The following is a 252,814-nucleotide window of genomic DNA, read 5'->3' on the forward strand; positions in this document are numbered from 1 at the left end:
CTTGGCACGCCAGCGTGGCAGCATACGGCGCGGCCACAAGGCCGGCCCCGACCTGTTGGGCCTTCAATCCCTCCATTGCGGCTGGCCCTGCAGGTCAGCCCGGCGTCCAGATTACGACCGGCCGGGTTTCGCTGCGCTGCTGCAGTTTGGCCAGGACGTGGAGAAGGGCACGAGGTTCCCCATTCGCTTTGTGCGTGGTAATGATGGGAAACCTGCTGCGGCATGCTGTGGCCCCGAGAGTCGAGAGCCCTTGCCATTGTTGTGAATCGGGTGGCCGTCCGCCCCAGCGTGCCCCAGCGCCAGCGCCGCCAGCGGCCCTTGGCCAGCGTGTTCGGTAAAGGATGAGGGATTAAATCAAGTTCAGAGAGTTCCGTCTCTTGCCTCGCCAAGTATTACGTGTGCTAACGAGGCCCTCGAACTGGACGGGTCGCTTTGTCTGCTAAGCTTTTTGGGGCCATTTCCAGGGTCACTACTTGTCCGTCATTTTAGCATCCCAATTATATCGCTCTCCGGCCGGAATCCTCCCTCGCTTAAAGCCAAGGCCGTTCGGCTGAGCCGCTGCCTCCGCTGCCCCCAGCCAGGCCGACCTACCCTGCGCGCTGAAAATAAAAAGATCGAATCTAGAGACTGCTGCTGTCCAGTGTAGTTTGCAGAGTGTGGAAACTGGCTTGGCAGGCTGACCCGTCCAACAATGGCAGGGATTACCGGCTCCATCAGGACTACAACTTAAACCCATCCTACTAGTTGCAAACTGTTAGGGGCCACGGCTAATTCCTCGCCTGCGCACACTTTGGCTGCTTGTTACGGCTAGTGTGTCGTCCGCCAGGTTTTGAGTGACGCAACAGGCGCTGAGGGCGTGCCATTGTGGTCGCTCTTCATTGGTGCGTTTTAATTTTAGTTCGCTGAAATTTGAGTCACCAAAATGTAGTGCCTTGAACGTCCCAAGTGTTTTGCTTTAACAGCGCCAGTGCCGATACGTCCTCTTACCCCCAGGCACCCCGCTGCTTTCCGTTACGTGAAATGTGGACAACCGCGACTCAGCAATAAGGCTGGTCGAGAGCGGCGTGACGTCACGTTCTGTGGGGGCGTTGTTGGTGGTTTGAAAGGGCCTGGGCCTTGGTGTCCCCTAGTGGCGGCTGGAGCCCTGCTGGACCTTGCTGTCGGCAGCAGGGGGCCAAGCCGTCACGGTCGGCGGCGCAATGCGCGTTGAGTTTCGTGCGATGGCCGTAGCAAAAACTCTCTTTGATCGAACAGCTTATGTTTGTGCAAACGTCATGTCGTTTCATTCTTTTGCGCCCGTCGCCTGCATGGGGTCTCAGTTGGCGCGCCGCTCTTGGCAACTGACGTATGCTACAATGCAATCACGCCCAGGAGGTGTTCGTCACATGAGGCAAAAACAGTTTGCCGTCACAGAGGTATTGGGAAAAAACTTGGGTAGAAATGCGAGGGCTGTTTTCTCTTGAGTCGAAGCTAGTTGTCGGGCCGGTCGGCCGAGCTTTAGATGGACGGAATGAGAGTCGAGCCCGGCTGCCCCCTCCCTCGCTGCGGTTTCCCGATAAGACACGTCAGGCCGTATTATACCCCGAGCGCCCCTTCATGGCCCTCCTCCCCGTCACTGCCGGCCTGGGGGACGCGCCGGACGCGGCCGCCGTCATAATGAAGTCAAACTCTGCTTTGTGCACTGTCGAGCCACTCCTTCGCCTAGGCCGCCTCGACGCTCCGCATAAACTTGATTGTTCCTTCTCGTTACTCTGCTCCGCGGTCCTCTTTTTTTCTGCCCGACGTTATGAAATCGCGCACTCAAATGAGGTGACCGAACGACTCGGCCAGTTGATAAGCCAATTAGGACTTGGATTACGGCTGCAGGCGCCAAGGCAGTGCGCCCGGATGTCACAGGCTCTTCTTTATTCCACTCCCGGTATTTTTTTTGCGGAAACTTTTTGCTCGCTTCCGATGGCGACCCTAGAGCGGCGCAATCTCGAGCTTTTCCCCGAGTGGTCCATATGGAAGAGCGGTGCCGAGTGCCCCGATGGTGCTACGAAAACAGTCGTCGCTGTGATGAGCACGCAGTGGTCGCCGAAATGAGAGCCCCGCTGGACAGCATCTTGTTTGACCAGGTGCCCAGTCCGGCGCGGTCCCCGGGGGGTCCTTGGGAACAGAGGCAGGCCCTTCTATAGGACGATGTGTGCTCGCCGATTCTATTTTTTGTGAGGAACGCACTGCCGCCGCCCTGATCCATCCGAGCATATTTGCTCAGCGGGGAATTGCTGGAATTCACTGGAAATCCCTGCCGGAGCGCGCTGCCTGCCTTCGGGCCCTGTGCACTGAATAGCTATCCTTGGATTATCCGGCGCTGTTACATCTTGCTGTGCGTTGCGTGCCTGACAGTCACCCAGTATTCGCCCCATGCTGCGGGGGCGCGTTTTTCGGCGGGGCGTCTGGGAACACCGTCCGGGGCACGGCAGGCACGGCCGGTGTGGTGGCGGCGATTGGCTTCGTTACGAGGCCGAGCCGTGTTGATTGTCGGCCGAACGGCGAACCGCAAGGGCAGGCAGGCCCAGGCAGGCAGGCCCAGGCAGGCAGGCCCACCCCCACTGAAAGGGCTGGGAGGACAAGAGGACGCAGCAGGCCGAAAAAGAAAATACACGTAAATATTTCACAAGGGAAGTTTGCTTTTGCACTATCATTATTTTAGGCCGGCCTGGGCTTCGGGGCGGTGGGCTCACTGGCCACGGCGGGTCCCGGCTCCGGCGTGCCGCGCCGCATCGCTGAGCGAACTTTTAATGATGGCGAGCTGGCCAAGCGTGCCACTGCCTTCCTCACTTCGAATGGGCGAATGTCCCGTCTCTGTCGCGCTCAAGGAGCAATCAGATTGGTTTCATCATTCCTCTCTGTTTTCTCGGAGAATCATAACAATTTTGTGTCTCTGCTTCCAGGTATGCCGCGGCGCCGCGAGAAACGGTAATGCGGTGAGACTTTAAGGGATGGCTCCCCCACCGCCCAGAATGCCGAATGAGCCTCCTCTGTTTGTCTTGTCTTTTCAAACTTGCGCGGCGCACATTTGCTCTGTTCTGTCGGAAAAGAGGGGGAAAAATGTCCTTGAAGGGCAGACGGATGGAGTGCGGTGCAGACATGCGACGAAAACAAGTTGGGAATGAGGTCTGCGGGAGTTTGCCCGGGCGAGCCGAGGTGAGCCGACGCGTATTCGGCTTATGCTGTCACGCCGGGGCCTCGGCTGGCTGAAGGCGGGGCTCTGCAACAGAAATGGAATTTGCAAGTAGCGGCACAATGTCTTGTGTACCTTCGAACTCTGGGGCACTTCTCCGTTTCTTTGACGCGGTCGATCCCGACTGTTTTCCTTCCTCCTGAGGCAGCAGAAGCTTTCCACCCGGCACAAAAAATGATTAGTTTCGGGCCGGGAGTTCGCCTGGCGGGAATTTTTGCCGACACTGCGAGAAGAAGTTGGCCGAAGGGATTGTGGCGGAAACGGGCGCGTGGCATAAATTAGGCGGCCTGATTTGGGCCAAGTTGGCGATACACGGCTTGCTTTACGATGTTTTCTTTCCGGCGCGCATTCCCACATGATCCGATCTGCACGGGGCGCGCCGGCCGCGCCGCCAGCGCCGTCAGCCATCTCGCGCAGGATCGAATCCAGATCGAGTTTCGCAAACTTGCAAACTAAGTAAAGGGCGCGCGCCGCTCTAAGCGGGCGGCAGCGGGCGGGCCTGGAGGGCGTGGACCGGTGCCGATCGACCGAAACCTCTTAAAAAATTGACGCCCTCGGTGAATGGCAGCGACACGTGTTTGTGTGCCGCCACCTCTCCTATCCGACGACCATCGCTGTGAGTCCATTTGCCGCAGAGGCCAGTGCGGTGTGCGCTTGTGCCTTGTGCGCTCTCTCCGAATCGATGACGAATACTTTTTTCTCTATTATGGGGGGGGGGGGCTCATCAGATGATGGGGGCCGGCAAGTGGACGTAAACGTGTAGGCAGAGAAGATTGGTGCTTTTGTACGCGTCCTCGCCTTTTGAATACACCGCATTGGACGGACGACGGCGTGCGTATCGCAAGGCAAATCTGATTCGGCCCACCACTCAGCCACGGTGCCACACGGCGCGGACCCCACACGCACCCTCCCATCAGGGCCCGGTGTGCCTGTGTGTGTGTGTTTTTGGTCTTTTGTGAGGGCGTGTGTGCGCGAGCGTTGCGCAGTACCGTAATAGTTGGCGTGCTGGCTTAATGATAAAGCACTCTTGCCTCCTCCCCCTTCCCGACGCAAAGCTGGTCCCGTTTCGCGGCCCAAACGCTCTCAAGACGGCGTCTACTTGGTGGGGAAGCGTTGCTTTTTGGCGCTACTTGTTGCAGACTTATTCCATCACACACTTTTCCTGTTTGCGCCGCCGTCAACGAGGAGATCAATTTGATGCGCCATTAGGCCGCTCTGTCCGCACACACTGTGTGCCGCACGGACCGGCGTGCCGCTCGCCTGCACTCGCCGCCCCACCCCTCCCCCCTCCACTCCCCCTCCACTTTCCGGCACACCTTCACTAATCTCACTCTCTGCACCCACCCTCTCACGTGTGGCCCTGCTCCAATATCCGCCCTCCCTCTTTGCGTGCCGATCCGTTGATCCCTCCGCGCGGCTTCCTCGGCGTCCTCGCCCCGTCCTCGCCCCGTCCTTGCACCGCCTGGATCTTGAGCGGCGCCGAAAATCTGTCCCGCGTTATTGACGTCGAGCCTCCTTCTTGTTGCCGGCCCCGGGTCGCCGCGGGCCGAAATCACGCAACAGTTTATCCACAGTCGCTTCCTCTCAAGCTCGGCCTCAAGGCGGCGGTCGACCCGCTGCGTCGCCAGTGAAAATAAAAACAAACGACGAGGGTCTTTGACCCAGAGGAGGAGGGGGCGGCATGCTGAGGCAAGGGCTGCTGCTGTAGGGACGGCGCATCGCGTCGTGACTCGAAATTAGGGCAGTCTGACCCTCGCCACATGAGACGAGCGAGAAGCAGCGAGAAGCCCCTCCGGTGCGGACCAACCCCGAGGAACCTCCTTGGTCGGCCCTTATCCGCTCGCCCTGATTCCGCCCCAAACAATCCGGGTTTTGAATCCACTGCCAACACGGTAGCACGGCAAGGTTTTGGCCGGCGACGGAACGGCGACGGCACGGCGACGGCGCGGCGACGCCGCGGCTCATCAGTTTGGATTCATCTCATCACGTATGCGGTGAGCCAGCCGTCGCCTTAGTCCGTCCAAAGTTGGCAAGATAAACATTAACATAGCAGCCGGTACGCCACCAATGCGTGCATCGCGCCGGCCTGGCGGCGGCCTCCCCCTAACAACTTTGGTGGAACATTGCGGCCCGATACTGTTTCGATCAAAATACATAAAAGAGTAATTCGTTGGAGCGCGGCGCAAGGGTCGTGCTTTGGTTTTCCACGTTACTCGCCGATGGCTTCTTCAGGTGCCTGGGCGACTTTTCTCACAACGCCGAACAGGTACTGGCCGCCACGCCCAGAAAGGAACCGGCCGAGCACGGGACGGGCTGCGCGCCGCCCTTCTAGACCGCCTTGTGCGCCGCGCTGCGCCGCGCCGCGCGCGTTGCCGGGCCGTGCCGCGCCGCGCTGTGTGGTGGGCCGGGGTGGGCCGGCCTCGGGGCCTCAGGGTGCCCTACCCATTCAGTGAGTGGAGAGCAGTCCTGCGACGCGGTCGGGTCCTCGCGCCACGCTTCGCGCCCTGTGGTCTTCCCTCGCCGCGCTGTGTGTTGTGTTACGGTGGCGTCCCAGAGCGCTCTGGACCTGGACCGGTGGTGCGACGACGTCATGGTGCACGTCTTCGGCCTGGCCGCGCACCCGACGTTCAGCTACCAGGAGCCCATTGTGAGTTGGAAAACATTCGTCGCGGCGTGGTGCCGGGTGCCGCGGTAGTGTAGTGGACTGCGTGCTCGTTTCCGGCGCGGCAGGTTCATAGTTCGCCGCCCACCACCGTCACCCGTTTTTCCTCTTCAAAATGATCATTTCGGAATACAAGTGAGGCCGTGATTCGGAAAACTGTACTGCCTGCGCCACAGGGGGCCGGGCAACTGCCCCGTTCCCACGTGGCCTCGGTACGCTCTGAATCGCCCTCTAACGACCCAGCGGGCGACATCGCTGTCAACGAATAAAAGGGACGTTGTTTCGATGAAAATGTTGGAGTCCGCGTGTGGCGGCTGGCCGGCAAGCGAAGCTGGCCGAGTCGGCCGAAGGAGAAATGGGTCTAAGTTTAGCCGGTCTGGTTTTACCCTTCGGTTTATTTGCTTGCATGTAAACACGCCGGCCAGCCTGTTTGACAGGGCATTGCCAGGCCGCGGCTCAGCAGGAAACACAACTCTTGTCGGGACTATTTTCTAAAACAGGAGCGCGCGGAGCACTCTCCGCGAAAGTTCCTCACTTGACGTGGCGGAGAGGTCGCAGCCCAGCGGTGGCGCGCGGTGGATGGGTTGCCTGCGGTACATTCGTGCAAATCCGCTGTCGCACTTGTTTCCCTGCGCTTCGTAGACTCGCGTCGGTGCGACTCACGGTGTAAACGATGGACACATTTCATCTCCGTGCCTCCGCCATTGTTTGCGGTACAAACAAGAACTTGATTCCCAGAGACCGACTAGATTATGACGTTAAATAATTTCCATTCGGTGCCCGGGTAATCGTGTTCGGGCGTTAGTTCAGTTTTTCGCTAATCGTGTTTCACAGTGGTTAACTGCTGCCCACCAATAATTAGGTCCGCCTTTGAAGCGCCGCCGAGTCAGCCGCAATGGCTGCCCCCGGACGTGCTCCTTGAAGCGACGACTTCAAGTGCAACAGGTTTCGCTTTTATTTCGCATAATTAATCACTTTTTGCCTCGAAATGCGCGTCACGGCGTAGTGGCGCCGATCTGCAGCGCGCTTCCCGTTTTCCGACGGTTTCGCCGACCATCGTGCGCCGGCCTGCGCTTCGTGTCGTGTAACCCGTTCGTCGCCACGGGTGTGTCGGCGAGCCTGTCGACGCGCCCACGTCCAAAGTGCTGCCCCTCTGAGCCCGGCCCGGGGCCGGCGGGGACAGCGACCGCCCTTCCTTTCATTTCTGCTTTCCGAGAAAGGAAAAGGATTTCAGTGGAGCAGGTCAGGAGTACCCGCTCGGCGATGGAACAGCGTACCAACGAGTGCGTCCCCCGCCCCCTCACCCCGCCTACCATGTCCACGCCCACGCGGGGCTCGCGGAGCTGGTGCTCGTCGCGCAGCCCCACAAATAGCGGACGGGCCTGCCAATTCGCTACATTTTTGTGCGGCTTGTCCGGCAGGGCAGGGCCGGCGGGGCGGCGCGGGGCCGTGCTGGGCGTGGATAGGCGCGCATGCGCGGTGCGGCGCGCGCCCCGCCCCAAGGCTCGGGGCTCGGGCCGGCTGGAGGGGGCCGGCAGCAAGCCGGATGCGCGGCGCACGGCCCGGCACGAGGCTAGCACGGCCAGCACCGCCAGGGAGGTTGCCCCCCACAGTCTCCCACCTGGCCTGGCCGCGACTGGTGCGGCGCGCCGCGGCACGTGTCACTGACGAGCACATCGCGGACGTACGCCCCGGCCTAGCAGCCCAGCAGCCAGCGCCGACGCCTCCACCCCCGCCGCCGCTCCGACACCGCGCGCCACGACGGAACGCCCCGGGTCCCTCGTGGGCTTCCCGCCCCCGCAGAGTCCAGCCACGACGACGACGGCGCTCGCCGGCGGCGACTCCGCGGCGTTCGCGTTGTTCGACTCGCTGGACCTCCAACGCCCCACGCTGGACGTGCTCCTGCGTGCCCCGGCGCCGCAGTTCGCGCTGCCCTCCGCGCTGCCCTCCCTCGGCCGCGCCCCCGCCCCCGCCACAGCCACCGCGTGTGTCACCGAATGGATGCATGTAAGCCCAGCGTCTTAGCGATCTTTCATTTCGTCGTCGTTACAAATTGGTCCGTCGGGAATGAGCTGATGCGGACTGCCGGCCTGGCCGCGCGGACGGTCGGCCACCGTAAACATGACGTGCTTGCCACATTAGTGAAGATTTAGGGAACGCCGACTAAGTAACGGCTTAATTAGACGGTGCAATATTCAGGTGAATAACAGTTGCCGTAAAGCCGAACCATTAACTGGCCGGCGTAAACGCGGGGCGCCTTGTTCGCGGCTCGTCTCGTACATTAAACCGTTGCCCCGCAAAACGCGGAAAAAGTGGGTATTGGCGTTAGAAGGGCCAGCAGCGGCGCGGCAGGGTGTGGCGGCAAGTTGTTTGCTTTTAGAGCAAACGCCCCGGCCGCCTTGCCCGCCCCGCCCCGCCACGCCACGCCCCTCGCGGCCAGCTGGGCTCCCCTGACTGCCTGTTTACATCGGCCTCTATAACGGCCCGGCCGAAGAGTGAGGCAAGACACAAGGTGAGCCGCGCCGTGCCGCGCCGTGCGCACGGTACTCGCCTTTAGGTGGCAAAAAAAAGTGGATTTTATTTTGGCGCTCGGCGCACGTGCCCCTGGAGCGAGGCTGAAGCGGGGCTGGAGCCGCTGGAGCCTGGCTTGGGCTGGAGCGCGGAGCAGAGGTGCGCGACGGAGGCTTGTTGGTATGCATGGAAAGCTGGAAACTTGATTGATCTGGAAACAAACCAGTCTGCGGGGACGTAACGTCTGCCCGGCCCGGTCTGCCGCTGCAATGCCGGCAGAAAAAAAATTGAAGAAAAAAGAAAGAAAAGACAGATTCGACTTGCCACGCTGCGCCACGCGGCGCGGGATTTATTCAGACCTCGCGGGTCACACGATATCCCCTCGGAGTCCTGGGATGGTACAGCGAAACGGGGAGGGACGGCGTGCACAAAGGCAGCGACCGCGTGTTCGAATCCTCTTCCTCGTTTTGAACAGTGCTTTTAATGCGCGTTGCCACCTCGGCGTGCGTGCCCGCTGTGGCGACGCGGTGTGCCGTTTCGTCGGCACACATGTCCCGGAGATAGTGCACGCGGTTAGCACGCCCTCGCCAGGTATTGCGTGCCATCCATCGACGCCACGTCCTTCTCGCTCGCGCCGCGTTGGCACGCCAGCGCGCGGCCGTGACAGAGAGGGAGAGAGGAGGGGGGGCGTAAAGCCCGGCAGGATAAAGCGTGGCCCTTTACGACGCCACGCACGCGCATGCACGCATGCCGCACGCACGCGGGCCTTTCGAACCTGTTGCGAGGCCGCAGAGCTCAGGGCCAGTTCGTTTGGATGGCTGGATTTCGCACTTGTCTGCACTGGACTTTTCTCTTTGTCTCACTGTTCTCTACTCAAGGAGCGAGGGTCGGCCGCCGTTCGTGTGGGCTGAACTGCCGGGCCCGGCGACCCCAAATCCCTGTCCGACACTCTGGGATGGAATCGTTTACAAGCCTCGACGCCTCTGAAATAATGTCACCCTGGCCGGCCTCTGCCTTGTCCTGACTGGCCCTATCTGCATACCAATCAACCTGTTCCCTTAATGTGATTCGCCCCAGGGGCTTCGGACCCGCGCCGCCCCGCGCACCCCCGGCGGGGCCCAGGTGGGACTGCAGAGTGGCGATTCCCGAATGCAAATGTGGGGGATGAAGGGGCACTACACAATGGCAAAGAAGTGGAATGAAAAGTGGAAGGGAGGCGGGGCCCCCGCGGGGGTGCGACGCGCGGCTACGGAGGACGGCTGTATAATTGTAATTGAATTTACGGTTTCATTCGCCACTCCGAAATGCTACGTAACGGCGTGGAAAGGCTTGGGCGGGCTTTGGATATCCACCTCGTTCCCCTTGCACGCAGACAGAGACGGAGAGGGGCAAATTTGATTTGTCTCAACTCTGGCGCTCGTCGCGGAAGAGAGGCATGCCGGGTGGGAGAGAGAGAGAGAGAGAGAGAGAGAGAGAGAGAGAGAGAGAGAGAGAGAGAGAGAGTCGCGCACGCTCCGATTCTCCTCAACCACCCGATGCTGGTCCCCGCCCCGCCCGACCGCTCCCCTCCAACCACTTCTTACCTCAGCCGTCCATTTTCATTGAATAAGAAAGAATGCAATTGGATTCGGGAAATCCAGACGCTTGAAACGCGAGAGGTTTGCGAAAGTGAATTTCCATCGGCGGCCAGGGGCATACTTCAATTTTTGGCCCAAATTTCCAATGGATTATGAAAGAGCTTTCATTTGGTAATTATGAAGTGGGAGTCATTTTTACATTTCAGTAAGATTGCTACGCGTCCCTTAATTATTCGCCAATTATTTTATTTTTTGTGAGAATATAATTAAGACGCGTTGGTGCTGTTGACCCCTGCTCCTCGGTCTACGAGAGTCTGAAGCGGACGAGCGCCTTGCAAGGCCAAGTCCTCCGGGTCGCCTATGCCCGCGATGCACAGTAGGCCAGAAGACCGGTGGGGGCGGTCAAAATCCCGGACGCGTTTTGAGGTCCAGACTCGTTAAATGGGCCTCAAACAGAACGTGTGACCCCACCATTCCTCGTTCGGAGGGCAATCCATTGGTGGGGTCACACGCTCGGGAAGAGTCCCATTTAGCGACTCTGGAGCTCAAAACGCGTCTGGAGTTTGGCCGCCTCCACCGGCCTTCTGGCCCACTGTGCGATGCCTGGCGCGATGCCGTCCGCCAGTGTCTGCTGCTCTATCGGGCTGCCTCGTCGTGTCGCGCATTCGGCCTATTTAGCCCCTGGGGCCCGGCACGCCGGCACGGCCCGCCTGCCTGCCCCACCCTCTTACAGAACTACTATTGTTGCGAAAATCGAGTTTCCGCGCGGAGGGTACGGCACTGCCAGACTGCCGGGCCGGGGCTGCCGGGCCGGGGCTGCCGGGCACAGCGGCACAGCGCGGCGTGCAGCCAGCCACTTTCACAGAGCCCTGTCCGCTGTGCAGTGTTCCGTGCGCCGCCCCCGCTCTCTCCGCTCCAGCGCCGCGCACCCCGACGCGCTATAACGCCCCCGCCGCCCCACCCCCACCCCGCCACGCCCCGCCGCGCCCCGCGGCGCCCCGCGCGGACACTGACCCAGTAAAGGCGGACGCACACACTTTTAAAAGGCTTTAGCGACTGTGGCGCCACCTGCAGCGGCGCGTGAATAATTGCCAGCCGGTGACTTGTGTCCGCGGCGTGGCGGGGCGTGGCGGGGCGTGGCGGGGCGTGCTGGGCGGGGCGTGGCGTGGCCGCCGCGCAGTTTGGCCAACTCTATTTAGACTCTTAGTGGCGAGTGCTGCGGCGGGGCCAGCCGGGGCTCGGAGGCTCGCGGCCAACTTTGAATAGTGAGCCAGGGCGGGGCGGGGCGGGGCAAGGCAGGCCGCCGCAGGGAGGCATGAATGACTGCCCCACTTCGCACCCCCGCCTCGCCCCGCCTCGCCCCGCCTCGCCCCGCCTCACGCACGCGGTAACAGGTGTTCCCCACCGCACCCCGCCCCGCCCCGCCCCTGCCGTACCGTATCATCCATCTTCGGGGCCGAGGAACGCCACTTTTCGCATTTAAGTCTCCATCCCGGCGCGGCGGGTCGACGGCCGCCCCGCGAGCCGCCAAGTCACGCGGGCCGTGTACAGCTACAAAAAACAACAACACTAAGACTGGCGACCAGACCCGTGTTCCTCTGACCCCTCCTATGCGTCCAGTTTTTATCGCCTGTAAAACTCGAACGGCTGTCTGTCAACTATAGTGCCCGGGGAGGCCGCCGCGCCGCCTCGCGCCGCCGCGCGCACGGCCGGGCCGCGGCCCAGGAGGAGCAGGCAGGGGCGTAAAATGCTAAGTACCCTTCCCCTGGCAACAGTGCGGGGGCTTCCTTGACCCGCTGTAACACGGCCGCCACTCGCGCAACTACACTTAACCCTAATCACATGTTTTACAAGGGCTGCGCGCTGCCGCCGCCCGCCGCCGCGTGCGAAGAAAACGCGCCTATTCGCCCCGCGTATATTCAGACGAAAGGCTTTTGACAGTCTTTATCGCCGTGGTGTCGAGGACGCCGAGGAGCCCCAGGCCGCCGCTGCTACCCGGCAGGGGCTTGTGGGGGCTTGACAGGCCTATGAGGCTCCTATCTCGCAGTCCTGTGCGGCTCGGCACGGCACGGCGCGGCACGGCTCGGCACGGCACGGCGTGGCACGGCATGGCACGGCGCGGCTGGGAGGCGCACTACGACCGACGCATTTCAGTTTGAGACAGCTTGTGGGGGGCCTATCCGGTCCTATCAACTTTGGGGAGCGCGCCTCTGTCTCTCTAATGCCGCCAGGACAATAATTATAGCGGAGGCAGACATCGGTTGGCAGTGCCGGCAGTGCCGGCATGCCGCCGCAGCAGTGCGAGGTTACGTGGCAGCACAGAGTGGGGCTTAGTCGGGACGGAAACTTCGCTGTACACAATACAAACAGGCGCTTACAATTTCTGCCTCTTAAGGGAGAGAAAAAAAAATTGTTGACCGGGTATTTTATTTTTGTTGTTGTCGTGCGTTTGTTCTGGCCGATAGCGGGAAGGAAAGTCGCCCCGGCTTATGCCTCTCTGTTTTCTGCGAGGAGAGAAAGAGAGAGGGTGTGTCCATTAGCTCCGTGTCTGTGTCGCCCTATCTCCAAAGGATCACTCCGGGAAAAAGGAGGCCATCGGCGGGCCGAACGCGCAGCGAGCCGAGCGAGCCGTTGAGTGAAAATTGTTCCGCCGATTTTCCTCTTTTTTCCCCCCTCTGCCATCTTTTTCCAGGGTCTGTTGAAATGCATCGCCGCTGCAGCGGCTGCACATTTCCCCCGAGTGGAATGCAGCGGCGCTGCGAGGCCAGAGCCATAGCCGAAGGCAGGCCGGAGGTGGCGCGCCACCGCGGCCCATCGCCACGTTTTCCTCTCAGAGTAGCCCGGGCATTGGGGGCGAGAATGTGTGGGGGAAGGGGTTGACGAGGCATCGGCAATAGGGAAAGGGGGCGTGCGGCCGTGGAGATTGTCGGCAGAGGCTGTCTGGTGAGCGATTCCGGCAGCGCCGTTAAACCTCGGCTGGCCGCTTCCAGGGGTCCATCCCAGGCCGTGCCGCCGTGCCGGGCCTACACTGCCGGCAAAAGTTTATCGTCAGCCACTGCTCGCAATCGTTGTGTGCCGAGGGCGACGCGAGGGGAGATGTTCACCACCGGTTGTTCCCCTCAGTACTGCCACACGCGTGCCATGAAAATGTGTCGAGTCGCACTGACGAAGAGGGGCGTGACATTGCCGGCCCACCTGGCGCGTGTTCGACACGCGCAGGGTGCATACATGCGTACGTGATACATCCCACTGTGGGCCAAAGGACCGTTGGAGGTGGCCAAAATTCCAGACGCGTTTTGAGCTCCAGAGTCGCTAAATAGGACCCGAACCGAACGTGTGACCCCACCAATGGATTGCTCTCCGAACGAGGGAATCCATTGGTGGGGTCACACGTTCGGTTCGAGTCCTGTTTAGCTACTCCGGAACTCAAAACGCGTCTGGAGTTTCGGCCGCCTCCACCGGTATTCCAGCCCACTGTGCATCCCCTCTCGCGCGTGTGTGTGTGTGGGTCGTCGGGCAGTGTGCGCGGCTCGCCAGGAAATCCGCGCGTTATTTGCGACGCGACAGATGTTTGGAGGCCCCGCCCCGCCCGTTACACAACCCTTTCGATTCCATATCCGTGCTACACACCGTCCGTGCCCTGGCCATGCCCTGGCCATGCCCTGGCCGTGCGCTGCCAGTGCCCTGGCAATTACCGAGAAGCCGAATTGAAATCGGAAAACCAATACGGGGCATTGCACGGCCCAGCAGGTCCACCCCCGCGCCACGCCCCCACGCCGCGCTGCCTTCCGAGCGCCCAGCAGCGAGCTCGCCTTGCGGGGAATGCGAGAATCGCGCGGTGGTGAACGCATGCATGGGTGCCGTCGGCCCGCAACCCGCAAGGGAACCTGGGATCCGGAATATTCATTTGAATGCCAAAAAAAAAAAAAAAAAAATGGAACGACAGCGAGAGAGAAAGAGGAGTGGAATTGCCTCAAGGGTTATTTATTTGGAGTGGTTGGGCTTGGCCCTTGGGTCGGGCCTGGGCGTGCAAAAGTGTGCCTCCCATTGACGCGGAGGATGGCTCATTCCCCGCTATCTGATGGCAAGACAGAAGTAAACTCCGGCGCCCCGTTCCATCGCCCCGTATCGATTGCCGGCAGCACGCGCCCCGCCGCGCCCCGCCCCGCCCCGCCGCGCCCCGCCCCGCCGCGCCCCGCCCCGCCGCGCCCCGGCCTCCTCAAACGTGTTTGGCGCTACTTCGAGGCGTCGCAACCGCAGGGGCGTAGGGGCTGTCACCGGGCCCTCTTTCAGCTTCAATTATCCGACACTTGAATTACTTCCTCATCTACATCGCGCTCCCCTTCTTTCGCCCCGTCCTTCTCGGCACCACCCTTTGGGCACCCTCCGCCCCGCCACCTCCGCCCCGCCACCCTCCGCCCCGCCACCCTCCGCCCCGCCACCCTGCACCCCGCCACCCTGCACCCCGCCACCCTGCACCCCGCCACCCTGCACCCCGCCACCCTGCACCCCGCCACCCTGCACCCCGCCACCCTCCGCCCCGCCCCCGGTTCTACACACACTCGGCCAACAAAGTTCCTTCCCCCAAGTTTATCTTGAAGACGCTGTGGCTGCACTCACAAATGAGAAGATGGGGTTCCTCTCTCTCTCTCTCCGTCGCTTCGCGTTCTTCGCCCCGGCCCTCCGCTTCACCGCCTTCCATACTTTGCGAACCTCGCTGATGAACGGCAACCTGGAGCGTGGCGGGGCCGCTCGGAGTACCGAGAGGACCGAGAGGACCGAAAGTACCCCGAAGGCAAAGAATGACAGGGGCTGATAGATGGTCCTGGTTATGCGGCGTCGCTTGGGCCTAACAACACGCGTCTTCTCTGCCTCTCTCTCTCTCTCTCTCTCTCTCTCTCTCTCTCTCTCTCTCTCTCTCTCTCTCTCTCTGTTGTCTTTTTTCCGACCGCCGCGTCGCCCGTTTGGGTCGTGTCAAAGTGGCTGCCGTGCGAGGGGTGGGGGCGGGGCGGAGGCCTGGGGACAGATCAACACACTCGGGGACGGCTCTCTCGCCATAATATTGCACGTCGGCCATCCCGGCCCCGGGGCCGCCCCGCCCCCGCCTCTTCTAAGCGGCAATATAAGGTTTCCGGGCAGCCGAGCTTTAATCAAAACGGAGAAGTGTGCAAAGTGTGTCACCTGACGCCCAAAGTTTCCGGGCTGTCTCTCACATTTCATAAGGCGTGGAAGTGTCGGCCGGGAGGAGCGCCAACTTGATTTGAAGCACGCGGCGCTGCGCGCTGCGCTGAGCGAAGCGGCGGTGCGGCGGCTGCGCGGCCCCCGGGCCTACCGGGACGCATTCATGCCCCCAACCTTTCCCCGTTTTCGTTTTAACTCCGCGATTAAAAGCGAATGCGTGCACCTTTTAGACCGACATGGGGTTTCATTCGAGTGGGTGGGACTACAATGGGTGTAGGGACGTACACACACACACACACACACACACACACACACACACACACAGCCGGTCGTGCAAACAGCACACGACACTCATGATCCACACTCGTCCATTTCCGGAGTGTAGGGTGACAGTCACCACGCCCTAAAATCCACATCCTACCAACTACCCCCCCCCCCTCCGCCAGTCAACCCCACCCCCTCTTCTCCCCTGGCTCTCGTTTCACACCGTGCTGGACATGAAATACCCCCTCCCCCGTCCCCCCGTCGCGTTTCTCGTGTTGTTCGAACAAAAGCTAACGTCATCCACATAACTGGCATGGCGTGACACATTCCGACTCCCCCCCCCCTCTCCCCTTCGGGACGTAGCGGCGTCTCGGCCCTCGTCGCGACGCCCCCCACCCCTCCCCCCCTTTCCTGGGCCCGGGCGTCATAAACATGTCTGGTGGGGCAGTGCAGGGCGGCACTGCGTAGGGCAGGGCTGCCACGAAGCCTGTAGGCTCCACGCGGCCGGCCTTCAACAGTGCCGTGTGTGTGTGTGTGTGTGTGTGTGTGTGTGAGTGCGTCCGCTCAAAATAAGGGCCGATGCCGGCCGCCGCCGAAGGGCCGGGGGGCATAAAACTGCGACGCGCGTACAACTCCGCGAGCGGCACGGGGTGGCGAGTGAAGCCTGCCGCGGAATGCGAAAGAGCACGAAAAAAAAATTGCTGAGTCCAACCAACTTGTTTTGGCTCTAGTAACAAAATTCCCGAAGGTAAGTTCACTGTCGCGACGAATCCATCGTTAATGAAGCAAGTTGGATCATCGCTAACGAACTGCACTTGGTGGTGCCAAACGAACTGGCCCACCCGTTGGATTCCCCTTGGATTATCTTTTTGTTTCCGCGAGCAAAACAAATTCCGCCCTTTTGCGCGCGCGCGTGTGTGTGTGGTGTGTTGCCGGCACGCCCTTGTTCCAGGTACCACTTACTTGACGGTCGCTTACGCCGTTGGGACGGTGGAGGCCCGTCCAGTCGGCCAGCGGCAGCGCGGCGGGAGGTCTGCTAGCGGCGCTGCTCAAGTTGACATTTCCGCCTGCAGGCCTCCGTGCCAAGCTGTGCTGCCTACATTCCAGGCGCCGTTGCAGTGTGTGGATGCCGAGCTGTGTGTGTGTGTGTGTGTGTGTATGCATGAGTGTAATGGGGCGTCACCAAATGGGGGGGAGGGGGTGGGGGTGCAATCGAGGGTGAAAGCGGTACAGCGCACGGCGCAGTTGGCTTGGCTGCACAGTGTTGTGGAACTGCCGGAGTCAATTAATTAAAGCGCACTGCAAGCCGCAGGATCGACGAAACGGGCGTTAAATCGTCGTCTGAGGAAAAAAAGAGAGAGAGACGGAGGAGGTTCTACCTTTTCGTCGGTCTCTTGTGTTGCTACTCAGCATGTCAGTAAAGGGGGCTCTTTCCGTAGCACAGGGACCGGCCTTTAGAATTGCGCGTGCGCGTGTGTGTGTGTGTGAGAGAGAGAGAAGGAGAGAGAGGGGGGAGGGGACGGCTGGCAACGGGTCCAGGCCTCTGCGATGCTTCCGCTCAACTTTTTCGCGTTTTATTCGCTCGCGAGTTTCCCGGGGCAGATAAATCAGATGTCTCCGCGATCCCGCCTGCCGGGCCGCCGCCGTGCCGGGGAGTGGAGTGGTGATGTCCCCCTGCCCTCTGTGTGTGTGTGTGTGTGTGTGTGTGTGTGTGGCCGTGTGTGTAGGCCTACGGACGAGTTGGAGTTCGGGCAGGGCACGGGGATGGTCGTAACTCGGCGCATGGCTCCGATGGTCCCGATGGCGCGTCTTAGCTCCGCCAGCTTCGCAGCATTTGTCCGGTCGTTGGTCCCGCACAAAGGCAGTTGGAGCCTCCCCGGGGGTGTAGTATTGATTTACACCTCACGACGGCCCTATGCAGACGCCGAGCGCCAAGTCGCGAAAAGGCCACTCGTTCTTTTGTTTACACCCCGCGCAGCCCGGCCCGTGGGGCTGACAGCGTTTTACACCCCCGGAACTTTTTTTTCTCCCTTTTCCCGGTCCGTCCCGGTCCAGCAAAACGAGTAAAAGCGTCTGAAAGCGCCTCCTCCGTACACGCGGGGATGCTTTCCGATAACTTTTCTAATTATCGCGCGCAGCCTCATCGGGCCGTGTGCTTGACGTCAGGAGCAGCGCTGGAGCGGCGCTCCCCTAAGAGGCGGCCGAGGCGCCGAGGCCGGGCTGCCCGGACGCCAGCGGCACGATTGGGAACAGCTTCCACTGGGCGACAATGGCGCCCAGCGGTCGGTAACGGTCGGAAATGCAGGCAGTCGGACAAAAGCGCACGCAGGCCGAACGGAGGGACGCACAGTGGGCCAGAAGGCCGCGGCGCAGGCGGTCAAAGTCCCGGACGCGTTTTGAGCTCCGGAGTCGATAAATGGGATTCGAACTGAACGTGCGACCCCACAAATGGATTGCTCTCCGAACGAGGAATCCATTGGTGGGGTCACACGTCCGGTTCGAGTCCTATTTAGCGACTCTGTAGCTCGCAGCGCGTCCAGAGTTTCGGCCGCCGGCGCCGGCCTTCTGGCCCACTGTGAAGGGTTTGCCGCCCGCTTGGCCATCTCCTTGTTTGCGCCGCAACCATTACCGCCCGGCCCTTTCTTCTTTCCTGCCCCGGAGTTTTGGAGTTGCCGGGAATTAAGGGGCTGGGCGGGCTGAGGCCGCGCCGGGCCGCCGGCTTGCTCGGGATGCAATCAGCTCGGAAGTGATCAATAATCATCACCCTTGCCGGCTCGGCGTAGCGCGGCGTAGCGCGGCGCGACAGGGCCGACTGCCGTTTGAATTTTATGGCGCCATGACGGGACGAGGCGACGCAGGACATTACTTCCTCTTCCGGTAAATGACCGTCGTGATGATAATCGTCGCGGAGAATAAGGGAGTGCCGATGGAGATGGGTTTCGTGAGATTGAAAAAAAGAGAGGCTCGGTGGATTGGAGGAGGTTAAGATAATGACGAGGTACACGAGCCTGATGAGGATGCAGATGGAAACAGGGGAAAAGGGGAAGGCGAGGAAAATCTGTGATGGATCACTGGCTGGTCTGTGATCGATCACCATTGTTCCTCCCGACCGCAGCACTTCACTACATCTCGCGGCGGACGGGGGCAGAGCAGCGGGGCGGCGGAGCGGTGGAGCGGCAGCGGGGCGCTGGAGCACTCTGAGCGAAATGAAACTACGCGGGCCGTCGGTCCGCCTGGGATGCCCTGGAAATGACTAACTTCTTGTTCGGCGCCAGCGAAGCCGCCGAAGCCAGCGCAGCGCGGCGGCGAGGCCATGCGGCGGCGGCGCGTTGGAGGGTCGCGGTGGCAGGCGGCGGCAGGCGGCGGCAGGCGGCGGCAGGCGGCGCGCGCTTCCCCAAAGTAAATACTCGAGCGGTTAGCCCCTGCCAGCCGCGCTGCCAGCCGCGGCGCCGCCGCCTTTGTTTTAGAAATGTGTCCGGGTGTAATCAGGGCCTGATTGCGAGTCGCTGTTGACTTTATGACTGACTTCTTGACTTGCCGCGTTGGCATTACACACCGCGCTGGCATTTGCATGCGGGGTGCGAAACCTCACCGACGACGCACCGCGACGCACCGCGTCGCGGCGGCATTTGCAAACTGCGTGACTCGCTGCAGTGGGCCGGAAGACCGGCGCAGGCGGCCAAAACTCTAGACGCGTTTTGAGCTACAGAGTCGTTGAACAGGACTCGAACCGAGCGTGTGGCCCCACCAATGGATTCCTCGTTCGGAGAGCAATCCATTGGTGAGGTCACACGGTCGGTTCGAGAGCCATTTAGCGACTCTGGAGCTCAACGAGGAGTTTTGGCCGCCTGCGCCGGTCTTCCGGCCCACTGTGTCACGGGAAGCATTAGGTAGGAGCCCCTGCAGAGCGGTGGATAGGCAGCCCGCTTGCAGCCCGGCCTGCTGTGCTGCCTACCCGGCAGGCTGAAGCCGAGCCCGGCCGTCGCGGGGAAGGAAAAACAGAGTGTGTGTGCAGTGTGGGGCCGCGTCCCCACGTGGGGTCTGTCCCTCCTTTATCTGGGCCAGTGTGTGTGTGTGTGTGTGTGTGTGTGTGAGAGAGAGAGAGCGTGTTCGTAATGAAGATACATACGTGCGATATAGTTCTGGGAAGGCACGTTACCCTCATCCAGCGACATTCTGTCTGACCGCGCGGGAAATGCCACGGACCGCGGAGGGTGGGGGCTGGGGGCTCTGGGGGTGGAAGGAGGGGGGGGACGGCGCCGAGCGGGAAACGGCACGTTATTTGCAAGGACTCGGGGACAAAAGGCGCGGCGCCGGTCCTGCGCGGGAGGTGGTGGTTAGCACCCCCTCCCTCCACTCTCATATTCCCTGTAAACTTTTATATCTCGATGTAGATGACAGGGGCAGTGGGTCGCAGCCCTCCCCCTCCTCGGCGTGGCGGCGGCGGCTCTCAAGTAGTGTCGCGCATCGGCGCCGCTCGCTCGCAGGGCGTTGGCAGGGCGTTGGCAGGGCGTTGGCAGGGCGTTGGCAGGGCGTTGGCAGGGCGTTGGCAGGGCGTTGGCGGGGCGTTGGCACGGCACTCGCATCGCGGCAGGGCGCCCCTCCCCCTAAGAGGCTCCGAGGCCTCAGTTGGGCGCGATGGGCAATGGGTGCGTGACCTCATCACCTGCAGGATCTCACCGAAGGGCGGTTGAGGGCTCGAGGGGGAGACCATATGGTAATGCCGCGGCCCGGCGTGGCCCGGCGGGGCCTGCTGGGCCGTGGCGGGGCCTGCGAGTCCTGCTCCCCATGCCATCCTTTGCTTTTCAGATGCGCCTCGTCTCGGCCAGCGGGCCTGCGCGGGCCAGCCAGCCCGCCCGGCCGTGTTGTGTCAATACGCTGTGTTTTGTTTGTGGAGGAGCGCAGACTCCGCCCGGGACTCGGTTAGCCGCCGTGCGATACACGCGTCACGCAGAGAGGTGACTCAGACGCGTATTTGATTTTGGAACGGGAGGAAAGGGTGGTTACGGGCCCTGGAAAAAAGAATAACGAAGTAAATGGAAGAAACGGGGTCACGACAGGGCGCGGCGTTGTAGCACCGCCGTCGGCAGCCTCCAAAAGCCATCCGTTTGTAAGACTTTCGGGGGCCTCGCGGTTCTCCGCGGCTCCCCGCGCTGGGCGGATCGGGCAAAGCCGGGGCCGCCGCAAGGCGCAAGCGAAGCAGGCGAGCAGGCCAAGCCCCCCGCAGGGCCGCCAGGCAGGTGGAGTGTTTGCCCCGCGACGGCTTGCCGGGCTTGGCGGCGGACTAGGCCGGGCAGGCCGGGCCTGGGCCCACACAACACGAGCCAGGGTGCTCGGTTGGGTTTGGCGGCGACGATACCAGATACCAAAGCGCTCCCCCTCCCCCTTCGACACAAAGGGTCGCCGGCGCCTCCCTCCCCGATCCCGAGGCACAGGCAGGCACAGTCAGCTGAGGCGAGGCGGCGCACCCTTCTCTGTCCTGACATTTCCCACTGCACACCCCTCCGCCCCCCTCCCCTCCCCTTGTTCCACGGCCACGCCCTGCGGCGGGGGGGAGGGGAGGACCACGTAGCCGACTAGCTTAAGACAATACACAGGGCCTAAGCCCTGGGAGCTGTTCTCATTACTGGTTTGAACTTTCACACCAGCCGCGGGACAAAAGGCGGCACTGCGGCGCCTTTTTGCACGCCGCCCCGGCCTGGCCGCCAGGGCCCGGCGAGACGCGTTCGATTCCGTTTGACGCGCCGCAAAGGGGTTTTTAAACGGGGACATGTCGTCAAAGGCGGCAGCAGTGCCGAGGTGCTGCACCGAAAAAAAAAAAACTCGAAAAGCACTTCCCCGCTTCCTGTCGTATTATTCACATCGTGTTTTTGATTTATATTTTTTTGTGCTTTGCGATGTTTTTGCTTACGCGGGGCGGCGCAGTGGGCGTGCAGCCGCTGGACTCGGCACTCTGCCTGCTCTGATCGAGAACACAATAAGTCGGCCTGACGCTGCGCTGATGGAGTGCGTACGTGACTGCCGGCCTATGCCGGGCCAGGCCGCGCCAGGCCCGCTGGCCGTCGGGCCGTCGGGGTGCCTGGCCCGGCCCGGCCCGGCCCCGCCTGGCCCAGAATGCATGTTTGGGAGTGCACAGGCCGGACGGACAGGGTCCTTCGGGGACCGGACCCCGCGACGCCCCGCGCCGCCGAGGCCCTACGAGGGTCGGACAGGAGGGGGCCCGGCCGTGTCCTCGGCGTCCTCGGCCTCGGACGGAAGACAGCCGGCCGGACATTACCGCGGTCGAGGCCGTGTGCGGCACGGTGTGCCACCTGCGGACGTGGCCGGGCGGGCCGGGCGGGCCGGGGCCTACATTGTGGTCTCCGCGGACGGCGCTGGGACGGCGCCGGGTGGGCGGGCTTGCGTGCTGGGAGGGTCCGCGAGGAGGGACTCGTCGTCCTTGGCGCCGGCCACCCTGGGCCACCCCGACAATGCCCCGCGTGACTTCACCCACGAGTTTATTTCCCTGGCGCGACCCGCCGCCCCGCCCCGCCGCCCCACCGCCCCGGCCCGCCGGCACTACAATGCTGCCTGCCACTCCCACGTCGCCGCCGACCCCCATTTACGCACAGGAAATTTGCTTCCATCTCCACTGGCGACCGCGCCTCGTCCATCATGTGTGCGGGGAGGGGCGGGGAGGGGCGGGGAGGGGCGGCCCAGGTGAGGCGCGGTGAGGCGCCCTGGCCTGGCGGCCCCAAGGGCGTGGAGGGGTTAAGCTGGAGTTGACCTACCGACCGACCAACCAGCAGGCTTCCTGTTGGTCTTCCTTCTTTATTCCTTGGAGATGGAACGTCATCACGATGAGAGGGCGGGGGAGGGGGAGAGTTGAGTAGACTCGGGAAGTTGCGGAAAGGGGAGGATCTGTCAGGAGTTGAACCCGCGACGGTAAGTAGTCGTCTCTCTTCTCTTAATCAGATGACCCACATGGGGATCGCTAACTCTGAATAGTTCTTCAGCAGCGGGGAAAACTGCGAGAAAGCGGTGCATCACATTACTTTTGTTATTTTCTCCGCAGTGCACCACTGCGTAGCTCAGGTTTCGGAAAGCCCCCTTTGGTTCGGGGGGCCGCCATTTGGCTTCGGCTTTAAGGCGGTCGCGCGTGGCGGCGTAGCGCTGCGTCGCCGTGCCGGGGGCCGCCGCCTTGCCGGGCGCTGATATCCTGATGGTGTCAGTGGGGCCGGGTCGGGCCGGGTCGGGCGGGGTCGGGCCGGGTCCCCTGGCTTCCTTAGTCAAATAAACACAACCCTGGAGTGCTTCACCTGTTTGCAGTCGCGAGCGGATTCCCGGTACCAGACTGCCGGAGCGCCGGAGCCAGACGGCAGAGAGGTATTACCGCTTCGTCGGGCAGGCACGGCGTGCCTGGCACGCACCACCTCGCAGTGCACACGACGAGCGCGCTCAAGAGCACGCTTCCTTTTTAATGCTCCGTTCGGTTCCTGCGGGGCATGCCGGGCCGGGAGGGCGTGCTCAAAGCCCCCCCTCGGAACTCACATCGTTTCCCCAAACGCCCGTCCAGGCCGCACTGCCCGGCACTGCCCCGACGTGGACGTGCACTGGCCGTGCGGCCGGGCCGCCGGGCCGCCGGGTTAGCAGCACACTCGAGCCCAACTCTTCGACACCATCCCAAATTCTCTGTCCATTTGTATTCGGCGAGGCGGCTTCACTCGCTCGCCTCTATACGGTGCCGTCCCCCCCCCCCTTCATTTTCTTTCCCTTTTTTCCCGCTAACCCTTCTCTCTTTCCGACCTGCATACACACCGCGACGAGCCCCGGAACATCATGCACTTTATACCCCTCCACACACTCACACACTCACACAGACACGCTCGGGCGGTGCGTGCTGTAATTGCGTTACATCGTGGGGCCGGGCTGGTGATGGGATCGGACGGGTGTGCCCTCCCCCACCCCCTTCCCCCAAACCTCCCCGAGGACGGCGCGCCGGAGTTTGCCTGGTCAGGTGAGATGAAGCCGGGTCGAGGCGCGGCGTGGCGCTGCGCGGAGGCCTTGCAGGGCCGTAGTTATGCGTAAGAGGGAACTTCCACGTGAGTTGCGCGGCAAATCAAGTTAACGGTTTTCGGGTGTGTCTACAACGCGCAGTGTACACTTTGAAGTGCCGCTGCCGCTGCTTCGTTCTAATTATGGTCCACGCCCAGTTTCGCTACGGCAGCGCCGCGCACCGACTTGCCCGCAGATTTTGTGTGTGTGTGTGTGCAGTGGCATGCAACAGTCCCATTCTTCAAACGCAAGGGCTGTCGATCGGAGTAGCAGCAGCTCACCCGCGCGGAAAAAAAAAACTGTGAAAAAAAAACGCGACCACTCCCCTTGAGGAAAACACAAACGTGGTATGGCGAGTAAATAAATAAAAAAACAAGGAAGAAAGGAAATAAAATTGCAAGTGACGTTTTCGAAATGAAGTACTGTTGCCGTGCTTACAGTGCGCCCCCCGGTGAGGCGGCCCGGCCCGGTAATTAGAGCGCTGGTCTTGAGGCGTGCGAACGGCGGGGCGGGGCGGGGCGGGGTGGGGCGCGGCGCACCGCGGGGGCTAGTTGTCCCCGGCCCCCACGCGGCCCATAAAAAGGGAGGCTTCCTTTGAAAGTTTAAACAACCCGCCACCGCCGACACGGGCGCGGAGAGGGGGTGAGGGGGGGTGAGGGGGGGTGAGGGGACGACCTCCTCCGGTGTACATTTCTGGTAGTGCGGAATCAATTATGGAGGGCCAAATTAAAGGGGGCGTTGTCGCGCCGGGCCGCCAGGGGGCGCCACGGCGGCGGCCTGCCCGCCCGCAGACTGACTCCGAGAGTCGTTTGCGTCGCTCCGTCTCTCTCGCACCTGTGAGGGACGCCCCGTGAGTGCGAGAGAGACAGAGCGGCGAAATCGACTCTCGGAATCGGTCTGCTGCTGGATTGACGGCGCTGCACGCGCCGCTGCTGCCGCTCGGCGGAGATTGATCACTCAGCAAGACGTACGGTACTGCAAACCCTTCGGAATCCGAGCCCGGAAGAGGCTGTGTGTGTGTGTGTGTGTGTGTGTGTGTGTGTGTGTGTGTGTGTGTGTGCCTCGGAATCAATGGCGGTGTTGTGGCGTATGCGCACCGGGAAAGCAGGTTGGCTGGATCGGGTCGGCGCCGGTCGCGAAGTACGAAGTGGGGCAGCGTATCAACTTTGATCGAGTCCTCCCGGAAACGCCCTGCCCTCCCCTCTCGGCGCCCGCACTGTGTGTGTGTGTGTGTGGTGTGTGTGTGTGTGTGTGTGTCACCACCTGGCTTGCAGGACGGGTGCGGTAATGCAGTGTGGCGGCCCCCCGCTGACTGTGTGTGGTCTTGGCCCGCCGTCGCTGCCTCCACTCCGGTACCAGTCTGACAGACCGAGTTTGGCGTCCCGTTGTTCCGCAATTTGTGAAATGTTTGACACCAATTACCCCCCTCCCTCCACGCGGCTGCACGGTGCCTGCAACCCCCGCGGGGGCTCGCTGTCGCCGGCAACTCGACGCGGCGCGCTCGGATTTTTAAAAACAATACGTCGGAAATAAAAGTAATAATTCGGCGCGCTCGCTGCGCTTGCTCCATGTGGGCTTGCCGTGTTGTTTCTTTATATTAAAATGGCGGGGGCAATGAATAATCAGTACGGCACACAAATCCCCGTGGTGTGGCGCGGGGCATAAAGAGATCGCACACAGTGACACACAGTGGGCCAAAACTCTAGACGCGTTTTGAGCTCCAGATTCGCTTTAACAGGACTCGAAACGAACGAGCGACCCCGCCGATGGATTCCTCGTTCGGAGGGCAATCCATTGGTGGGGTCAGTCGTTCGTTTTGAGTTCCATTTATTGGCTCTGGAGATGAAAACTCGTTCGGGGTTTAGACCGCCTCCACCGGTCTTCTGGCCCATTGTGCGCTGCCATGGATTAAACAGGCAGCAGGTTGTAAACTACACAGTGCGCTATTATCGGATCCAGCGCGCGCATCATATCATTGGCCGGCATTTGATTAGCAGTGCTGCCGGCGTCGCGTGCCTACACTGCTCGCCGCGCTGAGTGCGTATGGCCCGGGGCGGCCACAGGCGGCCAGGCCCGGTGCAGGCCTGATGTTGTTTAATGTGCGTTATCAAAGCAACCCTATCCCGTCCGGCCCTGCAGTAACGCGCCGCACAGGCAGGATCTGATAGCCGCAAACCAGGGCGGGAGGAGTGAAAAACAGCGCCGTGTTTTTGTTGTTTTTATTCATCTTTTTGTTGCGAATTTCAGCTCGGGAACTTAGTTTGCGACCGCGGCCGGGCTGTGCCTCGCTGTGCCTCGCTGTGCCAGGGTCAGGTAGAAGGCGGTGGAGGTCGCGGGCCCCGCGGTGACACCGGGTAACGTGCAGCCAACGAGTCCCCGATATGTATTCCCCCGTTCCGTATTCCGCCCACGTCCGCCCACGTCCACCCGCACGCGGTGGGGACGGCGTGGGACGGGGCGGGTGGCGCGCCCAGATGGCACGCCGTGCAGCACGCCGTGCATGCCGCCATAAAGGTGCACTGTTCCGCCCGTTCGGACGATCGGCCGCACTTCGGGCCGGGTATCCAGTTTCAAACACCTCTATATTGATACGCGCCCTTGCATATCAGGTGTGAAGGGTGCGGCTCACACCGCCGGAGGCGGCCAAAAGTCCAGACGCGTTTCGAGCTCCAGAGTCACTAAATAGTACTCGAATCGAGCGTGTGACCTCGACCTCACGAATGGATGCCACGTTCAGAGAGCCATCCAACGGTGGGGTCACACGTTAGGTTCGAGTCCTGTTTAGCGACTCTGGAGCTCAAAACGCGTCTGGAGTTTCGGCCGCCTCCACCGGTCTTCTGGCCCACCGTGCGGCTACGGCGCAGTAATACGGCGGGTTCTCCTGTGACCTTAGGGAGAACGGAAAGGAGTGGCAGGTAGGCTAACTACCACCCGTTCGCCGCGTTGACAGGCAGAGACAGGCGGTTCGACGCTTCCACAGGAACCGATCCGTCATCAGTCCCCCGGTATGCAGCTCGCCATAAATTGGAGGCACCACAGACAATCGCACGGCAACCAGGCCCGCGCCCAAGGCCTACAAACACACGCCTGTTACACGCCACACTGTATTTTTCCATCACATGCGTGAGCGTGTGTGTTTTGTTATTTTCCCCCCTCGTCGTCCGTTTCTGTTTATTTTCAAAAAAGACACACAAAAAATGGAAAAATCCGGCGGTGGAGACAAATGAGTTTGCCACTGTCATAGGGAGAACGGCGGAACCTCTGTATCGAGTGGGGGAAGGAAAGGGGGTGCCCGACGGACGGGGGTGGCGCGCGCGTCTCAAATTTCAGCCCGCGGAAAATGAGGAAGCACGTCGTAGGAAAAGACTGCGGTGGACCGGAAAAGGGGGAAAATAATAATGCGCGTTCCGTGCAGTGTCTGCTTTAAATGTGAGATGTGTCTTGAGCTGAATGGCGGCAGCAAAGCAGGTGTGCCGTCGGAGACACGGAGCTGGAGTTTTCGAGTGCTGCGGGCTGGGGTGGCGGGGCTGGAGCGGGGCTGGAGCGGGGCTGGCAGAGGTTTGGAGGGCTGTCGTGTTTTCCGCCGCTCCTCGCGCACAAGTAATCAAGTTTCCCCAGTATCTGAAGCACCCTTAACGGCACGAGTAGAGTCTGATATTGTTAGTGACAGGGCGCGCGGCGTATGCTCCGCCCCGCATCGCCCGCCCAGGACGGCGGCGGTGCGCTCGAGTGGAAATATGATTTCTCGGCGGCGGTGCCACGGCGGTGCCGGCGCGGTGCGCGGTGCTCGCTCGCAACAGACTGACGGCGGATATCGAGGCGTGCTGCCCCGCGCGTCGTCCGCGTCATCCGCGTCAGCAGACGACGCGGAAAATGGCGCCACATAATGAGCTGATGTCGTCGACCCGGGCCGCGGGGGCCTCGTGGTGGCGGCGACGCCGAGGACGCCGGAAGACCGGCGCCAGCGACCAAATCTCTAGACGCGTTTTGGACTCCAGAGTCGCTAAACAGGACTCGAACCGAGCGTGTGACCCCACTACTGGATTCCTCGTTCGGAGAGCAATCCATTGGTGGGGTCACACGTTCGGTTCGACTACCTTGTAGCGGGATTTTGACCGCCTCCAACGGTCTTCTGGCCCGCTGTGCGCCGGGCGGACAGAGACGTCGCGCTGCAATCACATTGTGCCGGCCGCGGAGGCAGGCAGGCACGACGTGGAGGACGGCCGGCCAACAACACACATTTCACGGAGCGGCCGGGCGGGCCGGGGGCATTGCCGAGGCCGGCCTGCGACATTGGCGGAAAGTTTGGAGGCGCGGGCCGGCGTGCGGGCCGCCGCCGCGCCGTTCTGTAAATTTGATATCTTCCACTACATTACGTGCGTCCTCTGGGCCGTCCCGGCCGTCTTGGCGGACACGGCTGCCCTTGTCCACCGGAGTTAGGCGGGGAGTTGTGCGGGACTCGCCAAAAAGAATTCCGTCGCGGGGGAAGGGAGTGAGAAAGAAGGACCGAGCCAGGCGTAGCGGCGTAGCGGCCTAGCCAGGTGCCGTTACGTGGCGACCGACCCACATCCGTCGCTTGGTGTCGTAACGCTGGGGGCGGGGGGTGTCCCATCCCAGCCCAGCGCTCAGCCAGGGCTCGCCGGCTAGACCGGGGAATTTCATTTGAGAAGTGAATCGCGTGTAATGACGGGCCCGATGTTTGATTCGGGCCGACTCGGCTCGCCTCCCCAATCTGCCAACATTGTGTTCGCCAAACGTACGCCAAGCGTCCCCCCCCCCTTCCCCCTCCCGGCGTCTCCGAGTCCCCTCCACATGCGCCACACGTCCCTACGCCACGCGGCGCCACGCCACCAGTCATCAGAAATGTTAGCAACTCGCCAAACGAGAGCGACATTCACGCTCGCCTTTTTAAAAAGAGTTTGGCGCTTCGACCCTCCCTGGCATCGGACCGACCCGACCGGGGCACCGCAATGACATTGTTTCTTTGCTTTTGCAGATGACCCGTAGCATCCAAGTGAAGGCAGCGGAGGCGGCAGACCCCAGGGGTGGTGAGTACCCTTTCCATTTTTCCCCCTTTATTCATTTATCACTGTGTCGTGCCACTAGAAATATCTGCTTGCCGAGCACGTCGCGTCTGTGTGTGGATGTGCGTGTATGTACGTGTGTGTGTGTGTTTGTAGAGACAGCGGGCTGGCAAGGTAAGCGTGCGTCACGTGTGGGACAAGCCAGCCGCCCTGGTCTTGCATTTCCGGGCGCGGACAAGAAAGGCAGCCCGTTTTTTGCGGACATTACTTTAATTGCAGCTCCTGGTGACCGGCAATGCCGGGCAATGCATTTCATTCCATTTGGCGGTCGTAATGGCCCCGAATAAAAGCAAGAACGTAATGTGCAGCTGCAGAGTCTTAACTACCTCCTGCTGCTGCTGTGGCCTGTCCCTTGTTATTAATATCGTGTTAGCAAGCAAGCGAAGCGCTTCCGCCGTAGCCACTCCACGCCCCTCCCGAAAAAGAAAAACTTTTTTTTCGGTGCTTTTTGCCCGCGTGTCCCTCGGGCCGCGATTGGCAGGGCAAAGCTGTCACTCTGCAAGGAGGTGTGGTCCTGCGAGGTTCCCTTATCACTCTGGCCGTCACATACTTCAACCCTTTCCCACCCCTCCCGGCCTGCCTGCCCGGCCTGCCTGGGCCTCGCCATGCCGCCATGCCCTCGCCATCCAGTGCACACAGGCCCTAACTCTGCGTCGTGGACTTTTACTGCCCCCCCAAGTCATCATCGGCGGCGCCTATGCCGACGCCCATGCCCCGCAGGCAGGGCCGCGGGTAGGGCAGGGCCGCACAGGACTGCGCACACACTCTCGCACACTTTCGCTCGGCTCCAGTATGGCGGCGCCGCTAACGGCCGGTCCGCCTGCTCGCCGTGCTCCGTCGACTTCGCGCGGCGGCTTCGGTCCGAGGGCGTTTATTCGCCATTAAATGGCGCTAAATTGTCCTCGCGGCGGTGGCTGCCTGCCGGGCTGGCTGCCTGGCGGCGAGGCGAGCGAACGTGCGGAGGCCTCCTTAAGCAATAATGCATCTCCGGGCCCCGCAGCCTAACAGTCTCCGAGGACTCATGACACACGCCCCATTCGTGTTAACCCGGCTGTTATTACCCCCGGGGCCCCCGGCGCCACGCCCCGCCACGCCCCGCCGCGCCCCGCCGCGCCTCGGCACCGCATTAAATATTGCCACCTTGAGGGGGCTAGCGGAGCGAGCGGGACAGTCGCACAATCCTCGTGCAGTGGGACGAGGACGCGAAAGAAGGTCTCACTTTCTTTCCCCGTCCTTTGTTGGCACCATCCATTTTAATTCCCGGCATGCAACGCGCTCCCCGACGCGTCCCCGCAGTACGTTACGCCCTTTCGCCAAATTACCGCCCGTGGTAATAACAGGCTTTTGTCAACGCGAATTGAAAAGTGTCACATTTCCCTTACCTTTTTTTCCCCGCATTGCCGTCACCTCGGAGGCTCCTCTCTTTCATCGGGTCGCCTCATCCGCTGCCCTTCTGCCCCGCTGCAGCAGTCGCACCGAGTCGCCCTGCCCCGAGCCCTTTTGCTAATTGGTGGATAAATGACCTTTCGACATGAAACGCAGGGAGGGGGGGGGGCTGTTCACGGCTCTAGCGTCCCCGAGCGACCCACCCTGGCGGCCTGACCGGCTCAGCTGCACTAAAATCGATTGGATCCAATAGAGCGGGAAACGAATCGCGTCTAAAAGGCGGCCTCGCCTTCCTCCGCCCGTCAGCTGGTCGGACAGGGGGAGGGGGAGGGGGTGTCCCCGCGAAGCGCCGCGAAGAGTACCGCCAGCCGGCTGGGCTTGTTCATAATAATAAGGGTGGGATTCCAGGGCCCATCGCACTGCTCCAGGGCCTGGAGCGAGGCCTGGAGCCTGCGCGGGGAACCTGCAGAAAGAACGGCAACTGCCGAGCGGATGTCGGACTTGTTGACGGCCGCGAGCTCTGCTGGGAAAAGGAAAAAAAAACAGTCGGTAGCGGGGCGCTTGGCTGTGCTTGGCTGTGCTTGGCTGTGCGCTTCAGCCTGCAGTGAGGCGGGTAGGCAGCGCGGCGGCAGTGCGGCGCGGCGGGCCGGCCTACCTCGCAGGCGCCAAGGCGGCGGCCGAGGCGGCCGGGGGAAACAGCTGTCGGGACTTTCCTCTGTCTCCGCGTGTGTCCTTAGGGGCTTGTGCGTGTGTCTGTGTTTGTTTACGTGTGTGTGTATATGTGTCTGTGTATGTGTGTGCCCCTGGCTGTGGCGATACGTTTCCATAAGGCGGTGACTTTTATGAGCATTGATATTACAGGAGGCGGTGCACGGCTAGCCGGCCTCCCTCGGCGCTGCTTGGCGCCGCTCTGCGCTGCTCGGCGCTGCAGTAGCCCCGAGTGGAGTGCGGCGGTGGGTCCGAGGCGGGGCCGAGGTGGGGCCGCGCGAGGAGGGGAGGGGAGGGCATGATTGATACAAAGGGGGAATTTCCTTCTTTCGTTCTGCTTTAGGAGGTTAGCCGCACGGGGGAAGAGGGTCGAGTTGGCTCAAGTCGCATTTGTCGAATAGTTCTCCCCGGCATCGGCCCCGCCTCGCGCCCCGCCCGGCCCGGTCCCGGCGACTCCACTCCAACTTGTGTACCTGTGTCCGCACCTCGCCCCGCCGCGTCTGTCTGTTCGACAGGGCAAACTGGCTCGCCCCGCCGCGCCGCGATGATCTGTGGACAAACTTGGGGACGAGATGTTGACTAAGTTTCAAGTGAGGCTTCGCCAAGGGCCGGGCCCTCGCGCGCCGCCCCGCCCAGGCTGGCAGCCCGGCAGCCCCCGCGACGCCATGGCATGGCATGGCCGCCGAGTGTATTAGCGGGAGTGATAAGACTGGCTATCTTCGGCCGGCGCCGCCTTAAAAACGAACGGGAGGGCGAAAAAGAGGAGCGGGTCGCCGAGACGGCTGGCGCAGGGCGCACATCACGTACTTGATGAGTCGGCTAATGTGCAGCCCGGGCGGTGCCGGAGCGGTGCCCGGCCGGCCGGCTGATGGTCCAAGTTGGCGTGCAGCGGGCGCGGCCGTGACCCAAGCGCGCCCCGCGGCTCGGCGGTGCAGACTCGGCGTGCGACTTGTTAGTTCGAATTCAATATCCGTCCCGCGTGCAGCGCAACTACTAATCACCGCGCGCGAATCCTCCGTCGCGCACTGCGTGTGTGTGCGCACGTGACCCGGTTTTTCATTCAGCTGTTGCGCGTTCCAAAACGTGTGTAATTACGCGTCGCCATTAAGACGGCTGCCAGCCCTGCCTGCGCCACCTCGGTCGCCTGGGCTGGCTGCCAGCCCCGCCTGCCCCGCCAGCAAGTGGCTGGCCGCAATTTAAAAGCCGGCGGCGGCGAGTCGGCGAGGCCCGTGCCGGCCTGCGCCAGGGCGATGAGGATTGGGAAGGAGAGGGACGGGGCAGAAAGGTTGGTAATATCCGACACAACGACATGGTCCAGCGGTCCGCTGGGAGGCGACCCAGCGCCCCCAGGGCCGGGGTGGGGCGGCCCCAGGCCCCAGGCCCTTGAGGGGAGGGTTTCATTTTACTGGGCGCTGGGCTCTCGGCCGGGCCCTTGATGAAACGGGCCGGGGCTGGTTTACTGGGTTTCGGGGCGTGTCGCATTCCGGCGAGATTTCGGCCGACGGACCCTCTCGGGAGGAAAATCCGGTCATGTCATGCTCTGACCTATCGGCATCATCCTGCTTGCGCTTGCCGTAGTCCGCCGCTTCCTTCATCTCTGTCTCTCTTTCTCCCTGTACTGATTTGCAAATATCCATTTCGTGCGAACTGCTCCACTTGCCACCTCAACGTGTGTGGCAGTGGAGTGGACTCTTAGCGGCAAACATCAATAACGCAGCATTGCTTACCCGGCCTCAGCTTGATCAGTTTCAGCAGAATGTCTTAATCCTTGCCCCCATTGTTGTACTTAGTTCGTTTTTACGTCTGCCATGCAGTAGACAACTTCCTAATGCGGCATTACGTAGATTGTTTTTGTTCTCATGTTCCTGCATGACACTTTCAGTGCATTTCGGAATGTTGACTGTTGTCTTAACTGTCGTAGATCTGAACCATTTCAGTGTTCCTTGGGATTGGTTCAATTACGAACTGATGCGCAGTGTTCAGCTTCACACTTTTACACACGAGTAAGATCTTTCGCTTTCGAAAGAGACGATTCCTCAACTCGTTTACTTGATTTCTTCTGGCCTTGCTCGGCAACAATCGACAAAGTGTGTTTATCTTTTCAAGAAGGTGTGCGGCTGAGGGCTGTGTGCTTGGACCCTGTTAACGCTGTTCTCTGCTGGCAGTGTCTTCTTCTTTCCTCTGTTCTGTCATTTCCAGACTTGTCGGCCGACGGAAGCGGCGCCGCTCCGCGCAGCCGAAGCCTATTTTGAAAAGGTAATTGTTTCCGTGTTGATAGATGGGTGTGCTTTTATCTATTTTCGTCTTAGTTTCGTGCCGTTTTCCGTTGTTTGACTTCTTGCCAAACGCGGGCAAGACAGAAAAATGTTTTGTTGTTGTTTTTTGTTTTAACGTGTAAAGAAAAGTAAAAGCGTAACCCATTCATCTTATCATGGTCGCGGGGCAAAGTTTTCATTCCGCCGCGGTTCTTACATCCGATTATATGTGACTTGATCTACCAATCGCCTCCCAATCCGATTGTTAAAAATAGACCTTTTTCACACCGATGTGGGTCCTGATTTTATTTTTTGCGTGTCTCGGATAATTTGCCCGAGATGTTAAATTTTCACGAAGGTCATGACTCCCTTCTTTGTGTGCTAACCATTGATGTTGTGCCATAATTATTGTTATGTGTGTGAGTTTGCACTCTAGCTGTGAGCTTTCTGTGGTTTATAAATGTATAACCTTGTACAGATTTACTTTTTGCTACGGAATGTCTTGTTATACCGTCTTCTGTATGTTTGGTGTTTGATTGTTGTGATCGTGTTGTACTATGCTAATGCCAGTTCTCTCTTTGTGACATGCATCCCTGTTGATTTAAACCAGTGTAATGTATTCTTTTACATTATTTTGTTTTATTTTTTTGCCTAGTCCCCTTGTGTACATTCGAAGGTGTGTCTCTTCCAGGCGTCGTCAGCGAATGCTTTCCCGGCGAGGTGACGCCCTCAACACGACACTGCGTCGAACTAGCCAAGATGGCGTCGGAAACAAATGGTGGTGCGGGGATCAGGGGCCACCATTAGTTTCAACTAAACTGCAGTTAGGACAGGGCTGGCCGTGCGGGGAGGGGGTTGTTTACACCTATGTGTCCCGCGGGGGGCTGTCCGGTGCGCTGTGCTGCGCGCTGACGTGTTGAATTTCACTACCGTCACGTAGGGGAACAGCGTATAGCGACGTATAGCCCGCGGTGACAGCGCACTTTTTCTTCTCTATTTCGCAGCGCTCGTCCCCCTGTCGCAAATTACACAGCGCTTTTCTCTCGGCGCTTATACCGCTCTGTTTTAAAAAGAAAACACAACAGAAAGAGTGGACAGGTGTCTAGTTTCGATGTGTGGGTCGGGTTTTCTAATTGTTTCGAATGTTAGAAGTGTTTCCCTCGTGCAGAGCCGTGTGCCCCGCGGACTGAACATGTTTTCCTTTTCAAACCGCACCAAGCCGGGAGGCGCTCACACACTCACACGGGGGCTTACACACACACACGCACACACAGGGCCCCCACCCCCGTTGGTCCCTTTGTTCCCCGCTATTCGTTCACGTCACTGCATTTTGCTGCTGGCTCTTGTTGCCGACATAACGACCTGTATCCGGTTCCCAGTCCTCTGCCCGCCCGCGCGGCCCGCCCCCGGCATGAGCAGCCCATCCCTAGTCCGACCCGCAAGGCCGCAGGGCCGCAGGGCCGCCGGGAGTACCAGACATCTTGCCGTAGTTACGTGACCGCCAAAACAAAACTAAAACAGAAAATAAGAAAAATTTAAAATAGAAAACCGGAAGCCGAGTAAAAGCCACCTTTCATTTGTGCGCCGTGCTCGTCCGTGCCTTAAGGCGAGGCGAGTGAGTGTGGCGACGATATGTGCGGCGAACCAAAACAGCGGTGGAAAAACGTGTCTAATTTGAAACTCGCAGCGCGTGGCCTAATGAGGGAGGCAGAAAGCAAAGCAGGGCGGAGGGAGGGAGGAGGAAAAGGGGGTCTCATTTTCAATTTCACTCTCGTTTGACTTTGAAATGGCCACATCTCATCGCGCCCCGCCCGCGATAGTGAATGTTGATGATGGGACACCCGCTAACGGCGTCATCGCGTGCTTCCGCGGCCCGCGGGTGGGAAGAGGGAAAGGGGATACCCACCGCAACAACGCCAGCGCGCTGCAGCGAGGGCTCTCGATCGGAGATCAATACCTTGACCTGTTGCTGGCAAGCCCAGCCACACGTTTCAGCAGCAGGCTGGCCGGGCTGCGTGGTAGTGCCGCGTTAAGGACAAGTCCGTCCCCGCCCCGCCTCGCCCCGCCTCGCCCCGCCTCGCCCCGCCGTGGCGTCCCAGTGCTGCACGTCCTCTTTGATTGCACTCGTTTTTCTTCGGCAAACAATCTGAGCTCGCCGCACGGAGGCTCCTCGCGTCGGGGTTGCTCCCACCATCCTCTCGAAACCAAGCAGTCGAAAGTTTTTGCTCTAAAGAGAACGGACCGTCATTTACCTGTTTTATGAGTTATGTAAACGGAGGTTCCGAACCCATGACCCGTTAAATTTCAAAAATCGATTTCCCCCTTCTTTTGGCTATCCTTCCTAGAAAATCGGTGGGAAGGAGTGACGCACCCACAAAGTAAAACAATGTTGTATTAAATTTGCTTTTTTTTTCCGACGGGCTGTCAGGCGACCCTCATCCGGGGGCCGTGCTGACTTGGCCGAGCCTTTCAAATCCTGTGGCTCCGCGCCGCCCGCGTCTCCATGGACCTCTGGAGGCGTCGCGTCGTGCGCTCACCGCGGGGGGCGGGGCGCGGCGGGGCGGGGCGGGCGGGGCGGGGTGGGGCGCGGCGGGGTGGGCTGTCAGAACTCGTAGCAGTGCCGGCGGCGGGACATGGCAATCACAGAATATAACAGAGCAAATAGGGCTCGCACCCCAGGGGTGCAGTGCAGACAGCTCCCCCCCACCCACCCCTCACCAACCGACCACCCTTCTCCCTTTCACACTGCTGGAACCAACCGGTCCCTATCCTCCATTCTGCTTTCTCACCTAATTTTCTTTAAAGAAAAAAAAATAAGGGGAAGGCCCTCCTTTGTCATGGTTTGGCCACTCCGCCCTTGCCTGCCGTTGCCCCCCGCGACGCGCTGAGCCCTGGGCCGAGGGCTGGGCCAAGGGCTGCCCCCCCCCTCCCCCTCCCAGGACGAATACTTTGTTGGCATATTGCTCTATGCTCTGGAACAATTGCCGGCACACGGAAGGAGATTCTTCTTTCCTTTGTTTGCGCGTGGGGATCCAGCGGCGCCGTGCCGCGCCACGCCGCCCCATTCATTTAGTGGGACCAACAAAACCCAGAGGCTCCTCACATTCTCACCTCCAACAAAGAAAAAAGACATATGACTAGCAGTAAGTGAAACTTTTGAAATTCGTAATTTTTGTCCCCTCTGAAGACGTGTGACCTTTCATTTTTAGTTTCCCTCTCGTCAGGATGATCTCACAGATTCCGTCTACCCGTAGGTAACGATGTCTTCTCCTCATGTGCATCTTTAGAAGAGAAGGCATGCTCTTGTTCTTATTTTCCTTTCATTATCTTTGATTTGTTTCCTATTTTTGCAGCGCATTTGGTTTTGGTTTCTTATTCTCAATATATATAGAAAAGTGACATGACTATAGTGGCGAGAACACGAATTTCTGTGTCACGGCCAGCGCCAATGATGCTATGAGCCACAAGGAAATCTCTGCTCGGCTGGTCAAGATTGACTACTTTCGCCAAATGATCACATCTCTTTAAGCAGGCAGAAATTTGCGTTCCAGTCACGCTTCCTATTTTTTGTGGAATGTTTCTGTGTTTGAATGTCGCTATTGGTGTTGTGTTTATGAATGTGAATGCCTTATTTAGTTTGTTGTACATGCTTCGACGTTTTGAGACAAAAGAAAAAAGGATTGCGTTATTGTTTTAGTTTTCGTAAGACTAATAGGTGTTTTTGTTTTTTTTCTTCCCTTTTTTCCCCGCCTCCCTCCCCGCTGCAGACCGCAAGCTGTTCGTGGGCATGCTCAGTAAGACACAGACTGAGGAGGACGTCAGACAGCTGTTTGCGCCGTACGGAACCATAGAGGAGTGCACCGTGATTCGCAGTCCGGACAACACGAGCAAAGGTAGGCAACGACTAGCAGTGCGCGAAGCTAGAGGGGATTCAACCTCCGCGCTCCACAGTGGGCCAGAAAACCGCCGGAGGCGGACAGAACCCCGGACGCGTTTTGATCTCCAGAGTCGCTAAATGGGACTCTAAGTGAACGTATGACCGTACCAATGGATTCCTCGTTCGGAGAGCAATCCATTGGCGGGGTCACACGTACGGTTCGTGTAACATTTAGCGACTCTGGAGCTCAAAACGCGTCCGGGATTTTGACCGCCTCCACCGGCCCTCTGCCCCACTGTGCACTCACCCAGCCACCGTCATCAGTTTCGCGTCCCTTTCCACGGAGCGATTGCGGACGATCGTTCCGTCGCTCTGCCTCTCTGGCGCCCTCCAGGACGCGCCGTGAGTGCGACGGCGCTGCGACACGACTCCCCGCACGGCGGCAGCGACACGCGCCGCGCGTGCGGACTCGGCCCGCGCGACAGCCCGACAAAATGAACGTCATATTGCTGGTGATTTACGGCCGGGCCCCGCGGCCTGCCGTCGGCCTGCCGCCGCCCAGCACGGCGAGGAGGCCCGTCGCCAAAGATTCCTCTTTTTGTTTGTGTTGGAAGCCTTTCCGTCTCGTGCATAATTTATTTATGACATCGCGCACCCCCTTCCTCGCTTGATGCGACATTGGACAGACAGCAGACGGGCGGCAGCGGCGCGGAGAGTCGAACCCGCGACTTTGGAAAGCCACGGGCACCCTCACTCACTGCAAGACGGCGGCCGCGGCGGCCCGGATCAAAGCAGCGGTGCCCGCCACCCAGGCGAGCCGAGGCGAGCCACTTGCAGGCTGCTTGGAGCAGAAACGCGCTGCGCTCTGTTTTGCACCGCCGCCACTTTGGGGCTCTGTGCCCTCTGTGCTGCGCGTCCCTCCTCCTTTTGAGCACGGCTGCGCCGGGCTGCGCCGGGCTGCGCGGTGCAAGTGCAGGAGGGGACGCGTCGCCTCATCTCCTAATGGACGCTGAAAGGGGTTGCTGCGCGGCCGGCCCCGCCCTGCCTTGCCCGCCCCCGTGGCGCCGCTCGGCGGTGGCCGCTGGTCAGGTGGTGATAGCGGCTTTCCAATTCGGGCTTCGACTGGCGTGTTTGACCAGCACTCCGGCGGGGACGTTTCGGCGACATCCTGTGCTCCTCGCCGTGTCGGTGTGTGCTCGTGTGTCTGTGTGTGGCGATCCTTCCCCGTCTGCAGGCGACGGCCCTACAGGCGGCGGCCCTACAAGCGGTGGCCCTACAGGCGGTGGCCCCACAGGCGGTTCGGTCCGGGCCCTTCGGGCGCCTTTGGGTCCTACCTGTGTTTGCCGGCGACTGATTTGGCGGGGCGCTGCTGCGGGCGAGACAGACGCACTGCGGTCGCCGACCGTCGGGGACCCTCATCGGAGATGCACCGTGAGCGGGGCCGTGTCCGGTGGGGGAAAATGAAATCTCTGCGAAGGCCGGGCCGGGCCGGGCCTGGTGTACTGGCTGTGCTGGCTGTACTGGTGAACGCGGGGTCTTTAGGCGCCACGTGGGCCTCGGGCGCCGCACTGCGCCGCAGGGAGATGCTCCCGCATTGCTCCCGCATTGCTCCCGCAGACCGGACAGCCGGGCAGAGTGGAGGGGAGGGGGAGGACGCAAGGGAAATGAAGTAAGAAACCTCGAAATTGCACCGGGAAAGAGGATTTGGCGCCGGCGTTGCCAGCAACCTTATTGGGAAGGAGCGCGCCCCCGACCCCGCCAGGCCAGGCCGCCAGGCCAGGCCGCCAGGCTGCCACCTCTTTTCCCGCGCGACCTCGTGTTCCCGCTTAAATCCTCGCCCGGCCGGGAACGCGCTCATCTCCACGCGGACCTTGGCGACGCGGCCGTCGAACGTTTTATGGCGCTGATGGACGCACAGTGGGCCAGAAGACCGTGGAGGTGGTCAGAATCCCGGACGCCTTTTGAGCTCCAGAGTCACCGAATGGGACTCGAACCGAACGTGTGATCCCACCAATGGATTGCTCTCCCAACGAGGAATCCATTGGTGGGGTCACACGTTAGGTTCGAGTCCTGTTTAGTGACTCTGGAGCTCAAAACGCGTCTAGAGTTTTGGTCACCTCCACTGGTCTTCTGGTCCACTGTGGGACGTCGCCCATGCACCCTATGAACCGATAACTCGAACGTGGCTCCATCGCTCTCCCTACCTCCTTCCTGTAAAAAAGTCGATGAAAAATAAATGACCATCGCCTTGTTTGAAATTCTCCGCTTTCCCTTCGTGGTACTGCTTTTTTTCCCACCCCTCTTGCAGCCGGCTGAAGTCATTACCAAGTCACCTCATGAATTTGATGCATGGTTTACCGCTGACATTTGGAGGCCAAAGTGACGCCCATCACTGGCGCATGTTTATTTTATACCCTCATCCGTCTGTCGGCGTTGGTTGCGCTTTTTGCCCGTAATCGCCCCGCGGTGTTTGGCATCACCACTAGTGTATGCTCTCTGAAGCCCGCGTCCACACTCTCGCACATACACACGACATGACATGGAAAATTCCATTAGGGTCGGCCTTAATTTTTGCAGCAGGCTTTTCTGAAATTTTTGCCGCGGGTCACCATACCATAACATTCTACCGCACCGCTCGCGGGGCAGCGTGATGCGTGCTGGCGCGCACGTGTGTACCGCGCGAGGGCCTACATGGAGTGCGTCGCCACGCCGCGCCACGCCGCGCCACGCCGCGCCACGTGGGATTAGCTGGCGGTGCCGCGGCGTCGCCACCACACCACAAAGCAGCCGCGCGGCGTTATTTGCAGGGCCGTATTTGCAGTGCGGGCCAAAGGCAGACCGCCATGGGGGCGCTCTTCCTCCTCCTCCTCCTCTTTCTTCTTCTTCTTCTTCTTCTTCTTCTTCTTCTTCTTCTTCTTCTTCTTCTTCTTCTTCTTCTTCTTCTTCTTCTCCTCCTCCTCCTCCTCCTCCTCTTCCGGTTTCCCATCCCCTTGCGGGGCCACGCCCCCCTCCCCGCAGCAGCGGGAAAATTCCTATAAAATTTTGTTTAGTTTGCAAAGTAGTTAAATGGCGGGGCGTGGCTGCCCTGGGGGCCACCAAATACCCCTCGGCGCGCCCCGCCCGGCCCCGGCGCCCCGTGCCACGCCTCGCCAACGCCACGCCATGCCGGCCGAGGGGTAGATAGGGTGGCAGGGGAATGTGAGAATGTATTGGAACATGCGTGGCTCCGTGCCCCCGCCCTGCCCCCGCCCGAGCCCCATCGGGTGGCCCTATCGGCCCTCCGCGCCCCGCCGCGCCCCGCCGCGCCCCGCCACGCCCCGCCACGCCCCCGACGTAATGAAGCTCAACCAGCGAAATGCCGAGATAATATTGCCTTTCCCGGCTCCCCTGGCATGCGCGCGCGTGTCGCGCTGCGTTTTCCTTTATTTTTACATTTTTCGGTATTTTTGCTATTTCTTTTTCCCTTTTTTTGCTTTTGGACCGGTGCACCTCGTAGTGTCGGGCCGGCCTGTGACAAAGGCCCAAAGTGGCGCACGCCCCAGAGCCTCCGAAAGGCAGGCCGAGGCAGGCCGAGGCCCAAAGGGGCGGCGGCAGCGGCAGCAGCCGCGCCTTCCTTAAATTGGAAATTCACTCTGTTCGCTGTGCGCTTGGCTTGGGGGAGGCCCGCCCGCCCCGCCCCGCCCCGCCCCGCCGGGTCCCGGGCAGGCGCAGCCTCGCCCGGGGCGCGGCTCGGCGTGGCTCAGCGCGGCTCGGACCTCGGCGGGATGATGATGATGCTCTACAAGCAGCTGGCCGGCCGCCTGGAAACTAAAGCCCTGTCCAGGGAGATGATCCGGCCGAGGACGCGCCGCGGCCTGATGCGGGCTGATGACGCTGCTGGACCCCGAAAAACTCGCCCTGGCCGTCGGCGTGCCCCGAGACTGCAGACTGATTCTGGGAGTCGTTTTCACTGCTCTGTCTCTCTCGCACCTTTCCGCCGGGACGCCCCACGAATGCGAGAGAGACAGAGCGACGAAAACGACTCTCAGTCCTGGGCGAGGACGACGTGGCCGGCGTCGTCTCTGGCGCCGTGATTTACCGGTGGCGGCGTCGGCACCGTCCGCCCGGCCAGGCCGGCCAGCCCGCCACAAATTCCTCCTATATTCCCGCCGACCGCCACAAACGGCGCTGCTTGGTCCGGCCGTGCTGGCCGTGCTGGCCGTGCTGGCCGTGCTGGCCGTGCTGGCCGTGCTGGCCGTGCTGGCCGTGCTGGCCGTGCTGGCCGTGCTGGCCACCCCAGACGCCGCCCTCTGTCACACTTACGCGGACCCTACGGTCCAGCGGCGGCGCGGCGGGGGCCGCGGTGGCCTCGCCTCGGTGGCCGCGCCACCAGCGTCATGCCCTTCATTTGCGGGCTGCGGTCGCGCGGTCCTCGGGGCACAAGCTGGCACGGGCACTACCAGGCCGCCGGCCTATCGGAAATAACCACGGCCCTTGCGGACTGATTCCGAGAGTCGTCGCTCTGTCTCTCTCGCACCTATACGGGACGCCCCACGAGTGCGAGAGAGACGGAGCGGCGAAAGCGACGCTCGGAGTGAGTCTGCTGCTGGGCTGCCGGGGCTCCTTAGCAGCCGCTTCATTCAGCCTCCTGCTCCTCTTCGCCTCGCTCCTGCCGTGCTGTCCAATTTCCCTGCGCCGCGCCGCGCGCACCGCGGCCCGGCAAATAGGGCGGGGAGGCCAATCTTTGCACCCGCGACGGATTACGCCCCCCCCCCTTTCCGTGCCCTTTGCCTGTGTTTGGTTTGGCTCGGGCCGCCCGGTCCATAGGCAACCCTCCGCGGCCCGCAGCTCGACGGGCGGGTCCCGGTCCTACCATAGCAGACTGATTCCGAGAGTCGTTCCCCTCGCTCTGTCTCTGTCGCACCTACACGGGACGCCCCATGAGTGCGAGAGAGACAGAGCCAGTCTGCAGGGCGGGCCGAACCAGGGCACCTCGCCGCTGATCACCGTGGGGGCGTTGGCGCTTTCACTCGCCGGGGAAACTTTTAAAAGACGCCAATTCAAACGCGCGTGAGTTTCTTCCCCTTTTTCTATTCGCACTGGTGCTGCCGAGGCCGTGGCGAGGACGGGGCGAGGCTGGGGCCGCCAAGCGCGCTCTCTGCTGGCCCTGCTGGCCCTGCTGGCGCTGCTGGCGCTGCTCGGTCAGGAAAGCCTTGGATTTGCCTGCTCGGCGTGCGTTGGCTGCCGTTGGCTGCCCATCACGGCCACGGCGGCCCAATTCGCCCTGGGGGTGGGAAAGGGGAAAGGGGGGAAGGGGGGCGAGGCCCAGTCAGCACAAAACATAACTGCCAGCCACTGCGTTCGTTCCACTTCTACCTTCCCGCAGTCCCTTCCCGACTCCCTCATCATCGCAACAGCACCAATCCGGTGGTTTCAGCAGCGCCGCCGCGCCCCCCGCGAGGGCGTGTGTGTGTGTGTGTGTGTGTGTGTGTGTGTGTGTGTGTGTGTGTGTGTGTGTGTGTGTGTGTGGTACGTGTGTGTGAGAGAGAGGGGCCGGTGGAAGAAAGGAACAGTAAAGTGCGGGGATTGGCACCATTACTAGAACGCATGGCGCCGGCCCGGCTGGCCCCGCGCGGCCCCGCCCGGCCCGGCCTGCTGCCCAGTAATGACTGGTTCTGGCCCCCTAATTCGCTGCGCCTCCACCTTCGTCTCTCGCGGACTTCGTTATTGGCGCCTCTGTGTGCGTGCGTGCGTGTGAGTGTGTTGTGTGTGTGAGAGTGCGGGTGCATCCCGAATCAGCAGAGCGACTGGCACAGCCTGACAAGGTAATCTTATTACTCACACATGGCATCCCCCGCCACTTGGCGACGCGGTCGTCGTAACTTTTGATGAGATGCGCCGTGGCGTGGCGTGGCGTGGCGCGGCGTGGCGCGGCGACTGGGCCGAGGCGTGATGTATGGTAAGTCGGGCAGTAAAAGCGGGGCGGCGCAAGTAGGCGGCCGAGCTCGCCGTCGACGACGTCGCGCGCGTGCTCGGTGCGCTCGGCGTGCTTGCTGGGACGGCCGCCGCGGCGGTGGCGGTTTAAAGCGCGAGATTCAAACTCGTCTTGGCCGTTCTTTCCACCCTCCTCTGTCTCTCTCCCTCTCTCTCTCTCTCTCTCTCCCCTCCGATTCATTCTTATTCCATCGAAAATCATTGCGAGAGGCAGCGCGCGGCGCAGCAGCATTTCCATAGAGTTTCCGCCCGGCCCCGCCCCGCCCCGCCCCGGAGCGCTAGGTGTTCCTTTCTGTTCACAATCACTCCGTGAATGGCGAGGCGGGGGCGGGGCGAGGCGGGGTGGGGCGGGGCGTGGCGAGGCGCGGCGGGGGCGAGGCGGTACACCTGCACCGTGCCAGCCCCCGAACACAAAGGGAGAAACTCCCCGGCCGAACTTAGTACCTTGTCGCAAAAGCCCAGGGTCTCCCCCTGCCCGCCTGCGCCGCCTGCGCCCCTGCCACTAAATAGAGCGCGGCGTGGTCGTGTCCCAGTGGCACGGAGTGGCACGGAGTGGCACGGAGTGGCACCCACTGGTCGGCCGGCACGCCCTGGGCACGCCGCGCCGCCGCACGCTGCCTTGCAACAATGTTGCAAAGCCGCCTGGCTGCGCCGTGCTGCGCCGTGCTGCGCCTGGCGGGGCTGTCGGTGCCGGGGCCGCCGGGGCCGCCGCCCTGGAGCGGACCGCCCCTCGGCCCCTCCCTGCTTGCGGCCGGCGCCCCGCCGGGGAGAGGCGGGGCGGGGCGGGGCGGGGCGGGTCGTCGCCAAACCAACTCGCCGCCGGATCACGAAATCCATCCACCTCGTCCGAAATTGTCGGGCTGTCCGCCTGGCAGCGGCCGCAGCTCCAGCCATCCTTGTCCCAGAGTCGGGGGTCGGTGGTCTCGCCGCTGGGTGAGCGCGGCACAGCGGGCCAGAAAACCAGTGGGTGGAGGCGGTCGAAATCCCGGACGCGTTTTGAGCTCCGGAGTCGCTAAATGAGACTCGAACCGAACCTGTGACCCCACCAATGGATTGCTCTCCCAACGAGGAACCCATTGGTGGGGCCACACGTTTGGTTCGAGTCCTGTTTACCGACTCTGGAGCTCAAAACGTGTCCAGAGTTTTGTCCGCCTCCACCGGCCTTCTGGCCCACTGTGCGTTAGAGCCGTTGGAGCGAGCTGGAGCGAGTTGGAGCGGTTGGCGCTATCATCTTTACAGCGTCCTGGCGGCGCGGCGGCGCGCCCGCCTGCCGGCCTACTTTCGGGCAATCGCTGATAAAAGCCCCGAGTGCCCCGAGGTGCATCCCACCTTGCCTTCATATTTCTCCGCGATTATCTCGTCCGGGCGGCAGATGGCGCTGCGAGGCTGGGCCTCTGTAATGAAAACGCGTGGATATGAGACTGCGTCCCCGCCGTGCCGCGCCATGCCGTGCCGTGCCGTGCCGTGCCGCGCCGCGAGTGAGTGAGTGATAATACACGGGCCCACTTGGCGGTCATTTCCCCGCGGCCAATTTATTGCCCCGCGTGGCCTTAACGGCGCCATTCCGCGGGGAGAGGGGGAGGGGAGGGGGTGCGGGGGGCGGTCGTCAAAAATGGGGCATGATGGGAATGGACTGCGCCGGAGTGGAATCCCGACTCGTATTTATTTATTTGTTTTCTCGACAGTAACATGGGGCAAAGGGGTTGGCCGTTGGCGCGCGCGTTCCGCTGCGAGCGTTCGATCCGGACGGGCTGGCCGGCATCATCGGACTGCTGCTGCTGCCGGGCGGGGCGGGGCGGGGCGGGGCGGGGCGGGGCGCGGCGTCCCTCGGGATGGAACGCAGTGGCGGAGTGGCGCTGTAGAAGCAGGGCTTTTAAATACGTGATGGTTTTGCATTGCTCCGCGGCTCGCTGTGCTTGGCTGTGGTCCACCTTCGGCGGGGCTTGATCCAGCGAGCGTGACTTGCATGTCACACACAGCACACACACACACACACACACACACCCACACAGACGTATGAGTGTTGTACACTGGGAAAAGGACTGGCAAAAGAGCCGCCGGCGCGACACTGTTGCTGCGAGTGCGCGTTTGGCGGGCGTTGGGCAGGGCTAGGCGGGGCTAGGCGGGCCCGCAGCAGGCAATGGATTCCACACGGCTGGCTGCTGGCTCCAGCCCAGAGGGCCCCGGCCCTGGCCCAGGCCCTGGCCCAGGCCACCCTGGCCCTGGGTGCCGGCTCGCCGCGCAGCATGCAAGTCTGGAGCCGCGCGGCGGAGCGCTGGAGCGGCGGAGCGGCCAAATGAAGTGAAAATAGATAGGGCTCGGTTGGCCGTGAACGATGAAGCCAATTTCACGGCCAGCACGCGCCTCGCCGCGCTACGCGCCCCGGGCCAGCCCAGCCCTCGCCCTGGCTGTGCGTGCGCTCTCTGTCTCCCTCGCTCCGCGGCGCGAGAGAGACAGCGCTCCAGAGCGCTGCTCGGGATCGGACTGCCGGTCGGGTTATTCGGCCGAAAGTGGTTTCACGCGAGGCGTCCCGGCCGCCTGCTGCCCGAGGGCTGCTGCAGGGTCCAGCGCGGTAACCGGGACCCAGGGCCCAACCAGGGTGGTTTGTCATCCACCGCGAAAACAGGTTGGCAGAGCAACTGGTTGGCCGTGGTGCGTTTGCCGTTGGGCCATGCACTGGCCGCTGGGGCGTTGCAGCTAGTCCTCCGGGGACGCGAGGGGCGGCCTGGCGAGCAGCAACATCCCTCACGTTCGGTGCCCCCATTTCCTCGCGCCGCGCGGCACGCCGATGACTGCCACGCACGCCTCTGGCGTCGCGGACCGCGGGGCCCCGCGAGGCCCGGAGTGTCCGGCCCAGTGGCTGCGTGCTTCTCGTAGATTCATACATATTTGCACTCCGGCTCTCAGGAAAGCGCGCCGCGCCGCGCCCCTCTCCGGGAAATTCGCTTTTTGCCTCGCCTTCCCCGTCCTTTTTTGCCCCTTCTGGCCGCGCGAGTCCGCCATGCGTGCAGCATTTCGGTGTGCAGAGAGAGGAAGGAGTGGCCCGAGGGAGCGGCCGGCCCGGCGCTGGGGGAGGGCGAGGGAGGCGGAGGCGAGGTGTAGTAAATAGAGTTTAGCTCGATGCGGACGGCCGGGGCGGGCAGGCGGACGCGCAGGGCAGACGCGCAGGGCGATGCCCGCCGCGCCGCGCGCCGAAATGATGAACTCGCAATTTGGAGTCCGGCAGGTAATCTCGCGGGAGCAGGGCGCTCATCAAAGTCCGCTGTGGCGGTGAAGGAGGCCGTCGTCGCGGAGGAGCGAGGAGGCGGTCCCTCCCCCTCAAGGAATTATCGCGCGTCGTGGAGGCAGCTGCCGCTAGCGGACGCGGTTCCGGCTCTGCAGTCCGCTCAAGGGCCTCGAATCGAACGCCCGAGGCTACTTTTGGAATCTCGTTTCAAGAGCAGTCCATTGGTAGTGTCCGAATCCGGTGGGAAAAAAAATTGGGAGTTGTTCATTTCTCCTACCTAAATGTTCGCCTACCTGTCTATTTCGCCTACCTATATTTCGCCTACCTAATAAAAATATTGAATAAAAATATTCAATCAAATATTGCCATTTTTCGCCTACCCTTAGTTCGCCTACCCAATAAAAAAATTAAATAAAAATATTCAACAAAAAAACGAAAAAATCCGGCGGCAAAAAGTGGCAATACGAAAGTCTCAAGGAGACCCGCCGATCAGCTTCGGTGTTCTTATGGGAACCGGGCCTTCATCCGACGCTCCCTGCCGCGCAATTCGACAGATTAGTGGGTTCGTATTAGGCTGGCCCACCCGAAGTGCGCGCGGTTTCTGTGGTACAGTGAGAGTCCAGATTCAGAGGCCTTACCTCAGAGGGGTCACATTGGGTATTTGAACCCGCGACCCCGAGTGCCGAGTCTAGTCAACTCCTCTACCCTGACCGCTCAGCCACCGAACCAGCTTGTCGGCGGCGATGTCGCAACTCCTCTTGAGCTGCCGTTCGAGAAATCTGGTCCCGAAAAAATGGTACTTTGAGCGGTCTCGAACCCGGGACCTGCTGCTTCCCACATCATGCTCTTAACCACTGAGCCACCGGGACGCCATGGCACCCGCCCTGCCTGGGCTGGTACTCAATCTTCTCTGGATATACCTTCCCAAGCAATTGGTCGCCGAAGAAATTGTGTATACTACCGGTCCCGAACCCGGGACCTGCCGCTTCCCACATCATGCTCTTAACCGCTGAGCCACCGGGACGCCATGGCTCCCGCCTTGCCAGCGCTGGTACTCAATCCTCTCCGGATAGACCTCGTCAAGAAGTCGGTTGCCTCTGCCGAAAAATATGGTCATGGTACTAGTCTCGAACCCGAGACCTGCCAGTCAGGAACGCAGCACTCTAACCACTGCGCTACTTGGTTGCTACGCATAGCGCTCACCCCATCGCCGAAGTTATTTTTTGTCCAGCATCAAGCAAGATGGGTGGCTATTGAAGTTTGGCGCTAGGTTAGTGGCGTGCATAGCAACCTGGTAGCGCCGTGGTTAGAGTGCTGCGTTCCTGACTGGCAGGTCTCGGGTTCGAGGCTAGTGCCATGAGCATATTTTTCGGCAGAAGCAACCGACTTCTTGACGAGGTCTATCCAGAGAGGAATAAGTACCAGCGCTGGCAAGGCGAGTGCCATGGCGTCCCGGTGGCTCAGCGGTTAAGAGCATGATGTGGGAAGCGGCAGGTCCCGGGTTCGGGACCGGTAGTATACACATTTTTTTCGGCGACCAATTGCTTGGGAAGGTATATCCAGAGAAGATTCAGTACCAGCGCAGGCAGGGCGGGTGCTATGGCGTCCCGGTGGCTCAGCGGTTACGAGCACGTTGTGGGAAGCAGCAGGTCCCGGGTTCGGGACCGGTAGTATACACAATTTTTTCGGCGACCAATTGCTTGGGGAGGTATATCCAGAGAAGATTGAGTACCAGCGCAGGCAGGGCGGGTGCCATGGCGCCCCGGTGGCTCAGTGGTTAAGAGCATGATGTGGGAAGCAGCAGGTCCCGGGTTCGAGACCGCTCAAAGTACCATTTTTTCGGGACCAGATTTCTCGAACGGCAGCTCAAGAGGAGTTGCGACATCGCCGCCGACAAGCTGGTTCGGTGGCTGAGCGGTCAGGGTAGAGGAGTTGACTAGACTCGGCACTCGGGGTCGCGGGTTCAAATACCCAATGTGACCCCTCTGAGGTAAGGCCTCTGAATCTGGACTCTCACTGTACCACAGAAACCGCGCGCACTTCGGGTGGGCCAGCCTAATACGAACCCACTAATCTGTCGAATTGCGCGGCAGGGAGCGTCGGATGAAGGCCCGGTTCCCATAAGAACACCGAAGCTGATCGGCGGGTCTCCTTGAGACTTTCGTATTGCCACTTTTTGCCGCCGATTTTTTCGTTTTTTTTTTGTTGAATATTTTTATTTAATTTTTTTATTAGGTAGGCGAACTATAGGTAGGCGAAAAATGGCAATATTTGATTGAATATTTTTATTCAATATTTTTATTAGGTAGGCGAAATATAGGTAGGCGAAATAGACAGGTAGGCGAACATTTAGGTAGGAGAAATGATATAGACTCAAAAAATTATTGAAAGTTCGTGCATTCCGCTAAAAGGGACTCGAACCAAACGCATGAGGGTACTTTTGGAATGCTCGTTTCAAGGGCAGTCCGATGGTGCCCTTAAAAGTCCGATTCCGGTGGGAAAAAATTGTTGAAAGTTGGAAGCTTGGAAACTGATTGGGCGTGACTGTGCTCGCCTCGCGCGGCAAGTGGCGACAAGTCTGCGCGGCTCTAAATCACTGCCGGTGAGTAATGACCCGTAAATTGGCGCGCGCGGAGTGGGGGGGGGAGCGGGGGCGGGGAAGGTGTCTGTGGATCAGCATCAATTGCAATCACCGCATTACGGGCGGCTAAGCCGAGGCGTGGCGTGGCGTAGCGGTATCGCGGTTAGTGGCCTCGGCCAGCTTAATGAAGGCCACCGTCATGGCCAGCAGCCCGGCCTGGGGTCACGCAGGGCCCCGACGACGAGCGCCTGCATCCGACCGCCTCCTCCCGACGCACAGTGGGCCAGAAGACCAGTGGAGGCGGCCTATACCCTTGACGCGTTTTGAACTCCAGAGTCGCTAAACAGGACCCGAAGCGAACGTGTGACCCCACCGGTGGATTCCTCGTTCGGAGAGCAATCCATTGGTGGGGTCACTCGCTCGGTTCGAGTCCTGTTTAGCGACTCTGGAGCTCACGCGTCCACGGTTTTGGCCGCCTCCACCTGTGTTCTGGCCCACTGTGGAAGCCCTGGACAGCGGCGCCTCTCCCCTCCCTCCCATCGCGCGGGCCGAGCGATTAGTGCGGTTACACGTCGCCAAGTTTTCGGCGCTTTAATTACGTTTAAAAAATTATAATGGCTTGGCGAGCGGTAAAGGGCGGGCGGGAGGGGAGGGCGGCGGGATTCGTACGCCATGTGGTCGCGGCCTCATTACCTAACGATGAAACTTGCACACCCCGGGGCCCGGGGGACAGGGGAGGGCCAGGGGAGGGGGCGATGAGGTTATGCGTGGAGTTGGCGCGGTATTGGCGGCAGTGGCGGCAGTACGGCGCGTCCCTCCCGGGTTATTGCCGGGCCGCCGGGCGCTGCCGGGCAGGCCCATCATCCCTGCAGCCCGGACGATTAAGGCCCAGCGGCCGTCATACTCTGGAGGCTCCAGCGTCGCTGGGGAAACAAGTCCCGGCGGTGTCCGGTTCACGCGGGCTCTTCCATTTCCGTCTTTTGCTGTGTCGGGGTGTTTTGTTGTTTTTTCTTCGCGTGGATGTGCGGGACGCACAGTGGGCAAGACCGGCGGAGGCGGACAAAATCCCGGACGCGTTTTCAGCTGCAGAGTCGCTAAGTGGGACTCGAACCGAACGCGTGACCCCACCAATGGATTGCTCTCCGAACGAGGAATCGATTGGTAGGGTCACACGTTCCGTTCGAGTCCTGTTAAGCGACTCTGGAGCTCAAAACGCGTCTCGAGGTCTTGCTTCCTCCACCGCTCTTCTGGCTCACTGTGAGACGGGTGAACACCGCAGCGGTGTCCTTACACGTGTACCCGTCGCACTTTGCCGGCGGTGGCGCCCCGAGGCCCGGCCTGTGCAAATTCTGGCCAAGAAATAAATCTGTTCCTGGCCGACCGAGAGCGAGAGTGGCGGTGAGAGAGAGAGAGAGAGAGAGAGAGAGAGAGAGAGAGAGAGAGAGAGAGAGAGAGAGAGAGAGGAAGGGGGGGTGCGCTCCCCGGGCGCGGCGGCGCGAGGGGCAGGAGGCCCAGGCGAGGGCCGGGCGAGGGCCGGGCGAGGGGCGTTGGCGCTGAATGCCATTGCCCTTTGTTTTCCTGTTGCGGTTTGCCGGCTTTGCCGCGCTCGCCGCGTTTGCCGCCTGCTTGTTGGCGGCATGGCGCCTGGCTGCGGCCGGCCCGCTGACACGCCCAGGATTGCGCCCAAGTGGCGGAAGGGCGGAAGGCGAGCATATTGGGAGGCGCTGCGCCGGTCCGCGCCGCTCCGCCGATCGGGATGCATTTTCCGGGGAGGGGCCCGCCTGCCTGCCAGCTCGGCCTGCCTGCCTGCCTGCCGGGACGCCGGGGCTGGCGGCGGCTGCGGCCTGGGTCGGCGTACACAGTTTGACAGGGGCCGCGCGGGGCGCCCAGACGCTACACATGTGTTGTCCTTTGCGTCATGTGTGCGCATGTGTGGCTGTGTACGCCCGCCTGCGCATGTGTAACTGTATGTGTGTAGTTTTGTGGTGGTGCCCCCACTGTCACACTGGCACTACCACCACTGACTGCTGCTGGGTGTAAACGCGTGCGGTTTACTCAATGGGGCGCCAAGTTTGAATCGCTTAGCCCGGCCAGGCCGCGCCGCCAGGCCGAGGGGCTGGGCTCGGCAGTGCTGGCAGTGCTGGCAGTGCCCACACTGGCAGTGCCGGCAGCGGGGAGGCTGTGACTGGGGAGCCGATGAGGTCCTCGTAGCCTAGTTTGCCCCTCCCCCTCTCCTTCGGAGGCCGGAGGGCCGCCCGTCGTATACATCACATTAACCCCGCCGCTGATTGCGGCATGAGTTGGGTTCCGGGGCTGGCTGGCTGCTGGCTGGCTGCTGGCTGGCTGCTGGCTGGCTGCCGGCTAGGCTGTGGCGCCGCCGTCACGTCGTCGGCGTGCGGCCATGCGCCGTGCGGTACAGAGAGGAAGCTCGACCAAACAAAATAACGCAAACTGCACTTTTTTTCTTTTTTTGCGTTTGTCATTCTTTCTTTTTATTCGCGAGTGCCTTTTTGTGGCGGTGTACCCGGCGGGTCGTTCCGGCCAGTCAATATCGCGCGCCTCGTAACGCGGCGGGGCGCGGCGGGGCGGGGCGGGCCGGGGCGCATCGTGCTCGCGGATTGCAACATGTGGCGGCGAGATTGACACGGCTTGCCGTAAACCGCGATGGGGATCTTCGTCTCTGCCAGAGCGTGGTGCGGCCGAGCGGCCGGGGCCAGCAGGCTGCAGCAAACGAGTTGAAATTGGCGTGAACCGCTGTCCGCCGGCCGGCTCCTGGTCCTCCAGGTCCCTCCTTCCAGGCCCTCCAGGTCCTCCAGGCCCTCCAGGACCTCCAGGTCCTCCTGGACCTTCTGGCCCTCCTGGCCCTCCAAGTCCTCCAGGTCCAGGTTCCCGATCTCGGCCGCCGCTGCCGCATTCCCGCCACGGCCTCGCCGTACCAGGCCGAGGCCGCCGAGGCCGCCGAGGCCCGCGTCGTCCACCGAGCACTTACTCTCGCTGCGGCGCTGCCGCGCCAAACTTGGCAAGATCTCGCAAATGACCGGCAAGCCCGGCAAGCCGCGGCGAGCCCAGGCAGCGCCTTCCATTAAAGGGTTTAACGTCCCGCAGCGCGCCGTGAAAACGCCGTGCAGAGGGCGGCGGTGCGCTGGCTGCGCTCGGCTCTGCGGCCGCCAAGGCGCGCCAAGGCTTCAAGGCGGCGCGTTTTCAGCGGCGACAAATTATTAATTACTCGCGTCATCCCCGCTCCTCCTGGCGACGGCCGCCTCCGAGCGAACAGTCGCTCTGTCTCTCTCACGCTCGCAAAGCGGCCCGGAGACCCCGAAATCGATGCGTCGGATTTTGACGGAACTAAGTAGATGTGTCCCTAGGTTGATGCAATAGACCTTAGCTATATTTCCTTTAATGGATTTTCATGGAAATATTTGAATGCAGTTTTTGGGGTCTTCGCGTCAAATGGAGTCTCTTTACCGAAGTGGCCTTCAAAATCTTTTCTTCAGCTCAAAAAAAAATCAAAAAATCTCAAAAAAAAAAATTTAAGCCTCCTCGTCCTACCTGAGGAACACGCTGTCCAAGCTTCGTCGAAATCCGTGACTTCGATTCCGAGGCGCTGAGTGACTTGCGGAAGAAAAGCCCGGGGGTGCGAGGGAGACGACGGCGTCACGAGGCACTGCTATTCGGACTCGGCCTCCTGGCGGTGGCGGCGGCCGCGCGAGTTACTTTCGCAACGAGAAAGGGGGGAAAGGGGGGGAGGGGGATTTGCAGCCCTTGTATTTATTGCCCGGGAAAGGAGTAACAAGGAGGCTAAGCAGTAAAAAGTTGCCGCCAACAATCCCGGCGCCTGTTTTCGTTTCATTAAACGACATTATTTCAGAGGCGTGCCCCCGGCGGCAGTGAAGCCCGGCCTGCGCCGGGTCGCTCCACGCCGCGGACCGCGAACCGCGAACGCGAATAATGAAACACCGCCGCCATTTAATTTTTATTTATTTTCACTGCGCGGTTCCGGAATCGCCAATGGCTAATAATTTGTGTTTCCGCGAGTGTCGCTCCGCGGTGTGGGGCGTCGTGGCGGCGTGGCCGTGTGCTCGCCGCCACCATCATCGCACTCGGCGAATTTTCATTGCGATTGTGGCGCCGCGCGGTTGGCGCTCGCGGCGTCGCGGCCAGCACGGCCAGCACGGCCAGCACGGCCAGCCTCGCGGTCGGGCCGCGCAGACCGAGCTGGCGGCCTGGCCGAGCACGTGGTGGTGTAGCCGCGTAATTAATTCGTTGGTTTTTGCGCGGAAAAAGGGGCGCGTCCTCCGCACCTTCCTTTCTTTGTCGTGTGCAAGCGCCGCGGCGTGTCTCTCTCGCACCGCCTCTCTCCGTCAACTTTATTCCTCCATTTATTCCGCGCTCTCTCGTCTCTCTCTCCCTCTCCCCACCCTCCCCGGTCTGTGCGCTTTGCGTGGCCCGCGGCGGCCGAGAGGCCTTTCTTGGACGCGTGGTGCGCGGTCAGCGCCGCCCAGATTCCTTTTTATGAAACTCGCTCACATGTAAAAGTGCAAACAGCGGTAATGAGAATGAGATTCCCCGGCCAGAACAAAGGCAGAGGCGGAAACAACAGCTTGACTGCGTTTCCGTATCCGCCGGCCAACAACTTCCCCCCTCCTCCCTCCCTCTCTCCTTTTTGTGTGAATGTTTCTCTCTCTCTCTCTCTCTCTCTCTCTCTCTCTCTCTCTCTCTCTCTCTCTCTCTCTCTCTCTCTCTCTCTCTCTCTCTCTCTCTCTCTCTCTCTCTCTCTCTCTCTGCGCGGGCTGTGCGGTGCGGTCTCGGTGTTTGGGTGCTCACTCTGTGCTCCGCTTTGTTGCAGGTAAGGACTGCGCGCTGCCGCCCCCGGGCTTCTCCAAGGTGGACGGTAAGGACGCGTCTTGTGGCGAGGCGCGGCGAGGCGAGGCGGCAATGCGAGGCTGAGGCTGGGCCGAGCAAAGTGTCGGCCCTGACGCCGATAAAGTCTTCTTAAAAACTTGTATTGTCTCGGGGCCCGCCGCCAAGCAGGCCGCCAAGCAGGCCGCCAAGCAGGCCGCCGAGCAGGCCGCCGAGCAGGCCGGTGTGGCCCGCACTGCTGTTCCCCCTCTCTCTCCCTGTCCCTCCCCCACTCCAATCCCAGGGCCGCCGTAGCCTCGCGCAGGGTGCCGGCCGCGGACCGCCGTCTGAATAATGCATCCCCATTGCGTTTCAAACCTTGAAAAATTGGAATCACTTTGTGTGTCTCCATATTTAATTAAACGGGAGGGCGTTCCGTTCCGTTCCGCTCCGCCGGCCAGTCCGACTCGCCTCCCCGCGGCCCGCCGGCCAGCCAGCCAGCCAGCCAGCCAGCCAGCCCGGCGGCACTAAAGGACGAGGTTTGTTCCCTGATGGCGTCGTGAATCTCCGTTACCCCCTCCACCCCCGCTCCCCCGCGCCGGACGCGCCATTTGCCAGCCCTTCGAAGACACCGTCAAAGGTCTGGACCGTCCGGACGGCGGCGACTGACCGCACACCGCACTACGTGGCGTCGCTCGCGTCGGGTCGGGCTTGCTCGGCGGAGCCAGCCGGAGCCCAGTGCCGTGCCGCCGTGCCCCTCACAGTGTAGCAGCAAGCAGCCCGGGCGTGCAGGGCGTGCTGCCTACCCGCCGGGCCACAGGCTGAACAATGCGCCGTTTCTTCTCTCTCGCACTCTCAGGGCGCGGAGCTTTCCTCCTTCGGAGTGCGAGCGAGACAGAGTGAGATGGCCGTGGCTGGACGGCGGCGGCGGACCCACTCGCCTTTGCCCTGCAAGCCATGTTTTGATACCATCCTCCGGATTTGTTTTGCCGCCATTTTTATTCGTTTTCGTTCCCCTCCCTCCGCCCCGCCGCCCCGCCGTGGCGCGCTCGGTCCGCGGCCGCGGTGGACACGACGGTCCCTGTTAGGACGCCGGCCGCCGGGGAGAGAGAGCCTGTGGAGCGGAGCGGGCCGGGTAACCTTATATTATTGACCCCGCCAGGACCTGGCCAGGACCCAGGACGCGGAGGAGATGGTCCGGCCGTGCGCACTACTCTGGAAAACAGGTTTCGCGTGCGACTTTCCGGCGGGAATTTTTTCAAACACAGGTAGCTTGGGATTTACATGGCGAACCGCGTAGTGTGTGTGTGCGTGTGCGTGTGTGTGCGTGATATGTGTGTCTAGGTGTGTGTGTGTGTGTGTGTGTGTGTGAGGGTGTGCGTGCGCAGGGAGTCACTCCACTTCCGCTACAACGCCTCGCCACACGGATTGCAGCTATCTCCTGCCTGCAGCCCCTCCTCCATTCATCTCAGCGCCACACCTTCCACGCTCATATCACGTCAGCATGCTTCCCCTCTCTGTCCTGCCGCCGCTGCCTCCGCCGCCGCTGCTGTTGCTGCCCTTGTCTCTCTCTCCCGGCCTGTGCAAGTCTAGCTTTACGACATATCCTCTTCCATCTCCTGCTTCATTTCGGGCCGGGAATCCCGGGCAGCGCCAGAGAGTGGCGGCGCCACTGGTAGCGGCAGCGGTAGCAACATTGGGCCCCTCGGAGCCTCTCGGAGAGGGGCGGGGGGTGGGGATCTGCCCTCCACCTGTGTGTGCGATGTGTCACATGACATCATTTCGCGTCGGTGTGAGAGATTACACTAGAAAGGTCTATTCCAGGGGGCCGCGTACAGCCGCCTGCTACACACACGCACACTCACTCTTACACAGACACACGCACACACTCACACGCACACAGTGCGGCACAGGCAACACGCACGCGCCATTTGAGTCGAAAGGTGCGCGGTGTCAAAACGCAAAGGAAGGGCCTGTCGTGCAGGGCCGGGCCGGCCAGCCTGCTGCTCTTTTCATTTCGCCACGTCCGGCGCGCCCCCCCCTCCCCTCCAACCCCTCCCCCCCTCCCCTCCCTCCCTCCCCCTCCCTCGGCGTCCATTCGTCGGACCCATACGAACTCGGGACACGCACAGCCAGCCGCAGCCAGCCAAACGCAGCCCACTCCACCACAAGACCCTTCTGCCGTCGTTGGCGGCCCTGCCAGAGGCCCGGAGGGCTGAGGGGTTGGAGAGGGACCCCCTCCCCTTCCCCTCCTCTCGACTGACCAGCGGGAGGCCGGACCAGGGCGGACGGACGGCCGCACGACAGCTAATGTGATTTCTGCATGTTGAGGAACACTTTGTGCGAGGCCGTGCCTTGGCCGTTGCCTTGGCCGTTGCCTTGGCCGTTGCCTTGGCCGTTGCCTTGGCCGTTGCCTTGGCCGTTGCCTTGGCCGTTGCCTCGGCCGTTGCCTTGGCCGTGCCTTGGCCGTGCCGTTGCGTTGCCTGGCCGTTCCTTGGCCGTTGCCTGGCCGTTGCCTGCCGTTTGCTTGGCCGTGCCTGGCCAGGTCCTTGCCGTTGCGCGTGCCTGGCGTCGCCTGCTGAATGCCGTTGCCTGGCCGTTTGCCTGCCTTGCCTGGCCGTTGCCTTGGCCGTGTCCTGCGTTGCCTGGCGCGTGCTTGGCCGTGCTGGCGACGCGTCGGCGGGCGGCCGGCCGGCCGGCCATCGGCCGTGCTCGTTCCGCGTGTCTGGCCAGTGCCTGGTGCCGGTCGCGCGGTGCCTGGCCAGCCGCTCTCCCAGACGCACGCTTCCCCTCCTCCCGTCCTCCTCCTGCTGGGTCCGGTGAGGCGCGCGTCCTCCCGTAATATTACTATGCCTTATCGCTGCGTGAGCGCCTTTGCTGCAGCTGGCGGCGGCGCAGTTGAGCGGGACGTCCGGGGCGGGGCGGGCGGGAAGTGCGGCTTCACCGCGAATGTGAAGCCAGTTGCCTTGGTGCCGAGCAGCGCGTGATCGCCACCCGCCCAGACTGCACGCTCGCCCTCCGCTCCTCCGCCCAGCTGGTCAGGGTTGAGGCGGCGCCTGTAAATTTTATTATCGCTAAACGCGTGCATTGACGCCTTTCGGCCAGAGCCGCGCTTGAGGCGTCCGGCGGGGCGGGGCGGGAAGTGGATGCTCACACAATGAAAGCCACCTTCCTTGGTCCGACACACGGACGCACGCACACAGGCTGCCCGTCAGGGCTGCCGCTCCCCAGAAGGCCCAGGCTCGGCAGGGATTTGACGAGGGCTTTTTATTATCGCTAAAAGCGGCGTGATTGAGTTTGGCCTAAAACGTCTGCAGCCTCCGCGCCCCGCCCCGCGAGGCCCTTGGCCCTGGGCCGGCCCTTCCGCCCTCGGCCCTCGGAAGGCACACTGGCCTACAAAGGGCCGGCGGCTGTATTGGGGGGCGCTGCCGAGGCCCGCCCCGCCCCGCCCCGCCGTCGGCCGTCTTATCGAGTACCAAAGTAATCCCGCTAATGAATCGTACACCGCCGGAAAGAGACGCTCCGTCTCGCTCGCACTCGCGGGGCCGCGCCGCACCGCGCCGCAGACCCCTCAGGGGTGCGAGAGAGCGAGCGAGCTCGGAAAGAGTGTCGCGGGGGCCGTCCGTTACACGGCGTCCGGCGGGGCGCCGCACGGGGCCACGGGGGCGGCTCCACGGCAAAACGCCTTCTAATTTGGTGTTCGACCGAGTTCGGTTGTGGCGCGCGGGGCGGCGCGGGGGCGGGGCGAGGGGGAAGGCCTAGCGGACGGGATGCTGTGGGGGAGTCCTGGAACAATGAGCCTCGGCCCCGCTGGCCCTGCCGGCCGTGCACCCATGGTAGCCAACCATACATTACCGAACGCACTTTCATTAGCCGTGGAGCCCCTCGCAGGCAGCAGGCAGGCCAGGGCTTCGCGGTGATCCAAATGGATATATAGTCGCACGTGCGGCGGGGCCGGCGGGGCTGGCGGGGCTGGCAGCCCTCCCTACAATCCGTAATCCCCCCCTCCCCCTCCACCCTCGCGCCCTCTTGCATAAAGAGCCCGTGTGGCTTTTGACGTGCTCTCCGCACTGCTGCTGGTTGACGTTGACGACAAAAAGGACAAAAAAGAGAGAGAGGGAAAAGGAAAAAAATGTGGGGTGGGAGAGAGAAAGAGACCGCAGCAGTCGGCCGTGTTTTCGTTCCATTCCCTCCTCGTCAACGCGGCGCGGGGCGCGGGGCGCGGCGACGCGAGGGGCCCTAATGTCGAGATGCAGCGGCCGAGCGAAAACGAATTGCACTCCACAGTGTGCTGTACTCCACTGTACTCCGTTTTCCAAGTCATTGAGTGTTCCCTGCCGCCCCCCCCCCCTTCCTCCCCGCGGCAACGCCAGAGTTTGTTTTCCGTTTCGGTTCGCTAATTAGTCCGGCTCAACTCAAAATACCGCATCGACTGCGTGGACCTGGTGGACCGCGTGCTGTTGTTGTTGTTGTTGGTTTCCCCCCTCCGGGTCCCTCCCTTTGTTGTTGTCCGTGGAAGGCTTTGGCTCCGCTTCCGGGCGCATCTCTGTCCGACTGGTGACACGTAATTTATGAAACGCACCTACGACTACTCGGCCGGGCAAACCGGCAAAGCGAGCAAGGCGAGGGAACGGCCGTAACTTACAAGTCACCGTGACAGTCGCAAGAAAATGATGAATGGGACTCAATAAGAAGCGGAAAACTCCTTTGTCAACGGAAGCAGCGCCAAGCAGAGGGATACTGAAAGAGAGAGCTCAGGGCGGGGCGGGGCGGGGGCGGGCAATACATCTCCATCCGAACACCAGCACAGCCGCTTATCATGAAGAATTCGCCATATAAAAATAGAGAGCTGCCAGCAAATCGTTTCGCTATTGTGGGTCGGAGTGAGTGCATTGCCTCCTTTTTTTCTATTTTATCGTTATTTTATTTCCCGTACTTTTTCCGTTCTTTTTTTTTTGGAGTGCGCGCGTAGGGATGGAGTGAGTAGTGTGTGAGTGTGTGCGTGTGTGCGGATTGTTCGAGTCCACACTGTGCCCGCACTGTTTGGGAAGCGGGCAGTGTTCGTGTGTGCGTGTGTGTGAGAGCGAGGGGGGAAAAAGTAGGGGCCTTCCTCTGCGGGTTCGCAGTCAGCAAGGGAAAGTAGCGGGCCGGGCGCTTTATCCATCGGAAAAAAAACCGAGAGGCGTAAGCAACAGTTCTGCAAGTTGTTCTGAAAAACGCGTCCAGCTTCAATAACAATCATAATAATAATTCGGTTGGAAAAAATGAGACAACAAGGAACAAAACAATACTAGTCGGTGTTGACATTGATGGGCATCGTCGACTGTTTTTGCCCTCATCTTGAGCGCCATGGGCTCCGGGCCGTTGGCAGTGGGGCGGGGCGGGGCGGGGTCGCGCGCCGCGTCGGTTATCAAGCCCTCAATCTGAAACTGCTATGGTCTCGGATCATTCGGCCCAGCAGCGGGCGGGGCGGGGTGAGGGGCGGGGCGGGGCGGGGCGGGCCGCCGGGGGAATACTTTGGGAATGACTGTCCGGGGAGCACGGCGTTGGCATTACAGTGGTGAATGACGCGCCGAGCCCCTGTCTGCCTCGTCGGCCCTGTCAGCGTAGGCAGTCCCGCCGGACAGCAGTGATGGCGCTGACGCCTGCCTGCCTGCCCGCCGCCTGGCGGCTCAGTCACTTTGATTGTTGTTTTTTGTGGCGCTCGGTGGTTTTTTTTTCGGAGCAATGCTGTTTTTTTTTGTTTTTTTTGCGAGTGTCGGCCGCCGCTGCGCTAGTTTTGATTTAATGGTGTCTTGTTTTGATGTTGCAGCCGGTTGTGCCTTCGTCAAGTTCTCCTCGTCCCAGGAAGCAGCTTGCGCCATCACTGCCCTCCATGGCAGTCAGACTATGCCCGTAAGTAAAAGTCTCCAACCAACAAAGTTTTTTTTTTGTTCTTGTAGTAGTTGGTGGTTTTTTTTCCTTGACAAAAAAATGATTTAAAATGGACAGCGTCTTGGATGTTCAGACGACATTCGTTGCCAGAGAATGCGATACCTCTTTTCTTCCCTGGACCGTGTGCAGCGCGGACAGAGGGGGTTGCCCGCCGCGCCGCGCCCCGCCCCGCCTCACCCCGCCGGAGATTCTTTTGTTGTTTAGGACTTGTGTCGTCCAGGGCGGTGTATTCCGGGCTGGCCCCGCGCCGTACGCCCCTCTTTGTCGCACAAAGGAACTGTTTGATCTCAACTTTGTCCGCCACAGCGTCCTCGCCGTCCTCACCGTCCTCGCCGGCCGTCCCACAGTGGGCCAGAAGACCGGTGGAGGCGGTCACAACTCCCGGACGGGTTTTGCGCTCCAGAGTCGCTAAATGGGACGAGAGCCGAACGTGTTACCCCCCCCCCCCCACCCCCCCCCACCCCCACCCTCCGAAAGAGGAATCCACTGTTGGGGCCACACGGCCGGTTTGAGTCCTGTTTAGTGACTCTGGAGCTCAAAACTCGTTGAGAGTTTTGGCCGCCTGCGTGGGTCTACCGGACCACTGAACGTCCTCCGCAGGACGGTCCTGACAGCGCAGCGCAGTGCAGCGACTGTCCTTGTGTCCGTCCTTGGTCCTGTTTCTTGTGGGGCGAATCCGAGCAAATCGCAGCCAGATAGGTGGCGGGTCAGGTCGGTGGGGGATTTATCACTGGGAATAAACCGAGGCAACGGGGGGCGGCCTGCCCCCGGCCTGCCCCCGGCCTCCCCCTGCCCCGGCCTGCCCCCGGCCTGCCCCCGGCCTGCCCCGGCCTGCCCCCGGCCTGCCCCCGGCCTGCCCCCGGCCTGCCCCGGCCTGCCCCGGCCTGCCCCGCCTGCCCCGGCCTGCCCCCGGCCTGCCCCCGGCCTGCCCCCGGCCTGCCCCCGGCCTGCCGAAGCGGCGGAGCAACGAAGCGGCGTAGCGGCCCGGCCCCTCGGGGGCCTCCGAGGCCTTCTAGTGCAGCGGGCATTTACAGCCTCCTTCATGGCCCACGGCCCATGGTGCCCTTGCCGCTGATTCGGCGATCTCGCCTCCGCGCAGCAGCAGCGTCGTTCCGAACAGTGCCCTCGTCGCTCTGTCTCTCTCGCACTCGGGGCTCGTCCCGAAGGGGTGCGAGAAGGACGGAGCCGCAAGACACAGAATCGCTTCGCAGCAGCGCTACTGCGTGCCGAAATCGTCAAGTCGGGGCTTCTTGCTACAGTAGAATTGATGTCAGACTTTGAAAACGAATGGCAGGAATCTTTTTAACGAGCCGTATTTTGGCCGTCTCACATTGGGCTGCTTGTTAGAGCGCACCTCGAGAGACGGCGCCGCGCGGTCGCGACGCGACGCGAGCGAGTGGCGCGCCGTGGCGGTGCGCGATGAGGTCGCGTCTTCCTCGAAGGTCCTCGTCTCGATCCTCGATTGGCGCAGTAATGATGCCCCCTTTGATTCGAGACACACGCTCCGAGCCCCTCGTCGAAGGCGCCCTCCAGGTCGTCCTTCGAGACGTCCTCCGAGACGTCGTCACCGAGGCCGGCGCGGCGGCGTGGCGACGCCGGGGAAGCGTGAAGCGGTGTCCCCCACTCCGCCGCGTCGCCGCGTCTCCGCCGCGCACATTCTTTTCCATTTCTAATGATCATCGAGTGATTGGAAGGAATATTCTTCTTGGTTTCCCTTTTCTCCTCCTTCTTTTTCTCCCTCTTCTTTTTCGCCGCCGCTCTCCTTTCAATCTGCATTGCCATTGTGAGACGAGCAGGGCGATAGAAATGCAGGGAAGGCGAGCTGCCATATAATGGAGCGAATTTGGCGTTGGCGCTCAGGGTGGAGCGGACGGAGGCAGTGCGCGCGAGATGCTCGCCGCTGATTGGTCCACGGCCGGCCGGCACGGCGACGCCAGCCAATCAGACGGCTGTTTGAAGGGCCCGTTTGTCTGGCTGCGCGGATAGCGCCTGTCGACCGCCGGGTAGGCAAGCCAACGCACGGGCGCGCTGTGCGTGGCCTACCCGTCGCCGCCTGCGAACCATCGGGTAGGCAAGCCAACGCACGGGCGCGCTGTTGTCGTGGCCTAGCGCCGGATCGCCGCCTGCGAACCATCGGGTAGGCAAGCCAACGCACAGGGCGCGCTGTGCGTGGCCTACCCGTCGCCGCCTGCGAACCATCGGGTAGGCAAGCCAACGCACGGCGCCGCGCGTGTGGCCTACCCGTCGCCGCCTGCGAACCATCGGGTAGGCAAGCCAACGCACGGGCGCGCGGCGTGTGGCCTACCCGTCGCCGCCTGCGAACCATCGGGTAGGCAAGCCAACGCACGGGCGCGCTGTGCGTGGCCTACCCGTCGCCGCCTGCGAACCATCGGGTAGGCAAGCCAACGCACGGGCGCGCTGTGCGTGGCCTACCCGTCGCCGCCTGCGAACCATCGGGTAGGCAAGCCAACGCAGGGGCGCGCTGTGCTGTGGCCTACCCGTCGCCGCCTGCGAACCATCGGGTAGGCAAGCCAACGCAGGGGCGCGCGGCGTGTGGCCTACCCGTCGCCGCCTGCGAACCATCGGGTAGGCAAGCCAACGCAGGGGCGCGCTGTGCGTGGCCTACCCGTCGCCGCCTGCGAACCATCGGGTAGGCAACCCAACGCACGGGCGCGCGGCGTGTGGCCTACCCGTCGCCGCCTGCGAACCATCGGGTAGGCAACCCAACGCACGGGCGCGCGGCGTGTGGCCTACCCGTCGCCGCCTGCGAACCATCGGGTAGGCAACCCAACGCACGGGCGCGCGGCGTGTGGCCTACCCGTCGCCGCCTGCGAACCATCGGGTAGGCAACCCAACGCACGGGCGCGCGGCGTGTGGCCTACCCGTCGCCGCCTGCGAACCATCGGGTAGGCAAGCCAACGCACAGGCGCGCGGCGTGTGGCCTACCCGTTCGTCGCCAGGCGCTCGCGCGGACTTAGGAAAGGCATTCCGATGCTGCGTGTTGTTCACGGGGCAGGGAAATTAGGGAGCGTTCTCTAGTTGTTGTTTTTATTTCGTGTTGTCTTCCGGACTCCACCACCCCCACCCCCGAATCCCTTGCCGTCGGTCTGCAGGGCAGCAGGGCCCTCCGCTCCGCCTTCCTTCGCCAGTGAAGAGGTAAAAGATGAAATTATACGATGCGGGGGGGGGGGAGCCCGTTCTGAAGGGTGCCTCACGATGACACTGGGGCGGGGCGGGGCGGGGTGGCAAAATATTTGAAGAATCCGGGCGGCGCGCCCCACGGCGCCCCACGGGGCCCCCGGAGCCCCACGGGACGGGACGGACGGCGCGATGATGGCGGGGAAATCGGTATTTCGAGAGGCGAAGGCAGATTTGAGCATCGGCAGTCTGGGCCCAGGGCGGCCCAGGGCGGCCCAGGGCAGCCAGCTAGCGTATCAGACTCTCATCCAATATAATGTTTGTTTACGGAGGGTCCCCAGCGGCCCCCTCCTTCTCTCTCTCTCTCTCTCTCTCTCTCTCTCTCTCTCTCTCTCTCTCCCTCCCCCCTACGTCCCCGCCGTATTTTTTTCTCCCTCCCTCCCCTCCTCTCCTCGGCGAGCGCTCCCAGATTGCGGCACTTAGACGGAAGGGAGGCCTGGGCGGAAGCAAATTCGATCTTCCTCAACCAGAGCGTCAAAATGCATCACGGCCCAAAAAGCAAGAAGATGCCGCGTTGCCGCCTTATTATTTCCCGCGGGGGTCTGTGCGGGGTGGATCACAGTGGGCCAGAAGACCGGTGGGGGGCGGCCAAAACTCTAGACGCGTTTTGAGCTCCAGAGTCCACGTTTTGCCTCTTTCCCCTGGATCCGCCCCTGGGCACGAAACGGGACGGCTGCCGATCGGCACATGGACCACGATGGACAAAACTTTGGGCAAGAATTATTTTATTGGCCGACGGATGGAGCCGCGCGTTTGCGCGGAGAGAGAGGGACTGTGTTTTTCGAGGCCGCGCCTCCGCCCAACCTGTGGGCCCTACCAGTGGCCCTGCCCTACCCGGCCGGGCGGCGCGCACAGCTGGCAGCGCTGGCAGCGCACACGGGGGCGTCTTACACAAACAGAACGTTTCCAAGTGTTCTAATGACTTGATAAACAGTTGGCCAATCTGCATATTTTGACCGCATCCCTCTCGGCTGCTCCGCACCGCTCCGCACTGCTCGGCACTGCCACGCCGCGCCGCCGGCAACCTCCGGCAACCTCCGGGCTGCTGGCAGACCTGGCTCCGGGGCGCCCCTCCGGGTCCGTCTCGGCGCGCACCCCCTTCGCATTAGCATGCCGGGGCGGGGCGCGGCGGGGCGCGGCGGCCGTAGGGGTCACGAGTTGCTGGTTCTTGGCGTGCAGATTGTCCCGCCCCGCAATCAATTCAAATTCATTCATTCTCCTCACCTCGGCTCGGGGCGGGGCCGCCGTCGAGGCCGTGGAGGCCGTCGGTGCGGTGCGCGAAAAAGGCGAGGCGGCGGCGCGGCCAGGCCCCGCGGCGGTTGGCCCCGGAGATGCGTTATTTCCTCGTGGCCTGGTTTATGAGGGCTGCATCTTGACTGGGAATAAGGGAAGGGGAGAAAAAACCGGAGGCCCGACCCACCCCGCCCCGCCCCGCCCCGCCCCGCCCCGCCTTGGGCGACGTCAAAGCCCGGCTGCCTATAAGCCCCACTGATGATGTTTTCCTTATTTGCCCAATCCCCGTGCTGCGCTGGGCCGTGCTGCCTGCCGTCCTTGTGGTTACGGAGTCTAATGATGCTGGCAAGGATTCCCGTGCAAGTCATCGAGAGGGGGAGGGAGAGGGGGCTAACCACCTTGCCGTGTGTTGGACGGCCATGGACGGCCCCTCGCCTACAGGCGCTGCACGTCGGCGGCGGCACTGTTGGTGCCCCTGGCGCGCAGGCAGCCCAACGCACACCGGCGCGCTTCGTAGGCGGCTAGTGGGCCAGAAGACCAGCGGAGGCGGACAAAATCCCGGACGCGTTTTGAGCTCCAGAGTCGCTAAATGGGACTCAAACTGAACGCGTGACCCCCACTAATGGATTGCTCGCCGAACGAGAAGTCCATTGGTGGGGTCACACGCTCGGTTCGAGCCCTGTTCAGCGACTGTGGAGCTCAAAACGCGTCTAGAGTTTTGGCCGCCTGCGTCGGTCCTCTCTGGCCCACAGCGGGCTGGCACACTGGCACACGGACGCCGAGGCGCCCGAAGCGCGTTCGGCACGCAACCCGACGCAGCACCGCGCGGCACGCGGCTGCCTTTATCCCCGCCTGCCGTGTGCCAGGTCAGTTTGCAGGGATGCGCGGGGCCGGGCAGGACTGGTGAATAATTAATCCCCATAAGGGCGGAGCGAAACGCCGTTTGACGCCCCCGGACACCGATCCCACGACCCCCCCCCCTTTTCCCCCAGCCAGACTAATACGCGCACACTCACGCTCGCGCACACAGGCACAGATACACACACACAGACACACACACACACACACTAGATGGGAACAAAGAAATGAGATCGTGGCAGCAGGGAAGGCCAGGACCGGAGAGAGAGAGGACGCTCGGTAGTAGACACACGCGCCGGGAGGACTTTACTTTTAATTTCGCCAGACACGACCGGCGATTTTGGTCTGAGCCCTCCTCTTCTTGTAGCTGGTCCAGTCTCTCTCTCTCTCCTTCTTCCTCTATTTCTCCTGTCTCTCTCTCTTCTTCTTCTCTCTCTCTCTCTCTCTCTCTCTCTCTCTCTCTCTCTCTCTCTCTCTGGACCCGTTTCCCGAGTAAACGGAGCCAGGGAAACCGAGAGGGAAGCCGGCGGATCCTGGTAGCGGTTTTTGTGGGGCTTTCCCCCACCGCCACCTTGCCGCTAGCGGCGCCAGCGCGCCAGCCTGCCCCCCGGTGGGGCCCGGTGGGGGCCAGGCGGGCCCCGGCAGCCCCGGCAGGCCCAGGCCCCCGATTGGCCCAGCTCGCCCCGCCACGGCCGCCGCGGCCGGGGAGCCCCCCGCGGCACAGGCTGGGGGGGCCGCACCCGCGCTGCACGCAGCTGGTTGGCTGGGTGGGACTTCACCTGTTGCAGCTGCAGCTGCCGGGCCTGCCTGCTGGCGGAGCATGGCGGAGCACGGCAGAGACCGTCCTGCCGGTCGACACATTGATTCGCTGGCGCCGAGCGCCGAGGCACGCCGAGGCACGGCGCAGGCCGCGGATTCGCCGGCCCTTTTCATTGTGGTGGCACGGCCATTGCACAGTGGGCCAGGACCGCGGTGCAGGCGGCCGAAACCCTAGACGCGTTTTGCCCTCCGGAGTCGCTAGATGGGACTCGAACCAAGCGTGTGACCCCATTAATGGATTCCTCGTTCGGAGAGCAATCCATTGATGGGGTCACACGTCCAGTTAGAGTAACATTTGGCGACTCCGGAGCTCAAACCGCGTCCGGGATTTTCGTCCGCTTTTAGCCGGTGGGTGTTGAACTTTTTGTTGCAATGGAACTTGCAAGGCTGAAACCGCTGGCTGGTGCCAGTCCAGCGACGAGGACACACGCTTTGTGTGGGCGTACGAATCCAGGAATGTGACACGACGAAATCGTTTCAACGCGGAATCATGAGGCCTGGTTTCGGGTCGGGCTGATCCACCTTCAGATTCACGTCGTATCGGCTGTGGCTCGAGATTCAAACGGACGCGGCCTCGGCAGCATCGCATTCCGCGGTCGCGACTGTGGTTGAGATGTCAAATAATATCGCACTGTTGAAGGCGGAGGCCTGGACGCCTGAAGGGGGCGTTATCTGTTTGCTACTGCTTGCGTGCCGCCCCGCTCCCTTTGGAGGCGTTTGTTGCTTTGCTGCCACGCCCCGCCACGCCCCGCCACGCCCTGCCACGCCCCGCCACGCCCCGCCACGCCCCGCCACGCCGCGGCCCGGAGGCAGGAATATGGAGATGGTAGGTCGTGGGACTCGCACCACGTGGCCGGCCACACCCCCAAACTCACCCCAGCGCCTGCGCTGTCTCTCTCGCACCCTTGCGGCCGACCCCGCGAGTGCGAGAGAGACAGAGAGAGACACACACACAGCAGCCTGCAGGCGCCTCTTCTTACCTAGTTTGCGCGCTCGCTGGTCCGCGCGTCCGCGCCGCGGTGCCTCTGGGTCGGCTAAGTAGTGCAGCGGTGGAACATTAGGAGCCGCAAAAACACACAAACGTTTTTCGCCCCACTCCGCCCCGGTCGTTTGGAGAGGCGCGCTGCCGCTGCCGCGAGGATCTCTTTCTATTTCGTGCTAGTCACTCACCTAGGCCCGCCCATGGCCTCGCCCGCTCTCCGCTCCAACTGCTCCCCAGCAGCAGCCTGGCGGCCCGGCAGGCTCAGAAGCGCGGTCGCCCCGACACACCCCTAATCATTTTCGCTCCATTTCCCGTTTCCGGTTCGCGGGACTGCTGGAGTGCTGAAAAAAGTGGGAGGGGGAGGCGAAGGGCCACAACAGTTGCACGCGCGTCCCGGCTGCGGGGCGGCCGTGCCTCCCCGGCGGGCCCGGCGGCAGCGCGTCAGATATCGCCGATTATCCCTGTCTGCCGCCATGGCCGCCGGGCGCCGCCGGGCCTGCCATCCTCTAGGCCGCATATGGGGCCAGGCCGCGGGGCCCCAGGCCTGGGCGTGCCTGGGCGTGCCTGGGCGAGGCCTGCCCCCAAGTGCCCCCGGCCCTGCGGCCTCGCTCCACGGCCTCGCTCCACGGCCTCGCTCCACGGCCCAGCCTGGCCCCGCTGCGGGCTTACTCACGCGTGCAACGGGGGCTGAGAGGCCTGGATGGATAGGGGGTGTTAGCGGGCTCAGTAATCGCCCCACATGAAATCCAGGCCGCTCACTCCGGACACTCTTGCACACTCTCGCGCGCTCACTCACACACACGCACCTACACCCTCAATCCCCACTGGGGTGGGGGTAGTTATCACAGGAAAGGGGTTGGTGGCTGATGGCTCCCGGAGTCCGGTCATGTGGCAGCAATATGAGCAGAGCGAGGTGGGCTGGGCCCGGCTGGGCCTGGCTGTGTGTGGCCTGGCTTGTGGCGCCCCCCCCCCTCCGCCACGGCTCCTGAGCTTTCAGCGAGCGCGCGTTCATTAAGGTCCTCTCTCTCTCTCTCTCTCTCTCTCTCTCTCTCTCTCTCTCTCTCTCTCTCTCTCTCTCTCTCTCTTATCCGCCGCCCCGCCCCCTCTCCGTCATTACCACTCCGTCCACGCCGCGCCCACGCCGCGCCTTGGCCCTTGTTCTCCTCGTGCAGGTATCATCACACTCACACACACTCGCACAGTTACGGCGGCGCGCGTTTTCCGAAAGTTAATGCCCGGCCCGTAAAGGGAGCCATACTTGACGCGGATTACTCCTAAAACCGCCCTCCTCCCCGCCGCGCCCCGCCCCGCCCACACCGCACAGTGCCCTTGCAGTGTAGTGCCCCGCAGTCCCGCGCCGAATCGTCGGCAAGGGCCCGGCCCACCGGTCCAGCAGTCCCCGCGGACTCGTACCGGCGGGGCGGGGCGGGGCGGGGCGGGGCGGCCGGGAAGAAGAGTCCTCGTAAACGGCCCTGTAATTCACTCGGCGTGGCCGCCGGCCGCTCTGGCCGCCCCGCGGAGACACTATCGCCGCACCTCGCCGCGGTGCCGTCCGGGCCGCGTCCCCGGCGGCGTCCCCGGCGTCCCCCAGACGGCGGCGTCCCCAGCGCCGACCCCCTCGCCCCGATTTATTGCGGACATTCCTGCCGCGGCGGGTTCCGAACGGGGCGCTCGTCCGTCCCTCTCTCTCGCACTCGCGCGGCGTCCCGCGAGGCCGCGAGAGGGACGGAGCGGCCAGAGCCCCGTTCGGAACCCGCCCCGCCGGCGCGCGGCAGTACTTTTGCAGCGGGACAAGTTCGCCGCCAAGTTTGAATGGAGCGCGGCGGTGTGCTGCTGCTGATGTTGTTTAAAACGATGATGTTTATCCTTTTATGTACCCCGTGTCGCGCCCTCCCTTGACCCTCCCCCTCCCCGCCGGTGTAACAGATTGGGTGGGGGGTCGGGAGTGACCTGCCCACCCCGCGCAGCCCCGCCAGCCCCGCGCCTGTACAGTGTACACGTGTTGGAACACGTGTCAAGTGCAACTGCTATCAGCCCAGCCCGACCGCCGCACACAGCGCCACACAGCGCCACACACGCACACAGCTCCTCTCTCTCGCACACACGGCACACTCGCAGCCGAGCTCGCAGCCCCTGCCTGTAGGTGGCAGCCCGCACGGCTACGCCTCCGGTGATGGGAGGAAAAAGTGGAGTCGAACTGCACGGAGTTTTCTCTTGCCCGTTGTTCCCTCCGCCTTCATCAGGCCGTTCTTCGCTTCCAACCGATTCCGCCTCGCCGGGCCTTGGCCGCGGCCACGCCGCGCACCACAAGGGGCCGGAAGACCGGCGCAGCGGGCCGAAACTCCAGACGCGTTTTGAGCTCCAGGACTCGAAGCGAACGTGTGACCCTACCAATGGATTCCTCGTTCGGAGAGCAATCCATTGGTGGGGTCACACGTTTGGTTTGAGTCCCATTTAGCGACTCTGGAGCTCAAAACGCTTCCGGGATTTTGACCGCCTCCGCCGGTCTTCTGGCCCGCTGTGCGCCGGGCCTCGGCCACGCCGCCCGACGCGCACCTCTGCTCCACCCGGCCCGGCCCTCGGCCCGGCCTCGCGGGAGGATGCTGGGTAAATTTGCGAAGCGCTGCCATCCTTTCTTGTTGGCCCCGGGGCACTCGACGGGGTCGAAGGATCCAAGGATCAGGGCCTTGAATGGGGGCGGTGAGGATGTAGAGTCAACAAATTATATCCGGAGGGTGGGGCGCACGGCTGCAAGGCGCGCCCTTGGATGGAAACCCTGGCGCCGCGCACCGCCCCTCGAACAATCTATTTCGCCACCCGGCGCTTTGCATCCCTCAGGAAGGAACAGAAAGCAGAACTCAATCTCATGAATCGATTGGTTCAATAATAGGTCAGTTTTGAAAACGAGAATTCAGAAAAATTGCATGGCAGTGTCAGTATTTGAACCCGGGCCGGCCTCTGGTCGCCACCCGCTATGCGACGCGCTGCGTGTGCGTGGCTGCTGTCCGGTGGACTCTTGCACCGCGCCCCTCCCGCAGACTGAAGACGCGCGGTTCCCACGGCCGGGCCAACCACCGCGCCCCGCCCCGCCCCCCCGCCCCGCGCACGTGGCCAGGCATAACAAAGGCCCTGATAAGAGCCTCGAGGTCCCAAGACTCGGCAAATACGGGGCGGGCCGGGTGGTAAAATAAAGCTGGCACATGTTTGACTGGCTCCATTGTGTGCCGTGCCGTACCGCGCCGTGCCGTGCCGTGCCTTGCCGTGCCTTCTTCCACCTGTTGGCGACTGATGCGCCCCGAGGCCTCCGAGGCCGCCCTGGCGGTCTGGCGGCGGTCGGGCCTCGCCACGCCACGCCTCGCCTCGCCACGCCTCTCCACGCCACGCTCTGCGGTCAAAGGAAAAGCGGCCAATCCGAGCACAATCCAACGGGAACGGATCTCGTTTGCAGCAAACACCCGCGCCGCCACGCCACGCCGGGCGCCAGTTTTCCTTCTACCGGCTGCTGCTGCCGCTGCTGCTGTGCTACCCCTCCGTGTTCATCCCCGCTCTGAACACGACACGCGCTCTCGGATGATGCTCGGCGTCCTCGCCGGGATTTGAGCGGCAAATCGCCCTGCTTTGCCCTCATGCAACATGCATGGCCAGGTCGACTGTGAACGGGGCGGGGCGGGGCGGGGCTTCGGGGCGTAATGAGGACGCCAAATCCCTGCAGCGCGTCTTGCCGCGTCTTGCAGACTTGGCTTGCAGGCTTGCTATCGCGTTACAACGAATCCGCAGCAAGGCGGCGAGCCGGGCGGGCGAACGCTGCGAACGCTGCGAATCGAAACAAGGAGCGCCCCTCCTTTAGCCCTTTGTTGTTTGAGCCCCAGCAATAAGGCACTGCCTATCTCCAGGGGCGCGGTGGGGCGTGGCGGGGATTCTCAAATCAATAACACCTCGCTTGTCGACAAGGTCGCGCTGGGCCGGGGACCTTCCAGGCCTCGCAGGCCTCCCCGCCCGTGTATCGAGATATCGGTATTCCCTACATATTGGACCGCACTCACCTGTTTGTGCGCGAGCTCGCGCCCCACGGGGCATTAGATTCCAGCCCGCGGGCCTGGCGTGGCGTGGCGCGGGGCCCCGGTCCGCTCGACTGCGTTCCTGCGGCCGACGGATCGTCGGATCGGCCCTCCTTCCGAGGGGGCTGCAGGGCCTCCAACAAAGCGCGCTGGCGCTCGACGCCCTGCTGACGCCTGCTGACGGCCTCCCTTCCCTTGTCTGTTGCAGGGCGCCTCGTCGAGTCTAGTGGTCAAGTACGCCGACACGGACAAGGAGCGGCAGCTTCGCCGCATGCAGCAGATGGCCGGCAACATGAACGTGCTCAGCCCCTGGGTGTTGAACCAGTTCGCCTCGTTTAGCAACTACGCCCAGGTACGTGTCGGCGTGTTCGACGTCGTTCTCCCCGAGGCAGTGCAGGGAGATGCTAACTGCCTTCTTCGGCCCGCAGCAGCAGGCGATCGTGGCCGCCACGGCGTCGCCCTACATGGCCTTGACGCCGCTGCCGCACCCCCTGGGACCCGGCGGGCCCGGCGCCGTGCCGTCAGGACAGGCCGGCACACTGCCCAGCCTGCCGTCGCCCACCATGCCAAACTTCAGCGTGGCCGCCCAGCCGCCACAGCCGTCCGCGTCCGAGTCGCCCGTGTACACGGCGGGCCTGGCGCCACAGGCCTACCCGAACCGTAAGTCGCATGCCCTATTAGCGGAATGGCGTTTCACTGTTTCACCCTTCTCCCTTCCTTCGTGTGTTACCGTTGCTCTGGGGGGCTTCGGGGTCTTGTCTATGGATGGTGTCGCTTCGAGGTGAATGAGGCATTTCACCTGAAAGAACATTTGAGGAATCTCCGAGATGTCCCTCTCTTGTTTCCCGATTTTTTTTCCTGCTTGGAAGTTATTGCGCATGCGCAGAGCAGAAAAAAAGAAAACAAGTGAGGGTTTGTTATGTTCCGGCGGCGGCCTCACTTCTTCTTTCCGGTGGAATACCTCATTCCTTTTTCTCTTGCTGTCCGTTTGCTCGCATTTGTCTCAGTCAATTTAATCATAGTGGCGTGATGGGAGAACGAATTGGCTTTGAGACAGTTATCTGGGTTAAATAGAAGTGAGTGTGTTTGAGTAGTCTTGTGTATCAGCGGTGTGTCAACGTCTTCTGTTGTTGGTGTGTGGTCAATATGTCAATGTTATGCATCCCGTAGAGATGTTCTTCGTGTGCTTTCCTACTACTTCTGCTTCCAATCTCGTTCTTGTCTCGAACTAAAGAGAAAGCTCACGTGACTTTAACAATGAGAGAAACACTAAATTTCTTCCTATACATCTGGAACCACTTCTTGTCTGCTCTATGAAACCGGACACTACTCTTACCGCATCAACAAGTCTAACTTGCTAAATGGTTTCTTTAAAACGATTGTTTCTCAGCCGATGTCTCCGACCAACAACAGGGAATCGAGGCTCCCCCAGTGATGAGATTGAATAACTTTTGTGTAGATGGCCTTGCTCTGTCAATTGCAGCGCAAGCGCTGACTAGCGGAGAGGCCGCGCTCCACCCTGCCGCCTACTCGGCCCTGGCGCCCTTCCCGCCTGTAGGTGAGTTGAGTCGAGGACGCCCTATCGGAGCCACAGACCGGGCCTGCCGGCCTGCCGGGCCACAAGCCGCGAAACAGACAGACGCACTTGTCCAGGGGACTAAAATCAAACCATTACTTTGCGATTCTTCTCTTTCTCCTGCCTGTTGGTCTGTCAAGTAGTACAGTAGACGTGTTTTCGCTTTACTAAGCATCCTGTTTGAAAAGAAATAAAATTTGAACTTTAGTTAGTTGATTTGTGACTTTTTTGCCGTTTTACGGTTTAGCTGCATGTTGCTGAGCGACAATAATAATTCTGAAAGAAAGAATAGATAAAGCGTGGGGAGGCTGATGCATGCTGCAAATGCTATGAAGCAAGTTTTATGAGCGTTACCGGCTGTATCAACCAACAGGAACCTGGTAGTCGTTATAGTAGTATTTAGCTAAGTGGAATTTTTGCAGTGCTTTATCTTTTTCGACGTTTTTACTGACATTTGGAGCAAATTCGTTCCTTTTCAATACATTTTTATTGTACATGCAGGAAAACAAAACTTACGATTTTATTCTAAGTTTCGTTTTTTCTTGCTCCGGAAGTTTAAGTTAATGTTGGCTCTTTTTAGTAACCGATATGCTCACTTGTGTTGCAGCATATCCTGCCCCCGTGTACCCACCGTTCACACCGACTGTTGCGCCACCTGGCTGCCCACCTCCTCATCAGCAGACAAATCTCATTGCCACTGGAGAAGGTAGATCAATCGACAGTATGTACTAACCCGCACCGTTTTTGTCTTTTTCCAAACCTGGTAACATTGTTTACTATCATAATTTCTGTTCCAGGAGGCAACAAATTCGGTCCAGATGGCTGCAACCTGTTCATCTACCACTTACCTCAAGAGTTTGGCGACGCGGAGCTGTGTCAAATGTTCCTATCGTTCGGCCTTGTATTGAGTGCTAAGGTGTACATTGACCGAGTCACAAATCAGAGCAAGTGTTTCGGTTTTGTATCTTTTGACAATCCATCAAGTGCTCAAGCTGCCATTGCAGCAATGAATGGTTTCCAAATAGGAATGAAAAGGCTCAAAGTCCAGCTCAAGAAGCCCAAAGATATAGGCAGGCCTTATTAAGCTCAATTTCTCGCATAGGAAATCTATGCAAGCAGTCCGCTTTCACCATTGAAATTTCACTGGAAAGCGCGCAGTACTTGTTTTGTTACCATTCCTTATAGGAAGCCTTCCGCATTTTACGCATTCTACTCGACTGACTTGAGTAGATGCACTTTGCGTCCTTAAACTAATTGCAGTGGAAGGGAGCATTAGGAAAAGCCGTTTTTATTCTTGACTTGTTGCGCATTTCATTGATTGACTTGCACGTTCTCAAATTTGAACTGTTTAACAACGTCAAATGATGTACCTGATCAATCGAAGGTAGCAACCGTCAACTTAGAACGGAGACATTGCTTGACAAAATCTTCGTACAATTGTTTAAAAATGATGCAAAAGGGTGTAGAAAATAAGTAAAGTACCAACCATATGACATACAAGATATATTTATTTATTCATAACTCATTTACTGTAGGTATAAGTATAGTAACGTTTACTAATTCATTCTGAATTCAGTTTCATAAAGAAACTGCCAGAGAGCTCTCTCATAATTCTTGTATTATTATTATTATTATTATTATTATTATTATTATTATTATTATTACAGTGATTTTATAGTGATATTCTATCTACGAGGCTAATACTGCGAGTTTTGACGTGATTTACTCTCAATTTAGTTGATTAGCACATGTTGGATTTATTAAAATTTTAGGAGCTTGCATGCTCACTGTTTGGTTATCTCTTTTTTAAAAAAAGGAAATCTAGTCATCAGTAGTTGATAATAGTCGATTTTCAAGAGTTTCAGTCTTTTAAACCTGTGTAGCTTTAATCTATACAGAATCACTGTAATTTTATAGTCCTAACTGTTACAATTTATCATTTTCTCGGAATGTACAACTCCCTGATAGTACATTTGCGTACTAGTTCAGGTCTGATGTTATGACTGACACCCAAGCTGACCCTTGTTTTCCCAATACCATCTTTCTCCGAGGCCTACTTGCTTGTTAGTTACGAAGGTGGCTGCTCTTTCTCTAACAATATAATGAACCAATTTTTCATTTATCTACGAAACTCCTTTGACCAAAATTGCACATTCCCCTGTATCCCGTTTCAATACTTACTATCATTCCTCTGGCATGTGCTTTCATCCAGTTATTACATGTTAAGTCGCCAACCGTTTTGGAGTTTGTACAATTGACGGGCAAAGACATACACAAATTCAGATTAATCGTGCTTATTCCTCATAATGTGGTCACACAATGAATGACGCCAGTCTGTTAGGTGCCAACAAGTTGTGATATAAAATACTTTAAGTTTTGCATACTCAGTTCCGTCAAGAATATTCTGTCTTGAAAAGACTAGACATGTCTAGCGATTCCGGTTTCATCATATGGTAACCAACCCCTTAACTTGGTTCCACCTTCGTATTAAGTAAAAGTACAAGTGGTTATTTTAGATTAATTCGTTAACTGTAGTTTGCCGCTATTCGTTTAAGTATTACGATAGCACCCCCTTTTCTCGTTTTCCGTAATCACTTAGTATAAACATTATTGAATATTATTGAAATAGTAATCGCAGGTATCTAATTTGCTGGCGCACTCGAATGTATTACCGAGGCACCACAATTTCTTGGTCAATTGTTTTCAGGGTGTGAAATTAAGCACACAGCAAAGAGTGGTCTTTATGCTTTAACACAGGGTATTGCATATTCATATTTTTGTCCCATTCGTACTGAGCTACGACATAGTACTTTGTTAAAATGTCAAGTTTTCGTAAACTTAATGAAGGGAAGAACCGCCCAACCGTTTTTATCATAACTTAATATTTATTAAGTTACGAACGCGCACCGTTTGTTTCAAATATTGCCTATCTGGGATAAAACTCCTCTTATTAGTGATTCTTGTAAGGACAGTGATCCTAAACAAAGTCACTTAATCTTTCCCTCGCTCGCCGGCACTCGTCAGATTAACTTCGTGCACGTTCCTTTTCCGTACATCGCTTTACTCCTAGTGTGCGCGGTTATGCTAGCTCATACGCGTCTTACAAAGTAGACTCAAAGGCATTTCTATTTCTGCCTGGTGCTCTTCATTGAATGCTGCCTCCCGAAACTCCAAGGCCTATTAAGCGATAAGCAATGGCTTTGGTTCTCTGAAATCTCGAGCTATTTCATATTGCTAATCGAGAAAAAGTGTGACAATAATATAGGATTCATAACGTTATCCTTTCGACACAAATTATTTGTAGCTTCGATAGTTACCAATGACAGTGACAGACGAATTGGAAACAGCCACCCTTTTTGACCCGAATCAGGCACCCTACCATTTTCCACTGGCCTCGGTAATGGTTTGCCGTCCTTAAAGCGCCGTGGTATTTTTGGCCCCTAAATTTGTCCTCACCCTCGATTTCAAAATTTCAAAATTTGCCTGTATGATGCTGGTCTGGGGAATGGCTCCATCTCGTGGATTATCATTGTGTCACGCTCGCTTAGCAGTCCAAAGAAAGTGTAAAGTTTAAGAATGTCACAGCCTTACAGTAACAACATTTATCGATAGGTTCAGTACTTATTCTCACGACCACTTTGTAGTTACATGCGATCCTTAAACGCCTAATTTATCCAATTTTTGTAAGATACTAATTAAGATAACAATTATTTCATGTAGAGTATACGTTTTGATATATGACACTATTCTTGTATTTAAAACAGATATTGCCTTGCGGGGTGCGCTCTCCCAACAAAACTATCTTGTTGTCTGTTAATTTTGTTATGAGACTACTGGCATTCAGCACTTTATGCCATTTTGCCTGTATTCGGAACAGGATCTGGCGCTTTTAAGAGCTGCTTAAACAGTACGCGGCAGAGATTGCACACATTTAAAAAGAAGGAACACTAGTCATTTCTGTATAATTTCCAATAATGGCGTAGGTTCATATCAATATTATTCTAGGAATTATGGCCACAATCGGATTTCTCTTCGATTTCGCACCGTGGCCAGTACAACTGAATAGTAAAATTGAGTAAAGAGTATTCGGGCTGGGATTGCCCCGGTAAACCACAGCCTGATGGGCCGGAACGGGACCACGATAGCAGACCCCATCGGTCATGCAAAGTGTTCTATTATTACGTTTAGCAGGAGAGAACATTAGGTCTGGGTGCCCATTCATCAGCAGTGACGTAAGACGCCCTCTGCATGGGAAGTTTGTGCAGTTCAGGGGCTTCAGTAGGACCATGTTGGTAACAATAACGGTTTCCTTCCTTCGATGAAATTTATACAATAACGTCATTGATTATGTATTTACTTTTTATTACGAGCGATAAAAGTCACTTTGGTGGTCCATCTCTGTTACACTCAAGAACTCGTTCTAAAACTGTAACACACATTATGTACGTATATAATTTTATAAACGCGAATTAAGTAGGAGACATCTTTTGATTATAGTCGTGCATTGCGGTCTTAAGGCGGTTTGGAGGTATGAATTATCACTTTTTGAGATTTATGCACAATGTAGTTAGTCACTCTTACAACTTAGTTAGATTGTTTTTAATTTTTGGGCATTTTGACACCGTTGCGACTACAACTTGTGTCTCTAGTCTCCAAAGTGTAGGGACCATTTGGTCATACATTTGTTTATTAAATGAGTGGGTTATCTCATATCATGGTATTCGCACTCGTGCCAAAAAACAACCACGAAATGTAACGCCGACTAGTGCTAGCACCACAGGAATACTAAGTGCTAACTTTTTTTCTTTGTTTTACATAAAAAAAACCGTGGACGAGTATGGCCTCGTTGGAGAGCTAATTATAATATGGTAGTAAATCGCAGCTCTATCCATTATTGCAAAGGCTGCATGGACGGGCCCGCCTGTTCTGTAGAACCTGTCTCAGTAATTTATAACGTACTTTGTAATATTATTTAAAAATAAATATTATCAAACCGTTACTTGCATGCGTTTTTTGAGCTTCCATATTCGGCCCCGTTATTCTCCACAGCCGACCCGGCAACCCAGTCGACGACGCCAAGGTCTTCCGTACAGTAAGACGCCGAAGCGCGCAGAATGGACGGGAGGTGGGGGAAGGCCAGATCTGGCGTGCGTCATCAAGCTGTTTACCATATCCGAGATCAAGTGTTTTTCCCAGATCTGGCCACTTACGTAAAGGACATGCACACGCGAGCCAGATCTGGCCGGTGTTTTTCCGACGGTCAAGAGCTCGCCAGAAGTCCCCCTCCAATCGGCGCCAGATCTGGCCTGATCCGGTGCGCGCGTCCGCTTGCGTCAGCCAGATCTGGCCGTGCCCGTGTCCCTGATATGGAGGCGCTGCCTTGCAGCACTGGCGAGGTGCAAGCGGCCAATGGGCCGTGACGTCACAAGTGGCGTTGCGGCGTCGCGGTTTGTCCGATTGTGGGCGACAGCCTCGGCGACAGCTGACTGGCGGTGCGTACCGCGGCACCGCGGCCACGGCACCGCGAGTCATTGACCTAGACCCACAAAGCGGCTGGCCGGCCCGGCGGGGTGTCGCGTCGCGCCGCTGCAGCGCCGCCTAGTTTTGACAACACGGCACCGGGCCACGCCAAGGCACGAAGGGCGACGCCGGGCGGGGCAGGCCGGCAGGGCTGGCGTCGAAACTTGGCGCCGACGTTACATCAGCCGGGCCCCACGTGCGCAGTGCCGCCGGGCCGAGCGACGCGCGACGCGCCCTCTGGCGGCCGGGCCCGGCGGCCAATCGGATTCAAAGCCGGCGTTCCCGCGCCGGCCGCTTGGGGGACGGCGGGAGGGGGAGGGGGGCTGAAAGTGGCGCCCGCCGCCCGCTCTGCGCTGCCCGGCGCGCGGCCCCCGGCCCCTCCTCACTCACTCACTCGACCGGCAGTTTCTCTCCGAGCCAGTGCCCGACGCTCCACACTGCTCCGCACTCCGCACGCGCCCCAGTGCATTCTCCTCTCGACGCGTGTCGACTTGGCTCTCGTTTTGCTGTCAAAGCGACGCCTGAACCAGCGGCTGCCCCTGGCCCAGCGCGGCGCCGCTCCTGGACTGGACCGTCGGATGGTCCCTGAGAGACTGCAGCGGTGACGACGACCCAGCCGGCCCCACGGCGGTCCATAACCTCTCCTCTCCAGCCCGTCGCCCACCTTCACCTTGAAATGAACGCCGAGCACGCTGCGCACGCCGCCGGGGACGCGGACTCGGCGGCCACGTCCGGGCTCTGGGTGTTCGGCTACGGCTCGCTCTGCTGGCACCCCGGCTTCGACTTCCACCGCTCCGTCACCGGCTACATCAAGGGCTACGCGCGCAAGTTCTGGCAGGGCAACACCACGCACCGCGGCACCGAGAACCAGGTACGTCGCAGACGCACTGACGCACGGCGGGGGGGCGTGGCGTGGCGCGGCACGGCGGCACGGCGCGGCGGTGCCGGCCTTCCGACCGGCCGGCCGTCTATCAGCTGACCCACTTGGAGACATTGTCACGGGGAAGTCCTCCCGGCTCGAGAGGCGCCGCGCAGTCTACCGGAGGCGCTGGGTACTGAGCGCAGTCATCGCTCTGTCGCGTGGCCCTGGCCAAGGCCCTGGCCGCTCTCGAGTGCGAGTGAGAAAGAGCGACGAGGGCCGTCGTCCCCTGCACTGCAAAGGCAGCTCGTCTCAGGGCGCAGGGCGCGAGGCTTCGATTATTGGCGTTCCCACACTGTGAATCGATGCTAGTCCGTGGGAACGATGCGTGGCTCGCGGTGCAGTGTAGCTATAAGTGCGTGGCCGCGGTCGCGCGGTCGGCCTACGCGGCCAGGGCTCCACGCGATGGCATTGAACCGCGGTCAGTCACTGATCCTCCCCGGGAGACGCTGTCAGTCGGACCCGGGTTCGAACACCCACTCAGGCGTCTCATTTTCATTGCGGAAATGGTTAGCCCGTTGTTGAGATTACGTGCGAATGCGGCCGAAGGTGCGAAACGGGTCCACGCCTGTCGCCCGTCGTTGGCGGCCACTTATCACTCAAGTCGGCGAACTCTGCGGCCAGGCTTGTATCTCGCGCACGCGACGGCCAGGCGCTCTAAAAAAATACAGTGCCCCCAAAAGTCGTAAAAAATAAAATTGGAAAAAGTGGAGGAATTCTGTCCGCGGCTTCTCGGGAGCCCGACGTGTCGTGCCGCGGCCACCTGTACGTGTTTCGGGAACGACAAGCAACGCCTCCCCGCTAATCCGCCGGAGTTCGCTCCGGATTCCCCGCGGCTGTTGTCGCGCTGTCTCTCTCGCACTCATGGGGCATCCCGTAGGGTGCGAGAGAGACAGCCACAAACGCAGTGCTCGGAATCGGCCCACTGTTAGGCCCGGGGCTTTTTGCTGCGCTCTGCTGCTCTTTGCCTCGGCCTATTCAAGCCGCGCTATATCCGGTTGCGGTTCCCCGAAAGCTTCCCGAATTTACCCGCTTTCGCTTTCGGATACCGAATCCCGAATCCGGTACCGATTCCAGAGGGCAAATAGAGCTAAGCGCCTTTCCTCGAACTTGACGGACGGACGGGCAGTCAATTATTTGGTCACACCGATAGCGCGCGCAGAGCGGCCGGAGCATGCTGAGCGCACCAAAACAGCTGAGCAGATAGCCGTATCTGTGGTCTCGCTTCGCGCCGGCAGACTCATTCCGAGAGTCGCTTTCGTCGCTCTGTCTCTCTCGCGCTCATGGGGCGTCCCGTGTGGGTGCGAGGGAGACGGAGCGACGAAAACGACGCTCGGAATCAGTCTGCCCGGGGGAGCAAAGAACATCACCGGCCGGAGTGGAGGCCTAGGCCGGGGGACGGGGCTGCAACACTCAACAGGTGCCGGGGAGGCTCAGCCGGGACGCCGCGCCTGTCAAAACTTGGCGTTCCCCGAGTGAGAAATTGTTACTTAAAGAAATTATCGACGGGGAGGGCTTTGTCGCGTCGCCCGACGCGTGACGCGTTGTCGTCATATTGGCGTCATCGCGCTCGCCGACCGTCGCCGACGTCGTCGTGGCCCTGAGGCCGGTCACGGCGTCGGCGACGACACTTGCCGTCCGAGTGGCGGGCGGGGCCGGCGGGGCCGGCGGGGCGGGTGGCACCTCGCCGTCGAGCCCAGAGAAGCTGGCCGCCGCGACGGCGCCGCGCAGCGCACTGTATGCCGGCATGATGAAAAGCACACAGGGCGCACCGCACCCCATGTACTCGGGGCACTCGCCGGCCTTGTGGGGAACCAGGTCAAGACGCGCCGAAAATACGAACGCGGGCCGACGACCAGCAGCACACCGATTCCGAGAGTCGCTTTCGTCGCTCTGTCTCTCTCGCACCCGCACCGGGCGCCCCCATGAGTGCGAGAGAGACAGAGCGACGAAAACGACTCTCGGAGTCAGGCTGCAGGCGAGGTGAAGCGCGTCGATCCTGGCGGCCTGCGCGGGGCTGTGTGCTTTGCAGTGTGGGCTGCACTTAGCAGGCCGCCGGGCCGCCAGGGCGCCGGGGTGCGTAAAGACTGCCACGGAAGTTCCGAGTTGCGGAAAAGCGCTAAGGAGCGCCGGGCTCCCCTCCTCCCCAGGGAACCCCGGGCCGGGCGGCGTCGGACGGCGTCTTCCGTGGGTGGGGTGCTGGCCGTGCTGGCCGTCCCGGCGATGGCGCGCAAGGCGGCGCTCGGCGGCGCAAGCCCAAGGGGCATAGACTCTGGATCTATTTTAACCTGGCCGCGGGAACGGTCCGGGGGGCGGAAGGGAGAGGAGGGAGGGGGCGGCAGCCTGGCCACGCGTCCCGCGCGTGCTGTGGAGGGGGAAGTCCAACAAGACGGCAATAATGTGTCTCGCATGGGCGGCGGCCAGGCGGCAGCGCGGTAGTCGTACAAACTTGACGGAATTCGCATCGACTCGCGCTTTTTATTTTTACGTAAACAAAAACAGTAAACACCGATACGAGATCGCCAAAGTCCATTTAAATTGAGTCTGTAGTTGATTTTTGCGAGTGTGCCGTCGTCCACGTGTGTGTAGTCGTACCGGCGCGCTGATTACACTGCCGGCTTGCTGCCCCAATCAAAGAGAAGGTGCCGCCCGCACTGTATGGCCATCTGTGAGTGCCGCCCGCCCCGCCCGCCCCGCACGCCCTGCATGAGTCGCCCAAATGGCGGGCCGTCCAATCATGGCAGCTCAGCCAGGCCGATTCCGAGAGCCGTTTTCGTCGCTCTGTCTCTCTCGCACCCATGTGGGTGCGCCCCGTGCGCGCGAGGGAGACAGGAGCGACGAAAACGACCCTCGGAATCGGACTGCAGGTCCACTTATCAAAGGGCTGATTACCAGCGCAGCCAGCCAGCGCACTTCCTGGCCTTCCCGGCTGCAGCTTTGCAGCTATCTGCCCGCCATCATTTGGCGGACAAAAGCCGAGCCAAACGCGCAGTATAACGGAATCGAGGGAAAACAAATAGCGCGACATTTCTTCACGATTCCGCTGCTCGACTCGGCCGTTTTTAAGTGTCTTTTTTTCAATTGCGGCTGCAAAAACGGGCAGATCGCGCTGAGCGTGGCGCTTGGCTGTGACGGACGTCCGCGGTCGCCGTGTGAAGCAACCGCGTGGCGGCGCGGCGGGGCGGGGCGGGGCGGGGCGGGGGGGGGCGGGGCGGGGCGGGGTCCGCGATATCCACCGCTCCCTGCGGGGCCGCGCCACGCCACGCCGATTCGCGATATTGGGTTCGCGGGGATATCGGTATGCTCCCCGTGGGCCCCCAGTGGGGCGGGCCCTTAGGCCGGTCGACCCCTGCACCCTCGGCCCCCCTCGGCCCGGCAACCAACACAAACAACGCGCCGCGCCACTGGATTCGAAAAGCCCTTCCCAGTCCCCACACTCCCATAGACCAGTATAGAGTCGTCTTCGTCGCCCTGCCTCTCTCGCACTCATGGGGCGTCCCGTGCTAGAGAGACAGAGTGACGAAAACGACTCTCAGTCCGCAGAGCGTGGCGCGCCGCGTGCTGCCCGGCAGGTACGCTGGAAAAAAAGCGCGCGGCGTATTTCCGATGGGGCGGGGCGACTGAATTAGAGGAGGGTGCCCACAGGGTGCCGAGCCGAACGGCATTCGGTTCACGTCGCCGCACCAACAGGTTTTGAGGGGGTGGAGCGGCGTTGAGGGGCGCCCTGCCCCTCGCCCTGCCTCGCCCTGCCTCGCCCGCCCCGGTGCAGAGCGACGTGGAGGTGTCGGACGGTGTCGGAGGCCTGCTCGGAGGCCTGCATGCCCAGCTGCAGCGATAGTGGAGGCTCACCGAGGCCCACGCCACGCTCGCGTCGAACGCCCGGGGCTGGGGCCCGCTGGGGCGCGCTGGGGCGCGCTGCCTCGGGGTGGGGCCGTGCCGCGCGGCCAAAACATTCCCAAACAGCCGCGGAAATTCCTTGATTCAAAGTAGCGCCTCGCACCGTGTCCGCCGTGCAGCCTGAAACGTGCCGCCGCGCCGGCCCGTCTGTTGGGACAGGTGGCGGCGCCCACGTCACACATTCTACGTACGTCCACGTTCGTCGGCGCCGTCTCGCTTTTACAGTGCCGCCACTCTAGAGCCTTCGAGTGGCTCTGCGAGGCGCTGCCTTGCACTGCCCTGGCACTGCCCGCCACTGAATGGCTCCGTTTTTTGGGTGTTCGATCCTGGTCGGGGGCAAGCACCGCGCGGTGGTGGCTGGCAAGGCTTCGTTGGCTGCGCGTCGCGGAGGGGCAGGGGCGCGCTGGCCAGCGCTGCCCCATTTAGGGCCACTTTGAAGAATTGATACGGGCGGGGTGACTGGCCGACGCAGCTGGAGAGGGCGTTAAGAAAAAGTCTTCGGAAACGGATTTCATGAGGATTCCGTCCGCGAGGCCCTGCCTGGGCCCTGCGTCTGTCTGTCTGTCTGCCCGCTGTTTGTCTGTCTGTCTGTCTGTCTGTCTGTCTGTCTGTCTGTCTGTCTGTCTGTCTGTCTGTCTGTCCACCTGTCTGTCTGTCTGTCCGCCTGTCTGTCTGTCCACCGGCAGTGTACTGACTCGTGCTTGTCCTTTTGTTGCAGCCTGGACGAGTAGCCACCCTCGTCGAGGAGAAAGATGTGAGTATCTCATTACAGACCTGCAGACTACCAGACACCCCACCCCGCTCGCGTCGTCGCGTGTGCCAGTCCTGCGGGGAGGCACTCTGGAAAATGAAAACCACGCGACAGTGCAGCAGGCTGCGAAATGCTCGTTTCCGCGGGAATATTCGCACTGAAATTGATAGTCATTCACTTGGCGGCTCCTCGCGAGAAAAGCGAAGCGGAACGGAACGTGACGACTTTGTCGTGCGGGATGCGGGGCTGCGGTACCGGCTCCGGAAAGTGGTCGTCCTCCGGACTCCGGACCGCCGGCCGGCGCGGCGACCACAACAAAATCAAAAGCGGCGCCAATCGGATGCTTGATGGTGTGATTTCGGTGTGATTGGTTACGTGGCGTCGCTGTTGTCTCTCCATCTGGGCTCGACAGTGGCGGCGGGCACGGCGGGCCGCCGCGGGTGTCCCGTATAATGTCAATACGATGGCCGAACAACAAGTGGATTCCCTTTGGCCGCCTTTGGCGATACGCCGCTCGTCTCTGGCGCGCTGCCAGGCCGTGTTGTGATGGGCCGCGCCACGCCGTGCCACGCCGCGCCACGCCACGCGGTCCATCGTTTGTCTCGCGACACGTGGAGATGATCCGATTGTGGAAAGCAACCACTTGGCGACGCACGGCACTGATCGCATCGCCGCGCTAAAGTTAGGCCCAGTGCGGCAAATCGGGTGCTGCTGTCTCCGTGTCGGTGTGTGCGTGTGTGTGTGTGTGTGAGAGTGTGTTCGCGCGCGCCAAGAGAAAACTGACCACCGCGGCGGAGGAATTTCGGGCGAGCATCGGCGAGGATCAGTCGGTCCGGGAGTGGTGTTCACGTGGACACTGAAAACACACACGCGACTCACGCGATTGCCAAGCACGCCAGGCCTGAAGCCTGAAGGCGGGGTGTTTGTTGCAGACGGGCTTTCGTCGCTCTGTCTCTGTCGCACTCCTACGTCAGTGGTACTATACAGTAACTGCTAGTTTGTCTACTTTTTTCTGCACTCTTCGCCTGATGCAGTCTCACTATTTTTCACAAACTTTTATGGGTGTCCAGATCTTTATCTATGTTACGTAGGAATTAATTTTCGATGCATCGAAAATGAAATTTAAGGCCTACCTACGGTGGGTGCACTCTCACTCTCGCTGACGGACCCTCCTCGGCGCGTGGCGGGTGGTTGTCAGCGTTGTCAACAAACGGGTGGCCCCCATTGGGCAATGAAAGACTTGCATGTCGTACACAGCACACTGATCCCGAGGAGTCGCTCTGTCTCCCTCGCGCTCATGGGTATAAGCGCGAGAGGGACAGAGCGACGAAAACGACTCTCGGAATCAGGGGCAGCCGCTGCCGCTTCTAGCGTGCTGGCCGGTCGCTAACACGGCCTGTGTGAAGGCGGCAAGGGCGGCGGGGACGACGTGACTCCACCGCCACGGCGTCGACGGCGTCCTGCCTGACGCCTGGCGCGGCGACGTGACATGCGCAATTATTGGATGAGTTGACCGCTGACCCGTGCGGACGGCCGCCCTGGGCGACCTCCCTTCCCGGCCGAGACCCTCAACCCAGCAGCGGCAGCGAGCCGCGGGGCGTGGAAAAGGAAAAAGAAAGAGGCCAGTGTTTGAACCCGGGGCTTGTCTCTGCGTCGGGCTGGCCGCGCTGGCCGCTCTGCGTCAATCACCGAAGTGAGTTGACCCTGGACTGTGCAAGGGCCTTCCTGAGGGCCGCGTGAGCCTATCACCGTCGCGGCCCAATGCTGCAGGGCTGCGGGGACACCGAGCAGGCCCTCTGGGGCCCAAGGCACAGCCCCAGGCACCCACCCCGCGGCCAGCGTGGCGGGCTGTCTGTGCTGTACTAACGCCAAGCGCAGGCAACCGATAGATTCCGAGGGTCGTTTTCGTCGCCCTGTCTCTCTCGCACCTATGCGGGACGCTCCATGAGTGCGAGAAAGACAGTGACGAAAACGACTCTCGGAATGAGTCTGCAGGTCCGCTGGGGTCTCTCGGTCACATGTTTCTCGGAAATTAACCACTGCACTGTACCGATGAGCGGCAGCGGCGTATGACGTGGCGTGCGTGGCTTGGCTTGGCGTGCCCGGAGCAATCAGTGAATCAGCACATCTTGCGGTCCACTCCACTGGCCCACTGGTCCAGCAGTGGCACTGTCACTGTCGCGTGCCGCCTGTTTGCGAATGAGGAAGCAAAACGGCGCCCCCGGGTTCGACTCCTGCCCGGGCCGTCTTGTTTTCGAACTTGTGGCACGCCGCCAGACTACACTGTTGAGCACCGCAGTCGCTGCACTTGGTCGTCTGCAGATGGTTCCGAGAGTCGGTTTCGTCGCCCTGTCTCTCTCGCACTGGCACGCGGCGCCCCCTGAGTGCGAGAGAGACAGAGCGACGAGAACGACTCTCGGAGCCAGTCTGCTGCGTCGCGGCGATAGGCTATCGATAGCGGCGGTGGCTCTCCAAGTGCCGTCTGGCCCACTGGGCCTACGGGCCTAGGCGGGGCTGTGTGTTGTTACCGAGGGGTGATAGCAAGGTTGCCGATCAGGCACGCGCTTGGCGGTCCGCCAGCCCCGCCAGCGGCGGCTGCGACGTCGCACCGGACCTAGACACTGACAGACGTCTTGATGTCGGCCAGCGCGTGGCGCGAGCCAGCGCCAGGTGGGGAGTGCAAGCGCAGCCTGGCGCAGCCGTCCGGAAGGCTTCGCCAGGCTTCGCGCTCCGCCAAACGGGCCGGCAGGTCGACCGCTCGGCGGCAAGGTGACTGCCCAGCCGGCCTTGACGCCACGGTTTGGCTTTCCCGTGCGTCGCCGTCGGCCGTCGCGGTCGCGGGTTCAACACCCGGCCGGGCGCGCCGTTTGGCCGTTTCTCTGGCCGCTGGGCGCTAACGCGGTCCTTTGTCTCTCCTTGTTGCAGGGCGTCGTCTGGGGCCGCGCCTTCGAGCTGAGCGGGGAGGCCGCGCTGCCGTACCTGGCCAACCGCGAGTGCAAGCTCGGCGGCTACATCACCAACTTCGCCACCTTCTTCCCGAAGCGGCCGTGCCTCGGTGAGTCTGCGCGGCGAGATGTGTGGTCTAGCCCTTAGTGTCAATGGTAATGCGGCGTAGGCAGCACGCTCGGCGGCCGTGCGCGCTGCAGTGGCGGCTGCCTACGCCGCAGGCGCTCCAGTCAGAGCGCCCTTAAGCGACTCACACTGACGGTGCCTTCCCCTGTTCCCTGTCCACAGACGACGCCGGCGTGGGCGGCGGTGTCCCCGGCGGTGTCCCGGTGCAGCCCTTCGCCGCGCTGCTCTACGTGGCCACGCCCAGCAACCGCCTGTGGCTCGGCGACGCGCCGCTTCCCCTGATGGCGCACCAGATCGTGGAGTGCCGCGGCGCCACGGGCCACAACGTGGAGTACCTGCTGCGCCTGGCCGAGTACATGCGGCACGCGGCCCCCGAGGCGGACGACGACCACCTGTTCTCGCTGGAGCAACTGGTGCGGCACGAGATTCGGCGGCGGCGCCTCTGCCTCGACACGCTCATGGGCGTGGCCAGCGCGGCCACCAGCAAGGCCACGCCCACCACGGTGCTCGGCGACGACGACGACGACGACGTGGTGGTGGCAGCGGCGGTGGCGGCAGCGGCGGCAGCGGAGCAGGACGACAAGGGCGACGTCGCGGACGTGGCCGAGCTCGCAGTGCAGCTGCAGCACCAGCACCTGGAGCAGGCCGCCGCGGCGCAAGACGCGTTCGCCTTCTCGTCGCGGGTGCCCGGCAAGAAGCTGCGCTGCATCAACATCTCTTGAGCTCTCCGTCCAGGCTGACGGGCCAGCTGACTGAGGAAGAGGCTCTCCCGGGCCTCCTCCGCACCCGCGTGACCGGGTGGCTCCCGGGGCCTCGGCGGCAGGCCGCTGCAGGCTGCAGGCCAGGCCCGAGGCGTGGCCGGCCAGCCTCCGGGCCGCGCGGCCACGGTCCATGCCAAAGATCGTATGTCGGGTCGGGGAGACGGCGACAGCGCGTCGCCGCAGCGAGACGAGGTGGCCCGACGTCCTGACGGCCTGTCACGCTGGAAGGCAGGGGCGGGGCCGCGGGCGTGGCCCTGGGGCGGCGTGCCGGACGGGCCGATTCCGTTGCGTGTCGATCTCGTCCTGCGCCCGGTGGCCCCATGGTGGCCCGGCCGCGGGCGGCTGGCCGCCGTGACGTAAGGCGGGGTGTGTCGCACCTACCGCCCCGCACGCCCCGCCCCGCCCCGCCCCGCCCCGCCGCGCCACCACAGCGGGGACAGCCTCTGGGCAACGCTGGCAACGCAACCCGACACCTCGCCGCGGCACCGCACCGCCGGACCGCAACACGTCCACCGGCCCACCGGCACGGAACGCCCGGAGTCGCCACGCGCACTTTTGTATTTATTTTTGTAAATTATTCCAAGTTTGACCAAAGCGGCGACGCGTTGACGCGGGGCGTCCAAGCTGATTCAGATTCCCGTTGTGACATGGAGGGAAATGAAACTCTTGACTGCACGGTGCACTGCGCGGCTGTGGCGCACCTCGTCCTTCCCAGCTCGATCCTTGGACGGTCTCTTCGAGACAAAGATGTAATGTGATTATGTACCCTTAAATGTCTTACGTCATGTGAGATATCATCAAGACTGAAGTAATGATAAGCCTGTGTAATAATAAGTAATTTGTGTAGTATTACTTGTTATAGTTATCAATGGGCAGTGCTGGTGATATTTTTATTGCTCTTTATATGTGTGGTTAAGTTTAATTATAACAAACTTAAAGTAATCATTGTTTACTTAATAAATCGTTTCTCAAAAAAACGAACTAAGTAATATTTGGCTCTATTTTATTTATTGACCTATTTATGGGGGTGGGGTGTAGTTTGCTGGGTGTGGAAGACAAGGGTGACAAAATTGAGGGGAGGGACTCATTTTCTCACTCATAGGATCTCGCTATAGGGGTGTCGACCCCGTGGGGGCCACCGGGGCAATGCAGACAATGCAGAATGCACCCCCAGAGACCTCTGGGCACGGAGCACCAGGCATCTGTTTCGTGCACCAATAGCCACGTTCTATATTACTGATGTCTCGTTTAATTCTTGCGAGCAATAGCCAAGCTAGTATTGTAGCAAGAATGCCTCCTTTAACTTTGTTGTCATACGTTCACGTTCAGCGAATGCTGCCACATAATTACGCCTAAAGGTAGGCAACCCACACGACACTGCGCCGCTTGCTCCCACTGTAATTCGAACGCGTCGACGCCCCTGGGATGTAGGATCTTGCTTCTTGAAGATAAGCAACCCATCGAAACCCCCCAGAAAGTGCTTCTGGCGGCCCTGGTGGGAGATGAAGAAAACTACTACCTATTAGAGAACTTCATTTATTATCTCATGTAATTTGTAGACCAATGCAAAAGAGGCCCACTGTAAAAATACATAAAGGGCACTAGCGAGTATTCAGTGAATACTCTTATAATCTAGTACAAATATGCACAATGTCCTGAGCACTATGTCATGACAATTGGAAGTAATGCAGTTCAATAAAATAGATGAGATCAGTAATCAATTATGGAGTTTTTCTTAACTCAACCAGGAAATACACTCTATATACTTAAAAAGTTAAATAAAATTTACAACTACAAAGAAAAATAAGACTGATTGAAGTTATTAATCGCCCTTATAACAAAACATATTTAACAAAGCACCAACCATGGTTAAAGCAAAAAGGGTGCCAAACTCCATTGAACACCCCTTCTCCTGGGAAGACATTTGTAGACAGTACAAATCCAACTACAATACCTTTCATGAGACAGTTATTGCATATCATGTTTGGCCATAATGCAGTTGATTCAGAAACAAGTAGATGAGGGAACATCATCCATGCCATTGACATAACACACTGTATCTCAGCCTATAACTTTACAAGGAAAGGTTTCCAATAAGGTTTACAACTCCTTCACACAACGACTTCACTCCTCAATACTCTACGGCTTCTTGGTCATAAGGGGGAATAAATTAAATTTGGACTCCTATACTTAGTTTGAAAAATGTTGACAACATAATTGGCTCAAAATTGCAAATTATACAAAATAACTTCTTTTCACTGCTCAAAGATTGGCAAACTCAGCCAGATTTTTTATCAATACAAATACTATACAAAAATATAAAACTTCTTCTTACAGATATCTTAAATCTATAGTATTGAATAAAACATTTTTCTTTCCTCATGAATTCTGCCACAAGTAACCTATAATTTCACAGGTCTATTTCAAATTGGTAGTGTTTAAGTTGTCTCAATAAATGCATTCAGAGATTTTGAATCATTTCAAAATATGACATCTTCCTATCACCAAAATTGATAATTCTGAATGCAATAACCCCCTCATGCTCATGTGGCGGTGAGGCAACCACAGTCACAATTGGCAATTTGCAGTTTTTTCCTTATTTTGTTTCAGCCATCAAACCCATATCATGGCACATTACATAAAGATATTATTTTATGATATAAAAGTATACAGAGCATCACATGTTGCCATTCTCAGCTGGAAATACCAAACAAAAAGGTTGGTATTTACAACTGAGAATCAATATAACTTTCCAAGAATTATAAGAAGCGCATACGCAACCATATACACCTATCCACATACACACATACATACACACAAAACAAAACGAAAAAAAAAGTAAAGCACACAAACTGAATGTTAAGAGCACCTAATGATTAAGTTGATTGTAGGGATGGGATACAGCATTTCAATGAGAGGAATAAAGTCCACAATAAGGAGCAGTTCCTATCAGGGCTGCAGCTGATTACAAGCAGTCAATGAATTGGAGATCCTTTTCAGAAAGCATTGTATCTCTCAATTGAAAATGAAACAGCAGCATCTTCAAAGCATGTTACACCAGGTGACATCAGTTCTGAACTGTCATCATTCCTTCAAAGTTCGTTTTTGTACATTTATGACTCACAGAACTACCAGTGAGAAAATGATTACAACTGAGGTGAGTCATTGATGCAGTTTCCTCAAACCTCTGCAATAGAGACAACCAAAAAACAAACACAAAGGTCAAAATGTTAACGAATAATAACTGAAACTAAATGAGCAAGATACAAGTTATACACATCAACCAACAGTTCTTGATGTATACATGTAAATAAAAAAATCCTAAAATGTTGAACAGAACTATGAGAGAAACATTGTCAGGCTGCTCTCCATTTCCTAAACCTCATGTCAAATTAAGTAAAAAGATGGGAGAATTCAACTAAGGCACATTTGAGTATCTATATGTTTATGGCACTGAAGTGCTTCTCTTCACCACAAATGGAAAACACACACTAGGACTGGCAGGTGAAGTAGTAAAAAAATAGTGCTTAGTGCACAGTTGTAAGATGAAAGACCTGTAAAATCTTTTATATTTTGACCCACTGATACATATTTCCCGTTCTCAAGAACGAAAGGGGAAGGAAGCTTTGCTAAAATGGGACACGGTTGGGTGGCAGGCAAAAGAAAACTTTGTATGGGGAGAAAATTTCAATAATTCTGAGTATAGGTGACACTTAAAGGAAAGTTTCACTGCAATTCTTTCAGCTTCTGTCAAAGAGCTTACAGAAAATTATTGCTAACCAGTTATATATTGCTGAGCAACTTTTGGGAAAAGAACAAGAAAAAAGAGAGTTGAAACAAAAACCACAGCAATAAACGGAATTAGACACCAAAACTGAACACTTTGATGCTGGAACTAGTGGGAATAAGATAAAAATAGGCTTACGATAACAGTTTCTAATGCAAAGAAATTTGAAAACTAAAAGATGAGAAGTGCTCTCATAACAAAAAGGATTCAATTCGTTTTAGAGGAAGTGAAAACATCAAACAAACAAAAAACTACAGGCCCACTGTTTTTCTTGACGAAAGTTCTTGCTAAATAAATAATTCATTCTTAAGATGGTCACATTTGAAATTGATAAAATGTAGACATTTGTAAGTAGTTGTATCAAATATCCACAAATGCTTCTTCAATCAGACTAATAAATAGTTGTGAGTACATGCTTCCAATTTTGAAGAAAAAACCTAGGCTCACAAATGAGGTCCCTTGTGTAGCACAATACAACATAAAGGCAAGCTATAGTCTCACATCTTTGTAATGATTGGTCACCTCTGCAAATGCAGCATATGACACAAAGTAAAACAAAAAGCAATGCAAGAACTAATTTCATTCTATTAAAATTATATGAAATGTCATCACTTAGACCAATATCACCAAATTGTCAATTAAATATGATCAAAAAAAAAATTGAGACAAGTTTCTGCTACATTAACTATTTATTATTATTATTATGTTCATGATTTAATGACTAGTGCTGTTTATAATAATCATTAAAAAAATCCATACATCTAATTTACCCTGTGTATGTACATATGCTACGGTCATCATAAGAGTCAAGTGTTGTGTCCACCATAAAATTACTATAATATTAACAAGAGCACAAAAACAAAGACAACCAAGTTAATACACTGATTTTACAGACCAGTTTCTTCACCTTTCAGCACCATATGCTAATAATAAAAGAATATTTCACTCTATTGAACTAGGGGACACACATAACTTTCTAACAAAACATTGTGCTTCTTTCTTCACACATCAAAGAGAAACAGGGGGTTGTTATAAAAACATTGCTACAGTACATATTCACCAGCAACAAGAACTATCGCTTCCTTATTGTTTGTTGTTCTTGGCAACATTGTGCGATGCCCAGTTAAGCGATGTTTTCCATGAATTAGCAAGGGCTTCATCAAATTTGGCACGGAAGTGGGCTAACGCTTCTTGTTCAGTTTTGTTCAAAACCTTAAAAAGAAAAGTTTGTGATGACAAATGATATTTTTTATGCTTGTTTGGAAAGAGAAACTGACAAGATAGGAAGGATCTGTTTGCTTACCAGTGTGTCCCTCAAATAATTAAGATCCTTTTCCGAACTGAGTTCTGGTAATCCTGTGGATATCATCATGGCAAAGAGAGATAAGATAAGTCCACCGTGCTTCCTCAGAATTAAAAACGCCTGTACAGAGAGATCAAGTCATGAAGAAAACTGGGTAACAGTGTCATCTTAATTTAAGCAAATCATTATTGATACTGCACCTTCTCACAAGTATTTTGAAAAATCTGAAATTCGAGCGCTTTTTCTTTCTTGGCCTGTCCTTTGTTTATCACATGGACGAAATCATGAGTAAGAACAAATGGGGCCCTTTCTCTTTTGATACCAAACTTTTCCTTGAAATGACCCAAAATATGACCAAAATCAATGTGAAAGAGCTGAAAGGAAAAGAAAGTAATAAAGTCTTTCAGAAATCTAGCAACTAAATGTCCTGAATTCCTAAAGGAAAGGAAAAGATCATAATTAAAACAAACCTGTCCAGTTTTCTTCACCATAATGTTATCTGAATGCCTGTCTGCAACACCAAGTACATAGGTAGCTACACAATACCCAGCACATGAGAGTGTGAATTGTTCAATTGCTTTGTTTAACTTGGTCTCTGATTGATTGTAGTCTTTCAACCATGCTGTTGAACATATTTTTTAAAAATAACTTTGCATAAACAATACAGTTAATTAGCCACTGAGCTTGAAATAAATAATGCATGCAGTTCACATACCAAGCAAGGAACCCTTTTCAAAGGCAGATGTTGCCGAAAGCATTCCCTTATCTTTTTGAATGTTTGCTATTGTCTCAGCATTCAGGACCACTTCAATGAGGCCCACTTTGTGGTCTGTTGAAATGCAGCCATACGGGTTCATCCTACCCACAAAACAAAAAATAAATCAGTTTTACAGAGAAAGAGAAAAAAAAGCAGTTAGTTTGTGACTTAAGTTGAAATATACTCTACCTCAGATCCAAACCCTCATTCTTCCACAATTTATCCATAATACGAATCATTTGAAGAGTTAACATATCTTGGCGCAAATCATCTCCATTTTTAAAAATAACATAAATGTCATCTCCATAAGGATCATCGTTTTCAAACACTACCCATAAAGGTCTCATTTTGCTGTCCATAACTTTACATTTTTCAACCCTAAAAGGAAACACAAAAGAACAATATAGCTTAAATAATACAATATCAAGTAAATAAAAAAAAAACAGTGTTTCTAATTGTCAATCACTTCATGAGCACCTGCTGCTGCTGGATCTTACCTGACTTTTTTGCATCGATATCTTGGGTCAAGAGGACTTAAAACTTTTGAAAGGGCATCTTGGCAGTGAGGTTCTTTAAGGCGGTCTTGGAGAAATTGCTTAGCTTTATCCTTATCCTTGCGACTTCTTACCATTTCATCACTGGTAACCTTAAGCTTCTCAAGGCACTCTATTTGTCTGACCAATAAACGCATGTGTTCTTGGCTACCACGACAGTAAGCCTCTAGAATTAAACCAAATCGGACAGAAACTGAGGCTACTTGCATTTCTGATCTAGAATTGGATTTTAAAAATAGAATTAGAAACAAATTTTGATGTGATAAAAAGCATCTTTCCCTAATGGGAAAGATGCTGAAACTATTGCATATTGTGATGCATTCGGGTTTGACACACTTACCTCAAATGCCAGAATAGAAAGTGACCTATCTTTTGATTGTTGAGAGCTCGCCGTAATAAGAACTCTACTAGATCACAGGACAAATAAGACTCATGTTTCAGAGCCTGCACAAGTTGAAGAAGATACAATGACAGGTCCTCATCACTAAAATTGGGAACAATGCAAAGATGTTATAGAATTTGCTTGACAGCATCCTTGTTAGACACAGCAAATGGAAAAAATGAATGTACAGACCTCACATCTCGCAAGCACTTCACAGCAAAATTTCGGACCGTCTGATCTGCATAGGCATAATCCAGGAGCTCTAATGATTTTTCAACAGGTAACTTAGGCCAATATTGTAATAATGCTGTTGCTTCAGCAATCTGTTGAAGTAAGATGAAAGGTTAATGTTATTACAAAAGGCTAGTGCAAAAAGTAAAGACTATCATCGCCAGAACAAACCTCCTTTTGGTCGTTCCACTCAACACAAGTTAGAAGCATCGGTAGTTGATGGGGCATAAGTTTCATGCAATCATAACGCAGCTCCCACACCCTTTTTCTTTCTTGTTCATGCATTTCATAAGCAGGATCCGTTTCAACATTTGATCTAAATAAACAAAATTGGAGAGTTTTAAATATCATGTCATCCACAATTTCATGATAATTGATAAACTATGACAGTTACCTTAAAGTTTCTAGATATTGCTTGTTAGAGTTCGAAGGTTCCGATTTGTCACATCCCCGCATGAGTTCTCCTTTGCTTTCAGCAAATTCCAGAACTTTCTCAATAGATGGGTAAACAACAGTGTGATCTGCATGATACCTATGAAATAGACAAAATAAGTGAATATATGTGCAAGCAAGTGCTGAAGCTCCATGAAGAAGGTTAACCTACATATCAATGTAAAGACAATTCAGTGGCTTACTTTTTAAAAGCTAATGTCAATTGAGTTGCATGACTTCCAGAAGGATTGGAAACCACTGTGCCTAGGGGATGAAGCAGGTCATCGGTTTGTATATCTTCCGCATACGTCCACATGTATAGTGTTGTAGCAGTATTCATTTGGTTTTTGAAATCATAAACTGTAGTATTGACCCACGCGAGGGGAACAATATACAGTTCCTAAAAATGAAACAAAGCAAAATACATTCTGACAGTGTTGTAAGATTTAAAATATCTATTTTGAATTTGATATTTTTTAATACTGTCAAACCTGTTTTGAATCCTTCAGTCTTCTAGATCTCACACCTTTCGAACTTTTAGATATTTCATAGACTACGAGGCAGAGTCTAGCCATTCTAGGGATGTTTGAAACCAAGATATCAAATTGTAGACATTCTTCAAACTTTGCTGTACTTTCAACTACAGCCTTTTCCTGAGTTTTTTGAGACTGACATAATGATTTTCCACCATGAAATAGACCAGCCTGAACCACTACCTAAAAAATTCACAAAATAAACAATCAGGGTTAAAGCAGTCTGAACCAGAAGACAAGGCAAGTAGATCTTGATGACGACAGAAATATTTACACCAACCTCAACTGGACGATGCACGTTACAATTTAATCTTGAAATTTCTTTCACTTCAAATTGAAATGGCTCGTTGATAGACCATGAGGAAAGATGCTTTCCTTTTTTGCGCTGAGTGCTGGTAGAGGATGGTTGCCGAGTCCTCTGCATTTCTTGATTTTCTGTGTCATTACTACTTCCTCTGTCAACTTTAAAAAAAATACAAGAGAAAACAACACGATTTAGAGAGGATAGGAGTAAGATTTTGAAACGCTTGTGAGAAACATTTAGAAGATTGGCTTACCTGGAATACTATCAATTTCAACTGTCACTACAACTGGATATAGGTCCCGTGCTATCATTTCTTGAATGTAAAGGAACTGTAGAAGAGGCACATCACCAACAAGGTATTCATCTTGACCACAAACTTTTAAAACATAGTTCTGGACTTGCTCCCCACTTGTAGCTAAAGTCAATGACTTTTTGTTCAAGATTTGAGCAACTAATTGTTGTGGTTTGGTGTTATATGATACATTAAACGTAAAGGAAGTCTGGAAAATAAAATTCAGCTCAATGATAGGATATAGACAAGGATTGAATCTCAAGAAAAATTGCACATTAAAAACTCACTTCAGTATTTTGAAATCGAGTCACTAACACAAAGCTTCCCTCCCTTAGTCGAGAAGTTACATTCTGTGGCAGTTCTATACCAGGGTCGGCAAGTCTGGGAGGAAATTGATAATACAATCTCTCCAACCAAGATTTGTTGACTCGTGTTCTTGCGACTTCATCACCTAAGTTCTTCATTTTCCATCTAAAATCATTTATCTCTGAATTTTTTAAAGCTTGAAATTCATGAAGACCTGGAGAATACAAAAATGTAGAAAATAATTAAAGTACACAGTGAAAAGTAAAAAGTCGCTCACAAGAAACTGTCAAACCTGTACACACCTTTGCCGATTAGATGACTTATCTGATTATTGATAACTTTGTCAGCCTTGTCACCAACTCGTTGGGCTACTCGTAAAATACAGCAAAATGGTCTTACATCACAAAGGCGGCGGTTTTCATCAACCAATTCTTCAGTTTCGGCCATAGAATTGATGCACGCAAAGACATAAAATGATGCATCGTGAAGCATACCATGCAATGGATATTTACTAGCTTCATCCCACAAATCCTAAACAACATTAAAAGGAAAAATTGAGAGAAAATTTTTTTATTTGATAAAAAAAAATTATTATTATTCAAAGTGTTGTATTGGAGAATCAATGGTTACCTCTTTGACTTCTTGAAGTGTTGCATTTTTGTTAACTTCAAGAGGAATGAGTACTCCAGTGGGCAAAAGACAAGTAAGTTCCACTGATTGATTTTCATTTTGGATCCAATAATCATGTTGATACGTTACTGGAATATGCACCATTTTGAAATCTTACTTCAGTAGTGCTTAAGCTTGAATAAACCGAGGCCCAGTGGTTCCAATTATTTGTCATACATTTTGAGACTGGAGGAGTTCCTGAAATAGAAAGGCACATAGAATTAAGGGATTATATAATGAATGAAATTTATCAATGGGAAAAATCTTATCTTAAAAGAGTAACCTAACCTAATGAATATTGGGCACAAAACAACAAAACTAAGCAAAACGGGAAGTTCGACAGGACTAATCAATATAGTAAGGATCGGTCTTAAAATATTTGCTTGTATGCAAAGAGTGGAGGGTAAGTCCGGTAAAAGGGTGATTACCACAAACAAAAACAACTGTTGAAATCCTCTAGGTTAAGCCTATTATTGTCAGGCGAAATTTTGCGCAGAGCTTGCACAACGCGAGCGTAAATGAAAATGAACTTGCATGTGTGTCCTAACACTGATCGCGACAAACCTCATAGAGTCGCTGAAAAACAACTTACAGTGGTATTGTTAAATGTTGTAGGGCACAGAACACAAAAGTCAACAAACTGGCAGCCATGGATACTATAGCCAGGGATGCGTTAGCGTTGAAGAAGAGTTACGTTACGTTCCGAAAGCCGGGAGGGGGTGACGGTCCGTTTCCGGCCCAGGGACCGACCAATCGTAGCCTCGTTGGTTGAATTCCCCTTCTTTACCTTCCGTCCTCCCGCAGCTCAGCTGGATGGAGGAAGGTTGTTTCTGCGGTGTTGTGGTTTTAGCAATATTTGGCTGCCCCGGGGTTGTTAAATCGTGTTATTAAGAAGTTCCAAGAAAACGATGGCAGACACGACGTTTTTGAAGTTTATTAACGCTTTCGGTCGAGCTGTGGATGGACCTGTGACATGGTGGAGAGGTAACTAATTTCTCTATTTTTGTCATGTTTTGAACGTTTGATATTTGTGGTTATTTTGAATGTCTTGATGCGATTCTAGTATTTATCATGCTTTTGTTCACCGAGATGTCTCCGTGAATCATGGTCGCTATGTTTTTGTTGTGACCGATGATCGCACTCTTCACTTAACCTCACCAACAAGTAACTCGGCCTTATTTCCCTGTTAACATTTTCTTTTGGTCGATTACCTTTTGCAGAAACTATAGTCACGCCGAATCAACAGAAGCACTATTGGTATCACAGGAAATACCCTCGAGTTCCCACAGTCGACCAATGTTACACCGATGATCCAGTTTGCATCTTTGAAGCAGACCAACAACTTGAACGAGACATGTAAGTGATAAAAAAATCGTACCTTTCCTTGCCATACTTATTGAAATTTTCCATGGCACCTTGTAATTTTTATCCTTTTAATATTCATGCACTGGCAAAGTTTTCTCTGGTGGCATTTTCTGATTGTAGTTTTTTCAGTGACAGTTTCAAATTTGAATCTTAGGCATGTAAGAGAAATGTTTTTCGTACTTTGTAGATTATGATTCAGAAATTCTATTTTTTTTTTATAGAAACTCCATCCTTATTCTTGATTATTTTAGACTGAGAACTTTCCTGCGTTCCTGTCAAAGAATTTCCAACAATGTTTTCCCGTAGATTATCTATCCATTCTGTTATTTTTTCTCTTATTGATCATTATGCTGGTTGCCCCAGCCTATTGTTCATTGTCAGTCTGGTTTTTGTAGCCTGTTCCTAAGGGATATAAATTAAACAAGACTTATAGCTCAATGCTACTCTGAATTAATTACACTTTATTTTTCCACAGGGCTGTTGATGGACAAATTGTCTCAATTTTGCGTCAGCGTAGTGAATTCTGTGTCCGATACCATGGGGGGCAAGACGAAAACGCTGTAAGAGAATGCAAGCCTCTTTGGGACATGTATCAAGAGGCCGCAGGAAATTATTTCTGCAAATGTAAGATAATTGTCATTGCTAGTTTTCTCATTAGATCTAATGCCACTGCTTCCCTTTGAAACGTTTGCCTTTTATTAAATGCTATTTATCTTTGTGTGCCCATACTAGATGGTGATATGGGATTTAAACCTTCATCAAAAGAAGTCTATATGAAGGAGAAGCACCGTTTGATCTGGGAGCGTCGCTATGGAAAAGTTGGATCAGGAATGGGTCCCAAAGAGGAGTAAGTAAGCATCATATGCTGTAGGACTTTCAATTGTGTATCCTAAATTTTCTACAATGGCAGCAACTTTGGAAATACTTTCAAAATTCTTTCCTGGACTAGAGGTGACCCTGCTCATTTTCATGGAACTTTGTACATAGCATTTGTAGATTGACTAGGGTACAAGATTGAGTTTACTGTCATTAGATTTTAATTTGAAGGTATATTTCCTGTTGTAAATAAAACGCAGCCTGGTGTGTACTGCACTGTTAATAAAAATCATGTGAAAACTGTTACTTGGGTATTAAATGACAAACAAGTATATTTTCATACATCCATTTATCTCATCATAAATTTAAAGTTACAAAAAAAAAAAACACAATTCCTGAAGGCATGACATAATACTGGAAAACAAAACAATTGAAGAAAATACATGTAGTTGTTCAATTTTCACCGACCACTTGAATGCTTTGAGCATGACTTGTACAAGTAAAGACCCCTATATTTTCAATCTTAAGTTGGCACAAACATCTAGTATCAGTTACAAAATCTGCCACATCATTCAACAAAGAAGTAAAAGGTTTGGATTTTACCTGAAACTCTTCAAAGCTTGATTTGTCCTTAAAGCAGCTACCAAGAGTGAGCGCTCTGAAGTCTTTGTAGTATAAAGACATCAAACCAGGCCAATTCCTCCTGATACACTGTGTAAACAGAGAGGTTTCAGCAACTATGACCATAGTTGCCATAAAAAAAAATCATGGACACCAAATGTATGCCTAAGTTCGCTCACGACTGATGCAGGATACACATTACTTCGACAAACAGGATTACGAAAACATACTTCAGAACTTCTAAGGTAAGTACATTGTCTTAGGTCTGCTGACACAACACTTCCTGGAAGGTCAGGTAACCACTTGAATATTACATGTGAATGTGATAAATCACTGGCAAGCATAACAAGACATAAATACTCGATTGTTTCTTGTAATTACGTAATGCTCACAGCTTGTCCAGAGTGGCAATAGATTGAATAATAATAAAAGAAAAAGATTGTTATAAAGAAACATTTAATAAAAGTTTGCAAGCCCACATTAAATCAAATGTACACCACAATATAGATTAAAAACAATGGTACATGTAAATAGTGGAAGAAATCATTACAATTACTTGTCAGGTACTTGAACAAAACTCATGTATCTTCCTCGTACTCAATTTAAAGCGATACAAAATTCCCATACCTAGTGAAGGAATGGAAACATATTCATACAAGACATGAATTATCAAATTTGTAAAGCTCAAGACAATAATTGACAAGTTTTATCTAAATGGAAAGAGGGAGCTTGCTTCATGAAAATTGTGCTGGCACAATTTTCAGACAACTGAAATGTTCACAAAAGCCTTTGATACATGTCAAGTCATTTTCATAAAGTACAATTCCAACAATTCATAGTTGCCCTGTAATAACACATAACACTGGGTACTGAGGAGACTACATCACAACAAAAGTTAAAAACATCAACATCAAGAAAATTGGAGCAAAAACCCAAATTTCCAAATAAATTTGTTGATGAAAATGATAATGCAGTACAACCCATCCACATCAAAGCTTACAGAAGTCTCCCTCTACCATGTCAATAATGCATGAAATTTTAAAGACTAATTACTTAATCACAGCAACCATGTCTGTACCACAGAAGAGATAAAAGGCATGTTTCTACAAGTCACATCTATCTGTAATCTGAAAACTATACAGAAACCACCTAAAAGGACTCCAACAAGTTATGAACTTGTCCACATTACTTCTTAATTTAAAATGAAAACTGATCTTTGAAACTGTTATGGCAACATAACAAGAACACGATCCTTTCTTTCTAAATAAAAAAAAGATACATAAATAGTAAAAACATTGTATGATAGTATCCACAGTCCAGTTTCTAATTAAGGCATGAAAAAATAAAATGAGCTAAGCTCTTTCAACAAGAGCATTAATTTCATTCATATCCCCCCTTGCACTAAATTTACATCAAATTTATCACCATATTGTCCCGGATTCAAAATTCTTTAACAAGGATAAAGCTCTCAATAAACACAATTGGACACTTCATACACAACAGAAATCTCAAAGGAATAGAAGTCTTCAAGAAAACATTCATTGAAAAATGAAAAGGCAGTTTCATTATACCATGATTCAGGAATTGAGGGAATGCTTTTCCAGTGTACTCATAACCCTTAACTATTAATCATAATTTGTTGTCTCCAAACTAAATTCTCACAAGACTGCCTACAAATTTGATTTTAAAGTGAGAAATCAAAAAGTACTTCTGCAGAGACAAAATTTTAAAAGGACCAAGTGAAAGAGACACTAGAAATAATTTAGCCAATGTTGAAAAAATCAAATACATGCGACCATCTTAAGACAAAGCATTCTAAACAAACAAAATAGTCGATGAGGTTGTTGTTCATGCAGGTATACCTTAGGATACTTACACCAAAAAAAAAAGCACTAATCAATATACAACAAAAATGACTGAACAGAAAATAGGCTACCTATCTTAACAGTTTCACCATCTGCCTTTTGAACCTCACTCCAACATAACATGCATGGATGAGTACCAATAAGTGTGAGTAACAATAAGTACAAAAAGACTTAAAGATAATTAAGAAAATAACCCATCAAATTTCAGAACTTGCTATGCAACATACCAGACACAAGAAGTGCGAAAAACGACAATCTGAGACAAGTTATTACCCCCCCCTCCCCCACCCCCATTCATTAAAAGAAAAAAACACAAGGAGAACAATGCCTCCATCTATCCTTCCTCATTTGCTCAAACCTTTAAAACAATACAAGTGGGACGCAGTAGAGGAAAAAAAAAAGTCTTACAATGATTTTGCTTTGCAACTATAAAAATCTGCACAACTAGATGTCTTATCGTCTGCCTTCACAATTGGCATAACTGCATTATCACGATAATATATCACAGCAGCACTCAGCCCCACAACATTAGTGACTTTTCATTGGATAGGGACAAGAGGAGAAGTGAACTGAATAGCAAGCCGTTGCTTTCCTGAAATCAAGTTTAAAGAATCAAGAGACATTCTAGCCCAAACATACAACATTTAATCGCCAAATTTACTCACGTTTTGCACGACCAGCAGCGGGACTTCCATTTTGACCTGAGTTAATAACTCCATCACGGGTACTTTCAGTCGCCCCTTCAGGAATAGTCTGACCACTACTCACATTCATATCAGCATTTTCAACTGCCCCAGAAGCTGAATTCAGAGCCCTAGTACCACAAACAGAGTTACTTTCATGAGACCTTGCCACATCACTAATATAAGAAGAAAATCAAAATAAGAAACTAACCCATTATTAGCATTTGATGAAATGGGAGATGTCAGAGCTAACCGAGGCATTGGTAACTCAGAAGGGTGGGGCGGTTGAACCATGGGTAAAGAAGCACGAGGACTTGGTGGACTAGTGCTCTCCAGCCCATTGAAGCCCGACAGAGAGGTTGGTGAATCCAATGAACAAGGTGGGATGGAGATGGGCACCTGCAAATTAAGTTACAAGTTAACAAAAAAGGGACAGAGGCTTGTAAGGGCATGGCAGAAAAGATGACGAATGGTTATATAGGGGAAAAAAGCCCCTAGATGTAAAAACAAACACTAATACAAAAATAAGCAGAAATAGAAAAAGCTTGCATAGTCATTTCACAAATCAGCAAAGCACAATGGTGCAATAGTACCGTGAAAGAAGAGAGGCCACCATTTGATGGCTGTGGAGGTCCCCATGCAAAGTGATGGTTACTGTTAAAGTGAAGCGGCTGTTGACTTGTAGCAAACCCAAGAGGACGATACCCTTGATGCCCTGAAGCACGTTCTCCAGAAGCACGTTGCTGTTTCCCCACAAAGCAAGAAGGAAGCAAAATATAGAAAAAGAAAGCAAGGCAAAAAGGTCTCCTAGAATGAAATCGCAAAACAAGTTACCTTGGCAGGTGAAACTTGATTTGACAAGTTCCTAATTAATTTCTTCAAAACAGTGTCAGGAGATTCCCCTAGTTTGGAGCCGCCCTCTGAAAAAAAGAGAAAAAAGGCCATAACACATGAGCCTGTGTGGGTGAAGTCACAATGCCCAATAAAAAGTCTTGACTTACCTGAAAATGAATTAAAGGTTTTCTTCGGAGAAGTGAAATCAAAGGCTTCCGACAATTTGTCAGTTGACACTCTAGAGTTATCTGGAAGATTTAACCCAATTCCTGAAAATTGAAACTGCCATGAGTAAGAGTATTAAAGATACAAGGGAAATTCTGAAAGAAACATGCATGCCTATCTTACCATCATTACTACTTTTCAAAACAAGAAAGCGTCGTTGACCCTTTCCTTTAATACTGAAAATGTCATTCAGCCCTTGTAGAAGAGCACAGACAGAGGAGTAATTGTATTGGGCTGGCTGCACCGCCTTTCCAAATCGTTGGATATAGTTTGCTTCAAACGAGGAGAGTGGTATTTGCCCATTTGACTCCTGGAGCAGATAGTACACATTGCGGGCCAAAACCTGCAGTGGTTTCAGTCCAATATACTTGACCACACCATCAGAATCACGAACCAGCTAGTTGAAAGAAGGAGCAAAATGAGTGTCAATGCAATTGAATAAAGTTATTTATGGTTTTCCATAGAAATGATCACCAACCTCAATTATATTATTCAAATCTCTTTGAAGATCATCAAAGTTGCATTTCCCACCAATGTTCTGAGAATACAATTCTTGAAATTGTGATGCAGTCATTTGGCAATCTTCGTGAGACCACAATATGAATCGAATATTTTGGCGAATGGAAAGTAGATGATTCTGGTCAACCAGGCCCACACATGTTCCAGAGGAAGTAACGCGAAGCTGAGGGCAATAAACAAATGTTAGAAGCCAAAGCCAGTAATTATCAGCAATCTAAAACATATTGGTAAGTTATACCTTAACTGCAAAGTGAATTGCACTGAACAGCTCTTCAAGAGAATTGAAACCATAGTCCTCTGGGCGAAGAGCATATCCTGAACTCAGGAGGAAATTCTCAGATACATCAGAGATGAGCATAAGGGCATTTCCTGATTCCTGAACAATTGCAGCAACTAGATCCCCAAGAACTCTTAAACGTTGATCCAGTGTTAATTGGACTCTGCGTTCACCCTCTTCACCTTCCGAAACCTACAAAAGTAAGTAAAGCAGTAAAAAACAAGTTGAATGGCTGTAAGATTACAACATCTAAGCAACACAACTGCTTACCTTAACTACATCAGGAATTGCTTCAAAAAGTTCAATGAGCTTGGAGAAACCGTAATCAGAAACCCTGCATTGCTTCCCAAAATGATGATGGTAATAAGGAATAAATTTACTAAAATCCATGCTGCACTGTGGAGCATAGCGAAGTAGTTGAAGGACCTAAGCAAGCAAAAGTATAAGTTACATGAAGTCAATGATAACAATCTTAAGTGACTTTAACAGAAAAGTATTGAACCTCAAAAGCAAACTGCTTAGTTTTCTCCATTTCCTCTTGAGTCTGCTCTCTTTTAGGGATAGCAATAAGAACATCATTAGAATTGGGGATCGAAGACACCAATACTGTGGTTTCTGCAACCTCAGCCAACAGGTCTTCAACAGTGCACACTCCATAGTTAACAACTTCAAAGGAACGATTCAAAACACGTTGATAAGCAACAGGAAATTCCGACAGGGTAACCTGTTTACTGTACTGAGCCTTCAATACTCTCAGCAGATCAGAAGTAAACCGCCTGACCTGAGCACGGTGAGACAAAGTAACCATGCGCTTGTTACCTTCTCCAAGAACCTAGCCACAAAAAAGAAAAGAAAAAGAACAATGGTTAAATGTGGGAAGAAAACAGAAATTTGACATGAATTGTCAACATCACATACCTGTACTATATTAGGCAAGGCTTCCAACAATGGCATCAATTTAGTGTAACCATAGTCTGCTACTCTACATTGGCGTCCAAAATGGTGGTGATAGGCAGGAATGAAGCGGTTGAATGAGATTTGGCAGTTGGGAGCAGTTTTCAGAAGATCAACCAACTCCCTGGAGAAGAGAGCTAATGGACCAGCAAGAGGTGGACTAACATTTGACACAACAGAACTTCCATCGGTATCATTAGATGTGTCATTTTCACCTCCACTTGCCCATCGTAGATACTTGACACAGCCCACACCTTGATAAAGTTCTGTTCCAGACACACAGGACACCAAGTGTTCTAGAGGGACACCAGATTCTTCAATTTCTAATGGCCCAAATTGAGCTCCATAACAATGGGCAAAACTTGGCAAAGGCAGACTTCCACTATGAGATTGGAGAAGGCTATGAACTCGTTGAGTGAATACTTTCAAGCCAATACTGACGTTTGGAAGCGTTGCAAGTTCCTGTTCCGCCCAACCTTTATCTTGAGTGTTGGCTTTTTGGTAATGCTGAGGACAGAAAGGCAACTCCATGGCAGCTTGGCCGTCTTGTGACCCTCCGGCCAGCAGAGGTGACGGGGTGTTTCGGTGCTGAGGATTGAGAGATACCATGCGCCCATTAGGCTCCTCACTGACCAGGCATACATCCCTCAGCTTATACATATCAGACACACTGATGGTTGAAAGATATCGGTTTTCGAACATCTCTCTAAATTTGAAGAGAGGAAGACGATGACCAGGCACATCTTGAAGGAGTGATACAATCTGAGAGCGAATTAGAGCTGGATTGATAGTGGGTCCTGTCTGAGAATACGCAATTTGAATACGCTTGAAGCCAACTTTCTTGCGATGCAACTGAGAGATAGCATATTGAGCATCTTGCAGAGATGGCACCCTCACGGTTGCTGCTAAATTACCGTCTGACTGCACAAATACTGAAATGTATAAAACTGAAACATGCTCTCTAAAGACTGCTTGAAGAATCCTCTTCATTTCTTTTGGATCCATGTTCTGATCCAAGTTGGTAACTTGCAGTTCCACAGGGCCACTGGTCCCCTGACAAGGCTGCCGGGCTTGAGAGTTATTGATGGGGTTGAAATACCTCTCAGGCTCTTTCATTTCCAAGACGGGGCTTGTCTTTGTCACATTACCCCAAGGTCGACGATTAACTTGAGACTGATACAACTGATCCACACTCAGCGAGTAAGGGGAAGGGGTGCGACTCTTGGGTAGGGCACCAGCACCATTAGAACTTGCATGACTGGTCCATTGAAGGCCATCTCCAGCGCCAGTCTGAGAATGACTCGGTGGAATGTGGATCTGTGCTGACATTGACGACAGGCCAGATGGTGATGGAGTACGGGTTTGAGGAGCAGTGCAGCCTTTCAATGGTGAAACAGTGGGTGCCTGCAATCCCATTGACACATCTTCCCAGCCATGAGTTTCAGATTTCACCTTCGGTAGCTCACTTAAATGCTTCCACAAATCAGGGTTGAAGTCTCCAGTGCCACAGTTAGGAAGGCTGGCCGTAAGAAACGAGAGAGATTGTGATGCCATTTGCAAAGAAGTAGCATCCACCTTAGCACTGGAATGTGAGGACGATCCTTGCCATAGCTGTTGTGATAGCAGAAGCTGCTTTGGGTCATTGGGCTGTTGCTGGTGAGAATGGGCAACTTTGGCATAAGCTGATGGAAGGGTTCCCCCAACTTCTGGGTGAGGTAACCTGCAAACAGAAATGACTGCAGGAACCACACTAGACAAGTAAGACAACAAACAGTAATGGAGTACTTACGCTGCAGACATAGAAGCACCAAGACTTCCATGGTGCCACCCATTTAGGAGTGATGAGTTCAATGTCTGGCTTGTTCCAGACACTCCAGATGTAACATTGCCAAGAACTATTCTGGGTGGTGGAGTGTTCCGATAAAAGTTGGCAGAACCAATTCCAGTCTGATTTATGTTAAAATGAGCAAGTGATGCAGATGCTGATGGAGCTGACACCAAAGAAGTTGGTGCCACAGATGAACCCAGAGTATTAGAGGATGCATCTGGTTTAGAAGAGTTGCCAAAGCCTTTTGAAAGATACATTCCTTGATTCAAGTTCGAGAGGCAAGTCTGAGGATACTGCACAGGCTCAGACAGTTGTGGCAAATTCGAAATTCTAAACTCTTCGCCGAATCGATGATTAGTCCGTTTCACTGACAAAACAAAATTTCATAGTCAAGACCTCGAATAAAGAAGAGAACCAGCACAAATGAACTTGAAGCAGCACTCACCTCGTTGACGGTCAGAAAGTGATTTGAACGGTGACTCCTGATCCTTCACAGAGGCCTTCTGAGGTCTGCTTACAAAAATCTTATTGCCCAAAACGTCTTGACCATCCATGCGCTTCTGGGCCCTGCAAGCAAACAAATGCATGACCATGACACCATGTGAGATCATTAACCCACCCAAAATGCAGTGGATGAACAGGCAATCTTCTCCCCAAACGACATCAAGGGCTGACAGCGCTTCGGAAACCGATCTCGCACTTCAGACGAGAGATGTGTGAGGATGAATCCGCAAGCAAGCCTCGGCGGCTAGTCGAACACTTAAGCTGGTTGGACGAGAGGCATGACCGGCACCGTCTCCTTCTCCTTCGTGCACGCTGTCAGGTGCTGTCAGGCCTGGTCAGGCCGCCAAGCGACGAGCGCAAGAGGCCATGGCCAACTTCTAATGCCCAATGGCACATTAACATTCGCTAACCACGCGCGACCAACTCGCTCCCCATTTCATCTACTGGGTACCTCAAGAGACGGCCATAGTTCCATCCATAAAGAGATCAGCGAGACATGTGCTTCAGCAGAAGATCTTGAACAAACTGCCGGCTCGTGACAACGTCACAGTCTTCTTTTCTTATTCTCCCCCTTTCTTGACAGCCTTCGTTTCTTTGTTTTTTTTTGCGGCCTGTTTGGCCAATGAACGCGTGTAACCAAGACTACAGCTCATTTGAGATTATTAAAATGACCACGTTTAGTTGCCCACTCAAGCACACATTATTGATAAAGTAAAATGAGTTAAAACATCGTTAGGCAAAAAGAACTTGGTTGAACACTCAAAATATTGGTTATCAAATACTCATTCAAATTAATTCGCGCCGCTGTTTGAATGAAAGAAGGCGGTGCCACCTGTTCCACTGATCTGACAGTTGAATGAAGATTCTCCTCGTTTGTTTTCAAATTTCCCTCTTGCCGCTGCCGCAGCCGCAAGCCATCAACTCAACAAGCACACCATGAGAAATTGAAGTGAAAACACAAAATAAGGTAAGTAAAAACTGGCATGGTGACAACTTAGATTAATTTACCAATAGAAGACTGGATGAATGAATGAACATGTCTTTGAAAACAAAGGCTGATTTAGGAGAAACATTTCATAAGCCAAGAGCATTTCATAAAGACAAGACAACCTACCATTTCTAATGCAACAATACTTACTATTATGAAGGATAAATGAAATAAGTGCAGATGTTGAATGAAGGATAGAGCAAGAAGCAGCTGTCATCATTCAAAAAGTAATTGCCAGACGTGCAGCTAAATAGACTCACCTTGATGCAAATTCTACAGTTGGGAATCGAATGACTGCTCGGTCATAAATGATATGTCCCACACGTCCGCCACAGTTGTCGGACAACTTTTTAAGTCGGTTCTTCACTTTGCTTAAGTCTTTGTCTTGAGGAAGATTTGACACAATGACTTCCATTGGCTGGTTCCCTGACTGGAAAGGAAAGTAAATTTATGATACTATGCATATGTTTTAGTTGGATGAGATGAAAGAGACAAAGTATGCAGACATGTAATGCAAGTTATTTTTATTTCTGAGTGTATCATATAGTGAAGGATGTGTGTCTCCTAAATCCTGCATTTTTGAGAAAACCTGTTTGTCTCTGCTGAGATATCTTCCCCTTATCTTAGATCAATTCATCAGTATAAAGTCAGTAACCTCAATGAGAAAAGAAATACTTTGGTATAGTTTGGACTGGCGTGTCAGATATGCTCTGAAGAAAAGGTTTACCGTTTCCCTCTTGTAACCAATAAATTTTAGGTTGGTTTTGTGTTATTATCTTTAATTATGTGGGCATGGAAACAAAATAACCAGTAACAGCAGGGTACAGGTTCAATAATAAAACACAATCTGTTTCGTCAATTATTTTCTTGCCATTGTACATAGGAAGATGAATTCATTGCTGAGGGTTAATCAATATCTACCCCAAATAATAGGTTTCTAAACTACTCAAATAATGGCTCCTATTGGCTACAGGGAAACTGTACGTTGTGAGTGTAAATGATGATGGGTTTTAGTTCCAGCTACAGAGAGGAGAGACTATAGGACCAGTCAGATTGCATCTGAGAAATGAATAGACAGCTAAAGATCTAGGCACCACACACCCGATGAGAACAAAATTCAATCATAATAATGAGTTTTGCTTACCTTAAATGCACCTCGGAGAGGCAAATTTTCAACAAGATTGCTGAAATTATAGTGTTCGTTTGCGCATAAAATTAGTGTTTCTGATGTATTACTATTGTGAATTAAAATAACATGAATCTTCTTTCTGCAAATGTAAAATAATTTTAGTCTTTTAGTGCTCTTACCAATTGAAAGGCATTTACAATGAAACCTCATTTGACACTATAGGCAAAATTATTTTAAAGAGATTTATTCTAATAGGATTTTATCATAGCATTCTAAAAAGAACTATTGGAAATTGTACCTGTGCCTCAAATCAATAAGATCTGCAGCAAAGTTAACATCTCCTGATATTAAAATTATAGCAGCTGGACTTCCATATATTTCAGCAAATCTTCTGATTGCTTGGCGCAACTTTTCATCAGCAGCATTTTTACATGTTGCAGATACGTGAATGAGATTTACCTGAAAAGTAAATGATGCTGTTAGTACTGTGAATGACTCCTTGTTTAACCAACAGTATACAGGAAGAGAGGATCAGAAATATCGCAGTCAAATCATCATTCTCAAGATCAAAAGGAACAGCAGCTCAACTTTTAATAATGAGTTACAGACTCGGCCTTTTTTGTCATCATCTCCTTAATACACAGAGTTTCACATTGAAACCGCTTCCATTTTTTTCTTTCTTTGCTTACCTGAGCATCATTCAGCTCGGAAATAATTTGAGAATTTTCTTTTTTGACATCACAGACAACTAAAAATTCAGCCTCTCTCCTACCATCAAAGAACCTTTCTCTTATGAGCTGAGCTACTGCAACAGCTGACCTCCCTTTGGGTACCTGCAATTAGAGAGTAATTTCAGTAACGGACATGGCGTGCCAATGCAAAATGTTCTTTAGTTTAAGCCAAGCAACATAATACCTGGCAGTTTTCAATATCCCAGAACACTCCAATGGGTGGCAAATGATTAGCCTGAGAACGAAGCCCAGCAGGACTGCTATCACTTTCATAACCTCTTATTGCATGTATTGGTTGGTGAATAGGAACTGGGGAAGATCGCATTTTAATGTTACTACTTCCAGAAACTCCACCAAAGCCAGTGTCAGATAAGCTTCCTGAAAGAAAACGTTGGGACAATAAGATTAATAACCGCAGTAAAAGTGAAATCAAGTGAAAATTTATTTAAGTGAAAACATACAAACCTGATTCTTTTTTCGCATTTGGTCGAAATTGAGATCCATGGTCATTTCCTAAAGTAATACTTGAGCAACCTAAACCTGCTACGTCAGACTGGCTGTCTGAATTGTCTTCAATATCAGAGGCACTACCTGTTGTTAGTGAATTATCTGACTCTCCTTGTTCAAATGATAAACTATTAGATGAGATTCTTGGAATTGATGCAAAGAAAGGGGGTGGTGGGAAACGGAAAGGAAGTTTTGGGGGAGAATCAGATGAAGAAAGACTAGTAGGAATGGAACATCCAAACTCCCCACCTTCTAACCCATAATTGTTGTAATACTTCATCTCCATTGTTTCAGTGCCCAGCAAGTTCCTTGCAACTGGAAACAAACAAACACTTAGCATAAATAACAGCAAAACAGAGAAATTCATTAGAGGGAATAATTGACCACGATGCCTACCTCTAGATTTATTCTTTTTCTCCATCGTCCTATTTTAAAAATTATGAGGTAATTTGTAATTGATTGTCTATATACACTCATCCCTTTGATTTCTTCCTCACTAGATGGTCATTAATTGATGCAATCAACATCAAAATCAAACTCTTGATCGACTAGAAAGTCATGGATCAAACACAAGGTTTTCAACTCCATCTGCAAAGAAAAACGGCCCGTCAACTTTAAAACAGTCAGGAAACATTACACACCACAACTTGCGCTTGGAAAATATTTTGTATCGAAATTGGGACTGCAGTTGACGAAATGGAGTACATGTATGGCATCTCCCTACCACTACCACTAACCTACAAATTAAGGTTAGCTGAACCTTTGACAATTGCTACCATGACTTCGTACCATTTATTCGATATCCCATGTAGATTGATTAATGCCAAAACAACGAATTAATCGCTGTTCAAATTTTTAACGCGAGGGAAATAAGTTACTAGCAATGAGCAAACATTTTGAAATTGAAGAATATTGTTGAGGTGTAACAACAAAAGAACCACTGTTGATATTCATAAAATAAAAGGTATTCCAAACTAACCTAAGTAATGATAATCACGAAAAGTTATTGAGAAATATAAACTGATAACAAGTGGAGAGAAATCACAACTTCACTTCATTGTTTATTATTGGACGCAGATCTCTTACCCTGATTGGAAGTAACAGGTCATATTGATTTCATATTTATCCATTTCTACTCAACTAAAGACAAAATCAATCAAAATCGCATTTACATAATTCCCTTTTCTTTAAAAAAAATTAGAAAGTTCGTTTTCCTGTTCAAATTGTAAAATGTGAGAGCTTAGCACAGACTAAAATTGTAAAGACTTTCAATCTCGAGCACTGGCACTACTAGAGGAGGGGGAGTACAGTCACGGAAGAGCGCGGAAGAGACCAGCTGGAGATATTTAAGCGGGAAAATTCAAACTGGCACTGACCATGGCTCTGACGCTCTGACCATTTGGATTGGACTCTGCGGACTCGAACAACGTTCCGACTTCCACTTAATTGGCACTGCGCGTTGTGCAACGTCCCTCTGCTGACCTAAGAAACTAATTTGGAATCCACTTCTAATTGAGAATACAGCACATTTGGGATTCTTCCTCCGAGGCTCATGGCAACAATGGCCACCGCTCAGAGGGGCGGCGCGCTCGGGTCTCGAATTATCTTCAAGTCCAAAGGGTCCAAAGCAGTCCACAGTGGCGTGGGCGTTGTAACTCGTTACCATGAATGACCATGCCATGGCGTTTATCGCGTCAATGGGCACCGAGCTTGCTTGTCGCGGTGCAGTCCCATCCTCGCTACTTGATCGAGATATGGCTGTACTGCATCGTGGCGGTCGTCCTCGGGGTGGCCGTTTTGATTAGAAATCGTCCGAGTAGGCCTCTGGGTAAGCAGGCATGATGACATGAGTCAGCTCCAAGTTTACAAATCGGCCGGCCGTTGCTTTCAAACTTACCTATTCATTTATTTTTCTAGAATTATTTTTCTTCCTCGACGACACCATCAATGACCCGGGCCCCGAGAGCTTGTCGTCCCTCCTCGAAGGCCAGGAGGCCGAGGAGGCCCAGGAGGCCGCGCTGGACGACGCCGACCGCCTCTCGGCGGGCGACGCGGGGGCGGGAGACGCTGTCGGCGCCGACCTGCGCCACTGGGTGAGGGAGGCCCTCGCCGCCCCGGCCGCCGCCGCCGCCGCCAGCCTGCAGGTGGACAGCACCGTCCACCCCGTCCAGGTCCATGCGGCGTGCGCGGCTTGTCATGCCGCCCTCACGAGCACCGACGTCGTTCCAATGACGTCATCTGACGCATTGCTGGCAGAAGAGGACGAGGACGTTGTCGTCGAGGACCTCGATGAGGACGTCGACGGGGATGTCCTTGACGATGGCGAGTTTGTGTTGAGTGTTGGTGACTCCACGCTCACTCTCGGGGGAGACCAGAGCTCGGAGGCTGTGCAGCACGTGCAGCACGAGTCCGAGGTCCAGGATGAGCCAGGTTAACGTCGCAGGAAAGACAGCGCCACGTGGAGGCCTACGGCAGCGCGTACGACCCGCAAGGAACTTCGACATTAAAGATTGTATTCCTCGCAGCGGGAGCTCCTCCACCGCGAGGGAACATGGTGGAGTACGTGTCGGCCCGGTACCAGAGCTTCAAGAAGGCGGCCCTGGCGGAGAAGCTCTTGGCCGTCGACCCGGGCGCTTTGACGTCGACCCTGCTCTCCTCGGAGAAAGACCTGCTTGCCATCCTGTCACTCGCCCTCAAGCCACGACGAGCTGGCGCAAGCTGGCGCGGGCGCCAACAGGGCAATTAATTAAAGAACTGGCTCTTCCGCACCCATCCACACATGCTCTTTATTCAACCAAACTAACGTACGCCGCACAGAATGCCCCTGGGACTTCCCCGCCACTTTGTCTTGGCCCTGGCTGGTCCTGTCCATCCGGCGTGGACAAGGACTCCCTAGGAAAAAGACAATGCGTTCGTGGACATTTTGACACTTTGCAGAAAATCAAGTACTTCAAATGCGCGAAGCTCGGTGCCGGTATTGTGTTTACGATCTTCAAGTTGTAAGCTCAGTTCCCGGTCCCTTGTGACTACTCGCAGATTTACCTGCGAATAGTCACATCCCCCTCCCTTTATGTTTAGGCAGGCTGTCTGCTAGTTGACCAACAAAGCAAGTGGACTGCTGTCACAGACCAACCTAAAGTCAAAATGATTCCTCCTTTTAAGTCCTTTGTTTATTCAAGCCCGAAATAGCCACTTCCGTGAACAAATGAATTTTTTTTTTTTCAAGTGGCAATCCAACTGAACCCTATTTTTCTTAACCAGTATCTGTCAATGATTTTTATAATCAGCCTATCATAAAACAACAACCTTTCTTTCTTTATCACTCTGTTGACATGTCTGTAAGCGACCCCTTAATCAAAGAACTGAAGGGTCTGTTTTTTTTTTTTTTTTTACTGTTCAGCGATTACATGGCTAATTGTTTGCTTTGTCTTCAATATATTAACCTCTCTTAACTTTCTTACATGCAGGACACCTCCGTACTCTAATTGAAAAACACTTTGGATCTGATGGAACAAAAAAGACACCAGTTACTGATGAAAGTGAGGAACTAGTCAAATTCTGTGAGTCTCTGGAAAAAGTTCTTTCTAAGGGACTGAAGCCTCAGCTCTCACCTCTGGGTTTTGGTCGGGAGGGAGATGTTTGGACTTGGATGTCATTTTTTGGAGATCAACGCAAAGGGTATATATGTTTACACCATGCCTTCTTGTACTATTCATATTTTTACATGAAATAATTTGGTCTATTATATTTTGTCTCAGAGCCACATTTGGTTATGAGTATGCAGTCAGCTCTGTGAAGAAGGATTCCAAAGTATCCAGCAATATTGGACGCATGCGTCTTCTTATTCGAACATGCCTTTCTCACCACTGTCTCTTTAAACCTATTGAAATGATTGTAAGTACCTTTCTTCTAAAAATCACCTGCTCAAACTACATGTCAGTATGGTTAAACAATGATTTTGCTCTACAGGTTTCAAACCAACAATTAGCATCCAGATGGTACCACAGTACAAATTCGATTGTAGCTCATGAAATTCTAGGTGAAATTTTACTGTCAGTGATGCATCAGGTTGGCCAGCTTGTGTTCCACCTGGATATTACCAACTCTTTTTTTCTGGATGAAAGCTGGCTTATACCACCCAGGCAAAAATTTGAATTTGTCCCAAGCAAAGAGCTTGGAATTTGTGTAATGTGAGCATTTTACTTATATTTTTTCTTTGAAATTCCTTATCAATTGGTTATATTTTAGTCCATTTTCATTCCAGTTTTGTTCGAGGAAAAGGTGTGATCGTTGGTTTAAGAGAATATGGTGTGGCAGCTGAAAACGTTGGTATTCCAAGATTGAGATTGGTGAACCATCATACAGCTGAAGCTAATTTGTTTGTTTTTCATGAGAACACTGCATTTCATTTGTGTGCAGGAATCCATTTCAATCGGTGATGTTCTTGAAGAATTAAATGGTGAAGTTGTATTAGGAACTATGAAGGGACGACTCTCCACTGCATTGCGTCGAAACATAGGGCAGCCATCTACATTGAGCATAATAAAGGTGAAGTCATAAAATGCATACTTCTTCAAGTTTTTCCCAAAGATCATGAGCTTTGGCCTTGATACAGTTCTGTTTCATCACAAAATTTGTTTGCTTGTGCTCTTCAGGCTAATCATCCAGACTCTGGAAAGCCATACCCTCCTTTACAATTTCTCAAGAGATTAGCAAACGCTGATCCTTCAGAGTTGGAACGACTGCAGTTTTCCACTACTACCAACTCAGATAAGAAAAGCCCTTACCTTAAACCTGCCAACGACTCATTTATGGTTACAAAAGGGTATGATTTCTGTTGTTAAAACTATTTTATTGTTTTATGATTTGGAGACTGCAGTTGTGTTTCTGTCTTAGGACTGGATATCCTGTTATGTATGCTGGTTCAGTCCCAGTCGGTGCTAAGGGTGATTTCAGTCTCGTTGAAACGGCTGTGGAAACAATTTTCAAAGCAGAAGAACGAAGTCCGCTACAACCAGTGCTACTGGAATGCCAAGAAATGAATGTGCGAGTTGTCAACCAGAGCAGTGGAAAGGTAACTGTCCCCTGTCCAAACTTTCCATAATTTAAATAATAATGACTTTATATTTCATTATTTCTGTTTGCTTAGACTCTAATGCGCCATACATTCATGCAAATATCATCGTGTGGAAGCAGTTATGAGAGAGAGGGTTACTTTGGGTACATTGCTGGGTTAGTATTTAAATAATGTTAATATTTCTGCCTCTTCTACACATGTTTTCTCAAAATATTCTTTTAAATTACAGAGATGAGAGCTGTAACATCGCTAAAGAATTCACATGCCATGTGTTTTATTGGAAGGATGACGAGCGAGTAAGTATTCCTCGTGTACCACTTTGTTTTTGATGTTCCTCATATCTCATTTTTGGTCTTTGCTTTTACAGGTCAATGTTATTCTTAATAGCATTGGTAAGTCTTCTTTTGGTTGCAACCAAATATTTTTTAAAGGACTTGAAAAGTTTTTGTAACTTGACCTTCTTTTTTCACTTGCAGCTCAGGGCTTTCAGCGGACTCACTATGTAGTGTAATTAGTGAGCTTTCTTATTTAACCTCCAAGTTTACAGCACAAAACACACCAACCTGTATAGTATTAGTGGGAGGTCTTCTTTGGTTTGTTATTCTGTGTTTTTGCAATTGTGATATTTGTTTTGTTGTTTTTGTATTATCTTGTTTGTTTTAACACTGTAACTTTATTTGAGTAATGTTTCAGTTGAGATTTTATATTTTAAATTTTAAGTACTATACCTTTAATTTAATGTGACCTAGTAGTACTTCTAAAAGTATTGTCAAGCTATTTATTAGGTGTTAGTCTTCCAAAGCAATTCTTGCCTATCTCATCATTGCCTAGTTTCATAATTTTGGAAATTTGCCTAGAAAGTGTCCAGTCTTTTCATTTTTGGTTACTAAAATTAGTGATGGTTACCAATTCAGTGTTAGCATATCAATTTAAATGAAGTTTTGCTCATATCATGGTGATCTTTTGTGACATATTTTAAATCCATTTCAAATAGGATTTAAAATTTGCTTTGAATTTAAATACTTGTGGCCAATGCATCCATTTTTCACAATATTTTGTACAACAATAAGTGCAAACCACAAGGGCCTTTTTTTATTCATATTAGGTATATGTATTGTTTGTGTCTGTCGTGAGTTGTACTTAGCATGCAACCAATAGATTTTCGGGTTCTAAAATTATAGGATTTTGATACAGTGTAAAACTTTCCTGTCATATCTTGCAGAGCATATCTGTTCATGCCTCAAAAGAATTCTGGATCTGTGTGAATCTTGTATTTCAAGCACAATGTCCATTTGAATGATCAAATCAAGTGGCGTCAATTGACACTTTTTTGTCCTGTATGTTTTGCCAAAGAAATACACACACACCTGGGGTATTTTTGAGTATTCAGTGAATAAATTTTCAATCATCTCACATGCTTTTTATTATTTTCAGTCCTTCTGCATTTCACCAATACATGTCAAACTCACTCACCATGAATTTGTCCGTATAAAGAAATGTGCTACTAATTACATTTACAGGCCATCACAAAGCAGTTTCTCAAAAACACATTCCCTCAAAATTTCTTCCAACTGTAGGCCACAAATTTATTTCTATACAAAAATAGAGGAGAGAAGGGATAGAGCATAGGTGCTCTTACAACAATCATCAAGTGGAATGCACTGAACAACATAATGTGACATTACACAAAAATAATGAACAATGGAAAGGTAAAATTAATAGATGGTCAAGAACGGCACAACTAACTCATCTCCGCATTTTCAGGTACTGTCAGCCTCTGAACCTTCCTTGGCACTGCTGAGAGGTTCCTGTCGCCCTGGCAGCAGTGCCCAGCCCTTGAACGAGAACGGGCGACTCATTTCACTCCGGTCTACGAAATCCTACGACAGTCTATGAGGGACTGGAGGTGACATCGATATGCAGGTAGTGACTAGGACTAACACATCACAGCTACTCTCTCACTCCGCCAAGGACTATGGGCTCCACGTGCGTGCGAGGAGTGCGAGCGGAGTGGCGGGGTGAGGGCAAATCCCCGGAGCGGAGAAGGTCCTTCCCCCTCTCGCACGGAGTATCTGCGCGGCCCTCGGACTCGGAGTATCGCCGGCGGCGCGTGGCGCGCGGCGGGTGCGATGAAGATGCTCAGTGCCTCCGGATGATCCGCACCCGCTTGCGGCCCGTGTCCGGCGAGGAGTCGCCGTCGCTCAGGTCCAGCGACAGCGAGGGCGTGGACACGGACGGGCGGCGGCGCGGCGACGCGCTGTCGCTGCCTAGGGATCCTCCACGCTCTCCCAGGCCGCCAGGTGGCCGCCCGCCGCCCCCGCCGCCCCCCGCCGCCCCCGGGGGATGGGCAAACCGCAGGGCCGCGGCCGAGGGGCGGCGCAGCGGGGAACGAGCTGCGTCGCGACAGCGGTGGAGGCCGAGGCCGCGCCCCTGCGAACACAGACAGCGGCAGCGTCTTCTCAGCGACAGCGTCAACCAGTCTCCTCTCCTCTCTCGGCAGGGATTGGTGGTGACGTAATCCAATTTGACGAAGCTAGTTTGCGCAAGGTACCAGGCCTTGGCGTGGACTGCAGAGCGCTGCAGAGCACACGCGGGGACTGCCTACAGCGCCTTCGAGGCACGCTCTCGATGCTACCTACAGGACAGGCTGGCGTGGGGGTCACTCAATGGATACGAAGTCTACGCCTACGGAGTAATGTGTACTGACTGGAAAATGTGTGTGCTCGTCTTGCTCTTCCACTCGTTAACGCTGTGCGAAGGGTTGCCTATCTCAGTTTGCCTAGGGCTAGTAAGTCTAGAGATAAGCAGGCGCAGGCTGAGAAAGGCAACCCTTCCGACCAAGGCGGCGGCGGTGTGGCGGGAGCGCGGGCGGGCGGGACTGTGTTGCCTACTAATCTGGGCAGTACTGCCGTCTATTTCGACTGGATGGCTACTACTGCTACTCGTTGGGGTCTATAAAGCACTTTTAAACTGTCCGGTGTCGCGCGAGGTGGGACGGGGCGCGGGCCCCAGGACTACGGATTCGGCAAACCAGGCAAACGCTGCGAGCCATGCCATCATCATGCCGAGCTGAGGGAATGAAAAGGCGACTCACGTCGTGGAGGCCGAGGCCGGTCCCTGGCGATGTCTTACCGATGCCCGCCTGGCCGAGGCCGTGGGCGCCGTGGGCCTGCCCACCGGCGTGGCTGGGGTGCGTGCCGTGGGCCGCGTGCGCCGCGGCCATGGACTCGCGCCGCTCGTGGCGGCTGACGGTCAGGTCGACGAGGGAGCAGCGCCTCGACAGCTGCTGGCCGAACTGGCCCCTGCGGTTGGCCTCCACCGCGGCCGCCAAGGCCGCCGCCGCCGCCGACCCTGGAGGGGCGGCCATGCCGGGCAGGCCCGCCGCGGGGCGGCCGACGTCCTCCAGCGCCGCCGCCTGCGCCTGCCGACCGCGAGAAGGGCGTCAGCTCGGCGGACGGCACGGACAGTCGCCGATTCAGTAACTTACGGTCAGCATCACTACCTTGCCGGCCATGCTGGCCCACCAGTCGCGCAGCACCTCGCCGACGGCGAGCACGGCCGAGGCCACCAGCAGCGTGACGAGCAGGTAGCACACCATGGTGGTGGTGGTGTCGGGCGCGCGCCGGTTGTGCCTGCCCGGCCGCTCGCCCTGCCGCTGCCCATGCTGCCCCCGTGCCCCCTGCTGGCCGCCCGAAGGCGCCGCGGACTTCCGGGGGCGGTCGCGGCGAAGTGCTTGGTTCCGCCACGCGTTCTGCGTCTGGGCTACTGCGAATGAAAATAGAGAGAAAGCTCAGCAGGCTGATTCCGAAGAACACTGTTCTCGTCACTTTGTCTCTCCCACACTGCGGGGCATGCCACAGCGGCGCGAGAGAGGCAGAGCGATGATGCCCTGTTCGTCATCAGCTTCCAGAGGGAATGACCAACTTGACCCCATGCACAGTGGCCAATGGTTGCCTCAAGTGCCAGTGCCAGAGACAGTCGTCACGTATCCCCTCTCACCGAACAAGCTGTCCGCGGCAGGTGGTTCCGCGGATCCCTCGCCCAGCGGCTCCAGGACGCCGTCATCGTCCTCCTCCCCGTCGTCGTCCTCCGCCTCCCTCGCGTTCCGAGCCTGCGCCATGTGCGTCGCGAACAGGTCCGACAGATGGAGCTCGAACAGCGTGCCGTTCACAGCCTGGACAGAGAATTTTCAAAGTGTGGAAGTGTGTTTTGGGTCTCGGTGTCGTTGGTCGTTCTTTCACTCACTCCACTCACCTTGCAGTGTAGCGCCAGCAGCGTCTGGCCGACGGCCGGGCAGCCGCGCTCAGGGAAGGCGACAGGGCACTTGGGCTGGACGGCGGCGGCGGCGGTCTCGGACGCGCCGAGCGCGCTGCGGGTCACGAGGGCCGTGGCTTGCAGGGCCAGCCAGGCGACGAGGCCGAGGCCGAGCAGCGCGCCCAGCAGCGCCGCCACCAGGACCCACCAGCGCGGCAGGAAGCGCAGCGACGGCACCATCGGGACCGCCTAGCGGGCCTCGGCGTCGTCGGCGTCGTCGGCGGCCTCGGCGAGCGCCTGGCTGAGGACCCATAGCCCGGCGCACGGCGCAAGCCCCTCGGCACCCACCGGCATCCACGCTGGAACAGAAGCACGGTCTCGGTGTCGACGACGGAGTGCAGCACGCCAGCACGCCGAAGAACCACCGGTTTGGAGGCCACACGCCGCCATGGAGGATTACCCGTCGACTGCGCGGCCTACACACACACTGTCTAATTGCTGGCACTGCCCCACGCCCCCGCCCCGCCCCGTCGGGGACCCTAGAGCCTCTAGAGCAGAGCCGGCCGGCCGGGAGCGCCGTGCGGACCGAGGGTAGGCCGCGCGGCCGGCACGCGCCTCTGGCGGGTTGCCTACCCCGCCGTCCGCAGGCGCTCTCCCTCTCTTCTTTCTCTCTCTCCCTCTCCGCCGCTGCGAACGAGAGTCCCGGACGACACCGCGACCGCGGACTGGACGGACGGGGCGATCGATGGCTGCCCGTTATCGCCATGCCCGACAATGCCTCCGCGAAGCACGAAGCGCACGCAGCACGCGCAGCGCGGGGCGAACCACGAAGCCTTTTTCGGCAAACGGCAGGGATTCAGTGGCGGGGAAGTTCGCCCCGTCGGCAAGTGGAGTGGACGTTAGTTCCTCGTTGCGCCACCCTGCACGGCAAGGGGGTGGGGCGGGCAACGCCGGGCTTGTGTTCTGCGGCGCGCTCTCCTTGACGCCGAGACGGTTTCCAGTTTAATTGGGGAGCAGGAGGGAAGCAGGTCGGGGCGGGGCGTGCCGGCGCCAAGGCCACGCCAGATGAGGCGGGAGGCAGGCCCACTCCGGGTCGCGGTTTTTCAGCTAATGGCCCCGGGCCGGAAGGAGGGGAAGGGGCGGCGGACTGGACGGACCGACGAAGAACCGCCGACATCGTGCTCCAGGACTCCGGGCCCGCCTGTCCCAGGTCCAGGTGCGGCTCGGGTTATTATGTTTTCGAGGTTCGAGGGGGGAAGGGGTGGGGGTCTCATCCCTCTCCACTGCTCTACCTCTCACTCGGCTTGCATCTGCGTGCATTGATCGACTCTCCCCGACCCTCCCCGTCCGCGACCCCGCGTCGCGTCCGCGGCACGCACGGCGACACGCACGGCTACACGCGCCGAGACGCGCCCTCCAGTAAACCCAGCCTTGGCCGCCAGCCAGCTGGCGGATTCGTCGTGCTGTATCTCTCGCCGCCGCGGATCCTGGGAGGGGTGGCGGGGGCGTCGCCTCCCCTGAAGGCGCCTGAAAGGTAGGCAACAAGTCGAAGTCTTGAGACAACCTCTCGCACACGCGTCCTTAGGGGTGCGAGAGAGACAGAGCGACTACGAAGGAATCAGACTGCAGTCTGCCTTTTCTGAGGAAGGCCGAGCTGATGCGCCCAGCCCCCGGCGACAAGATGCCCATCCTCAAGCAGCCCGCGGCGGTGTATGTGTGTGTGGGGGGGGGGGAGTCATTGTTGTTGCTGGTGTCCTCGCTGTTGTGACAGGACATGCGGTCGTTTGTTATTCCAGTACTCGCCAAGTCTCTTTGGCGGCCGCTGCAGAATTCCCAGCGTTCTAGACTCAGCCGCCCACCCCGGCACGGCGGGACACCCCCGCGGCGCGGAGCCAACCGCCGAGAAATTCGCCGGCGGCACGGCGACGCCGACGTCGCAGAGAAGTGTCCCCTAAACCACGGCGGGGCCATCTTTCTGCTCCCTGCCCTTCGGAAGGAAACTGTTATCGAGCACCAGGGGGTCGGTCCACGGTCCCCGGACCCTGGTCCCCGGTCCCTGTCCCAGCGCGCGGGGCCCTGTCCCAGCTCGGTCGCCTTGCAAATGGTTCGGCGCTCGGCGGGGCGGCCCCGACCGACCAATCGGCCACCCCGCAGGAAACGGTGCGGTCGTTGCGATCTGTCTCCAGGGCTGTTTCTCCAGCGCTGGAGAGTCAAGCCTCTCCCTGCCTCTGCGCTGTGCTGCAGGGGTGACACTTCTGAGCCACTCCATCTTTCTCTGCATCGCTCTCCCTCTCGCCCTCTCGCCACTCCAGCCGCGCGCTCGTTCCACTTCCACAGCGTTCTGCAGTGCCCTTTCAAAAGACAAAGAGAGGCAGCGGAGCGCGGCAATGCCGTTTGAACCGAGGGCTGAACGTGTGCCATGACGGTTATTCGCGGCCGAGCCGCCTGGCCGTCATAACCGTGTTTCACTGGCGTGTTCCGTTCGGTACGCCGAGTCGGGTCGGGCCGTGTCGGGTCAGGTCGGCCTGAAAATGAAATGGGGGCTGAATCATTGAGGCCCGCGTCTCGGCTTCCCTTCCTTGCTTCCCGCCGAGCAGGGCGTAGCAGGGCGGTGGCGGGCCGCTGCATTTTTCATCCCCCGCGTGGCCAAAGTGAAATAGCCTTGACGCCAGGCCCCCTCGGGAACTCGCCCTCTCCCCTTCCCCCGCCGAATCTGTATTCCGTAAAATAGGAGTGGCGGAGGCAGCCGGGCGTGCGCACTCCCACTCCATTGGCCGAGCCATTGCACAGTGGGCCAGAAGACCAGTGTGGGCGGCCGAAATTCTAGACGCGTTTTGAGCTCCAGAGTCCCAAATGGGACTCGAATCGAACGTGTGACCCCACCAATGGGTTCCTCGTTCGGAGAGCAATCCATTGGTGGGGTCACACGTTCGGTTTGAGTCTTATTTAGCGACTCTGGAGCTCAAAACGCGTCTAGAATTTTGGCCGCCTCCACCGGTCTTCTGGCCCACTGTGCATTGGCTGGCCGAGGGAAGCAAGCAAACGAGGAGACAGGCGGGCGGGGGAGCCCCGGCCAACACGCCGACACATCCATGTTTGCCGTCCTCACTGCGCTGCCCGGCCATGCCCGGCCATGCCTGGCCCCCGCTCGCCGCTGGCGGTGTGTCTACTGTCTACTTTACAGAGCATACCGGCCGAGGGAAGGAGGAAGCCCTGAGCCGCTTCTCTCTGCGAGAAGAGAGAAGGTAAAGTTATTCGCCTCGGGGGATGGAGCGCCCCCCCCCCCTTTTCCCTCTAGTCTGCGTGCTGGAATTCCAGTGGGCACAACCTCGGCGAGGAGGATTCCGACTTAATTGAATCTGCTAAAACGGCTTTGCGTGACTGTACAATGGTCTGCCTGACACGTGCGCGTGCGTGGCCGAATTTTTGGCGCGACTTTTCTGCCATGTCGTTGTTTGGCGGAAAATTTGATTGATGCGCTAGAAACGGCGCGAAAAAGCCACGCCTCTCCTTTTTGTTTAGCGGCGGCAACGATCTCGCGCGCCCCTTGTTCTTCGCGTGCGCGGGGTGGCGGCACTGCGCGCTGTCGGCTAGCTTCTCATTTCCCTCACCCCCGACTGGAAGGAAGGCCGTCTTCGTCTTTGCTCGGCTGGCTAGACATCCACTGCGAAGCGCCGGAGCGATTCGACGCCTCGGCTTCATTACCGCCGGATTACTGGGGCGGGGCGGGGCGGCGCCGAGTGGCCCTTATTGATGGTCCATGAGGGGGGCTGATGAGGGCGAGCGGCCCAGGCCGCCAGCAGCAATCAGTGGAAAGCACGCCGGGCTTGAGGGCCTGCTCCCCGTGAGCGGGCAACGTTACACGCGCCCTCCGACGCGGGAACAAGTTTCGCGCGGCGAGACGGAATGGCCATGTCCGCGAGCCTTGCCCCTGCCCGCCGCACTGCCTCTGACGCCGTGCTCCGCCGTGCTCGAGGCGCGGCCGGCCGCCTCGCTGCTCCCCGTGCTGCAGAATGCAGAATATAGAACGGGGCGGGCAGCAGCGGGCGCGTGGACCGAACATAAAAACTGACCCCGCGCCCCGTGCGCCCCACGCGGTTGGTGAGCGCTGCGTTGCACAGCTGCGGCATGGCATGGCGGCACGCACTCGGTCGATTGCACTGAGTCCTCGTGCACTTGGCGGACAAGGCCCCTTCGGAACTGCAAGGGCTCGGCGGGCCAGCAACAAGTCATGCGCGCGGTCGGCCGTCCCCGGCCGTCTCGCACCCTGTCTGTCCTGTCGGCGGCGCGGTGAAGCGAGCCACTGATTGGACGCCGGACCCTGGACGAGTGGCCGCATGCCCGCCACACTGTCGGGCATGTCAGACTGGCAGCCTGTTGCCGATGGCGGATGGCGGGGAAGTCAGCAAGGCCCGCGAGGGGTCGCGAGTCGCGGTTCAGGGGGGACACGCGTCGCGCGTCTTACCTCGAGGTTCGGACGTCGTGGAGTCCGCGCGGCGGCCGGTGCGGACGACGAGGGCCTCGGCGAGGGCCTCGGTGAGGGCGGCCGCGATGTGCGACCGCGAGCAGGTGGGCGCGCGCTGCGTCCTGGGGTGGCTTGGCGGCCTGGCGGCCAGCGCTTTGCGTCGGGCTGGCTGGGCTGGCGTACGCCGGGGCGGGAGGTAGGGCACTACGCAACGACCATAGCCAAGCCATGCCTCGGCATCCCCCTGCGCCCCGCCAGCCCCGCCAGCCCCGCCACACCGACCATGCGCGGTCCCGGGCCGGGGGCTCTCGCGCCGACGGGGATCGATACTGGCGCCCCCTCCCTCGGTGCCCCTCTCCCTGGGACCAGGGTGGCATCCTGTCATCCCGCCGGAGGACGGTCCCCGTCGGTCCCCGTCCCCGGCCGGCCGGCCCCATGCCGATCCCGGATCCCCCACCCCTTCAGGGGCATGGTCCAGGCGGCGGGGGGTGGGGCGGGGCGCATTGTCACGAACCCCTCTAGATAGACGTCTGGAACACGGCAATCCACCTTCACGACCATTTCCAATTGGATGGCTGAAGTAGATTTTGTCTCAGGAGCAACAGTTTGCGTTTGACGAATGTGCCTGCTGCCCTGTCCATCCCTGCCGTGGTGGTGGTAATGGTGGTGATGATTGTGGTAATGGTAGTGGTGGTGGTGTCGGGGCGGAGTTGGTCGGCCTGGGCGGAAGTCCCGGAAGCGAAGCAGCGCGGGACAAAGCGACAAAGCCCCAGCCCGGCAACAAGGTGGAGACGGAAGGGAGAGAAACAGAGAGAGAAGCCAAGGTTTGGGGAGGGGGTGGAAACAACATTCAATTTCCATTTTCATGACATTCCAGATACGTACTGTCCACGCGGTTTCCACAGAGTTCGAATAACTATGCCCCCTTTCCTTTATGGAATATGGGGGGGGAGGAGGACCGCCGCGTAGAACTTGTATGAGGCCTCGTATAACTTTTTTGAGGCCCGTCTCTTGCTGCTGCAGCAGCTGGTTCGCCGGCTTCCCTTCCCAGTGCCCGCCCGCTTGATAGCGCCGATAATTGCAGTGCCGGTAAGTGGCGCCCGCATTGTCACACGGCCAGCGCGCTAGCGGTGGCGTCGCTGCCTCGCTCTCCCTCTCTCTGTCGCACTCAGGGCGTGCCCGGTTGGGGGCGAGGGCGAGAGAGAGACAGCGTGACGGCACTCTGTTCGGCAGCACACTGCAGGCCGCGCCGGCAGGCAGGCCACCCAACGAACGCCGAGGCTGAGGGCAGCGCGGCAGCGCCCCTGCCGCGTGCCGCGTAGGCCACCCAACGTACGTGGCGGTGCCGCGGTGCTGCGCTGCCGCGCTGCCGTCGGGAGGCGTGAGGTATCGCCGCGCCGACGAGTCTAGCGGCGTGGAGTAGCGCCGGGGCTCCGGCATCCGAGGGGAGGCCCACAGGTCCACAGTGCAGTCGCAGGGCTGGAGGGAGGAACTGCGGGCAGATCCCAGTCACACTGGGGCACTGCAAGCAACAGCAGCGACAGTGTTTCCAATAAATCGGTGCCTCTCGTCCTGGACGTCGATCGTATCGATAAACGATCGATCGTCGCTTTCGTGGTGGCGGGATTAACGAAACTTCGCTCGAGAAGTACTCGTTGGCCGTAGTCGGCGAATAACGTTCACGATTCACGAAGCGACCGGCAAAGGCAGCGAAAGAAACGCCGAGGCCGGGGCCGGCAGCGCGCCGCCGCCATCATCGAGGTCCCTCGCCGAGTCCCGCGAGGAAAAAAGGGCTGGATGTTTGGAATTTGGGATGGCGCTCCACTCCGCGGCGACGTGTCCTGCAGGCTCATTCCGAGAGTCGTTCTCGTCGCTCTGTCTCTCTCGCACTCCCGGGAGGACCCTTGTAAGTGGGAGGGAGTCAGAGCGACGACGACGAAACGACTCTCGGAGTGAGTCTGCTGTCTCGGCTTTGGCTCGGCTGCGCGGCGCTCGGCCCGTCATCAGTGGCTGCCTGGCTGCCTGCCTGGCTGCCTGCCTGGCTGCCGGCCGGCGGCACACCGTCGTCGCCGCGTTCCTCGCGCAATAATTAAAATAATTAATGCAGTAATTAGTATTAATCGGATTTCGCTGGAAGGCAAGACGAGGGAGAGGCCCGCCAGAGAAAGAAGTTGTCGGATCGGATGCCGACTGGCCGACTGGCCGGCCGGGTGCTTTGGTGGCCGCGGTGCGTCTTGCAAGTCGCAAGGCGGTGCGGTGCCTGCCGCGCATTGCAATCGCATCGCAATCGAGGCAATCGAAGCCCAGCCCTCCATGAGGCCGCCGAACAACTCGTCAGGCTGCAGGCTGATTCCAAACGGCGCTTTCCTTGTCGCTGTCTCTCTCGCATGCATCCGGCGCGCCGCACGGGTGCGAGGGAGACAGAGAGACGAAACCGCTGCCCGGAATCGGTGTGCAGGCTCGTCAGCACACTGGAGCGGTACTGGATCTGGATAGACGACGGTCGCGTCGACTCGCTTTCTTTCTTGTCTGGATGGCGCGTCGTGTAAATTACGTGTGCACTGTCGTCGAAGTGTTGTCGTCGCGTCCATTGCTTTACAGCTTCATCAGAAATTCCAAGCAAACTCCTGACTCTTGAATCATTTGTGGAAGTGAAATACTATGTCGATATTCACACTTTTCTACTGGGGTGTCTTAGTATAACTAATACTTCGTTTTCGCTATCCTGCCCCCGCGCGAGAGGTCTGTCGTTTTTCTGGATCCGCGCCTGGCTAGGCTATGGAGTGATCTAAGGAGCTGGCGCCCGGATTTCAATTGTCGATGTCTCCCGCCCTGTGCAGGTAAAGTATACCAGCGAGGCTGCAGCAGGCTGCAGGAACTTGGAGTACCGATGGCGGCACGGCACGACACGGCACGGGCGCAGCATGGGGCGAGTTCCCGAGTCCGGCTCTGGGGTCGCGTGACTGCAGGGACTGCTCCCATTAATTAGACCGGGGTAATTCTCCTTAATAATGGTGGAACATGAATCGGAGCTTTCATGAGAAACGGATTCTCGCTCTCGTCCGGCGGCCGCACCAGGCCGCACCGCCCGCGGTTCGAGTGGTTCAAGCATCCAGACGTGGGAATCGAGGACCGAGTCCGATCCGACGCAAAAAGACTTTGGCCCGCGGCGCCATGGTGCGGCTGGTGGCAACCCTATGCCTTCCATTGTCGCCGAGTGGCCACCCTAGGCCACCGCGTTACCCTCCAGCAGTCTGTTCGCCTCACGGCCGCTCGGTGTGCGGACGGCGCGGACACTGCGGCGCGGCGCACTGCGGACCGGGCTTCTTATCGGCCGCTAAGTGGATTCCGTGGTACATTTCTATCTGGCGTCGTTGCGGCCGCTGTCTGTGGCCCCTCAGTGTGGCCCCTCAGTGTGGCCCCTCAGTGTGGCCCCCGTGGCGCTGGAAAGCCTGGAAGGCCTGCAAGGGCAGCTTCGGCGCTTCGGCGCTTCGGATTGGGCAGGTAGGCCGGGACACAGTGGGACGGACTCGCAGTGTGGGACGCGCCGCGCCCTGGCGCCGCAGGTGGCGCTAGTGCGGCGGCGCCACACGCGTTGTTGTCCTGTCCACTGACTGTGCCTGGATCCAGGACACGGCACTGTAGTATTGACCCACGCAAGGACACGCAGGTCCGCCAATTGAAAACCCCGACTCCTCCTCCTTCGTCACGGTCGCCATTCCGGAGCCAGCGATCGATCGATCCATCACACTCGCCCGGCTGATTTTCATTCTCTCACCGACCCGCCGGAAGCGAGAACGGGCTTCGGGTTTTCGTCGTTGGGACCTCGGAACCCAAAATGCAAATGGCCCCTCCGTCGGCCCGATTCGAGGCGGCGCGGCGGCCGGACGGCCCGGACGCCACTTGCCCGATAAATGTCGCCACCCGCATCCTGCCTGGAAATGCCCCCCTCCCTTTCCACTCCACTGGCCGTCGTGCCGGAGCAGAAGGCACAGAGCCTTACTTCCTTCGATACGCAAAGTAGCTTGCCTCATTCTGCAGATAAGCCCCAGAGTGCTCCGAGCGAGGCGGCCGTGCACGGCCCGTCGGAAGGCGAGTGTACTTACACGACCACGACGAGGACGAGGGCCAAAGCGCGTTATCGCCCGCCTGGAAATAGTCCAGCCGGAGTGGCCAGGCGCCGTTCAGCCTTCCAGTGCCCTGCCAGGTGGTGGGGCGCTCCCTCGCACCCCTACGAAAGCCCCCTGCGTGCGAGGGAGACGGGCCATGAGGCCTGGCCGAGGCCTGGCGCCACTCGCGGCCGCGGGGCCGCGGGGCACTGACATGACTGACTGATAGGGAGCGCGCCGCGTTGCGTGTGTGCGTACGTGTGCGGCGGCGTGGTGCAGCCATGCGCAGCCTCGAGCCAAACAAGGCACCCTCGCAACGGCCGCCGCCCAGCCTGCTTTTCGGACAGCCCCTCGTCAAGCGACGCACAGGTCAAAATTCAAGAGTCCAGAGTCGCTAAATGGGGCTCGAACCGAACGCGTGACGTCACCAATAGGTGAGCGATGGCCGACAACGGGCTGTTTTACCCTTTGCTCATACATCCGCCGCTGCAGACACGATATTGCCTCTCTAATTTGCCAAAACGCTGTGACGGTCTCGAGTGAGGCTGCGCTGCAATGCGCTGCACCGGGCCGATAACGCTGTTGACGCTCGGGCGATCTAACCTGACCGACCCTTCCATTGAGAGGGCTGGACTCGGTTTCTCACACTGGAGCGCCGGTCGCGCCGGCCGAGTGGTGAGTGCGGCTGAGTGCCGATGCCGTGGACACACTGTGGACACCGCGCTGCTACCACTCAGCTCTTCGCTTATCGCCGCTTTACTGCCGCTGTTGCTGCTATCCCCGCGGCTAATGGTCATTTAGCCTCACTTTTGTTTCTGCCTGCTGCCCGGAGCGAGTTCGAGTTCGAGTTCGAGTTCCCGCCCGACCGGAACGCCCAGCGGGCCAGGCGAGCGCCCTCGGCCGGGGCAGCGTTCATGAGAAAATTGAATCGGCCGTTTGCATTAGGCCCGGCCAATGCCGAAGCACTGAAGCAGCGAAGCAGTGATACGAGGCGGCATTTGCATTATCGCGGGGATTATCGCGAATCCACATCGGCACTCTGGACCGGCCGGCCCGGTGGCGGCGCGGGCAGGAGGGCAGGGGCAGGGCGGACCCTGATGGCCAACTTTTTCATACTTTTGGAAACGCCGGCCCTTCCGCAGAGACGGCGGATCGCAGGGGGATCACATGTCACTTTCGCGCGCGGTGACTCAGCCTCGCCTTATCGGCCATCTAGGAGAGGCAACGCTGCTTTCATGCGTCTGTCTCTCTCCCTCCTCAATCATTCCCCTTTCCCGGATTGGGTCAGTTTATGTCGGCCATCACATCACCGCATGTCAGGTTTAGGCACTTCGCGGAATCAATTGCCGTCGAATGTTTGCCTCTCACGCACCAAACAACATCAACGCCGCCATCCCGGCCATCCCGGCCATCTCGGACCGGACGCTCCATTCAGCGAGCGCGGCGGCAACAGAGTGGCCAACCTCGGAATGTCGTTCATTTCGTGTGCCAACCTCTTAAAAACTTTTAGCACGCAAGGGGAGTGTGTATGCGTCGACGTGCTGTGTTTATATCAAACGCAAATATCACACGAACAGGCTGTGTGTGTAACTCTGATTCTTAGAGCAGTCAGTCCTGCTAAACAACCCCCACGACATTCGTGTGAAGTAAGCCCGGCATTGCATCTGCACGCTGTCTGTCTGTCTGTCTGTCTGTCTGTCTGTCTGTCTGTCCGTCTGCCCGCGTCGTCCACCACTCCATTAGGGGACCAATTTGGAATCCTCCTATAAGTAATGCCGCTCGCTTGCGACAGAGACAAGTAAAAGGAGCAATCTGTCTTCCCGAGAACATGGTCAAAATATTTTAACTCTTTCTTCCCGTCTCTCCGTCTCTCTCGCGACCCACACCCCTTCCCCTTTTACCCTCGCAGCGGGACTTGCTTTCTTTGTTTGCTTTATTTCGCCAAGCGTTTGAGTTGAGCCGTGCGTCGTCGTCTGAGCTCCCTTTTTTCCGCCGTCCGGGAGGTTGGCAGTACTTGTACACTTTACCAATTCCATACAGTCCGGCCATGCGAACAGACGCCTTAAACGCGCTGGCCGTGGACGTGCAGCGGTGCAGCAGAGCGGCGGCGCTGGCGGCGCGCAGATAGACTCGATCCAAATTCAAGCCGTTCCGTTCCGTTGCCCGGTTCCGCCCCCTGCCGTGTCCAGCCAAGCGTCCCCTGGCGCCGCCGCCGTCGGGCCGCAGGCCAGGCGTCACCGAGCGTCGCGACGCCGTGACGTCCAGCCGGCGGGCTGGCCGGCATGATGGCATGGCCACACGGCCGCCATAGGCACCGCCAGGCCGGCGCCGGCGCCGGGCACTGGAGCGTGTAGGTCCGGCGTCGGGCCGTCGGGACGGCGTCGGCGGGGGAGGAGGCCGCCGGCGTCGCCCCTCCCACATGCACCACCTGTTGCTCACGACGTCGCCGGTGTAGGCACGCGAAGGGGACATTAGCGCGCTGCCGATGCGGAAAGGAGGCGCGGCGGCATTATCAGTCGGAAAGAAATGACCGGCGATACTCCGCGCCCAAGTGGCTTCTGATGGTGGCTTGCGGGGTGGTCCGTTGCGCGTGGAGTAGCGCCGGTACGCACTGTCTGCTGTGGGAAAAGTGAGATGGCGTCGCAGAGACTCTGTGACTCGCAGTGGTGGCCGTCTTCAGACGGCCCTTTTACGCGGTGTATCGACGCGCGGAGAGCCACTCTTTTTTCTGCCACTTATACGCCATCACAATGAGTGGGGTCCAATTTGTAATGCGGACTCGCGGACGGCCTCCTGCAACATTTCACTGCGCTCCGAACTGCGCTCGGGCGTAACTGCAGTCAGGTGCATTGCGCGGTTGCGCGCCGAGCCGGACTACTTAGACTGCAAATACTAATAAAAACGTGGCGAGTGCTGTAGTGGCGCCGTCGGCCCGCCAGCCGTGCCGGTCCAACCCCTTTATGGTTCTAGCCGACGGACGGACGGACGGACAGGAGGGCAGCGACCGAGACGGCTTTTATTCGTCATTTGTTCGGTCAGGTTGGGTTTGAACGCAACTAACGCCGCGTTCGCAGCGCCAGCCATGATGCCCAAAGAACGAAATAAAGAGCCGCTTTTTGAATCTCCCGGGCCGCCGGTCGTAATGCATCCGAGCTTGAGAGAAGATCCAAGTTCTCTCTGCTTTATTTGGGCCCCGCTCGCGCCCATTTGGCCGGCCTCCTCCGATAAGGCGGCAGCGCGGTGCAGCGCGGCTCGGCGTGAAGCGCCTTTCGCGATACTGAAGCTCCGCCCGTCTTTGGCCGCTCGGACCGGACGCTTCGTTTTTACTGGCCGCGCGGACGGTGAGGGGGCAAGCCGAGGCAAGCCGAGGCAAGGGGGGAAGCACTTAGCGGCACTCAAACATTAAAAATTTACACGCGCTCTCGGCTGGCCGGCTCTGACTGCCCCGCTTGCAAGCCGTTCGGGATGTATTTGCCGCGTCCGGGATTTCATCGCGTCCAGTACATAGGCTGTTCCCGAATAGGTTAGGTTAGACAGTGCTCTGTCGCTGTCTCAGTCAGAGGGCGTTCCGCACAGCGAAGGCGAGTATGTAGGACTTTTTAGGTTAGGTAAGGTTAGGTATGGTTAGGTTGGCAGGAGCTACATGCCATCGATTTGTAGTCGATGTAACCGCGCCCGGCGTGTCGCTGCCCTTGGCGCTGCCGCTCCCACAGTGGCGCCGCGGCGCTCTGGGCGCCGGCAGCGCGGTGCCCTGGCGGTGCCTGCTGAGACATAAATGCGGCATCGGAGAGGAGTCGGAGTAGAGTGGCCAGCCTGGGCCAGCCCCCCACGTCGCGCCGGGGCGCCGCGCCGCGCGCCGCCACAGCGTTCACAGAGTGGCGTGCCGCATTAGAGGAGAACCAAAAAAAAGAAAGCAAAGTCCAAATTATTAATGGTACCGATCATATTCGTCGGACTCTTAACGAGCACGCGGATTCGCTAAAAGCGCTCGCAGAGTCTCGCAAGAGCATGAGCGCCCCGGTGTGCGTCTGCGCTGCATTCGGCTCCCATCACACACGCGGCTATAAATTGTACCGAAGGGCGGGTCTCGTTATCCTGTACAGCCTGATTCCGAGCAGTGACGCTCTGTCTCTCTCGCATCCATGGCGCGTTCCGGGCGCGTGCGAGAGAGACAGAGCGCCGATGCTTGCCGAGGAACACGCGGAGGATAAAGCCCTTTAATGAGCCGGGCTTCTATCATTCACTATTATTCATAACCCATATCAAACCACTCCACTGTCTGCGAGGGGTAAATCAAAGTGCAATAAAAAGCAGAGGGCCCCCTCTGCCGCTCCTCCACACACGCAAGTTAATTTTAAATATGGCGCCCACAAATCAGAGCCCCTCTAAATGAGCGGGAGGTGCTCACTAAAATGGCAATGGCGCGTGCCAACTTTGGGCGGGGAAAGTACTCGGTGACGCAAATAATGTGGTGATTGACGGTGAGGTGGCCAGTCATGTCGTCATCGTGCGCGAATTTCATTTTCAGTGGTGGGCCGGACCGACCACTACACCGTGTGGGAAGCACCGCCTTGCCTGGACCCTCGGACGCGGGCTATCTAAAGTACAACTCAAAGACTCACAGCACGCACAGCGCACAACCCAGACGAATAAGAAGTTTATTTTTCGGGGCGTCCGCTGGTTGTGTCGGGTCGCTGTGATACTAAAGATAGCGACGGATGGACTTTTCGGAGCCGACGCAATAATGTATGGTAGTCACAATGTTGCGGAACTGCAGACGAGCGGTCCTTCTTGGCATTCGCGTTCGCTCGTCTCCGAAGTTTGGAAACGGCTCGGGGAACGATCATCGGAGTAGTCCTGCCTCAGACACCCTCGGACTGCCAGGACGAGGTGGACTGTCCCGCCGATGTATCTACTGTCTCTGTCTGCTCGTGGAGAGAAGTACAGTATAGTACAGTAGTACAGCACGAATGGAGCCATCCTGGCGGCCTGGCGCGCCGCGACGGAGACCCGCGCGCCGCGCCAGCAGTGATGCCTACGGCGGCAGCCTGCCGATGACTCATCCCGGCCACAAGGTCTCCTATACCCATGGCGCACGCGCGTCCCCCTCCCTATCGCCGCCCGGTTAGCTCAGTCGGTAGAGCGTGGGACTTTTAATCCTAAGGCCGAGGGTTCGAGCCCCTTACCGGGCGTTCTCTTTTTGCTTTCTCGATGCCCTCGGGCAGCCGCGGCCAGTTGGCGGGGAAGGATGCGTGGTCCGGGCGGCGTTCCCCGCTCGTTCCCGCGGTGTCCTGCGTCCTTTTTACTCCGGCCGTATCCGTTTCCGGTTGGAATGGCGACCGGGCCCACCGGGCCACTGCAAGGCGCTGTGAGGCGCCGGAAGTGCGTGTCGCCGCCTGGCTCCGGGCGGCTCCGGTCGTCATCGTGGCGCGGCGCAAAGAGCGGGTAATGAGCACGTGGGCGGGGCGGCGGGGCCTGCAAGTACACCGGATGTACTTCCAGTGTACTTCCAGTGCGACGTGCGGCGGTTTGCCCGGACCATGCCCGGCGCCGCGGCGAGCGCTTTCGCCGCTCTGTCTCTCTCGCACTCATAGGGCGTCCCGCGCAAGCGAGAGAGAGACAGAACGACGGGAAGCTCGAAGTCGCGGCCAGCTCGTAGTTTCTGCCAAGGTGGCGCTGCAGGCCGTTATGAGTGCTTGCAGTGCTGCGGTGCTGCGGAGCCCGTTCGCAGGTTCTCGGGTGTTTCCAGGAGTGTGGTGTGCCGTGCCGTGCTGCACTGCCAATGCACGGGGCCCAGCAGAGGGCGGGTGTGGTTGGGAGTGTACGGCGGTCGTGTCGATGGCGGACACTGCGGCGCGGCCCATGGATGGCGAACATAAATAGATTCATTAGCAAGCGAAGCAAGCGCCTGTCGTATGTATCCACGCGTACACGCCACGGCCTGCCGCGCCCCGCCGCGCGCCGCCGCGACCACAAGCACCATTGTGCAGTCAACGCGAGGGCACGGCGACGCTACCCGCGGCAGACACACGGCACAGGCACACGCCGGCGGGCGCGGGGACTCGAACCCGCGACGCCGCACCCGCGACACAACAGCAGCGCGGGGACGCGAGGTGTGCCGGCGAGCCGCAGCGCCGCCGCCGTCCAGGCGCCAGGCCGTCACGCCTGGTGGCCGCGCCTCCGCCGCAGAGCGATTCCGGCACTCGTCGCTCTGTCTCTCTCGCACGCCCCAACCGAACGCCGCCGGCCCCAGGAGTGCGAGAGAGACAGGGCGACGAAAGCGCCGTTCGGAATCAGCCTGCTGCAGTGCGACCGTGGCGACCGTGGTGGTGGCGGTCACGGCGGCGGCGTGCGAAGCGCCGCGGAGCCAGGCCGGCCAGGGCCTGGCGGCGTCCTCGCGGAATATAAAGTCGCTTCATGATGCCGGCCGCGTCTAGCACACTAGCACTGCCGGGCGTCGCTGAATCGGAATGCGCCGCGCCTGCCGCCGCGACGCGTCCCTATAGCGCCGGCCCAGCACTGGAAAACAAACGGACAAATAATGAAATATGTAATATTTGAGAACATTGCGCCGAGTGTGCGAAGCCAGCTGCGGAGCGAACGCCATAAGTGGCCACTGCACGTGGCTCGGCCAGGCCTTAGGGCCAGGCAGTGCGCGGCGCTTCGACCCCCTTCGTCTTCGTCCGGCCGGCCGGCAGTGTTTACACTTGGGCGTGGCCCTGCTGGCCCTGCACTCGGACACTGTGCTCGGACCGCAATCCGATATTGAGCAGATGGACGCTGCAGCTGTCGGGACTGCCGGGGTGGCGCACTAGACGGCCGCGCTGGCATTGCACATACGTCAGGCCTAAGTAGCTGTCATCGGGGCCATCCGCCGCATCTGGCGGGGGGAAAGAGTGTGAGGGGGCGAGGGAGAGAGCGCTAGCGCCACCAAGACGTCCAAGACGTTCGTGGCCGGAAGCAACAGCCCCCGCCAATTACAGGTTTCGGCCGCATTATCTTGGACGGAGGGACCCGCCCCAGGGTGCTGGGCTGGGAATGACACCCGCACTGTAGAACGCGTTTTGGGGGTTCAGAAAAGTCCCCCCGCCCCCCGCACGGCTAGATGTTCGCGGCGGGAGCCCAGCCCCAGCCCCGCCGCGGGGCCTGCGCCGCCACTCACTTGTTGGATGGAAAATAACTATTTTCGGATCGCGGGGGGAGGGGCATGCATGCTCTAGTGGCTGTGAGCATCTAAACGGCCGGCCAGAAGGAGAGGCGCTGCGTCGGACGGACGGACGGACAGACGGACCGAGAGACTCTGTTGCACACATCGCGTGCACGGCTGCACTTACTCTGTCCGCGCGGGCAGGCCGTGGCCAGGCCGTGGCCGTGGAGGCCGCGGAGGTCGCCGTGCAAAATAAATAAAGCAACTTTGACTTTGTCGGACTTTGTGTTGTCGGCCGCGCGGCTTGGCGGCTTGGCGCGGCGCGGCGCGGCGTGGGCGCCGTCAGAGTTACGGCAGGGATGTTACTCGCGGCCAGGACAGCGCACGGCACGAAACGCACGGCACGGCACGCACGGCAGTCGGACAACTCCTTCAGTCTCCGCTCACCACACTGCACTGCTTTCATCTCCAGTATTTGTCGCTATTTAGCCGTCATTTGAGTTCCCTTCCGAGCCGCGCGCGCGGCCTCACTGCTCGTCGCTACACTTTTGGAAAGCGAGATGGTCCGGCCGGCGCTCTTTGGCCGCGCCGCTTGTTACGCCGTAATTTCGTTTCACCTTGCCTCGCCCGCCTCGCCCTCCCAGATATTGAGTCTGTTTAATCGGTTGACGATTGATTAATGGCCGTCCGATCGTCTGCCGTCTCGTCTCTCCGCTCCCATTACGGACGCATCTCCGCGTGCAGCGCGGCAGCGCGGCGCTCTGGGGCACAATCATATTCAAATCGGGCGGCGCGGCCGGGGACACACTCGCCCTGTCTCTCTCGCTCTGATGGCAGAGCGCCCCCCCCCCCTCTCACTCTCTTCGAAAAACACACTCGCACACACACACACTCGCACACACACACACACACACACACACGAAATCATCGCGGGCAGGGGGATGGAAACTGTAGTCCGTCAGCAGGGGGATGGACATCGAAGTCCACTGCGCGGCTCGGGACAGATATGGCGTCACTTGGCGGTGGGACAGAGACAGAAAGCACTGCACCGCCGGCCGAAGTGGTGCAGGGCGTGATTCATAGTGCCGGAAGAAGTCCGGGAAGGAGGCGTGGGGCGCCAGGCCGCGGCCGGCGAGGCACCGTAAGACAAGCTATCCAAGGGGGCTCTCGGACACGGACGGGCGGCGCTCGGGGTGCACGGGGTGTCTCTGTGTCGTTAGGCCTGCACGACGGCGTGCTCCGTGTCGCCCCGATAACAGGCAGGTGGACACACATTCCGGCTCGATGACGCACTAGTGACGCACCAAGGGGAGTTCCCCGTGCCAGGGGCGTAGCTGGGTGTTAGTTTGAGGTGTATAAGGGGGGCAACCTCGCCCTTTCGGTCCTCCTTTGGATGTTAGGGTCATGGGTGCCAAAAGTAAGACAGAGGTGCCACATCCTGTGTTCATCATTTGGTCTTTCTCGTCGCGGCCCGGCAGCCTCTGGCTCGGCCTCTGGCTCGGCCTCTGGCCACGCGGTCCACGCAGTGAAGTCACCCCCTTGGGGTTGGCGTTGGCGGCGTTGCCGGCGCCAGCATTCAGGCCTTCAGGCCGACTCGAAAAATCTATGGCGTCGTTTGGTTGCGACGTGGGTCCGCACGGCCATTCCTCAGCGCGTCGCTCTGCGGCAGGGCGTCCCTCGCCTAGACGGCCTAGACGGCCGAGACGGCCGAGGCGTCGTCGACCAAATCGCCCACTTCCTGTCGGCCCTCATTGAGGGCTGCCTTTTTCTCGGTCGGTGAAAATATCGCGCTGATTCGCACTGCGCTGGGAGCCCCCCGCCCCGCCCCGTCCGCCCTGGGGTCCCGCTGTGGGGCGGCCCTCTGACGAGCCCCCTGGCGCCAAGCCCAGCGGGGCGGGGCGGGGCGGGGCGGACGGGACTCAGACGGACGCCGGGGGGCGGGCCGCAGTATCGGCGGCGGAGGATCACACACACACAGACACGCACACACACGCAGCGCCGATTATCAACTCTAATAGTGCGTAATGACCAAGGTTGCGTCGTCTGGGGGACCAGGACGGCGACTGCGGCGACGAGACGAGGACCCCACCGTGCCGGGTGGCGGCGCGGCGGCCGGCGGTGGCGCCCTGGCCTCGTCGCTGTCCTCCAGCCCCGGGGCGGCGGGGCCCCCGCGGCGTCCTGCGGATATCATGTATTATTGCAGTGGAGGGCTGGCTGTAATTTCGGGAGAAGTTTGTCTAAACCCTGTCATTGGTGGCGTCCCTGGCGTCCTGGAGGACAGACGGTCTGCCTGGCGGTCGCCGTCGCCATGGACGCACCATGTGCTCGTCGTCGGCGTCGTCGGCGTGCTCCGTTTCCCTTTGAGGAAACGCCAATTAGCCGTGGGGCCATTCCCGCGTTCCGAGGCTCGCCGTCGTGCGCCGCCGCTCTGCCCTCCCGCGTCCAAGAAGGCCGTCATCGAGCACGGCGAGCACAGCCCGCTGCAGGATGCTTTTGATACTTTCCCGGGAACCTCCGGCGACGCCGCGTTCTCGGCCCTCTCGGCGCGCTCGTTGTTCTCGGAGGTAAGGCCGTTGCCGTTGGTCGCGGAGTGGTGCTGTGGCGCTGGCGCTACGTGCCAAACTGCCGCTTTTTGTTTGTGTCGCTGCTGGCCCTGCTGGCCCCGCTGGCCCCGCTGGCACTCGAGAAGTGATCCCCTAATTGCGGGGCCGTCTCTCTTTCTCTCCCTGTCTCTGTCGCACTCGTTTGGCTGCCGCAGCGGTTCGGCGTTCGCCGCGTTCGGCGGTGTCGCCGTGCAGCGCGGCTTCCCGGTATTCCGTCGCGCTGAGCCTCGTCGGCGGTGCGAGAGCGAGACAGGCAGCGCCACTCGTCGACACCCGATGCCTCCGGGCCCGTCGTCGTGCCGTCGTCGCGTTGTAGGGCGAGTGCACCGTTACCCGGGATGACAAGTGCGACAAGTGCCGCGGACACGCGGACAGCCCATAAACACAAACACTTGACAGTAGCGGATTAGGAAACGACCCGTCAAAAATTGAAAGGATGTCGGGAGTTGAACCACGGTCCACTTGACTTGCCGAGCCGCGCTGCCGCGCTTAGGGCACGGTTGGAATTTTGTGCCAAGAGCTTCGCTGCTTGGCTGCTTGGCTGCTTGGCCGGGCTGCACTCTGCACGTCATCGACAGCCCGCTGCGGGCTGCTTCCGATGAGTTCGTCGCTCTGTCTCACTCGCACCGCCACGGGCGGGTCCGTGAGTGGGACAGAGCGACGACTGCCCTTGTTCGTAAGCAGCCCGCTGCAGCCAGCGCGGCGAGGGGCCGGCCAGGCCGGCCCGCCGAGGGGCACTTTGCAAAACGAGAAAACAAACACAAGTCCGAGACACGGCCGGCCGACTGGCCGCCGGGCTGCAAGCCGGGCTGCAAAGAGAGCAAAAATGGAAGTAGTTAGCGGAGGGTACGGGGCTAATTAGGCAGTGTAGCCGGCCGGGCCGGCCGGTCCAGAGTACCGACGAAAAATAACCCTTCATAACGAAACAGTTTCATCGCTCGGCGGAGAGGGCCTTTCGTTGCCCTGCCATCCGGTGCGAGAGGCTCAGGCGGTTCGGTTCGTTCGGTTCCTGGTTCCAACCCCACAGGATCACCACCGGTGCCGGCTGAAGTCCCGATCGGACGTGTGGTGGACACTGCTGCTGTAACAAGTCGTCGCTACGGACACGCTTCCGTTCCCAGCGAGTCCAAGCGGTCAGCCAGAGACGGGCACAGCGCACTCAGCGCAGGTCGAAACCGAAACCAAGTCCCGCGCGATTTCTCATGCCCCGGCCAGGCCGCCAGGCGCCAGCAGACTGATTCCGAGAGTCGTTTTCGTCGCTCTGCCCCCCTCGCACCTGCACGGGACGCCCCATGAGTGTGAGAGAGACAGAGCGCCGAAAACGACTCTCGGAATGAGTCTGCAGGCGCCAGCACCGCGACGACGGTCGACGACGCCGTGCTGGGCTGGCACGCGGCCACCGGGCCTCTGGGCCTCTGGGGCGAGCCGCTGACGCGCGCCGTGGACGCCATGACGCCCGTCAAGGAGCACGGCAGCACGGCGTGCTTCGCGGCGTGCTGCGCGCCGCCATTCATAAATCAGGTGTCTCTTTTTAGTGAAGGAGGCCGAGAAGTGCCTCGTTCCGATCGGCTTTACGGTGACCCGCGACTGATGGTGTTGTGCGGCCCGCCAGGCCCGCCATGGCGACGGCCCCGCTGGGACCCATGGGCCGCCACTTCCCGCGATGCCCTGGCGATGCCCAATAGAATTACGATTCTGTATTTTCGGCGGGAGGGGGGAGGGGAGGGGGTTGCGGGGGTTAAAAGGCGTGCCACTCGGACGGAGCGGCACTCGCGGAGATAAGATACTCAAGTTATACGTGCTCACCTCCTCGCCCCTTCGCCGCTGCAGCCTCCCTAAGAGACTAAGAGCCCCCCGACCCGCTCTCCGTTTTAAAGCATTTCTCGATATCTCGAGCTCTTTTCTTTATTTTGCCGGTCCGGCCGCGTCGCCGCGTCGTGCCCTTTTTATTTGTTGTTGTTGTTTCTCTGCCTCCACGGCTGCAGCCCCGGCCGCTCGGCCCCGCTCGGCCCCGCTCGGCCCCGCCACGACGGCGACGTCTCTCTCGCGTGTTGTCCGCGGCATTCAGCCGCTAAGTAGGGAAGAACAAACCGACGCGTTTTTGAGGAGCTTGGCGCACCGCGACCTCGTGGAGGGGGAGGAGAAGTTGGCGTTTGAGATTTGGGCGGAAATCGCGCAATGTCACTGCATGCATCTCGGAGGTGAGCGTTCTCGTTCGCGAGGTCTTTGCATCTGCTCAGCATGCTCGCGGTTTACTGTAGCCCTTGAATCGAATCCAGGGATTGAAGTTCCGTGTTCGCCTCAAAGTGCGCCAGATAGGCCGAAAGGGACTCGCAGCTTCGCGTCGGCAAGAGGAGGCTGACAGACACTCAAAGTCTGAACAATTTTCCGCGATGAAAGGGGGATCACCGAGCTCCATCGGCTTCTGAACCGAGGTTTGCTTTGTCTCTCTCGCTCTCATGGGGCGTTCCGTTCCGTCGGTGTCTGAGAGACAAAACACGGTGCGCGTTCGTCGCTCATCGCTGCAGGCGTGCGTAGGGCGTGGCGCAGGGCGTGCGCAGGGCGTGCGTAGGGCGTGCGTAGGGCGTGGTGCCCCGGCGGGGTCGCGGGGAAAGGTCTGCGCACTCCCACGACGCCAGGACGGCCACCGCGAGCAGCAGGAGCAGCAGGTGAGTCACGGACGCCACGGAGGCCACGGAGGCAGGCGTGATGGCCGTGCCAGCCGCGCACATGCACAATGCGACGGTCGTAAAGCCACTCGCATGCTCCGCGCATCCCCAGCGGGGCCTCGCGGCGCTACGCGGCGCGCCTAGCCGGGCGTGATGGCATGGGTGCGGCCCTGAGGACTTCTTGGCTGAGCTGCTGATACGTTCAGCGCCTGCCTGGGATCGAACCGGCGGCCTGCCGCTCAGCAATGCAACACACTGACCCTCCGTGAAGCCAAGCCGCTGCTGCCGTTCGAGACGCACGACGGCGGCGGTGCGGCTTTTGTCGCTCCGTCTCTCTCGCACCCGAGCGTGCCGCAGGGTCCGCAAGGGTGGGAGGGAGACGGAGCGACGAAAGGAGGCGCTTATCGGCGCGTCGCCGCGTCACATCACGCAACAGAATCGAAAGTGCGGCTCGGCGCGCTGCTCCTGGTGGCGGGGCGGGGCGGGGCGGGGCGGGATGGCTCAAAGCGTCGCGCAATCTTATCACCCTTATCGGCCATATCGGCGTCCCTGCCGCTAATAATGGCCCGCGGACGGCATGGTGCAACATTGTGTCAAGTTGCGGGTCGTTGTCGTCGGCGTCGTCATCGTCGTCATCGACGCGCAGTGCGACGCGGCGCCGCAACCAGTGGCGTGCCGCGTAACCGAACCGTCGTCGCGAGGGAACCTGAACGCACGACGAACGGCGGCACGGCGGCGCCCTTCGCCTTGGCGGCCGGGCCCGCCTTTGGCGCCCCCTAAACCACCGTCTCGCTCGGACCCTGGCAGGGCGCCTGAGTGCGAGGGAGACAGCGCGTTGAACAACTGCTCGAAACGAGCCTGCTGGTGTTTGGACGCTGTATACAGTGCAGGCGCCACGGCGCCACAGGCCGCGTTGAGGCGCCGGGGCCGCCGGGGCCGAGAAGATCGCCGCCCTGCCGGCTTGTTGTTCTCACACGGGGGTGTTAGGCGTGGCCGGGAGTCAATCACAATCACCGCACAGTGCAGGGCCGCAGGCGGCAGGACGGGTACTCACACGCACACACTCACACACACGCACACAGACGGCGCCGACATTAACTTCCTGCTGTTCGGGGGCGCCGCCCCTACCGACAAACACAGACACACACTACACTCACACACACACACACACAAACCTTTGGACTGGTGATAGCGCCGTCCAGCCGGAGGATGAAGGCGCCCTGCATGCCCTGCAGCTCCCAGGGCACAAGTGCACAAGTGCACAAGAGTACATGTGCATAAAAGAGTCAAAGGGAGAGGGGAAACATTTTGCATTGCGGGGCGCGTGATTATTTTTTGCGTCGGTCGAAGACTTGCCTAAAGACGTCGTTTGGCCGTGTGGTATTCTTTCTTGGTTTAGTACCGAGAAATACCCCGCGCTGCTGCCAATACCCCCTCTCCCTGCCAGGCGCCCCGCCCCGCCCCGCCCCGCTGGCTGGAAGATTGCCGACGACTGCTATTAGCGGGGAATGCTCGCCGGGTAGGGACATAATGGGAGACCCAAACGCCGTGCGGCAAGCGCGGCGAGCAGCCAAGCAGCCAACCACGCAGGCAGGCATAGTCGCCTTCCAGAAAGCTCAGCCCTTCGGGAGTGCCGACGCTAGGCCGACGCTAGGCCGAAGCCTGCGCTGGGAAAATAGAAAACACCCGCTTTCTCAGTGCAGCGCCTCGACGCGCGCGCGCGCGGCTCCGCGACACCAGGCCTACCCTCGCCGGGTTCCTTCAAAGGTGGATCCAGAGACGGGTGCAGGATGTGTGTTTTTCAAAATTTTCCTACTTACCGAGGCAAAGTGCGAGTTCTTGCCTCCCTGCAGGGCGGGCGGGCGGCTTTCAGGGGGAAGCCCCCCCCCCCGATCCGCGCCTGGGGTCAGTGTGCCGCGCGATGGCGGCGCCGATACGGTCGCCATGGCAACCAGTGCCGCTCGGCGGGGCAGGCGTGCCAGCCGCGGGAATTTTCGAACGTCTTTTTGGCCGGCCGGCCGTTGAACCCCAACCCCGCCTCGCGGCCAGCCACGGCCAGCACGACCAGCCAGCCCGATAAGGGGAGCGCTCTGTCGCCAAAAACGCTGCGGCAATGTAAACAGAGCCGAGGCCCATCCCTAGGCCCGGCGGGCCCCGCCGAAGATAAGAGGTGCAAATAGTGTTGACCTCGCTCCCGAAAGGACCGAAAGGACCGAAAGGTGCGGACGAGGACAAATTTCCCGAGCGTGTCTGCAAACACGGATGACGCTGCTGTGTGCGTGTGTGTGTGTGTGTGTGTGTGTGTGTGTGTGTGCACGTGGGACGGAAACACGGCGACCCGAAAAAAATACTTACACTTCCAGAAAACAGCGGCGCGCTGCTCGATTGTTTCTTCAAATTATTTATTCGGATTAAAGTCCGAGGGAGGCGCCTCGTCGTCGGGATGTCGGGTTGCAGCTGCTCCATTCGGCGGCCGAGGACGGCGCCGCGGCGCGTGCGGCCGGCTCACCTGGCCTCACCTGGCCGCCAGCGCCGGAGTCGCTTTCGCCGCTGTCTCTCTCGCACTCATGGGGCGATATACGCGAGATGTAGACAGAGCGACGAAAACGACCCTCGGAATCAGCCTGCAGCAGCTGCGTCTGCTGCCGCCATCGGCCGCCGGGCCGTCGCCTTAGCGCCGTGCGCGCCGTGCCGAGGAAATCATAATCAAACTGCCTCCCTCATCGCATCGGGCCTCGGGCCGGTGTCGACCAGCCGAGTCTACCGCAGGAAGAGGAACCCGGAGGGGGCCAGCCGTGGGGCCTGCCGTGGGCCAGCCGACCACCCGGCGTCTGCTCACACACACACTTACACACACACATATACACATACACACACACACACGCACGCGCGCGCGCGCGCGCGCACGTCTTTTGTCTCTCTCCATCTCGATGTGGCCACGATGTGGCCGCCTGAGGTGCGACGGAGACAAAAGGTGCAGCCACCTCTGCGCTCGCCCACCATTCATTCGGAGCCCGGAGTGAGAGAGAGGAGACAGTGAGACGATGAAGAGATGAGAAATTGATCAGGTGCTCTATAAAACACACACACTTGATCGAGAGAGAGAGAGAGCGTGTATGCGTGTGTGTGTGTGTGTGTGTGTGTGTGTGTGTGTGTGTGTGTGGTCATGTGGTGCGTGCGCGCGTAGGCCTCATCGTTATGGCTTAATTAGTTTGGTCTAAATAAGTCAAGGCGGCCCTTGATCGGGCCGAGTGTAACAGTGTACGTACGCAACATGGAGCCGCGCAGCGACCCATAATTGTCCCTTGTAATTTTAAGCGGTGGCCAGGGAATGCACTGACGGACGGTGTTGACGGTTTCGGTTTGGCGCATCCTGGTCGATGATGATAAATGTTAGAGTTCGCCGATTTGTCAAAGGACCCTTTTAAAACTGGTCCCGGTGAAGCAGGCGGCTATCCGGCCTCGCCTTTTCGCTCGTCACCCCTCGACCGTGCCTTGACCGCCACTAGAGCAGGCCGCTTCCTCCTCTGCTTCACTTCACCTTTATTTTAGCTTAGCTTCCTCAGGCCGACAGGCATGGAGTGCTTTGCCGCCGCTTGCCTCGCTGCTGTTGGAAGCTCCCCTCCCCAGACTCCCCGCTCCGCTCCGCCCCCTCGCCCGGGGCCCGGGTGGAACTGCTTGGGCCGCCGCTGGCGCCTGCCGGTCGCCTCGTGAGCATGGCGAGCATGGCGAGGGGGAGGGGAGTCTGGCTGCCGTGCCGCCGTGCCGGCCCGGCGCTCCACGGCCGGCCGACGCCGACCCGTTCCGATCCGACCCGTCCCGTCCCGTCAGTTAGGCCACGGCCGCGCATCAGAGAGGGTCGCTGTGCCGCGCGCGCACTCCTCGTTCCCGTCTCTGTGACTACGTCTGGGCCTCCCCCAAGTTTTGAACGCCCTCCGCTTCCGTTCCGCGTGTTTCTCCATCATGCCCCTATGAGGCTCCCCGTGTACACCCGGGTGGACAAGGCGGTCACCATGTCGGCGTCCTCGCTCAAGTGGTGGGTGGCAGTGCTGGGACTGGTGGTGGCGCTGGCGCCCGCACCCTCCTCGCTGTCACTCGCCCTGCACGTCGACGTCGGCCACAGCGTCGGCCACCAGCACCCCGTGGACCTGGAACAGTGGAGCCAGCGGTCTCCAGGTGAGTTGCTTGGACTGACGGGGGCGTACCGCGCACCGCGCCGTGCCGCGGAGGGAAGTCAGCGGCGTGACGAGGGGGCTGCGTTGCCGTGGACGCCGTGGACTCGGAGGGGAGGTTCGCGTCGACGCCGTGGTGCCACCGAAGCGGCCAAGTGTCGTAGCTCCCGATGCAGGCCGTGATAGCGCCCACCGCAGCGGATAGGCATCAAGCTTTGCATTCGGGGCGACCGCGACGGCGGTTGCAAGGCGGCGGTTGCACCTCCTCTACGGGGCGGAGGTCGCGGGTTCAAATCCCTCGAAAGATTTTTTTCCTCGCCGTCGAGGCCGCGCCGCCCGTTGCGCTCGCGGATCGCTGGCGCCGGCGCCGCGTTCGGGTGAAAGGCACGGCGCGGCGCCACTCCGCGGCCAGACAGCCAGACGGGCGGGACGGGGAGGGGAGGGGAGGGCGCCGCGGGACACGCCGCGGCCCCGACACACCGTCAGACCAATCAGCCGCGGAGCCGCGCAGCCGCGCAGTCAGAGTCAGTGGAGTGGCCGCGCGAAAATGCACCGAAATGTCATTCCAAAGCGCAGTGCCCCGGCCACGCGGCCTGCCATTCTTGCGGTCGCGGGGCGGGGCGGGGCGGGGCGGGGCGGGGCGGGGCGCCCGGAGGGAGGCGAGCTGCTCGCACTGTCTCCCCGGAATAGAGAGCCACCTGGCTGGCTGCGCAGGCTGCGCCTGGCTGCGCGCTGCGCCCGGCCGCCGGAAGCGGGTAAACATCAAACATCGGCGAGCTGGAGTGCCTACACCGGAAGCACTGGCAGCCGCCCGGGGCGCCTGGCGCCTGGCCGGCCACCCTTCCCGGTAAGGCCTTGGTGGTCGCCGCACACGGTCGCCGCTGTCGCCGCCAAGTGCACGTCGGCGGGGAGCGGCGGCGAGGTGGCCGCGGCGCTTCCACTGCCGTGACCACCAAGTGGGGACGGCTGGCCAGGCTGGGCTGGGCTGACGGCCTGCCTATCTGACCGGCCATCAGCCGCGGCGCCAGCAGTGCGCTGGCCCTGCCACCCCGACGGCCCGACGGGGAGGGGCGGCCCTGGCGGCCCTGCCGGCCCTGCCGGCCCTCAGAGCTGCCAAGAGCAAGGCGGCAAGGCAGTGCCTGGCAGGGGGAGGAGATTCGGCGACGATTTTCGCAATTTTCGCGTCTCGCCCGATTGGCGTTCCGAGGAGGGGGCGGGCACGGCGGGCACGGTGCGCACACATGGCCGTCTTGTCGGCAAGCCAGGCAAGCCGGCCAGGCAAGCCGGCAAGTCAGGTCGGGTCACACGGAAGGCCGCGGCCGGCCGGGAAGTGCAGCGTGCAGCCCTACACAGCGCAGCACAGCCCAGCCAAACGCGGATAAAGGCGATTTCGTCGATTTCGTGGCGCCCACAAATAAAGCAACGGTTTACCTCTCTTCTCTTTTTTCGCTGTGTCTTTGTGTGGAGGATTGTGCGAGGGCCGGCGGGCCGGCGCAGGCAGCAGCAGGTCAACCAGCCCGATTGTTCGGAGCGAAGGTAGAGAAGAGGGGGAGGGGGAGGGGCCGGTCGGACGAGGCTGGCGGCCGCCCTGCGGTGCCCTTCAGGGGGTTGCCTACCTGCCTGCCTGGCTGTGGGCTTGCCGCTGCCTTGCCGCTGCCTTGCCGCTGCCTTGCCGGCGCGCTGCATCGCCTTGTCTACTGCCTGCGATTCGGGGGCCGAGCCGAGCACGCCGTCGAGCGCAGCCGGGACGGGCGGAGCGCGGCCGAGCCGAGCCGGTCGCCGCCTGTCCCAGGGCAGACTGGCGCCAGCGCGGCATGGCATGTCGTAGGGTGGCGGCCCGGCGGCGGGGTAGGGCACCCCTCCCCTCCCTTCCCCGCCGCCTCTGTGACTGTGACACTGCGGCCAAAGTGGAGTGGCTCGGACATGCCCTGCTTGCCCTGCCGGCGGGGTTTGGAGGGAAGCGGGCTCTGGGGCCGCGGCGTGCACGTCGGCGTCGACGGCCGCACGCCTAGAGGCACGCCGCGCTGCCGCGCCGGGATATTCATAGTCTAGTTTACGGCCGCGGCGCTGGGAGCCGAAAGGTGGATGACAGGAGACTAAACGCGCCGTGAAATTGGCGTGCGTGCAATGGCGCGCTGCGAGCGTGCAAGCGTGCGTGCGTGAGGCACTTGGGGACGTGCTCGGCGTCGCTCGGCGTCGTGAGGAAGTGCAGCTTGGCCGTGGCGGCGTGGCGGCCGTGGCGGAGGGCCGACCCGTCAGACACGTCATTCGGCGGAGCGGGGCGAGCGCCAACACACGGCGCCAACGGCAGCAGCAGCAGGCTCGTCCCGAACTCTCTCATCCTCGCGGGACGCCTCGCATGCGCGCCAGAGAGACACAGTGACGAGACCGCTCAGCGTGCTCAGCCTGCAGCACCCCGAAGTGACCATCCATGGCTAAACCAAGTGGCCATCGCCCGGTCCACCGTGAGGCCTTTGTTGGCTTTCTGTGCGTTGCGCGGTTGGGCGTGCCACGCCACGCCACGCCGATGCACTTTTAATAGACTATCTTTTTCCCCGAAACACGGCGGCCGGGCGGAGAGAATAGGGGGCGCCGACGGCCCCAGGGGGGAGCGGAGGGGGCGTCGCTAAGCGCTCAGCGCGCCGAGGGCCATCAGCGGCTTCTGGAGGAAGTGCGTGCGTGTGTGTGCGCGCGGCGAGAAAGCGGACTGCAGACAGACGGCGCGCAACCCTGTGCAACTTGAGGCCGGTAGCTGCACGACGTGCTGCACGCAGCGCATGGCATGACTGCCTTGCCGATAACGCATGGAGCAAGTTCAGACCTGTCTCGTCCCACGGCCGCGGGCCTCGCGTCTGTCCGCGCGTCTGTGTGCGTCTCTGTGTCTGTGTGTGCGCGCATGGCACCTTTCCACTCGCGCTTGCATCACACAGCAATATCAGGCCGAGTCTTTATCGGCGTGCTGCTGCGGCGGGTGCAGCGGGTGACTCAGGCCGTCCCGCCGCGGTGCTCCGAGGGTGTGGCTGCGCAGGCTGCGCGCTGCCGTGGCGTGGCGGCGCCTGAGTGCATCTGGTCCACCTCCGCCGACTGCCAGACGTGGCACTATATTTTTATGGTGCCGCGGCGGCCCCGCGCCGCGCCGCGGAGTCTAAACGAGGGCCTGCTTGCCTGCGTCATCACCGCCGCCGCGCCGCCGCCATCGAGAAGTCCTCGATCGAGGTGTCGCTCACAACGTCCAGGGCCGCGCGGACCGGCCGGAGAGTCCCTGTTTGCTCTGTCTGGGCCAACCACGCCATGCCGCCATGCCGCCATGCGCCGCCCGACCGGCGCCTGTGTGTCGGCCTTGTCCACTTTGGGGGCACACACGCACACACACGCACTCGAGGCAGCCGGCGCGTTGTTATCGTGGCGATAAGCAGGGTGGCGTTGACTCTGCCGCGGGCCTCCTGAATATCGACTCGCTCCCCGCCGTCCTCGTGGAGGGCCTGTTGGATAACAACGAGGCGTGTGTGGGAGCGGAAGGGTGAGGTACTTGTCCTCCTTCTGGCCACGGGCGCGGCGTGGTCCAGACCTCGGTGTTCGTCGTGGTGGTCCTGGGGGCGAGTCGGCTGCTGGCCGCCAAATTTCTCATCATAACCGATGATGAAACCGGCGGCGAGGCCCCAGAGGCAAGCCCGGCGAGGGGAGTGTCGGGGGCAGTGCATCGAGGATCGAGGTTCTCACAACGAGCCGTTCGAGGAATCTGGCCTCGTTCCTCGTTAGCATACCGCCTAGCGCCGCCCGTTTACGCCCACGGCCCGCCGGACAGCCCGAGCTGGCGGCCAGCCGCAGCAGCCAGCCGCAGCAGCCAGCCCCAGCAGCCAGCCCAGGGTACCGGCCGCCTCTATGAAACGACGCCGGCGGTTCTCTGGTTTTCTGAGCACTTTGGGCCGCGACGTAAATACAAACGTAAATCAGATGGCGGTGCGTGCACACTCGCACCAGATCCATCACGCTGAGCCGAGTCAAGCCGAGCAGAGCAGAGCTGGGCCCTGGCCAGCCGGGCCAGCCGGCGGGCAGCGGGGCGGAGCCGAGCCTGGTCCATGGCAGCGCGGCCGTGCCCGTCGGCCGTCGGGTCGGATGGGTGATAGGGCTATCGGGGCACTACAGCGAAACACACTCAGACAGGTCTGTCCTGGGCCGGGACGGCGGGCCGGCGGCATGGCCGGCACGGCCGGTCGGAATGTGGAGAGGAGAGGGGCGGCCAGCATCCGTGTCCCCTCGTGTCCCTGTCCCCCCATTTCGTGGACGCGGGCGACGAGGACGACGAGGTTCGGGAGAAAGAGGAGCGACCCCCGTGAAGGGCCGCTGCGCCGCGCTGCGCCCGGTCCCATCCGAGATAAGCGAGGTATGCAAGTAGCAGGCGACCTAGGCCCGTCCGACCACGACGACGACCCGAACCGAACGGTGTGTTCGAACCACTACACTCGCTTTTCTTTTCTTTTGTGTGGCGAGGATGACGTCACCCCGCACGCCGTGTAAGTCGATACACTTTGGTGAGCTTGAAGGGGCTCGCGCAGCTCGCGCACACCACCACACCCGATAGCCCTTCGATGCGCCACATGCTGCGCTGTGCCCTTAGGCTTAGGCTGTGTGCATCCGGTGCGAAGCCCGCCGAAGCCCGACAGGGGATTGGCTGAGCGGAAAAACAAAGGAATAAATGCCTAACGGCGACGTCCTCGTCGACCAGGGCGTTGTTGGTGGCGACGCGGCGCGCTTCATTAGCTGCCCGGAAGTAGGCCGCGGTGCGCGCCCCTTTCCCTGCTGCTGCTGCAGCTCGCCCCGTCTCTCTCGCTCTCCCGGGGCGGGCCGTGGGGGTGCGAGAGAGACGGAGCGACCAAGCACAATCGTTCTGCTGACCGGCAGCGGCGCCCCGCCCACGCGCGGCCCGCCGGCGACAGGCTGAATGGGCTAGGCACTGCCAGGGAGGGCCAAAAACAAAAACGAAAACGAAAATGATAAAAGAGTTCACAGTGAATGACGGCGCGGTAATCCAAGCCCGTTTCGGCTGATCCGGTTTCACCCCCTGCGGCGCCCCGCCCCGCCCCGCCCCGCCCTGCGGCCCATCGGCCCATCGGCCGCCCTTTGTTTCCGCTTCCGACCCTCAAAGTGCCACAAAAGGCCGTCCTTTCGGCCTCTCCGTCTTTTCGCTCGCCGCTTTCCGTTTCGGCAACTTTTATACTCGCTTTTTGAAGCGGCCGTCCTGTGCGCAGCGTGCGCAGCCAGCCGTCCTGGACGCGATCATTGAGACCGCGCGAAACCCGAGCACCACACACACACACTCACTCACTCACTCACTCACTCACAAACACACACACTCTCTCTCTCTCTCTCTCCACACACACACACACACACGGCAGTGGTGGCCTTTAGAACAAAAGAAGAGCGGCAGGAGGACGCGGGTGTCCCTACCTGAGTGGCTGGCTGGCGCTGGCGCTGGCCGTGCAGTGCACTGTGCAGTGCGGCAACACGGCAGAGTTATTGTTTGGTTTCGCCGGGGCTGTGGGGCTAATTACGCCGCCCTGCGTGCCGTGCCGTGCCGCACCGCGCCTCGCCCCGGCTCTGCCTCCGAGCCTCGCAGCACCGCGGCGCTGCTTGGCGCTGCCGAACGAAAACGAAACAAAAAGGCCGCCGCTGCCGGGGCTCGATGACGGCGCCGCTTTTCGGGGCGCTGCGCCGCGCTGCGCCGCGCTGGGTTCCGAACGGTACTCCGGTCGCTCTGTCTCCCTCGCGCTCTCGAGGGCCTTGGTGGGGGTGCGAGAGAGACGGAGCGACGGGCGGGCTGGCCGCCGTGGCCGCTGGAGCGTGGGGCCCTTGAGGACGGCCCGGTGGCTCGCTGAGGCGCGCCGGACGCATCGCAGTGACAGCGGGGCGAGCAGGGCAGCGAGCAGGGCAGCGAGCAGGGGCCGTCCGTCGCTCACGTTCGCCACCGCTTTGTTTTGCTTTCCGCCGCACTGCAGGCCGTCTCGTTGGCCGCGCTGGCCGCGTTGGCCGCCCCCATGACGGGCGCGACGAGCACCGCGTCGTCGTCGTCGTCGGCGGCCGGGGTAATTAGAAATGAATGGATTAATTCCAGGCCGCGGGTAATGGGCGCGAGCCTTGTGTGGTCGCCCCGCCCCGCCCCGCCCCGCCCCGCAAACACGATCCACGTCCTGGTCTGCTTAGCGCCGGCGATACGTGTGCGGACGTCTACGGCGTAGGCTGCGCGCTGCGCCCTGCCGGCCGCGCCGTGCATCTCGTTAGGTACACGGTGTTCTCCTGCTCGTCCGTGTGTGTGTGTGTGTGTGTGTGGAGTGTGTGCGTGCCGTATGTATGTGGGTGCGGCGGCGGGGCTGGTTTCCGCGCCCTGCTCGCACTCCGTTTACATTCATCCTCGCAGCGGAAGCTCTTTAGGGAGGCCTGGCCGCCTGGCGCCAGGGGTACCACCGCCCCGTCGTACCGCTCCGCCGGTCTGTTGATAAGCCCCGTGGGGTGGGGCTCGGCGAGGCGCCCCCGCCCCACCTGTTGCCGTGGCCACTGACTGGGCGCGGTGGGTGGGGCGGCGTGGCGTGGCGTGCCGTGCCGCGGCGTGCCGTGCAGTACGTGGGCGGTAAAGCAATCCGGAGGGGGCGGGGGAGTCGCGCACTTACCTTGCAGCCCGCCGAAGCTTTTACAGTGCGACATAAATGTTGTCATATCCCCCTCCTGGCGGGATTTGCCTGATGGTTAGCGCACTGGTGCGGCCGCCGCGTTCAAAACACCCGCGCGGCGCTGCTTGTAGGCGGCGGGGGTGGGTCCGGCACGTCGTTAGTCCGTCTCGTCGGGGCGGGGCGGGGCGGGGCGGGGCGGGGCCCTCTGGCTGGAGGCGCACCGCCGCACCGCCTCACCCCGTGTGTTTATTCTTTCGTAATAATCTGCCCGGCCCGGTCCGGGCCTCGGTCCGGACGGCCGAGGAGGCCCGGCTCGGCCATCAAGGCATTCCTCGTCGCTGTCCCGTGCCTGCGCCGTGCCTGCCCGTAATGACTCACCGTGCGCGTGTGTGAGTGCGTTCGAACATGTGTGTGTGTGCATTACCTCGACCGCGCGCAGACTGCGCTACCACGGCGATGCCGAATCGGGTGACGTGCTCCTCCAAGCAAGCCCGCCTCGCGATGGGTGGCGTCGCGGGGGCGTTCTCGGCGCCCCTGTGGCTCATTAGACGGCGCGGCGGGGCGGGGTGGGGCGCGGCGGGGCGTGCTGGGTAATAGCACGGCGAAACCGCAGCAGAAACAAAGACGGTAGGCGTGCCGCGCCACGACCGCCACGGCCGCCACGACGTGCCTCGGCATCGTGGATACGGAAAATGAAATAAAAGAGCCGGCCTGCTCGACGGCCTGCTCGGCCTGCTTGCTGCCATTGCTGCACTGCGCCGCGCGGCTCCGGCGGCGCTTCGAGTGCTTCGAGCGGGAAGCGAAGCAGTCCAGGAATTTCATTTGAGTTTGCTTTGCCCGTTCGTGCTGCGGTGAGGCGAGGCGGGGCGGGGCGCTGGGCTCGGAGCTGCGCGCTCGCTTCGCTGGAGGAGCAAGAATTGGCTAAAATTTTGTTCCAAGTCGGCGGCCGTTTAGTGAGTGTAGTAGTGTCTCACGGTGTCTCAGCACCAGCAGCCGGGTGACTGATGTCTTTGTTTCGTGTTGCAGGTATGTGTCTCCGCTGAGTGGGCAGTTGGAGGTGGTTCATCCAGTGGCGCTGCTCTACCCGGTTCCACCCGTCGACACGTGAGGTGCTCTGTTTGATCAGGCTCGTCGGAGCGGTCGTCCGCGCCCTGCCCCGCCCCTCCACTGTCAGGCCACCCGTGATTTGCGACGCGTTTTAATTAACGGTCCATACGCACTCGCCTCTTCCCTCTCCCTCGCACTCCCTCCGCCTTCGCCCTGACGAAGGGAAAGGGCCGGCAGGGAGTTTGCTTTCATTATTTCTCGATTACTTTTCCGGGGCTCGGCAGCTCGGGTCGCCCTCTCCGCTTGGGCACTCTCCCTGGAACGCGCTACGTACACTCTGGCACACACACACACACACGGAGATGCACGCACGCACACAGGCACACGCTCGCTCGCGCGCGCCACTGCGCGTTCGCTCGCAGACATGTAGACTTTTCATTAGTGAAAAACGACGAGCGAGGGACGCTGGGGCCTCGGCCGGGGCCGTGTACGAGAGCCTTCCCCCTCCCCCTTTTCTTGGCCGTTTTCGCCTTTCGCCGTAGCAGCTTCTCTGCATACAGGCTACCTGTGTGCCTTGTGTGTGTGTGTGTGTGTGGGCTCGGTGCAGCAGAGTATGTACACGTTCGACAGGCCAGGCGCTCGCTGTGTTCGTGCATGTGTGTGTTGGGAGTAGAGAGAGAGACTGCTTCTGCAGTTGAACAACGAACCTCCCTGTGTTGTTTTGCTTCGAAAATGTGGCTTTTGTGTGATGCGTAGGCCCTGTTCTAGCACGCCACACTAGTCGATACGCACTGCGCCAGGTCGCACCAAAAGCAAACGAATGAGTCAGATTGGCCTACGGCACGATGACTCACAATTTTACCTCGCTTGTTTTTGTCGTTTTTGTTTTTCGTGGGGTGCAAACTGCACACACCGGCCCTAGTTTCCCCTCCCCTCCCCGTCCTTAGCGAGGTATGAGAAATTAATGCAGCCTGGGCTTTGATTAATCGACGCGGGGGACGCGCCCACCCCATCGGGGGCCCGCTCGGTCGGCCCTGCTTGCCAGCCCTGCCAGCCCGGCCGGCCGGCCGGCAGCCTTGTTCTTGTTGTGCTGCCGAGTACACTCTTGAGGATACCTAATGACAGGGCCCTGCCCTGCCGTGCGTCTGAGTGCCCCCTCCCCCTCCCCTCCGCTCCTCCCCCGCCGCCGCATCCTTGATCCCCGCTGCGCCGCGATCACACGCACCTCGGCGATTTCATAAAATGTTGTCTCAGGGCAATTTAGCTTGGTCGCCGAACCGTCGCCGCCCTCTCGGCCGTCATCGCGGTGCCCGTCGTCATCGGCTTGTGCGCATTCCTCGACCGGCCGGCCGGCCGGATGGGGTAGAGGGGAGAGGTTTTTGCCGCTAGGCGCCGCGCACCGCCGCCGCCTCCCACATCGAGGCTTATCTAAAGGTTTACCTTGCGTGTCGGGTCGGGTTGGGTCGGGTCGCGGAGGGTCGGACGGGACGAGTCGGCGCGCAGGGGGCGCCCCCGCCTCCCCCTTCCGCCCGACACGCCCCTCCCGTCGGCAGCTGCATCCCGTGGGGGAGGCTGTCGCGCGGCCGCCACCCTGGCCGAGGACGCCGACGACGCCGACGTCGGTGCAGAAGCGCTCGCCCGCCTCCTTGTCTCCCCGGAGAGTGGAATGCCAGAGTAACGCCACTGGTTGCTGCTAGAGTCCTACTGGCTGCGGCGCGGCGCGCGGCCCGTTCGCGGAAAAGCCCAACGACTGCTCGAGCCTCCGGGCACCTCCGGGCACCTCCGGGCCGCTGCTGGCTGGTGCGCGCGGCGGCTGTGCTGCATTCCGGGTTTGGGTCACGACGGCAGTGAACCGGCCTGAAGCAGTGCGGAGTGCGGAGCTTGGTTTCGACTCTTTCGTTTCTGTTGCCGCATCCCGAAATTTGGCTGCGCCGCTTCTTCGTCTCGCCCTCCTCCTCCACCCCGAGCTGGTCCCCGAGGCCCCGCTGAATGGGGCACGCCTCCGTCCAGGCCGTGCAGGCCGTGCAGGTGAAGCAGGGGGTCCTCCTCGCTGTCCCGAACAGCGTCCGCCGCCCGGTAGACTGTCGGCGCCCGCCCCCGCCAGGTATACCCGTGGCCCCGGGGCAGCGTGGGGCAGGCCGGGCAGGCCGGGAAGGTCCTCGTCCTGGAGGCCTGGACGAACCTGGACGGGCCTGGATGGCCACCCCGCAATTACCTGGGCTAACGACAGGGTCAAGCGGGCCGTGCCGAGGGCCGTGCGGACGGTGCAGGCGGCCGGGACGCTTTGGACGGCCGGCCGGGCCAAGCATGGGCCAAGCGGTACGGGCGGCTTGAACAAAATTTTTTGATTGCAGACACGCCGTTGTCGGCGGGGATGTTCGGCCCGGACGGATGGGGGGAAATTGTTGCTGTTGTTCCTCTAATAAAATGCCGGGCAATTAGGTTAATAAGGCGTTGCGTCTGGCGGTCTGGCGGTCCGAACCCTTCGCCTTCGTCTTCGCCGAGCGCCAGCCAACGGACCAAGGGGCCAAGCGGGACAAAAGGCAATTTACTTTGGGGTAAACGCGCGCCTATTGCATGGCCCCAAAGTGGTTCGATGAGGCCTCGATCAAGTAATGGGGAAAGTAATGACCCCCGGGCCGAGCCGAGTGACGGCGCCCTCGCGTCGTCGGGGAGGTGCGGTTTGGCGGTAGGTGTTCGCCGCTGGCGTCGTGCGTCGCTCGCCTAGAAGCCTTGACGCCGCCGGGGCTTTGGCCACGGTGCGCCGGTACGCCACCGGCTGACGTTGACGCCGCGGGAACCCTTCTGCTGGCTCCACCTTTACCTGTCCGAGTGTCGGTGTGTCTCTCTCACTCTCTCTCTCTCTCTTTGAGGCGCGCCGTGTAATTTGGTGGTCGCGTGTTGGTGTGTTTCCACGTCGACTTGATACTCTTGTTAGGTCCACCTGCCGCGGGGCTATTCTGGGCCCCGCCGCCCCGCCGCGGCCGGGCCTGCCCACCAACCCCTCGGCCGGGCCACCCCACCCACCTCGCGCAGCGCGACGCAGCGCGCGGCGCGGGCGGAAGAAAAATGTGCGGTAAAATAAACTGCTGGCTGTCTTGGACGGCTTTCGGGCCGCTCACCTTGTTGGATGACTGAATTATGACAGGCCGTCATCTACCCCCTCCCTCCCCCTGCCCCAGCGCCATCGCCCACCACCCCCTGCATCATGTTCGCCTCGCGCTAGCGGGGTGTGTAATGGCCCGAGGATTCACTAGAAAATCAGCCGCAGTTTTCAGAGAGAGGCCGCCGCGGCAGCAGTCGGCTGGCTCCGAACCGCGTCGCCCTGTCTCTCTCGCACTCAAGGGGTTAGTGGCCCGAATGGGGGTGCGAGAGAGACGGCGCCGCGGCACCGTTCGGAGTGCAGCGAGGCAGGGCGTTGGAGCTCCGCCACCGAGCGACTGTTGCCTCGGCCCTGGGCCCTGCAGGGCGCGGGCAGGGGCGGGGGCGATGCGCCTGCACTGCAGAGGGCTTCCTGTCTTGGGGCCTCAGGTAGGACATCAGGGCCTGCTCGGCCTGCGGAGGGGGCCTCTCCTCTGCGTCATGTGCGGGGTGGCGGGGCGGCGAGGCTGCTGGCGCCAGGGCCTCCACTTGACGCCGCTAGTCCCAAAACACTACACTGTTAGGGGCCGCCCCGTTCCGCACAGTGCTGTCGTCTCCCCGTGTCTCTCTCGCACTCGTGGGGCGTTCCGCAGGGGTGCGAGAGGCACTGTTCGGATTGGAATCGGCTTGCCGTCCAGCCCGCATTGCCCGGCGCGAGCCGCGTCGGCAATCCTTTGGAAGTGGCGAACGGAACGGCGGGGAGCACACTGTAGGTATACCGGCCCGGCGCGCCGCTCCTCCACGGATCGACTTTGTCGCACGGATCAGTCGCTGTCGCCGGCCGCTTCATCCTTCTGCTGTCCTGCCGTCCCGCCGTCCCGCGGGATCAGTCTTTTCGGCACTTTGTGTTTCTTTCTGTTCTATCTCTCCGGTTTCTCTCTTTTTTTTTGGCGTGTTAACTCACCTGTTGATCAGCACCGTCGCCGTGCCCGTGGCCTTTCGGCGTGGCACTGGCTCTCCCTTATGCTTGGCCGAGTCAGGACGGTGTCTCCTCTCTCTGTGTCTCTCGCACCCGTACTGGACGCCTTATGGTGACGGTGACGCCCCACTGCTGCACTCCGTGGAGGCCGTGGAGGCCGTGGAGGTCCCCGTGCTGCCGCCGCCTGCTTGCGATGCGGGCCGCGAGATGGCGCACGGCGCGCACTACGTGACCGCGGACGTGACCGTCGTGATGGCGGTGGCGATGCAGCCACTACACTGCCGCGGCCGCCACTCCCTTGGCCACTCCGCCACGTGGACGTCCATAGACGCGGGGCGCGGCGGGGCGCGGATCGGATGATGAAGTCATCCCGGCCGATTCCCGAGATCGGGGCGCGCGATATCCGACGGGCCAGCGGGGCCGGCGTCTCGCGTTACGTCCAGCTAGCGGGCCTGGCCTGGCAGACGGGGCCGCACGGCCAGCACGGCCTGACCGCGAGGGCGCGCCGCCAGCCGCCACCACGTATTCCAGGATTGTGAAGGTGAAGGCGACTGATGGCGCTCGTTCGCTACAATCGCCTCGTAATGGGATCCCTCGGCTCCCCGTCGGAGTCTCCGGAAGGCCTGTCCGGCCGGCCGCGCCTCCTGGAGTTCGTCGTCGTCGGGGAGGTGGCGGCCGCGCGGAGGGCACCCGAAGCCCCACGGCGCCTCGCCGCGTCATCCGAGTCCGCCACTCTCGGCGACAGTCTCCCTGGCCTCCGCGACCACGCCGTCGAGGGGCAGGAATTACGACCGGGGGGAACCCGAGTGTACAGGCGAAGTCACTTGTTGGCCGAGAGCGCCGGCGTGTTTGGACGCGGTGGTTAAATCGCCGTGGTGCGTTTAGTGCTCGGCGGGGCTGCGCGCCGTGCGCAGCGTGCGCAGTCATGGTCCCTAAGTACCCCCTGCTGGAGGCTGGAAGGCTGGAAGCGGCTGCACAGGCCGCACTCACCGGTACGGCCGGTACGCGCAGGCAGCAATGCAGCCTGCACCGGGATGAGTCGCCTGGGTGGCTGCAGCCGTCTGTCTGTCTGCCTGTCCGTCTGCCCGTCCTGCTGTCCGGTGCTGCACCTGCAAGGCGCTGCAATGCTGCAACGTCCGGCAAGGGCGGCAGGGCGACCGGCTCGGTCCTGGTCCTCCATCACGCGAATTGGGTTACATATACGTGTCCTGCCGGTGCGAGGCGCGAGGCCGAGGGCTGGCGCTAGCGTCACTGCGTCGCCATCCTGCTTGCCCCCCGGTCCCCCCTCCTTTTACGCGCTCGCGGTCATTATTTCGAGCTCGTTAATTACCCGAGCCGTTTTCGCTTTTGGGATTTATGAGGCCGGCGGGGGCCGTCCTTGTCGCACTCCCGGGGCGTCCCCCTGGCCTGCCGGCGTGCCGTGAGGGTGCGAGAGAGACAGACGCGGCGAGAGGCTTCTAGCGGCACCGTCTGGCCGGACAGGGGGTTGGGCTCGCGGACTTTTTATTATTTAGTCAAACCGGAACAGGGCGCGCCACGCCACCGCGCCACAGCTTCGCGGCGCCACGGGGGTCCGCGCGGCGCCGCGCCGAGGCGGGGTCTGTCGGTCTGTCGGCGTCGCCGATCGGAAACGGCCAATTTATGTTCGCGGCCGTGCGTGAAAGTGTGAGTGTGTGTGTGTGCGACGGGTTTGGTGACTTGGGGGACGCTGGCGGCGTGAGTGCGGTGCGCGGCGTCGACGGCATCGCTCGCGTCGCCCCGACAGGTGGACGCGCGGCCTGGCCGAGCCGAGCCCCGAGTAGCGCCACCGCTGTCTTGTCAGCGCCGCGCCCCTTCACCCCCCCCCCCCCCGCGATGCTGCGCCAGCAGAAGGACGGCCAGCGCATGGCCAGCGCCAGGATTCTCGCAGTTTTCCGTGCGCCGAGCCGAGCTGGTTCTGCTGCGCTGTGCTGCGCTGCGCTGGGCTTCGCTGGGCTGGGCTTCGCTGTGCTTCGCTGTGCTGGTCGGGGCGCTCCGGGAAGCGAGCGACCGGGTGAGGCGGCGCGGCGCTCCGTGAGACACCTGCAGGGCCACGCCCCCACGCCCGCCCCGCCCCGCCCCGCCCCGCCCTACCCGGCGCCCCGCAGCTGCACCACGCTGCGTGGTCAGTCAGTGTCGGTGTGCGAATGCGAACCCTGTCCGTTCGCAGTGTGGAGTGCATCATTGCGTCCTCGCCGTCTGGCAGTGTGGTGGTGACGGAGCCGAGCCGGCGACCTGTATCACTCACTCGCCGGCCTATTGGACAACTCGGAACCGATAATGTGCCCGGCGGCGGGCGGCTGGATTTACAGACTGGCCTCGCTCGTGTGTCTCCCCGGCCGCGGACGTGCCTCTGTGCCCCTATGCGCCGTGACTGCCTCGGTGTGTGTGTGGGGGGGGGGGAGAGAGAGAGAGAGAGAGAGAGAGAGAGAGAGAGAGCGCCGTCCGCGCCGTCTCAATTTATTGGCGGCGGGGCTTGTGGATGACGCCGATGACGGTTCTGCGCGCCGCACAAAAACTTGTCCCGGCGTCGTCGTCGTGCCGGCGAGGGAGGAAGCGCGGAGCCAGGCCGCCAGGCCGCCGCGGAGGACGAGAACGTCGTCATCCTGGTGTCAATTCACGGCCCTTTGGTGCCTTGGCCTTTGATCTAGCCAGCCCAGCCAGCCAGCCCTTGACGGCGCTCTATTTGGCAGTGCCCTGGTAGTACGCGCGAAGGCGCGAAGAGGCCTGCCGGCTGTTTATCTTCGCGCCAAAAAGTTGCAGCGATCTGCAACTGTGTCTCGTAGCTGTGTCTCTCTCGCCGCCTACGGCGCACCGAGCGAGAGCGAGAGAGACACGACGGGCGGGGCGTGGCGTGGCAATGGCCGCGCTGAGGGAGTTAGAGCCCGTTGGTCTTTCTGGGGACCACACTTTTATTTGCGGACTCGGAGGAGTCCCTTGGAGCGGAGCGGCGCGAGCGGTACGTAAAGGGGTGACGAAAAGCTGCGATCAAATGTTGTAAAAGTGTACATAGCTCGACATAGCTGGCAGTGCAAGCGCAGTGCAAGCTCTCCCAGCGCAACCACCGCCCCACTGCGCATTCCGAAACAGTCGGGATTTTCGTTTCATTTTTCTTTTGCCGTGTCCGCCTCTCATCGCGGACCTGTTTGCGGCCGCTTAGCGGGTCCTCGCGGCGTCCGCGCGCGTCCGTCGGGGTCGTGAGTCTTCGCCGCCTTCCGCGCCGCCGTCGTCGAGGCCGCTGCCAATGTGACGAAAATTCGGTCGTCAATTTTCAATCTAAACGCGAGGCGACGTCGTAACTCGCCGCCGCTGTCTCCGCGGCCGAGTCGGGTGGAGCGTGCCTCGCGCTCCCCCGCTGTGCCGCGGCGGGGCGGGGCGTGGCGGGGCGGGGCGGGGCGCCGGGTCAGTGGTCGGCCCTGCGGTCACGCGGGGCGGGGCGGGACGTCGTCGCCGAGGCCCCCGAAGATAACTCTGGGATGAGCGACAGCCGTTCGTGTTGGGTAATTCTTGTAAAACGGCGTGGGAACGGAACTGGCGGCGGCGTCGGGCTGGTCGGGTCCGCCGGGTCGCCGCACCGCCGTGCCGTGCCTCTCCGTTCCCAGGACGGCGCCGACTGGGCGCAGAGCCGCGGAGCCGCGGACACTCATTTTCCGGATCCTGTCGGGCGCCGCAGCGCGCGACACCGCCAAGCCGCCAAGCCGCCCGCCGAGCGATTCGGAAGAGTCGTTCCGTCGCTCTGTCTCCGTCGCACTCATGGAGCTCTCCGTAAGGGTGCGAGAGAGACAGAGCGCTCGGCTGGCCGAAGGCTGGCCGCCCCAACCCGTTATGCCTCATAAGTCTCGCCGGCAACGTGCCGAACCGAAGCGAACCGGCCGAAGTGGCGTCCGGGCCGTCCGGCCGCCTGTCTGTCGATGAATTGGCCGAATGCGGACGGAAGGACGGACGGGACGGACTCTAGGAAGCGTTGAACTGATTTCATTACGACTGGCCGAGGCGGCCGAGGCAGCCAAGGCAGCCAAGGCCACCGCGGCGAAGTGGGTCGCATTCCTCGCTTCGCAATCGCGACGGCTTTCGCCCGGATTCAGATTGGGATTCGGATTTGCGGTCCGGCTTGTGGTGACGGATGTCGCGTCCCGGCCCGGCGCCACCAAGTCCCTCATGCAGCAGGGGGGGTCGTCGCGTTGTGGCGACTTGAGGCCTCGCAGTCGCGGTCTCGCACTTGTTGGCTTGGAGGAGGCGCCGGCGCTGCGCCGCTCAAACCTGCTGCCTGGCACTGCCCGGCCGGTCGGCTGGTCAAGTCCAGGGCATTGCATGGCCTGCATCGGCTGCGCTGCAGAGGCGGGGCGGGCCGGGGCGGGGCGGGCGGGGTGCTCTGGTGCAGGCCGCGGGCCGTGCTGGCTTCGCTGGCTTGGCTGGCCGAGCCGTGGCGTTTTCACTGCAGGAGATTATAGGGCGGCATTCCGGGGACCGGCCGCTACTCGAGAAAATCGTAAACACGCGCGCCCGCTCACTCGCACACACACGCACATCCACACACACACACACGCATTTCGGCAAAGGTGGGGCACACGGCCAGCGAGCAGGTGCTGGAGTGCGCGCCGCGCCGCCCACACTGAGAGAGCGGCGGCCGGGGGCCGGCGGCCAGCCCTGACGACCAAGTCCAACCACCACGCCGCCAACGGCAAGCAAAGTGGCCGAGCGGAACCACCGCGAGGAACGACCAAAAGGCTTATCGGTTCCAAGGCCTTTTCCTTTTCGAGTGTCCGCCTGGCCATTCGGCCTCACGCGCTGGCGCCGCCGGGCCGCCGGCTTGATAAGGAGCTGGCGCCTCATGCCCAACGTAGCTCTCCCTCGCACTCGAGCGGCGCCTCGCAGGGGTGCGACAGGGACAGAAGCAGCCTGCTGGCGGCTGGCGCCAAATGAGGTCCCCGTCGACCCCGCGGTCGCGTCGCCTTGGTCGCCGGCGTGGCAGTGTGGCGGGGCCGTGGCGCCGGCCCGGCCGCCGGAATGAGATGTAAATGCCGCTGGCCGCGCGCGGCGTTCGTTCGGCGTGATGGCGTTTGGCGACGCACCGCGGATTAGCCGGATTTGCATGGCGGCGTGACGGCGCCAGCAGTGTGCCAGCAGCGCGTGCGGGTTGCGGGTCGCGACCACGGCGCCCTCCACGACGTGGACGCCGGTCCGCGCCAGCCGTCCGTCTGGCAAACAAATCGATGGAGGACGGAATCGAGGTCGTCTCGTTGGAGACGCTGGGGCCGCGCTGGCGCTGCCCGGCGCTGCCCTGTCGCCGCCGACGGCATGTGGTGTCCGCGGCGCGGCGGGGCCGGCGAGGCCGTCTGGGCTCGCAGAGCACGGCGCCCTGTCGCATCAGCGGCGGAAAAACTAAAATCTATGGGACGATGTCGGCGCCGTTGTAGTATAATGGACGCCTTGTGTGTCCCGGCGCGTCCATGCCGCCTCAGCGCGCGCCTGTGTGCCTGTGTGCGTGTTGTTGATGTTGATTTGGATGATCAGAGCGACGGATCGCCTGTATTTATGTTTGATTAAATTTTCATAATTTACGGCGAGGTTTTGTTCGTCGGGATCCTCATCGATGATGATTGTTGTTAGCGGCGATGTAGTATATGTGTCTCCCCTTTGCCGGTGCGTCCGCGCGTCCGCCGTGTTTAGCATATGTCGCCTGTCGTCCCATTTTATTCCGCGTCGTGTGCTGGAGAAGAGGGGGGGGGGCGCCCCGCACGTCCCCGAAGGCTGCAGCAGCTGCGCCTCGCTGCGCCCTCACGGGGACCCAATTTTTGTTTTATCGTGATCTGCTTTTTCCTCGTCATACGCGTCCGTTCCGTTTTATTTGGGTCGGTCTTTTGTTGGCGGCTGACGCTGGCTGACGCTGGCTGACGCCGGGCGAGAGCCGCCACACTGTACGGCACACTCGGCCCAATGCGTGAATGGGGAATAGGGAAAGGGGGGGCGGCAGGGGCCCCCGAGGGGGCAGGCAGGCAGGCAGGTAGGCCCTTGGGCGTGAATAGAACCTAAGGACACGTCCTCGTCCACTCGGCCGCCTGGCTGTCCAGTGCGCTTCCAGTGGACCCCAGCGGTGTGCCCGGGAGCCCTCACGCGTCCTATGCCTCGCTTTATAACAGACGTCAAGAAAAATACACATTATTAAAAAGAAAATAATAAGTAGCAGAATTTCAGAGCGGAACCGGTTATCGAACCGTCGCCGCCGTCGTCCCGTGGCGGCCGAAGTAAATGTCAGCGTCGTTTGTTTTTTGCTTTTTATTTCATGGTGGCATTTCAACCTAACCTCACTCACTCACACACTCGCACGCACGCACGCACACTCGCGCATCAAGTGCATGTAAGCGGGTCGGTGTGTGAGTCACCGTGTGTGCATGTGTGTGTGCAGCCCTCTGGATCGCCCCCTTCCCTGCCTCCTGCGAGGGTCTAAAAATAAAATTTGCGCTTGGAGGCTTCGATGTATTACTTCGGTTGGGTCAGTCAGTTACTCGCGAGGGCCGAGCTTGGCTGAGCTTGACTCGGCCGGCCCTCCACCGGCCCTCCGCCGGGCTGCTCGTTTTATGGGGCCATCACCGCCTGGAATGCTCCTCGACCCTTGGCCGCCCTTGGCTGTGTGTGTGTGTGTGTGTGTGCGTGTAAGTTTGTGTGCGTTCAAGTCCGCGGAAAGCCCCGCAGCCAATCCGTGACTGCGGCGCGCTTGTCGCTCCAAATTGTGCCATCATAGGCCTGTCGGGCTGTCGCGCCGTCGCGTCGAGGGTCGTCCGTCCCGCGTCCTCCATCGTGCCGCAGACTCATTCCGAGAGTCGTTCTCGTCGCTCTGTCTCCGTCGCACTCATGGGACGCCCCCTGCGTGTGCGAGAGCGACAGAGCGACGGAACCGACCCTCGGAATCAGTCTGCTGGCGTCCAGCGCGGCCTGCACGCCCATCAAGAGGAGCTAGCGGGGAATGCGGCGCCGGCCATTAGCACGGCCAGGGCCTAGACGGCCTGGACGACGGCCTAGACGACGGGCAGGACGACGCGCCACGCCGCCACGCCGCGGACGGACGGGACGCATTGTTGCAGTGCCCCACCTGTTGAGCCGTGCGAGCCGCGGCCAGGCAGTGCAGCCAGCCAGGCCAGCCAGGCCATGCAAATGCAACAAATGCCTGGCCGTTGGCCGCTGGTGGGGGAAAGTGCACTCTTTGCATCCTCGCTCTCTTTCTCTCTCCTTGCTTCCCTCCTTGTCCCCTGTCTCTGTCTCTCTTTCCCTTCGCCCCGCTCGCCGCCCCGCTCTCCGCGCGGCTCCCCGCTGTGTCCACAGCGCGGCGCGGCTCGGCGGTCTTTCAATTAGAAGACATAAACAAAACCACGCAAGATGGCGGCGGCCGGCCGGCCAAGCCTGTGGCTGCAAGCCTGTGGCTGCCTTCGGCCCAGAAGGAAGACAAGCCCCGCTCCGCGCTGCCCCGGGGGCAGGGCTGCGAGGGCCCGTCCCCAAATAGCGGCCGTTGGATGAGGGTCTTGTCTTTTCGTAGACGGACTGCGTGGAGCAGCGTGGAGCAGCGTGGAGCGCCCGCGGAAGCTCGCATAGGCCACCCCGCCGGGCACGGCTGCGTGCGCGTTGCCTACCTCCACGGCGGCGTCCTGGGCCGGGCCGCCGCGCCGCCACAGCCTACTACTGCCGCGTGGGCGAGCAGGGCGAGCCGCCATGCATGGCGTGCTGGGGGCCATCCATGGAGTGCCACGCCGCGGCCCGTTTTGGTGGCGGCGGGCCGCGGATTAAGCCTGCATTAGAGAGAAACAAACAGAATATCGAACGGGGACATTAATTTATGCTGCCGTCAGCCCGCCGCTCGCTCGCTGGGTGCTTCGGAAAGAGAGACTCTGTTGTCGGGATCCCCGCTCACCTTCGCTGGCGAGCGCCCCGCGTGTCAGTGTGTGTGTGTGTGTGTGTGTGTGTGTGTGTGTGTGTGTGTGTGTGTGTGTGAGGGGGGAGCCCCCGCGACGGGCGCCATAACTCATCTCCCCGTGCGCCCCGCCCCGGTCGGCTTGCCGGTACACCCTGTGAATGGGCAGCAGGTGCTTTACGACGCGGCCGGGGCTGCGTGCTGGGGGCCCGGGGCCTCTGCCCGTGTGTGCCGTGTGTGCCGCGGCCGCTCAAGTCGACACCCGCGGCAGGCGCGGCAGGCGCGGCACAGGCCGGTCTCGGCACTGCCATTGTCATGGTGATGTCCTGCTTAGCCCCCCACGCCTTTCACCGCCCCGGCGACGGGCCGGGCAGTCATTCACACGCTTATTGAGTTTCAATAGCTTTATTATTTATTTATGCACCTGTGCTCGTTCCTACTGTACGACGCGCCCGGTGTGCCCCGCCGCCCTGGCGCGCCCTGGCGTCGACTTCCGGCAGACAGTCGGGTCGCCGTTTGTCGTTTGTTTGTGGTTTCGCCGAGTGCGTTTCGCGTTGCCGCGTCGCGGGCCTACAGTTCGGCGTGGCTAACTTTGCCCTTGTTTTGCTTCCAGGTGACGTCCGCTGCTACTGCAACCTGCCGGCCTGCATCACCACGGGCTACATGTGCAAGTCGGCCGGGCGGGGATGCTTCTCTGACCTGGTCGACCATGTTGACGTCTACCGGGCGCGGCACGGCTGCCTGGACCTCCTGGACTCTGGGAGGCAGCAGCAATGTAAAAATCAGCCGAGGCCGCCGTCGGACCAGGACGCCGACGACGTCCCCGCCTGGGAGCAGGACGCCGCCCTGGCCGCGCCGCAGGACGCCGTGGAGGCAGTGCCGCAGGACACGGCGGTCGAGGAGGCGCCTCCACAGCCCCAGGACGCCGTCAGACCGAGAGCCACGCAGGACACGCCGTCCCTCTTGCTGTGCTGCACAGACGACATGTGCAACCACATCGATAGTCCGGACTCCAGGATGCGACACAGCGGTGAGTTTGAGGGATTCTTTGCGGAACCGGGCGGGGCGGGGCAAGGCGGGTCCAAGACTGATGGGGCGCCGCGCCACGCCCCCGAGATCGCTATTACGTAGAGATTGCATCGTGGCGCCGGCCCACCGGTCCGGTCCCTGCCGACTGATTCCGAGAGTCGCTTTCGTCGCTCTGTCTCCCTCGCACGCATGGGGCGTCCCGCATGGGTGCGACAGAGTCAGCGCGACGAAAGCGACCCTCGGAATCAGTCGGCTGGCGGTGTCGAGGCCACCGAGGGCCGCGGGGCGTGGCCGCGTGGCCGGGCATCTCAAGCTTGCACTGGTGCGACTCGCCGGGCCACGCGGCCACGCCGGGCCTTCCCGACGACGCCTTGTCGCCGCGCGCGGTTCTGGCCAATGGTCCAAAAATAGGCCGGGCTGTTCCGCCGCATGGCCGCCTTCCGCGCCTTCGCCCTCGCCTCAGCCGAGAGGCAGGCCAGGCAGGACGGCAGGACTGCCGCGGGAGTCGAGGCGAGAGGCTGACGGATGGACACTCACGCCAATCACGCCAAACGGCTGCTGCGCGCCGCGTCGTGTTGTCACGTTCGGCACGTTTGTTTGGTCTCGGACACCACTGCTCCGCACTCCCCACGCGGTGCGCGTCGACGTGTTGGGTCGCGCCCCGCGCCGCCCCGCGCCGCCCTGCCCCCAGGGCAGGCCGATGGAAAGTCCCGAAGTAGTCCCCGAAGTAGACGAATGCCACCAATGCATCAGGAAATGCATCCTTCGTCGCCGACGTGACCGATAGGCTGCTGCCGCCCCCGGCCGCCCCCGGCCGCCCCCCTCTCCACTCGGCACTCTCGGATGTTGGCCGTCCCGTCGCTCCTCGAGGAGATAAACAAACGTCTCCAGTTTTATATCGGGTGGGGGATAAATGGACTATAAAACAAAAAGACTTGTCTACATAAGGCACGCTCGCTGCCTGCGAGTCGCCTGCGAGGCTATCGTAAATAAATGGAAATTATTTGCGTGCGGCGGCGTGCACGGGCCGAGGGGCCGAGCCGGGTCGGGCGGTCGGGCCGGACGGCTCTGGGGGAAGGGAAGGAGTCTGTTTTGTTTCTGACCAGTCAGCGGGAGGCTGCTTGGCTCGCTGGCTCGCTATGTGGCGTGTGGAACGCACCCAATGTCGCGGCGGGGCGGGGCGGGGCGGGGCTCGCGGGGCGCCTCTCGGGGTATTATTGGCTCATTAGCCGGTATCGGACTGATGCGCCCCGCATGGCAGTTGACGCGACTGCGGGGGGTTGCAGCCGCTGCAGCAGGCTCACTCCGCACGCCGTTCGCTCTCTCTCTCTCTCCCCCTCCCTCCCTCCCTCTCTCCCTCCCTCCCTCCCTCCCTCCCTCCCTCTCTCTCTCTCTCTCTCTCTCTCTCTCTCTCTCTCTCTCTCTCTCTCTCTCTCTCTCCCTCTCTTTGGCTCCTTCCCCCCTGAGTGCGAGAGAGACGGCGCGAGACAGCTCGGCTTCCGCGCTGGCAGTCTCAATCCCCGCCCGAGCTCCTTGCGCGCCGACGCGAACGTGAACGTGAGGCTGGTCGGCGGACGATGAAAGTATAGCAGGAATCAATCCCCCGTAAAAGTGCGGTGGGATTGCAAATGAGGTGGGTGGCGGGGCGTGGCGCGGCGTGGCGCGGGGCGGGCCGCGCCGCTAACTCGGCTTAAAACAAATAAAGCAAGTTTTATGGCCTCGGTCCACTCGGCTCGGGCCGTAATCGTGGAGGTTGGGGGAAAGGGGAAGGGGCCGAAGGGGGCCGAAGGGGCAGCAGGATTCCTGTGTTCCCAGAGCGGCGGCGCGGCAGGGGGCCGCCATGGGGCAGGCCGTGGGGCCGCGGGGGCCCGAGGGGGCTGGCCGCCTGTCCTCGATGACGGCGGGGGCCGCAAGGGCTGCGCCCGTATCAGATTTCGCCTGGCCTGCCGGCCTGCCTCGGTGTGCAGTGCTTTGCGCTTCGTATAGTGCCAATAACGTTGATTGCCTTTCCGGGAAAGGGCTGCCACTGTGCCTGACGCCGTCCTAACGACCTGCTTTTCGTGTTTCAGGACCAAACGGCAGCGACACCCACGTCACCATGTCCAGCCCCGCCGGCGTGGTGGTGCCCCCGGGCGCCGTCGCCGGGCCCTCCGTCTCGTCCTCGGAGTCGGCTGCCGCTGCCGCCGCCGCGGCGCGCTCCGCGGAGCTGTGGTTCAAGGCGGCCACCATCGCCGTGCCCATCTGCGGCGCCCTCATCCTGGTGCTCCTCATCGTCCTGGCCGTGCGCCTGCTGCGCGCCGATAGCCAGCACCAGCGCGCCAGCAAGCTGAGGTGAGTACACGAAGTACACGTACTAGCTCGAACCGCTCCAACCGACCGGCAAACATGACGTGTCCGCGGCAGCGCGCGCAATGTTTGACGGGTCTGCCAAAGCCAAACTTGACTCGAACTGGACTCCCTCCACCTCCTTGGCTCGTGGTGTGTTGCAGAGGACTTTGTCTGCGGAAGCACCCCCACCACTGCCTGTGCTGGAGCCTAGAGGCGGGATGTTGAAAGGGGTGTTGGGAGCCAAGGTTCGTAGTGCAAGCGTTGGGCAAGGGGGAAGGCCTGTGTCAATTTAGTTTTGCGTTCCGGACGAGTCAATCATGGCCGACTCACTCGCCGAGCTGTGTTGTGAACGGCATGCTGACGTTCCTTCTCTCTCTGTTGCAGTGCGTGCGCCTTCCCAGCTCTGTCCGACAAGAAGGTGCCCCTGCTGCCGTGCGGCACGGGCGTGGGCTGGGGCCACGGCGTCAACCGTCTGGGCTCGGACTGCAGCCTGCCGCCGGGCCTGCCGCCCAAGAACCACACGCTGGCCAAGCTCAACTACACCGCGAGCTACGACCTGCTGGACCTGCACCGGGACGCACCGCACCTCGCCAACAACAACCAACGAAACGTGCTGTTGGGCAACGCGCCGCGCGTCCACGCCAAGTCCAGCTACAAGCAGGTCCTGGCCTCCTTCGTGCCCTGGGCCAGCGCCGCCAGCGGCAGCGACCCGCCCACCAACGTCTGAGCAGTGAGGGCGAGGGCCACCATCCGCTGTGTCTCCTTGTTGTTTTTCTCGACTACCCACCGTCTGCCTTAGTGCGCCTCTGACTGAACATTGCACTTGTTCCTATTTCTGAAAGCGAGACCTGTTAAAATAAAGTGGACGCGTCTGCTGGTCTGCTTGACACTGCGGCTGGTGGCTGGTGGCTCCCCCGGACGCGGCAACGCGGCATGAAGCGCCACGCCGGTGCTGGTCATGCTGGTCCTCCCCCCTGGATTCGCCCGAAGGGCATTGTGATATGATTGTGCAAGAGCGCTTGGTGAAGCGAGTGCTAGTCTTCTTTGTTCGGTGGTGTTATTTGTTATTTGTTTTAAGATAGCCACCGCGTTATGATACTTCGTGGGGTTGTCATCAGACAAATCCCCAGATCTGGTTTGATTTTGATTGGCCATGATGCTGCGTGAGAAGCTCATGAGCCGTTGTAAATAGTACGCTATTATCCAAATATACATATTCATATTGGAAAAATATGTCCTGTGTATGCTCTTGTGATATGTAATCCAGTGGTAGGAATTAATGTTGTTCCTCCCATAAGTCTAAGAACATCTTAGAAGTACTTGGATGAATTCTGTTTCCTATATCTTCTTTCTTAAATTATTGATATTGACGCTTTCTCTCTGTGACCATGTTGAAATAGTGACCTGTCATTTTCTTAACTGATAAAGCTTACTATGCAGCCAAGCAGCGAAAAGACTTGTTTGCGAAATGTGCAGGGTTTGGGTAAAATACTGGAACTTAGTCTTTTTCCTTTTTGTCATCATGAAGAAGAATAATGAAACTGATCCACCCATGATCAAAGCATATGACTGATTAATCTTTGTAATTTTGTACATTTATACATATGGAAAGTATGTGTTACCGGTTATGAATGTTCTTTCATTGCTGCATTTGAGTATATTGCAGATAATTTAAAATGAGTGTAATTTTTCTGCTGTTATCATTATACTGTATTTTGTACATTCACTTGATCTGAAGTGAAACTTTAAAGCTGTGATACAAATTCCTCTCTTTATAAATCTATGAAGTCTGCAGTTACACTGAGTCTTCCAAAAGTTGAAGTGCTTGGTAATGTGTTTTATTTGTACAATTTCTGTCATAGGACTGCGTAGTCCGTATTGGACTTTTTGAACACTTGACATTTATGACATGTAATTCCTTTTTATACAACAGTGTGAAATTTTGAAATTTAACGCCCTTTTCTTGAGAAATATATTTTCAAAGTTGTATTTGTAAATCAAATTTATGACCAATCTCACAAATCGTAATATTTTTATAAATGAATCTTCAGGAGTTTAGATAAATTTGTGCCAAGCTTTCAGCTTTTGATATTTTTCCTTGCTCTTTTCCCCTGTCTCTCTTGTGTATATTATGTAAAGCTGCAAATGTGTTACATGTTTTATAGTAAATGAAGGGTTTGTAAGTATTGTATTTTTGTTATGAATATTGTATGTACGAAAAAGTCACAGAGTATTTATTAATGAGAAGTAAATGATATTTCAAAATGACATACCCGCTTCTGTTATTTTTCTTAACACTCATCCTGCCCTATTGAAACAGCAAATTCAAGAAATGTGCTGTACCACACACTCCCTGTAGAAACAGGCAAACACTGAAGGTTTTATGAGGCCAAAGCCACAGGCATTCATTCTATTAGTTTGCTGTCACCTTGCGCACCAGACACACGGTCACTCAGCCATAGCCCATGTGGGTGCATATCATCTCTTTTGCGGCTGATCGTTGATAGAGGACTCAAATCTGTGACCGTGACGGAGCGCGCCCAGATTCAAAACGCGCGCGCCCAAGGAGAAGACGTGAGATGGCGCCACCAGTCGGGGAAGCTCCGACTCTCTAGTTCTTGATTCCTCCGCGAGGGAGCGCCACAAGTCGAGTTCGGCTCACTGCAAAAACAGAACCCGCCTGTGATGACATATCTTTGAACGTTTGTTTTCATCATATTTTTGCCACAAATTTCATCATGCCGATGCTGACAGGCGTAAAACACATAATCCTGGTTTTGTCAGGAAAAGGGGGTGTTGGCAAATCTACTGTGAGCACGCAACTAGCTTTGGCTATGAAAGAAGCCGGGTTTAAAGTGAGTACCAAGAGGTTATACCTCATTGGTCTGCTAATTCAAAGGGGATTTGTTCTTGTCACGTTGAACAATTTATTTATTTTTATTAGAACATTGTATCATCATATAGTCTTCTTCTTCTGAACTCCATTTGGATACTTGTTGTTCCCTGGTGGTGCAATGTTGATACATCACTGTTTTATATTAACAAACTGGTAACTTATCCACAGGTGGGCTTGCTGGACGTAGATTTGTGTGGACCAAGTGTGCCTTATTTACTGCAGCTGGAAGGGAAAGACGTTCATCAGTGTGCTGAAGGGTACGTTTTGTTTTGAGCACACCATGCCCAATCCTATCGCACAATTCATTCAAATATCTCTCTGTTTTCCAGGTGGGTACCAGTGTATGCTGATGCAGAGCAAAGACTAGCCGTCATGTCAATAGGATTTCTTCTCAAAGACCGGGATGACAGTGTTGTATGGAGAGGTCCCAAGAAGAATGGTACGCAAATGTAACTTTTAAAAATATCTGAGGGAAGATCTTAATAACTCACTCTTTTCTTTTCAATTTTAGCCATAATCAAGCAATTTCTCTCTGATGTTTACTGGCAAGATATAGACTTCTTGATAATTGACACTCCACCTGGTACATCCGATGAACACATCACAGTAATGGAGAACCTGAAGTAATTTTCTGTAATCATTATGTAAACATCATCATTGCCTTAATGCTTTCATTATATTGCTAAATTATTATTGCAATTGACAGGGATCTTCCTTGTGATGGTGCACTTCTAGTAACAACATCTCAAGCAGTGTCTGTAGAAGATTGTATGAAAGAGCTTTCTTTTTGCAAGAAAGCTAACATACCAGTACTTGGTGTTCTTGAGAATTTGAGTGGCTTTGTATGTCCAGTGTGTTCTGTAAGTATTACTTGTTCCATTGCTCAAATGTTTTTCTTAGCTATCATTGGTAATATATTTGTAACTCTATGTTATATCCAGGAATGCACCAATATATTTTCTTCTGGAGGAGGACTGTCTCTTGCAAATCTAACCAATGTTCCATTTTTGGGTAGCTTACCAATTGACCCATCACTTGGTGCATGTGGTGAGAAAGGGCAAAGTTGTATCACTGTGAATCCAAGTAGTCCTGCTGCTAAAGTATTTCAAGAACTGGTTCAAAAAATAGTTGAGAAAAGCAAGGAGACAGTGAAAGTTGCAGATTCATTGTAAAAATTTCAATCTATTTGAAATTTCCATTTCAACTAATTTTCTATGAATTGTAACTGACATTTTCATATTTTATTTACACCTAAGAATATTTTTTCTTTGTACATAGAATCTATATAATTTAATCAGTTGCTGGACACTTTCTCTGGTTCTTCATCACTATGCGGGGGAACATCCTGGTTGGCGGCCACAATGTCCCCTACTGGGGCCTTGAGTGAGAATATGACTGGGATTTCTGCTAAAGCGGGGTTTCCATTTGTCTCCAACAATCTTATCCATGAAAGCAAAGAATCACGACTTGAAGAGCCTGAGGCGCAAACAGCCAGTATCGTACCATCTCTCTGTTCATGGACAGATGGCTTTTCAATGACAGCCTTCGGCGTCTCATATAGGAAAGGAACATGGAAATTGCTCACATCTGAAAAGTCAAAAGTTGTCTTGGTTAAACTAGATTTTCTAAAAATTAAAAAAAGAAAGAAACACATACGTTTACATACCATCTGGATCTACAAGTTCCTCTTTGAATTCCTTTGGGTCAGCTCTCAAGATGAAGTAGTTAATTGAGGCTCGCCCAACCCATATGCGGAAAGATCCCTCAACGTAGATGGATTTTGTTGTGGGATGCTGTGCCAGTAACTTTTGCTGTTTTGGACTTTGTCCACTGACAATGAAAGTATCATCAATGGAGTCCGGAACAGATTTGGTCTAATAACACAGACAGAATGATTAAAAATCTGCAAATTGTCAAATTTGAGGATAGAGAAAATTGCATTACTTACCTGGTACACTGATACCACAGACTGAGGATCTACGCTAACTATTCTTTCTACAGCTAATTTTGCAAGTGTAAATCGATCAAAAACTGGAGGCCAAGGCACTGGCCAGGGATTTGCATTTTTAAATTTAGGAAACCAGTATAATTGTCGCCATACTTTCTTTAAAGGCTGACCCCTCTCTCCAAATCTTTTTTTGATAATATCAACCATTTCCTTGTCTGGACATACACCTGTACAGAAGAGCATGGCAAGTCATTTTATTTTATTTCAACAACTATGGCAAAGTAGCTAGTTCAGATTTACTGTACAAACCTTTCAGTTCCATCGTATCAAGTAATGTTATGAGACAATCTTGCTGTTTTGGATAGTGAAAGAATGCTTCTGAATAAAAGTTTTCAGGCACATATTTCCCTTCTGGCATTAACTCAATAAGTTTCTTATAGACCTCAAGATCATAGGAAACCTTGTAATCATCCATGTGTTTTAGGGCAGCATATATAAATTCCACAACTCCTTTTCTGTTTAAATTTTCTTTTTTGTAAATATCTAACATAACTTCAAACGTTTCTTTGTTTCTTTTATCAGAGTCAAAGTATGTCCGAGTTGACAGAGCTGACTTTGCAGCTTTAGCTGCGTCATCATTGTCATCTTCTTCATCTTCGTCTAATCTATAGCCACTATTATTAGACCTTTTACTGTCTAAATTGACGGAACATGTATGTAAGTGAGTAGGAGCGATGGCCCTTTGTTGAAGAGCATCGTTCAGCAGCAGCCTTTCAACATTGAGTACATTTGCCGTTGGTATGCGGACATACCGATGTAGCACTGTTCGTACTAATTGGCGCATGCTGACTCGTAAAATGAGACCAAATCATAAAAATTTCACAAGTCTGGAGAGTGGATTGGGACAACTTAACCTCTCAGTTCACCAAACGTAACAACGATTCCAACTTTCTAAGTAGAATCGAAGCCAAGCCGATAGTTGCGGTCATCAAAAACTAACAGTTTTAACTGATTAAGAAATTTCTTGGGGTAGACAAAATTCTTGCAACATTTTAAATGGATTTAAAATGCAAAACCACAACCGCTAACAGACGAAACAGACCTCTCCGCCTTGTACAAGTGATGATTATCGGACACACAACAGCAGACTGTAAACAAAAGAAGGAGGCGAAATTTCTGTCTGCTACAGTGCTCTAGCAGAAGAGAAACGAAATGAGACCATGAAGAGTCGAATTTTGCCCTCTTAGCGTTCTCACCTTCCTGGAATGTTCGGGCGAGTGAACTGGTTGATCCCAAAGGAGCCGTTGGAGCAGTGCGTCAAGTTGGTTAAGGTTTTGCGGAGTGACAGTTCACCATTGAGGAGCCCACACAGAAAATTGCAAACGTAAGTTCCATATTTATTATTTAACCATCTCGTACATTGTTTATTTCATCCAACAGACTTTGCTCTCGAAACCCGACACGAAAAACGCATCGAATGGGAAAATTGAGCCGCAGTGACTCGTCGACTCTTTCGGGTGTAAGGTTAGCGTCTTTGTCTTGGGTTGCGCAACCTCGCTGGTAATTGAACACCGCGGAGGTAACTGTACCCGAATGGCGATTAGGTTCGGCTGGATTCGCGGCCGTTCGGCGAGGGCGCACGAACCGCGGCCTCCGATGCGCCCCGTGTTTACACGGGCACAACCTCTCCCTCTCACTCGCGGCGGTGACAGATAGCATGGCGCTGTCAAAAGCGTGGACGTCAACGACGACGACCTGGTGGTCTGGCCGCTATCCTCCGCGGATACAGGACAGCGATAGAGAAATGGCCAACTTTCCCGACCGCCTTGGAGTGATGACGTCACCGCGGCCGGTAGACTGATGCTGAGAGTCGCTCTATCTCTCTCTCACCTACGGGGCGCCCGTGAGTGCGACAGAGACAGCGACGAAAACGACTGCCGGGCGAGCGACTAGCGAGGAGGTGGCCAACAAGTGTGGGGCCGTAGTACTACCGACTTTCTGTTTTTGCAGCGCGCGCCTCCACTTTGAATCACACCTTTTAAATCGGGACTCGCGCTCGCACCGCCGTCTTCCGGCGCTCCCTCCCCCTCCGAGTCGCCTAGTGCCCCGCGGCGGTCGGCACGCGCTGGCCGTCGGCCTGCTGTCGGCCGCGGCGCGCTGGGCTGCCCGTGACCCAAATAGAGGCAGCCTCGTTGGCCTTCTGGTGGTGGCGCTACCCTGGTGCGCGGTGCGCCCACGCGACGCCACCGCCCGCTTGTCCTGAGTGTTTACGTCGAGGGCCCTCCTCTGAGAAGCGCGTGGCCCGGACGGGGGATGGGGAGGGGGGCGGTGACAGTGACGCGCAGTGTGTCATCATCGAATCCGGCGGGATAGTCGCTACATGTGCGTATCCTATCATTGACCTCGTGCCCCAGCCAGCAGCCTGATTCCGCGCAGTCTCTCTCGCACTTCGCACCCTTGCAGGCCGCCAAATGAGTGCGAGAGGGACAAAGCGACGAAACCGCCACCTGTTCGAGTGTTCGGGATGAGGCAGCAGACCCGCTGCGAGATGAAACAGCACGCCGTGTTGACGGCGAGCGCAGAGTCGGTGCAGCATAGCACCGCGCCGGTTACAGGCGGCCCTTTGGGCCCTGCAGATAAGCACCCAGCCTTTGCGGCTTTGTCGGTGAATCAAGCTCGGAAAAAAATCCTCCGCAGACCTTGGCCAGACGCTCGCCAAATACACTACCGCGTCGCGGGCTTGACCTTCGATAGCGAAAACGCTGAATGTCATTCCCTCTTGGCCTTTGCAGCCTGCGGGGTGGGCCGCCAGGCCGACACGGCCGGCGAACGGGTGGCCTGCCTATCGGGCGCTCCTGCGCAGCCAGAGCCAGAGCCTGCGTCGGGTTGTCTTGTTGCTCACGACTTGACACGTGAATGCTTGAGGTCCTAGGCCGCCTGGGCCTGAAGAACCTGCCCGGCCCTGCCCTGCAGCGGGTCTTGTGTTCGCCTCACGTGCGACTTGTCCCAAGTGTCCCAAGTAGAGGTAGAGCCAAGGTCAGCCTCCGCTTCATTTCGCCGTAAGCGGTGGCGAATGCTTGCTTCGCTGTCTCTCTCTCTCTCTAACGCCCGCGGGACGTTCCGAGAAGTGCGATCGAGACAGAGCGACGAAAGCGTTAGTTGTTCGGGTTGAGCCTGCAGCCGGTGCCTTGCCGTCTTCACCTCTCGGGCGAGGATGCGTCGACCCTTCAAGGACGCGTCGCGCCAGCCGAGCGGTCTGTCGCTCTGTCTCCCTCGCACCCTTACGCAGAGCCCCGTGAGTGCGACAGAGACAGGGCGATGGACCGACTCTTCCGACGCGCCACGCGGCGACACGCGGCGACACTACCGGCTCGCGTCGCGCCACGCGTCACGCGTCGCACAAACAACAACAGTGGAAAGCAACCTAAGGGGCCGGCCCAAGTTTTCCACTTGTTTTTGTTTGTTGTCGTCGCTGGCTGCGCTCGCGGTCCTGGCGGTGGCCCTGCGCGCTCTGCTCGACGGCGGCGTCACTTCACCGCCGAGGCACGTGACGTCTTGAACGTGGTGGTGACGTCGAGGAGGCGTGCTGGGGAAGACCGGGAAGTCAGGCGCTCGCTCCAGCACTGTCGCGGGTAATTTGATGCTCAGTGATGGATAGGCCACCCTCCGCTGTCTGCCAGTGACTAGTGTCTGTCAGCAGGCAGCTGGTGACCGACGTTCACCCGGCCGGTCGGCTCGAGGCTCGGCCAGCGACTCGAAGACTCAAAGACTCGAAGCAACACGTGACACAACTTTGCGGGCGTCACTGCCGGCGCGGCGGGCGCCCCACTCCACTCAGGCCGGCAGGGCTGGGCAGGGCGCAGACGGATGATTAGAAAAGTTGCAATTACTCTCGGTGCTTTGGGCGAAACTTGAGCGTCATCACTGCGGGATGGCGCCGATGGCGCGCAGCCTTCTCGATACTTGACGCCAACTTTGCACTAAATTGCGTTGGAGGGCGCAACGAGTCTATCCATCACGCTGTGCTTCGAGTGCCGCTCGCCGCAGGCTGAGCAGTGCCGTCTCTCTCGCACTCGAGGGGCGTGCCTCAGGGGTGCGAGAGAGAGAGAGAGAGAGAGAGAGAGGGGGGGGGGGGGAGCCCCGAGACGTCGATATTGCGACACCGGCATCACGCTGTCGCCGGGAGCTCTTCCGGCAAACTGATTCTGAGACTCGTTATTTTCGTCGCTCTGTCTCTCTCGCACTTACACGGCGCGCTCCATGAGTACAAGAGAGACAGAGCGACGAAAACGGCTCTCGGAATCAGTCTCCAGATGAGGCTGCGAAGTGGACGACGCCGACGCGCGGTGAAGGGGGGATAGACCGAGGGAGAGACCGCCCTCCTGACTGGGCCTGACGGCGTTGTTTGTTGCAGACGCGTCCTCGGCGGCGGAGAGTCGCCTTTCCCACCCGCGCCGCCGTCGTCGCCGTCCGAGGAGAGTCAGGATAGCCAAGGCAGCCAGGAGGACCAGCCGGAGCAGCAGGCTCGGACGCAGCAGGAGGCGCCACCGCAGCAGCTGGCCTGGCCCAAACCGAGGTAGGTTTGCATTGCGCCCTGGGCTTCATCATCCTCTTACTCTTATCTCTCTGTCTCTCTCCCTACAACGCGAGTCATCGCGGTCCTCGTCTCAATCATGCTTCTGGCTATTATTTGCGCATGACCGGTGCGCCACGTCATAATAACACGTTCAGCGTTGACCGGCAAAAATACGCGCTGCCGCGCCATCGGCTCATTTGTTTTGCATTCCAACTGAATTCTTCATCGAGGGCCTCGTTGGTCGATGGGAAAGCGGCTGGCCCGCCCCTCGCGTTCATTCATGAGGGAAAGACTGTGTGTCCTACCCGCTTTCTCCTCACCAAAATCAAACCATGAGTTACGGTCATTTCTGGCTGCATGTTTCTGTCTCCGCCTTCTTCTCTTTCTAACGTCAATCCAGACTAACCTACTCGACCCACCAACCACCAACCAACCAACCCCTGGCGGCTTGGCCACAACGCGGCACACGGACCACCCGACCCCGCGGCAGCCTTTGGACAGACCGGAAGCAGACCGGAAACGGGCAGCGCGCGCGTCTTTGTCCGGGCGGAATGAGGCGCGGCGACGCGGGCGGCACGCTCCGAACCCCCAAGGACCCCTTCCGGCGGTGCGGCGCGCGGCGCGCGGCCCCTCGCTCGGCGGGCCGCTTCCGAACGCCGCTTTCGACGCTGTCTCTCTCGCACCCCTGCGGCTCGCGGCACGCCCCGTGGGTGCGAGCGAGACGGGGCGACGAAAGCACTGTGCGGCACCGGCCCGCTGGCGGCCCCCTGACGGCACGTGTGGCTCGGCGGCGCGGCGGCGACATGGCGGCGCGGCGAGTGAGGATGAGGACGTCCTGCTTGGCGCCTAGCGCGGCCAGCGCGGCCGGCGCGGCAAGCCAGCGCTGTACTAAGTGGACCGCGAATTGGGAAGCGGCAAGCGGCCGAGAGGCAATTCAAATCACGCAGACTTTGCATTCGGGGAGGCGCGGAGCACGCGGAGGTTGGCCCCGCCTCGGTTTCGGTTTTGGGCTGGGCGTCGCCCGGCGTCGCCCGGCGTCGCCCGGCGCGTAATGGCAATGTATTAGAGATGAGCCGGGATCGGGATAGAGGCGCTGTGTGAAGGGTGCCGCCGGTGCCGCGCGAGAAGCTCGGAAACCTTGGCGGCGGTCGGGAGTCTCGTAGCGCGAGCACGCCGCGGCCGCACCGCCGGGCCGGTCGTCCTGGGGGGCGGACTGGCGGGCCGCGGAGTAGGAGGGGGGTGCTGCGTCGCGTCGCGCCCGCCGCGCCTCGCCGCCCAGACGGGGCAGGCTGGCAGCCATAGCCATGAGCTCAGCGAGCTAGTGATCCGAGCTGAGCCGCGCCGAGCCGCGTCGAGCCGAGCCGGCTACACCTGGCCAGCTGGTTGGCAGCGGCGTGAGCGGCGTCCCTGCATTCGCGTCGCGAGCCTCGCCGTGGCCACACCGTCAGACCGTCTCAGTCGCACCCCTCGCGCCGTCGGCGTCCTCAGAGTCCGCGAACCACCGCGAAGTTCAGTGTTGAGTGTTGAGAGTTCCACGGAGTCGGATGTGCCGCCCCCGCCCCGGCCCCCGCCCGTGACGATGCCCGAGCACCACGCGCACGCGTCCCCCGCCCCCGCGCCGCCGTCGCCGGCCCCCAAGCCCGCGGAAGCCGACACGCCTCTGGTTGCAGAGTTAGCAGGCCTTGGGATTTTGGAGAGCGCCTTTGAGAAGCACATCATGGAGGATGACAGCAAGAAGAGCGAACAGCCGCCCCTGCCGGCGGCTGAGGCACTGCGCGAGCTCGTGTCGGAAGCCGAGGAGCTGGACTTGCCCGACATGATGCACCATGTCATCAAGGAGCCAGACTTCCAGCCCATCCCGGAAGACGCTCCGATCACGGAGTTCGAGCCCGTGCTCAAGGCGCCGGACTTGCCCGACGTGCCGGAGGATGAGCCCCTGGAGCTGGTGGAGCTGGTGGAGGCTGTGGAGCTGCCCGGCACGGGGACGCAGACGCCGCGGACGCTGTCGCGGTACACGTCCAGGGACTCGCTCTACGATGACGCCATGCCGGACTCTGTGAGCGCGGCGGCGTCCCGTCGGGGCTCCCTCACCACCCTCAACGCCGACGCGCTGGCTCACCTCACCCAGGCGCTGGAGAACGCGCCGCCGGTGCGGCCGCGACGCCTGTCCGACGGCTCGGGCGTGTCCGAGGCCGTGCGCGGCGTGCTGTCCCGCCAGCTGTCGGACACCTCGTCCGTGTTCACGCACGCCCAGAACGACGCGGAGGCCGGCAACGCGGCCAGCCCCGAGGCCCCCGAGGTGATCGCCGTGCCCCGCAGCGGCACCGTCACGCCCAAGACCCGCAAGATCTCCGTGGTGTCCATGGCGTCGGGCATGGCGCGCTCGCGGCGCGCTTCCGAGTCGTCGGCGCGCCCGGAGCCGCGGCCGCGCATCCGCCGCTTCTCCGTCAACGTGGCCTCCATCGGCAACCCCAAGATGGGCGTGCGCATGCGGCGCTACTCCGAGACCACCAACGAGCTGTACACGGACGCGCTCGCCATGCTCAAGGCCTCCAAAATCCCAGTGCTCAAGTTCACCAAGAAGGCCGCCGGGGGCGTGTCCAAGTGCTGCCGGCACCCCAGCCGCGACGAACTGAGGCGGGCCGAGCCCGACTCCGTCGAGATGCTGGGCGTCCCCGCGGGCTCCGTGTCCGTGTGCAAGTGTTGCGGCTCTCGCCGCTTCTCCCCCGCGGCCTTCGGCGTCGAGGGCCCGCCCATCCACCTCTCCTCCTCAAAGCCACCCACCTGCCTCGTGTGCAGCGCCGTCGTCTGCCAGGGCGACCTGCTGCGCGTCGTGCAGCTGGCCGGCGTCTTCCCGGACTCCAAGACGTTCGTCGACAAGAAGGTGAAGCAGTCCCCCGAGGAGACGATCCGCCGCTTCCAGGAGCTGCTGCAACGCACGGGCGGCGCGCCCAGCCGCGACCAGGTGGTGGACTTCGTGGACCAGTCCTTCGAGGTGAGTGGGCCTCTGGGAGGGAGTAGTTTGGATGCACAGTGTCGCTTGGTTGTGACGTAGCATAATGAGTAGTCGTTCTTGTTTCTTTAAGCGACTGTGTACTTTTGTTTTTTTGGTAGAGAACAGCAGGATGTCCCCTTGTCTTGTCTTGACGTTGCTGACGGTGAGCGTCGTCGGCTCGCCAGACACCCCCCCCCCTTTCCGAGCCCTTCACCGGAAATATATTCTTTCGCGGGCTGGCGCGACGCGCGGCGCGAACGCGAAACCAGATCGGCGTGTTGCCGCGAGGCGCGCCGGGCGGTGCATACACTCACTGTACACGCGGCATGCGGCACACGGGGCACACGCGGCCCGGGTAATTGGATTCACACGTTGGTTGCCTCGCCGGGCCTCGCGTCTTCGAGGCTGTCTGCTGCTGGTGCTTCTTATCAGCGAGGACCGCGTGTAGCACCCAGCCAGCAGTGCCCACCGCGCCGCCCCGTACCACGCACCGGTGTTTGCTTCACGTGTTTGTGTTTGTGTGTGTGTGTGTGTGTGCGCGCGCGCGCGCGCGCCCGAGCCGGCCTCGTTATCACCGGGCGTCATCTTTCCTGGTCGCTGTCCAGCAGTGACTTATTCTGGGCCGCGCGCCCAGTACAGGGCGCCTCGGCGACACGTTTGACGTCAGGTACACACCCCCTGGTCCGCCCTAGAGTCCGCCCTGGCGCCCGTGGCGGTGACGGCCCGCGCCCGGCCCGAACGCCAGCGGATGAGGCAGACCACGCGGGGGGCCGCCCCGCCCCGCCCCGCCCGCCCCGCCCCGTCAGAGGCGCTGCCGTCACGGCAAGGCTTTCTTTCTAATTCTGTGCGCACAGCCGGTGGCCGGCTGGTGCGCGGCCACGCGGTGAGGGGTCGCCGCCAACGACGGCGACGGCGACGTCGGCCACCACCGGGCGCACTCCGGGGGGCTCGCCGGGGGTGCAGGGCGGTGCAGGACGGGGTGCGTCTGCAGCGCGACGCCGCGCGTTGCAGCGCGATGCGCCAAAGGGCCGGCGAGTTGAATAACACTTGGCGGGCCGCCAGTGCGCCAGCCCGGCTGGCCTCGTGGTCTTCCCGCCCCGCCCCGCCCCGCCCCCAAACAGCCCAGCCCGTGAAAGGCACTGGGCCAAGCCGCTGTGGCGGTCGAGGACGGCGTCGTCCGTCGAACGGCTGCAGACTCCATCTGCTCCACCGCGTCCTCCACGCCGTTCCCACGCCACGGCGGACCACTCGGCCGCCCCTCGCCGCTCCGCGTGGCGTGGCCGTGTTGTGGCCGTGGCCGCGGCCTGCATCCCAGGAGACAGATTCCGAGAGTCGTCTCCGTCGCTCCGTCTCTCTCGCACCCATTCGGCACGCCCCATGAGTGCGAGAGAGACGCAGTGACTCTCGGAACCAGTCCGCAGATAAAGGGACAAGGCGTCCACGCCGCCACGGAAATAGTCCTGGCAGGCTTAACTCGCTTCGGAGGCTCGTTTGAGGTCGAGATAGTGGTCGGTAGCGCGTGTCCTCCGGCCGGGCCCCCTCCGTTGGCGGCGTGCACCTCGCGTGCACCTCGCGTGCACCTGCCGAACCGTTCAGGACGGCCACTCGGCCGGTGGGCACGTGGCTTGAACTTTGAACCCACTTTAGTGATTACGTCGAGTAGGTGCAGGCGGGGTCCTCGCACTCACATCGACCTGCCCGACGCGTTGCGACGCTAGCGGGCACGGCACGCGTCCGTCCACTTTCTGGAACTCTGCTGGGTCTGGCGCGCCGGGTGGCGCCCTCTGCCCTTTACTTTCCAAGGGCGTAACTAGGTTGGCCGGTCACGCACACGTCTGGCGTGCATGGCGTGCCCGACGTGGCTCGGAATGGCAGCCCGGGGCGATGGAGACGGAAAAGGGGGAACTATTGTTTTCGATTCCCCGCGCATGCGCTGTCCCTATCAACGTGCGGCGCTTCTAACGCCACAACGCGTCGTTTGCCCAAACGAGGACGCCTTGCGGGCTGCCTAGGCCGTCTATCACTCTCTGAGCTCCTCCCTGTCGGTGTGTGTGTGTGAGAGAGAAAGAGGGGCACGAAGCGCTGTTCGAAATGACTTTGCTGACCTTTCCCGCTACGGCCTCCGCCCCCACCCCACCCCCCACGGCCGAGAAGTGTTTGGGAGTCCCGCGCCGTGCTAGCAGTGCTAGCAGTGCCAGTGGGGCCGTTGGACGTTCCACACACTCGTCTGGCGGCGAGGCGAGGCGTGTCAGCAGTCTCAGTCGCCCAGCGGACTGATTCCGAGAGTCTGTTTTGTCGCTCTGTCTCTCTCGCCCTCGTGGGGCGTCCCCTATAGGTGCGAGAGAGACCTAGCGGCCTCTCGGAATCAGTCCGCAGCGCGTCCAAGACTCGACCGAAGGCCGCGCGGCCGGCAGCTCCACTCAAAACGACAAAAAAATTAGACTATGAATTAATTCGTTGTCTTAGACGGTTGGGAGTGCGAGGAGCTGGTTTGGTTATTTGATTGCTCATTATACGGGCGTAGTCATCGTCGGCGTGGTTCTGACTGGACAAAGCCCAGCCCGGGTGGTTATCGCCGCCTGCCTGCACCTGGTTTGCACCGGCTCGAATCTGACCGCCGCTTATGGAAAGTCCCCGTCGCGGTCCACGCGTGCGACGTGTGTAGACTGTCGCCGAAGCCCATAATCCTCTCCGTGGCCGTGGCGCCGCGGCCGCGCTGGCGTCCCGACCCGGAAGGCTGGGGCTGTGCGGCTGGAAGGGTGAGGGTGGCGTTTGGCGGCCTGCTACACGCCGCGTCTGTCGCCGCCGCAGCCGTTGGATTCCGAACTGCGCCTCGTCGCCCTGTCCGTCTCTCTCGCCCTTTCGCGACGCCCCGTGCGTGCGAGAGAGGCAGAGCCACGAGGGCGCAGCTCGGAATCGAGCTGCAGCGTCGCGCCGTGGCGCCACCCGGTCCGGTCGGCGGTCGGCCGAGCGCCGCCAGCGCCCACCCCCAGCCCGCCCCCGGCCCCCGGCACCCGGCACCCCAAACAGGGCGGCGTCTGCCTAGGGAAATCGGGGTGGGCGTGGGCGTGGGTCGGACAGCTGGGGGCGCAGGGCGGGTTGCGACATCCCACCCGTTGTTGTCGTCGTCCGCTAGCGCAAGCCCCCCCCCCCCCCCGACCCATTTCCCGGAGGAAGGGAAGGGGTACGCTGCTGAAGAATGTAGTCACCCCCTTGACACACGGCCGCACGGCATGGCACGCCGCGGCGGTCGCTGTTTTGCCTCTTTTTGCGCCCTCGCCAACTCTACCCCCGTCCGCCGGCGCTGCCAGGATTGTCGCGCGCCCCGACAAGCACCCCGTCAAGGTGAACCTGGGCTCATTGTGCTGGTGGCCGCCGCGCGTGCGGCAGGCAGAGCGGCTGCGCGGACAGTGTTCCGTCGCTCTGTCTCTCTCGCACACCTACGGGACGCGTGACGCGTGCGAGAGAGACAGAGCGACGCCGTTGTTCGGAGTCAGCCTGTAAACCGGGTGGGATGACGGCCCCATTCGATCTTATCGATGACTGCCAACACTATCGGCGTGTAAACAGTGCCGGGTCCGCTGGCGTCGGCAGCGCGTGCGCGGCGTGCGCGGCGTGCACGGAGAGGAGGACCGGCGCGCCATGGCGAGGCGCAAGACTCACACTGGTGTGTCAAGGACGGCCGGGCCGCGGGCTGCCTACAGGTGGAGTCCTACCGCTCGACAGAGACAATGCGTCGTCAAAATGAAGCGAAGCAGTGAAGCGACCTGCAGGCTGTCCAAACCGCACTTTCGTCACTCTGTCTCTCTCGCACTCTAGCGGGGGTGCGAGAGAGTGACGAAGCTGACAATGAAATGAGACGGACTCGTGTGCCGTTTCGCGCCACGCGGCCAGCCATAGCCATCCAGACGGCCGAGGCGGTTTCGCCGCGCGAGCATTCCAGGAACAGGCCTACAGTAGACTGATTCCGAGAGTCCTTTTCGTCGCTCGGTCTCTCTCGCTCCCGAACGGGGCGCCCCGTGAGTGCGAGAGAGACAGAGCGACGGAAGCGACCCTCGGAATCAGTCCGCCGGATAGGATAGCGCGGCGCGGCGCCGCCGACGGCAGGCAGCTCCGCCTGGGACCAATTTTCGCTGTTTACATTACGGACTGCGACCGCGAGTACCCAGGAGTGCCTCGCTGGGCTCTCGCTGTTCGGAAGAAAAGCCTGTGTGTGTGTTTGTCTGTGAGTGTGTGCGTGTGCCTCCTTCTTCTCCGAAACGGCGTGACGCTGCCAAGCCTCAAGTTGAAACTTTGTGGCGGCATTTCGACTCTATAAATAGATCGGCGCGCTCCATGGATGTCGTCTTGTCGCTCGACGGGCGCGTCGCGTGAGAGGTGCACGTGGACTGGTCGGGCCAGGGAGAGAGAAATCGACAAGGCTGGTGTAACGCATGGTTTCAAGGGATATGTGTCTCATTTTTTTCGGTACCGCCGTGCAGTGCAGTGTCGACAAGCGGGGCCTGGAGCGACTGTTGTGTGCGCCCTGCAGGCAGGCTGATTCCGAACAAGTGCTTCGTCACTCTCTCTCGCACCCCTAGGCGTCGCCCCATGCGTGCGACAGAGACAGGCGACGTCTGCCGGCCCTGCATGCTGTCCTGCGATACGTTATCACTCGGCTCTCTCTCTCTCTCTCACTCGCGGCGAGGCGGCAGCACGACGGCCGCCATAAATTACTATTCACATCCCGGGCATGCCGCGCCAGGAATAGCATTTAGCGACCGCAGCGGTAGGCCGCGCGGCCCGCACGGCCGCCGTAACAGGACACATTTAGCAGGGGGGAGGGAGCCCATAAAAGGATGTGGCACGCCCACGCCCCCACGCGGCGCGCTCTAGTTTTCGGCTCGGGGACTGGATATCTGCTCTGCTTTGGGTTCTCTCGCGCACGCTTCGGCCCAGACGGCCGGCACTGACGTCGCACTGGCGGACTGGCAATGGCTGCCTCTCGAGGGCGCACGCCGCACGGAGCACGTGTTGCACTGCAGAGTCGGACCAGAGGAAGACTCCTACACTGCATGCGGGGACGCTGGGGTGCCTTGAACAGGGTGGGGTCCGCCTTGCATGTGGGGGCTGTGTTCCCGCCGACGGCAGGCGAGAGCGAGAACGTTCGGCTGCCTCGATCTGGAATGCAGCCCCCGCCCCGTCGGCCGGGCCGGTCGCGGCACTGGGAGGAACGACTGCGGGTCTCGCTCAGGATGGTCCAGGATGGTCCAGGACCCCAGGGCGTTCGCCCCCGCGCCGCGCGCTGGCCCGCGCCGCCTTCCCCGTGCTAATCCTTGTTCCTGTTCGCCCTGCTCCAGGATGGCGACGAGCTGGAGCCCTGGACGCCGCCGGACTGGACGGAGACGCCCTCCATCCTGGGCCGCATCGCCGACGAGGACTTCCGCGCCTGGGCCATGGAGCTCAACGAGCTGTGGAAGATGCTGGGCCGCAAGATGAAGACCGACGTCCGCGACAACCCGCAGCTCTACTCGCTGATGTACGTGCCCAACGGCTTCATCGTGCCCGGTGGCCGCTTCCGGGAGATCTACTACTGGGACACGTACTGGATCGTGCAGGGCATGCTGCTCTGCGACATGCGCGCCAGCGTCAGGGTAAGTGTGCCGCCCTGCCCCGCCCTGCCCCGCAGCCCTATCGCAGCGGCCCAAAATCCTGGACGCGTTTTGAGCTCCAGAGTCGCTAAATAGCACTCGAACCGAACGTGTGACCCCACCAATGGATTGCTCTCCGAACGAGGAATCCATTGGTGGGGTCACACGTTCAGTTCGAGTCCTGTTTAGGGACTCTGGAGCTCAAAACGCGTCTAGAGGTTTGACCGCCTGCCCTGCCGCCCTGTCCTATGCCCTGGAGCGCCTGGCGGCGGCCGATACCCGCCCGTCGAGCACGCGCGTCGACCGCGCGGCCTACCCCGCAGGCTGACCCTGCAGCTTGACTTGCCGCGCCGGTCTGGTCCGCGTGGCTCCGCGTGGCTCCCATCTGCTGACAGCTGCGCGCCAGGCAGCCAGAGACAGGCAGCCAGACACGACAGCCCAGCCGGATCCAATCCACTCCTCCTTTCCGCGACGTCCGACAGTCCGACGTCTGTGTCACGCGGCGCGCGCGCCGGCTAGCAAGAAGTAGGAGGAAAGTTCTCGTGATCGGCCGGCCGGCTGGCGGGGCTGGCGGCGAGCTGTTTATTGTTTTTCTCACCTGCTGGCGTCCGAAAGCGCGCTGACCGGGCCGGGCCGGGCCGGGCCGCCGGGGGCGTCGTCGTCGTCGCCATCCTCGCGACGCCCACTCGCCGCTTGCGCAAGGCTGACTCCGAGTGGCTTCGTCGCGCTGTCTCTCTCGCACTCGCGGGGCGTTCCGTGCGGGCGCGAGGGAGACAGAGCGACGAAGCGCTGGGGAGCCACTCTGCTGGCGGCGGGGCGTAGCGGGGCGGCCATGAATTATGGGGTCGTTCCGGCCGGGCAAAGTCAATGCTTCGGCTACCTGCAGAGTAGAGCGACTCCGAACAGTGCTTCGTCGCTCTGGCCGTCGGCGAAGCCACCGTTCGGAAACAGCCCGCTGTGGGTTTTACGCCTGTTAATGGGTCCTCTTTCTTCTTCTCGTTTCAGGGAGTGATCGAGAACCTGCTGGTCCTGGTGAAGAGGCTGGGCTTCGTCCCGAACGGCAGCCGCGTGTACTACGACCAGCGCTCGCAGCCACCGCTCCTGGTGCCCATGATCAAGGCCTACCTGCAGCACTCCGGCGACCTGGACTTCGTGCGCGAGAACATTGATCTCATCGAGAAGGAGTTCCTGTTCTGGATCAACAACGCCACCGTTGAGGTTGGTGTACAGTGCACCCGTGTTTTAGCATTTTGGGGCAGCGGGGCTTCGTCGGCAGCACGCGCCAAGTCCCGTACAGGCCCAAGGCAGTAGACTGATTCCCAGGAGTCGCTTTGTCGCTCTGTCTCTCTCGCTCCCTACCGGACGCCCCCAGGAGAGACAAAGACAGCGATGCAACGCTGTGCTGTGCGGCCGAGTGTGTTGACTCGACTCGAAGCTCGACTCGGCAACCGCTGCGCGCTGCGTCGCATTAGCTCATGTCTCGCTGCATTGGCACCTGGCCGGCGCGTGGCCCAGGCGGGGCGGGGCGGGGCGGCCCAGACCTTGGTCGAGGACGCGCACTTAGGGCGGACGCAGCGGCCGCCACGCCGGAAAGGGGACCTTCCTCTTCTTCTTCATGACGAGCGCTACGCCACGCCTCGCCTCCCCGTAGGCCGGCTCGCCTTCGCCCAGCGCGCCGCGCCCCGCCTCGCGCAGCTGCCGGATTGGCTGCCTACCCGGCCGGCGCTGCGGCAAGGCTCACCGCGCCGCTCCTCTGTTGTCGCAGGTGACGGTGAAGGGGAAGACCTACAAGCTGTCCAGGTACTTCTCGCCCTCGGACGGCCCCAGGCCCGAGTCGTACCGCGAGGACGTGCTGACGGCCAACCACCTGGCCACGGACGAGGAGAAGCAGCACCTTTACTGGGACATCAAGTCCGCCGCCGCCACCGGCTGGGACTTCTCCAGCCGCTGGGTCATCCACGAAGGCACAAACGGAGGTAGGCAGACCGGACGCAGACGGTGACGTATTCACGGCAACAGAGTCCAAAGGGACCGCCTCTTTGCCGCCGGAATCTCCATGTTCATTTTCCCTTTGGCAGGCTCGCTGGGCGACATGCACACCCGCTACATCGTGCCCGTGGACCTGAACGCCTACATGTACGGCAACGCCGTGGGGCTGTCGGAGATGTTCCGGCGCCTGGGCATGGAGGACCGTGCGGCCGAGTACCGCGCCATCGCGGACCAGTTCCGGGAGGCGGTGACGGCCGTGCTGTGGCACCCCGACCTGGGCACCTGGCTGGACTACGACCTGCTGAACGGCACGCCGCGCCGCTACTACTACGCCTCCAACCTGACGCCCCTGTGGACGCGCTGCTACGACGAGCACCAGTCCGCCGACATCGCCCGCGCCACCGTGCGCTACCTCTTCAACACGGGCGTCCTCAAGTACATGGGTAAGCGCGTCGCCGCGTGGCCGCGTGGTCGTCGCCGCGGGCAGACTGACCTTCAGGGTGTTGAACGCGTTCCTGTCCTGCCTCCAGGCGGCATGCCGACGTCGCTCATCATGACGGGCGAGCAGTGGGACTTCCCCAACTGCTGGTCGCCGCTGCAGGGCATCCTGATCCAGGGCCTGCACAACACGGGCGACCACGGCGCGCAGAGGCTGGCCCTGGAGCTGGCGCGCCGGTGGCTCGCCGCCAACTACAAGGGGTTCATGGAGAACCACCAGATGTACGAGAAGGTGAGTGTCGCCGTCGTCGTGGACGTCATTGGTCTGGCCGGTCACTGACGTCGTCCTCTCTCTCTCTCCGCCGCAGTACGAGGTGGAGATCGTGGGCCGGTGCGGAGGCGGCGGCGAGTACGCGCCGCAGGCGGGCTTCGGCTGGACCAACGGCGTGTGCTTCGAGCTGCTGGACCAGTACGGCCTCATCGCCTCCTCCAAGGACGACCCAGGTGAGTCCACGTCACCGAGCGCAGCGCCACTCCTCTATTTCTCAAAACGCATTTCCTCTCTACGTGTTTCCGCTCCGCCGACAGAGCTGCTGACGTACGAGATCCTGATCGAGGCCGAGGACAAGGTGCTGGAGGCGAAGAGCCCGCTCAGCCCCAGCAGGGGCGGCGTGGCCTCGTCCGTCACCTCGGACGACGACGGCGACCTGGAGGTGGACCCGGACGCCGACAACGAGTCGGACGCGGAGACGAAGGAGACGGGCAACAAGGTGGAGGAGTGAAGGACCAGGAGGTCCTCTGCGTCCGCGGACCGCGGTCCGGAGAAGAACAGGCTTTGCTTGGCCTTGCTTCGCTCCTGCGCCGCACTGCCTGCTTCTTTCTCCACAATTTTAGATCAATTTTTTTATTGCTCTTTTGTTTAATTAAAAAAAAAGAGTTGTGCTCGTTGGACAATACGCGCCATGTCGCGGGGACATTCCATGCCCGGGAGGGGAAGGTGTTTGTGTATATGTGTGTGTGTTTGAGTGTGTGTGTGTTTCAGTTTGATGAATCTGACAAGTAAGTTTTGTATGTGTTTGGGGGTGAGCTGTGAACCGTGGTGCTATGGAAACAGGACGCCTCTCTTTTTCCTCCTTTTTTAAAAAAATGTTTTAGTTTTATTTGGCTTTTATTTGCCAAGCTTGTCTGTATTGAATTGTCGCTGTGATGCAGCATTATTGTGATGGGGTGTTCCTTTGCTCAAGTGATGCCTCCCTTCCCGAGCCGGTAGCCCACGTGGCATTGAATGTGATATAGCTGGTACTCTCCGAGTCAGGATCAAAACCCAGACTCCATTAATTTTTATTTTCTTGTTTTTTTTTCTGGTCTCTGGTTTGCGTACAATAATTTTAGTGCTGAAAACAAGGAAACGGTGTACAAAAGTGCCTTTTTATTGATCCATCCATAGGAAATTCACCATCGTACCTGCACTGTTTTACCTGACATTTTTATTTATTTGCTAAGCCTAACACATTTATTTATAATGATGTGGAGAGGGAATGGAGTTCCTTCTCCATTGCCATTTCCTGGATGCATTTTTGGTGCAACAAAAGAATGATTTGTGCAGGAGACTGTCAAGTTTCAATTGTTAGACTAAGATGTTTAAGGGTTATATCCTTTCGAGTTCCTTTTTTAAAACTCAAGGTCTACTTAATTGTGCATGTGACTGTTCTTATTGTCAAGTTTTGTTGTAGTGGTACAAATTTAGTTGTCCTTCAGTGCTGCATGACATGCTTATTAGATAATGGCCAAGTAAATAACTTATTAACTAATTTATTGGATTGTTTTGAGAGGACTTAAAAATGCGGCTTGAACTTTGGCACATTTTGTTGAAATTATATGGGCTTTGTAGTAGTGTGACTTTGGTTTATAAATTTTGTTGAAATTTGCTAGGAGTTTCTCTTATCTACATAATGCCTCATATTTTTAACTATGTTTGAATTCCATTTGAGAAGCCTGCAAGGGTAACTTGTTCTGGTGTCCTTGCATAGCATGTCTGTAGATAGTCAATTTCTCAGTATTTTAACTTATTTTATGTTAATTTTAAACTGCTGTATTAATCAGGTGGAGACTAGTTCTGATACAGGGAAAGGCAGATTTAAGTTGCTGAATGTGATGTAAAATAGTTTCTTGCTTTGATCCTTTAGATGTGATTTAATTTTTTTAAGGGGTCTGAAATGGTGCTAATGAACTGTGGGGTCCCCACTTAGCCCCCGTGAAATTAGTATTACTATTTTTGTTTTTATTTAAGTATCTTTATACAATTAAGTCACTCTGATGTACGGTCACACGCTTGTTCGCAGCATCACCATCACTCCCCTTCCTCTGTGTTGAGATTTTAAGTGTGTTTAATTTGGCTACCCAACAAGGGCTAGACATTATTATGTAAGCTCCCGACTTGTAATCTCACCTCCCTTATTTTGTAACCTGTGAAAGTGACGTCTAATAACTCACTTCACTCTGACTTTCTGCAGGCATTTTTTTGGAATGCCTGTCCAATCAATTTTAATGTTATGTGGGTGGTGTATGCGGACCAGTAGGAGGGCGACAGGGTTGAGATTTTAAATTTCCGCTTTGCCTTTCAATTATTATGTGATCTGTATGTACTGTGTAAAACAATAAACAATATTTTACTGACGCTTTGTTTTGCTCATTTGCTAGATCTTAAAAGAAGAAGTCAAATTCTATTTTGAACCTTTGGAAAAGGATAAAACATCTCTTCGCAAAGATACTTTGCAAAATGAAAACGGAGTCCAGTTTACGGCCTTCTTCTTGTCGAGATTGCCGGTACAGTCGGCCTGCGTGACATTCGACGACCATCACGCGGACTTTACTGCACACTCCGGGAGGCGCTTTAGGTAAGGCGACATGCAGAAGCACGCCGTTAGCGCCTTGGGTGTCCGAGTCGTCCGCTGTCCGGTGTGGCGGTGGGTCGGCATGGCGGCGCGGAGCAGGCGGAGCAGGGAAGGGCAGGCCGCCGCCGTATCACGACCGCCGCTCATGCCAGACGGTCGCTCTGTTTTGACCGTTTATCTGAGACTCTGAGTCAATTTACGCGTGCTGAGCGCAAGGCACTGACTTCTGAGGCGCCCCCACCCCGTGCCTCGCTTCCGGTGGGCCGCGTCCTGGGCGTCGACGTCCTGGACTTGGCCGGGCGACACTGTATGGGCGACCGCGTATCCGCGTACCCGCGTCCGCAGTCGCCCGGTGCCTCGGCCTGGCGCCGCCAAACGTGGGCACTGCTGCAGGTAGGCCTGTGGGCCGAGAGGCTCGATCCGCGCTTCTTCAAGATAACGCGGCGGGCAGACGCCGGCAGACGCGCCATCTGGTGACCAATGAACCGCGCCGCCACGCCGTGAGGACGAGTACGACGAGGACGACGAGCACAAGGGCGCCATGCCCACGGAGAGCCGTGGCCGGAGAGCTTGCCCGGCATTCTCTTTCCGGACCACCAATCGGCGCTCTGTCTCTCTCGCACCCACACGGGACACGCTGTGAGTGCGAGAGAGACAGAGCGACGGCCTGCGGGTCGTGAACCTGCAGCATCCTTGATCGACGGCGCGTGCCCACAACGCGACGAGCTGCGACGCCAGGGACCGCCAGCGCCAAGGACGCGGTGCGCCGCGCGCCGTGATAACCAACCGCGCTTACGCCGCCGCCGTACGCGCACTCACACACGCACACGCACTCACACGCCCCACTGTAGATTCCGATTATCGCTTTTCCTTTCGGTTTCGGCGCCCTTGTGGCGCGCTGCCGCTCGCGCCAGACATCCCTGATCCTGCGGCGCTCGCTGCGTCGCTGCTACTCGCTAACGACCTACTTGGCGCTATCGGCGTCGGGGCGCGCGGCCGGCGGCGCCGCGGGGCGCGTCCAAACGTCCAAACAGACCCAGGAGTCAAAAGTATTATCTCGTCACATAAAGTGGTGCGCGCGACACGCCGCGACGCGCCGCACCTGTCCACGGCCGTGTCCAGGAGCGAGTCTGGCTGGTTCCGAACCGCGGCCCGTCGCTCTGTCTCTGTCTCTCTCGCGCCCCTGCAGGACGCACCCTGAGAGCGAGAGGGACAGCGATGGGCGGGGCAGGGCGGCGGCGCGCTGCAGTCGTAGCGGTGCTCGCCGTGTCCGGAAGGAAGGCAGGATGTAACGCATTATCCATCATTTTTCCGACAAAATAATGGGCAAAATCGCCGAGATTCGAGTAGCAGCGCGTCGTCGACTGTCGCGGCAGCCGGTAAACACTCGACGGATTTGGAGATGCACTGAGTAGGGACTACAGTACACATGTACTGCAGGGACTGGTAGGCAGTAGGCGACAAGCACTGCGACGTCCTCGTCTCCGTGCATGTCGCATGTGCACTTCGAGGAGAGTCTTGGCTTTCACCGTCCAGCTGAAAAGGTGGGCGGAAATGGTTTTACTGCGCCGGTTATGTTTATCACTAGGAGGGGCTGAGCTAGCGGCCGGGCGACAAATTAGGCTAATTGCTAGTGTGTCCACTCGGCAAGTTAGTGTAGCCACTCGGCGTCACGTGAACGACGGCGAAGTCCTGCGGGAGTACCAGGACGTCGAGGGAAGGCTTTGACCACAGTGGCCACCTCTCAGACCTGACCCATTCCTGCAGGCGCGCTAGAATGGCCACCTCTCAGACTTGACCCCTTCCTGCAGGCGCGCTAGAGTGGCCACCTCTCAGACTTGACCCCTTCCTGCAGGCGCGCTAGAGTGGCCACCTCGCAGACTTGACCCCTTCCTGCAGGCGCGCTAGAGTGGCCGCCTCCCAGACTTGACCCCCTCCCGGCGAGGCCGTGCCGTGCCGGCCGTGCCCCAATCAGCGCCTCCAATTCGCCACAGCCTCGTTCTTCGTTCTCCGTTCTTCGTTCTTCGTTCTGCTCGTTCTATTCTGGAGCGGCCCCTCGCCGCCGCGCCGCCAGCCCCTTCCGGCCGGGCTATTTTAGCGCGGCCCTTCGGCCGGCTCGCCATCGGCGGCCTTTCGGCCCTTCGGCCGTTCGCGTTGTTGACGGCGAGGTGCACGTGGTTGGCACGGGGGCGGGCCGACGACAACGCGCCGCGACGCCGGCCGCAGTTCACGCTGTCCACCATGTTCACTGGGGGGCGTCTGGGACGCAGTGACACACACAAGCTTACCGCCCCAGGGTCTCTACACCGGCCCCAGCGCGGACGGGACGTTTCCACCACACGCCCCCGACACATGGTGGTGCGCAGTGTGGGCGCCAGAGACACTGAGCAGCGACGCAGGCTTGCAGCCATGCAGCCCGGCAGCACGCCCCCGGCGGCAAGGATACGCCCTCCGCTGGAGGCCCCGGCGGGGTGGGGCGGGGCGGGGCGGGGCGGGGCGGGGCGGGGCGGGGCGGGGCGGGGCGGGGCGGGGCGGGGCGGACTCACAGGGCCGGGCAAACCCGTCCGGGACGCGCGAGTGTCGGTGTCACAGTGGCGCTCCCCAATTCTTCGAGGACTCTGTTGTGATTGTCTCCGTCATCCTTGGCATCCGCTGCCCTAATCTGCCAGTGTGGCGGTGTGGAGTGGCCACGGCCAGCGTGATTCAGCCGCATTCAGCGCGCAGGGCTTGGCAGTGCCGCGGCGCCGCGACGGCCGCTCCCCTGCCCTTGGCGATGCGCTCGCCCTACTGCACTGCAGTGTAGCGGCGTTCGACACACTTTCCGCTCATTGATGAACCGCGCCTGCTTTTCAGAGGAAAAGCGGCGGATCGGCCTCACAATCGCGACGTGGCGGTCGCGCTTTTCTTCGCGCCGTCTCTCTCGCACCCTCGCGTGACTGGCGTGACGCCCCACGAGTGCAAGAGAGACAGGGCCACGAAGAAAGGCACTGCTCGGAATCGGCATCGGCCTGCAGAGGCCACAGAGATAAACAGAATAATTATAATTACTGCGGCCCCGCGCGTTTTATCATCACCGGAGTGCTGTGCAGCGCGGAGGGCGACTCGCTGGCAGCGCTTGGCATTCGGCAATGTTCGTCGTTTTCAAATCATGCGAAATTGTCGAAAATTTATTCACTGGAATTCGCAAGAAAGTTACGTACTTATTCCCGAATTTGAAGTTTCCGACTCTTGACGGCTGGTCGGCAGGTCACCCTGGCAGGTCGGCAAGTCTTGTGTGGCTACGACGAGGACTGCGACGTAGTTCGCCCCGCGATCTATGCCTCCGCCACTTCCGCGTCGTCCACCAGCAGGGCCTGCAGGGCTGGCAGGCCCGGAAGGGCCGCTCTGGAGCCTGGCGGGTGTCAGGGCCCTTGGCGTGGCCCGGCAGGGCGGGTCAGTGTCTGGGCGCGGGGTCGGAGGCCGCCGTGAGGAGGAACCGCCGGCCGGGTGAGGCGGTGCGCTAAGCCCGCACGGTCTTGTAGAGCCCGCCACGCCCCGCCCCGCCGCGCCCCGCCTCGCCCCGCCTCGCCGCACCGCGCCCCGCCACGCCCCGCCGCGCGGCCCGCCACGGCCTATACTACTCCATCGCCCTGTGCGTCCCGCGTCCAGTCCAAGAGTGTCGCGGCAGCAGCGCGCGTCGACTTGGCTTGACGGCGAGGTGGCGGGGCACGTCGGCGAGCAGCTCTCTGATCGCGGAACGCCGCGGCGCCCAGACACGCGGTTCACGGTGTTCGTCGAGGCGCGCAACGTCGCGGACCCGAGGACTCCGGCAGCATCCCAGCATCCCCCCAGCACCGCCATGAAGACCGCCAGGACGGCGAGGGCCTCCTCCACGATGCAGACCTGCGTGCTCCTGGCGCTGCTGCAGCCGCTGCTGCTCGCCAGCCTGGCCACCGCCATCGAGACCTCCGACGTGTCGCCCGACTCGGTGCCGCCGTCTTGTGACAGGTCAGTGCACCAGCCGCGGAGGTGGCGGCAGTGGCGGCAGCCACCCCGAACCACCAGTCTCTACTGGGTCTGGGTCACGGTCCGGAAGACCGTCCAGTGGACCGTCCAGTGGACTGGCCTGGAATAGGCGGGGGAAAGTGAAGAGGTGCTACGCCACCGGACCGGCCTGATACCCGGTATCGGGCAGCGGGCCCCAGCGGGCCCCAGCGGGCCGCCCGGGGGTTCTTCGCGCCTCGCGGTGGGGGTGCGGGTGGGTGCGGATAGGTGGGGGTGGATTGGATGCGGCCACGCGGGCCGTGAACGTGAAAGTAACTGCCATACCTCACACCGGTCCGACAGGCCGGTGACCGCATCCGCTATCCACTAGTGTAGTAACCGCCGCGCATTCCAGGGGACGCAAATTTTTGAACTTGAAAGCGCGCCTCGATAGCGTCCAAAAATGTCCCGAAATTCGGTGAACCGCGCCGCCCTGCCGTGCCGGATCGGTTTATGGTGTTGTTTTGCCGCATTCGCTCGCCGGCGCCCCGGGCTGCTCGAGCTGCTCGGGCCTCTCGGCGCGTGTTGTCGGATTAGATGAGTCCCGAGTCAAGTCAAGCCGGCCGCGGCGAGGCGATAGATAAGGCGCCCGCGATGACGGCGGGCGTGTCGTGCCCGAATCTGCATGCCTTTTGGCTTTTCGGCCTTTTTGCGCGACTGTACGAATTCGGGGGACACCTGTCTGTCGAAGGGCGGCACGGCGGCGAGCCACGTGTGGCGTGGACCTGGTACGCCAGCCGCCTCTGCGGCCGGCTCCTGTGTTGCATCAGTATAATGTGGTGCGCCGGCGAGGATCCGCGGATCAAAACAACCCGGCTGGGAGCTCCAAAGTCATTCCACTGGATTCGATCAACCCTGTGAAGGTACCAATGGATTCCTCTCGAGAAGGGAAGTCCGAAGATATTCCCATATGTTGTATTCGCCCATAGAGTTCGTTTCCAGGAAGTCTAAGGCTCAAAGAGAGCGCCGTGAAGCCGTGAACCGTGCGACCATTGGCGGGGTGCTTGGCGGGGTGCTTGGCGGGGTGCTTGTCGCCGCCGCTTCCGCACGTGTCGGCGTGCACGTGTGGCGGGGCACGTGTCCGAGTCCGCGTCGGGGCGTGACGGCGACAGGCTCGACAGGCGTCGCCCCGTCCGTGTTTCGGGCACAATGCCGATAGTTGGCGTCGTATTGTATCACTGTTCCGCTGCTCCGCGCTCCGCGCCGCCTCGTCGTGGACGTCTTGGACCGCGACTCCTTGACTTTGGCGCGTCAAACAGTGGCCCCGTACAAAGGCGGAGGGCGGCCCGTGCCGCAGACAAAATACCCGCCGGCGGACACACTATAATATTTTGACGTGTTTTTTTCGTGGCGACGTGTGTGCGTGCGCGTGGGCGCCGGTGCGTGTGGGTGCCCTGCGCCACGGCGGGCACGGCGGGGCACATCCGTCGCCAGGATGCCCGCCCCGTGAGTCACACGGCACACGGCCGTGCCGCCGTGCCGCCTTGCCGCGCGGCCCTTGCTGAATATAATGGACTGCATCATCACCATCAGCGCGGTGCGGCGCCGTGTGGATCCGGGGCAGCATTGTCTCCGTCTCAGTGAGCCGCCCCACGCGCAGTCGAACCACCCCACCCACAAAAAATAATCAAACCCGAGTGATTGAATCAATATCCGAGCGCCAGTCAAGTGTTGCATAACGTGATGAGGCTGACGCCGCCGAAGTGACAGGACCTCGGGCACCGCGTCGGGCAGCGCGCCTACCGAAGGGTAATCCAGCCGAAGATAAAGGGAGTGTTTTTCTGGTGTCGTCGTGTCCTTCCGGCCTGACTAAGGCGGCCTGCAGGGGAGTGGCTACGAGTCGAACGGCTTATCTTGCCAATAATAGACGCGGATCATCCGCGGGTTTACTTCGGTTTACTTGTCCTCTCCACTGCGCGAGCCTGCGCCAAGGCAAGCCTGTGGGATCCAGTGACTCAGGACTGCCCTGCCCGGGTTCGGCATGCTGCCTTATGCCTGCACCCGTACAAATTCTCTTCATCTCGGCCGATCTGTCGCCCCAGCCAGTCGAGGCGTGGCGCGCGCGCCTCGCGGGCCCTTTCCATATTCATAGCCTCGAGCAGGAGCTAGACGGGGACCTCAGCGCCTTTCAGCGGACATTCCGGCAGGCTTCTCTTCTGCCAACCCGGGCGCTCGTTGGACGAGGAGGCGCAGGGAAGTCCTTGGGGAGCCGAAGGTACCCGAAGGTGTCCAACGGCCGCTAAGTTTAGATAGGTACACCGCAAAAACAGGCTCGCAATGCAGAACGGTGCGCTGTCGCTCTGTCCCTCTCGCACTCACCGGTCGTTCCGTAGGTGTGCGAGAGAGACCGAGCGACCGAGCACTGTTCGGCATCGCTGCTGGCCGCGCGTCGGCGCGTCTAAGTGGGGCGGAGTGCGTCGATGGCGTCCACTGGATGCGTTGTGGCTGCGCCCTGCGTGTCCAGTCTGAACCAGATGCGTTTGATTTGGCTCTCCTCGGGCCGAGCGCCGAGCCTCGGGCTGAGCCTCGGACGCATCCGGTGCGTGTCTATTTCCGCACCAAGGTCCGCCGGGGGATGCTGAGTCCGTGCGTCAACGGGGTTCACCTCAACAATCACTTGAGCCACATTCGCGCTTCGCGCTCTGCTTGAACGTCCCCGACGTCCCGAGGCCCCGACACGCTGCGCTCGCGCTGCGCAGAGGACTGATGCCGAGAGTCGTTCTCGTATCGCTCTGTCTCTCTCGCACCTATACGGGACGTCCCATGAGTGCGAGAGAGACAGAGCGACGGAAACGACTCTCAGAATCAGTCTGCCGATGCGCGTCGGCGCGCGGCCAAGCCGGCTGGCGGCTGGCGGCTTGCGAGCGCCGTGCGAGGTAGGCAGCGCGCGCGTTGCCGACGTTGCCATCGCCGCGGCCTTGCCTACCCGCCGGGGGCTCCGTGGCGACGACGCGGATCGCGGACCTCCCCGTCGATCTCGTTTTGCCACGTCGTCGGCACGGGTGGCTTCCTCGTCGCACCCGCCTGGCCTAACGAGAGTGAGAGAGATGCGCGGTGATTGGGGCGGACGCCGGAACGTCACGCTCCGAGCGAGAGCGAGCGAGAGCGGCTAAAAACGGACTTCCGCCACTCGGCCGCACGGCGCGTGGATAAAGGGAGTCGTTGGCGGCGCGCCGCGAGCACGGCGACGACGCCAACCTGAGCGTCGCGTCCAAGCCCCGCCCCGAGTCTTCGGCAAATCCAGCTGCACGCGATAGCAGGGCTTCGATTGGCGGCTGGCGGGCTGATTACGCAGGGCCTCAACAAGCACGTCGCGAGGCCGCGGATTAACGCGGTGCACGGCGAGGAGGAGGTCGCCGTCGTGCTTCCCGCCGGGCGGTGGGGGTACTTCCCTGCTCTTCCTTTCCGCACCGCGACGGCGTCCAGACGGCGGGTCGTTCCGATTCATGGCGGTCGTAGATAAGCGCATCTCGCCACTCTGTAGCACTTTTGCTGCCCGGTCCACCGACTCCCCTTATTGGCAGTATTTCGCCCCATTATCTGCGAATAAGGCCTGCTGCGCAACGCTCGTAGTCGGAACGAAAGCAGAGATAGCGGCCACCGCAGCCAACACCACGCAGCACTTCAGCGGGGCGCACCCGAACGTCGTGGCATGGCGGCAAGGCTCCACTCGGGTTCGGTTCGTGTTGTGGTGTTGACCGCATGGGCCAGCCCATGGGTGAGGTCCTCACCGCCCATCAACACGATGTCCCCAGGACCTAGTTCAGATCGGTTTGTTATGACGCCCGGCTGGTCCGGCCCCCAGACTCCAGGGTCCCGCCCAGGGCCTTCCAGTGGCGGCTGGCGGCCCGGCTCCGCGATGTCCACATCGCCGTCGTGACGTAGCCGTCTGCCGGCGCGCCTCTCCGGCTGCACCCAGCCGGTGTCTTTGACCGCTTTTGACCGCCACCGCAAGATTTGCTGCCTCGCGAACAGCAGCGGTCCTGCAGTGAGAGTGGAAAGGCGCCAGGAGCCCAGCCCGGCGGGGAGGTAGACCTGCCGGAGGAGCCCGCCAAGTCCCAAGACCCCCGCCACCGGAGCCCGCAGCCCGCGCCGCGCCTCCGCGCCCCACCCACCCGGAGGACGGCGTCGGGTTATGACTGCGCCGGCCCCGGGGAGTCTGAGTCCGCCAGAGCGCCGGAGATCGCGGTGGACCGAACACGGACGGTGGGGCGAAGCGGGGCGAAGCCGAAGCCGAGGCCGAGCGCGACGACAGCGTACGACAGCCGCACCGCGTGCAGCACCGCGTGCAGCACCGCGTGCAGCACGGGGCTGACGACCACGTCAACGCCATCCTTGTGCACCCCGGGCCTCCGCGACGAGCAGACCGCGCGCGCGCGCCTCCAAGCAGTAGTGCATCCAGTGCATCAGTGTCGCGATGGACGCCTTCAAGTGGGTGCTGTTCGTGCTCGAGTACCTCGTGGCCCGCAGCGCGCTCACGTCCGAGCCGCTGTCGCCGCAGTCGCTGGTGCAGGGCTCGCAAGTACTGCTGCAGGCGCAGCAGGCCTCCCGGCCGCAGCGGTTCACCCACTGGAGCCACGTCAAGCCGGCTTGTTCCAGGTAACCGTCGTCCTGGTGGACGTCGTGGACGTCGTGGACGTCGTGGACGTCGTGGACGTCGTGGACGTCGTAGTTCGTAGTGCGGGGGACGGGCTTGATGGGGGCCTAGAGGGCGGGGAGCCCACTCTCACCGCGGCATGCGTGCGTCCGGTCGGCCCGGCCGGTAGCATTGAGGCATCGAGGCCTGCCGCCGGAAATCAGCCCCCCCCCCCTCAATGCGTCTGGAGGGCCCGTCGGCCCGTTGTCTTTCTTACCGCACGGAGCGACTGCACGCTCTGCCAAGAACCCGGTCGATTTGGCCGCAGAACGTTTTAGCAGTGCGCTGTCTGCGTTTTCGTTCACGGTCGTCGCTAGGTCGTTATCTAGAGCACAGGGTCAGAAGCTGACCTCCGGCAGGCTGCGCCAGGCCTTGTCGAAGTCGGGATGTTTTGATGCGCGCCTCCGCCTTACCGCGGGATGCCTTGGCAGCGGGTCCTCTAGTCCTCTAGTCCTCTGGCTTTATGGCCATTGATTACGGGTTGCGGTTCGAATACCGGCCGGTTTGTTATTCGTTTATTCGTTTCCTTTGTTGCTCCGCTGCTCGTGCTGCGCGTGCTGCGCGTTGACGGCGGTGCTGATGATTCCCGCGGTCCGCGGCCTGGCGCGCCACGCCGCCACCATCAAAGCCCGCGGCCCGGCGGACCGGCAAGGACGACGAGGGCCGCTTCCTGCCTTGCTTGCCCTCCTCGGGCAAGCGCTCTGCTTTGCGCCTTGCGCGAGTACGTCACCGGCGTCACCGAGGCCCTCGCCGTGACGTCGGCGACTCAACTCGTCCTGCGCTGCGGCGCTGCGGCCGCGTGGTGCGTTGCGCGCGTACGCGGCCCGGCCGGCCAGGCGACCTGGTGTGCCGCAGGCACAGGGCCGGCCCGTCCCGTGACGTCAGACGCCGGTCGCGCTGCAGACCTGGCGCAGCCTGGCGCAGCCTGGCGCTGTCACTGACTTTCCTTCACCCACTGGCGGCCTGTCCTGGCTGCGCGCTGCACCGGCTCCTCGACGTCACCGAGCCCACCGCGATGACGGCATTCATCAAGGCGTGCGCACGCACCGCGGCCCGCCAGAAGAAGGTTGAGGCTAGGCCGCTCCGCAGGAAAGGGTTGGGCCGAGCACGGGGAAAGGCTGGCCGTGCAACGCAATGCCACCGACGGCCGGCCCTAACCATTCCTCGCAGGACCGATTCTTGTTCTTCGCGGTGTAGGGAATCCCCAGGGACTGCTCCCGTTGAGGGAGGTGGACAGGCGGGACAGGCGGCATGCCTCTGTTTGTGTTCCGGTTTGCGCTGCCCGCTCGGTCTGACCCGCCTCAACCGCGGCGGCCCCGCCGCCCCGCCCAACAGGTTGCACATGTCCAGAGCCCTGGGGCTGCCTGGGGCTGCCTGGGGCTGCCTGGGGCTCTGGCGGCCGGCTGGAGGCAAGTCAGTGGACTCGCGTCAAGTGGACTGGAGTGACGTGTGGGATTCCCAGACGTGCGTAATGCATCCTACGTGAAAGAGGGCCTCCAGCGGCAGCGAGCGACAGCCTCCAGCACTCAATCCAGCCGTATCGAACGCCCTGCAGAGCGATTCCAATCCGCTCTCTGTCTCTGTCACACTGCACAGAATCAGTCTGCAAGCCCAGCGCCGAGTCCTCCAGCCAAGGCGCGCCTCGCCCGCCTCGCCACTCGGCGAAGTGTCTTCCTGGAGTCCTGGAGGCGCTCGCCACTCCAGTCCAGTCCGAGAGTCGTTTTCGCCGCTCTGTCTCTGTCGCGCCCATACGGGACGCCCCATGAGTGCGAGAGAGACTGAGCGACGAAAACGACTCCCGGAATCAGTCTGCAGGCGACCGATGCTCCCGTTCTGTGGCGCTTCACTCCGCCGTGGTCCGGGCCACTTGGCCGCCGGGCCGGGCCGGGCCGGGCCGGGCAAATGGCTGCACTTAATGGGACCTTGACAGAGCTTGCCCGTCCGCGGCCCCGCGGGGTCGGCCTGGAGGCTCGCCTGCAGGCTGGAGGCTGGAGGCCCGGAGTGACTGGAGCGTCCGCTGGAGCGCGGCGTCGCGGCGTCGCGGCGTCGCGGCGTCGCGGCGTCGCGGCGTCCAGTCGGACTTCCCTTTCCGGACCGCTGCTTCCGACGACGCCGAGGCGACGCGACGCGACCCGGGTCGCCCTCGCTGCTCGCGAGGCTCCACGACGTACTCGACGCCCACGCCCCACGCGACGCGGCGCCCGCTTGAGTGAGCGACGCCTTGCCCTCGCGGTGACGTGTCACTTAAGCACGGCGTCGCGTGGCGAGCCATCGCGCGCCGTCGCGCCGTCGCGTCTCCCTTTCTCTCACGTCACGGAGCCACGGAAACCGAAATAAGAAATGACACTCGGTGTCGGTGCGACTTCCCGCCCGCGAGTCCAATCCGCGTCCAATCCGCGAGCCAAAACGCGCCGAGGTTTTCTTTTTCGCACTTACGGTGCCGACTGTCCCTGCCGCGCGGCGCCGCTCCGCACTGACCCTTCCTTGTGGTGACGCCGCCCCGCGCCGCCCCGCGCCGTCCGTGTCATTCTGTCATTCTGTCATTCCGCCGTGGCGAGTGGCATTGAGGCGGCAGGCGGCGGCAGGCGCGCCATGAGAATGCTCATTAGCTCGGGGCTTGGCGAGGTGGTTCTTGAGCTCGCCTGCAGAGTCTGCATCTGCAGTGGAGTGCCTGGTCGGCCTGGCCGGCCGCAGACAAAGGAATGGCGGGGCGCTCGGTCCAGCGGCTGAATCCGAGCAGTGCTTTTCGTCGGCCTGCCCCAACGGACGCCGCACGAGTGCGAGAGAGACAGAGCGACGAACCGCGTTGTTCGGACTCAGCCTGCTGCTGGGCACTGGCGACCGGCTGTGCTGGCACCCCTGTTCCGGCCTGCCGCTAGCGCTAAGACTGCGATGTTTCTCATACTCTGCTGGTTTCGATTTCAGAACCTTGTGCATGCATTCTTCTCTATTTTCGCTAGTGGCAACAACATGACGCCTCGCAAACTTCACTAGCGGCGTCTGTCGTGCCTGTCAAGCGATTCCAAAGGATGACACTCTGTCTCTCTCGCACCCCTTACAGACGCCCCTTGAGTGCGAGAGAGACAGAGCTATCCGCGAGGGCCGAGCGCCGAGCGGTCACGTGTCGAGATGCAATGACGGTCGCGCACCGGCGCAGCGGCGCAGCAACGCAGCAACAGGAGGCTGCGTCCGACCGGACGGTCTCTCTCTGTCTCGCTCTCGCGGGGCGCCCGCCCGTCTGGGTGCGCGAGGGAGAGAGTGGGAGAGAGAGCACCGTTCGGAGTCGGCCCGCGCAGCAATACGCGCCTCTTTCCTTGTTCTAAGTGCCTCGCCTCGTTTTACTCCTCTTCTCGCTCGTCATGGTGCGCCACGCGGCGCCACGCGGCGTACGCCCTCACGCAGGATCGCGTCGGAGAGGCGGCTGGCCCGCGAAGAACACATCGCGGCCAGCCTTGGGCACCAGGTTAGGTTTGGTTAGGTTAGGTTAGGTAAGGTTAGGTTAGGTTGGGTTAGGTTAGGTTAGGTTGGGTTGGGTTAGGTTAGGTTGGGTTAGGTTAGGTTAGGTTGGGTTAGGCCGGGCCAAAATAGCCGTCTCGCTGCTGGGCGCCTTAAAGAGACTTTTGCGAATGAGCGAAGACGGAGCGTCGAGTCGGAAGGGCCGCGGCGGCGCGGCGCCACGCGAGGGGCAATTGGCGGCGACCGCGGCGGCCAGTGACTCAGGACTCGGCTCGGCGGCTCCCTGCCGCCTTGCCGCCTTGCCGCCTGGCCGCCCGGCCCACGCTCGCGCTGGTCATGCAGGCAGGCAGACAGGCAGACGCCGTCTAGCCGCCAGCGCGGTAAACTCGGACATTGTTGGACGAGTTCGAAATGAACCTGGAGGCTTGTGCTTGTCTTTCGGGGGAACTTTTGCCCAATCCGGAGTGATTTTGACGCGATGCGCGGAAGGCCTTTCCTCTGTTTCTGTTTCCTCGTTGGCGGTGAGCGGGTGGGCCGCCACTCCACCGCCACGCCGGCCGCGCAGCCAAAGTGCTCGCTTGGCGCGGTGGTCCGTGCTATTTAGGCAGCACGGCAAGGGCAGGGCCCGGCGAGGCCCATGCGGCGGGCGCTGGAAAAATAAGAGAGTCGCTCTCCGCACCGCCGTCGGCGTCGGCGTCGCCGATCAGTTGTGGTCTAGCCCGTAATGGTAATGGTAATGGGCCGCCCGGCGAGTAGGCACCCCGCCGCACAGCCGCGCTCGACGGGACTGCGGGCCGGCGCGCTGCAGGCGGACTCCCGACGGCGCGTCGTCGCTCTGTCTCTCTCGCACCCCGACGAGGGCCGAGGCGACGCCCCGCGCGCCCCGCGAGTGCGAGAGAGACAGCGGGATTCCCTGGCATGAGGAATATGTCGCTGTCCTGAAAGGGCGCGATAAGTACTGTACCGCGAAGTAGGTTATCGAGGCAAGGCCGCCGCGTGTTTTGAAAACACTTTGCCATTAGAATATCACGCACCGCGCACCGCCCTCGCGTCCCGGAAAACAGCGAACGGAAAACGGGCGAACGGGCGCCGCAATCTTAACTGGCTCTTGTCGCACACGTCCTGTACAAATGCATGAGCTTGCAGTGTTGCGTCGTGGCGGTGTACGCCGCGGTCCGCCCGGACGACAGGCAGCCAACCTCGTCGGTCGCAGCGCCGCCACACCGCGGCACCGCGCCCGGTGGGTTGGCAACACTTCGCGCGCGAGTGCGGCGCGGGCGGCCGGGGCGCGACGCCGGGCGGCAGACGGCCTGCTGTCGGACTGCAGCGCGTCGAGGAACGGGTTAACCGACGCCAGACGGACGGTGTGAAGAAGCGAGCGTTGTCAAGTTTAGGCCGTTCGCTTCCAATCGGTGGAGTGGGACATGGAGAGACACACAAAGACGATCGAAAAAGAAGCTGCCTCCGGCGGCGGCCGTCGGATTGATGTCTCGGAATCGATTCGGAGCGAAGCGAAGCAAAGAGCGAAGGCGTGTTGAAACGCGGGCCGCTCGACAGCTGGGTAATGGATGTCCAGCTGCTGCAGCTGGCTTAGACCGAGGCCGAGGGCGGTTCAGTTAAAAACTTGCAAATCTGCGCGTGCCACGGCCCACGGTGGCGTAGCTTGGCCGCGATGGGGCCGAAGTTGACCGCGCTGTGGCGCTGCTCCGTGGCGCTGTGGCCAGACCGGCTGTCCTTGCCGCCGTGCAGCCCGTGCAGCGCGAAGGTAAAAGGTACTCCAGTAACAGCCACCGGCCACCGGCAGGCTATTTTCCGAGTATTCTTTTTCTACCGCCGACTGCCTACCGCCCCGGGGTATTAAGTAAATATAGACCTCCTCTCCTTGCTGCCAGTCAATTGCTTTTTACTCCACGCGTCCTGGGTTTTTCTTCTCCTGTCTCTGGATTTTACTCTTTGCCCTGCGTTTCCAGCGTTCAAGTCCCCGACTCGCATTGACTGGCTGACGCGAGAGCGCACCGCCGCACTGCCGCGTGGCGGTGTGGCTATGACTCCCAAATGTACGCAAATGGCCGAGTCTGGCCCACTGGGACGGTCGCGCTGTGTCGCGCGCTGCATGGGTCCCTTTGTCCTAGTTCCCAGACGAACGGGCCGAGCCCCCTAGACCGGCTCGACTGCGCAGACGCTTGACGCCCAGATTTGGCACTTTTTGGCGTCCTCAAAACCGCGAATACCTTTCCAAAGCCGAGGAAGGCGAGCATGACGCAACAGGGCGGCGCCGAGGAGTCAGACAGCGGACGGGCGTCTCATGTGGAGCAGCAGAGTCGCTTTTATCGCTGTCTCTCTCACACCTATGGGAGACGCCCCGTGAGTGCGAGAGCGACAGAGCGACGAAAACGACGACTCTCGGAATCAGTCTGCAGTGAGCACACACCGCACCCCGCGTTGCGGCTGCGGGTCGCCCTCCGTCTACCTGCACTACCTGGCGCCCTACAAGGAGGGTCTCCGGGACCCTTATCGGAGCCCTGACGGGGAGGTCACGTGTGGTCCCTCTGACTCACGTGTCCGGCGCCAAGGAACACGTGCACGTCTGGGGCTTCCAGGACAACGCTGAGTAAAAACTAGAAACTGCCCCGAGGGACTTGCGAAGGGCGGCGCAGCGGTTCTGCGGCCATTCGAGCGTTTTCCCGCCAAAAGCGGCCCAGCGGAATGACGCCGACGGCACGGCGAAGGGCGCCGCGGCACGCGGCACGCGCAGCGCGATAACGCCAGTGCAAATGCGGATAGCGCGGATTGCGCACAAGACTGATTCCGCACGGCGCGTGGTGGCGCTGTCTGTCTCTCTCGCACCTGCACGGAACGCACCGCGCACCGCGCCACGTGAGTGCGAGACAGGTCGTCGGAAGTGCCGCTCGGAATCGCCTCGGGCGTTGTGCAACGGCGTTGTAAGCCCGCCGGCCTGGCCGCACAGTGGGCCAGAAGACCGGTGGCGGCGGCCAAAACTCTAGACGCGTTTTGAGCCCCAGAGGCGCTGAACAGGACTCTGGAGCTCAAAACGCGTCAAGAGTTTTGGCCGCCTGCCTCCCCCGCTCTTGGTCCACTGTGGGCCACAGCCGAAAGCCCAACTGCGTGTAGGGTGTAGGGAAGTGCCGATGCACGTCGCCGTCGAATCGCCTTGCAAACAGTTCCAGCACGGTTTTCAAGGTGACCCATGTAAATGGGCACCGATCTATGATGCAGGGACTTGACCGGCGTACTTCGGCCGCGTGCTGCGGCGGTGTGGCGGTGTGGCGGTGCGGCCCGGGTGTGACTTTGCCTTTTGCGCAGGGGCAGAGGCTCGCGTGTTCCCTTTGCGAATCTGCAGAATCACCAGGCCGTTCGGCTGTTCGAGCCCCGTGCATGTAGTGACGTACTCTCTCCGCCCCGCCGCGCCGCGGGCCGCGACCGCGCCACGTCGACCGCCGGCAGGCCGGCAGCCTCCACGCAAGGCGTGCACACTGGTACACACTCGGCGGGGACGGGGACGGGGACGGCGGGGGCGGAGGGGGACGACCTAGACAGCGGCGCCGCGATTGGCTGCCGGCGAGACACACCTCCCGACCGCGCGCCGCGCCGCGCCGGCGACGACGTCTACCTGTGTGACAACACCTGCAATTACTTTCCCGCCCCCCCGCCCCGCCCCGCCCCGCCCGCCCCGCCCCGCCCCGCCCCGCCGCGCCACCACGTCACTGCTGGGGAACCGTACCCCTTCTTGTCGAGGCGCTGCGTCGTCGTCGCGGTGCTCGCGGCAGCCCCTCATGTTCTGGATGAGACCTGTCTCCTGTGTAGCACAGCAGGCAGCAAGCTGTCGCACGGCGCATGTGGCGCCCCGTTCGGGTGCGAGAGAGACAGAGCGACTGGAGTGGAATCAGTCTGCCGGTTTCTCCGTTTCTCCCGGCCGGGTTGTTCCGTCCCGATCCGACCCGCGGTCCAGGTCCGCGGTTGGCGATCCATCCGCGGATCGAATTGGCGGCGTTTTCCATCATTCGCGAACCCGCTGATCTGCGGCACGTCGAGCGAGCTGAGCAGTATCGCTCTGTCTCCCTCGCACTCATGGGGCTCTCCGCCGGGATGTTTGGAATGAGCGGCCGGGCGCGAGGTGCGACGAGCATTCACCGCGTACAGTGCAGTGGCGGCACACAGCACAGCCTAGTCCGGCCGGAATATTCCCCCACGCCTCGCGGCGGCAAAGTACCGCCAGCGCCGCCAGCACTGACCTACCCCCAACCCCGGCAACGCCTGGCAACGGCCAGGGCGGCTCGGCGGCCAGCGGCGCCAAGGGTGTTGAATCCCTGCCGCTCCGTCGCCGCTCGCGGGGCCTGGCCGGGCCTTGCCCTCGAAATGGACCACACGTGAGTCCTGCCCCACCGTGCTGCGTCCAAGGGTAACCAAAACACAGACGGCCTTGCTGCGCGCTCCCGGCGGCGTGGAGCTGGTGGAGCTAGACAAGTCTCAGCACCTCAGGCGAGCGCAGGCGAGGTAAATGATTTGGCTTGTCGCTGACGGGGTGTCGCCTATCGTCAGGCGCATGTATTGGCTGCTAGGTACTTCGCCGCCGTCCCCCCGTCTCCATCTTCTGGCCTGCTGGTCACCTTTCGTCAAGGACACAAGAAGAACGAAGATGAGCAAGAAAAATGTGACGAAGAAAACTACCCGGCGCTAGGATATTTATGCCCGAACCTGAGCCTCGGACTGCCTGGCACGGCACGGCGGCACGGCCCTGGACACACCCCTACCCCTTCCTCCCCCCGGTGTGGACGAGACGGCGCCGCGGAGCTTGCGGCGATCGCCGTGCGGCGGTGGCAGCACCGGCGGCAGTCCAGACGGCGTCCCGTGCCGTCGTCCCGTCCAGCACGCGGACCATGGCGCGGCGGGGTGGGCGGGGTGCTGCGCTCCGCGCTAAGCCCAGCCCAGCCCGGCCCGGCTCGGCTCGGCGGGGCCCGGCTCGGGCCGGCGCTACGTCATCGAGGGTGGGAGGAACGCCAGTCAGTCAGGCAGGCAGGCCGTACGGGGTTCGAAGCCAGGCGAGGCACTGTGGCACGGAGCGAGCACGGAGCGCAGTGCGCAAGGAGACTCGGCTGCAGACGGACGTCAGCAAGGACTTCAAGGACTGCCAGTGCCAGGACACCGCCGAGTAGTGACCTCCACTGACCCCGCAGGGCGTGGTGAGTGAGAGGCCCCCAGCGCGTCCAGCGCTACCCGGTCGGAGCAGAGGGAAGGGACTAGGGAGGGTCACCGGGCACGCCAAGGTGGGCTAGTTTCTGCCCGCTCTGGTGCGCGGCCATCGGCATGCCGTCGGCTATCTCGGTGTGACAATACTTGGCCGTGTGAACCGATAAACGCCGCGTTCCCAGCGTCCTGCGCGGGTTAGGCGCAGGTCAGCTAGTCGCGGTGCGGCCGCTGCACGCCCTGCAGTGCGTCCTCTTGGTGTCGCGGTCTTGGGTTAGTGCCAGGCTCCGACCGGGCGGGGACGGGGCGGGCTTGTCGGCACAACAGGACGTCAACCTTTGTGTTCCCCAGGACGAAGCAACCACTCCCCGACCGCCGCTCTGCCTTCGTTGGACAAGAAGAGCGCGGCAGCAGCAGCAGCGGTCGTCCGCCGTCCTCCACGCCGTCCTCCTCGCCGTGCTGGTGCCCATCGGCCGCCCCCGCCGCGTCGCCGACGTCGGCCCGGGACGGTGATCCCCGCGCCCCACGACTCCCGCCAGCGCAACAAGAAGACCCTCATCATGGCGACCATGCTCGTGTCGGAGCCGCACTGCTGGCCCGTCGACGTGCTGGACATGATGGCCTTGGACAACGTGGTGGACAACGTGGCCGTGGCCGACATGTTGTCCTCCCTCGATGACGTCATCGCCCTGAGATCGCAGTGCTCAGACGTGGAGGCGGAGAAGCCCAAGCTGATTGCAAGGTGTGTGTCTCGCCGTGACGCCGTGTCGGGAAAGGCAGCGCAGGCAGCGCAGGCACGGACGCTCCGGTTCTTCCCCCAAAGCGATCCCATTCCGGAACCGGTTGCCGACGGGATGGGCCCCGATTTGGGCGACGGGAATCCCTGAGCGGTTTGCTTCATTGTTCCATTTCGAGTTGGCCGGAGGGCTCGCGAATGCGCGGCGAGCGAGCGGCACGCTTTGGCAAACTTTTACCTTATCGGCTGGGGTTGTCATAACCGGCCAGATTTTCGTGGCGCGTGTGTGAGAGAGCGCGCGCGCGCGCGCGTGTGTGTGTGTGTGTGTACGTGCGGTCATTGGCTCCCGCTGCACGTGTCGCGCCGTCGTGCTGCGGAGGCAGGAGGCAGGCGGCAGTCTCCACCACCCCGGCGGCGCCCGCCACCCCAGCCTGGTCCTGGTGGTCCGGACAGCCTGGATGACGCAACACGCAACGCCGCGCACAGACAGACGGGCAGAGACGCGAGGCTTCCCCTCGCCACTGAAGCAACACGCGCCGTCGGGCTGATTCGCTCTGCCTCTCTCGCACCCATGCCTTGTCCAGCACGGGTGCGAGAGGGACGGGCACTGCGCCGCGCGCTGTGCGTGGTGCCAGGACGCGGCGCGAGGCTTCCGCGGAAACTGGGGCGTCGTGGCGCCGAGCGACGCCGAGTGTCGTCCTAGAAGCGCCCTCCCCCCACTCCCCCCATCGCCAATATTTGTCGTGTTCTTTTCCCGAACCATTGACCGCGACCCTCCTTCCGCGGAGGAGTCCGGGCGGTCCGGGGTCGTGGGAGTCGAGAAGCCCCGCCCGGGGAAGTCCCGCAGTCCCACAGCCACAACCGTGCACTTATTGGGGTCGAGCGTCGAGTCTGCAGCGCAGCCTCCTATAAATAGCGCAACCCTTTCTCCGCGTCCTCCAGCGGGACTCGTCGCCACACGCACACACACGCACGCGCGCTCGCTCACACACATACACACACCGCCCTTGGCGGCCAATGCGGCCGCGGCCGTCGCCCCAATTCAACGTGGAGCGTGGCGGCGCTGGACCGACGACCGCCGCGGCCGCGGCGTGCTTGTTGTGGCTGCGGAACTGCGGAGCGCGTGTTTGGCGCCGCGCGCCGCACCGCGTCGACGCCGTGCTGGTTGGCGGAGTCTCCTGCGCGGCCGTTGCCTCCTCGGCGGCAACGACGACAGGCAGCCGGCCGCGTGGTCGACGTGGACGGGGTGGGTGAATCGAATCATGCGATTATTTGCCGGGGCCGGGCTTGGCTTCGAGTTCCCCCAGGGTGCGTTTCGATAGCGCCGGGCAAACATGGTTGTCACCACGCCGCACCGTTACCGCCACCCCTTCGTGGCGTGTGCTTGTGGTCACCGGGCGGGCCGGGTCAGGGCGTCGCTCCCTGCCGGAGTCTCGCCCTGGGAGCCCTGCCGCTCTGCCGCCCTGCCCCTCGTCCCGTCCCGTCACGTTCCGGGCGTGGCAAGCAGGCAGTGGCAGGCCATGGCGGGCCATGGCAGGCACGCGCGGGGCGACCTTGGTGAGCGCGGCCAAGCACGGCATTTGCATCTGTCTGGTCTGCTTCTTTTCCTCGCCAACACGGGGATGACGAAAGAAATTGATCGACGCGAGGGGCACTCTGCTCACTCTATTCAAACCTCTCCATTTGTTGTCTCTATTTAAAGACTCGAACTCGTGTGGCTGTCGCCTGGGACGACTTGGACGGTTTATCTGTCACGATCCGCCCTCCAGCCGTCGCGCGGCGCGCACCGCGCGCAGCCGCCGCGTGATCACAACCCGACAGACTGCACGCTGATTCCGAACTTCCGAACGGTGCTCTGTCTCTCACGCACTCGCGGGGCGTTCCCGGACGTTCCGCAGGAGTGCAACAGAGATAGAGACACTGCGCCGATCGCGCGGCGGGCGGTGTGAGTTGGGCAGATAGCGGCTGCAGGCGATAGCTGTGGCACCTGGCGGCCACGGCGCGAGCACGCCGTCAAGCACGCCGCGGCGGGTCGCTTGACACGCCACTGCTAATTGCGCTGAATTAATCCGATGGAAACATTGTGGGCCTCGCGGGGCGTCGACGTCGCCGTCGTCGGCCCCGAGGACTCTCGGCGATGCTCCTGCACGCCGCGAAGCCCCGACGCTGCGGACCGCCGTAGGGGGTGTACTACGTACTACTGTGCGTCGGGCGGCCCGCCGAAGGCCAAGCCGTAGGCCGCGCTGGTGCTAGCCGATACGCGGGGGACTTGGGGTAGTCCACGGTACTGTACAGCTCCTCAGAACCCCCAAAACCCAGAAGCTTCTTTGAACGGGAGTCTGACTGTCCTTTGTTGTGTCCGCAGCGACATCTACTGCAAGGGCAAGCTCCTGCACGTGGTGCAGACGGCCAAGATCTTCCCGGACTCCAAGACCTTCGTGGACATGAAGGTGCGCGAGTCGCCGGAGATCGCGCTCAAGCACTTCAACGCCATGATGGACGAGACGGGAGACAAGCCGACCTTCGAACGAGTGCAGGCCTTCGTCAACCAAACATTCGAGGTGAGTTGGAGAAAATAACCGACAGGCAATTTGGCTGCACTGGCTTTTAGTGTACTGTCCCACTATCTCCCCTCAATGGATGTCAAACGCGCGCCCAACTTCACCGCGGTGTTCTGGTCGGCAGGACGGCGACGAGCTCGAGGAGTGGGTGCCGAGCGACTGGACGGCGCAGCCCGCCATCCTGGAGCGCATCGTGGACGACAAGTTCCGCGACTGGGCGGCCGGCCTCAACAAGCTGTGGAAGACGCTGGGCCGCAAGATGAAGGCCGACGTGCAGCTCAACCCGCAGCTCTACTCGCTCATCTACGTGCCGCACGGCTTCGTCATCCCCGGCGGCCGCTTCAAGGAGCTGTACTACTGGGACTCGTACTGGATCGTGCAGGGGCTGCTGCACTGCGACATGTACGACACTGCCAAGGTGAGTGCACCGTAACGCGTAACGCCCCTCCTGCCTCCGGGACTCCCCATGAGTGCGAGAGAGACAGAACGACTCTCGGAACGAGTCTGCCCGCCCGGAAAGGCCAGTGAAGCCTGAAGAAGGGGGATTTGCCTACGTACTGTACAGTGGCAAAGTGTTGCTGTTTTTCCACCCTTTCCACCCTATTTTGGATCTTCACCGTGGACGTTTAACTGTTTCCAGGGCGTGATCGAGAACCTGCTGCACCTGGTGAAGCACCTCGGCTTCGTGCCCAACGGCAGCCGCGTGTACTACGAGGAGCGCTCCCAGCCCCCGCTGCTGCTCGCCATGGCCCAGGCCTACTACGACAAGACCCAGGACCTGCAGTTCGTCAAGGACAACCTCGACACGCTCGAGCAGGAGTTCAACTTCTGGATGAACAACTCCATGGTTGATGTGAGTTCACGTCTCGATCCGCGTTCCAAGTTTCGCTCATGGTTTCGAGCCGGATTTTCACTTTTCTCTGTTTTTGGCAGGTTGATAGTAACGGCAAGACGTACAAGCTCGCCAGGTACATCTTCATGTCGAACGGCCCCCGGCCGGAATCCTACCGGTAAGTGCACTGGGAGCGACCCACTCTTCCATTCTATCCAATATCCGAACTGAAGCTCATGGTGTTCTTGACGGCCTGCAGGGAGGACTTCGAGACCACGGAGGGCTTGCCGACCGAGGACGCCAAGCAGCGCATGTACTGGGAACTCAAGTCCGGCGCGGCCACCGGCTGGGACTTCTCCAGCCGCTGGTTCATCGACGACCAGGGCACAAACAACGGTAAGCATGCTTATATTTCGACATTGTACAATCGCTGGTAGAGGCAACCAAAAATATTGTGTTTTCGTTGAAATGCAATTTTACGAGCCGTTTTCTCTTGCCGCGCTGCAGGCCAGCTGAGGGACCTGAAGGCGACCAAGATCGTGCCCGCGGACCTGAACGCCTTCCTGTACGGCGCGGCCCGGTCGCTGCAGGAGTTCACCAGGCTGCTGGGGCAGCGCACCAAGTCCCTGACCTACAACACGATCGCCAGCGAGCTGCGCGAGGCGGTGACGGCGGTGCTCTGGAACGAGGCGGACGGCATCTGGTACGACTACGACGTGCTCAACAAGAAGCAGCGCCAGTACTTCTACGGCTCCAACCTGGCGCCGCTCTGGTCGGACTGCTACGACCAGAACGACGTCAAGCACATCTCCGAGAAGGTAGGCAGCCGAGACGCCGTCCCGGCCTGCGGCATGCCTGCGGACACCCCGATCTGAGCGGCGCCCTGACTGTCCCCTTCTTCTTCGCGCAGGTCGTCAAGTACATCGAGCACAGTGGCGTGCTGTCGTACCGCGGCGGCACCCCGTCCTCGCTGGCCAACACGGGCGAGCAGTGGGACTTCCCCAACTGCTGGGCGCCGCTGCAGGCCTTCATCGTGCAGGGCCTGGACAAGACGGGGCAGCCCGACGCGCAGAACCTGGCCGATGAGCTGGCCCGGCGGTGGCTGCACGCCAACTACATCGGCTTCGAGCAGAACTCCATGATGTTCGAGAAGGTGAGGCGACGGTCTGGCTAGCTTCATGTCCTGGCAGTGGAGGGCCGTGCTGACGGGGCCTCGCCCTCTTCCTCCTGTTGCAGTACGACGCGGAGAACATCGGCCGGTTCGGCGGCGGCGGCGAGTACACTGTGCAGGCGGGCTTCGGCTGGACCAACGGCCTGGTCTTCGAGCTACTCGACAAATACAGCAGCAAAGGTGGCTCCGGGGGCGTGGCTGGCGTGGCGGGGGGCAGTGGCGTGGACGTGTCCAACTCGCTGGCCAACACCGTGGACCGCGTGCGCAAGGGCCTCTCCAACAAAGTGACCAACTCGCCCGTGCTCGCGGCCCTGAGCGCCGTCGGCCAGTCGCTGGGCCGAGGCCTGGCCGAGGACAAGCCCGCGTCCCTGGCCACGCAGCACGACCAGGGCCAGGGCCTCGGTCAGGGCCTCGGTCAGGGCCTCGGCGAGCACGGTGGCGCGCAGGGCTCGGGCTGAGCCCCCTAGACTCCCTAGACGCCCTAGGCTCTCTGCGCCACGGCCATGGCCACGTCGCCCCACGCCACGCACCCCTGCTGCAGACTGGCTGCAGACTGCTTGATGAAGCTAGCTGGTCTGGCTTTCGTTTTCTGTCTAGTCGTGTGGAAGTCCGTCCCCCGTCTCCAAGCCATCCGCGGTGCAGTGTCAAAGCGCTTTGTGTTGTTGTTGTTTGCAGTGATTTTGGAAGTTTTGTTGTTGTTTTTCTACTTTTGTTTTCGAGGGGTATTTCAGCCACCTTCTTGACGCGTCGAGTCTTTGCTCCGGCCTCGTCATTCATGTCGTGTGGCAACATCTACTGCTCCTGTTTCTGACTCAACATCTCACTGTCATTGCGTTCTAGAACAAAATAGTAAACTCAATTTTGGAGTTTTTGATTAGGTTCAAATTTAGCTGAAATGATTTGCCTTCTCTTGCCAGTGTAGTGCGTGGGGCTGGTCCCAACTCACCTGAAGGCTCGACTAGCTGTTTTCGAAAAGTGACGAGCGCTGTGGCAAGGTTGAAAGCGTGAAATGAATCGAGCTTATGTTTTAGCACTGGAAACCAAAATCTGTCTCACTAATAACTTACCATGGCTTTACCGTGCGCTTAATATTTTTATCACCTATCTGATGCGAATGTTTTAATTTAAATATATTTGTATAGATTTTGACAAGACGGCTGTGATAAACCGACCCGCCGATCCTGCGTACTTATTTCACACTTTTCAACATTGTGTACCATGCGTTAGTTGCCGCAGGATGAAATAAATATGCATGATGTGTTGTTAATATAATTATGTGAAACAAATTTTAAACAAATCTTTGTTCTGTTTTCAATATTTGCAACCAGTGATATCTACTATTTATGTGCGTTTCCTATTAGACCTTAAAATACGTATGAATATTGAACAAAGACAATGAACTCATAGAACAAATGTTCAAACTGAAACACTGTACCCCCATCCCCACGTAACTTTCTTATAATGTGATATTGTCATTATGTTTTTTAGAGTGACCTTTTTTTCTAGATTAGATTTCATTAAGAAACCGTTTTGAAAAGACGAGGGAAAGCATGTTACTTTGAACAAACTTGATCAACTTTTTCTGTGTGTACAGTCAACAATGATGTAAGATGTTAGTCTCTGTGTGTTTTGTTTGCACTTGATGTTTGCTGCCAATGTAAGATTTTAGATTTTAGAGTTATGGAGGCACCACAATCTTTGTTATTTTATTTGAACTTTGTGTTTAGCACTCTAGGAATTCTTGCCTTCAGTAACAGATAGTTTTCTCTCTGCATATATTTTTTCTTTAAACTATAGACACTATGATTATTAATTTAAAATGATTAAGTATATTTATGATGTATTGATTTTTAGGATCTTCTCATATTTCTTATGAAAAAAATTGTAAAGTGTTTATTGCCACTGTGTTGTCTATTTCTGTGTTTTGATTGCATATGTGTAAGTGTGTGTATGTGTTTGGGAATTTTTTTTAAATGAGTGTGTTTGTGTTTGATGCTTTCCAAAGGGCCTTCTTGGAATTGCGGTATTTGCGGAAAAGTTTGTTTCAAACTAGATGTGCATCTGCTGTGCAGTATAAATAAAGCTTCTTGTTTTCGTGATCAAAAGATACCTTTCGCATTAATACTGCCTATCTATCACTCACTACGTCTTGGTAAGATCCAAACGGGGTGTACCCGAAAGTTATTTTTTCTCGTAACAGAATTTTACACTTTCTTTACTTCCCCATGTCTGTGGCCACAAAGTTGCGTTCAAGAACGTCTCATGGGTCAGCTTGGTGGTGCGGCGTGTAGATGAGGCGAGCGTCTTTCGCCGGCAGGACGGCCTGTGCTTGTGGCGTAGCGCCTTGGAGGTAGGCCAGCAGCCCGTCGCGCAAGGCAGCGGAGTGAGGACGGTGGCCTACCTTTTCGTGCCGCATGGATTCGGCGAGGTTCGGAGGGCTCTGCTGCCACCACGGGGCGGAGAGAGTGACAGAGACAGAGACCAGCTTCGTCCGGAGGCTAGCCACTCACCGGATGTTGCCGCGGGCCGCTCCAAACAAAACATTGGCCCTAGAAGCGGTGCAGTGCCCGTAGGCGCAAGGTAGGCCACCATCTTCTCAGCTGTGCGCTGCGGGAGCGGTTTCTGGCCTGCCTCCCAGGCGCTTGCTGGAACTTGAGAACTTGAGCGGCTACGGGCGTCTGGTGCTCGCCTTGCCTCGAGTCTGCCTGACCACACGCTGACTTCCGACCCTTAAGCGTTCCTCTGTGGCCACAAGCAGGGACGTCGACGTCACTTACGTATCGTGCCGTTTCGTGAACGTGACACATTTTGACTTTTATTTCTGTTTACAATCAGCAAACGCCACCAGACAGGAAACTCAAAAGCTAACCGCGCCTCATACCCATGTTGACAGATATTCCCTCGACCGATGCTCCGACCGGGTCTCCAACCCAAGCTACAACCCCTCGAGCCTCGGGAGCGAGCTCAACAACGGCTTCTGCTCTCATTGCTTCCATCGCCACGATCGTTTTGTACAGTTTTCAATGAATAAACTAAGCTTTTTACAGACTCTCTTTATTTCTCACCACCGCCATCAAACTCTTACAAAAAGGCAGAACAAAGTTGCTCTCCCCGCTACCACTAGACAACATTTGAACTGAGAGGAGTGAAAGGCGCCAGGAGCGAAGCGTGTTATTCGCAGTCGTAAAACAGTTGAGTCTGGGGTGGGGGCGAGCAGACGACGCACGACGATCGAACGACGGAATAGTTTGACATGTGAATGTTAGAGGTTTGAGCTTTTCTTTTTAAACCGGTCATAATTTTATTGACAATGGCTCGTTTTCTACCTCGACCGTTCTCCCCGTCTCAGTGTTATGAAAATCGGTGTTTTCTTTTGGTGAGACCTGTCAGTTGCTCAAATTTTCTACCAGAATCTTAGGAAAACGAAGGTAACCTGAAAGTAATATTTTTGTTTCAGGCTCCAACTAAATTTTCTTCTAAACTCTATAGCTCCAGCTCCAGTGAAACAAAACATCAACCACCAAATCCCGCAGAAATCAAGAATGATATGATTGGACCTCCAAATCAGTTGTCAAATTTGAGACCTGTTGTGTTCTCCATACCGCGAAATGAATCAAAATTGGAAAGAGAGTTTAGGTTGGAAAGAGACAAAGTTCAGAAGTGGAATGAAGATTTTTGGATCAGGCATAATTCTGCTTTCTTGAAGGTATCCTACATATCTGGTTGTTTGGTAACTGCCCCTAGATGCATGATTAACACCATTCATGCCTTTTCAGGAGAGCAATGAATTTCGTCACAAGAAGTTGCAGTCATCAACAGACTCAGATAACAAAAGTCTAAGCGCTGAAGAAATGTCAGAATATTATAAGAATTTTCTAGACAAAAACTGGAGGTTGCATGTATCTTACAACTTCCAATGGTATCGGAAAAATTTTAATCTGTTGTACATGGCTTTTAAAGTCCAATTATCAAAATTAACATTTTCAAAATAAGTGTGTTTTATAACGTTGTGGTCTCAAAGTAATAATTAGAGCCAATATACCAAATCTGAGTCATATTGTTTTCCTTACACTTTTCCTTCTGCATTTCAAGAATGGTCATGCAACCTTGAAACTACGTATTTGTAGGGCTGGGGCCAATGAAACAGGGTATGTCTGAACCATAGCAACAACGGAGACGCCGTGGGGAATACCCAGGGGGCACCGGGGCAATGCACTCCCGAAGTTTTGGCCAGGGCAGAGCGGCCTCAAAACATGTCCTCCAAACGCATTTCAATGGTGCAAGCATTTTGGCAAAAGTGGTTGACCTCTTGCTATGGTTCTAAGGAACAGATGCCCGGTGCCTTATGGTCTTTAACACTTAATTTGGTGCGAAAATGGCCTTCCCCGCGACGCTAGTTGAGCTCTGGTGCGGTGAAGAGGCTGTGGACGAAGGCTTGTCTACCGCTCTGACGCATGCTCAAATACTTCCAGTTTTTCGCCAGAAAGAGTGTTATGGGCCGAAATGGCTACTGAAAGAGTGTCAGGAGCCACGAGAGAATGCTCCAGCGCAGCATACTCGAATTTGGGCTCGACAAGAGCTCTACATGTTGCAAAGAGAGGGGTTGCGTGATTGATTGATTGATTGACCAGTGTCATTTAATTCCGACCGACGCCTTTACCCTGTCCGTGATACTTGGAGCCCTGGTGATACTGAGTAGTGCGATCAATCTTAGAGTGGAGCAAGCATATCAAACACACGTGATCGTGCAACTCCCTTCTTGTGTGGGCAACTGAATGAAGAAAACTCATATTCTATAGTGATCTTTTATTGATTTTCTAAAATAACTTGCCATAAAAAGGAAAGTTTGGAGAAAACAACCATCGAGAAACAATAAGCAGAGAAAACAACAAATTGTAGTTGTATTTTTAATGAGGAATTTTCTCTGTTCAGAAAGATGTTGCTTACAAGTAATTACTGTAGAGAAACTTCAATCTGATGACAGCTCTGCACTTCACCACTTACAAAGAACCCTGATCATAAATAGCTTTTTTCCTTTTTGGGGGGGTTTGAAGACTGTCTTTTTAGCAAGACCACAAGTCTCAGACTTCCAAAACAATTGTGTGATACAAATTATTGAATCAGTCAAATCAGCTGTGGTATAATTAAACTTTATAATGTCACATTTACTTCATTTCAGAGAAAAATTGACAGAATTAAAACAATTAATTTTCTTGAAGACAATCTCTTTTTGTTTTATAGCACCATTGCACATTGCAACCCTTCTCTCAAAGCACATTAATTCTTCTTCCAGAAAGTAAAATGATTTTACTCCAAGGAGCTGTCTACAATATGACAAAATAGGCTTGTAAATGCAGGGAATATAGAAAGCATCAAAGATTGACAAAATTGAGAAAACACTGCAGAAAATGGAAAGGAAACAAAAAGTTCAGTTTGCATAACAAAGAAGGGAAGGATGTGATTAACCAATGTTGAAGCTCACCAAACTAGAAGATCTAACTAATGCGTTCCCATAAAATCTATTTTGTCCTTATAAACTTGATTGAGAGGCAATCAAGGGTGATTTGAAAATAGATATTAATAAGATTGTCCACACAAACAAGTATTATTTGAACTTACTACCTCACAACTTGGCTGCTACTGATTGCTATTGATAGATCACGCATGTGACATCGCAAGTCACAGTAACCATATCAGTGAGAGATACAATGTTTGTAAAACTTTAAAATATCTGAAGAAGACATAAAAATAAAAAATGAATTAAAACTTTAATCAAACGATATAATGTTTCACAGGGGCATGGTACAGCAAGTAACATCCGCTGTCAGGATAAATATGACTAAGCTGTGCATAAAAGAAAGATTCTTTACTCTTGAGGCCAAATAAGTACTGTCAGATTTTTCCAATGATAAACCTCACAACACCAAGTACCTCAGTCAGATGAACATGGTACAGGTTTAAGTAGGTATAAGGCCCTATCTTTGAAATAAAAGTTTAGGAAAACAAAAACAAAAAACTTCCTAAAATCCCCTTTGCAATTAACTCCTGACTCCATAACCAAGTGAGTTGGTAAATACTAGTAATGACTGAGGCCCCTTGACAGCATTATACCTAAAACATTTACAAACGAAATAATACATTATCACTAAATGGTTGTCTGTACACATCTATGTATCCAAAATAAACAGGAAAAAAAATGATTGCAGTATCACTAAACTATGTATCACAAGATTTGAATTGTATACAGTTATACAGTTATTTATAAGTTATTATAAAGATTTCATACATGAATATATGTAAGTAATTCTAAACATTTCCTCACCTATTCTGTATGTGCAAAGATAACAAACTATGTATGGAGCACACCTGCACTTCCTCACTCCATTTTTTCTTTCCTTCCAAAACTCTATACAACAAGTACCATATGGTATGGTGCAACAATGCTACCACAGAGAAATATGGTGTGTATGCCCTGTGCTTGGTTAACAGTTAACAAATATTAGTAAAATTCTACTTCAGATTATTAAAAATATTTCGATTTCAACAGCCAATTAGTACTCTAAACCAACAGTTGCCATGCACTCATGACAAAATAAGTATCAGTCAAAAAGTGTCACTCAACCTAGAGAAGATGAAACATAAGCTCATGTAGGAATGGCACTGATATGCACTCAGCAGCAAATACAACTGCTATGAGTTAAAAAAAAAGTTGCACATCTAATGTGTGTCAGTGCATTAAGTCTTTGTTTTTCTACAAATTAAAATTATATCTCGGTCATCCATGAACTGGCCATAACGGCATTATTAATATAAATAAGTTGTTTTAAAGGACAGCGGATTCAAATTTTTCTGTTAACCTATATGGCACAAAAGCATCAAGAGAGAAAAAAAATAGCACAGGTCATACACAACAAGAAATCTGGCATCACATGCATTATTATCAAAGTTTTCTGGCCATTACAGCAGGATGTGCAAAACCTTACACAAATGATAATCAAAGGCCAATTTCAGACCACCAACTGAATGGCGAAGTCAAACCACTCGACAGTTAGGTATATAGACGCAGATGCTTTATACAATACATCATAACTGATACTGTCTACAAAAGTGACATTGAAACACAATCACATTTATAGTATACTGTGTGCCTATATGCATGATACAATATACAAATGACAAAATCCACAAGCTTTTTTAATGGAAAAGAAGAAGTTTATCATGTTTTTAAAATCCTTAGGCAAATGCAAAGCCTACCATCAAATTAAAAGCTTTTTTTTTCATTTTTCAGTAATTAATCAATTTATTAGTAAATTAATTACTTCCTATGTCACCACAAGTAATTGTACCACCTGGTCTTTACTACACATAAGACAATAAGGATATGTGTATCTAAAAATCTACCAAAGTTTTTCTTGAATAATGTAATTTAAGTAAGGATCACGACACAGTACTCAAGTTTGGATGGGGGCAAATTGCACAGGCAAAAGTAGACATATCTAGATGTAAAGCTATGTACAATAAAGCATAGTCCAAATATGTAATGTCAAGCTAATTGCAAGTTAAAAAATTTCATACAATTCTTATATGACAATGCTAGAAGCAACAGTTCCTTACAGATAGGTTTTGTAAAATGTAACTGTGTTGAAACAGACGCGCTACCAGGATACTAGTTCAAATTTTAACACAAAATGTGTTAAGGTAATAAAATTAAAACCAAAATGGGATCCTGCTGTATAAGACAATCACCACGACTTAATAAAATCACCCTTTTTTAAAATAAATATTAAGGGAATCTTATTCCCTATGTGACTTAATTAAAATCATAGTACGGTGTGCATTAGACTTAAAGTACACAGCTATATTAAGGATAAAAGCACAGCCAGTGTTAAACTGACATGAAAAACAAGAAACCAAAAAAAAACAACAGTAAAGCAACATCAATTAAGTTTTGCCAGTATCACAGTCTTTGTGGCCAAGGTTCCACCTTAAGGCCGAAGAGTTCCCACAGTATGAACTGGATTTGAGATTTAATGTACAGTCATCCAGCAACTCCCTTCTCCAATTTAATTTGTAAATTTTTGGGATCATAAACACCTGCTTGGTAGTATACACCATGTAGATGAGCAGAATGTCGATTCAGTTTTTTCTCATAATCACAGAGAGAGAGTACTTCACAACGATGAGAAATTGTTTGGACGTCATTATCATCTGCATGATCAGACTGAAAGAGGCCACCCTGGAAAGTGAAGCATTGGGGGTTACAAAGTGATCATGCACATTGTAAAGCAGATTGTCCAATGAAAAAACATACCGAATGCTTTAATGATGGGCAACCTTCTGTTTCCTCGGGATGATAAAACCATTTGACACGCACAACCATCATTCCATTGTAGGTTTCCCACAATGATTCAATGCGTCCAATATAGGGCCTGTCAGGGCTGTTGGTTGATAAAAACACAGCACAATCACCAACCTATAGAAGAAGAAACAATGTTAAAATTAAGAAAAAATTAGAACAAAATGGGTTAAGTTCCTCCTCATAGCTCACTCAGGCTTACATTGATTTGCTCTTTGTCTCGTTGAATGCTTTTGAAGAACTCCTTTTTTCTGCCTTTGGCACCTTGTCGCTTGTACCCTTTACCTGACCAACTCCATAGCTTGCGAGGTGGCAGAAAAGCAGCCATCTTACTTGTTTCTGTAGAATTTTGCCGCTCATGCTTTTTCTAAATAAAAATTTGAAAATAATAGTTATTTTGTTTGGATAAAAGAGAAAGATTACAAAAATTTTATCATCTTAAATACCTTTGGCTTTTTTCCTCGAATTGAGTCATCATCAAAACTGGTTAATTCATCCTCACTTTTGATAAGCTTAGGTGCTTCAGTCTCCTTAGCAGTGACTTTTACTAAATCACTTTTGGGCTCTTCTGCTTCTACCTCCTCTTCTTCTTTTACATTCTCTTCTTCTTTTACATCCTCTTCTTCTTTTACATCCTCCTCTTCTTTTTCATCCTCCTCCTCCTCTCTTTCATCCTCTTCATTTTTTTCATCTTCTTCTCCTTTCATACTTTCCCCTGAATCTTTGACATTTTCTTTAACAGGGCTGATTTCTTCCACCAGTGATTGAGGGCTTAATGAATCTTTGATGATAGGCCTTAATTCATCTGAAACTGAACCCTCCAGATCTGTTTTCAAGAGAGAATCTGAGCTACTGCCTGATGATGAGTGTCGATGCCTGTGCTTATGTTTGTGCTTGTGCTTGTGTTTATGCTTCCTTGAATCTGAAGACGATTCTGTTGCTCTTTCTGACATCCATTTCTTCAGTTTTTCCTTTCGTTTCTTCTTCATGGGCTTGCTTTCATTCTCAGTAATCTGTAAGAAATAGCCACACATTAGATTAAATCAATCAATCACGCAACCCCTCTCTTTGCAACATGTAGAGCTCTGCATTAGGAAAAAGTTAAATTAAATTAGATTAAATTAAGGATATGAGTAAGACTTTCGGTTTCTTTTCTGCATGACTTCCATAACTTGCACCTAAGTTTGTAGTCTTAGCCACATGTGAAAAAAAATTAAACAACCAGTTCTCACCTCTGCTTGACTTAATTCAGTCTTGCTGTCATCCTTACAGGTTTCTGACACAGAAACATTAGATGAAGCTGTGCTGTCAGCACTGACTCGTCTGTCTTTCGACTCAACACTCTTCTCAGAATTCCTACGCCTCCTCTTGGTAAGAGACAGTAATGGGTTTGGATCAAATTCTGTAAGAACAATATAATTAATGGTATAAAACAAAAACAAAAAACAATACTAGAATGCACATAGATTTCAATAAATTTTGGGCTTATATCTTTCACTAACCAACAAATGGGTAGTCTGGAGGAAGCAAGCGTACATCTTGAATTCTGATTTGACCAGAATCCCCATCATCAAACTCAACAGTGACAAAATCACCATCTAAAGTAGGATCGGGTGTTAGAGGGGAGCCAACAACACCAGGGTATAGGCATTTGGTTTGTTGAGACCAGTATGCACACAAACGAGTGCCCACAGATAAAGATTCAACATTTGTAGGTCGTACTTCAAGAATCTAGAAACAAATAAATAAATGTTAAAGAACAACAAAAACCACATGTGAAAACGCAACCCATAAGTGAAGGCACTAGAAAACTTACTGTATCTTGCAGTATCTCTTCTCGTGAATATATATTTGGCCTGGATGCCCTTTCTCCATGGAGAACAATGCTGTACAGATCAGGGGGCATGACTGCATTGAGCATCCCAGCATAAAACAATCCACCTTGAGCTGTCAACGTTCTAACAGGCAGATCAGCAGTTTCCAATATTTCAGCAGTCAAAACACAACTCTCAGGGTTATCTACAAGTGAGAAAGGAAACAAAAATTTTTAAGTAAGGATTATTATTTTGAGTTGGTCATTAAGTTCTCCTTCCAAATTAAAAATAGAACTCACTTGAAACTTTGGGTGGCATGGACTCTTCATGCACTGAAGAGCAAACTGGTTTCTTGAGGTGCTTTTCTGTTGACTGTCTTCTTTCTCTTGGAGGCACAACTGGCTTTTTATTGACCTTGGCTACAGGCACAGTCTTTTCAGGATGTTTGTGCTGGGTGAAATTAGGGACAATTACAGGTTTTGGTGAAAGGACTGGAGTCTTAGGCCTTTTTGGTAACCAATCAATGTCATCATCAACACTGCTGCGCTTAAGGCTAGAGTTCTTTTCCCGCCCATTTGCACTGATTTCCTCCATACATTCAAAGACCAGATCCAAAGGCCGAAGTGGATGAGAAGGCAACTGAGGTTTTGGTGTGGACCAGTCCAATATATCTTCATCTTCCCATGTTTCTTTGATCTGACAATATTAAAATTAAATACAACCATTAATAACAATACAGTTTGGCTTACAATTGATAAGAAAATTTGAAAGATCAAAACATAAACTTACCTTAACTTCTGCTTTAAGCTTAGGACGAATCTTTGGTCGATGTTCCGGACTGGAGTCCACAGAACTAAGTTTTGAGTTTTCCTTTGAATGGTGCTCAGTGCTTGGGAATTTGCCTGGTGCACCGGCTGACTTACTCGCCAAGAGAAAACTGACAAGGTTGGCCTTGTTTCGGGGCTGCTTTGGCACAATGGTTTCTGTAGAATAATGTCCATTTCCTGTGTTTTCCAAATGCCTCTTTGGTCTTCCTACTTTACGCCGCTTTGAAGATGAGTGCAAGGACGAAATCTCACTCAAAGGCTTACTTTTACGATTGCCATTCAAAATCTAGAAAGGAAACAGAAAAATTCGAATGAATAAAACATCATAGATGATAATACATGGAAAGAAAGAAGTCACACAAAGTCTGTAGCCCACCTCGGGTGATTTAGAAACAAAATCCGACCACAATCCGTCAGAATCTTCATCATCTACGGGAATAATAAGATAAAATAATTAAGCCACACAGATAAAGATACACATCAGCACATAAATGTTTTAACCATAGCATGTCTAGATTTAATTACCAGCATGTTGAGTTTCAGTTGACACTCGAGTAGATGGGGTATCGACACTCCAGCGCCTCTTTTGATCCTTGGTGGCAGGTAACTTGACAAGGTTTAACTTAAAAGATGTTGGATGACTGTTAGCCAGATCTTCTGGAGGTTTGTGCGGAGTGAGGGTAGGAGGTGCATCAAGGCGAGACCATTTTAGTTTGGGCAGAGGGGCTTCCGCAACATCTGTTACCCTCTCCAAAATGGGCGGCAGTGGGTCACTGCAAAGAAAATATCATTATTTATCAAATATTTTAACAGCAGCTTGGGATCAAACAAAATGATTTCAAAACTGATCATACCTGAGAACTTCAGGTTTAAGAGGAGTCCTCTTTCTGGATGGTGCCTTCTTTTTGCGTGTCTGACTACTTTTTGCTGGTGTGCGTCTTGAATGTGAATGTCCAACATGGTTTCCACCGCTACTTTCTGCTTGAAATATAAACAAAGAATTTTAGCAAAATATAAAAAAAAACAAAACAAGATATTTAGAGCAAAGTGTAAGAGTTTTTGAACAAGAAAGAGTTAATACCTTCAGTACCATGCCTTTTGGGAGTAAGGCGGGAAAGCTCTCTTTGAGTATTTCTGTACATGCGTTGTAATTCCGCCAAGCGACTGCGCATCTTTATTTCCAGTGGATCAGTGAAAAGTGTCATTTTGAAACCACCAGCCGTTACATTTGTGTTGGCTGATTCTGTGCGAGTGGCGAGGTAACGTCGAACATCTTGCTCCGATTGCGGAGACTTATAATTACGGTTAACATCAGTACTTGATTTAGGAATATTTACTGATCGCATTTCTTCCTGTTTGAATGGTTTGGATTCACTATTTATTTCCTCTTGTATTCTCTGCTCAGCTAGGGCACAAAGAAGGCCCAAACCTCGCAACTCTGGCTGTTCAGCAACTGCCAGAGGCTCAATTTTGACAGCTACTTCTTTCTCTTGAGACTTTTTCATCTCTAAGCTTTCCATATGTTCAATGCTTTTATACAGTAACTCGAGTCCACTTATATCTAGTTGATTTGGTTTATCAGGTACAGTTGTTGACTCCTCAATATTTCCTTGGCATTCCACATTACTACTTGATATTTGAGGCACAGGACTTCTTGTCCACTGCTCCTGCTCGCCAATGGAATCTGCCTCAGCCAGGAGGGGAGCTGGATCTGCAGTGATCGATTCTTCCCTCTTGCCCTCTGAAGCAAGGGGTGAGGACTCTGTAAAACAGTCATTGTCTTGTCCATCACAGCTGCTTTCCGTTTCTTTTTGATTATCAGAAGCTGGGCTCCCATAGTGTTCCGGTGAGAAATCCTGAAAAAGGGAAAAAAAAGCGAAATGCAACTTAAAATTCGTGGACAACTTGACAAAGTGTGGCTATGGTATAGTGCTACCTACATTTGTGCTTACGTCACTATCCATTTGAGTTTGAACACTCGCAGAACACTGTTTAGATGGATCAGCCACTTGGGTAATGACAGCAGACTCCCCATCTGATATGCATTTAGGTGGAATGGCCTCATGTATCTCTTCAGGTACTAAAAATAAAAAAAATAAAAAATAGTTAGCCCAATGTTGTTAAACAACTTATGTAGACAAATTCATTAAGGCCAAGTGGCGGGGCAGGGGCAGGGGGCGGGGAGTGGGCACCTTGTTGGGGCAGGGGCACGACGGGCCAGGGCGTGGAGTTGCACTCCACCGAGCTGTGGCACATGGAGGCCACGGTGAGGAGCGGCGGGCAGGACGACGGCGTGGACGTCGGCGTCGGCGTCGGCGCCAGGGACACGGCGACGGAGGGCAGGGGAGGCACGGGCAGGGCCGGCAGGGCCGGCAGGGCCACCACGTTGGACACGGCGCTCATCGAGTGGTGGTGGGTGTGCATCTGCGTCTGCATCTGCGTCTGCATCTGCGAGTGCGCCGTCATCCCCAGGCCCACGCCGCTGACGGTGCGCGACGTGTGCAGTGCCTGGCAGATGGTCATGGAGGCCTCGATGGAGCCGGCGCCCGAGACGGCCGAGGACGTCATCATGGGGTCCAGCAGCATGCCTCGCTGCATGTGCTGCATGTGCTGCATCTGCGGCATGGGCGGCAGCAGCAGCGGCGGCGCCAGGCCCGACCACAGCATGGGCCGCGGCATGGTGTCGCCTGCGGGCGGAGAAGCGGGACGCAACGTCAGTCAAGACCGTCAAGACAGCGAGAGCGACAGAGAAAGACAAACGCAAAGCCAGGGCTCCGGTCCCTGTTAAGCCGAGCGTTTGTTCGAGTGCGGACTGCGGAGTCGCTTCTACGCGATGATGGGAAGCCTCACCGATGTTCAGTCCCGGCGCCGTCAGGAGCACGAACTGCGACGCGGGGTCGCGCAGCATGCTGTACGCCTGGCCGCTGTTGTCCGTGGCCTGGCAGGCCTGGCCGGCCAGGCCGGGGAGCGCGCACACGCCGCCTGCAACACCAGCAACACCGTCAACGTCTACGTCAGTTACGTCAGTGACGCCAGCAGGCAGCTAGGCCAGAAGGACTAGTCACTACACTACACACCGCAGGCCATGCCGCAGGTGCGTCAACAAAGTGGCGACGCATATCACTTGCTATCGCCTGGCCTCTGCAATTAGCCTACCGAGCGGGCCAACACGTACGCCCTCGGGTACGCCCTCGGGTACGCCCTCAGGTACGCCCTCGGGTACGCCCTCGGGTACGCCTGAATCGGCAAAATTTATACCAAGACCACTGTATGACGTGCATGTTGAAGGCTCACGGAGCACTTGTTGAATAGCAAGCGTGTGGCTGCAGCAAACTGCCCTGCCGCCACTCCCTGCAGTCTGCCTGCCTGCCAGGCGTAGCCAGGCGGTCTACGCGGCGCGGGCGAGGCCGCCCGAGAAGCGGACACCAGGGGCAGCGGGCAGCGTGGTGGAGCTGGAGGGCCCAACCGCGCCCCAGAGGATCACAGTTCCAGTCGGGTCGTGGTTCTTTTCGGCGCGGTGCAGCTCCGCGTTACCGTCGAGCAGGACTTGCTGCTTGCTCCCAGGCGTAAAGTGCAGGGGCGCTCTACACGATTGGGGGGCCTGCACGGGGAACGGAGGCCTGCGCGGTGGGGGCGCAAGCCAGCGCAAGCAGAGAGAAAGAGTGTGAGTGTGTGCGAAAGAAAGAGAGAGAGAGGTCCGTGAGCGCGGCTGTCGCGGGGCACTGTGTGGCGGGCATGGTGGGGCTGGTGGGGGCCGGTGGGGGCTGGTGGGGGCAGGCTCCGCCTGAAGACCCGCCCATCCTGCATGCACTGCCTGCCTGCGGCCCCCGCGGCCCGCCCCCCGCGGCCCGCCCCCTTCCAAGCCCACCGGCGCTGCGCTCTGCGCTGCCCCCTGCCCCCCGCTGCACTGCCGTCGCTGCCGGGCCGGGCCGGGCGTCCACTCGTCCAGACGCACCGCGCGCCGCGCCGGCCAGGGCTTGAGCCTGGAGCATGCGCTGCCTGCGCCGCCTGCGCGCGCCGCCTGCGCCGCCATGCCATTCCCTCGCGAGGGCCCCAGCGCCCCAGCACTGGCCTCAGCAGCGCAGCAGCGCCGTCCGGATTCAAATGCCAAAGTGCAGTTCCAGTTGGGTCGGCTCGGCCGGGAGGTCCGGGGCCGGGGCCGGGGCAGGCCGGGGTCCGGGACCGGGAGGGGGCCGCGCTGCCGCTGCCACGCTTGACCTTGAGTCCCACCGTCCCGTCCGTGTCCGTCCCACCGGCCACCGCACCGGCCGGCCGTCCAGGCCGTCCTGGCAGCGGCAGTGCCGCAGTCGGCGAGCTGTAAGCCGAAACCCCGTAAACGACCTGGACGGCGACGGCGTGGACGGCATGCTCGGAGGAAAACAAGCGGCCGGCCGACGCCGGGTCACGACTCCACTCGCTTCGCCTCGTTCGCTTTCAAAGCGGCGCGCCGCGCTGCCGAGCTGCGTGTGCGAAAACAAGGAACCGGGAACCGGGCGCAGGAAGACAACACTCCGCTTCTGGGACTTCTAGGACCGCCGAAGCGCTGGTCTTCCAACAATCGGACAGCCGTGGCGGCGAACCGGCGAACCGGGGAACCGGAGACCGGGGCGGGGGCAACGGGGACGTCACGTCACAGCGAGGCGGCCGAATGCACGAGGCTCGACTGCCGCCGGTATGAGAAATGAACCCGGCGCGCTGGCATGGTTCGCTTCCTGGCCGGACTCGTCCGCCCGTCGCGATGCGTTATTTCTCATACCGCGTCGCTCCTCCACTCCTCGCGCCTCGACGTGCAGCGTGGGGCGCGCCGCGGTGACGCAACGGCCGGGCTGCAGCCTGCAGGCTGATTCCGAGGGGCGTTGCGGACGCTCCGTCTCTCTCGCTCCTCTTGAGTGCGAGAGGGACAGAACGGCCAAAACGACTCTCGGGATGGGTTTGCTGTAGCTGAGCTGCTCCCCGCGCGGCGCGCACTGGCCGGCCGGCCACTGCTGCACGCCGGCCCGGCGGCCCGGCGCCCTGCTGGCGGCGATGCGGCGGAGCGACACGACGGCGACGACGGGCGCCTGACGGCCCGGGGGTAGGCACCACGCTGTGGACGCGTGCGTGGCGGGGCGGCCCACCCCACAGGGGTCTTGGCCTAAAGCGCGTCCGGACGGCGGCGTGGTGACGGGGCGACGAGGCGAGGCCAGGTCGTTTCGGAGACACTCTGTGGCGGCATTTCCGGACGCAATCCGATTCTCTCCGATCGTTGTGGGTAAGATTCTTTGACCGGCGTGGCGTGGCGGGGCGTGGCGGGCCGGGGCGGGCCGGGCCGGGGCGTGGCGGCCACTGCAGAGTGACGCGCGCCGCGTTTTCCAGCTCAACAGGCGCAAAGGTCAGAGAGCGTCGAGCGTCACATTCACGTTCGGTGAAACCAATTTCCCCGATCCTCTCTCCTCGGTCACAAAAAAAGGAAGACTGTCGAGGCATGGCGCCAAAAGTGTCAGTCGACTCCTGCACCCGTCTCCCGGCGTTTGCAAGAAATTAACCCAGCCGACGTAGAGCGGAATACAGGCGGCCGAACTTGACGTCACGCAGCCGCCAACACCTGGGCGACCCGGGTCGGGCGAGCGGCGCACGGCGCACAGTGGGCCAGCAACCGGCGCAGGCGGCCAAAATTCTAGACGCGTTTTGAGCTCCAGAGTCGCTAAATGAGACTCGAATCGAACGTGTGACCCCACCAATGGATTGCTCTCCGAATGAGGAATCCATTGGTGGAGTCACACGCTCGGTTTGAGTCCCATTCAGCGCTTCTGGAGCTCAACATGCGTCCGGAATTTTGGCCGCCTCCACCGGTTTGTGGCCCACTGTGCGGCGCACCGCACGGCACACTGCCTGCCCTGCTGCCACGCCACATCAGCGCGGCCCGGCCCGGCCCAGGCCAGGCAACCAGCTGGCGACAATATCATGAATATAAAATATGACGTGTCCGGCACGTAACACCAATACACGACATGTGGCCTAGATAGATAGGCCGCCGACCCAGCTGTAGGTGAACAGAGCTCAAGCGCACAACGCGCACAAACACACAGCGCTCTAGCGTGGATGAGTTAAACCGAGTTTCACTCACCGGTCATCACGCGGGGGAAAACTGCTCTGACAAAGAGTCGGTTAATTCAATTCTCCTCGAGGGAGACGAGCACGCACCCGCGTCTGCTTGCTCATCACACTTGGCTTTAGCAGGACTCCGTTCCTCGCCTCGTCCTTTCTTGTTCGGAGCCTGCGGGGACCAAATTAGTGCTCCCCTTTTAGTCTAGTCTCCGCGCTTGCATGCTTGCACAAGAAGGCCAAGTGTGACACAGTTTGCTTAGGGTGCCGGAGGAATATTCGCACCGAGCCAACCCGGGGCCCAGTGGGGGGAGAGAGAGAGAGAGAGAGAGAGAGAGAGAGAGAGAGAGAGAGAGAGAGAGAGAGAGAGAGAGAGAGAGGGAGGAAGGAAGGGGGAGAGAGGGAGAGAGAGGGAGGAGGCGGTGGCCCTCTTCAAAGCCACCACTGCATTCATGTTGGAGGAGGGTCCGCGCCTGACCGCCCCGCCCCGCCCCACCTCGCCTCGCATGTCGGCGTGGACGCGCAGGACGCGCAGGACGCGCGGACTGGGTCACGGTATCACCATAAAGCCGCTTCTTTTATGGATCGCCGTCGCTGTCCCAGGGCCCAGGGCTCAGGGCCGAGACCCAGGCCGCCGCCGCGGGGCCCATCAGAGACACGGCCTGCACGGCCTCCACCGGGCCGGCGGGGCGTAATGAGTCCTAATGCCTCGGTGACTCGGCCAAGAAGGACGACGACGTGGGCCAATGCGGCGGCCGCGCGCGCCGGGGCACGGCGGCACGGCTACAGTGGCGTGGCGGCGTCGCGGCGTCGCGGCGTGGCGCAGTGAACAGTACGCTTGTTGGCCCACGCGGTTACCGTGGCGATGGTCCGGCCGGCAGCGCCGCCACGCCACGCCACGCCACGCCAGCCCGAATAACACACTGGCACAGTCCAGGACGCCGTCGACACCTATGGATGCCGGACGCGACGCCGGCCGCCACTCGCGGACGACGTGGCCCTATCTGGATTGAAGCCCAAGGAAATCGATGCGCAAGGAAGGCAGGCAACCCAAGCCTGCCCAAGCCACGCACACACACACTCACTCTTCTCTTTGATACACGACACACACACACACTGACCCAATGGCGCGCGGGCCATCGATTTGGCCGGCCCGATCCGACACACTGGTTGATGGGCGCGCGGTGCTGGGCGCTGCGCTACACGTGCTTCCCGCTTCCCGCTCTTCCCTCAAGGGATCCCGTGGGAAGCGCGGCCTGCAGACTGATTCCGAGAGTCGTCTACGTCGCTCTGTCCCTCTCGCACTCACGGAGCGTCCCGTATAGGTGCGAGAGAGACAGCGCGACGAAACGACTCTCGGAATGAGTCCGCTGCGGCGGGCAGAGCCTGCGTGCCGCCCCCTCGCGCGCCCTTCTCCAGGCCAGGGGGTGGGGAGGGGAGGGGGAAGGCGTGGGCGTGCATGTGTGCGAGAGAGAGAGGCTAACAGTGTGAGCAAATTTGGCGGCGCGCACATCCACGCGATTACCGACGCGTGGGACATATGGCGCAACGCAAATGTTTGCCGTTTTCGTTCGTTTTCGTTTTGGATTTGAAGCGCGCTGGCCCAGTGAGAACCAATTTTAACTTGAGTAGAAACGGGGACCGCTCGAAACCCCGTCCTCTTGTCCTGCGGACGATTCGACTTCTTCTGAACCGGCAGTGGTTTTGGTCAACGGACCGTTCATGGCCTCCGCCGGCACCTGGCGCCGCGCCGATCCGTCAAACCATGGCCAAACAGACGCAGATGGGAGCGCATGAGCTTTTACGAGGCACAATAGTAGTAAACGGCGAGGCGAGGCGCGGAGCTGTTTTGGGGGCTTACCCGCGGGGGCCCTGGGGGCCCGGCCCGCAGTGACGTCACTTATGGAGGAGCCCCGATCCGCGAGGCCGAGCTGGCTGAACCCCAACCCGTGTGGGCACGCCAGTCCGCCAGTTCAACACAAACTCTCAGACTCGTCCAAAGGTCTCGAGATAACACCTTCCCGCGAAGAGACAAGCGAACTCGCCGTTCCTGGACCCCTAGAAAGCTTCAGAGTGATGGTGCTTGGTACTGACCCGCGCTGGTGGTGGAGGACACGGCCTGCTCGCCGCTGGTCGTCACTTCGGCCACCTGGCAGGCCCGCTCAGCGTGCCCGGCCTGGCCGGCCTGGTTGGCCTGCTCCAGCGGGCGCGGCGTGGACCGGCTGCAGGCGTCGCTGGAGGCGCTGGAGGCGCTGGAGGCGCTGGAGGCGGTGGCCGCACTGCCCGGGGACAGCAGCCCCGACGGCTGCGGCGACTGCAACGGCGTGCCTCTGGCGGGGCCTGCGTGGGGCACAAACACCACACCGTCAGGCAGATCCAGGGCTGCTGGTTCGAATCCCCGCTCCGCCAAAGCCCCAGCGCGCGGCTGACGTTCCATTGCCCCAAAGTGGCGGGTGGCGGCGGGGGAGAGTGAAAACTTGCAACGCGCTAGGGTCATTAATTTCCCGTCAGCAGGCCGATTCCGGACGGTGCTTTCATCGCTCCGTCTCTTTCGCACTCGTGGGGCGTCCCGTAGGGCCCGTAGGGAGTGCGAGAGAGACAGCGAAACGGCACGGTTCGAACGCGGTAGCCAGGACAAAGTAACCCGGGCGCGCCACTGCCACTGCCGCCGCGCCGGGTCTGCACTCACTCGAGGTGGCCCTGGCCACGCCGCTGTCCAGCTTGACGTTGACGGCGAGCGGCGAGGGCAGCGCGGCGGTCCGGTCCCATGCGGTCCCCAGCGCGCGCAGCGGGCCGAGGACTCCGAGACCGCCCCCGCTGTTGTCGATGAAGGGGCCCGCCTGCTGCTGGTACACCGGCGGCACCGGGGGCGGCGGGGGCGGCGCCCCGAGGTGGCTCAGCGTGGCCGCCCCCAGGCTGGCCGCCCCCAGAGGGGCGCAGGGCGGCGACACGGGGGACGCGAGCGGCGAGCCCAGCGGGGACCCCAGCGGGGCCGCCCCGAAGGAGAAGGCGCTGGAGAAGAACGTGTCCGTGGGAACTGGAACAGAGGAGGCGACACAGTCAGGCACCGCCGTCTTCACCATTCGCGGTTCGCGGGGCCGATGGCCAAGGGCCGATGGCGGAGTGCTTCGGGAGCCCGGCGCCTTGACCGTGCGACCGGACGCCCCCCCCCCTCATTTCCACCACATTTTCTAGAGCACCGCGTCAGTACCCGCACTTGCATAGTCGAAACGCCACCGAGAAAAGAAGTCTTTCTCCGCCCATGTAATGTACTATACTGCGCAACGGCACACGAATAGCCGCACGATTCGCACTCATGAGCTGCCCGGTTTGGGGCCCGGCCGGACTGCGGGCGGGGGGCCTTCGGGGGGCCATCGGGGGGCCTTCGGGGGGCCATCGGGGGGCCGGGGCCCCGGGCGGGGCTTCGGGCGGCCAGCAGGATGATTCCGCACAGGCGGAGGGGCCCTCGCATCGCTCGGGGCTCTCTCGCCTCATGGGTACTGTCGGTCGGCGGGGCCCTCCGGCACGCGCGGAATCCGGCGTGCCAGGGCGGCAGCAGGTTCCGAACAGGGCTTTCTCTCTCTCGCACCCCCGCGGCCCGCCGGGCCCGCCCCTCGAGTGCGACAGAGACAGAGCCCCGCAGCACTGTTGGTTCGGAGTGGGCCTGCAGTGCTTGCAAGGTCTGGCAGTCTGGCATGCCGGAGCGCAATGCGACACCTCGTGGCCCCTCATCGATCACGTCACAAAGAAAGGGGGCGGGAAAGAGAAGAAGAGAAGAAGAGAAAAAGGGAGAGGAAAAAAGAGATCGCCTCGCGCGTACTCGAACCCGTGCCCCGCGGTCCGCCGCGGCCGGCCCACCTGCCTAAGGCGCCGGGCCGCGCGGCAGGGCGCGGCACGAGTCGCTGATAAGATAACGGCGCGCTCATCGCTGCCCCCATCGAGTACAGCGGCAGCAAGCTCCGGGTAAGGCGGTGGCCGTCACACCCGGCGACATCGCGAGATATCGAACGCTATCGCTATCGAGACATCGACAAGAGTCACCGCCGCCGCGGCGCCCGACGGGGAGGCAATATTTACGACGCGGTATTCTTTGCTCGCAGCCAGCGCGAAGCAGCGGTCCGAAATAACGACCCGACTTGCTTCGAGTCGAGATGCTGTTGTTGTAGCGCAGGGGTACAACTACTGCTATTAGGTGCGTGGTGGCTGGTTCCGGGCAGTTCCTGGTCCACGAGGCACGAGGCACCACTGTTAGCCCAAGCTGCTGTCTACTCGACTGACGGCCAAGCCGGGCGTCGCGAGCGTGTTCCACTTCCACGTTCCGCCAGATCAGCATTTCCTTCTTTTCCTGGAGCACGTCTGTCTCCCGCTCCACACAACTGGGACGATGGTGCACAGTGGGTCACAAGGCTGGTGGAGGCGGCCGAAACTCCAGACGCGTTTTGAACTCCAGAGTCGCTAAACAGGACTCGAACCGAACGTGTGGCCCCACCAATGGATTCCTCGTTCGGAGAGCAATCGATTGGTGGGGTCACACGATCAGTTCCGAGTCCCACTCAGCGACTCCGAAGCTCAAACCGCGCCTGGAGTTTTGGCCGCCTCCACCGGTCCACTGGCACACTGCGGACGACTCGACCAACGCGTCATTCCCAGCGCTGTTTCCATTTCAGCGCGACGCCAAGGGAAGGGGGAGGAAAAGCAGGAGGAAACGCGTGGGAGGAAAAGGCGCGGCGATAGCACGGCGATGGCGGCAGGCCGCGCCGCGCACGACGGACGGCGCCATGCCATGCCTGGCCTGGCCATGCCGAGCCGATTGAGCGGTAATGAGGGGCACGGCGTCAACCAGCCCCGGGGCAGGGCAGGGCGGGGCGGGGCGGGGCGGGGCGGGGCGGCCTGGCCCCGGCTCCTGGGCGGCTGCCAAACCGCGATCGCAGGGCAGGCGGGGCAGGCCGTGTAATGGTCGCCCTCATCCAGCCCTCCGCGTCTTCGTCTTCGTCCTCGGCGAGGCGGCGAGGCAGAAGGCGCGAGGCTCAAGGACGGCGAACCGCTGCCAAAGGCGCCAAAGAGCCTCTGCGAACTGAGTCGGTTCGTCGCTCTGTCTCGCACACACTCAAGGGGCTTTTTTGGGAGGAGTGTGGAGGTAGGAGAGACAGCAGCGAGACGGTTCTTCGGAATGCTCGGCTGAAGGGCGCACCAGGACGGGAGTCCAGGGGCGGGACCAGGCCCAGGCCGGGGCTTCGGCGTGGGGCCGCGGCTCCGCGGGGTCGCTGCTGCCGCTGCTCCGCTGCACGCCGCGCGGGGCTCGGGGCCCTCGCCGGGGCCGCACTGCCGTATACTGCCGCGCCTGCCGGCCAACTTGTTACCGCTTCGTTATACGTTCGCCGTTCGCTTGGCACAGGTCCCGCGAGGCGCGGCCGGGCGAGGCACCCCGCCGCGGCAGCAGCCTGCAGAGCCGGCAGAGCCCAGGACCGGCGCGGCGGCGCGGCCCTAGGACCCCGCGGAGGGGATGCCGATGAAGCGTGACTCGCCGGGACTCCGAGTCTCTGAGACCGTGGCGGCGGGGCGGGGCGGGGCGGGGTGCGACTCCAGCGCAGCGTCGCAGTCCTAGCTCGCGTGTGCCCGACGCCCCGCCCCGCCCCGCCCCGCCCCGCCCCGCGGCTACTGCATACTGCATGGTCTAGTGCAGCTGGGCGCACCTTTCACCGCGCTACGCGGCGCTACGCCGCGCCATGGCTGCGCGCTAGCGCTAACGCCACCGCTGCTGTGACGCCAGAGGACGCGGACGACGCCCTCGTTATGACCAGTTGGCCACTTGAACGCGACGCTCTCGCTCGGCGCGTCGTGTATCATGTTCAACGCGAACAGTTCATCCGTTGCCAACCTGGGAGGAGGAGCACGAGGAGACGCAGAAGAAACGAGCGTGATGATACTCCGCGCACAAGTGGCTTTTAACGGCCGCCGAGTGGGCTGTCTCGTGCGCACGGGGTATCGCCGTGGTCGTGTCTTACAACGAGTGGGGTGCCTACAGCGGGTTCGCGCCCCGCCCCGCCCGGCCCGGCGCATGGCGGCATAGCGGCGCTTTTAGGGCTTGAGACTTGATGCCGCAGCCAGGCAGGCGCAGCCAGGCCAGGTTAAACACAATGGGGAGGGGGCGTTCGTCGTTCGTCCCCCGCGGCCACAATGCCGGGCCGCACTGTTGGGGCTTCCGCATCAAGTGCTTTCGACGACGAAAGGGAAAGTGCGTGCCGATGCCCGTGGGCCCGTGGGCGTGCCTACCAGCCAGGCGCAAGGCGGGGCGGGGCGGAACGCCTTCCACCCCAGGTGCGGCTCTGCGAAGCGAGTGCAGTGCCTCGCTAAGTGCATACGGGCGCTGCGCTCTTTTACTCCGTTTCGCCCTGCCCGGCTGTCCGCCCGCCGGTCGGTCTGTCTGTCGGTCTGACCGCGCAAGTCGCGGCGGGGCGCGCTCGTAACTTCTCCTTAAGTTTCGCTACGCAACATACACAGAGCGGGTTCGATTAGAAGCTCGCTGGCCGCGCTGCACGACGGCGGCGCCTCGGCGCGGGCTGGCTGCTGGCTCGGCTCGGCTCGGCTCGGCTCGGCTCGACTCGGCTCGACTCGGCTCGACTCGCCGCGCCGACCCCTGACCTAATCCATGCCACGGCCCACCACGGCGCGGCCGCCAGCGAGTTGAGGCGGGGCGGTCGCTAATTAATAAGGGACCGCGATGACACTGGTCGTGTGCGAAGACGAAGCACTCCAACGGCGGCCCCAGGACGAGCGGGCGGGGCCACCACCCCGCAGCGGAGCGCCAATCAAAGAAAGACGCTCAGCCAGGCCGGCTGGAAGTTCGGCCACTCGCATAGAACCGCGCAGTCTGAGTCCCGACAGCCAGAACGGGGGCATCGTGAGCCTCCTCCGGGCCCCTCGCCAGCCAGCGCAGCCAGAGCCAGCCAGCCACACGGACTCCCGCGGGGGGACGGACGGGCCGCCAAAGGAATTAGCACGTTTTTTTAGCGCCCTGGGTCTTGGGGCCATATCGTACGCGGTTTGCTCGGCGAACCCAACTCGAACACACACAGACACACAAGCGCGCACACTACCACTCACGCACATGCACACACACATACACGAGAACGAAGTTATTCCATGCCGAGGGCGGGCATCACCTTGCGGAAGGGGTCCTTCTGGGAGGGACTGTACACTGTACAACCCCGCGGCACGGCGTGGCGCGCCGTCGGGCCGCCAAAAGTGACACGCTTTCAATCTCTCCATCTCGTTCGCGCGGCGCGACTCGCCGTCGTTGTCGTGGCGCCCCGCCCCGTCCCGCCCCGCCCCGCCCCGCCCCGCCCCGCCCGGTCCGCAGATTTGGATCTCGAGCCGAGCACCGAGCACACACGACGCAACACGAGGAAGAAGAAGGAGCCACGACGCGGCGACGCGGCGACGCCCCGGGGAAGGGGAGGGAGGGAGGGAGGCAGGGCAGCCGGCAACCTAAACGGCGCGAAGGGCCCGGGGCCGCCGCCGCCGCCGCCGCTGCTGCTGCACTGCAGGACGACATCCCACACAAATTAAGCTTCATTAGAAGGTGCCCCCGCCGTGGCTAGCCAGCCCAGCCAGCCAGTCCAGCATGGGCCGGCGGCGTGCGGGTAAACTCCCACTTGACTACAGCAGCGCTTGCCTCCCCTCCCCCTCCCCTCACCTCCCCCTCGCCGACCGGAGGAAGCGAGGCATGGTATTCGCCTCGGAGACTCGGAGGCGACTCGGAGGCGGCCTGTGGCCCGCGGTGCCCGCGGTGCCCGCGGCATGCACTAGATCGGCTGACCTTAAAACCACCCTTGACTTATTGGTGTGCGCGCTGCGCGCCGCGCGGCCCAAGACGCGGCCCGCAAGCCGGCCTACATTATTCATTGACACAGCCACGGCGCGGCCTACCCGGCCCGGCCCGGGACACAGGCCCAGAAGGACGAGAAGAAAGGCTGCAAGACCGAGCGCAGCCAGCCAGCACAACGCGCCGGCAAAACAGAATTAGTTGCTCCAGGAAAACAAGTTGTTGCTGTTCTCGGAGCGCTCTTCTTTCTTCTTCCCTCACACGGGGAAAGGTCTCGGCGCCTCTCTCCCTCTGGCTCTGGCTCCTCCAGCCGACCGATCCGACCCGTGGCCGTGGTACCAGCGGCCCTGCAAAACGCCAAAACACTCGGCCAAACCATTTCGCCTTGGCCTGCCTTGGCCGCTGTGGGTCGCCGGGCCGGGCCGGGGCGGGCCGGGGCGGCCATGCAGGGCGCTGGCGCTCCTATTTCGGGAAACTGTCACCGCCAGGGAAGGCCGGCCGGGCTGGTTGGCGGGCTGGCTGGCTGGCCGCGACGGCAGGGCACGCCACTGCAGGGCCAGCGCCCACAGCGTGTTTATTCCCTCGGAAATAGACGCGGCGTGGCGCTGCACGGCACGGCACGGCGGCCAAAGGTCCGCGGAGGAGGAAGAGCGATGCCCTCTTGGAGCTGAAGGGAGAAGGGGTGGCCCGCCTACGCCGCGCGCCGCCCCGCCACAACAAGCAAAGCCTCCACTCCACCGCAGGGCGCGAGACGGCCGAGACAGCGTCAGACGCCTGGAAGGTAGGCAGTCCCGGGCGCCGCCCTGCACGGCGGGACGGCCTACCCGCGCGGCGTTTGCGATGCCGCCGCAGCGCGTCGCAGCGTCGCAGCCACCCCCTGGAAGCGGAACGGAACGGAAGACTCGCAACATCCCCCCAGCATCTGAGACAGGCCAGGCGGTCCGGGGTCCAGGCTCCGGGACCACCTTCCGGCAGCGCGGCCGTGGGCGAGGCGGGCGAGGCGGGCCGGGCGGGCAGGGGTGGCGGCGGGGAGGGGCCCCGCCAGGGTGGGCAGCCCAGGCAGCGGCAGCCCGGGCAGCCCCGGGCAGGCAGGCCGATACGCCACGCCGCCACGCCGGCCGGTCGATCAATAGGCGCGGTGGAAGCGGCGGAGCAACATGGCGTGGGGTGGGGCGGGGGGCGCCAGGGTTCCGGGTGGGGGTGACGTCACGCCCGAGGGGGCGAGGGCGGCGAGGCGTCCTTAGGGGTGGCCGCTGGTGACGTCACCCTAAGGGGGCGCAGCGGCCGCCGCCATCCCGGAGTGGGGGTGACGTCACGCGCCATGAGGCCACCTCGGAGTGGGGGTCGCGTCATGGGTCGTGGGAACACCCGAGGGGTGGCCGCCGCGGCGTGGGGTGACGTCACCCTGAGGGGCGCCGAGGCCCGCCGCCTCACAGCCACCACGACGCCGTCTGCCAGCGCCAGCAGACTGAGTGGGAGGTCTCTCTCTCACACTCGTGAGGCGCTCCGCACCGGTGTGAGAGAGAGAGAGGGCGACCGCCGCACTGTGCGGTATCAGTCTACAGTCGAGCAATTCAACTGCCCGTACTTCTTGCGCTGTCTCTCTCGCTCTCACGGAGTCTGCCGTCGAGGAGAGAGACAGAGCGAGACGCGCGGTGCGCGGTGCGAGCCGTGGGCGGCGCATGGAGGGGTGACGGCGAATCCCGACGGCGGCGTGGCTCGGCTCGGCGGGCCGACGGGCCACTTGGCCTCCAGACTGATTCAATCAGAGCCCCAAAATATTGCCCGCAAAAAAGGCGAGCGTATCCAACTTTGCGCCCCCCAAGTCTCGCCGCCGCAATACTGCGTGCTACGTGGGCTGTCCGGCGGGGTGGGGCGGGGTGGGGCGGGGTGGGGGTTGCCGAGGGGGTGCGACGCCAGCCACGCTGCGAACGCCGCCTGGAACCTGGAGGCGGAGCGGAGCGGGGTGCGGCGGGGTGGAGACATCCCGTCCGCCAGGGCCCACACTTTTCGCTAGCCATCGCCATCCGGTCGTGAAAAAAAGCTCGCCATCGTCCTTTTAATCCCCACTCAATTCCGGAGCCGGGCCGGAGGGCCGGAGGGGCCGGGCAGTCGGGGCTTCGGCTGGCCGTTCGTGCCGACGCGTCGCCGCGGCCAGATGGCGGCGCCCCGCCCCGCCCCGCCCCGCCCGGAGGAGGGAGCATGCAAATAAAACGGGCAAACAAGTGGAGGGGTGTGGCGTGGTGGAGCCCCCAACCCCCTGCAACATTTTCGCCGACTGCGGGCAAACAGTCCCTCAACAGCTCGCTAGGTCCGCACGCGCGCGGAGGCTGTGTACGTACCTTTTGGCGCCGCCAGGCTGCGGAGGTCGGTGGCCGCAGAGGCCGTGGCCGCCGTGGCGGGGAACCGGGCCGCGGGCACGGCGCCGACGAGGCCGCCGAGTCCAAGGCCCAGCCCCAGGCCGAGGCCCAGGCCGAGGCCGCCCCCGGGGTCCGGGACTCGGTCCGGGACGAGGTCCCTGGCGGCGTCCCTGGCCACGTCCGGGACCGCATCCGTGGAGGGCACGCCGTACAGGGAGTAGTAGCGGTACGGGCCGTAGGGGCTGAGCGGGCTGATGGCTTGGCCAATGCCTTGACCGATGCCTTGGCCCAGGCAGCCTGCAACACGACGCCCGCCGCGGTTAGGGCCTTGGTTGCCTTGCCCGAGGCGCTGCCCCAGCCCCCAGCCGTGAGCCATCAGTCTCGTCGCCAACTATCGCCCAACACCGCGGATCAAGTTTCCCGCTAAAAGCGAACCTCCTCATTGGCCCGCGGTCATGCCGGCGTGATCCTGGCGGGGCGGCGGGGGTCGCGCCACCACCACCACCAGCCTGACATTCTGGTCCAGACCGCGGCCCGGAAGCCCCGCACCACGCCACCCTCAGCCCCGCCGGCCCCGCCTTCCCCAAGCGAAGCGCGAGGCATGCTCGAGGGTTAGTGAATGCCGCGGCCACTTGGCGCCGCCATGCAGAGTAGCCGCGCGGCCGCGGACACCGCCAGCATGCCGCCAGCACCACGCCGTCGGCGTCCTGCCTTCCCGGCAGCCGGAAGGTTAGGTTTGGCGGGCGAGTGCGAAATGAACAAGCAGTATGAGGCTGGTTCGATGGGCGACAAGAAGCGGCGGAGTGAGCACTCTGGACTCTAGACGCAGCAAGCAGCGCGCTGGAGCAAGCCAAGCAAGCCGAGCAAGCAGGCATGCGATTGGCAGTGTGCCGTCGGCGCCACGCCGCGCTGCGCCCTCAAGCCGAGGGCCACAGCCGCGGGGGCCGCGGGGGCCGCAAGGCGACACTGACGGCGCGGCCGGCGCCGACGCCCCCACCGTGCCGCCCCCGCCCCGTCGGCCTCACCAAGGGGCGATAGCCCGCACCGCTTGTAAAGCGACCCCGCTTCCCGGAACCCGACGGACGACACCAAATTTACCGACGAGACGGGGGAGAGGGGAGTGGAGATGGGCGGCGAACGGCCAGAAGAGTGCCCCGGGAAAAGGGGCAGATGGGGCCCGGCTCGGCCCGGCCCGGCCCGGCTCGGCTCGAACAAGCAGAACGGGGTGCGCGGTGAGTGCAGCGCAGCGCGCAGCTAGTGCAGCCCAGCCACTCCACCCGGCCTGCTTTCGCCGCCGTGGAGGTAGGCAGGCCGCCGCCAGCGCCGCGCGCGGGTTGCATAATGGCACGGCGCTCCGCCCCACCCTGTGCCACCCTGTGCAGGCCGAGCAAACTCAGCAAGCCGTGCCTGGCCGTGCCTGCCGCCACTCCAGCCAGTCCAGCCAGTCCAGGATAGGACAGGCCGCTTTGTCCGTCGGAGAGTCCCTTCATTCCGTTTTGTGTTTCGTCGCCCACAATGAGGCCGTCTTACACAAGACGCACCGACCCATCGGCTGGCCCCGGCCGCGCCCGGCGTGCCCTTAGCCCTCCAGGCCCTTGTTCCTGGAAAAGCGTCCTAGGCCCTCCCCCACTTCCAGCCGATTGCGCGTCGTCCGCGGCACTACAGTGTGCACTACGATGTGCACTAGTACGGTGTGCACTACGGTGTGCCCTACGGAGTGCTCTACAGTGTGCACTACAGTGTGCCCTACGGTGTGCGGTGTGCACTACAGTGGTCGCGAGGCACGGGCAACGGCGCGAGGCGAACCTCGGCCGGAACTTCCAGCGCATCTGCCTGCGGGCCCACTCCGAAAACGGCACTTTGGCGTCGCTGCGTCTCTCTCGCAGAGGAGCGAGAGAGACGGAGAGCTACTGCCGCGCTGGCGCAGATGCCGCAGGTGTGGCGCCGCATCCACTGCAAAGCGGCAGAGCAGGGCCAAGTTCGTTGTGCTCTCCGAGAAAAGCGAGCTCGATGGGGCCGAGGCCGAACGCCGAACGATATTCGCAGCGCGTCCCGATCCGAGCGACTAACCTCCATTCGCGAAGCTCAACGCAGAAGGCTGGCAGCCCGCGGAAACTAAAGTTTCGCTGATCATGGGAATGACGGATCGTTGTTCTCGGCGCGCTCTTCTCCTTTCTTCTTCCTCCGCACGGGGAAAGGTCTCGGTGCCTCGCTCTCCCTCTCTCTCCCTCTCTCTGCCTCTTTCTCCTTCCAGTGTCGCTGTCGCCCGCAGGCGTCCGCGGCGCGGCCGGCAGGTGAGGCGCTGTTTGGGCTGCCGTGTTTTGGGGAGGGGGCATACGCCAGCCGCCTCCAAGCGCGGCGTGGCGTGGTGAGGCGTGGCGTGGCGAGGCGTGGCGTGGTGGGGCGTGGCGAGGCGTGGCGAGGCGCGGCGAGGCGAGACGTGGCGGGGCGTACGCCATCCCTCCACGCCGTTTACCCCCAGCTCTGCGTTCCGCTCGCACCGCCGTTACCGCCCCTCGTATCGCCGCGCTTACGCCCGCCCCCCAATTTTCCCCATCACTTTCCGCCTAATCCCCCCGACCGGCGGCCTCCGGGACGGCGATTGCGACGCTGCGTCTCTCTCGCGCCGCCACGCGACGCCCCGCGAGTGCGAGAGGGAGACGGAGCGTCGGCGATCAGTCCGCCCCCGGGTCCGCCGCGCCCCGGTGCGCCGTGTTGCTAAGAGAATTGGCCGAGATTGAAAACGTCGGGCTGCTGTCGCTGTGCTGTCGCTGTGCTGTCGCTGTGCTGTCGCCACTGTCGTCGACGGGGAGGTGCCAACGCCCGGGGCGCGTTCCGGATCCTGATCCACCTGCGCGGTGTGCCCCATGGTGCCAGGGGTCCCAGTGAGGCAGTCTTAAAAGCAACCGCCGGCAGGACCGGGGTCGCAGCCTCGCCCAAAGGCAGCCGCCGATGCTGGGAGCTAAGAGCACTGCAGACTGATTGCGAGAGTCGTTGTCGCTGTTTCTCTCGCACTCGGGGTGTCTCCCATAGGTGCGAGCGAGGGGGCAACCACTCGGGAAATCCTGTGTCCCCTGGAGCCCTAGAAATCTCTGGAAATCCGAAATCTTTCCCACAAAAGCCAAAAACAAGCAGATTTTAGGCGTAAAGTTGGAACGAAATCTCTTGTCTTAAGAAATCTTGTGCCCCCAATCATCGAACAATGGTTGCCCCCTCGGGTGCGAGAGAGACAGAGCGACGAAAACGACTCCCGGAATCAGTCTGCCGCAAGGTGTTGGGCAGGGCGGCGTCGGGGCGCTCCGAGTCGCTCAGGGACGGCCCCCTGGAGGGAGGCCCGGGAGGCCCCGGTGGTGGACGACGTCGGAGGGGCCCGGAGGGGCCCGGAGGAGGGGGCGGGATTTCACCCGCACAAGTTGCCGCCAGCTCGACAGTAGCACTCGGTGTAAGGGACCCGGGGGGAAGGGGGGGGGGGGCGAAGCCATTGCAGAGTAGGGCCTTCGTCAGCATTATTTCATGTAAGGGCAGGCTGCGACGGACACCACCGCCTTGGGCGAGCATCACCGTAAGCTTCCCTCCCAAGGGGGCATTCACGCTGTACACGCCGCGATGATCATATCCTCAAGTCCATAGTGCCATGTTCTTATGTGCATATCATCAGAGAAAGCACTTTTGGAACATTTTGAAATATTAACCTGCATTCTGAGATATTCAACAACGGTATCCACAAAGAATTTTGCCACAGGCAGCCATGGCCCGACGAGGAAGGACGAACTCCGCAAAAAGGCCATGCATCAAAGAACACTGCCCCGTTGAAGGAGTACGATTTCTCGCCTTGGATTGGGCGCAGTGGCCGCCAAAAGTCAGTCCAAAACACGATTTCCTAACACTTGTCACCGGTTCGACCGGCTTAGAGCCAAAAGACTGCTCCCAACCCAAACTCAGGCGGGCAAACGCTGCGCCCAGGCCAGCCTCTGTCGGCGTGTCCGGCAGCGCCCGCCAGCGTCTGTGGGCCGGAAGCGCGGTGGCGCCGCGGCGCGTCGGGCAGCGTGCAGTAGTGGACACTACACTGCGAACGCGGCGGGCGCGGCGGACACACGGGGCCATGCCCGTCGCGTCACGGACCGTAATTGGCGGGTCGTTAGCGAGGCGCCGACCTGGCCGACCGCACCACGGCGTGGCGCGGCGGGCCTGGGCGGACCGCGGCGCCAAACGAAAACACAAACAGAAACAACAGAAGCACCGCCCAATCCAATCCAATCCAATGCACCCCAACAGCAGCAGCAAGGCGAAACCAGCCACCAGCTACCATGCATGTTTCACGGTTACTCGTTGTACTAGAAATTGCTCTGTTTGATAATAAAAAGTCCTCTTGTTTTTGTAACAAAGTTGGAAGACCAATTTTTTTTGAATGGTGGTTTTCTTTCAAAAGTGGGAGCACCACATTTTTCTTGCTTCTAGCGAACGCATGCACGTCTCATGGGACGAGTCCTGCACCTAAAAGTCTGTCACTTGACAGCATAAGCCGAAGCCAAACGGCCACCACACAGTGAGCCTGAAGAACCGGCGCAGGCGGACAAAATTCTAGGCGCGTTTTGAGCTCCAAAGTCGCTAATGAGGACCCGAACCGAACTTGCGACCCCACCAATGGAATGCTCGGGATTGCTCTCCGAACAAGGAATCGATTGGTGGGGTCACACGCTCGGTTTGAGTCCCATTTAGCGGCTCTGGAGCTCTAAAACGCGTCTAGAATATTGGCCGCCTCCACCGGCCTTCTGGCCCACTGTGCGCCGTCCAAAGCTTTCTTTTGGAGTCTATTCTTCTACGTTTGCAAGTCAAGTCGTCGTGGGCTTACCTTGTGCGTGCGCCAGGGGCGGCCAGGTGCTGTGGGGGGGCTGCGACGCGGCGCCGCCCACCATAGCCATCCCCAGGCCAGCCGGCGCAGCCGGCGCCAGCCCTGCAACCACACACAGTGTCACACACATACGGGGTCACACGTACACCAACACACACCTACACACACACACGTCGAAAACCGCAAAGGACGACTTTGGCGCTGGCCAACCTTGCACCGTTTCGCACTAACGCCTCGCCTTGAGACAACCAGCGGCGTGCGCAGCTGCCGAAACGAGACGGGAAAAAAAATAGAATAAAAAACGATAAGCTATCTGCGACGGATGGGGCGGCGGCGGGCCGGGCAGGCCGGGCCAGGCCGGGCGTAGTACGTGGCGCACGGAGCCTTTTTCGCGCGGTGCACTGTTAGAGAAACGAGAAGCCGCACGGACCTCGAACGCCGTGTGGAATCGGTTCCACTTCTAAGACCGCGACATCCCTTGTCTTGTCGCAAGGCAGAGCGTCCTCTCTTCGTTCGTGCTTTTCGCCTTTGCGAGACAAAAACTGTTCCTGGTTCTGCCAGGAACTCCCTGGAAATCACCCATATCTCTACCATAGGCTACCCCCGGGGAAAAAATCAAAAACAGTTTTTTTTGTTTTTTTTTCTGTTTGGTTGGCTAGTGAGTGTCCGTGACCTTGGACTTTTTTTTTACAGAGTTGGGGGTTTAATTTGGGCACGTCGTATCGCCGGCGCCTCGCCTTGGCCACTCGACCTGGCTCCGCTCGGCTCCGCTCGGCTTACGCAATGCGCAATTATTGGACCGCCAGTATGCAAATATGGAAAAGCATTGCCCGAGAGAGCAGCGCACTGTCGGAGAACACAAAGCGCCGGCAAAAGTTTGCGAGGGATTGCCGAACGGTGTTATTCATTCGGCCCCTCATTGTCCGATGCGGACCGATGGTGGCGAACCAGCAGACTGATTCCGAGAGTCGTTTTCGTCGCTCTGCCTCTCTCGCGCTGATCCCGGACGCCCCTTGAGTGCGAGAGAGACAGAGCGACCAAGACGACTCTAGGGAGTCAGTCAGCAGGCGAACCCGAATCGCAATCACCTATCACCGCGAGAATGGCGTTAAGGCAGGAACAAACCGACGGACAAAGATAAAAGCAACGCGACAAATGTATCTCAAACTCTTCGTTTTCGTAAGTGCGTCCTCCTGCCGAGCGCCGCATTTCAGCGTGGCGCTTCGAAGACGAAGGAACAACGCTCCCTGTCTCTGTCGCACTGCTGCCTGCGCCGCACGAAAAGAGAGAGAGGGAGAGAGAGAGAGAGAGAGAGAGGGGGGGGGCGTCCAGCCGGTCGATCCGAAACACTATGCCGCCTGGCGTGATCATTATTCAATTTCCAGGACCGATGAGACGAGCCGCGTCCCCTCGTCGCTCCGTCTCTCTCGCACCCCCGGGTCGCCCCACGCGTGCGAGAGAGACAGAGCGACGAAGCGTCGTTCGGAATCGGCCAGCTCGCCCCGCGCGCCCCACGTTATTCGCCGATTTCTGCGAAGCAGCCGCCAGCCATGCCGGCACCTCCAAGCCAAGCCGAGCAAGGGGAGCGAGGCAAGGCGAGGAGATAACCGAATTCAGAGATTGCCTCTTGTGTCGAATCGCGTTATAACCTTCTGGACTCATCGCGCCGACATAGTCACCCTCCCCGTCCGCGACGCGCCGCGACGCCAAGGCCGCGGGTCACGTGCTGCTGGAGAACTTCGTTAGCGACGTCTCGCTGGAGGCTCCAGCACCACCGGCAGGCGAGGCGTAGAAGCGGCATTTCGATGAGACATTTTCGGGGCGTTTTTGCTCGAATATATATAGTGCGTGGAGTTAACACTATTATCCCCTTGAATCACAAGAATTGCTGTCGTAAGCACGCCGAAAACTGATTTGGCGCGGTCGGCTCCAGGCGCCGCGTCCGTCCCTCCAGGCACGCTGCGGCGCGTTCCCGATTCGGAGACAACGACCAAAGAGCGATTTAACTCGGAAGTGGCCAGTGGCCGCGCAGGAAAGACTTTCGCGCACAGCGGCCGCTGGAGCCTGGAGCCCGCTCCTGGAGCCCTGGAGTCCAGCGCAGGGGCAGCGGGCCCATCTGGGGCCGCCACCGGACGGCGAATGAATCACTCCGATCGGAACGGGGTGAGCGGGGTGAATGGCCCGGGGGAGGGGGGGGGGGAAATAGCGCTGCCCTTTCCCTAGCAGTGGAGCAGGCCGAGGAAGAGGAGGGACCGGAGAAGCGTGCGCCGGACTCTTCTCCCAGACTGATTTCGAAAAGTGCTTCCGTCGCCGCGTCTCTCGCACTCGTGGGGCGTCCCGCAGGGGTGCGAGAGAGACGCGGCGGAGGAAGCAAACTGTTCGGAATCAGCCTGCTGGTGACGTGCCGCAGCGGCGGCTTAGACGCTCCAAGTGTGCGAGCTGGTGCGAGCCCCCACTCGCCCGCACCCTCCACCGCGAGCACCCGATGCAGGACGTGCAGGACACGGGACGTGCTTGGCGGTGCTGCGGGGCGGGCCTCTTTACGACTTCCATAGAGCCCCGTAAAAATGAACCCCGTGCTGGCCGTGCCCGAGGGGCAGGCAGGGCAAGGCAAGGCAGGGCAGGGGGCGCCGCCGCCACCCCGCACCGCCACAACCGCCGCCGCCGACAACGAGAAATTCGCAGAGATCGCAACATTTCAGCGGCGCCCGTTTCTCTCGCAAACGAGCGCGGTGCGACAAGGAACACGACCCAAGTGGCCTCAGCCAGCAGCTCGGCTCCACTGTGTGGCTCCACTCGGGCAACACGTGTCCTTGTCTGCGAGATCAAATACCGGTTCCGGGGACCGTTTTTCTTTTTGCCCCGCCTCGTCTTGAACCGCCCCGCGAAGTGACTCACGGCAAAGTGAAGTGGGCATGCATTGCATGCATTGCAGGGCAGCGGACTGGACGGCAGGACAGCGCCGCTCTGTCTCGCTCGCACTCGCGGGAGTCCGGGAGTCCTGCCAGTGTGCGAGAGAGACAGAAGAGCGGCAGCCAACTCCAGGAGGTCAGCAAATACGAATTCCCCGTACTGTCCCTTCCGTTTCCTTGGGGCGGCGTGGCGTGGCCCGTCCATGCTCCTCGTCCAGCCTGAGAGCGCTGCAAGCGGAGCACCGCGCCGAGGCGCCGCCGCACATCGACCAGGGCGGCCAGGGCGGCCAGGGCGGCCAGGGCGGCTAGGCCGGCCAGGGGCCCGCTGGGGCTGCGAGTACGACCGGCTGGGCCCCGCCCAAGTACCGCCCCGCCCCGCCCCGCCCCGCCCCGCCCCCGGAGTCCCCGCGCCCAGCGAGGAGCGGCGACGCGGCAGCCGTGGGGCAAATAAAGTAATAAGACGATTAGGGCGATTATTACAACGAGGCGGGTCGCGGTCCTTCCGGGTCCGGGCGGACTCCGAGTGTATAGTGGTTCATCGCTCTCTCTTCATCCCTCACGCCATGGCGTATGGTGCACCATGCGGGGCGGGAGCGAGAGAGAGACGGAGCGAGCGACACTTTTCGGAAAGAGCCTGCGGCGTGCGAGGGCCCGGGCGCGAGCGCGCACGCCGTCATAAACACAATTGGAAAGCTGTTTTATCGACGGGCCCCGTCGCAATCCGATGCCTGCATGCGGGCCCTCCCTCGCGCGCGCGTGTGTGTGTGTGTGTGTGAGTGCATGTGCGCGCGGGGAGTAAATTGTGGCCGAGCAGAGGGGTCTTTCCAGGCATGCTGGTGGACGGACTCTCAGCAACAAGCTAGTAGTTCTACTCGCTGCACTCGTCTCGCCACCACCGCCGTGCAGGCCGTGCAGTGGTGGTACGACGTTGTTGAGCTCGCGGCCCAACAGTCGCGGTGCGCGCGGCCTCCATACACCACTCGCTGAAAGGAAAAGGAAAAGGGGGGGGGGGGAGCCGGATGTCCGCGGGGGCGAAGGGGCGCGGGGGCACGCCCCGGCACTGCCCCGGCACTGCCCCGGCACCGGGCGGCGCGTGGCGGCGTGGCTGCGCCTGACGAGGACTGGGTCGACTGGGGCGATATACACCGACATGAACCACACCAAGCCCGGCGGAGCGGCGGAGCACAGCCAGCGTCCTCTACGCCATTATCGCGGCAGCCAACAGCGCCCTATCGCTCTGTCTCGCTCGCACCCTTGCGGAACGACCCGCGTAAGCGAGAGGGAGAGAGAGAGAGAGAGAGAGGGGGCGACGAGAGTGTGTGCTGTTCGGAATCAAGTACCTGCCCGGGGCACTCGGTCGAGTCCTCGCGGGGCGCGATGGAAAGCGTGCACGCAACGCACCGACTCCACAACACGCACGCACGCGCGCGCACACACACACACACACACCTACACACACACACACACACACACACACACACACACACACACACACACACACATACATACATACATACATACATACGGGCGACTTGGCGACGCAGCACGGCCCTCCTCGCGCGACAGCGATACCACACTGCAGCAGAGCGCTCTTCGAGGAAACGCGGCGGGGCGAGCGTCGTCGCGGTGGTCGCGGCGAGGCCAAGGGGCGTCAGCAGGTTCCCGCAGGATGATGAATCGGGAGCTTGCCGCCTGCACACTGTAGGGCGGTAGACGCGTCGCTGCGCGGTGTTCGCAGTGGTGCAGCCTTACAGTGCTCCTGGGCGCTACCGCCGGCAGATTCCGAACAGTGCTGCCGTCGACCCGTCGCCACCGTCTCGGCCGTCTCCCTCGCACTCACGGGGCGCCACGCACAGTGGGCCAGAAGACCGTTGGAGGCGGCCAAAAGTCGAGACGCGTTTTGAGCTCCAGAGTCGCTGAATGGGACTGGAACCGAACGTGTGACCCCACCAATGGATTCCTCGTTCGGAGAGCAATCCATTGGTGGGGTCACACGTTCGGTCCGAGTCCCATTTAGCGACTCTGGAGCTCAAAACGCGTCTCGACTTTTGGCCGCCTCCACCGGCCTTCTGGCCCACTGTGCCGTGCCACGTACGCCCCAAGGGGTGCGACGGAGACAGCGCGACGAGGGCGGAGGGCGCGGAGGGCGCTGCCCCGGCCTCAGCGGATAGCCATCTGCGCGGCGGGCTGCCTGCCTGCCTGCCTGGGTTCGCACCGCCACTGCACCGCTTGTCCAGGAAGCGGGAATAAAGTCGATGCAAATGCGGCAATGCGACGCAACGCCTCGCCGACATGCAAGCGGCGCCGCGACCCGCACCCCGCACGCAGAAAGACCCTCGCGTCTCTGTCGGACACAGGTGCAACCACCACCCTCCCGTCTCCCCTCCCTTTCTCTCACCCTGCAGCCCTCTCTCTCTCGCACTCTTGTCGCTTGCCAGTAAGTGCTGAGCGAGAGAGACACTGGGGAACCAGTCGGCAGTACGGAGCTTGAATGCCGCCGTCCCAGAAAACAGAACGCCCCAACGGATCCGATTCAGATTCGCACATCTTGCTGATGCAACGCGACCGAGTGGCGTCGCGATGCGTCATTCTACAGTGGCACGGTGTCCGCAGTGTCGTGGACCAATGGTGGAGCGGCAGCGGTCACGCGGCGGCGTGTCACGCTTTTGCCTTTACAGCTTTTCGGTGGGAGGCATGTCCCCCCCCCCCATTTCAGGATCCGTGCCTAAATCCGAGGTGCGCGGGGTGACGCATGCGGGGTGACTCACTGGAAGCGCGTTATTCGCACGCACTATGACGTCACCGCTCTTTGGCCCTTTCCCTGCAACGCGCGGGGACCTTCGGCCCTACGGCCTGCGGAGGGAAGGAGCGAGGCCGCCATCGAGCGTGAGTCAACCTGGGGCGATAAAAAACAACAAAACGAGATAAAGAAGGGGCCGGTGTGCGTTCGCGGCGTCGCGGTGTTCCTGGTGCCACCACTGCGAAATGCGAACTGCGCATACTGCGTGAGCGAAGCGGCGGGGAGAGAGCAGACAAGTGGTCTGCCCAGAATATGTAATAAGGTACGAAATATTTACGTAGATCATTGCACGAAGAAACAGTTCGTAAATTACTAAGTATTATCTTTGTGAGCTCAAAATACACTTTGTTCCGACAGCTAGCTTCCCTTCTTTGTGAGGCCTAAACCAGTTAGCAAGGTTTTGAGACTCCACTGCGCGTGCATCACGCCATGGCCGCGAACGCGAGCAGCGAACAGCGCGCGCCACGCCGCGCAACATTTGGAAATTTCCGCGCCGACGTGGCTGCACTGCCATTGGTTCGAGTTTCGAGTGCCTCCGTCCGGCATCCCGTTTGTTCCTGCTCCAGCCCCGTGGCGTCCAGCGTCATTTGCTCTCCTCTTCCCCGGGGAAGCGCGTGGCGGGGCGGGGCGGGGCGGGGGGCGGGGCCAAAACGGAATTCCGATAAAGCACTCGAAAAGCCCTCCGCGCCGCTCTGTGCGCTCCGCGCCGCTCCGCACACCCCACGGACCACGGACTACGGCCACCGCGGCCTGCAAACTTTCTTCCGCCGAGCAGTGCCATTGCTACTCGACGCCCCCCCCCCTTTCCCCATTTCCCTTCTCCTCGATCAGCACATTGCAGAGCTTCAATTTTCCGCACCGTGTCGTCTGCCGCGATCCATGTTTTGCCCGCGGCCAGATTCTCGCCGTGGCGGGGCGGGGCGGGGCGGGGCGTGCCGGCCGGTACGGGCCAACGACGCAACGTCGCCGAGGAACGCCCGGCCGTCGTCCGTAGAGCCATCAGTCTGCCCGTCCCGTCCGACGCCGGGCCGCGTGGGTGCGGCGTGCGGCGCCGTGTGTTGTAGGTGTGTGTGTGTGTGTGTGTGTGTGTGCGC

The 252,814-nt window shown here is 58.7% G+C and overlaps 15 protein-coding genes and 1 non-coding gene across 35 annotated transcripts in view; 11 read left to right on the forward strand and 5 right to left on the reverse strand.

Moving 5' to 3' along the window:
- The first annotated feature begins 5,689 nt into the window (after positions 1 to 5,689).
- LOC117649356 (CUGBP Elav-like family member 3) lies at positions 5,690 to 77,041 on the forward strand. Of its 12 annotated transcripts, none has more exons than XM_034392028.1 (10): positions 5,785 to 5,873; positions 28,452 to 28,503; positions 32,833 to 32,889; positions 36,656 to 36,781; positions 59,197 to 59,279; positions 70,675 to 70,818; positions 70,895 to 71,126; positions 71,857 to 72,024; positions 72,650 to 72,763; positions 72,840 to 77,041. In XM_034392028.1, the coding sequence occupies exons 4-10, from the start codon at positions 36,676 to 36,678 to the stop codon at positions 73,124 to 73,126; spliced, it is 1,134 nt and encodes a 377-aa protein (XP_034247919.1). In that variant the 5' UTR covers positions 5,785 to 5,873; positions 28,452 to 28,503; positions 32,833 to 32,889; positions 36,656 to 36,675; the 3' UTR covers positions 73,127 to 77,041. The 12 variants fall into 12 exon arrangements, with proteins under 12 accessions (XP_034247912.1, XP_034247913.1, XP_034247915.1 ...); XM_034392029.1 differs by lacking the exon at positions 5,785 to 5,873 and adding an exon at positions 7,838 to 7,895; XM_034392021.1 differs by lacking the exon at positions 32,833 to 32,889 and having other exon boundaries at positions 5,690 to 5,873.
- An 877-nt stretch (positions 77,042 to 77,918) lies between these two features.
- LOC117649657 (glutathione-specific gamma-glutamylcyclotransferase 1) lies at positions 77,919 to 87,202 on the forward strand. The gene is made up of 4 exons (XM_034392596.1): positions 77,919 to 78,433; positions 83,097 to 83,132; positions 86,055 to 86,184; positions 86,364 to 87,202. The coding sequence occupies exons 1-4, from the start codon at positions 78,239 to 78,241 to the stop codon at positions 86,921 to 86,923; spliced, it is 921 nt and encodes a 306-aa protein (XP_034248487.1). The 5' UTR covers positions 77,919 to 78,238; the 3' UTR covers positions 86,924 to 87,202.
- A 2,139-nt stretch (positions 87,203 to 89,341) lies between these two features.
- LOC117649659 (phosphatidylinositol 4,5-bisphosphate 3-kinase catalytic subunit delta isoform) lies at positions 89,342 to 97,224 on the reverse strand. Its single transcript, XM_034392601.1, has 19 exons — positions 97,105 to 97,224; positions 96,474 to 96,710; positions 96,146 to 96,374; positions 95,825 to 96,057; positions 95,499 to 95,745; positions 95,222 to 95,403; positions 94,900 to 95,124; positions 94,612 to 94,808; positions 94,371 to 94,508; positions 94,148 to 94,292; positions 93,938 to 94,068; positions 93,704 to 93,847; positions 93,307 to 93,579; positions 92,999 to 93,187; positions 92,768 to 92,910; positions 92,523 to 92,674; positions 92,253 to 92,426; positions 92,053 to 92,172; positions 89,342 to 91,961 (listed from the first exon to the last, which is right to left on the reverse strand). Exons 2-19 carry the CDS (start codon positions 96,615 to 96,617, stop codon positions 91,833 to 91,835), a joined length of 3,195 nt encoding a protein of 1,064 aa, XP_034248492.1. The 5' UTR covers positions 96,618 to 96,710; positions 97,105 to 97,224; the 3' UTR covers positions 89,342 to 91,832.
- Positions 97,225 to 97,283: 59 nt separating this feature from the next.
- Positions 97,284 to 98,996, forward strand: LOC117649661 (NADH dehydrogenase [ubiquinone] 1 beta subcomplex subunit 10). Its single transcript, XM_034392604.1, has 4 exons — positions 97,284 to 97,496; positions 97,733 to 97,868; positions 98,353 to 98,501; positions 98,610 to 98,996. The coding sequence occupies exons 1-4, from the start codon at positions 97,421 to 97,423 to the stop codon at positions 98,726 to 98,728; spliced, it is 480 nt and encodes a 159-aa protein (XP_034248495.1). The 5' UTR covers positions 97,284 to 97,420; the 3' UTR covers positions 98,729 to 98,996.
- Positions 98,997 to 99,753: 757 nt separating this feature from the next.
- On the reverse strand, positions 99,754 to 111,634 carry LOC117649658 (meiosis regulator and mRNA stability factor 1). 3 transcript variants are annotated; one of them, XM_034392598.1, is made up of 22 exons: positions 111,445 to 111,634; positions 110,755 to 110,946; positions 110,317 to 110,673; positions 110,036 to 110,229; positions 109,810 to 109,953; positions 109,419 to 109,579; positions 109,136 to 109,259; positions 108,252 to 108,421; positions 106,945 to 107,066; positions 106,461 to 106,866; positions 104,636 to 106,391; positions 104,220 to 104,549; positions 103,988 to 104,143; positions 103,679 to 103,909; positions 103,400 to 103,603; positions 103,045 to 103,318; positions 102,864 to 102,965; positions 102,697 to 102,782; positions 102,456 to 102,605; positions 102,074 to 102,261; positions 101,845 to 101,993; positions 99,754 to 101,771 (listed from the first exon to the last, which is right to left on the reverse strand). In XM_034392598.1, the coding sequence occupies exons 2-22, from the start codon at positions 110,777 to 110,779 to the stop codon at positions 101,719 to 101,721; spliced, it is 5,382 nt and encodes a 1,793-aa protein (XP_034248489.1). In that variant the 5' UTR covers positions 110,780 to 110,946; positions 111,445 to 111,634; the 3' UTR covers positions 99,754 to 101,718. The 3 variants fall into 3 exon arrangements, with proteins under 3 accessions (XP_034248489.1, XP_034248490.1, XP_034248491.1); XM_034392599.1 differs by lacking the exon at positions 111,445 to 111,634 and adding an exon at positions 111,338 to 111,432; XM_034392600.1 differs by lacking the exon at positions 102,456 to 102,605.
- Positions 107,827 to 116,848, forward strand: LOC117649660. Of its 2 annotated transcripts, none has more exons than XM_034392603.1 (12): positions 107,827 to 107,970; positions 113,826 to 114,036; positions 114,117 to 114,252; positions 114,328 to 114,548; positions 114,623 to 114,683; positions 114,778 to 114,906; positions 115,014 to 115,183; positions 115,255 to 115,432; positions 115,508 to 115,590; positions 115,665 to 115,731; positions 115,803 to 115,827; positions 115,912 to 116,848. In XM_034392603.1, the coding sequence occupies exons 2-12, from the start codon at positions 114,008 to 114,010 to the stop codon at positions 115,944 to 115,946; spliced, it is 1,134 nt and encodes a 377-aa protein (XP_034248494.1). In that variant the 5' UTR covers positions 107,827 to 107,970; positions 113,826 to 114,007; the 3' UTR covers positions 115,947 to 116,848. The 2 variants fall into 2 exon arrangements, with proteins under 2 accessions (XP_034248494.1, XP_034248493.1); XM_034392602.1 differs by lacking the exon at positions 107,827 to 107,970 and adding an exon at positions 113,280 to 113,727.
- On the forward strand, positions 111,698 to 113,130 carry LOC117649528. Its single transcript, XM_034392401.1, has 3 exons — positions 111,698 to 112,186; positions 112,276 to 112,788; positions 112,884 to 113,130. Exons 1-3 carry the CDS (start codon positions 112,027 to 112,029, stop codon positions 113,102 to 113,104), a joined length of 894 nt encoding a protein of 297 aa, XP_034248292.1. The 5' UTR covers positions 111,698 to 112,026; the 3' UTR covers positions 113,105 to 113,130.
- A 16,534-nt stretch (positions 116,849 to 133,382) lies between the features above and the next one.
- Positions 133,383 to 133,455, forward strand: Trnak-uuu. The gene has a single exon. It is a non-coding gene; the product is annotated as a tRNA-Lys (tRNA).
- Positions 133,456 to 144,509: 11,054 nt separating this feature from the next.
- On the forward strand, positions 144,510 to 170,174 carry LOC117649996. Its single transcript, XM_034393236.1, has 4 exons — positions 144,510 to 144,858; positions 165,161 to 165,577; positions 167,646 to 167,907; positions 168,289 to 170,174. The coding sequence occupies exons 1-4, from the start codon at positions 144,654 to 144,656 to the stop codon at positions 168,629 to 168,631; spliced, it is 1,227 nt and encodes a 408-aa protein (XP_034249127.1). The 5' UTR covers positions 144,510 to 144,653; the 3' UTR covers positions 168,632 to 170,174.
- Positions 170,175 to 170,533: 359 nt separating this feature from the next.
- On the forward strand, positions 170,534 to 172,099 carry LOC117649997 (cytosolic Fe-S cluster assembly factor NUBP2 homolog). The gene is made up of 6 exons (XM_034393237.1): positions 170,534 to 170,759; positions 170,969 to 171,057; positions 171,130 to 171,239; positions 171,312 to 171,423; positions 171,507 to 171,660; positions 171,742 to 172,099. Exons 1-6 carry the CDS (start codon positions 170,643 to 170,645, stop codon positions 171,970 to 171,972), a joined length of 813 nt encoding a protein of 270 aa, XP_034249128.1. The 5' UTR covers positions 170,534 to 170,642; the 3' UTR covers positions 171,973 to 172,099.
- LOC117649995 (evolutionarily conserved signaling intermediate in Toll pathway, mitochondrial) lies at positions 172,020 to 173,895 on the reverse strand. Its single transcript, XM_034393235.1, has 4 exons — positions 173,058 to 173,895; positions 172,749 to 172,975; positions 172,467 to 172,674; positions 172,020 to 172,387 (listed from the first exon to the last, which is right to left on the reverse strand). The coding sequence occupies exons 1-4, from the start codon at positions 173,590 to 173,592 to the stop codon at positions 172,095 to 172,097; spliced, it is 1,263 nt and encodes a 420-aa protein (XP_034249126.1). The 5' UTR covers positions 173,593 to 173,895; the 3' UTR covers positions 172,020 to 172,094.
- Positions 173,896 to 177,191: 3,296 nt separating this feature from the next.
- On the forward strand, positions 177,192 to 191,053 carry LOC117649994 (trehalase-like). 2 transcript variants are annotated; one of them, XM_034393234.1, is made up of 9 exons: positions 177,192 to 177,324; positions 178,995 to 180,319; positions 185,659 to 185,952; positions 186,955 to 187,167; positions 187,715 to 187,925; positions 188,028 to 188,381; positions 188,469 to 188,668; positions 188,745 to 188,880; positions 188,965 to 191,053. In XM_034393234.1, exons 2-9 carry the CDS (start codon positions 179,042 to 179,044, stop codon positions 189,156 to 189,158), a joined length of 2,880 nt encoding a protein of 959 aa, XP_034249125.1. In that variant the 5' UTR covers positions 177,192 to 177,324; positions 178,995 to 179,041; the 3' UTR covers positions 189,159 to 191,053. The 2 variants fall into 2 exon arrangements, with proteins under 2 accessions (XP_034249125.1, XP_034249124.1); XM_034393233.1 differs by lacking the exon at positions 177,192 to 177,324 and having other exon boundaries at positions 178,725 to 180,319.
- A 3,869-nt stretch (positions 191,054 to 194,922) lies between these two features.
- Positions 194,923 to 216,938, forward strand: LOC117649862 (trehalase-like). 3 transcript variants are annotated; one of them, XM_034393036.1, is made up of 10 exons: positions 194,923 to 195,257; positions 211,692 to 211,887; positions 212,012 to 212,305; positions 212,528 to 212,740; positions 212,821 to 212,897; positions 212,979 to 213,115; positions 213,227 to 213,537; positions 213,630 to 213,872; positions 213,956 to 214,070; positions 216,784 to 216,938. In XM_034393036.1, the coding sequence occupies exons 1-10, from the start codon at positions 195,109 to 195,111 to the stop codon at positions 216,915 to 216,917; spliced, it is 1,869 nt and encodes a 622-aa protein (XP_034248927.1). In that variant the 5' UTR covers positions 194,923 to 195,108; the 3' UTR covers positions 216,918 to 216,938. The 3 variants fall into 3 exon arrangements, with proteins under 3 accessions (XP_034248927.1, XP_034248926.1, XP_034248925.1); XM_034393035.1 differs by lacking the exon at positions 194,923 to 195,257 and adding an exon at positions 199,696 to 199,892; XM_034393034.1 differs by lacking the exon at positions 194,923 to 195,257 and adding an exon at positions 209,136 to 209,332.
- Positions 216,939 to 217,078: 140 nt separating this feature from the next.
- Positions 217,079 to 217,941, forward strand: LOC117649863 (COA8 family protein CG14806, mitochondrial). The gene is made up of 3 exons (XM_034393037.1): positions 217,079 to 217,266; positions 217,348 to 217,596; positions 217,667 to 217,941. The coding sequence occupies exons 1-3, from the start codon at positions 217,201 to 217,203 to the stop codon at positions 217,880 to 217,882; spliced, it is 531 nt and encodes a 176-aa protein (XP_034248928.1). The 5' UTR covers positions 217,079 to 217,200; the 3' UTR covers positions 217,883 to 217,941.
- A 738-nt stretch (positions 217,942 to 218,679) lies between these two features.
- Positions 218,680 to 227,853, reverse strand: LOC117649861 (protein winged eye). Of its 3 annotated transcripts, none has more exons than XM_034393033.1 (16): positions 227,738 to 227,853; positions 227,080 to 227,574; positions 226,840 to 226,967; positions 225,969 to 226,743; positions 225,742 to 225,868; positions 225,413 to 225,660; positions 225,264 to 225,316; positions 224,850 to 225,173; positions 224,360 to 224,756; positions 224,063 to 224,265; positions 223,749 to 223,977; positions 223,479 to 223,648; positions 222,693 to 223,259; positions 222,449 to 222,613; positions 222,202 to 222,363; positions 218,680 to 222,126 (listed from the first exon to the last, which is right to left on the reverse strand). In XM_034393033.1, the coding sequence occupies exons 1-16, from the start codon at positions 227,793 to 227,795 to the stop codon at positions 221,929 to 221,931; spliced, it is 4,299 nt and encodes a 1,432-aa protein (XP_034248924.1). In that variant the 5' UTR covers positions 227,796 to 227,853; the 3' UTR covers positions 218,680 to 221,928. The 3 variants fall into 3 exon arrangements, with proteins under 3 accessions (XP_034248924.1, XP_034248923.1, XP_034248922.1); XM_034393032.1 differs by having other exon boundaries at positions 225,742 to 225,865; positions 226,828 to 226,967; positions 227,738 to 227,852; XM_034393031.1 differs by having other exon boundaries at positions 226,828 to 226,967; positions 227,738 to 227,852.
- Positions 227,854 to 233,039: 5,186 nt separating this feature from the next.
- The window catches only part of LOC117649531 (transcription initiation factor TFIID subunit 4-like), a 29,884-nt gene continuing 10,109 nt past the window's right edge, over positions 233,040 to 252,814 (reverse strand). Inside the window, exons 2-5 of the mRNA XM_034392404.1 lie at positions 246,009 to 246,110; positions 241,271 to 241,453; positions 233,661 to 234,008; positions 233,040 to 233,311 (exon numbers count right to left, since the gene is read on the reverse strand). Coding sequence (XP_034248295.1) covers positions 233,040 to 233,311; positions 233,661 to 234,008; positions 241,271 to 241,453; positions 246,009 to 246,078 — 873 coding nt within the window. The 5' untranslated portion in view covers positions 246,079 to 246,110. The remainder of the gene's footprint in view (positions 233,312 to 233,660; positions 234,009 to 241,270; positions 241,454 to 246,008; positions 246,111 to 252,814) is intronic.

Source organism: Thrips palmi, unplaced genomic scaffold (assembly GCF_012932325.1).
Source record: "Thrips palmi isolate BJ-2018 unplaced genomic scaffold, TpBJ-2018v1 HiC_scaffold_4, whole genome shotgun sequence".
Lineage (NCBI taxonomy): Eukaryota > Metazoa > Arthropoda > Insecta > Thysanoptera > Thripidae > Thrips > Thrips palmi.

Bases quoted from the DNA above. Each gene is read 5' to 3' on its own strand.
- LOC117649862 (XM_034393035.1), top strand. From the start codon at position 199,711: ATGGACGCCTTCAAGTGGGTGCTGTTCGTGCTCGAGTACCTCGTGGCC. The intron at 211,888-212,011 runs GTGAGTTGGAGA...TCTGGTCGGCAG, and splicing joins TCGTCAACCAAACATTCGAG to GACGGCGACGAGCTCGAGGA. The intron at 213,873-213,955 runs GTGAGGCGACGG...CTCCTGTTGCAG, and splicing joins ACTCCATGATGTTCGAGAAG to TACGACGCGGAGAACATCGG.
- LOC117649356 (XM_034392021.1), top strand. From the start codon at position 5,817: ATGGTGCACGTCTTCGGCCTGGCCGCGCACCCGACGTTCAGCTACCAG. The intron at 5,874-28,451 runs GTGAGTTGGAAA...TTGCTTTTGCAG, and splicing joins TCAGCTACCAGGAGCCCATT to ATGACCCGTAGCATCCAAGT. The intron at 72,025-72,649 runs GTGAGTTGAGTC...CTTGTGTTGCAG, and splicing joins GGCGCCCTTCCCGCCTGTAG to CATATCCTGCCCCCGTGTAC.
- LOC117649658 (XM_034392598.1), bottom strand. From the start codon at position 110,779: ATGGAGAAAAAGAATAAATCTAGAG. The intron at 109,580-109,809 runs GTAAGCAAAGAA...TTTACTTTTCAG, and splicing joins CCGAGCTGAATGATGCTCAG to GTAAATCTCATTCACGTATC. The intron at 108,422-109,135 runs GTAAGCAAAACT...TTTCCTTTCCAG, and splicing joins CTCTCCGAGGTGCATTTAAG to TCAGGGAACCAGCCAATGGA.
- LOC117649659 (XM_034392601.1), bottom strand. From the start codon at position 96,617: ATGGTGCATATTCCAGTAACGTATCAACATGATTATTGGATCCAAAAT. The intron at 95,125-95,221 runs GTTGGTGTAAAT...TGAATTTTTTAG, and splicing joins ACGTGCATCGTCCAGTTGAG to GTAGTGGTTCAGGCTGGTCT. The intron at 92,911-92,998 runs GTAGAGTATATT...TTTTGTGGGTAG, and splicing joins AATGAGGGTTTGGATCTGAG to GATGAACCCGTATGGCTGCA.
- LOC117649657 (XM_034392596.1), top strand. From the start codon at position 78,239: ATGAACGCCGAGCACGCTGCGCACGCCGCCGGGGACGCGGACTCGGCG. The intron at 83,133-86,054 runs GTGAGTATCTCA...TCCTTGTTGCAG, and splicing joins CCCTCGTCGAGGAGAAAGAT to GGCGTCGTCTGGGGCCGCGC. The intron at 86,185-86,363 runs GTGAGTCTGCGC...CCCTGTCCACAG, and splicing joins CCCGAAGCGGCCGTGCCTCG to ACGACGCCGGCGTGGGCGGC.
- LOC117649528 (XM_034392401.1), top strand. From the start codon at position 112,027: ATGACCATGCCATGGCGTTTATCGCGTCAATGGGCACCGAGCTTGCTT. The intron at 112,187-112,275 runs GTAAGCAGGCAT...TTATTTTTCTAG, and splicing joins TCGTCCGAGTAGGCCTCTGG to AATTATTTTTCTTCCTCGAC. The intron at 112,789-112,883 runs GTTAACGTCGCA...TATTCCTCGCAG, and splicing joins CGAGGTCCAGGATGAGCCAG to CGGGAGCTCCTCCACCGCGA.
- LOC117649660 (XM_034392602.1), top strand. From the start codon at position 113,691: ATGTCTGTAAGCGACCCCTTAATCAAAGAACTGAAGG. The intron at 113,728-113,825 runs GTCTGTTTTTTT...TCTTACATGCAG, and splicing joins CTTAATCAAAGAACTGAAGG to GACACCTCCGTACTCTAATT. The intron at 115,433-115,507 runs GTAACTGTCCCC...CTGTTTGCTTAG, and splicing joins TCAACCAGAGCAGTGGAAAG to ACTCTAATGCGCCATACATT.
- LOC117649861 (XM_034393031.1), bottom strand. From the start codon at position 227,795: ATGCTGCGCGACCCCGCGTCGCAGTTCGTGCTCCTGACGGCGCCGGGA. The intron at 227,575-227,737 runs GTGAGGCTTCCC...CTCCGCCCGCAG, and splicing joins GGCGCCGGGACTGAACATCG to GCGACACCATGCCGCGGCCC. The intron at 223,978-224,062 runs GTAAGTTTTCTA...ATTTGTTTCTAG, and splicing joins AAGAGATACTGCAAGATACA to ATTCTTGAAGTACGACCTAC.
- LOC117649661 (XM_034392604.1), top strand. From the start codon at position 97,421: ATGGCAGACACGACGTTTTTGAAGTTTATTAACGCTTTCGGTCGAGCT. The intron at 97,497-97,732 runs GTAACTAATTTC...TACCTTTTGCAG, and splicing joins ACCTGTGACATGGTGGAGAG to AAACTATAGTCACGCCGAAT. The intron at 98,502-98,609 runs GTAAGATAATTG...TGCCCATACTAG, and splicing joins AGGAAATTATTTCTGCAAAT to ATGGTGATATGGGATTTAAA.
- LOC117649997 (XM_034393237.1), top strand. From the start codon at position 170,643: ATGCCGATGCTGACAGGCGTAAAACACATAATCCTGGTTTTGTCAGGA. The intron at 170,760-170,968 runs GTGAGTACCAAG...ACTTATCCACAG, and splicing joins TGAAAGAAGCCGGGTTTAAA to GTGGGCTTGCTGGACGTAGA. The intron at 171,240-171,311 runs GTACGCAAATGT...TTTCAATTTTAG, and splicing joins GAGAGGTCCCAAGAAGAATG to CCATAATCAAGCAATTTCTC.
- LOC117649994 (XM_034393233.1), top strand. From the start codon at position 178,904: ATGCCCGAGCACCACGCGCACGCGTCCCCCGCCCCCGCGCCGCCGTCG. The intron at 187,168-187,714 runs GTTGGTGTACAG...CTGTTGTCGCAG, and splicing joins TCAACAACGCCACCGTTGAG to GTGACGGTGAAGGGGAAGAC. The intron at 188,881-188,964 runs GTGAGTCCACGT...CTCCGCCGACAG, and splicing joins CTCCTCCAAGGACGACCCAG to AGCTGCTGACGTACGAGATC.
- LOC117649996 (XM_034393236.1), top strand. From the start codon at position 144,654: ATGAGGCTCCCCGTGTACACCCGGGTGGACAAGGCGGTCACCATGTCG. The intron at 165,578-167,645 runs GTGAGTTTGAGG...TTCGTGTTTCAG, and splicing joins CTCCAGGATGCGACACAGCG to GACCAAACGGCAGCGACACC. The intron at 167,908-168,288 runs GTGAGTACACGA...TCTCTGTTGCAG, and splicing joins CAGCGCGCCAGCAAGCTGAG to TGCGTGCGCCTTCCCAGCTC.
- LOC117649863 (XM_034393037.1), top strand. From the start codon at position 217,201: ATGGCTCGTTTTCTACCTCGACCGTTCTCCCCGTCTCAGTGTTATGAA. The intron at 217,267-217,347 runs GTGAGACCTGTC...TTTTTGTTTCAG, and splicing joins AAAATCGGTGTTTTCTTTTG to GCTCCAACTAAATTTTCTTC. The intron at 217,597-217,666 runs GTATCCTACATA...ATGCCTTTTCAG, and splicing joins ATAATTCTGCTTTCTTGAAG to GAGAGCAATGAATTTCGTCA.
- LOC117649995 (XM_034393235.1), bottom strand. From the start codon at position 173,592: ATGCGCCAATTAGTACGAACAGTGCTACATCGGTATGTCCGCATACCA. The intron at 172,976-173,057 runs GTTTGTACAGTA...TCTTCTGTACAG, and splicing joins TGATACGATGGAACTGAAAG to GTGTATGTCCAGACAAGGAA. The intron at 172,675-172,748 runs GTAAGTAATGCA...CTGTGTTATTAG, and splicing joins CTGTGGTATCAGTGTACCAG to ACCAAATCTGTTCCGGACTC.